The 288,358-nt window shown below is 38.5% G+C and overlaps 1 long non-coding RNA gene across 1 annotated transcript; it reads right to left on the bottom strand.

Annotated features, from left to right (window-relative positions):
• Nucleotides 1–139,650: 139,650 nt before the first annotated feature.
• LOC112829697 (uncharacterized) lies at nt 139,651–256,281 on the bottom strand. The gene is made up of 6 exons (XR_003209742.2): nt 256,219–256,281; nt 249,565–249,762; nt 167,947–168,050; nt 153,539–153,641; nt 153,098–153,209; nt 139,651–139,815 (listed from the first exon to the last, which is right to left on the bottom strand). It is a non-coding gene; the product is annotated as an uncharacterized lncRNA (long non-coding RNA).
• Nucleotides 256,282–288,358: the final 32,077 nt, after the last annotated feature.

Here is a 288,358-nt window from a genome sequence, read left to right as displayed (position 1 = left end):
TATCCTGCTTGGTGTTCTCTGAGTTTCCTGGATCTGTTGTTTGGTGTCTGACATTTATTTGGGAGAAATTCTCAGTCATTACTGTGTGAAATATTTCTTCTGTTTCATTTTCTTTCTTCTTCTGATATTCCCATTATGTGTATATTACACCTTTTGTAGTTTTTCTAGAGTCATTGGATATTCTGTTCCGGGATGTTGTTTCATTTTTGTCTTTTTTTCTCTTCAATTTTCTGTGGTTGAAGTTTCTATTGATCTATCTCTAGCTCAGAGTTTCTTTCCTCAACCATGTCCAGTCTCCTAATAAGCCCATCAAAGACATTCTTCATTTCTGTTAATTCATTTTTTTTTATCTTTAGAACTTCTTTTCAGTTCTTTCTTAGGATTTCTCTCTCTCTGCTTGCATTGGCCATCTGTTCTTGCATGATGTCTATTTTATCCATTAGAATGCCTAACTTATAAACAGAGTTGTTTTAAATTCTTTGATAATTCCAACATCCTTACCATGTACAGTTCTGATGCCTGCTCTCTTCAAATTGTGTTTTTTGCTTTTGGTATGCCCTGTAAATTTTTCTTGATAGCCAGACATGATGTACTGAGTAAAAGGAACTGTTGCTGGTGGTGAGATATAAGGAAAAAGGAAGTGTTCTATATGAGTAGGTCTCAGCCTTTTAGTGAGCCCTGTTCCTAGTTTGTGAAATTCACAAATGATTCTCGGGCATTTTTTCTCCCTATTTAAGTGAGACAAGATGGTTATAGTGGGTTGAAGTTGGGTATTTCCCTTCTCCAGGTCAGTTAGAATCTGGTTAACTAGTTCCCCTGAGGGCAGGCCTTGTTAAGAACAGAGGGTTCTGGCTTATTTCAAAATGGTTCCTTTCCCTCTCCTTCTGCCAAAAGCACAAGGGGATTTTTCTCAGATATTTACTGTAGGACTCTGGTTGAACTCCCAGAGGTAAATCACATGATATTGTGGGGGCCTTCCTATGACTGTGTATTTTTAACTCTCAAAGCTGTCCACACTGACCCTCTAGCAATTCACCAATTACTGGTCTGGTTTCCCTATCATGGCACTAGATCCCATGGTGATTTCTGCAGCAATTTCTGCCTGTGAGTCTATGCTGTAAAAGCAGTGACTCCCTATATTCACATGTGTCCCCAATCTTGACAGCAGTGGTCTGCTCTGTGTCCTCCCCTCTCTCATGGATCCAAGAGGAGGTACTGACTTTTAAGTCCGTTCAGCCTTTTATTTCTTGTTAGGACAGAGAGGTGACTTACATGCAGAAACCAGAAGTCCCTCCAATAATGCACTCTTAATAAAAAAAATATGTAATGGCTTGTTTAAAGAAACCATCATGAAGAAACCACAAGGGGAAATCATCTATTTTGGAAAATGTGTGGCAATTATGTACCTCTCCGTGTATCCTTACTCTTTCAATAAGAACTTGAGGCTTCTCTCCTAAAAGTTTTGATTACATTCTTTGTCTCTTAATCTGGGTTGGGTTTACAGCTTGCTTTGGCCAATAAGATATGACAAAATGAAAATGTGGCCGTGCAAGAGCAGGCCTCAAGAGGCACTGCACAGTTCCACTTTCTGCCGTCCACCCCTGTGCCTCAGCTAGCTTGCTGGAAGCTGGCAAAAAAGCAGAGCACAGAAAAGTTAACTCAGCCAAACCATCCTGGGCCAGTTATTTCCTCTGCCAATGGTCTTTTAAGAGGGACAAGAGTGGGAGAGATTTTTCAGCTACAGATAATAACATCAGGATGTAGGGGCTGCCAGGAGGAAGGCCCTAGGAAAAGGGGAGGGAGAGGGAGAGCCCTAGTGCAACAGTAGCTGATTTCTGCCCTATTCACATCCCATTCTCAAGGAGGGAAGTAAAAGGTCACCCAACTCAGGAGAAGACTATTTTAAAGATACATTCTTTTGCCATCGTTTTTGCAATAAGTTTATGTGATGTTTTGTATTCCTACATTATTATTCTGACATGATGGCATTTTTATAAGATATCTGACTAAAGACCTATAAATGTGTTTTTAAATATTAGATATAATTACCACATATGTTCACACTATACTTTGCTTTTACCATATGTTAAGGACACCTGTTATGTTCCTTGATTCAGCAATCATCCTTTTTTTTTTTTTTTTTTTTTTGGTTTGCTCTACTTCCAGTGGGAAATTCATTCTGTAATGTTGGTGTAGAGATGAACCCCATATGAATGAGCACAAAACCCAGGCGTGGCTGATCAGAATATCCCATACCCCTCATTGGTTCAGGAGTAGATATATGACCCAACTTAGGCAAAGTTAGTCCTCTATGGGAGTTCTCCGTACTATTTACTGATGAAGCCTGTCCTTTTCCGCTGGGTTACTAACCTGGTAAGATATAAGTCTGGGGCATCTAGAGCCATCTTGCCTATTACTTGTGAGAGAGCTTGTAGAGAGAAAGAGAGTGCCCTGATAATATCATTTAAGTCCCTGGATTCAATCCTGGCTGAAGTTCATGTGCCAGTGTACGTTCTAGATATGTGAGCCTATAATTCCCCTTTAATGCCTAATGTAGTTTCAGTTGTGTTTCCATCTCTCACAACAAATGATTTCTAACAAATATATCATGGCTTTGGGGTATTGGTAACCACCTCATCTATCCTGCACGCATTAACCTGCTTGATCAAGAAGTGACTGTATTATTCCCTGAATTTACACACTTAAGATACATCTGAAGGGAAAGCACTCCCAGTCAAGATTCTGAAATAGTTATAGAGGAGGAAACTATGAGAGCCTATACATGCAAGAAATGTCTCAGAAAGAGTGCAGAAACAGAAGCAAAATGCAGACTATAAAAGAAGAACAATATCTGACAACATTGCCACAAAGAATAAGAAATGATTAATTCAAGCAAGAAGGGGCAGGTGAATCAATTTGTGTCATATATATGTTCATGGGTAGCAGTGCAAGTTTGTGGAGAGCTAGTTAATCAGGATCTTTCAAAGCCTGATAATTCTAAGAAAGTGAGAGGAGGGCACCTGGGTGGCTCAGTCATTATGCGTCTGCCTTCGGCTCAGGTCATGATCCCAGGGTCCTGGGATCAAGCCCCGCATCGGGCTCCCTGCTCCATGGGAGGCCTGCTTCTCTCTCTCCCACTCCCCCTGCTTGTGTTCCCTCTCTCGCTGTCTCTCTCTCTCTGTCAAATAAATAAATAAAATCTTTAAAAAAAAAAAAAAAAGAAAGAAAAGAAAACAAGAGGAAATGGAGGAAGGAGAAAGGAACCTGCTTCCTGTAAAATAATGCTAAGATGCAATTTTTCCCCATTTGCCCTCAGCATTTCTCTTACTGGATGGCACCATGTCCTGGATGGCTTGAGTGTCCACAGTCTGCAGGGGCTATGCCCAGGAGCTGTTTCTATTGTTTTAATCATTATTACATAAAGAAAGAAGAAAGATGGGGAACCCGGGTGGCTCAGACAGTTAAGCATCTGCCTTTGGCTCAGGTCATGATCCCAGGGTCCTGGGATCGAGCCCCGTGTTGGGCTCCCTGCTTCTCCCTCTGCCTCTGCTTGCCACTCCGCCTGCTTGTACTCTCTCTCTCTGCAAATAAAAAATAAAAAAAAAAAAAAAGAAGAAGAAGAAGAATCCCAGCACATCCCTTACCAGTCTGTGTCCTAAAACCCTCCCAGAGGCAATTTATGGAAATCACTTCCCTATAATCATGTCCCATTGCTTCGGTACAAGGCCAGTGGCAAGTCAACAAACTCTCTCTTAGTCACTAACTCAGCAGCAGAGGACATTTCATATGAGGCGCTTACTTCTTTGGGGAAAGGGAAGCTGCACTCTGTTACAGACAAAGCACCCTTATTATAAAAGTTTCTGATTAATGCAGCTATTTCCATATCCCTGCAGAATGACTCAGAGAATCAGTTCTCTCAACAGAGTCCCTAGAGTGGGAAAGTTCAAGCGGTAATCAATTCTTAAAAGGGAAGTGCCTGGTTATTCACTGTTTATATAAAAATAAGGAGGAAGAAACCTTTTTTAAAAAGTCTTATAATCACAGTGTACATTAGTATTTAAAAATTCAGGGATCTTTAGGGATATTAAATTTGTAAAGGATCCTGAGATATAGATAAGAAGAAAGATATTATATCCATTTTATGGCTGTAGAAACTGAAATATAGGGAGAAATACTTTACTTACTCAAGCCATAAAGCAACTAAGTAACAGAGCCAGGATTCAAGTGAACATCTCCAGGAGGTACTCATGTGTTCTTTTATTTAATAAACTTCTTGCTACCATTCAGTACTGGAGATACAAGCTTATGTCTAAAATTACATTGCTTATATCAATTTGTATTCTGATGTGATTTCTAGAGTGGAAAAAAGGATAGCATTAAAATCAAAATGTTGAGAATGGTTTAAGACAGTATGTTGTAATACATCATGTGTATAACAGAATAAAAGAATATTGGAAACAATGGACACATGAACAAGTACAGAGAACAGCAGAAACCCTAAGCAATGAATGGTCAATTCTACCTGGTAGAAGCTGGAGAATTAAAAATAAAAGGCTGGGGTGCCTAGGTGGCTCAGTCGTTAAGCGTCTGCCTTCAGCTCAGGTCATGATCCCAGGGTCCTGGGATCGAGCCCTGCATCAGGCTCCCCGCTCAGCAGGAAGCCTGCTTTTCCCTCTCCCGCTCCCCCTGCTTGTGTTCTCTCTCTCACTATGTCTCTCTCTGTCAAATAAATAAATAAAATCTTAAAAAAAATAAATAAAAATAAAAGGCCTTCCCAGCATAGATGAGATATAAAAGCCAGGTCTGGAAATATGAGTAGATTGGGGTTGCTAGTGAATGATGGACCCTAAAGGCAAGAGCAAAGAGTGTGGGGAGAGGCATGGAGAGCATATATGAAACCATCAGACATTCATGGACGGTCTATAAGGATACATGATGAATGAAAGACAAGTAATTCCTTTCTAGGACACGTTAGCACTTTTCCTTAATACTATATTATCCTGCCCCTAAACTTCAGAGAACTTTTTCTTTCGTCCTTAAATATCTATTCCCCCCATACTCCTTCCATTAATTGTCATTTTTCTTTATTTCTCTCTGGCTTACAGAATATGAAAACTACAACCGAGAAACCCTACCTAACTCCTAAGCTACTAGTTAAAACTAAGCATAACAGTATTTCAATAATTCCAGAAGCCTGGAGAAGAAACATAAATACTCCTAAAGGGGTATGTTTGTGTATATTTGTGCATAAATATTAATATTTTCTTTTTCTAAAAAAACTACCAAGAAACTAAAGTCAAGATAAACCCCTGCCTTGATTCTAAAAAAACTACCAAGAAACTAAAGTCAAGATTAACCCCTGCCTTGACTGTAAAAACAAAATATACATTTCGTTTTTGAAGACTGAGCTTTGGGTAAATTAACTCTTACTTACACTATATAGAGAGAGGAGACTCTGATACCACTTTGGTAAATTTACAAAGCCTCCCATCTTCATGCTTCATATACTCTCTCAGAGTAACCCAATATCATAGCTTTCTAAATCATATCTTTTATAGTATTCATGAAGTTATTTTATTCATTCAAGAAATATGTCTTCAGATCATTTTATATGTAAGTTATGGATTTAGGCACTGCCTCTGGTACATTTTTGTGCACCAAAAATGCATTCAGTATCTCCAACTCATCTTTTGGGTATTAAGACAGGGTAGAAATAAATATACTCATTTAGTCACTACCATATATTTTTTGCTTCTGCAAGAATCCACTTTGGCTAGAGACATGCCCTGAATTAATCACACACCTTTGACTAGCTCTTAGTGATAGAAGATTAAATATTAACTATTCTTTTGGTTGTTAGTAAAGTTCCTCCATCAAATTAGATATTTCACATGGTCTCCTGTGTCAGTAGTAATTTTTTATGTCTAGTGTTATGAAACTTTTGGCCTCAGGACTCTGTTCTATTCCTAGAAATTACTGAGGACCCCCAAAAGACTTTCATTTGTGTGAATTATATCTATTTATATTTACTATACTAAAAACTCAAGTTAGGACATTTAAAAAATACTTATTTATAAGTTATTTATAAATTTACTTAAAATACCAATAACAAACTCATTATATATCAACATAAATAATATATTTATGAAAAATATATTTCCAAAACAATAAAAGTAATTACTAGGGGCACCTGGGTGGCTCAGTCGGTTAAGTGTCCAACTCTTGATTTCTGCTCAGGTTATGATCTCAGGGTCCTGAGATCAAGCCCCACATGGGGCTCCGCACTGGGTGTGGAGCCTATTTGAGATTCTCTCTCTCCCTCCCCCCACCACTCTCTCTCCCTCTCTAACAAAACAAAAAAAGTTAAAAAAAAAAAGTGGTGTTTTGTTTTTGTTTAGTTTTGCATATTCCTTTACTGTCTAGATTAGTAGAAGCCTATTAGATTCACTTCTCTGCTTCTTCATTCAATCTGTTGCATAGCACTTGTCATATTACCTCTGGAAAACTCCTCTGTGCACCTGTGAGAGAATAAGAGTGAAAAGGCAAATAACCTCTCAGCATTATTATGAAAATCTTTTTGATCTTGTGGTTCCCCACCCACTGCACACATATACACACAAACACACACAAATGTTTCAGGGATTCTAGGGATTCCTGGACCACACTTTGAGAACCACTACCCTATTAGATGCTAAGCCTGGAAAGATTAGGACAATTTCCATTTGCAGCTTAAGGGTCACATTCTGCACAATACACCTGCTACCTAAAGTTCCTGTTTACTGAGTCATGATGATAGTAGAAGCAATGACACACCAATTTATACAACTAAAGCACAAAAGGCAACATCTTTCTAGCTCTGATGCAAAAATAGAGGAGACCCATTCCTTGCCTGAACTACCAACTATTACCCTAGGCAACCAGCTACTCTACCTGTATACACTTCTGCCTGCTATTAATCCATTTTCCCACAGAGCCACTAGAATATTCCTTTCTTTTAGTAAATCTTATCATGATACCCTCGCCTCTTAAGCCCCTTCAGTAGATGACCTTAATTCTTAATAAGGCTCACAAAGCAGGGGCATAACTGGTGCCTACTTACCTCTCTACTTTACTTTTCTTTCTTGGTTCCAACAATGTTGTCTTAGTTTAATTCTTTGGAAGCAGGCTCTTCTCATCATGGGGCTTTAGCATGTTCTCTTCCTTTTACCCTGAATGTTTTTCCTTCCATTCATGTCTTCAACACATACTTTTCCTTCAAATCTTCACTTGCTATTTCTTAGGGGATAGTTTCCTGACTCCTTCCTCCAAACCAAGTCAAATCTCTCAAAAGCTCTATCATAGTCTTCCCCTTCACAGTATTTATTACAGTTGTAGTTTTTAATTTATTTCCCTGATTCATTGCTTAATATCTGTCTACACCACTAGAAAACAGTTGACTCTTGAACAACACGGGCTTAAACTGGGTGGATCCACTTTTACACTGACTCTTTCTTTTAATAAGTACAGTACGGTACTATAAATGTATTTGCTCTTCCTTATGATTTTCTTAATAACATTTTCTTTACTTTAGCTTACTTTATTGTAAGAATAAATATATAATACATATAACATACAAAATATGTTTTTTAATTGACTGTTTATATTTACCAGTAAGACTTCTGGTCAACAGTAGGTTATTAGTAGTTAAGGTTTTAGGGAGTCAAAAGTTAATTGCAGATTTTCAGCTGTGCAAGGGTCAGTGCCCTAATCCCTGCATTGCTCAAGGGTCAACTGTATAAGCTCCCTGAAGGTAGGAACTTTATTTCTGTGTTTGACTGTTTTTCCTGACCGTTATACTCTTAATCCCTAACAGCAGTGCCTGGCAATGAACAAATACTTGGTAAGTGGTGAATGAATAAACAAATTCATCAACAAATGGTGCATCAAAGGTGTGTGGTTTAGAGATGGACAGATCTGAATTTGGGGCCTTTCTCTCCTAAGTATCCTTGGACAACTCACTTTTCTTCTCTGAGCCTCAGTTTCTTAATCCATAAAGGGCAAATAATAATAATTAATCCATTTACACAATAAATAATAATTCAATATGTCTACATTCCTAGTATTTTTTTTGGATCTCGGAATTCAGTGGTTAAAATTTAGAAATAACTCATACACTCATTGAACTTATGTCTTCACTGGGGAAACAGACAAGGCACAAGTAAATAGACAAATGTAATTATGATAAGCACTATGAAACATACACACAAGGGGGCTGAGATAAAGCCTAGCCAGGGGTAGCTACATCAGACAGGGTGGCGAAGAAAGACATCTCTGGTGAATGTAACCTGAAACTGAGACCTAAAAGTTGAGAAGGATCTTATGGGTCAAAGAATTCTAAGCAAAGGAAACGAATACAGGCAAATGCCTTGAGTCTGGAACAAAAATTCAGGGGGATGAAAGAAGATTGCAATGTAGTGAGTATGAGAGATTGTAACATAAAATGAGTTTGGAGAAATAGTCAGGGACACAAGTATACAGAACTTTGTGGGCTGCCTGCTAAAGTTATCATGAGAATTAATTGAGAAAATATATGTGAAACCACTTCAAGGAGGGGGCTAGCACATAAGGAGTGATAAATACACGGAAGTGATTAGAGTCACAATCATCTTTTCATCAATAATCCCAAGCAGACAGCAAATAGATAACAAGGTATGAGAACTGGCACAGTCCTCTGAAGAGGTGGCTCAGTATCTGTTTGGAGAGAATTTTGGCTCATTAAGGGCTCTAGAGAATTTTTACCAAAATAATTAGTGAGCTTTTTGTTACAGGTAGTCTTTTTCAGAAAAAAAAAAATCCTGGAAGAGGGATTATAATGCTCAAGTTAACATCTTAGAACCCTCACCTCCTCCCTTTCTCCCACATACAAGCAAGCACATGTGTGCGCACACGCACACACGCACACAAGTGCAAGCACACACATATGCAGATTAGGGCTTTATTTTATTTTTTCATTTTGCTTTGTTTTATAATCAGGATGAAATGCTTTCTCTCTATTCCCAACCTCAAAGGTCTGGGCTGCAAGTGCCTTCTCTGCAAGTGTACTATTTTAAAAATGGCCGCATTAAATATGCATTTGCTGTTGAGTTTCTGAGATTGCTTAGGGACTATTTCTTTTCAGAATAAATCACTTTCAACAGCATATTTAATATGAGATGAGGGTATCTGTCCTACTCATCAGAGTAATAATTTTTTTTTAAGTCTGGAATTGTCCTAAGGGTATTCTCAGCTAAATTCTTCTCTTGTTGGGTATTTTATCAAGCTAGTGATTTTTTTCTTGGGATGTTAGGTTTGATCCCCTGATATTCTGTCTAGTTGATCTGACAATGATTATGTGACAGGTGTACATCCTTTGCATTACAATTTCCTTCACCTCTGGCTTCCACTCTTTCCCCTCCTTCCAGTCATGATAGTAAATCAGCCAGGATAGGCAAGGTTATGCTATACTAACAAATAACCCCAAAATATAAGTGGCTTATATTTCTCACTCCCTTTCCATTATCTTCATTCTGGAATCCCAGGTGGCTAAGCAGCCTTCATCTGGAATATTCGTGGTCTTGTGGCAAAGGGAAAAAGAGTGCAGTGGTCTATGACTGGACTCTATAACTTCTGTGTTGCTCAGAAGTTTGTTACCCTAACCCCATGCTACTCTCATTCACATTAATTGGCCAAAACAAATTACATGGGCAGGACTGACATCAGTGGGGCAGGGAATATAATCCTTTTACAAGGAAGCATAGTAAACATCTGTGAGAAGTAAAAGAGTATAGTGCAGGAAGGTTTCACCAAGGACCAGTCTATACATCCTAGAAGGAGAAGTTAAAAAAAAGACATGGGCTCTGGAATAAGTGAGACCTAGTTTTTGATTCTGGCTCTACTACACAGTAACTACATTATGTCAGACTAACGATTTCCAATTTTTAGCCCTATGTTGTCTCATCAGAAATATAGTGATAATAATAGTCTCTAAGAACCACCGTAAAGTTTAGAGACAATGTATGTAAAGCAATGTCTAATCCATAGAATTGTTCAATCTATTTTAGGTTTTATCTTGAATTGCCTGATCTATTTTCTCTATTCCAATTCTGTACAGTATCCATTGCAACATGACCTTTCCCCACCATTCTACCGCTCTGTTTAAGGTCATAGCTACCACTTACCTGCCAAAAGGACATTACTTAGTTCTCAGTCTTATTGATTTCACATTTACCACCACTGATCACTCCCATGCTAAAGTCTTTCCTCTTCCTCCAAGGCTTAATACTGTGCCTTCTACTTTACCAACTTCTTCCCTTCCAGCTTCTCCTCTTTCTTCTTCTCATGTACTTAGTGCTGACTTTGCCTAGATCCAGCCTGGGCTCTCTTCCATCTACACCTCTCCCTTGTGAGACAGATACAGGGGTAAGAGCAGAGATTTCGTAGCCACGGAGTCCTGACCTGACTTCTGCTACTTACTCCTGGACAGCCTAATTCACCATTTCTTAATTAGCAAAATCAGAATTCAAAGATCTGTTGGAAAAATTAAATGACAAAATCTATATGGAAAAACTAACACTGTGCTTAAACATATCAAGTGCACAACACGTGTTAGCTCCCTCCCCTTCCATACCTGCCTTGAAAATCTTCTGCAAATCCTACCACTTAATTTAATGTAGAAGGTGTTCAAAATCATAGCTAATACCTTTTCTATTTGATTATTCCAAGAGGAACAGGTTTCAATAAGTAATGTCGATGTTTACTGAAAATTCCACTATCTTGAGATTATTTGTATTTTGAAAGAAGACTTATACATACATAAGAGAACATACATAAAACAAAAGAATCTATCTCTAACTGTATTTACCTCAGATCTTAATAGAGTATATTTTCCCTAGTACAACGAACAGTTAAGAGTTTGAGATTTCATGCTAACTACCTTGATCCGATTATTGGCTCAAAGAGCCTAGTTCTGTGACCCCAAGCAAGTCATGTAACTCCTTTCTAATTTCCCTCATCTGTAAAATGGGTATAATAATGGTAACAATCTCACTGGAATGTTGGGAGGATTCAATTTGTTACTACGAGCAAAGTGCTTAAAGAATTATTTGGCATGTAATAAGCATTCAATCAGTATTGGCTATCATCATCATCATTCATAAAAATTAAACTGCTGCTTTTTGCCTTACCTATCAAGACATATCTGCTGCATATCACTGCTCAATTAGGAGTTACCCTCATCCCTCACTGATGACTGCTGTGTGTTCTACTTTCCTGCTTTACCATTTTCTCTCCTTCCATTCCAAGATCGCAAAGTATTTGCTTCTGGCCTCACAGGGATGTCAGGAGGATTCATGAGAGAACATCCATAAGGTACTCTGAGCTCCTTGAAAGCAAGGTATTCGATAAATAAAAGGTTATTACCATTGCTAGTGATATCTTATATTACTCTAGCCCTTCTCAGCCCAGAGGGATCCTGAAATGGTTTGCAAAACTTGAAGCACAAACAAGAATCATTCAGTAGCAGCTGAGATGAAGCAGTCACTACACATTCAGCCATTGATTCTTCAGAGCCTCTAGTGATTTAAACCCACTGGTTCTACCAGGGGCATAAAAAGCACTGAAATTGGTTCAAAGGGTACTTTGAGATTTCAAGTATTTAGGGGTCAGTTCATTGAGCAGAACAGGAGGCAGACACTGGTTCAGACACTCAAAATTATGTGGAAAAATCCCAAGTCAATGAGAGAAACTAGCAGGTCAAATTCGAGACTAAATAAGGATGAGGTATGGTTCAATATGGAATTCCCTTGTGGTTTCCTGGTCCATATTCTTGCAGTCATATATTGAAAGTCAAACTTTTGCCTTTAAGACAATCCAAATTAAAAAAAAAAAAGCACCTGAAAATATGCAAACATTCCCCTAGTCCTTCAAAGTAAATCCTTCTACAGCCCAGTGTTATTTCAGAAACCAATCTAAAGTACATTAGCCTTAAACCCAAGTTGCCCTATATGGACGATTCACTTAGTTCTGGTTGAACTCTGAACAGTCCACTAATTATGCTTTATCAAATATAAGGGATCTTAACCAAACCTTGGCCACACTTCCCATCTTCATTTCAGCCTGAAGGCATGACTCTGCAATTTGTGACTCTTTGGGATTGCTCATTGATATGCAATTACTGTATGAAGGTTCAGACCAAGCGCTGAATTACTGATTTACACTGGGCCTCTTTGCCCTGGGACCTGAGGTTAGGGCTTCTACTATCAACCATCATACAAAAACATCTCTATAACATATGATTCAAATCACTCTACAAATATCAAGTGGGAGTAAGCCAAATGTTTGCAGCCAGATGTATCCCATCCTATATAGTCAAAAGAGTCATTTTAAGAAAAATAGTAAAGTTTTAACTTGAGGCTCCTGATTCCATCTGCCTCATTAAACCTGCTTTCTCATACCTATGCCACAAAGCAGTTTCAAAAATAACACTCAAAATGGTGAAAAAGAAGCATAGTGAATTAATTAGTACTATCTCTACCAGTTTTAAAAAACAATCTATTAAAATATAGTAATTTTAAACGTGTGGAAAAAAATTAAAAAAAAACAACAAATGAGGTTAGTGTGGATTATATTTGGCCATGACAATATTTGAGGAAAAAATTAGTAATTTACCTTATAACCTACACCAAAGACAAGTCCACAGAGATGTAAGTTTTAAAAGGGAAAAAACGAAGCTTTAAAAATCCTAGAAGAAAATATTGGAGACTTATTGTATGATCTCAGGGTACGTGTGGTTAATTTTAGTGTGACATTAAATCTAGGGACAATATATAATTTTTTTTTAAATATTATTACAGAACATAATAAAACCAGAGCCCATCAAAATGTGGGGGTAAAATGAGAAACAAATGAGAGAAAATTTTTGTAATTTAAATGGAAAACAAAAAGTTAGCATCATTAGAGGAAAAACATGCCTTTAAGGTAACAAGGAGTGGGGCGCCTGGGTGGTTCAGTCGGTTAAGCGGCTGCCTTTGGCTCAGCTCATGATCCCGGAGTCCTGGGATCAAGTTCCACATGGGGCTCCCTGCTCAGCAGAGAGTATGCTTCTCCCGCTGCCCCTCCCCACTCTCTCCTCTCGTGCTTGCTCTCTCTCTCACTCTCTCAAATAAATAAATAAAAATAAGATAACAAGGAAAATTATAAAAACCTAAGAAAAAAAATGGACAAAGGAGAGGTAGAACAGATTTGCAGAAGATGAAATATAATATAAATACAAGATCCTTCATATCACTAATAAACAAATTCTATGTAAATTAAAACAACGAGGTGTCATTTTTGAAGAGTGTTAATAGAAGTACAGGACAAAAGGCATTCATATATGGTTGGTAGGGACATAAACTGGTATAATGTTTCTCAAGGTAGTTTTCCAATATCAAACTTTTACATGGGTCTATCCTTTCACATAGCATCTTCAATTCTAGTACTCTATTCCAAAAACATATCTACACAAATATACATGAATTGGGGAAAGGTTACTTACTGAAGCAATGTTGGTAGTAAAGAAGAACTGGAAATCTCCTTAATGTTTATCATTGTCTGTTAGAAATGATGCAGAGATATATGTGCATAAGTGACTTGAAAATGTGAAATAAGCAAGTTGAATCCCATTTTTGAAAAAAAAATGCACACACCAACATTATGTGTGTATCTGCGCATGTGGTACGTGTATACACATAATATAAAAATATTTGAAAATATATAAACCAAAATGTTACTAGTGGTCACCTTGGGGACAAAGGATTGCAGCACTCTCACTTTCTGCATTTTAGGGTTATTTTTTTTAACTAGTTGGGTTTTTTTAAGGTTTTTATTTATTTGACAGAGAGATAGCACAAGTAGGCAGAGCGGCAGGCAGAGGGAGAGGGAGAAACAGGCTCCTCACTGAGCAGGGAGCCCGATGCAGGGCTCAATCCCAGGACCTGGGATCATGACCTGAGCTGAAGGCAGCTGTTTAACTGACTGAGCCACCCAGGTGCCCCCTTAGAGTTATTTTTGTTCAAATTTTTTATTAGAAACATGTACGTTTTTCTAAAACCAGTGAAAAATACAAACAAAATGAAAGCAAGAGCATGTGAGCAGGTTATGGGACAGTATTTATAACAAGACAGTATTTGAAATAACATTAAATATCAAAAATTAATATTCTCAAAATCTCTATGGAAATCTATCATAAGTAGTTAACTCTGAAAGTAGAATTATGGTGGGATTTTACCATAATTTTTATAGTGTATTTATATACTTTTTACAGCATATTATTTTATTTTTATTTTACAGTATCATTCAAAACCAGAAAATACAAAAATGTGATCATAAATGTTGTCCTAAAGCCCATTCTCCCCATTCTCAGCACAGTGTTGTCCACCATGACTGAAGAGCTTTGGGTGACCCAGAGGCACCCTCTCACTTCTCCAGACCCATGTCTCCTTTTCAAGATCACAGTGATAATATCAGCCTCTCACTACATTTGTGAAACTTAAGGGTGAATTGGAAACAATGCCTTGACTTGTCCTAAAAACAAGTACTATAAAAATATTAAAGCAACTTTATGAAATGAAATGAAGAATCAGTAAATATATCCAAGTTCCCAATTCTTCAGGAATGTTGACTAATATAAATAATTATGACTTATTTGAGTGTATCATTAACTTTTATTCAGTCACCAAGACTCAGATGAGTTATCTCTACCTTTAGGGAGTATTTCTGATTTTCTTCCAACCCACCCATCTACCTCACTCCAAGATGGGTGAGCTGCCATGCATCTGTACTTTCCAAACTCTGTATAGGTCTTTCCTATTCATTTATTCATTCTATTAGGCACACCTTCATTCCTTCAACATGCTTTCACCAAGCACTCTTATACAGGCTCTTGAGATACAATGGTAACATGAGAGGCTCGGCCTTCTAGAAGCTTACAGTCTGGGAGGGGAAGCCAGCACTAATCAAATAAAAAATAAAATAAACACTTATAAACAGTGATAAATATTATGAAGGAAAGCTACACAGTGCAAAAACAAGTGCAGAATGAAGGAACTAGCTAGCTTATTTCACAATATTGTAAATTGCTCTTCCGCTCAAGTCTAAGGTTCCAGAAGACTGAGACCATCTTTTGGTCTTGGTTTTTTTTTAGCTTTGTACGACATCTGATACACAATAAACACTCAGCTTCTGTCTAACTGAACTGAACTGATCAGAATTTTTTTTTAATATTCCATGATGGCCCAATAGTCTGAAAAGTGACTGAACCACAAGGTTATCACTGTTTCGGCCATGCAGTCTTGTAAGAATCACTGATGATTCAAATTGAGCCCCTTTTCCTTATTCATATTGATTATTATTCCAATATCAAGTTTACTGTCAGTGGCCACTGTGTTGTAAGTGGACAGTGTGGGGAAAGAAGTGGAGAAACAATAGAAAAAAGAAAAGATATTTTGGTAACAGAATGTCAATAGTAAAATCGAATTTGACAAGAAAAAAATTAGTATCCAAACCATCTTCTATAGTTACTTAAATAAATATAATCAATTAAAATAGCATATATGCTATGAGTTGCTTAACTTCTCAAATTGTATTTCCTTATTTCCAACATGGGGGCAATAATACCTATTTTTCACTTAAGAATTAAGAAGTTTAAAATAACTGAAGTGGGGTGCGTGGCTGGCTCCGTCGTTAAGTGTCTGCCTTCGGCTCAGGTCATGATCCCAGGGTCCTGGGATCGAGCCCTGCATCGGGCTCCCTGCTCAGCAGGAAGCCTGCTTCTCCCTCTCCCACTCCCCTGCTTGTGTTCTCTCTTTCACTGTGTCTCTCTCTGTCAAATAAATAAATAAAATCTTAAAAAAAATAATAAAAAATAAAATAAAATAACATAACTAAAGTGGTTAGAGCAGTCTCTGACACAAAGGAGGCACCCAAAATATCAATAACCTTAATAATGTTTATTCCTGTATCCCAATGGTTCTCAACCAGGGGCAATTTTGTCCCCCAGGGGATACCAGGTAATGTCTGGACACATTTCTGGTTATCACAATTAGTGGAGTATATAATGCTGGCATCTAGTGGGTAGAGGCCAGGGATGCTGATAACATCCACAATACACAGGACAGTCCCTACAGCAAAGAATTATCAAATGGCCCAAAATGTCAACAGTGCCAAGACTAAAAAATCCTGCTATATTCCCTCATTCCTTAAATCCAATATCTCATGTCATGAGATAGTTCAGAGGAACTTACAGAACATATTCTGACAGCACATATAGACACAATATAAGAATTCCCTAGAAATCTTCCCATCCTTTCCTCAACCACTATAACACTCTATTTTCATGTCCCGTATTTACCATTCAAATTATATCACTCCCTTTCCACAGCACCTCCAAGCTCTCCTTTTGTGTACCCACAGTGCCCATGTTCTTCACTGTTGCAATGACTATATTTCTTTGTTCCCCAAGGCCCCAGTCTGTCTCTTTATGGTCCTTAAAATCCAATTTAACCAGGTTAAATTGCTTTTATACTCCTCCACTCTTCCATAACTGCAGGTCCCTCTAATTCTCCCACTCTGACTCTATCCCTTCCCTCATTTCTACTGTTCACTAATTGAAGTCAATATATTAGCCTTAATTTATTTTGGGAATCTAAACAACACACCAAAGAAGTTAGCTTTTATAGAATATATTCACTTTTTTGCTATGCTGTTACAACAGTGAAGTTAATAAAATTGACACCTAATTACAACTAACAAGCAGGGTCTTATTAAACTAAAACAATAAAGAAAGCCACAAAGATTGCATTACCTATCCTACACACTCTTACAAGAATGACTAGTTCTATCCAGACTATCGTTCAGTGTCCCTGCATGAGGATCCTGATCTGAATGGATGGGCAGTGCCCACCAGCCACACTGGCTAGTTTCAGGTGGCTTCCAGGGCCAGGAAAGAAACCTGGAACTTCATCAAATGGTTAAAACTGAGTGATAATCTGAAAACATGCTATGAAAATACTTTGATACTTCGGATTAAACCAAAGAAGTTGGGTATGTTGTCAGTATCAAAAAACAAGGGAGGAGCCTCTGTAAAAGAGGTGGCATTGGAGAACAAGAGGGAGAAATGGAAGAACCAAGTAGAATTTGTGGGACAAGCTTTGAGAAGTAGGTGAGAAGAACTAGGACTTTGCTGTGAGCAGGTGTATGTTGCTTTCTCATAGTCTAAGGGTTGAATGGATGTCTTGGTTTGTGTGAGAAGTTTTAGATGAGGACTGACAAACACAGACCCTAAGAGTGGGAGAGAATCAGAAGAGGACCACCTCTTCTCTGGACATCTAGGAGGGCATGTTGCCAAAGCCATCTCTGGTACAAAAAAAAAAAAAAAAAACTTAAAAAAATGATGGGATCCTGGATTTTCATCAAGATTTTCATCTTGCACATTCATTGTCAGGTACATCTGAAAACTTGGTCCTACAGAGATAGAACTGAGGGCAAGCATATTGCACTGGGAAAGCATCCAAATAAATTCAACAAACTTGTAACAGGAATTTACTGCGTTGGTCTTTTTCCTTCCCCATGCCTTCCATACTATCTCCTCTTTTCATCAACCCTCAGGAAGAAAAAATACAAATCAAAATTGGTCAGATTCCAGAGCATTGACTGGACTCCCCGCATGAGTACATAAATAACTACCTATATAGCTCTAGCTCAGTGCTTGGTCTTCAGCCCATGAGGCTGTCCTTACTTTCTTTCTCTTCTGTCTGGTCCTTCCCTTGTGACCACTTCTCATGTCCTCTTCTATCAGACTGGTCCAAAGCCCCATCTTATCTCTTCTGGATTAGATAATAGCTCCTAATTCATATTCTTGCTTTCATTCTCATATCCCACAGACTTTTCTGAACCTATCAGCCAGAGTAAGCCTTTTGGAAATGTAGGTCAGATGGTGACATCACTCCTCTACCTTCTAATTCCCATTTCATTTGGAGTAGAAGCTAAAGTCCTTACAATGTCTGATGTAGTCTGGGCATCTCTTTGAGCTCATCTTCTTTAAGTCTTTCCCTAGCTCACTCTACTCTACCCATGCTAACTTCTCTTTTAAATATACCACGCAAGAGCCATCATCAGAGCATTTATATTTCCCCTCTGCTGGACTGTTCTTGCCCTATATATCCACAAGACCAACTCTCATGCTTCTTTACTGTCTTTGCTCGTAAGTCAGCTTCTCAGGAAATCTTTCCTTGAACACTGCATTAAAACCATAAATGCCCTCTCTCTGCAGTTTCTATCCCCATCCCCTGCTTCATTTACCACCAAACAACAAATTTTGTATTTATATTCTCTATTTGTATATTGTATATCTCCTGCTATCCCTAGGTACACACTAGAGTGTAAGCTTTTGAGAACAAGATTGAGTTTTTGGTCTATCTTATTCAATGTTATATCTCTAGAGCCTAGAGCAGTGCCTGACACAACACAGGTGTTCAATGAGTATTTGTAGAGGGAATGAATGAATACATGAGTGTAGTAATACTAGATTCACAGTTAGGCACAGGTTAGGCGGTAATTGAAGAAATAGGAACACTTTGATCTAAAGCTATTTTGAAGTAGTTAGCCAAAAAAAAAGGGGGGGATGTTTCCCCATGGCTCAGCCCACTTTACTGCAGCTCAAGTCCACCTATAAAAATGGTTCTTTGTTTCCCATTTGACTTTTTTTTTTAAAGATTTTATTTATTTATTTGATAGAGAGAGAAAGAAAGAGCACAAGTAGGGGGAGCAGCAGGCAGCGGGAAAGGGAGAAGCAGGCTCCCCACTGAGCAGGGAGCCCGATGTGGGGCTCGATCCCAGGACCCTGGGATCATGACCCGAATTGAAGGCAGCCGTTTAACCACCTGAGCCACCCAGGTGCCCCTTGACTTTTTTTTTTTTTTTTTTTAAGAATGTCTACCACATCTTTAGAGAACTCTGAGAAAGAAAGGCATAGATTTGATCTGGGCAGGATCCAAGAATTCCAGCTTTCCCTACCCTCCATGAGATCTAATAGTCTTCATATCCTACTGTGGTCCCCTAAAATGGCCACATTGTAATCCTTGAAACCTGTGAATATGCTGTGATATATGGCAAGGGGAAATTCAGGTTGCAGATGGAATTAAGATTCCTAATTTACTTGAGATGAGAGAGATTGTCCTGGATTAATGTAGGTGGGCTCAATGTTATTATGAGTCCTTTTACGTGAAAGAGGAAAAGGGGTGCATCAAAGGTAGAGAAAAAGACATCATAATGTCAGAATCAGAGAAAGAGATAAAGCTCTGGAAGTAGAGATCAGAGCAATGCATATGCTAGTCTTGAAGAAAGAAAGAAGCCATGAGCCAAGGACCGCAAGTGGCCTCCACAGCTCTAAGAAGACCAGAAAACAGATTCTCCCCTAGAGTCTCCAGAAGGAACACAGCCTGCTCATGTCTTGACTTTGGCCCAGCGAGATCCATTTCAGACTTCTGAACCCCAGATACATAAGATAATAAATCTGTGTTGTTTCATACCACCAATTTGATGGATAATTTGTGACAGTGGCAATAAGAATCTAATACACTTACTACCTTCTAACAAACACCTCCATCATTATTAGCACCACCATCAAAGTACAAAAGGAAATCCAGCCTGCTACAACTTCTGATAGAGAGAAAGGCAATCATTCTTGGCCTTGCCATTCAACTTACATCTGCCCCTCAGGGTGAGGTTTGAGTTCCTCCTTTCATCAAGTATATAGAGCAAATGTTATCACCAGTCATAAAATCCTGGAGATAAACTTAATTTTCTATATTCCAAATGCCATCCAAATAACAACTCTGGCTAAAGCTATTCTTTTTCTTTAAAGACATATTCTGAAGATGTGGCTGAATGAGATCAGTAAAAGAATAATAAGTGCTCCTTTCCTTTTAGCAACTGACAAAACATGCTTTCCACTCACAGAAAAAAAAGAAAGAAAAAAAGATTAAAATGCATCTTCCATGAATTACAAGTTGAATTTTTAAATTTAGCCCAATTCAAGTAAATTCCTACCTATGGCTTCTAATTATACCATTTTTCTTTTTTATTATTTTTTTATGAAGACTACAGATCAAGAAAGAGCACTAGAAGTTGATTTTTTTAAAAGGAATGTGTTTTCTCAATTCAAAATAGGAAAGGATTTCAACAGCAGGTCTGTAGATTTTTGAAAATCCTAATTAGACTGAATTAAATGACTAAAATGCTACTAATTACTTTTTAATTTCAAGAGAGATGTTTACAAAGCACAGTATAATGAGTAATACAGCACTTCAAATGATTACTAATGTTGCCATTTTGTCTGACTTAATCTCAATTAGTATAAATCACATTGTCATCATTGTTAATTGCCATTTCTTTCAAGCAAAATGCTAATTTCTCTTTACAATCTTACAATTGCTGTTTGTTTTCTTCAAAATATTCCATTTGAAAGGCCTAATAAAGAGAACATTTATAGCCCCTGTATTTTCTGCAGTTTGAAGCAAATGCATTTGTTTGTTATCCTTTTTGGAGGGTAGTGGTAATTCCTACTTCTTAATAAAATGAAACTGTTAACTTTTAGCTCTATTGTGGTGCTGAATGTAAATGCAAGGATAGCTATAGTTCCAAGGAAGTCTTTCCCATCTGGATGGCAGGTAGAGCGTTCATTAATGAGTGCTAAGGGGCATCGTTTTTTTACCTCTCTGAAGAAATTCATCATAAAAAGGGAGGAAGTAGGCTTTAATCAAGAGAATATAGAATAGTTCTGGTTTTTTCCTTCAGCTTCTTCCCATTGTTCTTCTACTCATGTGGAAGTTAAACTCTCCCTTGAGGGAATTACCTCATCAGCCATAGGCTATTGGCTTTTCAATCCACTGTGTCATTGGATATCCTTGGGAAGTTTCCCCCCAAGTTTTTGCTCAGTCATAAACACAGGGAACCTTAAAAATCATGAAGATTCAATAATTCTCCAATGAGAGTCTAACAGGACACCATTGTTTTAAGAGTTCTTCTAGATTAACCTTATTTTTCTTAAAAAAAAAAAAGTTAGGAATTGAATATTAACAATTTTAAGTATTTTTTTTTCACATAAGTCTTTGGTGCCTGTTTTACTTACTATCACATAGTAAACTACTCCAAAACTGATTAGCTTAAAAAATAAAACATTGTTTTCACTCATAATTTTGTAAGAATCTGGGGGAGGGCTTGACTGGATCATTTGTGGCAACAGTGGAGGCAGCCAGAAACGTAAGGTTCCACTTCCGTAAGGGCCTCTTCCTGCACACATCCTTCAACTTAGGGTCTTACTTCACCTAATGACTTGTCCTTCAGAGTCTGTTCATGTGGTTGGGTCTTTTCAGAGCATGATGGCTTCCATGTGGATAAACTTCTTTCACAGAAACACCAAGAACAGGTTTTCCAAAAGACTGGTAGAAGGTGCATCGTAGAAGTTCCAGGATGTCCCTTCTCCCAAATTCTATTGTTCAAACAAGTTATTAAGGTCAGCCGGATTCAAGGAGAGGGGAAGATACTCTCTCACAAGTGGAGAGTAGCTAAGAACTTGATTCCATCGCGATTCTACAGCTTATATGCAAGCTAACGATAAAATAAAATGATTTTAAATGCAAAGACATTCCAGGAAAATCTTAATAAGGTTCTTACTTAGTACTACTCCCTCAAAAAGCTAAAGTTCACGTGTTACAGAGCCCCCAAAACTCATATGATGAAGCCCTGACTCCCAATGTGACTGTATTCAGAAATAGAATCTTTAGGAGGTAATGTTTAAATGTGGTCATTAAGGGTGCGGTCCTAATCCCATAGGACTAGAGGCCTTTTAAGAAGAAGAGATTGCTCTCTCTGCACACACAGAGGAAAGACCATACGAGGACAAGGAAGAGAGCCTTACTAGAAACCAAAGCACCTTGATCTTGGACTCCGGAATTGTGAGAAAATGAATTTCTATTTCTTAATCCTTCCAGTCTTTGGTGTTTTCTTATAGCAGCCCAAGCTAACTGATATATCATGTTTGGGATTTTATATGATTTACATGATAACATCATAATTTTTGGCAGGTAAATCATGTTTCATAGTTGAGAGTTCTGTCGCTTTTTGCCTCTTCAATATCCATTTCTCCTTCTTCTGTTAATAACAAACTGATTTTTCTTTAAGAACTCATCTTTCTTCCTCTGGATGCAGTATTCTGGGACTGTCAGCCAAAGACCCTTTTGCTATCATTGGCCAAGAGGTGGATATTTTACTTGATCTAGGACAATGAAATGTTTTCTCCTAGAATTTAAATCACGAGAAGAGTGACACAGAGATGAGAATTATTTGATCTTCATACCTCGTGATGTTGGTATCCTGCAACATCAACACTTAATCTTCTCAAGCACCTTTACCATAAGCTTTCCCAAACATGGTCCTTTAGGGCTTTCCTTTGATTCTGTGAGCTACTTTGAGTCTTCCATTTTTGTTGTTGTTGTTGTTAATGCTGCTTAAAATAGCCACAGTTTTCTATTTTTTCAAAACAAAACCAAAAACCCTAACAGATATAGAAACTGGCACAGTGGGGTCACCCATAAATATTAGAATAAAAGATCAATAAGGATACAAAAATCAGGAATCATCAGGCATGAACGATATAACTTCAAAATACATTAAGCAAACACTGATAGAAATTCAAGAAGAAAATAAGAAATCCATAGTCATAGTTGGAGACATAGAACTCAGCAATAATTAATAGAGAAAAGAATAAGTCGGCATGCAGGTTAAATTAATATCTCATAACTTAAAATCCAATCTTATATTTGTTTAGCCTTTTAGCTTTCAAAGCACTTTTACCTGTGCTCGTTCATACCCTCTCCTTACTTCTCTAAAGTAAACCAGGTGAGCAAGGAAAAGCGTGATTTGCGGAATTGTCAAAACTGTTTAGAACTCAAGTCTCCAGCTTTTAAATTGTATTCTTTTCCCTCTACTTTTGGTTATACAGCTTATTTTCTTGGTTATTGCAGCCAGCTCACTACTCCCTGCCCATGACTGAGATTTCAAATCTCCTAAATGATGATTTATGAGATAAACTCACAGACACATCAATCTAATAATGTATAGAAGGTGTTTGGCCTAGTCCCTGGCCTACAGTTGAGTATTCAATAAATGGCAAGTGTTACTATGCTGAATACCGTGCAAAACTCTCTATGATTTCCAAGTTGATTTTTCCTCTGTCTCATGTTCCAATAGTCATTTGTAATATTCAAAGACCCATTCATTAAATGGTAAGAAACATGGATCTAGGGTGAAAACAGAGAAGGCAAATTTTCAACAGCAGAGCAGTTGCCAAGTCTCTGAATTTCTCTCTTAAATGCCCTGAGGTTACCTTTCCCTCTCAATTCTGCTGATCCAGTGTGAAAGAAAATTCCTTCAGACAGCACCACAGCATCTGAATTCCATCAGAGCAGCTGAGTTTCTTTTGCAGCCACCATTAGCTGGTACTTCACAAAGTCTTGTCTTTGAGGCTGATTCTAGAACCTGGTTGTAACAAGAGTTGGAGTCCAATAAAACCAGTGATATTTACTCCCTAATGCAGTTCCTCTTTCCAGGGTGTGCTTTCTCTGAAGATTGATCACAGTTTTTATTGTGTGAGCTTGTAAAATACAAAATGCTTAAAGGTGCATCTATTTTTTTTAATCCCATCTCTGTCATTCCTGCAGTCAACAGTGGCAGAGTCCTGGTAGTTTCACATACACTTACATGAAAGGTCAGGTTTAGCCATCAGCACTGAAAAAAATCTTAAAGGGCAAGATTGCTGCATGGTAATGAGTTTGGGGGAGCACCTTCGAGCTGACTATAAGTGGAAGGACTTGTGATCTTTCAGAAAGTTCCCCATTTCCTTTCTCTTCCCCAGCTTGAGCCTAACTCAACAGATCCATTTCCATATCATTATAGAGCATGAAAAGGAAATTTCCTCTCAAGAGCCACAGTTGGAGTCATTCTGTTGAAGTCCTGTCCCTCTTCTTGGGCCCCAATGTCTCCTTCTTTGACATTCCAGGACACTTCACAGTTTTGACTTCCACCTGGATTGACTCTCACTGCTGGCTGCCAAGGTCTCTCACTCTTCCTTTCTGAACTCAATTCTGCTCATCTCCTCTCTGTCCCAGATCAAGCTCCCCAACTGCACATTTCATTTAGGAATTTTAATGTGACAGGAAAAAAGAGCTCAACAAAACTGTTGTGGATGGAGAGTGACTGAAGTGAAATTGTGAAGTGAGTATTCTGCATGGCTTCTGCCATAACTTCAGGCAACATGATAATAGTTTTACTTCTTTCTAGATGGACTCGAGCAACCAAAGAACACACCCATGTTCCATCTTTCCCCTGCCCCATCTGTTCTAGAGGACAGTCTATTACGATCCAGACTGTCCTTATCCTAAGAAGCAAACTTGGGCTATAGCATAACTTTGGCATGGTGGGAACTGGGTTGAGGAAGAGTCCAAGATCATTAGAGAGGAAATAAAGCCAAGCCTGTAATCTTAGGCATAAATATGGAGTCACAAACATGATACAGAACCAAAAGTTACAAGCTAGGGAATCAAGATTTTTGGGGGAGGGAGGAGGTTGTATGATTGGGGTTCAAATCTCAGCACAGCTATTGACCAACTATAGGACTTCAGGTAATTTTCCTAACTACTATAAGTCTCCATTTCTTCATCATTTAATTGGGTTCAATCTTACCTTCTTCTAACATCATGATGAACATTAAGTAAAATAATGGGTACTTATTGGGGAGAATATTGTTTAAAATATTAAACTCCTATAGAAATAAATTAAGACCAACCAAATAGAACAAGCATAAGCTATTTATTTAGAGCTTTCTCTATCAAGGGAGTCAGCTACCATCACTTGCATTTGGAAAAAATTCAACAGCAGGCAGAGGAGTGGGAAAGCTTTATGGAAAAAAAGGGAAAGCTTAGGTGTGCCATGATTGGCAGCTGCTGCCATGGGGAAGCTATAGACAGGCTAAGTAGAAGCAGGGTATCCTGTATGATAAGTTAGGGATGCATATCTGGCTATTTCTGGTTGCTCCTAAGGTGAAAGCAGGAACAAAAGTCAGGGAAGCTGTCAGTTATTAATCAAGTCCTGGCCATTTTAGGCCAATTGTTACAGGGGTTATTGTTTGGATTCCTGGGCTTGTTGCTAGAGATACTCTTCCTAAAAGTCTGACTTAATCAGGCAGGCTTCCTAGGTTGGTTACAATACATAATGGACTAATATCCTGGGCTACCGCTGCCTATCAGGCAGCATTCTATTTTTATATATGGTCTGGCCATTGTCTGTTTGCATATTCAGTCTACAGTCTTCTATAGTTTTCATTTTGCTTAAATAAACGATTACGTGGACCTCCTCCACCAAATCTCACAGTCCATTTCATTGTTTTAGGGAGTAAGTGGATTAGGCTGGAAATACTGAGGCTATTGCTCAACTTTTGTTTTTTAAATTATTTTGTTCTTATAAGTCCACTAAGAGAAAACAGTCCCTAGATTCCAGCTTTTGCAAAGAGAGAGAGAAAAAAAAAAAGATAGCTACATTCTAAAAGACCTCTTCACATCAAGTTGTGATCCCCAATTACTTAGATCAAGGAAGTCCTCATGCCCAAGGGTGAAGGGTCTTTTTGCAGTTTTCTCCAGGGCAAGTGAAGGAGGAGAAGAAAGAGGAGGAAGATGAGGAGGAGGAGGAGAAGCCAGTGGCTGCCGTGGAAGTGGTGGGCAGCAGGGAGAGAGCCTTGTGCCAAGATGATTCAATAAGCTCCTCCAGTTTCCATGGGCATCCTAGGGTCATGAACATATTTGCCAAACTGAAATCGCAGGATATTCAGTATAGTTATATACTAGAGGAATCTCAGTTTCTGGTATTGTTCCCAAGAATAGCTGATATTCTACTATTAATGAATCATCCTGGAATGGAATGCACTGCTCCCTCACATCCTCTTTTTTTTTAAATGTCAGGATTTTATTGTGTTCGGTCCTTACTACCCAGATTTAGGAGACATTTACACAATAGTTAGGAGGTCAGCCATGATATTGAGGAGAGTCAAATCTATGTCATATTAGAATGGAAGAAAAGTTTCTTAACATCAGTATCATGCCATTTGCAGCTGGATAATTATTTACTGTCCTATGTACTTTTTAAATGTTTAGCAGCATCCCTGGCCTCTACTCACTAGATGCCAGTAGCACACTCCAGTTGGAACAACCAAAAATGTCTCCAGATACTGTCAAGTGTCCCCTGGGTTTGCAAAAATGGCCCCAGTTGAAAACCCCTAGAAAGTACAATTCCTATACTCACAGAATCTCCTGAAGAACTTGTTTAAAATAGTTGAGTCCAAGGATCCACAGTGGTAACTGATTCAACAAGAACAGAAAGTTGTATTATTTTAAAAGTTCCACAGAGGTCTGATGATCACCCAGTTTGGAAATCACTTTTTGGCTACTAACCATGGGCAAGAAATGACTCAAAGGGACATTACAGCCATCTTCAAATACACAAAAGGTTACCTATAGAAATGAGATTAAACTTTTTCTGAGTAGTTGAAAAGGGACCTCCAACCAAATTACAAAACAAAAAAGAATAAAAATAATTCTAACAGAACAGTAGATTTTTAATCACTGAAGGTATTTAAAGAAAAAGTTTAAAGACCACTTGTCAGGAAAGTTGTAAGAACAAATCATAAATCAAGGAGGATTCTAAATATGACCTTTAAGGCATATTCTAATTCTGAAATTATATGATGCTATTTAAATAAATTATCCCTTAGTGTGAAAATAGCCTACATGGAAGTAAAGTAAAAGGAGTTAATGTTATTTACATCTAATACACAGTTTCTCAATCCTTAGTAAACAACAGATCCACCTGTAGAACTTACAGGAAACACTTAGGCTCAGGGGAGATGAGAATCATTTTGTACTCTGTGTCAGGCTCTCCTGAGCCCGACTCTTAGTCACAGGCTTATTATTGTGCATTTACAGATGAGAACACTAAATAAAAAATTATACAATTTGCTCAAGGTCACATGACTTATGAGGAGTGGTAAGACTGTGTAGGGGCCAAGGACAGGCAGCCCGAAGATGGGCCACTTTGTCATGAATATTATTTTCAGTTAAAAGCAAACAAAACCTGGCAGATTCAGAAAAATCTCTTTACCTCCACATCAACTGCCACTAGTATCAGGAAGAGAACTATTTTTTTTTTTAAGATTTTATTTATTTACTTGAGAAACAGAGAGAGGGAGAGTGGGAGAGAGAGAGAGCTCACAAACAGGGGAAGCTGCAGGCAGAGGGAAAAGGAGAAGCAGACTCCCAGCTGAGCAGGGAGCCTGATATGGGGCTCCATCCCAGGACCCTGGGATCAGACCTGAGCCAAAGGCAGCTGCTTAATCCCAATGAGCCACCCAGGCACCCCAGGAAGGGAACTATTAACAGAGATTCCTCTTTACCTAAGAAACTTATCTACACAATAGCGTGACCTTTATTTTCCAAATATCTCCTCTCACTTTCCTGCTAATGGTCTTTCTCCTTTTTGTTTCCTCAGACCCTTACCCCTCTCCTTAGTGCATATAAACCTCATGTTGCCTCACTGTCTTTGGAATTTCCATGTCTGTGTGAATTCCTGTAAGTATGCGATTAAATTTGTTTTTCTCCTGCTCTTCTGTTTCATGTCAATCTGCTTCTTAGTCCAACTAGAAGGACTTTGAAGGGCAGAGAAAATTCTTCCTTCCCAACAACTGGAACCTAGTTCTGACTTCAAACCCTCATGAGACCCACAATGCCTCACCACGGAGAAAGACAGAGGGCAGATATTTTTGAATGGCTGCTGTCTTTTAGGCCTTTTGTGGACCATGTTGGAAAAAAAATGTTAAGATGACTTTTGTCTTTTTGACAGTTTTATCTTATATTAACCAAAGGGCAGAAATAAAATAATGACAGTCAGAAAATATAGTTTCCATTGAAAAGGAAGAAAAAAATTAATAAAAAAAGTTACCTTAATTTCTCAAGGAGCATGTCTAGAGAAAAGAAGGAGGTGTATCATCATGCAATTCAGTAATGAGGAGTCTATTACTTAACATGGTTTAAACAAATGTCTTCCACTGCTGAAAGCTGTAATTCCCATTTCACAGATGTATGTCAGACTTCTAGTCCCAAGATATAGCCCCAAAATATGAATCTTAATCAGAGTGAGGAATTAGCTAAGATTTCTATCATATCCTAAAATATGCTGATTGGACCCCCAGTACTGAAATGTCTCTCTCATGATGGATAAGGATCCAGTTTCCATTTGCTATGATTAGATACACTATGAGAGTGGAGGAGACTAAGAGGGGAAAAGGGGAAAGAATCAAGCTGATAATTTAGTAGAAGTCCAGAATAATAATAATAATCACTAATATGTATTGAATATACCTTAAATGCCAGAAAATGTGTTAAATACTTTATACATTTAGCACAGCTAATAGTTTCAAAAGTGCTATCACGTTTTAATTCCGATTTTATACCTAAAGAAACAGGGTCAAAGAAAATTAAGTACTTGCCCAGGATCACACGGATTGTGCACAGGATGCAAACTGAGTCATCTGACCTCAGCATATGTACTCCCAACTCTACCCACTTACCCTCCACTTTGTTCCCACACAGATCTCTTCCTGCTTCAAGCCCCAGGAAATGACTGACTATGTGGAGATGTCAGGCAGGAATCCCGTGGTTTCATTCCAGTCCCCTTCCACCCACTCTTTTAGGTCTTTTTTGCTGGAGTTCATCATTAAAAGCTAATTTGGATGCCCCAGTGACTTATAGAACCTTCTAATGAACATAACAAAAGTGAGGAAGCCATTTGCATTCTAGGATGCTCTCAACTCTCACATTCTAGCTGATTTGGGAGGATAAGTTCAGCTCCTTCTGGAATCAGATTCAAAGGTCTTTAGTTTGAATACAACTGAGCAGATGGGCAAGCTCTCTAAGATCCTGAGTTTGTTTCAGGAAAAGTAAGAGCTGAAAGCAGGAATGGTTCTAACCAGATCCAGAGGTATTTCAATTTTCTGCCTGAGCATCCAGGTACACCCAGTGTTTACTCAGAACTTCAGAAAGCCACTACATGCTAAGAGCTGGCACCCACAGGCAGGGAAGCTGACCCAGGGCTGAGATTTCAGGACTGTTGTGAAGACAGTCCCTAGTGATAAGTGCTTCCTCTTGCTGAAGTGAAACCCTCATACTTTGTTGCTTTACCTTGAGGCTTGTTTTCTCTTAAAATTCAAATGGCCCCTTTTGAGCTGCTAACAGGAACCAGTCAAGCCCAGCAAAATCCACTTAAAGCCATCTAAGCATAATCCTTCTATCCTGGCACCAGACACCACCCACTGAATAGAGGATGAAGTTCCCATGGTGGCGGCCTTCCCTTTACTACCTACAACCCTGGTAGGACCAGCTTGTATTCTGCTGTGAACCTCCTACTTCCCCTTAGCTCCCACACTCCCTGCCTCTTTGGTCTTCCTGCCTAGCACATCTTCAATGCTAACTCTTAAGCTCAACCGGAGCCCTCCTTCCCAGGTTACTGACCCAAACCACCCTGAGTAAAACATATTCTCAATTTTCTCATCTCTAGTCATCCCTACTTGCCCACCTTCTGCCTCCAGATGATAAGAGGGTGAGATAACATGAACTGGGAGGTGGACATGCCGCAGAGTATAGTGTGAATGAAACCTGGAGGCTGAGGCACCAGAGAAACCAAATGAGATTTTTAGCTCTGTATTTATTGAGTACCACAGATAGATTAAAGTTAAAAACAAACCAGCAAAACCCAAGGTGTTATGTTGGACAATGACAGTGTAGATAATTATATAACCTGTGCATCTGCCTATGTATTAAATCTAACAACAATGATGACTACAAAGACAAAGTATGCATTTTTCTTTTTTTTGCACAAACTATTTTCACTTATGTGATCTTATTCAATGTCTTGTGCAGCCCATCCAAACATACTGCCAGGTAGGAATTACTATACCTATTTTGGAGATAATGAAGTTGAGGCTCAGGGAAATTAAATAGTGAATGCAAACTTAGATGGTAATACCATCACAATGGGAATCTAAGGTCTGCCTGTTTCTAAATATTAGGCTTGTTCAGATCATCCCCTGGTCCTCTGCTTTGATTTTTCCCTTTTGACAGAGTCTGAATGATGATGATGGTACCTCTCTGATGGGGAGGACCAGAGAAGCAGGAGTGTGTAGGAGTGAGAAAGGGAGACCAGTTGCCTGGTATGGATCCCAGTTCCCTCACTTTTAATGGCTACATGAATTTAGTTAAATGGCTTAATTATTTTGTACCATTATTTCATATACTCTTAAGTTAAAACTGGCACCAACATCAGAAGATTCTTGCATTAAACAAGAAAATGAGAGAGAATGTGGCACATGTCTCTCACTAAATAAATGTTTATGCTATAATTACTCATGCTGTGGGGGCTGTTATTATTAATATAATGGTGATGATGAAACTCCTATTGAGATTCTATAGGACTTGGGCTCTGTGAAGTAAGGATGCCTTCAGTGCAAAGCAAGAGTGGTTTTTGAGGCCTAAAAGTAATTTTAGGATTTAAACTGAAACTTCTTTTAAAACACTAGCTCAGAAGGATAATTTCTTAATATCTCTATTGGCTTAAACACTCCTTAAAGACAGGGCCATCTCCAGAAGGAAAACTAGATATCTGAGGTGTACCAAAGTCAAACTTGTGAAAAAGGACAGCAGCCTCCTCTCCATCTCAAGCTTTCTGCTTCTCAGATATCTGCTGTCCTTGTATATTATGCCTCTACTATCCAATATGGTAGCCACAGGCTATTAGTGCCTATTTGAATTTAAATTAACTAAAAATAAATAAAATTCAAAATTTATCTTCTCAGTTCTCACTAGCCACTTTTCAAGTGATCAATAGCCACATGTCACTAATGGCTACTGTATTAGACAAAGCAGAAAAATATTCCCATTATAGAAAGTTCTCTTTGGGGCACCTGGGTGGCTCAGTGGGTTAAGCATCTGACTCTTGGTTTCGGCTCAGATCACGATCTCATGGGTTGTGGGAAAGAGCCCTGCATGAGATTCTGCACTCAGTGGGGAGTCTGCTTGAAGATTCTCTCCCCCACCCCTCCCCCCACTCTCAAGCATGCTCACGCACACTCTCTCAAATAAATAAATAAATCTTTAAAAAAAAAGTTCTCTTGGGGGCTCCTGTGTGGCTCAGTCATTAAGCCTCTGCCTTCGGCTCAGGTCATGATCCCAGGGTCCTGGGATCGAGCCCCGCATCTGGCTCCCTGCTCCGTGGGAAGCCTGCTTCTCCCTCTCCCACTCCCCCTGCTTGTGTTCCTTCTCTCACTGTGTCTCTCTGTCAAATAAATAAATAAAAAATCTTTAAAAAAAAAAAAAGTTCTCTTGGACAGAGCTGGTTTAGACATCTCAAAACCTCCTTCCATAAACATGAAAATGCTAATAAGGTTCTGAGATTTAACTCTCAAGAAGATATGTGCTTTTTAACAGGTACCAATGCCATGAAGCTCAGTGAAATTCTAAAGCATTTAGGTAAAATATTTTATGAACGTTCCAGGATCCCATTAAGAGCACTATCTTGGCATTGCTTAATTAAAATAAGGAAAACCACCACTTATTAAAAAGGAATTAATGACAGCCCTCGGAAACATATGTTTTCCATCAATATCTATCAAAGGCAGGTCTTCATGAATAGGGGAGAACTAGAAACAACCAAAAATGTATGGCAAATAAAGAATGGTTTATTTAGCTGTGGTAAATCATATAATAGGTGGGTAACATTAAAACTGTTTTTAAAAAATAATTCTGGAACTTCCACTTCTAACATGATAAAGAATATATACACTTTTCCCAATTCCTCCTACTAATTACAAATAAAATCCATGACATATATATAAAACAGGGGGATATAGAAGAGATGATATGATTGGTAAGGGAGCCTTGCTGCTCTGTTTGTTTGGCATCCTATAATGGAGAAAACACTTTCATATAAAGGATGGATGAAGGGCTATGAAGATTATAAAACTAACCCCCATCCAAGCCACCCTTGACATTGCTACTTTGGGAAGCAGAGTTGACCATTTTATGTCAAAGTGCTTTGAATCATTAACATGAAGAAATAGGATGAATTTTCTAAAGAGTCTAAAATACACCTTTATTACTTTCATAATTAAAAATAAGCATCTCTTTTTTTTTAACATCTATATGAAGCATGTACATCTTAAGTTAAGCCCAAGTACAGCCTCATTTATTTCCATGGATGCTTTTAAAAGCAAACATCCTCTTAATACCATTGAACTCTGTAGAATAAGTCCTCTGCCATTTTGGTCATAGTTCCTCAAGTTTAGCAAAGTGATTTCAATCCCATACAAGAATACAATTGTGGAGAATTCCATACTGGCATTAGAAAATAGAGTCACCATGAGAAGTTTCTGGGTATATACCCAACAGAATTGAAAGCAGTGTCTCAAAGAGATATTTGTACACCCATGTTGACAGCAGCATCATTCACAATGTGCCAGGTTCAAACTTGGGCTTCGAGAAGACATGCCAGTTTCTGTTTGCTTTCCTACCTTTCTGCCATCACCATGAGAATATCCCTAGGCTAGCCTGTTGTTGGAGGATGAGAGACACATGGAACAGAACTGAGTCACCGAAGACATTCCAGCAGAAACCAGCCAAAATCAGCAGGAACACCTACTCAATCCAGGCTAAACACATAGACATGTGCAATAAACACTTTCTATTATATATCATGGTTGCTTACTCTACACCAAAGCTAACTGATAAAACTTATAAATTCCCTCTAAAATGTTCTTCAAGTTTTTCTTTATGACAAAGCAGTAACAAGAAAACTGCATAACAGGAAGATCCCCCAGTTTATAGGAAATTCTATGATGAGCTTTTGTTTCCCCTATAGACACGGCTACCTGATGAGTCAACTCTAACTGTCATGCTCCTAGCTCCTTTGCCATGTAAGATATAGTTGATTTTCTTCTCAACTGGTTATTGCATGACGAGCTACTACTAGACGGTTTAAGGGGACTAAACACCTTCATGTATCAAAGGAATGAAATTCATTTCCACCTATTATACCATGAAAGCCTATCTGAATACAACACAACAGGTATAACAACTAGAAAATAAAGTGATTTTCCTACTCAGCCTGAGATTCCCTAGAATCAAATCCTTAAAACACATACAAAACCCCTTTCAGAAAAACCTTTTATATTTGCAGGTGTTTCACATTGGCCATGTAGATGTTCAGCTGGGCTCTGTGCTGCACTAATAAAAAATGATAATTAATGCTTTTATAGTCTTAAACAATTTGACTTCTTCTCATTGTTTCAAGAGTGTACCAGCCAGGCTTCTCGTCTACAAGCAAGAGAAACTCCCCTTCACCAAATTAACCAAAATTAAAGGTTTGGGGAGGAATGTTAGGGGGCTGGATGGCTTAATTCATAAAAAGAGAATGTGATATAGGATGAGTTTTGTTTGAACACCAGACACCAGGCTGCTGCCAGCACAGCTACTCCTGCTGTGGCTAGAATGAATTCTCCACTGGCCTCTTGACATCACTGAATACACAAACTCTAAGGTAGTAGCATCTGATTTGCTAAATATAGGAAACATGCACCAACATCCCACAACTCAGAGAAAACCTGAGTCCCAATCAAACCTAGACAGTGGTCACCCCATCTAAGGCAGCTGGAAGAGAAAACATCTGATGATTTTGCTTAAGAGCAGTTAAGTAGGTCCTCATATACCTCTGAGATATGTAAATCAAAGATTTCCCTAAATAGTGTAAGAGCATTTTAAAAAATGACAAATGTGTACAACAATGATAATATTTCATTTAACACTCAGGAAAAATAAGCATGAGATTTCCAGGGCAGGCATTATCATATCTGATTCATAAGGAACTAGGAATCATTTATTAACTCATTCAACAAATTCTTTTTTTAATGTGCCAGGCTTCTGTGAGTCGCTTGGGATGTTATGGAAAAGACAAAATTCAGGAGTGCATACTATAGTGAGAGTGTACTCCTTCGGTAATTGAATTTATTATATCAGATAGTAACTGTGAAGAAATCATAAGTGAGGTAAGGAAAGTGTGGTTAAGTGGGGGAAATGAAAAGCTATCTATTCTTAAAATGGCAGTCAGGGAAGTACTGTCTGAAGAGGGACAACAAACAAATCCTGAAGTGAGGGTACAAGTATTACAAACAAATTGAACAAGAGCATTCTAGGCAGGGGAGAAGCAAGAATAAAGACCCATGTCTAAAGCAAACCTGGCATGTTTTAAAAATAGCAAAAAGACAAATGTTCCTGAAACAGATGAAGCAAAGACTAATGAATATAGGATTTGAATAAAAAGATGCAGTTATAAACCAGATCATGAAAGTTCTTATAGGATGTGGTAGACGTACTTTATACACAGACTCAGAGAGCTCAAAAAGAAGCATTTGAAAATAGGAAGCTGAACTGTAATTAAATTAAGCTGCTTGTCAAAACAGACTCCCACAATCTATAAGGGAAGCCAAAAATATCCAAACTCTCAACACCATATGCACAATGTCAAGTATTCAATTAAAAAAATAAGATGCAAAGAATAAAAAAAAAATGTGACCAATAAACAAAGAGAAGTCCATCTGAAACAGGCCCCCAAATGACAAAAATGATGCAAGTAGCAGACAAGGACTTTCTGTTACTGTAAATATGTGCAGAGATGTTAAGTACAACATGAAACCTAACAGACAGAAAAATCCAAACTCTGAAAAACAACCAAAAGGAAATGCAAAGCTAAGATATGTATGTCATACAAAACTGAAAACTCATCAAATGGGCTCAGTGGCAGAGGAGGCGCTGCAGAAGAAAGATCAGTAATCTTAAAAACAAGGCAATAGAAATTATATTTGAAATGAAGGACAAGAGGTAAAAAGCTGAAAAAAATTAGGAGTCTAAATGACCTGTGGGACAGTATAAAGTAGTCTGAAATAGGAGAGTCTAAGAAGTAGAGAGGAGGAAAGAAAAGCAAGGTCAAATATCTGATACTAATATACCAAGATTTACAATCTATTTTTTAAAGATTTATTTATTTATTTGAGAGAGAGAGAGGATGTGCACAAGCAAGGGGAGGGGCACAGGGAAAAGGAGAGAAGCAGACGCCCCTCTGAGCGCAGAGCCCAATACAGGGCTTGAAACCAGGACCCTGAGATCACGACCTGAGCTGGAATCAAGAGTCGGATGCTTAATTGACTGAGCCACCCAGGTGCCCCAAGATTTATAATCTTTGATAAAACTTATACAGCTCACAGATATTGAGTTTTGGGGGGTTTTTTGGGGGGGATGTTTGAGTTTGGGTTTGTTTTTTTTTTTTTAATAAACCAAAGGTTTGTGGCAACTTTACATCAAGCAAGTCTATGGTGCCATTTTTCCAATAGCATTTGTTCACTTTGAGTCTCTGTGTCACATTTTGGAAATTCTCGCAATATTTCAAACTTTTTCATTATTATGGTCAGCATATTTTTAGCAAAAAGGTATCTTTTTAATTAAAGTATGTATATTTTTTAGATATAATGCTATTGCACACTGTAGTGTAAACATAATTTTTATATGCATGGGGAAATCAAAAATTTCATTTGACTCACTTTATTGCAGTATCCACTGCTTTACTGCAGTGGTCTGGAACCAAACCCTCAACATCTTTGAACTATGCCTGTGTAGTGATAAAACCAGTGATTACACCAAGATGTAAGATGTACTATGTACCAGAAACAGTATAGATACATATCAAAAGACATCTAGATATATCACAGTAAAATCACTGAAAAACAAAAACATAGAGAAAATCTTAAGAGCAACCAAGAAAGTGTGGTGGTTGGGGGTGGAAATATTACTTCAGAATTTCAGAAAATTCCAAGCAGGATAAAAAGTATGAATGCATGTGTGTGTGATATGTTTGGAGTACAAAAAGAAAAACACTGTCAGCCCAGAATTCTGTATCCAGTGAAAAGATACTTCAAAATAAAATAAAATAAAATAAAGGTAACATAGGACTTTTCAGGTAAATAAAAACTGAGAAAATTATTAGGAGGCTTGGTATGCAGCAAAGGGTTAACTCAGCTGGTCTGGGGTGCTCACTGGGCAGTAAACAGTTAATTCAGTGGACTTGGGTGTTCAAACCCTACACATCTCAAAGAAAGGCCTTTCTTCTGGAAGACAATATCTAAATCTTTGCAATATTCTGACTGGAGTGTCTTTGTATACCCAGGGTCTTCAGCCACGCCAGAGAGTTTATTGTAACAATATGATTTATGGTGGGGGCTTTGGGCCACACTGTATTAGTTTGACCTCTGGCAGGGCTAGAGATTGAGGAACTGAGGTCAGTCCTATAAGTGCTCCATGCCTAGTGACTCATCCCCAATAAAAACCCTAGGCCACTAAGGATTGGTGAGCTTCCTTGGTTGGCAACATTTCGTAGATAAGGTCCCACATCATTGCTGGGAGAATTCATCACTGTCAGTAGGACAACTGGAAATTTGCACTTGGTCTCCCTTAGACTTTGTGCCAGGTGCCTTTTACCTTTACTGATTTTTCTTTTTTTTTACTTTTGTTGATTTTAATCTACATCTTTCGCTGTAACAAACTGTAATAACAAACTGTAACCATAAGTATTTTCCAACAGTTTTTCTGAGTTCTGTGTTTTTCTAGCAAATCATTAAAACTGTGAGTGGTCTTAGTGACCCCCAACACACCTGTGCTACAAAATCTATATAGAGAGAAGAGATTTCTCCAAGCAAGTAGAATGTGATACCAGAAGGAAACCAAGAATTTATCTAAGGAAATAAATAAGGAAACCATGTATATAAGTACATATTTCCATGCCTTTCAAGTTTAAAAACATGTTAGTTACATGTATGTGTTGACTTTATAAAGTCATTAACTGGGGCACCTGGGTTGCTCAGTTGGTTAAGTGTCTGCCTTCAGCTCAGGTCATGATCCCAGGATTCTGGGATCCAGTCCCATGTCGGGCTCCCTGCTCTGCGGGGAGCCTGCTTCTTTCTCTCCCCCTCACCCCTGCTCATTCTCTCAATCTCTCTCTCTCTTTCTCTCAAATAAATAAAATCTTTGAAAAAAATAAGTCATTAATTCCATCCTTCCAGTTGTATATATTGCACACATCATGCTTTTAAATCTGCTTTCTGTGATAAATATGAATTTGTACTTGGGTCAGAAGAATCAAGGATGTCTATGAAGGAGTTCTCAGAGACTTTTCCTACACTCTTATACTAGAAAGTCTATTTAATTGTCTTCCAAACTTTTCCAATAAGCTATTTCTGCCATTTAGGAAGTATAGTTAATTTTCATGTGTCTGTGTGTATGTGTTCATTTTTATGAGATACTGTACATCAGAATATATAGATCTTTTGCTTAGATCATCCCTTAATGAGGGGACATGGTAGAGTAAAAAGAGAATTGTTTTAGGTTTAATTCTACCTCTTCCACCAATTATCTGTCCAGACAAATCACTGAATTATTTGAATCTCATGTTTGATAGCTCAAAAATGGAAATAATGCCACCCACCTCACTGGTTGTGAAAAGCAATAGAAAAGACCTACAATCTTCTCTCTCAACTCCTTTCTCACTTCCTGGAAAGGAATAAAGTGATATTCACTGATCAAAGGACAGGGGGAACCAATCTAAAAAGACTACCAGTAAATGAGATGTTTCTTAATCTAACTTAATCTAAGATTGTTTACCTCAGAGAGAAAAATAATCCTGCTGCATTGCATGAGACCCGGACTGCATATGAACATGCAAAAGCAAAATGTTCATTGTTCTTGGAAGTAAATGAAGTGGGAATAACTAAAAGAACTGCTAATTCAATGATAATGACCAATGGGACACCCATGAGTAGAGTTTAAATAAAAAATAACTTATCCGTCCTTACTTAGCAAAGACCAGTCTTTCATAGGATATGCTGTGTTTTCCTTTAGCATGAGATGCCAATTTTTGGAATGGTCACTTAGATTAATGTACAAACATGAACTTAGATATGTAATGCAGAAGGAAAAGAAAAACAAATGGGGCAAAATAATGGGTGAAAAAAATGCAGCCTGCCTCTTAAAATTAAATAATCCATATAGTATGTCCCACATTCATTATTTTTAGAAACATTTATTGAGCTTGGAGTCAGACATTGAACTGGATGTCAGAAATACAGAGATTAATAACATTGTCTACACCCTCAGAAAACTCATAGTATAGTGGGGCAAAGAGATAATGAAGAAGACAATTCTACTATAGCATGCTGGTGCTACAGAAACAGACTGAGATTAAGGGAAAATTCCCAACACAGATACACCTGCAACACATGAAGGAAGTTAGACAAAAGGGTAGATAGAGGTCATAGATGAAGATACGGGGCAGTACAGCATTCTGGAAAATAGCAAGTAATTTAGCGTGACTATAGAATTTGGGTAAGAAAGGAAGTCTGGAAATTGAAGAGGCTAAAGAAGTTAGTAGGGACAAGTCCCAAAAGCCCTCTTATGCTAAGTAGTTTGAATTTACTTTTTTAATGAAGTTGATAGGAAAGTATATAAAAAAACATTTATGTTTCAGAAGTGAGTTATGTGATCAGGTTTACTTTTTAGTAGAGCATGCCTCAAAGCCAATGGTCTTTGCACTGTCCACTGATGTTTGAGTCAGGGTACTGGAATGAAAATGAGGAGCAGACATAAGAAGATAAAAATTCTGAACTTGGTGACCAATGAAACAAGAGAAATGAAGCAAAGACCTGATCACAGGAATTATTCAACTAATCTCCTCTTGGATTAGTTCAATACATCTTTATGTCATGCCACAAAATACAGTTTATACTCTCTTATTTTGTCATATACAGGTTTTACTGTATAATTAGGCTATGGTTTTTGCTAGTCCTTAAATATATCAAAACACCTTCACTGCTTTTGGTAGAGAGGTCATTTTTTTCCCCCGAATAATTACTAATCCAATAATTTAATTCAAGTCTCCTGGGCTATCTTCTCATACAGAACTTTCCTAATTATCTAAAACAAATTCTCCTGCCGTCATTCTCTCCTTTTAACCTGTTTTAATTTTTCACAGCATTTATTAATACCTAAAATTAAATCATGTGATTATTTGTTTTCCACCAGAATGTAAGCTTTCTAGAGCCAGGGTTTTGTTGTGTTTTGTTTCCCCCTTCCACCATGACTACATTCCCACCGCTAAGAGCAAAACTTACCACAAAGTAGTAAGCATTCAACACATAATTATTAAATGTATGAGATGTTCATATGTTTTCTGCCTTTCCAATTAGGTAGTATGTTTCCTGAGATTCTATAATATTTAAATCAAAGCTGTCACTGGAGTGAATCTAAACAAACCATCTTATTTTCAAGATAAGGAAATAAAATCCTAGAGAGGTTTTATTATTCCTTCAAAATCCAAAAGCTAGTTAATAGTAAAATTAAGGATTTCTGATTCCTAGTGTCAAATCTTTTTCCTTTAGATCATTCTCTCTGCTGTGGTTAGAAATCATACCTTGTATTTTGTCTAGTTTTTCTCCCCCACACTGAAATGTTTACTTCTAACTGAACAATCAAAATATTCAGTGTCTCTCATCCTTGATAATAAAACTAGCTCAGTGATTTTAATTCTACTTGAAATTCTGACCCTTTTCCTTAATACTAGTGTCTGCAGTTTTAATTTTAGGAATAATATTGCCTTTTCTTGAGCACAAATGTCAGAACTACCTCTGCTGGCTTTCTATGGCTTTGGGGTAGAGTAAGGAAATACTGCTAGTAAAAAAATCAGGTTGTAGTCCTTCATGAGTAGAAAGAACTTTGAAATAGGATGAATTTAAGCTATTACTCTATTTAAACTATTTAGTATGAATAAAACTAGTAGAATATAATTTATCTATGAAGTTCCAATGCCCTGAACACTGCTTTAAATGATAGCTATTATTTCACAACTCAACAAACAGTTGCATTTAGCTTCCCAGCTGTCAATGGTCACAGTCATTTTGCACTCCAGAGCTACATGTCTCCTTCAATTTCAGTTTAAAATACTGCCCCAAAGCTTAATATATTGCCCCCCAATTACACAAAAGAACATTGTGATTATCATATCCATGCTGGACAGTCATATGTAAAGATGTTGCAGCCAGGTTTCAAAGACAGAAATAATACTATTTCATAGGTTTATCATTATATGGTGCCAATTACACTACAAACATCTCCTACATTTAACTTGTGACCTCCATGTTTCTAGGCTTACTGGTTGGCAATGCTTTTCCAATAAGTTGCATTTTGAAAAAACAACAACAAATAGCAGAGTCTGAATCAAGGACCCTCACTCTAGCTTCTTCAAAGTGCCTTATGGTAGTTTAGATTATTCAGAGAATATTCACTCTCCTCCTCCCACTGTGGATAGAGTGTACTTCTCCAGCTCATTGTTACATAACTGGACCACATATCTTTGCTTTAACCAGTGGAATATTAGTGGGTAGGACGCAAGCAGAGACTGGAAATGTACTTGCAAGGAGCGGAGGGATGCTTTCTGACATTTCAAGGATCCACCATGAAAAAGAGCTTCCCCTGAATAGCTTCTGCTACTCTAGCTTGGGCTCAAGAATGCAACAGATGGAGCCAACTTGAACTCCACCCCCCGCCTGAAGCATAGATGCCCCAGCTGACCAGCAGACCATGAGTAATAAAAATAAATATTTATGTTGAAGGCCACTGAGATACTATGGTTGTTTGTCAAATAGTAAAATCAGTTAATATAGACTACATCACCAGTCACTTGCTGACATTCAAAACCATTCAGATAATGCTTGCTATCATGTCCATAACTGGGTGCAAGGAATCCGAAAGCAAAGTCAAATAGTCTTGAGTTTAGTTCCTGGCTTGGTCACATAGAAATTTCTATAAAATCAGGCAAGTCACTTTCTGTGGTTCCACTTCAGCTCCCTACCTACAACATGGGACTAATAATGTTTTCCCCCAAGGGTTATTAGATAAGAGTTTTAGAGTATTAGATAAGTATTAGATAGGTTCCACAAATCAACTAGCACAAGGACTGCTCAGGATAGTGTTGGATGTAGGGACAGACTAACTGTGTCCAAATCCTAGATCTTTTAACATCTGACTGAAAGTAGACGGCTTTGAAATAAATAAATTTCTGACTGCCTACATGCATTCTCTCCCTCTATCCCTTCCTCCATGAACATCCCTTTTTTGGTGGGCAATATATTCCATGTAATTCATGTGAAGTTCGCCTTGAACTTCAAAGGCATGTGTATAACTATGACCTACTAAGTCAAAGTCCTACCCCACTTGTGCCACCGTGATTGGATCATGGATGGGCACACGACCAAAGCCTGGCCAATCAGGGCTCTTCCCAAGGTCTTTTCTGAAGCTATTTAGATTGAGGCACTCTGTCTTTTCTCATTGCATGCTGAAGCAATGCAGTATAAACTTAGAGCTAAACTGGCCATTACAGACAACATACTGGAGGAGTCTATGTTGAAATGAAGCCAGCACAGAGGAAATCAAATCAAGACACAGAGGGAAAGTAAATTCTGATTACACTAGTTAAGCTTCTCCGTCCTTCTTGGGCTGTAGACAAGACCACCAATAGGCATTTCAGTAATGTGAGTCAACACACTCCCATTTGCTTAGGTTTATTTGAAATGGGCATCACCACTTGCAAATAAGAAAGTGTGATCTTGGAAAATCTGACTGCCTTCTTTGAATCAAATTAATTTCCTAATCTGTAAAAATGGAAACAAGAATAGCATTACAAGAATAATATTTAAGTGTGTTTCTGTTGTGGGTATAAATGAGGATGTGCCTCACACATAGTACGAAGCCACTAAGAATTATCAGTCATTATCATGATCACCACCACATCCTCCTATTTTACACCTGCTTTGAAAAATGTACAGACTAATAAACCAATAAACACATGTTTTTCACTCCTGTCTCTATTGGTAGACAGATGTGAGGTGTGGTGGAATTCCATAGAAATGTTCAAAATATGGTAAGAGAATGGGAACAGAGAGGTGTGATATGCCCCCAAAACTTTGGAAGCTAGACCAACCTCAAAATGGCTACTCAGATAGAAGGTGAAGGGATTAAAAGAACCAACAATTCCTGAGATGATCCTGAGTCAACCCACAGAGAGTTAACAAGAGCCCACTGGTGGGAGAAAGGCTAAAAGTATACAAAGAGAAGCCTGCCTATATCTTGTTCCATTTCTCATCCTCTCAGCCTATGAGAAAGACAAAATGCCACCTAATGAAAGCAACAGGCTTGAAGACCCGCAAAGTTGTCAATCCTGAAGATCCCTACCAGCCCTGAATGATGGATGTCAAAGACCCGCAAAGTTGTCAATCCTGAAGATCCCTACCAGCCCTGAATGATGGATGTCAAAGTTCTTCAGCCTCAAGGAGGTAGCAATAACCATATGTCATCCCCTGCACTAGAGGAAATTGGTAGCTCCTTCTGAGTAAGGTTTCCTCTAGACCACTTAGAAAGACAAAGGCCAAACCCCAAACTATTTCTTTCCAAAAGACCCTTGTACCTTTGGCAAACAAGTCCCCATCTACACACACCGCTCTGGTGGAAAGCTTCCAGTTTCTGGTATATTAGAATCTCTCACCCCGTTGCCTTTGAATACAACAGTCCCCCTGCATATCCCCTCCATGCTCCCTCTCTTCAACCAAACACTTCCTGTGTAACCACACCCCTCCTTCTTCAGCCTCACTTCCTCAGCCACAGGATACTGAAAACTCAAGGCCAACAGAATTAAACACCCTCAACTCTCCTTATCTCTCTACTATTCATTTTTTTTTCACTTCTACTCTTTCTATCCAGTGTCAGTGCAAGTGTTCCAAATATGTTGTTCAGTTTCAAGGAAAATTCTTCTCCCATAATTCCAGTACCAACTCCTCTCATCACTCCAATGTTCTTTCTCATTTTCTTCTTTTCTCCTTTTTTGTCCTGGCCTCATTCCTGGGCTATTTCTCTTCAGATTTCAAATCTCCTAACCCACAACCGGACTAAAAAAGGAAGAAAAAAGTCAAAACAGTTGCTACCAATAACAGAAAAGTCTTTGGGGCCTGTTATTCTATTTGACTATCATTTCCTCATCTGTTCTCATAACCACCAATAATCTTTTTTTAAAGATTTTATTTACTTGAGAGAGAGAGAGCAAGAGAGAGCATGAGTGGGGAGTGGGGAGAGGGAGAAGCAGGTTCCCACTGAGCAGGGAGCCCGATGAGGGGTCCCAGGACCCTGAGATCATGACCTGAGCCAAAGTCAGACACTTAACCCACTAAGCCACCCAGGCACCCCTACTACCAACAATCTTGAAGAGCAGTCTATTTTTCTCTGTTACATCTCTTTGAACCCACTCTCACTGCTCAGTTTCTTGGGATCTGAATTATGTTACCTAATTCAAACTACATAATGAAAGATGTTAGGAACAGGAGAAATTGGGGAGAGGGTTGAAGAGGTATATTAAAACTATACTTTATGCTCAGTGTTTCTGTAAACATAAATTGCTCAAAAATGGTCTATATTAATTTAAAGAAAAGATAATGCCATCATACATAACACTGCATTAAAGTCAGCTAAGATTCTGAGGCATTAAACACACACACACACAAACACACACACACATACCTGAAAGTCACTGATGATCTTCTAAGCACCCATTCTTTTTTTTTAATTTATTTATTTTTGAGAGAGCGAGTAAGCATGAGTGGGGGAGAGGGGCAGAGGGAGAAGCAGGCTCCCTGCTGTGCAAGGAGCCGGATTAGGGGCTCCATCCCAGGACCCGGGGATCATGACCAGAGCCGAAGGCAGACGCTTAACCCACTGAGCCACCCAGGTGCCCCCTAAGCACTCATTCTAATGGCCTTTCCTTATGCACCACCTTCCTTTACTTCTGTACTCTTAGACACTGCAAGACTATTTTCAAACTGCCTGGAATATAACACCTGGATTTCTGATAGCTTTTTTTCAATCCTGTCTTTATAACAAAATTAAGAGTAAAATTCTTATGTAGCAGTTGAGAAAACATTGGTTCAAATACATCATAGTGCTAGTAAGTGGTAAATGAGTAAATAAGCATGAAAATTCAAGTACTCTTTCCCAGTTGAGTACTCTTTCTTCTACCACTATTAAACCTGAAACTCATTCCTCCTCTTCACTACCCTATATCCATTAAAAGCATAGCTGTTCTCTAACTCACCCAAGAGCAAAAGCTCAAGCATCTTCATTAACGTAAGAATTTAAGGTCCCTTCCTCTAACACCGTGGGCCCCTGGAGGCTACAGTTCACTACTACTCTAGACTAACTTATTTCTGTTTTAGATAGGGAAGCTGAAATTTGGGGTAAGGGGGGTGATGGGAAGGAGGGACTATGATGTTGTTATTTGTAACTATAGGTTTGGGATTAGAACTTTAGGATTCCTAAACTAATCTGCTCTAACTTCATCAGGCTATAACTCAGAGGGATATGAAATATAGACTATATTGTGGGTGGCACCCTCCTGGGGCGGTGAATCATTCTATCGGTGAACTTACTGTCCTAGAAACTCTGCTTATTTCTAAACACTTGACTCTCATCAGTTTCAAGTAATTGGTCTCTTGGTACTTTCTACTTCCTACATTTATAATGATCAAATTTCCCCAGGGTTCAACTAAATTTTGTATAATTAGGCAGATCATCCTTAGGTCAACTTGTGGATATTAGTTTTGGTGCCCATTTTTTTTTTCAAATAATGTCCAAGAATGCCCTCCATCCCATAGGATGGCCTCATGATTGAGGCCAAGATATATGTGCACCTTTTGGCTAAAGTCATCAGTATAGCTTGAACCTGAACAAAGCTAATTTCTGATGAAAAGTGGAACAATGTAGAGAAGTCATAAGGGACACTCACTTGAAGAATAACAGCATCAGCAGAGAAAATTTAATTTCCTAGTTATTTTCAAATGGCTACATGTCCCATACTGTACTTGCCATAAAAACCATAACTCAAATATTTATTCATGTACTTTTAAAGACTGGTGGGTTCATAAATTTTATGCAGTCCCTTCATTTTATAAATGAGAAAAGAGAACTTCTTATTTGATAAAGGCCAATTCCAAGGTCAAACCAATGCAAAGAGGAAGCACTAGGTACCTTAGATTATTATGGCCAGTCCTGGCTTTCTTTCCCCCCATTAAATTTTGTGTTTAAACTTAAATAGTGTAATAAAAAGATGCGCAGAGAAACTCACATATATACATATGCACATAAATACAGCATAGTTTTGAATTGCTTAGAACTTTTTTCTGGGGTGATTTTGTTCTCTTGGTTTTATCCACCCACAGAGCTGAACCTCGCTAGTCCCTGTGGTACCATTCCTCTCTCTTTCCTAAGGTTTGCAACATTCCCAATTTAGTAACATCTGAAAGCATAATTAAAGTGTCATTTATTCATTTTTACATAACATGAACTGATAAAAGTAGAAAAGCTGAAAACTCTTAAAAACAATTGGTTTTGTCTTTAGGTTCCTTCCTCAGTACCATGGAGAACACAGCTCTAGTGTCCTATGTGGTCCTGATGTTCTTTTGGAAAAGATGATAATATGAATCCAAAGCAAGGGCATGTCCTATAAAATAGAAATCTTATTTTGGCTGAGCTGAGAAAAATGTTGGAAGATGCAGCACTAGAAGCATGCAAAGGAAGGCGATCGTCAAAATTAAGTATGGAGTCCAGGGCACATGTGGAAATTAAGAAACAGAGACATCAGCCAAGCTCCCTTTGAATTCAAATTATTGAGAACTATCGGGGGAACGGACATGATCAAAATCATAACACAGGGGAAGAAATAAGGTCCCTAAGATAAAAATCACATCAAGATTAGAAAGAGGGCACCTGGGTGGCTCAGATGGTTAAGCGTCTGACTTCGACTCAGGTCATGATCCCAGGGTCCTGGGATCAAGTCCCGCATTGGGCTCCCTGCTCCTTGGGAGACTGCTTCTCCCTCTGCCTTTCTCTCTCTCTCTCTCTGTCTCTCATGAATAAATAAATAAAATCTTTAAAAAAAAAGGACTAAAAAGAGGGAAGAGCTGTGGGCTAGTTTTTGCACTGAGTATGTGTTTTTAATTTGACTTTCAGCATCCTTTGTCCTTCCAAACACTAAGTCAGCATGCAGCTGTGATCACTGTATTTTATAAACCTCATTTGATATTTTACGAATTAGGAAATCAGGCATAAAAACTGGTTATATCCTCTCACAATTCTTCCTTCAATGAGATTAAAATAGAATGACCTTTAGGGGTTATGGGGCTGACGGGTCACTCCCATAATGGGCAAGGATCTCACAGGAGATAAATCAGGAAGTCATCCTCAGAGTGAAATATTACCCATTTCTCTAATGAAACTTAAACGAGATGAGAAAGAGTAGTCATAGGGGTGCTCCCATAATGGTTAAGAATGTCAGTAGAGACAAAGCTGAAACAATATAATCACTCTGGGTTGTATGATAATCCCTGAGATAAATTTATGTCAAGGAAGATGATTTTAATAAAGGAAGAATTCCTAGGAGTAGGAATGACCCATTATCCTTTTCACAAAATTAAAACTGCAGTTAACGTAAGATTCTCAGATAACAATCCCCTAACATTGTATGGAGTCCTGTGCATATATTCGCTCAAGAGGTCAAGATTTCAAAGGAGAAGAACTTAAAGCACATTCCTACCCAAGAGTTTTAAGAAGAAGGGAAATGCTGTGATTTGGGGATAATGGTGACAGTCCAATGTCAGGAAAGGCTCTCAGTGGAATGCAACTCAAGATTGAATGTTAGGCAGCCAATGGCTCCTTCCATAACACGTAAGGATTTCAAAATCAGTATAGGACAAAGGGCAAGATTCTCACTTGTGAATCAACCATCAGTTACTCTTTTTTTTTTTTTTTCAGTTTAAACACAGATAAAAGGATATCAAGATCATGCTGGGGAGATAAGAAAAATAAATATAAAAACTGGAATACTTACCATATTCACAAATGTCAGATGACACTATCCAAAAAAATAAAACAAAAACAACAACAACAAAAAGAAAGCCCTGTTTCTAGGAGCTTCAATGGGGATGTGAGACATGTCTCATTCCTGAACTCTTGTAACAGATTCTATGGTATTCCTACAAGAGCTGAGAATATGAAAGGAAGCCAATTCCTCAATCCCATCCAGGAATGGCTATCATCTACTCTATTCTCCTTAATTTTATGTCAGGAGGCATGAGATTGTCTGGTGGCTTGTGGACATTCTCGGGATGGGTCAAACATTTGAGAAGAAATAACCAACGTTAGGAAGCCCTACACCCACCCCCTTTTATTTAGATGGATACCTCCAATGACAGGGAAAAACCTCAGAGGTGACCAAGCTAAAAGAAAAGACCTATCTAGGAACTTATTTCAAACTAGTCTTTCAGTCAAGTTATAAACAGAGAGCTTCGCTGATAGCTGGTGCTAGTTGTCACTTTTGCTAAACTCCAGGTTGTCAGAGGAAATCAAGGAAAGACAGAATTGCCCTATCTTAACCCACTTCGTTCTTTCTGATTTTCAAGTGGATGGATTTGAACATGCTAACATGCCTCTGGGTATTACTTAATATATACAATTTTACCAGAGGTGAATTTTGATAGGAGGAACAATGAGAAATAAATCATCATTAATTAATTTCTCCATAATTTTAAAGAGGATCCAGGTTAATGGTTTTATATATGTGTGTTAAGGTAAACATGTATATTTATCTAATTATTTATATTTAATTTTGTTTGATTTTAGCATTGCACTTTTTCCTCAAGTGTCCTAGGCCACAGCATGGAAAGGCAAAAGTTTTGAGAATCCCCAGTCACTATTTATGTCATCCCAGGGTTGATGGTAAGTGCTAAATAGCATAACTACATTTATTCATAAATTGTGATTATTACTTTCCTTATTTGACTCTGTGTGTGTGTGTGTGTGTGTGTGTGTGTGTGTGTGTGTGTGTGTGAAGCAGCTGCCCCTTGTAGATTTAATGCCCTTGGCTCTTAATCTAATGCCTTCCCAAAATAATGATTAGTGTGTGCTCATTTCATCTTGCTCCTGAGATTTAGATTTTAATCTGAATACATGGATTTCTTGAATTAGCATCTAAGAGATTTACCTAACTCAGAAAGAGAAACATTTCTACTCAACAAATTCATTAAATTTGGTACATAACTACTAAATCCCTCACCATCATGAACTAAACTAATCATAATATAAATCTCTAGAACATAGAATTGTAGAGTATGATTCTTTATTCACCATACTGAAATATTCTCAGAGGTGCAGGAAGTAATCCGTGCAATTCACATAATGATTACTATAGGTTTGAAAAACTTTTCACTGATGAAATTCTCCCCCTGAATTAGAACACAGTAACCTCAAAGCCAGTTAGATGTTCCATTGTATCCATAGTATTAATAGAGCCAGACCAGAAAGGAATTTCCCTGGATGAAACACAAAAGACCTTTGTTAAAGTGAAGTGAGAACCCCCTCAGGTAGAAGGTCCTGAAAAACAAAGGAAACAGGGGCGCCTTGGTGGCTCAGTCATAAAGCGTCTGCCTTCAGCTCAGGTCATGACCCCAGGGTCCTGGGATCGAGCCCCGCATCACATCGGGCTCCCTGCTCCATGGGAGGCCTGCTTCTCCCTCTCCCACTCCCCCTGCTTGTGTTCCCTCTCTCACTGTGTCTCTCTCTGTCAAATAAATAAATAGAATCTTAAAAAAAAAACAAAGGAAACAAATCATATTTGTAAGAAGATGAGGGCTGCAAATTTGGTCTTAAGTTTCCTCCCAGGAAAATACATAAATAAAACATTATTAACTGAAAAATCTTATGGATTAAAAATAGTTGTGTCCCTCAGACAAAGCAGTGGTCTCTGCTTCCTTGTCTCTTCTTTTTAGCTCTCCTGAGTTTTGCTGGATCAGATTTCTTATCTGGAGTCTCATAATGTACATGTTGAATCATGGCCTAGAGTTGCAATGACATTTCTACAACAACAAAAAAGGGAGTTATGCTGCTATTTTTCTAGTTTTATCTGTTGCTGCAAGCTGACACATAAACTAAAACACTCAATTTCTAGAAAGAAAGAAAGAAAGAAAGAAAGAAAGAAAGAAAGAAAGAAAAAGAAAGAAAAAAGGAAAGGAAAGGAAAAATTAAGTTCTCAGCTCTTTGACATTTAGGATAAAATGTCTACAATCAAAAAATGAGAAATGAATGACCCTGTATTGTTTAGGTAAAGAGCCATTAAAATTAAAGCTCTTAGAAATAAGCTTTGGATAAGGTTCAGGCTGCCGAAGGACTATGAGTTCCAAAGAGTATACTGAAGAGCATTTGAGGCCTGGAGAGAGCAGGGAGATGGAGCAGGAATAAATTCTTCTCTAAGGTTTTCACATTCTTAATGAACTGGAGTTTTCTTTTTCATCATTGAATTGATGAAATCTGTTTCTTGAATGAAACAGAATTTTGGGTTGACTGAAATAGACTAATCTGTGTATATAACAATACTCTGGACCTACTTCCTGGCCTCTCTACCTCATTACTGGTGGAAGAAACAGATCTGTATACAAATGAATACAATACATAATAACAAGCACCATGAGGGGTAAGGCAAACAACAGTTTTGGTTGCAGAGCCTCTTTGATACAGGATCAAAACTCAGTCCTATAGCGAGAGAATTAAATGAGCTGATTCTTGCAAATCACTTGGCCCAGTGCCTGACCCATAGAGTATTCAATAAATGCTAGCTAGTGAAATTCATGGTTAATAATTGTAGCAGATATGATGAACGTTCATTGAGACCTCATGACAGTGCTAGATAGAATAGTAAGTACTTTACATATACTAATTTAATCTTCATAAAAATTCATTGACATAGCTATTTTACAGAGAAGTTAAACAATGTGTCCAAGGTTACAAAATCAGGAAGGAGGGAGTAGAATTCAAATCCTGGCACTCAAAGTTCCAGAGCCAGGGCTCCAAAATATCACACTATACAACTAGTAGGAGCAAGGCCAAAATAGCCAGTCAGGGAAAATCAGTGGATTTTTATATCAAATAGACATTCCTATGAGAGATGAAAATTACTGTAAAGCTTAATCAACATATACATTCCCATGCAATTACATAAACCCTTCCTACATTGCAAAGACTCATTTCAGCAGTATTGTTCAATGGGCGGTTTGAAGACGTCTCACAACTGACTTGAATGCTTTAATTCCTGGCTCCACCCCAGATCTCTGAAATCTTCAAACTGGTCTCTAGGAGTCTGCATGTAGCAAGCTCTACATGCCATTTCTATGCATAATAAAATTTGAGAACCACTGGCATAGTGTTATTCTAATGGAGAAGGCCAAAAAAGGCATATAAGAAACATGTGTTAGTCCAGATCCTCCAAGAAGCAGACAGTAAGAAAGGATTAAGCGTACAAAAGTTTTTACTCAGGGAAAAGCCCATGAGGCAAAATGGGAAGGAAGCCAAATGACAATGCTGAACTTAACCTGAGCTCTATGCTTCTGGAAAACAGTGAGAGTCAAGAAACCCACCCCAATTTTGTGTTCCAAGAAATGGCTTACTACAAAGAACCACCCTTCTCCCTTGCCTTAGAACTGGTGAATGAAACCCTTGTTACTTATGACAAAGAGACACAGACTACATATTCTCATTTTTGTGTCATAAATTAATGGCTGAACTGTTTATCACCACTGTCCAACTGCATAAAATGCCCATTAACTGAACTTCACCAAACTTGAGTCAGGCTTCACTACCTACTCCTAGGCCCCTGAAATTTGGCCCACCCTTGAGAACTAGAACAGAAAACAATCCCTTCTTAACAGCCCCTCCAAGAATCAGCTAACCTCAGAGGATAATGTTCTCTGATCAATTGATCACACCACTCACTCATCCCACTTACCCACACCTCATTTTTTCTAGTGTTATTTACTCCTCCCCATAAAAGAGAAGCTTTTTTCTGCCTAATCTTGCAACTCTCGTGGTCAGAGAGTTCTCCTTAATTCATTAGTCTTCTCCCCTCACTGCAATAGTCCTTTTCAATAAAGTCTCTCCTTACCTAAATCTGGATCTATTTCTTATTTGACATAAGTAAGATGTGAAAGCCATCCCACCAGGATGGAAGTCTGTTCCAAAGCGAAGAAGAGAGGGAAGGAAGGAGGGAAGGAAGGATAGATGGAAGTATCCTAGACTTCTCTCCAGTCCAAAGAAAGTCTGCCACCAGGCCATGTCTCCCAGGGACAACTCTGCTTTAGGAACCATGCTGTGCTCCATCACTGGTTAGGAATAGCCCAGGGGAACCCTGTTCAAACACATTAATTGATTTCAGCATGCACAGCTGGGAACCTTATGAGTCAATTATGCTCCCTGAAGTTGAAGTCTATAAATCACATGCTTACAACTACCGCAGCAGATTTCAAACTATAACTCCCTAGCCTTTTAGGAATCCTCCATCTACCACATTCAGTACAACAGCAGCAACGAGCCACTCTTAGAGATGGGTGTGTTCTCAAATGCACGGGGTTGGCAAAAAGGAGAAGGTCCCTAGGTGTGGATACTTGCTTACATGAGTCTGTGAATACACAGTGACTAGAATGCAGAATGAGCAATACATTGTGAGTTTCTAATGGGAGAATATCAAACAGCGGCTTCTAGTAATTTTAACTTTTGAGGCTGGGAATACCAATGGGGAAAGAGATGTTTGTTTGAACCTCTGCTGTCTCTATTCAATGTGCTCACACTGAGAAAAGCATAAATGAGCAAACAAGGTAATACAGATAGGCAGTGACATTGTTGGAATCCAGTTTTTGTAAACCTGGAGAGCTCATTTTGCCTCACTGTTTCTTCATATAAACAACAGTACATATTTATCACTATACCTCACAGGGATGTTGGAAAACAACATGATATGCCTATGAAATATTTCAATATTCGTAGGAAAAAGACACAGCCTCGATGCAGATTTGAAGTCAGTTTGACTTTTTGCAGAGATTAAGGAGAGACACTGTTTTGTATGGTTTTGGGGCATTGTTTTGCAGTTCATAGAAATTGTGAGCCCTTTTTGAGTTACTCTGTGAAGTTGGAGTTTTAAATGTACTATCTAGAGATGGCAAAAATATGGAAAGAAAAGGAGGAAGGGAATGGGTGCGGAAAGAAGGGAGATAGTTAACATTTGTTAATCTCTTACTCTGGTGTCTGGAACTGTGCAGAATACACTTAACCACACATGCTGGCTGTTCAATTAAAGAATAAGTACCATCTCGAAAAGTCATACTGCTTTTTGGACATTGACTCCCTTGCTTTCAGTATGATGACTTTTTTCTTCTTAAAACATGTTAAATAAATACAGTATGGAAGGTACTATTTCAACATTATGGCTTCAGGCAATGACATATTCACCAATTTACTTGACATCAAAGTTTCCAGTTAGAAAATATCATGAAGAATAAATTTGAATGAGTTACATTTGAATGAATTTAAATGAGTTTGCTTTGCATATAGATGCCAAGCAAGTGTGATGACAGGGCAGCACTGTCTAAGACTCTCTACTTTGCTTTGCATGTATTTTGTTTCCATGTGTTTCAGAGTACCATTGTTGTAGCTTTTTAGTATAAGAATTTTTTCTGCACTACAAAATTGTTAAGTGTAGTTTGAGGCAAGATCACCAATGGCCCTGAAAGGTGAAAATTTGTTGAAGAAAATAGTTTAAAAAATAATGCACTTGGATATAAAGATATATCCAAAAGAAATGAAAATAGGATTAGAAGAGATATCTGGACCCCCATGTTCACTGCTGCATTATTCACAATGGCCAAGATATGGAAACAATCTAAGTGTGCATCACTGATGAATGGATAAAGAAGATGTGAGATTGCATACATACACACATATATACATACATACATCATAGCTCAGAAATTATATATATATATACATACATATATATATGCATGTATGTGTGTTTAGATATATGCTGAACTTAACCTGAGCTCCTATAGGATATATAGGATATATATATATATATCCTCTCATTTGCAACAACATGGATGAACTCTTGAGAGCATTACGCTAAGTGAAATAAGCCAGGGACAGAAAGACAAAATACTACATGGTATCACTTATTTGTGAATCTTTAAAAAAAAAAAAAAAAAGTCAAATTCATAGCAACAGAGAGTAGAAAAGTGGTTACCAAGGGCTGGGGGCCTGGGGGAAATAGGAAGAGGTTTGGTAAAAGGGTATAAACTTTCAGCTATAAGATAAAGAAGATCTGAGGATCTGATGTATAACAGGGTGACTACAGTTGATAACACCGCACTGTATAATTGAAATTTGATGAGAGAGTATAACGTCAAGGTTCTTGCCAAAAAATAAAAAAGGCAAATATGTGAGGTGATGGATGGGATAATTAACTAGATGGGGGATTCCTTTCACAATGTATACATATATCAAATTACTATAATGTACACTTTAAGTATCTTACAATATTGCATGCCAATTATACCTCAGTCAAGTTGATAAATAAATAAATGGATAGATAAATAAATAAAACACACTTCTAAAGAACAGCTCCTTGCACCCTCTTTTACAACTCTCCATTATCCACCCTTCCCTTACTCCTTCAGTGAGTAAGCAAGCCTCTGTTACATTAAATTTTACATACAAATCATGTCAATTTATTTTCAAATAGTCATTTGTTACTTAAATGAACTTTTTTCCATTATGCAACTGATGTATTTTTTCCTATCTCTGACAATTTGAAAATCCATGCCTAAGATTGGAATCAAAAGCATCATAATTTTCCCATTAAAATTAATAGAACCGTATTTATATTTAATAGTTTTTAGCTAGAAGCAGGGTTATCAGAAATGAATTTAGGTTATTAAAAAAATGACGTGTCATGAGCACTCTTTCATTTAAACCTCATAGCAACACTGTGGGCAATGTATTACCATGATTATTATTATTATTATTACTACCATCATTGCTATTATTACCATCATCACCATAATTACTTTAATTTTTATCCCAATTCCCAGATAAGGAAACTGAAGCATAAAGCAGTTCTGGCACTTGCCTAAGATCACACAGCTAATAATGACAGAGGCATGATTCTATCTCAAATCTATCTCACTCAAAGATCAATAGTGTGAGCATTCAGATCAACATGAGCAAAACTTAACAGGGAGTCAAACGAGACCTTTAGTTTCTGACTCTCTCATAAGAAGCTCCATGACATAATTCATACTTTGAAAATTAGCTAATAAAATATTGAAATAACCACAACAGATAATGCAGAAAATAACATTATAAAAGAGAGAAAACTCTGGGTGGCTCTCTATCTGAACTGTGGGTTAAGTGAGAAAGAGGCTGAGCCGGAACCATCCAAGGTCATAGATGACTTTGATCACAGCAGTTTTTGTGCATGTGTGTGTTTTATATATTGGGATTTTTGCATGACACTTTGACAAAAGGGTTCCATTGTGTTTTTTACACAAAACAGATTTGGAAACCATCTGTTCTAAGGGAACTCTGAAAACCAAATCTGAAAGTCTGTACCTCTCTGATTCTACATGTATAGCTTAGTAGAACAGCAAATTTCAATCTTGGTAGCTCACGCTACTAACGATCAGTTTTAAAGTCTTTTATTAGGAATAGTTAAAGTATCATGTGAGTAAAATATTTAGAATTTATCAAAGTTGTTCCATTCATTATGGCAACTATCATTTACTTGAATTTTCATGTATTTTGTTAAGTGGGAGAAAGACAAGGAAGAGTAACAGCTCTTAACCTTATATAAGTGATAGCTTTTTGAGAATCTAATAGAAGGTATGAATCTTCTCACCAAAAAAAGGCACATATCCCCATATATAATGTGTGTGCATGTGTGTGTTCACTCAAGGACACGTAGCTAACTCCTCAGGAACATACACAGGAGTTAGTTATGTTTGTAAATGCCATCTCTGACTACCACTGGAATATAAATTTTTTTTCACATATATTTGAGGCTACAGATGAAAATGGTTCTTCCTAAGTGGCTAATCTCACCAAAGTTTATGGCACAATGTTACCACCTTTGAAGATGTCATTCACCATCTTCCATCTGGCTTACATTTGGGGGACTGCAAAGTGAAATCTGCTCAGAAGCTTCTAATTTCCCCCAAACTTTTCAATAGTTGTTATTTCCGACTCCACCATCTACACAAAACTGAGTGCCATTCTCCTTAGGACAGGTAGCTACACCGTGCCCAGAGAGACACAGAGCAGATTTTTTTTGTCAGCTCATGGTTGCCGTTGAAAAATACCTCATTAGTGTTGTTCCTAATTCCCGAGCAGAAAACCAGGTGGGAATTCTTTTGTTGTTGTTTCTTTCCAATTTGGTGTGAATGTGGTATTTCACTGATAAATGAATTTACCAGTGAGAGAGAATAGAAGAACATGGCAATAATCAGTATGCAAAAAATGCGTGTTGTGAGGAATTCCCATTAGGAATAAAGCACTGAGGTTGGCTTGAGGAGATGAGCTAAGGCATTGGAAAGAAGATCTTTGGTTCTTCAACCAGGAGGAAAGGAGAAGTATTGAAATTAAACATGCTAGCCACATGGTATCAATTGATATCATCAAAATCCAAAACCTACCTTTTCTTTTAGTTGCATCTGTTATTTATACTTGTATTGGGAAACATATCATTATGCTTTTACTCTTTCTACATATATTTCTCATACCCCAAGTAAAAAGCAATTACTCCTTTCCATTATTTCAGGTAAGATCCCGATTTTTAGGTTTGCCATGTTCAGTAAACCTCCTACAACTGCACAGGACAAACTCTGTTACTCCTCTCAACTGTTAGACCCTCATTTCCATACCACCAAAATAAGCACTAGGTCACATAATGTCAGGCCTATACAGAACGCATTCATCCCTGTTTTCTTACTTGAATTTTATAACATCAGCATGACATGTATTATTATTTCTCCTTTTAACGAGAAAATAGAAGTGAAGTGACTTGCCAAGGTATCAGAGCCACTGCTTGTTATGCTAGTCTTTTTTGCAAATTATAAACTAGACTTTTAAATTCAAGCTTTTGGAAGACCTTTAACTTCCATCTACTGGGAAATTTCTCTATTATTTTTTTTCTAGAATAGTAAGACTGATATTTTTCTAGAATAAGACACAACTGCCACCATGCCACAGAAAAATTTTGACAGAGCATTATGACCTCTGTACTCAGTCTGAACCCATTTTTCCCATTAAGTTCACTAAATCAATGTTTAATGTCCTTTAAGCAAGAGTGTTTGGCCAAGCTTAGGTCCCTTGCTTATTCCCTGGGTAGAGTAGTGAGTCATCAGGAAGAGGCAGGGACTAGAATGTCCCTCCCCACTAAGAAAGCACATTAAGAGAAAGTTCTCCAGAAAGGAGGTCAGGTAGCTAATAGACCAAGGGTTAGATACTGAACAATCAAAAAACAAAAACATCAACTGTCCTTCCTAAGGACAATGGTAGGTGACATTTTTCACATACATATTTAATTTCATCCTCACTGCAACCCTTTGTGATTAACATGATAGGGAGGACACTGAGTTACAAAGAAGGTATTTGTCCAAGGTTACAGAGATATCATCTGATCAACTTCTGATGTGAATCCAGGTAAGGCTGACTCCAAAACCTATGATCTTCCCAAAATTCCACAAAGTGAGGTATGTTTCTTAAGTTCCATATATGTGACTCATATTTCCCTTTATCAGATTTTTCATTTCTTGGAAGCATGAAAAAGCTACTCTAATAAGTATCCTCCTGATTATCTAAAGTTCAGGGTAGGGGCACCTGGGTGGCTCAGTCAGTTAGGCATCTGCCTTTGGCTCAGGTCATGATCCCAGGTCCTGGGACTGAGCCCCACATCGGGCTCTCTGCTCAGTGGGGAGCCTGCTTCTCCCTCTCCCTCTGCCTGCCACTCCCCCTGCTTGTGCTCTCCCTCTCTCCCTTCTCTCTCTCTGTCAAATAAATAAATAAAATCTCTTAAAAAATAAATAAATAATAAAGTTCAGGGTATATACTATTTGATCCATGTCATGTATCCTTTAGAAGATCTCTTCAGGTATAAAATAACTGTATAAAACTTACCCAAAAGCAAAAGCAGAGAATTATTTTTCACTCTATGCGATCCCATTTTTTGTTCTAGGATATTCTGAGATATGATGAAAGAGGTTAGTAAGTATACAAGGAAAATGACTCCATAACCTGAATCCATTAGAGACTAAAAGGAAGACAAAAGGTCTAGTAAAGCAGCAAAAAGAGACAACATGATTGGAAGAGTTGAAGAAGGAATTAAAACACAAAAAGGTAAAGAAGTCCCTGCCACCCCCCACCCGAAAAGGAAAGGTTACTAACAGATAAAAACAGTTTCTAAACTGTTTTCTTTTAAAGCACATTCAGAAAACAACAATGGTACAGATATTTTGGAATAATAAACCTTTAAATGCAAGTGCTAATACTGATAAAGAGTAGGCTTGTATATGTCAAAGCTAAACTGTATAGAATTTAGAAGCCACTTGGTTTGGAGCAGATGATCCTGAGTCTTTAAGAACTTAATGAATTTAGTAAAACATGAGCAATTAATTGTAAAAAGGTACTTTGATACATAGCAAAAGGAAGAAATGGGATATAACAACACCTACATAGTGGAGGGATATAATTCACGGACTATTCATAAGAGTATGAGAGACCATCAGCAGAGAAGCAGGAAGGTGTAAGAAACATTAGACTGAGGAACATCATCATATTTCCTATTCATACATATCTATGGATTTTTCCTGGGAGGTATGATGCATTCTCTAACTATAAAATATTATGGATCCTTATGTCACAGCCATTACTTTTATGTATCACTCAATTAGGCTTAGATCTCTCTGCTCTACAGACATGCAGAGATAAATAGATGGGATTCTATGTCAAATGCATGCCCAAACGGTCCCATCTAAACCATCCCATGAAAAATCGTGAGTTTACAATTTACGTTATGATTTTTCACTCTACTGTCCCTACCTGGCCAACTCAGTGTTTTTTTGTGGTTTTTTTTTTTTTTAATAATTCCTTAAAGGAGTTTAGCACTTATATCCCACAGCAGTCGGGAAGACAGTTCCTTATGATGATCTTTAAAATTAGATCTTGGGTGGAATCTCACCTCAGTCACTTCATATCTGTGAGATCTTGAGCAAGTTACTTCTCAGATTTATGGTTTTCTCATTTGACAATAGTAACTACTAAGACTTACATCATAGGACTGGCCAGAGTTGTCATAATGTGCCACATTTAAAATCTTGGCCATAGAAATTTTCTGCAGTTACGGAAAGACCTCTTAGGCTAGAAGCCAGAAGATCTGGGTTCAAGCCTTGGTTATGCTTCATGCAAGTTATTTAGTTTCATAATATGACATCTGTTTGCTTCAGTGTACTGTTCTTCAAAATGCAACTGACAGCATCAAATTTGTTCAGTAGTCAATGGTCTTGATACTATACTTAAAGGATGAATGTGGAAGCACTTTGTAAGCCGGAAAAGTGTTAACTATAAATTCAAAGTAACTTCTTCAAGCAAATAGGCACAGTGACTGTTCAGCTGATACACAGCTCAGTGTCTATGTTCTCAGCAGAATTTCGGTTGTTACATCCATATACTTACTATACTTACAGCAACACTTTCTATATTTTTAAGTGGAATTATGGTTCTCTGCTCCTTATCACATCATTGCCAAACCAATAAGATAAGTGCTAAAGCAATGAATGCTGGGCACCTGGGTGGCTCAGTTGGTTAAGCGACTGCCTTCGGCTCAGGTCATGATCCTGGAGTCCTGGGATCGAGTCCCGCATCGGGCTCCCTGCTCGGCGAGGAAACTGCTTCTCCCTCTGGCCCTCCCCCTTCTCATGTTCTCTCTCTCTCTCTCATTCTCACTCTCTCAAAATAAATAAATAAATCTTTAAAAAAATAAAAAATAAGACAATAAATGCCATAGAACTTATGGAATATTAGAGTTGGAAAGAATGGAATACTACTTCTATATTTTTCTTTAATGTATGTAGGTACTGAGTCCCAGAGGCCCACTTACTCAATAGGGCAAGGTAGAGACAGGACCTTAATCCGAAATCTCAGTTTTATTTAACTTTCCACTACCATACTATCCAAAATCTCTTTTTTTCCCCATGGAGCTCTTATTGTACAAAATACACCTTGAAATAACAGGAAATCAGTCAGAGCTTAAAAAGTAATTTTTGGTGGGGCACCTGGGTGGCTCAGTCATTAAGTGTCTGCCTTCGGCTCAGGTCACGATCCCATCGAGCCCCACATCGGGCTCCCTGCTTGGCGGGAAGCCTGCTTGTCCCTCTCCCACTCCCCCTGCATATGTGCCTGCTCTCACTGTCTCTCTCTCTCTGTCAGATAAATAAAATCTTTTTTTAAAAAAAAGTAATTTTTAGAAATGGGAAAAAAACCTGCAAGATTAATATATTAGATAATAGGACTTGACCTGTACTCAGGTGAATTTAATTTTCTCTCTTGGGAAGACTTGCTTTCCTCCCTCCAGTTAGCTTGCCTTTTAAGCTAATTTTGTAGCATCTAACGTTACCTATTTTCATTTTCCAATTTGTAAGCCCCTTTCCATTTTCCAGATCATTACCATTTAAGATGTTCTGATCATTCTTCTTGAGAGTTCCTGAAGTAATTAAAAGAAATGCTCTGGATGGGTCTCTGACCTTTGGCAGTACTCGTCAAATGCTAAAACTGTTGCAAGGCTCAAAGGTCTTATTTACACCCTCCACTGCAGTGTCTCATAAAGCATGCTCTCACTTATTCATTCGACAGAGATTTATTAAATGCCAACACTGTCAAGCCCTGTGTTCATCATTGGGTTAAGTTCCTACTTAGGGAGAAAAACAACAATTACAATATGTTCTGATAAGTGCTGTGATAAAAGTATTGAAGGGAGTCTGGTGAGCCCAACATAATAGGGCTAGGCAAGAAAGGATTCTAAGCAGAGAACTGTGACATTTACAGGGCATATCAAGTATAAATCATAGAGGAGTGTTCAGGAACCGTATGATGTTCCATATGCCCAGAGAAAGGGTGCTTGCCACCCTCAGCCAAAAAAACAGTAAACCTTCTTTAGTCTACTCTCTAAATATACTCAAAATCTATCTACTTCTCTTCCCCAACACTACCACTGTTGTCTGAGTCTCCATCTTTTCTTACCTGAATTATTTTCCTTAGCATACTAATTGTTCTGTTTCCATTCTTGCTTAGTGCAATTCATTCTCCTCCTAGAAGCAAGGATTATTGGTTAAAGAGCAAATCAGATCATGCTTAAACACTTCATTGGCTTTCCAATGAACTTAGAATAAAATTCAGATTCCTTGACATGACCTACCAGATCCTATGATCTAGCCCTTGCCTATCCCTCCAGTCCTTACTTACTTCTTGCTTATAATAGTCAAGTCAAATATAATATCATCTTCTCAATGAATCCTTCTCTAATGATCCAGTCTAATCCTATCTGCCATGGATGTCATGTCATATCATCCTGTTCTTTTTATTTTTTTAATGGCAATTATACCATACAAGTTCATTTATTAGTTTGTTTACTTATTGTGTCACTGCACTAGAATATAGGATCTTATCTATGCTGTTTCCCACCAATTCCCAAATGCCTAGAAAGTACATGGCATCTGGCAGGTCCTCAGTAAGTATTTGCTGGCTGAATGAGAATGCAGAAATAGGCAAGCACTGGAGAGAAAAGCCTGGTATATGTTGTATCTATGCTGATAAATAGGATGGACCTCCCTCCGCCACATCAAAATGTGATTCATATGTCAAGACTGATGATGCCACATACACACCAAGTGGGCATAAAAATGTTTATTAATTATATAACAAGATTTTTGGGGGAAGAACAGGGAACACTTCCCCAGCTGGTCCAAAAACTAGCTTGAGAAGCTAAGGTAAAGAGATGAATTTGAGGTTTGTATCGTGATTAGGATATGGGGCTGGGATAAGGATTGCACATGGGTAGGGGCTTATATGGATTGAATCTCACATTGTTGAAGGAGGTAGCACCCAGGGTTTTCTTATAAGCTTGCCCAGATATGGACAAAAGAAAGAAGGAGAGATAAAGCTTAAAAACTTGTTGGTAGTCAAACATCAAAAAATGAAATCAGACTCTATTACAGAATGCCAACCCTAAGTGTTCAAACTATATAAAAACGTGTACATGGGAGATTCTTGAAGTATTTTAAGCATGATGAGATTTATATTTAAGAAATATTAACGTGGCCTTACTTTGGAGAAAGTAACATTGGGATGAGACAGAAGATGAGGAAGACATTTTGGTTATTGCAGTGACCTGAGAGAATGGAAGCTCCAAAATACAGATTTTTGGAGGCTCTGAAGAGATAGTGTGGAGACATAGGGAAAAACTTGAGACAAATCATCTTTAGTGGGGAAAAAATTATATTATTAGACTACATTTCCTCAACATCATAACTGATTTGGATTCTGACAAAACAACCAAAGCAAGTTCAATAAGTAGCTTAAGATGAAATGGCCCCTCAACATGCAAAATACTGAACTGCATGGACCATGTTTGAAAAGGGTGTCTCTGAAGATTATATGAATGCATCAAGTAGATCATGTCAAGGAAGGGATGTATTATAGAAAAGTAATTCATAATTCAGGCAAAATTTTGAGCAGGCTCCAGATACTTTTGAGTTTGGTCATCAGTGTTGAACTGATATTTGAGATTTTTTCAGGTCCTATTTCAAGCTTTGCTTCCTATTGACCTCAAAACTTAAACTGTTCCACTAGGACATGCAGAGTTGTTCCTACATTTGCAACTGGTAGATGAGGAACTCATAGAAACTTGATTCAAACATTCAGGATGCTGGCAAGGGAATAGGCCCTGTTGATTTTCTCATAGTGATACACCTTGTCAAAGATGACAGGAGCAATAAAGTTTCAAAAATATTCTGTTTATTAGCACTGTTGTGATGTTAATTTATGACTTTATATAGCTAAGCATCATGGTCTTTAAGGACTGGGATTTGTAGGTGGTCTCTCCTGACTTCTACTGTTCCTAAGTCATCTTCCCTTTTTCTGGACCATCCAATTGACAGAAATGTGTTTTCAAGTTAGCTCATCAGTTCACTGTATGCAGTCTTTCTCTCTATTGTAATGCCATTGTCTTACCATGGGCCTATATTGTTCTGGTGCTAAGAGTAAATAGTATAGATTAAGAGAAATCTTATCTGTTCTTAAGGCTGGCCATATCTGGTTATTTTACCCCCAAGTGTTCCCTTAAAAACCAGTAAAGGATTAACCCTTTCCCCTACTACTTTGTTGGGCTAGTTCTTTTCTATAATGTTGGAGTCAGTGGAAAGAAGCATGTAGCAAAACAGGAGTCAATGGGGAAAAATATGTAGCCAGTTTCATCTTGTTGTCATTAAATGTATTTGCAGATAACATTTTACTTCACAGATTCATTAAATTTGCTCATCTTCAACAGCAGAGACAGATAATAAGCCGTTTCACTATACTGCTTTTTTTGCTTCTACCATATAATGAGCCACTTATACTAGACCAGGAACCTCTAAACACTTGCCAGCCAAGGTCAACTTTTGTTCAAGTCACCACAATCTCCATATTTACTTATTTATTTTTAAAGATTTTATTTATTTATTTGCAAGAGAGACAGAGAGCACATGAGAGGGGGGAGGGTCAGAGGGAGAAGCAGACTCCCTGTTGAGCAGGGAGCCCCATGCGGGACTCGACCCTGAGACTCCAGGATCATGACCTGAGCTGAAGGCAGTCACTTAACCAACTGAGCCACCCAGGAGCCCCCACAATCTCCATATTTAAAATATGAAAATTGCTAAGAAAATCCAGTTACTAAGCAGTTATCTCACTCTACCATTTTTTTATTCATCAAAATTGTACTCTCAAAATGAAAGTTTCTAATAAGCTACATGGGGTTCTCTTCTTGGTATATTTTTCAAATAAAAAAACTCAAACGTTATAAAGGAAAATTATATATGTAATAGCAAAATAACTGTGTGCATGTGTGTATAAAAAATAATAAAAAGTCATATCTACATATAATAGGCTAGAGAAAATTAGCAACAGATATAACAAAGAGACAATTATTGCATAAAATGCAAATAACTTTTCCAAATGGGCCTGAAAAAAAGACAAATTAATGAGATGATAAAAAAATATGAATTTGAAATTCATGAAAGAAAAACTATCAACTGACAATAAACATATAAGAATATATTCAACTTCAATAGTCATCAGAACAAATCAAGTCAATAATGAAATTACATTCCCATACTTAAAATAAAACATAATACCACATCTTTGATGATATGGAGAAAAGGCTATTCTTACATATACTGCTGGTATGAAAATGAATTCTTACATGCTCTTTGTAAAGTATCTAGTAATATCCATTAGAATTTAAAATAGAACCTTTGATTGAGAAAGAACAGTTTTAGAACTCTTACTAAAATAAAAGTACAAGTTGCCAAGCCAAAGTATTAAGGGAAGTTTTATCGGAGCATTGTTTAGAAAGGTAAAGAATCTGAACAACATCAATAAATGAATGATTAAATAAAGTGCAGTACTTCATTTCTGTGAAAAAAATCATGCAGCTACTTGAAATAATGTTTTAGGGTTATAGTTAATTGAAGTGATGGCCATGCCGTATTATTAAGGAATAAAATCAAATTTCAAAGTAATATGTAAAATATGACACTGTTTTGTGAAAAGAAATAACTCCCATGAGTCTGTATGTATAATATCTTTCTAAGATCAAGGAAAGCAATGAAAATGGGATACAAGAAGATTATGAAGTTTGTTTATTTATAGTGTTACACTACAGTTTCAGTAAATAGAGGTCTGTTGTTGATGTTGTTGCTGTTGTTTTGTATTGTGGAAGAGAAATTTAATAGAATAAAAATATGTTTTAAAAAAAAGGAAAGAAAAAAATTGTTCACAGAAAACCCTCTGTTTCCAGGATTCTGAAGGGCCTAGACACTCTCTAGTATGGGAATCACTGGAGTAAATAATCCTGTGTCCCTTTCTCTTTCTAAAATTCAACTTTACATGATACTGGTTTAATATTAACCTCTCAAAATTCTTCAAATGGATGCCATCAGCCTATAGTTGCTCCATTTTTACAGCAACCCTTCTATGCAGTTTGAGTGATCATAAACTTTCCTCTAAATGCATACTTCTCTCAATTATTATTCAGTCTTTCTCTGAAAACACAAACTCTGAGATTATAGGTTTCAGGTAGAAGATATATTGATTCATCTGAACAGCACTGCTTTTACGGGAAATACAAGCTCGCAGCCACTGGCTTCCACAGAAGCAGCAATTTTTGTACAATATCATCCTACCACATTTTTCACAGAGGTAAGCAGCAGATCCTGACTAGGATGATGAGACCCTTCCTCCAGGTGTACAGTATTTGGGCCAGGGAGAACATCAGAACAGTCCCCATTCCGTGATCAAACCATAAAACATAAAATTTGTGAGTTGTCAAAAACCAGGTTTCCTACCATGTGAATAAAGCATAATTGCAGGGAAAGAGAATAAAGCAAAATTCCCAAGAAAGGTGAAAGTAAACGAGGGGTAGAGGACCCTAATGGTACTTGAGTCCCTGGTTAAGATGCTTCTGTGGCCTAGCACTACCTTATGCAATCGACAGATTATTCAACCTTCCTTTGGGGTTTGACGATCAACACAAATTGGGTTATTACCACTTGCAATTAAGAAAGCCCTAACAAAGATGAATCACATGTTTAATTTCCTTTGGAGTGTCCTCCAGAACCTAAGACACACTTAGATACATAGAAAGTATCTAAACCATAAGTATCTAACACATTAACGTAGATTATTCTGTGATGGACAGAGGAAACGTAGAGTCCAGAAGACCTAATACTATTAGAGGAAGGAACCCAGACAGTGGACAGATAAATTTCAATATGAAACTTAAAAGAGCAGGAGGATTAAAAAAAAGACAAAGAGAATATATAACACAAAGAAGAAAATTACAACAAGGAAACTTGATATTCTACACAAAAACAAAAAAGGAAAATGTTTAAAAGATAATGTTTAAAAGATAATTGTTTAAAACTGAACTTTTCAGCAAAATGGCCTAATTTAATAAAGCATGAGGAAGGCAAAGATTTTGGAAAGTTCAATTATGGTGGGTCTGATAAAATCTATCCTGAGGTGTACCTGGCTAGTTTTATAGATGCTATTTCTTGTCTGTTGAAAAAAAAAAGTCCAACATTTTCCTTTTGCTTTATCTTAAGTGCGTTAGAGTCAAGGTTTAGTTGTATATTCTCAAAGGGATCAAAAACATTTCATTGCACTCTCCAATAAATAGTAATGCTTGAACATAGAATTATTTATATACCCACTCAAAAAATATCAAGTACCTGCTCTGTCAGGTACTGTTCTTGTTATTACTTGGAATACACTGGAGAACAAACCACACCTAACAAAAATTTCTTTCCTAAGGTAGATTATCATCTAGCACATAGAAATGAAAAGCAAGCAATGAACATAGTATATGATGGAAGTAAATAGCATGTTTAATGATTATAAGCATATTGGAAAAAAGAAAAAGTTGAACAAAGTACGGATACTCAAGAATCAGTTGTGTGGAGCCAGGGAAAGACCAATTTTAAAGAAGGTGGGTAGAGTGAACCTCATCGAGAAGGCGGCATTTGAGGCAAGCTCTGAAGAACGTGAATGAATGAGCCATGCAGATATCTAAGGGAAGACAACTGCAGGAAATATGTGTCCTGGGATAGGGTTTGGGATAGGGTTGTACTTGGAGATTTGACATAGAGGGGAACGAGTGACCAAGAAGAGTGACAGGTAATGAAGTCAGAAAGGTTAACAGATGGGTAGAGATCTATTAAAAGCACCTCATCCTCTGCTTCAGTTGAAATGGAGAGTCAATGCAGAACTTTGGAGCAGAGGAGTGACAAGATTTCACTTAGGTTTTTAAAAGATCTCTTTGGCTGTAATGGGAATAGACTGCAGGTGACATAGCAAAGATGCAATGGTACTACTAGTATGCAACAGAGACATAATCATCTCAGAGCATGCTGGAAGCTGAGGAGACAGAGAGAGAAATAAAGATAGGGACAGAGAGATACATACATCTAGACTTTGGGAGAGAATATTTAAATTTGGTGAATATTTAAATTTGGTGAATATTTAAATTTGGGAGTCATGAGTATAGAATTGTTGCTGTAAGTCTAGATGGACTCATTAAAAAGAGAGAAGAGGGAGAGTGAAGAAGGAAGAGAAGGAGAAGGAGGAAGAGAATAGAAAGGGAAGAAATGAGAAAAATATTTCATTCAATGCAAGATGAAGAAAATGCTCAAAGAGGAGACTGCAGAAATGGAGGCTTTTGCTGATGACAGACAACAATTTCAGAAAGCAGAGGGGAAAGATTCTGCCGTTAGGGAGGGAGGAGAGAAAGGAGAACGGAGGATATGCAGAACCTTATGGTGTAAATCACAGGTAAGGAGTAACCAGGTTGCCCGTGGCTTCGTTTTATTACTGACATGACAAGGGATAAGGTGTATCATGAAAGGAGTGCGGGTCAATTGAAAGCAGACGGTGGTGGCAAGGCTGAGGGCACTGTGAGAGCGAAAGCTGTGGGTTTTCTCATAATCTTTGCCATGAGGAAGAGGAGGCCTGGGCTTAGTCCCAGACTGGGTTTACTGCTGCTCTCTGATCATGGAGGAAGGGGCATAAATCTAGGAAAGAAATGTCTAGGAGTATATATTTAGAGGTGCTAAAGTACCGAGGTGAAACAATATGAAATTAATAAGCAAAGCAGCCTCCAAACTGGAATCGGGGTCATCTGACATTCCCTAAAACGATGCTCCATTAAGAGATAATACCAACATTTTATTAAGCTCCTTACACAGAGATACTGAGCACAGACCAACTTCATCTCTCTGTGTATCAGTTTCCCCATTAGGAAAATGTTAGTTAAAATAGCTCCTACCGGTAAGGGTGGTTGGTAGGATTATGAATCGGTCTTCACAGAGAACGTACCACAGAACCAGAAAATTAAAAGAAATAAATGTTAGTATAATTTATATTACATATGCCACCAAAATAGTTTTCAAATCTGCTACTTTTCTAATTCTATCTACTTCTATTCTACCACCCTAATCCTGGCCACTATCACTCACCCAAATTGCTGTAGTTGTCTCTAAATTGGCTCTCTGTACATACATTCTTGCCTTTCCAAACATATCCATGAAGCATATAAAGTAGTATTTTTTATAACAGCTGTAAGATAGAATCCAAATATCGTAAAATCCACTGTTTTAAATCATACAATTCACCAGCTTTTAGTATATTCACGAAAATGGCACTATCACCATTATATAATTATAGGGCATTTTCATCACCCCAAAAAAGCAAACCTCATACCAATTAGCAGTCACTCCCATTGCCCCTCCAGGCAGCCCCTGGCAACCAATAACCCACTTTTTATCTCTATAGATTTGCTTATTCCAGGCCAAATGGGATCATACAATATGTGTGCTTTTCTGACTGGCTTCTTTACTTAAAATACTGTTTTCAAGGTTCATCCATATTTCAGTGTGTATCAGTACCACAGTCCTTTTTATTGTTGGAATAATATTTTCTTGTATGGATAAACCACATTTGTTTATGTCTTATTCATCAGTTGAGAGATATGTAGGTCGTTTCCACTTTTTTGGCTAGTATGTATAATGATGCTATGACATTCATCTATAAGTTTTTGTGTGGGCATACGTTTTTATTTATCTTAAGTATGCAGTTAAAAGTAGAATTTCACATGGGGAGCCTGGGTGGCTCAGTCTTTAAGCGTCTGCCTTCGGCTCAGGTCATGATCCCGGGGTTGTGGTATCCAGCCCCGCATCGGGCTCCCTGCTCGGCCGGAACCCTGCTTCTCCCTCTCCCGCTCCCCCTGCTTGTGTTCCCTCTCTCACTATGTCTCTCTCTGTCAAATAAATAAATAAAATCTTTTTAAAAAAAGAATTTCACAGTGATATAATTCTGTTTAACATTTTGAGGAACTGTCAAACTGGTTTCCAATGTGGCACCACCATTTTCCAACCCCATCAAAAATGTATGAGGGTTCCATTTTTCCACACTTTTGTCAACTCTTGTGATAACTAACTTTGATTTTAGCCATCTCAGTGGGTGTGAAGTAATATTTCATTATGGATTTTAGTTCTAGTTCCTTAATAACTAGTGATATCAATCATCTTTTTGTGTATTGACCATTTATATATCTTCAGAGAAATGTCTATTCAAATCATTGCCCATTTTTTGTAATTGGGTTAGTTGTCTTTATTGTTGAGCTGTAAATATTCTATATATATTCTAGGTCAATGTTCCTTATCAGATGTATTATTTGTAAATATTTTCTACCATTCTGTGGATTGTCTTTTCACTTTCCTAATGGTGTCTGGAAATGTGGGTTATTGATTTGAGATCTTTTATTCTAATATCATCACTTACAGGTATAAATTTCCTCTAAGCACTGCCTTAGCTGCATCCTATAAACTTTGGTATATTGTATCTTCATTTTCACTCATCTCAAGATTCTAATTTTCCTTGTGATTTCTTCTCTCATTGATTATCTAGAAGTACATTTTAAAATTTCCACATACTTTGAATTTTCCAAATTTCTGTTTGTATTTGATTGCATTCCTCTGTGGTTTTAGAACATACTTTATAAACATCCTTTTAAATTTACTACTACTTGTATTATGTTCTAACATAAAATGTATCCTGGAGAATTTCACTTATCCACTTGAGAAGAATATATGTTCTACAGTTCCTGGATGGAATGTTCTATAATCTGTTAGGTATAGTCAGGTTATAGTGTTTTACAAGTGTTCTATTTCCTTGTTGATCTTTCACCTATTTGTTATATCCATTATCAAGAGTGTGGTATTTAAGTCTCTCTCCAATCTATTACTTCCTGATTTTTTTCCTGGTCAGTTTAGCTAAAGTTTTGTCAACTTTGTTGATCTTTTATAAAAAACAACTTCTACCTTTCAGTTCTGTCCATTTTGCTTCATGTCTTTTGGGACTCTGTTTTAAGAAACATGTAAGTGTATTATATTTGTTTTTCTTATGAACTGACCTTTTTACCATTATAAAATGTCCTTCTTTGTCTCTAGTAAAAAACATTTGTCTATTTTGTCTAATACTATTATTGCACTTAGCTCTCTTGGTCACTGGAATGACATAACTTTTTCTATCAGGTTACACTCAACCTACTGTGTCCTCAAATTTCAAATGTGTCTCTTGTAGAAACCACAAAGCTGGATAATTTCTTTAATCCACATTTCAATCTCTGCCTTTTGGAGTATATACTCGATTTTCATCTAATGTAATTACTAATGCTTTAAAAAAACTTAGGTCTGCCATTTTGCTAACTACTTTCTATATGTCTTAGGTATTTTCTTATTCCTCAATTCCTTCACTGCCTTCTTTCGTACTTAATCTATACTGTTAGAGTATCAATTATTGCTTTATGACATTATCATGTAAATTAAATGTATAAAGAAAATATTTGAAAACAAATACTTCTACTGTTATTTATATTTACCACTATAGTCACCATTATCAGCCTACTATATTTCTTCATGTGGATTTGAATTATTACCTAATATCTTTTCATTGTAGCCTGAGGGACTCTCTTGTATTTCTTCTAGGGCAGAACTGCTGACATCAAATTCTCTCACTTTTTGTTTATCTGGGGCTGTCTTCACATTCACTTCACATTTCACATGAAGCATAGTTTTCCTGGATGTGGAATTTTTGGTTGGCAATCTTTTTCTTTCAGAACTTTGAATGTATCATTCTACTGCGTTTTGGCCTTCGTGGTTTCTGATGAGTAGCCAATTATTAACATTATTGAGGATCCTTTGTATGTGACAAATTATTTTTCTGTTTGCTGCTTCAAGATTCTCTACTTGTCTTTGGCTTTTAGCAATTTGAATATGATGTGCCTAGGTGCAGAATTCTTTGAGTGTATCCAACTTGGACAGCACTGAATTTCTTGGATGTGTAAATTGAGTTTTTCATCAAATGTAGGAGGTTTTTGCCCATTATTTCTTCAAATATTCTTTGTGCCCACCCCTTTTTCTCTCTTCTCTCCTTCCACTATTATGAATGTTTCCTTCAGACCTGTCTCACAGGTCTCTGAGGTTCTATTTGTCTTTCTCTATTCTTTTTTCTCTTTGATCTTCAGAATGCATAATCTCAATTAACCTTTCTTTAACTTAATGATCCTTCTTCCTACCAGGTCAAATCTGCTATTGAAACCCTTCAAAGACTTTTTTCACTTCAGTTATTGCACTTTTCAACTCCAGAATTTCTAGTCAATTCTTTTTTATTTTTTTTATCATTTTATTGATATTCTCTATTTGGAAAGGCATTGTTGTTACTCTTTTCTTTAACTCCTTAGACATGGTTTCCTTTGGTTCTTTGAACGTATTCACAAATAGCTAATTTAAAGTCTTTGTAGTAAGTCTAACTTCTGGACTTCCTCAGGGACAACTTCTATTGATTGCTTTTTTTCCTATGTGGAGCCACATTTTCCTGTTTCCCTGCATGTCTCTTAGTTTATTTTTTTAACCTGGGCATTATAAATCATATACTGTGGCAACTCGGGAAATCAGAAGCACCACCCCCCCCCACCCCGCAGGGTTTTTGTTGTTTTTCTTGTTGCTCCTGCTGCTGTCTGTTTAGTGAATTTCTTGGTCTAATTCTGCAAAGTCTATATTCTTCGTTATCTCTAAACACTGATTGGAATATCTGTTTGGGTTGCTCAGTGGTTAGGTAATGATTGAATAGGTTTTCTTAAATACCTTGAACTAGTAAGTGTCCCATCCTTTGCTGTGGGGCTGTGTGTGTGTAGTCGGGCACATCTTTAGCACTCCAATACAAATGTGCCTTAGCCTTTATGTCCTGCTTGCACAGACCCTGAAGGTCAGCCAGCGATGAAGAAGTAGGGCCTTCTTAAGTCTTTTCTGAGTACATGAACAGCCCTGCATATGTGCATGGACTTCTAAATCCCCATAGGTTTTCAATGTCCCCTAGATACATCTTATTCCCCCAATTTTCCTTTAAGTTTTTTGGTCAATCTCTTGTTTGCCTCAACTGGTGTCACTGCCTTAGGCAGTTGTGATATTAAACAATTGCCAATGATTGTCAGCAAATACCCTGGGGAAAGGGCTTTTCCCACTGAATGATCTCTGAGTCAGATGTAATAAAAATGAGCTTTGTGGATGGGGTTTTTTCAGGGGAGCTGCCAGGCAGGTCAAATAGTTACAATTCTCCTGAGATAGGGCTCCTGAGAGGCTCCAAACCCTATGGCCCCTCCGTGGCTGTTAGGCTTCTGCATTTCACAGCCAGCCTGCTTGCAAAGCTACTAGTTTTTGTTTGTTTGTTTGTTTGTTTTTGAAAGAACACAACACAAATTGTTGGTTTTATTGGTATTACAATGTAGTTTTAAGACAAGCTAAATATAAACACAATTGTTAGATATTCAGTCACTTATCCTGTGAAACAAAATGCCAAGATCAACCTTGAAGGACTTATAAAAATGAAAATGTATAAAGCATCTTCTTCAATTAGCTCTAAGGACAACATATACGAATGCAAAGATGTCAAAGTGTCAATAATCACATCAAATGTTGAGCTGTTGACTGAGGAGTAAAAAACGATTCTACTTTTAAAATTAAATAGCTTCAGGTAAAAGCATGCAATTTCCCACACCCACTATCTTTGTATTCTGCACAGAGTTCCAAGGCAAAGATTGCTACTAGTTTTTAAGACAATCAGAGAGTTAGGAAGTAGAAGATTGGAATAAGGCAAGTTAAAACAAGACAAACTCATGGTTCTTACTGAGCTTCAATCATTTTTTCTTAAGTAAAAAGTCACGAATTTTTGCAAGCCTTTGCTTAATTTCCAGAGTTGTGAAAAAGTTGGTGTTAACAATTCTTGCCACTGTTGCTTTTATGAAGGTGAGTTTTTGAGGTTCTTTCTTAGCCATTATTCTGGAAATTCTTCTCCTAAAGTGTATTTTTAAAAGCATGAGTCTAAGCATTTAGACTCTTCTCTTAAAGTTATGCAATCGCTTCCCTTTAATTTTCAGATAAAGTCCCAAAACGACCTACAAAGCTCTATGTAATCTGGTCCCTCCCTCTCAGCGTCAATAAACCACCTTCCCACTGGCCTTTTGCATAGACCATTCCTTCCCCTCTAACCCTTTTCCTCCCCCATTCCACCCCCACCAGGCTAATTCCTGTCAACCCTCAGGTCTCCCTATAAATGTCACTTCCTGGGGGAGCCTTCTCAGACTCACACGCTACCTTCAGTTTCTCCATCAAATGCTCTCACAGCACCCTGCATTTTTACTTCATTGCACGTATTTTAACTGTAATGAAATGTCATTCGTGTATTTGTTGAGTTTTAAGATCCATGATGGAAGAGATTTAATCTGGCTCAGAGGAAAATGTTCCAGAGATGTTTGTTGAAACAAATGAATGAATGAACAGAAGAAATGCATTATGCAAATACCTGGCCACAAAAGCTGTTCTGTCTTGGGAAAAGGTGCTCAGGAAAGAGAGACAAGAGATGTCACCAAAGCAGCCCTGAAGCTACACACACACACACACACACACACACACACACACACACACATTAGTGCTTCAGCCAGTGTAGCACCTCAAAATATTTATTTTGGAAATTAAAGAGGATTATGCTATTACTATGAACATCACTAGTCTAAATCCCTCATTTTATAAATGAACACACCTATTACTGGTGAGCAAGGAACGAAAGGTTGAAGCAGTTGTCAATCCAGGCTACCAATCACATGAGAGGATTTTAAAATAACCATGCCCAGATCATGGCTCCAGAAATTCAGCGATAATTTGCCTTTGATGTGGCCTAAGAGCCTGGGTATTTTTGAAAAGCTCTCTAAATAATTCTCCTATGTGGCCAGGCTTGAGAATCATCATAGGTAAAAGGGTTTCTTGCCTCAGGTTTGTTTCTGTCAAGGTGCTCCAGTCCTTACAGCAAGGAAATGCAGTAAGATTTGGGAAAAGTCTGATAAATGATCCACTTAGAAAGACAGGAGGATAAGAAACAACCCGGATGTGTCTCTCAACCAAAAAACTAAAGCAAAAGTACTCTTCACGTTTGAAATAACAGAAAAAGCTTGTCCCTCGGGAAGATACAGCCTGTTTTCTGCTAATAAACTCCAAGGTGGCTTCTATGGCTGCCGTGATTAATTGGTGACGATGAAATAACCAGTGCTCAGGGATACATGAGACAGCGAAGGGCTGTAAGTGACAATTTGCTGTTAAAATTCATCGGCCCTTGCAAAGCTCCTTGATTAATGATGCGTCTGCCTCTGCTCTGAGGAGGGGGCCGCTGTGGGAGGGAAGGGAAAACAAATTTGCAAGGATGCTCTCGCTAAAGAGGTTCGGCACCCGGTTGCATTTAATCTATCTGCTGTTGCATTACGCAAGTACCTTCTCCCTCTCAAGTGTTCGCTGGCGCTGCCATTAATCACCGACTTCCGGAAAGGAAAAGAAAGCTGGCGAGGACGTAGGGGACACAGAGCTCTCCTTCCTGGCTTGTAGTGGGGGTGAGAATGATGGGTAAGCAGGGCGCTCAGGAGGGGAACTGCTGCGTTACCGCCAACCAGAGGAACTTGAAACAGGATTCAGAGTGGAGCCTCAGCAGGCCACAACGGGATGCTCCTCCGCCTGCCACGGCCTCTGTGGAGGAAGTTCTTGGTGCAACACTGCCATCTACAGCTGACTGTGAGAACTGCTCCGAGTGAGTCCCTGAGCTCCGGAAAGCGCCTCACTTCCAAGTGACCTCACTTGCAAATCCAGTGGCTTTAGGAAGTTGGCGCACTGGCCAAGGAGGTAGGACAACATTGGTTTCCAAGGCACAGCCTGCCTTCCTTGGTGTCTGGTCCTACAGCACGTCGTCCTGCATAAGGTTAAGGTAGTACCAATGTGAATATGCTACAAAGAATGGATTCCCACGAAATCATTTATGAATGACTTCTTTTTCCCTGGAGGAAAAAACAACCGGTCCCCATATTTGAAATTCACCCAGTCAGAGAGGTCTGCTGCACTGCGTTGGACCTTGCTTTGAAAACAGTCTTAAGGAGTTTCTAAAATCGGTGCTAAAATCTTATGTTGCCATAGTCAATGTAAGGAAATCTCAGTTTTGTTATATGAGCACATTCTCCAAGTTGTACTATGTGTAACATCTGCGTACTTTCTCATACATCATGAATGACAACTCTGTATTTGTAGAGCCCCAAATTCTAATATGCCAGCAATGGAAGGGTCTGTTTGGAGTCTCATATATCTCTACGATATTCCTGCAGTGTCATACAAATTTACAAACATGAGCTTACTTAATACATACAAAACCTGTAGTAGGTACTACTGGTATCTCATTTTATGGATTAGAATAATTCATATGAGAGATCTTCAAAAGTACTAAGTGGCTGTCCCACAGCTAGAAGTTACTTTCAAACTTTGGTTCTATCAGTGAAAATAACTGTGTCCTCCTAGCCTCTATGAACCTTGCTAATCCTCTATGAAGACAATGGGGCTAATTTACCAGCAGAGGATGTTGTCCCAGCTTTATGTTAGCTGTATGCTTTTGAACAAGTCACTTGAACTCTCTAAACCTCCTTTTTGTTGTTGTTCTCTATACACTGATGAGGTTAGGTCAAAGGATCTAGCTTTGGGAATGAGGGAATAGAAGTTGAAAATTTTAAAAAGACAATGGAAGCTTGAGGCCACTTAGGTCACAAATTGGAAGTGATTCAGTTACTGAAAGGGATTCAAGCCATAACTGGACTATTCCACTATTTACGGCCACACAAGGCATTGGTCATCCATGCACCAGCCCCCCAACCCATTTCTCTCCTTTGCTTTGGGCAGTTGGCCAATTACTGACAGGTGAAGTGTCTTTTCCATCCTTGCCTTTGACATGCACTAGAGGAGAGAGCCTGGGTTTTCAATTTGATGGAGTAAAGAGCCTGTCTGCCTTCCTCCTTCACGGCATTCAAAGAAAGCTTACCTGGACACGTGCATGCTGTCAGTACATGTCCTACTTCTAAGAGAAATGCACATTAGGATCAGGATGTGGAAAGCAACGACTCCCTGGAAATGTTGAAGCAAAAGAATCTAGGAATCTTAAATAAGATTTTTTTTTTTACAGTGTCTTTAATAAAGCCACCTTGGAATAGGACATGGTTGACAGAATTCCCCCGGAGTATTAAATATAGTTTCAGACCAGAAAATGACTCATTGATTTGCCCTGTAAAAAGATAAACGTCTACTTTGCTCTGTCCCAGTGCGGGCCTTGTTTGTCAGCGAAGCAATCTGAGCAAGTCTCCCTAATGAAGCCACACAGCACATAAACACAGCAAGCCCATGGCACAGGACGAGAGCCCCTGTCGACCAAAAGCAGCACCCCAGAAGGCCACGCCAGCTTAACAAGGTGCCTGTGCTATCCCAGCACACCAGCAGACACACAGCCCAGAAGCAAATGCATATGGCAAATGGAATCTCTGGCTAAAGATGGAGCAGAAGCAACAGCTTATAATTCACTGCCTCGAGAGCCTCTGAAGTCACTACCATTTCAGCTTTGGTTAAAGACAGTTTTCATAATGACAGGTGACTGCCATCTGTAAGACCCTGCCAGACCACATATGCCTAATAATACTCTCTCATTTTTATCCAGTGTTTTACAGCTCACGAGGGCCCTTGCATGCCCAGTCTCATTTGATTCTCTTAACAACCCTATTAAACAGGTGGTGCAGGAACCCAGTGCACTGGCTGCATTTTGGTTTTTCAGAGAGATGCTGTCAAGTAGAATCGTATCTAATGTTCATTCAGCAAGCATGTATGCAGGGCCAGCTCTCTTCTAGGCACAGGCAGGAGGTGGAAGAGCATGGAGAAGGAAAGAGTGCAAAGGTGAGTCAAATATGGTCTCCATATCAATGTTCTCAAGGAATTAATAAATCTCAAGAGGAGGCAGATGGGTAAATGGATAACTCTCATTACATCCAGACAGAGCTGACCAGGAGGTACACAATCTCCAAAAGAAATACAGGGGAGTGGTAATGTGATTCTGAAGAGTTGTCTGAATTATAAAAGAACATTTTAAGGTATGCTTGACATCCTGATTCTCAGAAAAAAAAATGTTATATAATAATTAAGAAACAATATGCACTTTGAGTTTACAGATCAGTTAATAGGCTTATAAAATATTTTATTATCAATGATTTTCTTAAAGTTATCAACAAAACCTCCAGGTAGGATGAGCAGGCACTTTTATCCTTATTTGACTAAGGCTCAGAGGGGCTGAATGGCTTGTGCGAGGTAAAAGGTCAGGAACTCAAATCTACTAGAGAACTGTTCCATGCTGAGTTCTAATCTGGATTCTAATCCAGTGCTTCTCAAACGTAGTGTATACATCAACCACCCAGGAATCCTGTCCAATAACAGGTTCAGGTTTAGTAAGTCCAGAGTAGAGTCTGGGATTTAGCATTTCTGACTTTTCTATTTTGTCTTTTTTTTTTTTTGCATTGGTTCTGCATTAGATTGGCCACATAAATATTAAGTAACTAAGCAAAGGTTTAACGGTAGGTTTCACTACCAAGGATTCCTTCTCCAGAAGAACTAGACTCAGATTCAAATGTTCTGACTTCAAGCTAATACTAACACTTACCATTTATGAACAACCTATTATGTGCCAAGTACCTACATTAATCAACACATTAAATCATCACAATAACTGAGAAGGAATATTATATCACGTTTTATAGGTGAGGAACTGGGGAATCTCAGAGACATGCAGTAACTCGCCCAGGAAAACACAGCAAGTAAAACATTTATCCAGAAATGGAGCCTAAGTCTGTGCCCTAAAGCTCATTCTTATATTCAAAATCCTGGTTTCAATTCTCTCAAGCTGCTATTAGATTCCAGTACCTTCATACTGTGTATGTGAACACTGAGGAGAAATTACTGGTTTATATGAACCTGGACTCTTTCCAAAAATATTTGTGAGCACAAGAGGAAACCTCAATGGAGAGCAGCCTTGAGTTCTGGCCAGAGCAACGTGCCCCACTCAGCAGCCTACCAGTATGTTGCATTTCTCTTAAAGATTGACATTTTCACTCCTACAGTCACACAAAGAAGAGGGGCAATCGTCTCAAAAACGTACTAGTAAAAATGCAAACCAAATTCTCTACCTTTTGCGCTAAGGGTGCAGTAGAATAAACACAAGTTGAGGGATCAAATAAATTCAGGTTTAAATCAAACTCCCCAAGGACTGACTCGCCCTTGTTGACAGATCACTGGCCTCTCTGAGCCATTTTTGTCATTTGCTAAAAGAATAATAATACCACATGCTTCACTGGGTGGCAGTGAGGATTAAAGGGCCTTGCACAGGTAAAGCCTCCGGAACAGGTCAAGTACCAAACACATACATCAGCTGCTCTCATCAGATTAGCTAATTACCACCTTGGAGACACACGTTTGGCACATCTCAGCCAGATCATGGGCTGCCAGCAGGAGTTGTCCTCTTGGCTGTAGATAATCCAAGATAAAAAAAAAAAAAAAAAAACCCTGAGCATTTGTTTACCCAACGTTCTTTCAGGCATATTCCAAAATACAGAAGCTGGGTGGCCATCAGCTAATGACAGCATCCATTCTGAAAATAAATGTCCCTTGACAAAGACCTCTAAGGCAGACAGAACAGAATCAGTGTGACCGACGGGAGGAAGAAGCCTATTTCTCAGAGTATCAGATTGGATATATCCTAATTTGGACTTCATTTCTCATCTTTCTCACAGAGTTGGAAGGTGAGTCTGGTGAAGTCATTTCTCCCCACCTCCACCCCCCATCCAATCCTGTTTTGCTTACCTCACTCGCTCTGAAACAAAAAAAAAAAATCCATTTCCTAGCTAGCACTCCAAAGGAAGAAAGCGTGAACAGAAGAGTCCTGTAATGCCAAACTGGGAGGGCAAATGGGTGGATGGTAAAACGCAGCAACGCAACCCTGCCTTTTCTGTGTTTAATAACACAGAAGGTTGGTTTTGTTCAGGAAACTAAAAACCCCAGTTGGGGGTGGGGAGAGAAGAGAAAACACAACTTTAGTTTTTAAAGACTCTCAGTGCTCAGTGAAACCCACTGATGTGCCTCTGATTCTTTTGCTCTATTCAGATTCTCCCTGCACAGCCAGCACCAGACCTCTCATATTCAAACACATTGACAAATATTGGTTTTTAACACCCCCAGCTAAGGACTCCTTAGTCAGCTCTCAGAGAACACATGTGTGTAGAATGAGTTCTGCAAGTTGACTCAAGTCAGTCGCAGCTGGATCCTTTCTCCTGCTGAAAAGGCAGGTCCAAAGAGGCAGCTGGATTCCAGCAAAGAGCAATCTACCATCCAGCACAGCCACAACTCTCTGGGAATCCTCTGTACCTCTGAAGACATGGGTTACTCTGCAGTCAGAAAGGGATCAAAAGAGCTAGACCTAAGTAAGAAGATATTTGGGGTTGAAGCGGATAAACAGTAGGGAATTTAGGACTCCCTTTGAATAATGCACAAGTTTTTGACACAAAAACCATGATTTGACTTAGCTTAATTCTCCAGTCTCATGACTACACTTCCTTACCCTTGAAGCTCCAGCCCAACGGATTACGGTAGTCCCCGTTTACCCACAGGAGGATATGTTCCAAGAGCCCCAGTGAATGCCTGGACCTGCATTTCGGATAATACAGAGCTCTCTCTATATTTTTTTCCTATACATTCATACCTATGATAAAGTTTAATTTATAAATTAGGTACAGTAAGACATTAACAGCAATAATAATAAAATAGAACAATTATAACTATTGTGAAAGCTGAAATAAAATGGAGTCACTTATCTCATGGGGTTTTAAGATAGAGCTTACTAGAGTCTATTAAGATGAGCCTTAGGCACATCCTCATTCTCACCAGGTGGAACCATGGGCTTTTGAACCGGGCCAAATTGCAAAAATTCCAAGGATTCTGCAAGAACACCTGCAACTTGTTACAGTAACACTTTTGCTTAGTGACAGCCTTAGCAACCAATTATGTTTAGCAAAGATTAGCTTTCTGCTGCCAACACCAATCAAAATTCTTGGTAAACAACCTATATAAGCCTTCCCTTTTGCTTTAAAAATGCCTGACTTTTGCTCCCTAGTGGAAAACTATTTGGGTGGCTGCCCAAATCTGTGTACCCTGAGTTACAATTCTTTGATCCCAAATAAAACCTTTTGCTTAATTGTTGCCTTCTGACAATTTTAGGTTGACATAATACGTTGTGATAAAAGTTACAAGAATGTGGTCTCTCAGAGTACTGTACTGCACTCACCCTTCTTCTTCTTGTGATGATCTGAAATGATAAAATGCCTATGTGATGAAATGAAGGGAAGTGCATTAGGCTACTATTGACCTGCTCTCTCATCAGAAGGAGGATCGCCTGCCTCCTCACTGCGGTTGACTGCAGGTAACTGAAATCACGGAAAGCAGAAAGCGAAACTGCAGGTTCAAGGGGAACACCTGTACTCACAGTTCTTGGAATAACCATGCCTGCTCCCACAGTTTGACTCAAAATCTGCATCCACCAAAAACACTCCCTTCGGTCCTTAGTAATAGGCACTTATTAATATTTTTGACTGAATGCCAAATGCATGAATGAATAAATGAAGGAACAAGAAAAGGCAAGGGGCCATTTGGGGCCCTGTCAATCACTAGTAGGCTACTGAAAACATATTAAGCCATACTATTTAATGAGTTCCCGCTTTGTGCTAGTAACAAGCTAAGTGCCTTACACACAGTGTTCTTTTTCATCTTCACACTACCACTGTGAAATAGTAAGAATTATTAGCCTCATTTCAGCAGTAAAAAAAAATAATTAGAGGCTTAGGAAGTAGAGAAACTTATATAAGTTCATACATTTAGAAAGTAACAGTCAAGATTTGCAACATGATGTGCTGCTTCCCTAGGATGCTCAAGATTTGGACAAATGCTAGGGACACTCAGGATATAGGATATTTAAATTCCTCTATTAGAGTCATTCATTTTTTTTACTCATTCATTCATCCATCCAATAAGTACAATAAGTATTTATTTAGAACCTGTTTTAAACAGGGCTCTGTGTAAGGCTCCAGGGGATGTGAAAATGAACAACATCCCTTATTTCCAAAGAGCATTCGGTTTATTTGGAAAGATAATACAGAGAACTGTAATAAGTTGAGTCCCTCAAGGGCTATGAAATATATTAGAAATTAGAGAAAAGAATCTCCATTGCAGCAGTTTTTAGGCAGTCTCTTTTGCCTTTTTCCATCCCCCAAATAGGACTCCACCCCCTCCACCAGCAGGAATGCCAAGAAGTAGCCCATCTTTTAGTTAATCACTTAAAAGTGTATTTTTTTAAAGGTTTATTTATTTATTTTAGAGAGAGAGAGAGCGAGTGAAGGGAGGGGCAGAGGGAGAGAGAGAGTCTCAGGCAGACTTCCAGCTGAGCATAGAGCCCGATGCGGGGCTCGATCTCATGATGCTGAGTCATGACCTTGAGACCAAAACCAAGAGTCAGACACTTAACTGACTGAGCCACCCAGGTGCCCCTTAAAAATGTATTTTGATCAAGGTACTGCCTGTTCAAAAACATTCAGTGACTTCTCATTATTAAGCAAAAACCTCTGACCTTATTAGTATGTTATAACCTGGGCCCACCTACATTTCCAGGTGCATCTTCTACATCTCCAGGATTTCCTGACCGGGTGCCACCATTTTCTAAACCTATACCATGCCTTCTTGCTTCTGTAGTTTTGTCCAGCTACTTTCAGTTGGGATTAGGTTTATTCTTTCTGTTTAGGCTTTCCCACCAACTATATTATCTCTCTTTCCTGGATTCTTTTTTTTTTTTTTTAAAGATTTTATTTATTTATCTGACAGAGAGAGACACAGCAAGAGAGGGAACACAAGCAGGGGGAGTGGGAGAGGGAGAAGCAGGCTTCCCGCGGAGCAGGGAGCCCGATGCAGGGCTCGATCCCAGGACCCTGGACCATGACCTGAGCCAAAGGCAGACGCTTAACGACTGAGCCACCCAGGTGCCCCTTTCCTGGATTCTTCTAATACAGTTTGCTTCATACAGGTATCTCCTTTTTTAGATGGCTTCATCAGAAAATTATCCTGGGTTGGAATTGACTGTTTATCTGCTAGAGTCCTGTTCTAGTCAATGAACATCTTAATAACCACACCAGTTTCTCATTCAACTTTATATCCTCAGTGTCTAACACAGTGTCACATGCAGTGCGCTCAGTGAATATCTGCTAAAATGAAGGGACTGACTAGTCTTGTGTAACATTTACTTGTTCAAGCAGCCTATTTTCCATTTAGGTACATATATATCTTTGCATCTTTCATTTTCACCTCACCATCGTTCCCATTATAGTCTGTGTATAGAGTAGGAGCCCAGTAAATATTTGTTGGTGAATGGAAACATTGTCAATTTCATAACAGGAGTGGGCTTCTCTAATTTATTCATTGCTGCCTTTTTTTGTTCAGTAAGTGTCCGTGAAATGGGTACCAGTTCCCAAATATGTAGCCAAGGACGGTAATGGACATACTGCTTTGCCTGACCTGTCCTTGCTTTTCTGGCCCTTTCTCCACTTCCCACATGGTAACTGCACAAGTTGCCACTTTAGAAGATGTGTGACTTGGTCCTAACTGGAGTTGATGGGTCCAAGGGAAAGAAACCATAATCAAACTGCTAATCATAGCTCCTTCCTAGGATTTTTGGGCTTGGGACACAGTGAATCAAGCTGATTAGCTAGAACTATTAGATGAAGAAATTAAGGTAAAGGGATAGTCATGATGACCCCAAAGTTTTTGAGTGCAATTGTCTCAGGTTAGGTTGCAAACCTGTCCCTGTCCTTTCTATGACATATTTGTGCTGTGAGACATCCGGGTGAAAAACTAACATTTTTTTTCTTAACCTTGTTCAAAATGGATTTTTGTCACTTTTACCCTAAAGAGCCTTACTGATTGCAAAGACAATTCTGGTAAAAGACACAGAAGATGATAGAGCCCAGAGAATAAGGAGGGATACAAAACACTAAATTACTCAATAAAACTATAGACATTTCGGGGCACCTGGGTGGCTCAGTTGGTTAAGCGACTGCCTTCGGCTCAGGTCATGATCCTGGAGTCCCGGGATCGAGTCCCACATTGGGCTTCCTGCTCAGCAGGGAGTCTGCTTCTCCCTCTGACCCTCTTCCCTCTCATGCTTTCTATCTCTCATTCTCTCTCTCTCTCAAATAAATAAATAAAATCTTAAAAAAAAAAAAAAAAAAACTATAGACATTTCCCTGGCACCTTTCCAAATGCAAGACAGGGGGACTCAAACAATAAGGAAGCCATTGAGAGTCTGTCTGACCAAGTCAGATACTGCAAAATAGTTTCATGAGAAAGTATTAGACAACAGAGGAAGGAAACCAGGCCAGGTCATCTCAGTGGTATTCGGTGAGCAATGATCAGCAGCCCAGCCGGAACTGGAGTGGAAGAGAGTAGAGAACAACACTGGGAATGTGGATAAGAATCCACTATGTCACAAAGAAATTCTTTCCTTCCTTCCTCTCTCCTTCCCTCCCTTCCTTCCATATATTTGTATATATAATTTAGTATGTCCTAGGCATACTACTTAATGCTAAAGTTATGGAGACTAAAAACTCTTTCCTTCAAGGATCCTCCTCATGGTGAGGTGATGGGAGGCTGACTGAGAGGTGGAGTCCATTGTGATAGGGGGTACAATGGTCTAGAATTGCATTATAGGAGTGTAGGTTAGGGGAACCAAACTAGTGTAAAGGCTCCATGGAAAGTTTCCCTGATAAAGGCAATGCTTGAGAAGCCCCAAAAGATGAGTAGCATTTACTTGTGCCAAGGCGAGTGCTGCCGATAGGAGCAAGCATTCTAGCACAAAGAAACTGCATATGCAGAGTCATGGTGACTGGATAGAATAGGACATATTCAGAAGGGTTGGCGATTCCTCCAAGTTTATGTTTTAGTGGGACAGGTAAACAAGTAAATCAACAACTGCAATGCTAAGTCCTTTGACAGAGATGAGCATATGGTGCTCGGTGAAAACATATGTGGAAAAACCAACCCAGCCTGTTAAGGTGGTTGAGGTTATGGAAGACTCCTGGAGGAGGTGACACCACAGGTAAGAGTGAATGATAAACACAGGATATCCAAATAGAGAAGAGATGGTGAGGGAGGATTTCTATGCAAAATGCACAGGACCTGAACAGACACTGGCAAGTTTGATTTAATAACGAGAGCGAGTAATAGATTCTCTCTGCTCCAGAAGCAATGGGGAGGAGATGGGTCTGATTTTATTAACACTGAATATTGTCTTCCCAGAGAAGCTATCTTCCAAAGCAGAGATAGCATTCAATACAGGGAGCAGAAAATCAGTGTAAAAGAGGCAAGCAGGCAAGAGCAGAAGGGTTTAAATGGGGATTGACACTTAGCTCCCATGTTGAGAGCAACAGGGTGCTGAAGACTGGGGTACAGGGTCCATCTATGATGGCTAGCACTCTGCTGTTCCAAACAGTTGTCATGCAGGAACATAGCCTCATAATTTCTAGATCTTTCTTATCGTCAAGCAGACCCAGATTGTGTGCGTGTAAGAAATTTCCCGATACCAATTTAACACACTATGAACGTCACTCTGGATTCAACAAAACATTCCTGCAAGTCAGAGACTCACCAGAGCCCTAGAGCTTGTGATCTTTGAGTTAAAACTTAGATGACAGACATGCTAAAAATGTACTTCAATAATCTGTCATGCATTTTTCTCTTCCCAGTTTGAATTAAACTTGAGAAGCAATTGGTATATGGCATAATAATTTATCTTTCTAAGGAAAAGCCATAAAACCTGATTTTCCCCATTTCTTTATGTCCTAAGATCTGATCTGGATTGAGAATTACATCAGAACTGAACATCAGTATCACCTAATACATGTTATAATAATTTTCTACCTTTTCTTTAAAAGAAAACCCACAAAAGGTGATTTTTCCCAATTCCTTAGATCTTGAGACCTGACCTTCCTTCCCTGAGTATTCTATAAGCCACTTGATAAATGATGAGGTCACTGAGGGTCATTTAGGATGCCATCCCACAGTAAGTTAGTGATAGCATGCCTAATTACAGACCAGAGGAAATATTTAGCTGGAGGGAACAGAGGAGAAGAGAACACAATAAGAGAAGAATCTTCATAGAAGTGCTTCTTCCTCCGTCATCTTTCCACTCATTCTCATGCTCCCTGCTCTGTCTTGCACTTATTGCCACTAAATGCCATTCATGAGGCAAGGAATGTTAGATTGTCACCCTCACCTGCCTCCATGGGATACATAAATGTTTCATGTTACTGTGTTTAAACTAGTGATTAAGTAGAACAAATGTTATAATTATATAAGGACCAGGGGCAGGAAGATCAATAATGATAACATCTAGCACTTAGAGGATGTTTTGAGTCCACCAGTGCCTGTCTAGATCCTAACTCACATGACACGTGTGGCAACATTTTGAGTAGATGGGGCAGATATTACTGTGTTTATTCTGCAGAGGAATGAGCTCCACCACATATTAACCATGTGAGATCAGACAATGTATCTTACCTCTTTGAAATAGGAACATTCATAGAACTTATAAAGTTACTGTTTTAAAGATCCTAAAAGATTGTTCATGGGGGCCCAATGCCTATCATCATGTAAAGGCTCAAAAAGATCAGCTGTGGGGCACCTGGGTGGCTCAGTCGGTTAAGCATCAGCCTTCAGTTCAGAGTCCTGGGATTGAGCAACACGTCAGGCTCCCTGCTCAGCAGGGAGTTTGCTTTTCCCTCTACCCAGCCTTCCTGCTCGTGCTCGCTTTCTCTCTCTTTCAAATAAATAAATGAAATCTTAAAAAAAAAAAAAAAGATCAGCTGTTCTTATCACCATTGTTATGAAGAGGTTAACACTAACTACTGTAACACATAGTTCTGAGAGTTCAGAGCTTTAACCCACATATAAAGTCCAGTTGGTAGGGGGAGTAGGGAGCTAGAAATGGGCTTTGCTCCATGTAGCAAGCAGGATCTTCCATCAGCCTCTAGGGTTTGGGAGTCCCTGGAACAATGCCTTGTACCTGGCCTACAGATGAGGAAAGGGAGAAAATGAAGGAGGGATTTTAGAGTCTAGGCCTGGAATTGGCCTTCATTCTGTCCACCCACATCCCATGAACCAGAATTCAGCCACACAGCCAAAGCAACTGCAGGGAGCCTGGGGAATGCAGCCTAAGTGTGTGCTTAGGGAGAGCAGAGAATGACTTTGCCTGAACAATGAGCCATCCCTGCCACATGAGGGGACTCGGCCCAGACCCACCAGCTGATAACTGTGAGAGCTAGGACTTTAAAGCAAGTAAAATTCTGCCTCTGGATCCAGAACTCTTCCCTCTACAATTGCCCAAGGTCCCACATGCAAACAGAAACCAGGTGTCCTGATTTTTAATTCCAGGATCTTTCCTCCCAACCTTTCTGTTGGGTAAAAGCATGTTGATGAACTATAAATGGGTGGGTCTTTCCATGACTATGCTGTGTTTCCTTAAGGTGGCTCTGACAGCTAGCACACTCACTAAATTAGAAATCCAGCCTTTCTCTTCTTTGACAACCGAGACAGCAGAAAATGGTCTTACTCTGTGACTGTTTCATTGAAGTCTCCCCTAGGTGACAGAACTGACAATTCCTTTCCCTTAGAGGAGAGCAATTTAGAGCAACAACTCATTGCATAGGGAGTGTTTGTGTATGCAGGATGTATGCTATGAGGTCACATTGCTGCATTATTTTTCTGCATGCCGAAATTGAGGATAATTGGGCTATTTTTCAAAGTCAGTGGAGTGTGACTTTATTGAGAGGTATTGGCCACATCCAGATTCTTCTTTCCTTCCTCTGGGTGCTGCTTTAGGTTATTTTTTCACCTTTGGATAATGTCAGGCTCTTTGCCTGTTTAGAGGTAAATTTAGAGTAATTCAGAGAGAAGCCCTTTTGGAAACCTCAGCACAAATCCTAAGCATTGACATGATCAATTCCCCAGGCTAGACGGTGTCAAGACACAATCAGAGTGCATCTGGCCTACCGATGTCAGGCCTGTCCTCACGCAGTGAGGCCTCATGCAAGGCCTACCTGAGAGACACAGCTATTTCTTTCCAGACACAAAGCCTCTAATTCAAGGAACTTCCCCTGAGTAAGCTGTGGTTCCAGTTTATAAGCCATGGACTCTCCTTAAAGCTTGTAAACTGAGAACCACTTCTAGTAGGATATGTTTGAGTTCCTTTCTAATTGCAAAACCAGTTAGGGAGAGAGTACAGATTAGTGCGAAGTACATAGGCTCTGAAGGCAAACAAAATTCGTTTCAAATGCTGCTTTTTACCTCATAATCACTGAAGAGCAAAAGTCGGCACCTTTCAATCCATGGACTCCAACCATCCTGCTCTCTGTTTTTGAAAATAAAGCTGTATTGGAACATGGCCACTCCTGTTTGTTCACATACTATCTATTGCCACTACATACTACAACGGCAGGGCTGAGTAGAATGAGTGTGGCCTGCAAAGCCATAAATCTTTATCATCTAGGGTCTTCCAGAAAATACTGTGGATCTTTAGTTTCTTCATCTGTTAAATGTAGGTAATTAACTGTAGTGATAATTGAAGAAAGTAGGGCATAAATTGCATCCAGGGCAAATCCAAAGATGAAATACATCCTCACTAAGGAGGATTCCTTTCTCCAGTTACTTTGTACTGGGGCGCATGTGGGTGGCTGGAGTGCAGAGGTTCGGGGATACACACATGCAATGTGACATATAGAGGAGGAACACTCTTCAAGGAGCAATGTTGCCCAAGTGCAGGTCCCAGACTAAAAGAACAAAGGAAATAAAATATGAAGAATCTCAATGTCCTGCAGAAAGTGAGGGGATCAGGAAGGGGCCTTCCATTATCTTTATATCACTGCTACAAGGTAAGTCAGCCCGTTTTGATGTTCTTCATTTACCTAAGAAAGAGGTGAGCAGCAATTTGGCATCTGTTTTGGGTCCTGAAACTCTTTAAAACTTCCCCCAAACAACTCGTCTTACTCTGAAAGGTATGATATGCATTCTTACTTCCACAAAAAACCAAATCTATTCTGTAATTCAGAGGAGCATCTACTATTCTTAGTGTTCTAAGACCCGTTTATTAGTAATTAATGTGTATGGCTCTAAATTAGACAATTTGTCTATGTTATAAAATCTCAGCCTCTCAACAACGCTTCAACACATATATTATCATTCTGAATTTACTGATGAAGAAACTGGGAGATGAAACAAGCTGCCAAGTTTGTGTAACCAATAATAGGCAGAGTTACAATTCAAAGCCAATCTGACTCTCTTCTGGGTCTGCCTGATCCTTAACAAAGCTGGCGATATCAGAACTACAAAAGGACTGAATTTTAACTGAACCAAAACTGTATTGTCAGAAAGCCTGAAGAGCTGGCAAGAGAAGAGAAGGAACAAATTTTACAAATATACCCTGAGTAACAACCATCAGTATTTTCTAAACCCTTTCCTATAGATACTTTACACTACTTACATGTCTCAAAGGAAAGTGTGGCCAAAAAGCTTTGGGTCTGAAGTAAAAGGTTCTGGACTCTTGTCTTGGACAAGCCATTCACCTCCTCTCAAGTCTTCTATTTGTAAATGAGAAACTCAAATAGTCTTTCAAGTCATTCTATCTGAATGTCTATGATACTTCCCAGGAAGCAAGTCTTGGTCACCGGGGACTGAGAGCCAAACAAACAGTCTTCTACCATGAGCATGACCCTGCCACTGGGAAGCGCGCCCACCCCACCCACCCCCACACACACAAGTGTGCACTCAACACACATTTTATTTTCATAGAGCCTGATTTAAAACACATGAAAATGAAAAGAAGTCAGTGAGAGAAAAATAGGCTTCATAAAAGTGCAGAGCTGGGTAGATAAAGGAAGAATACAGAAACAAACAAGGTATTTGCATAAGGTTTCTGACACTGATTGGGAATAAAATATACACGAAAAGACAGCAAAAGTGAGAGTATACCAACTGATAAAAGCAAAGAAAAGCTGAATCAAAATATGTGCCTCTGTGTATACACACGTACACACACACACACACGCACGCACGCACGCACACACAAAGATACGCTCCCCCTATGAGCAAGTGGTTGGGGAAAAAGTGACATTTCTAGGTTATTTCTGAGTCCAAGTACCTACTTGAAGAAGTGAAATAAAAAAGAGGGTGGGCATGGCTACCATTTACCAAGGAACTACCCTGTGCCAGACACTGGACAAAGCCAACTTTTAAAGGAGAAATCTCCAAAGCAGCTTCTCTCCTCTAAACACCTAAGTGAAGAAAGCATGATTACCCCATTACACAGAAGCAGACATCGGTCACAGAGCAAATATTTTGTCCAAGACCGCACTGATGGTTAGTTATGAAATCAAGCATCAAATCCAGACCCAAAGATTATGTTCTTTCCTCCAATATTTTACAATTCCAAAGCGATCCTCACCTTCCTATCATTTGAACCTCATGTTTAAAAGGTAAGACAGATGTTAGTTTCTCTCTTTTTATAAAAGAAGAAACTAATGCTTAGAAAAATGAAGCAAGTTGCCTAAGTTCACACATAAAAGGGTGATATGAATCCAGATGTTCTGACTGGTAAAACAGTTCCTCAGCTGCTGTTTTGTGATGAAACTACTGACTCTTTATATCAGGCTTCTTCTACTGAGAGGCACACATCACATGTTCAACGAACAGGTCTTGGAATTGTGAGAATCTGTCTTCAAATCTGGACTGCAACACTTATTAGCTACTTGGGAAAGTTGGTTAATGTGTGCTTCTGTGGTGGAGGGTTAGTGACATTTACTTCAAAGGGATTTGTAAGAGTAACTTAATGTGACGGTGAATGTTCAGTTAAAAGCTGGTGATTGTTGTCGGCAGGGCTCTTCAGAAGCAGACCATGAAGTGAAGATGTGTGCACCCAAGAGACAAATCAGTAGGGGGTGGGAGATGCAAGGCAGGGAAGGGAAAAGAGTCAGGCAAAGGTGCACTTTCAGGGAAAGTCCCAGCTCTAGTCTAATCCCCCATGAGAAGACTAGAGTAGAAATTTATACCTCAGAATTTGCTGTGCTCCCCTCCTTCTTGGCAGAGAAGGGAGATGGACTGCAACATCCAGTCATTAAAAAAAATTGGTGGTGAGTTGGTAAGGGCAGATGGGATGCAAAATCATAGGACCTTCGGGCTCTATACACATCTGCAGGTAAAGCAGCTGGAGTACCCTAAGGGCAGAGTAACGTGACAAGATGGGGGCAGGAGGGGAGTTGGAAGGGGTGAATGTATGAACGAGTAGAAGGCGATTCTAGGCAGTATCTACTGAACTGGCATTCTTCTTCTTGTTGTTATTATCATTATCATCATTATTATCTTTTATTAGGATGGGAATAATGTCCTTCTTTTATGTGCCTTATTTCCAGGAATACTGGGAAAAACCTATATATTCTTCTTGAGTCCAAGGTAGAAGTCAGGCCAAGGCCAGAAAAGGGCTCTCAGTTCACAGGAAGACACACACTCCAGATCATGGTAAAAAATGGAAGCTCTAAGTGGAAAGCTTTATTAGGCAAACTGCAGCATCCATTTCAGGCACTGATCTCAGCCAAGGGACCAGATCCCAGCCTCTGATTTATTGGAGATAAGAAGCACTGAAACAATGCAGCAAATAGAGACTGGGAGAGCTGGTTCTTTTATCATCATAATAAATGCATGTTCCCAGAATCACTTAAACCTTTTTATTTTAAAATTCCCCACCCCCTTACCTAATGCATTTAAGACCTGAATAAATAATATGAGGGATAAACAAAGAGATGTACTGCTTCCCAGAGACTCAAAAGGAAATCTAGATTACCTTCCTGCATTAATGCTACTTAATAAATAGATCTCCTGCCCAGGCATAAGTTAGCATGAGGCTTCCCTTGGAAAAAATTAATTTGCCCCCAGATTTTCTGGTTCCAGCCAGTTTCCTTTAATAATTCTTATAAAAAAAATTTTTTTTTTTTGCTTGATTGCTTGCTTCTGCTTCACATTTTTCTTTGAGCAGGACATGCTATATCCTAAAGTCATGAGAGTAGATCACTGGGTAAAAAGCAAGCAGATGGACACATGCAGATTTTTCCAAAGCAAAAACCTCAGAAATCCTAGTATATCATGACGAAGACAAATCTAAACCTGTTTTGAGAAAATAAAAGTCCATGCTCTTGATTTTTGGAGATTTAGTCAAGGCAGTGGATTATTTGAATGTGGGAAGCCTAAATTTATGACAAAGATCACTGGTTCTGAAAACAAAATTTTAAGGTATATTTTAAATTGCAATGTCGCCAGGACATACCAGTTGCCAAAACCCTCCCACAGGAAAGAAAGAGTGTTTATCCCAGGCACAAGTCTAGGCTTGAATTCCAGATATAATGTTGACTAGCTGGGTTATTTTTCACAAGTTCCCTAAAGTCTGTGAATCCCCATTACCTTGTCTGTACAATAGGGGAAAAGATGTTACAAATGTTTTATTGTGCGGGTTAAATGGAATAATTCATGACAGATATTCTGGGAACTAATGACCATAAGAGGCTCTCAATAATTATGAGGCATTATTAAGGTGTCATTTACCTTGTCGTATGATCCTGGATCAGCCTTGAAGACCGGAAAAAACCTAAAAATGTACCTGATATAACAAATCACCAGACTAGTAGAGTAACTGAGTGATTCTGTAAACCAGCGAGAAAGGATTGATGGTGGTGTGACATTAGCTGAAAATGCAATTCTGGAGAAACTGTGTGACAGATTATTTGGTTGGAATGTATATTAATTTTCTGCATGACAAATGGCCACAAATGTAGCAACTTAGAACAACACATACATTTACTGTCTCACAGTTTTTATGGGTCATGAGTCTGGGCATGGCTTAGCTAAATCCTCTGCTCAGTGTTCTAGACTGTAGTCAAGGTAAGGATTGGGCTGTGTTCTTAACTGAAGGCTTGACTGAGAAAGGATCCATTTGTATGCGCATTCAGGATGTGGGCAGAATCCGTTTCCTTGTGACCAGAGGATTCAGAACCTGCTTCCTTGTTGGCTGTGGGCTGGAGGACAGCATCAAACTGTGGAGGTCACCTGTGGTTCCTAGAGGCCACCAACAATTCTTTGCCATGTGGGTTTCTCTAATCTGGTCGCTTATTTCATCAAGCCTCTAGATGCAATATGCTAAAATGGGGTCTTATTCAATGTAATATAATCACAGGAGTGATTTTAAAGAAGACCATCCATTACTTTTCTATTTGCCATATTCTTTTGGTTAGAAATAAGTCATAAATCCCACCTGCATTCAAGGAGATGAGATTGTACAAGGTTGTGTGTATTAAAGAATCTGATGCCATTTTTTTTATGTTTGCTAACACTTAAGCCTTCCTCTTTCCCTTCTGCCCCATATATGGGCAAGGTGGTAAGAAAGCCTGGGTACCCCCTCGACTGACACTGGCAAGATGTTCAAACCACACAAGCCCCAGGCCACATACAGGAACCCTCACTCCAGTCCCCTCCCCTCCAACCCCACCCAAACACCATAAAAACCTCAAGCCATTTCAGACTGTCTCAGGATCCATCTTGGCCTCCCCAGAAAGCCTCATCTTGTGAGTAATAAACATTTTCATACTCTCTTGGATTATGGTGTATGTGTGTCATTGGTCTTGACATCTGAACCAAATTTGGGGTGGAGGTCCATTCCATTCTGTGTGGCGGCTATAATGGCAGTTCTCCCAAGGAGGGAGCATGGGGAACACCTTAAAGTCAGAATGGCAAAACTGGTTATTGGTAATATAAACAGGGATCTAAAGCTCTTTAAAGGATGACTATTTGACTGTATCAAATAAATATTTCAAGCACTGAGTGACCTGAATGTAGTGGTTCTAAGTGCAAAGGGTTTAAAATGAACTTTTTTAACTACTAGAAGGGTTAATCTACTTATCCTGTTCACCCATGCATGATTCCACCCATCCCTTCATTCTGAAAGGATATATTGAGCATCTGTTGTTAGGGGCAAGGAATACATTAGTACACATGACATACAATATCCCTACCTATCCCATTATATGGGATATATAGAAAAACACAGAGAACTATACATCAGTAAGTGGTACACACTATGATGGGTAAAATTTTACCCATTTCGATAATTTCGTGGGGTGACAGAATATGTCTGTTATTTTAGTCTCTGAAGACCTGCTTGAACTAAAATAACATGAAAAGCGTTAAACATCCAGTGTTATGACTAAAGTAAACTGTATAGTCAGAAAGGTTTTTTGGGGTTTTTTTTCAGTTTTACGGTGTACAAAAGGCAGACCTAGAGATATTGAGTTGGAAACATGATGGGATCTTTACACGATCAACTGGTAATCCTAACACATGCCTACTGGATCTCCTATGTAATGTTTAAGATGAGTTTAATTCTCCAATTTTCTCCGGAGTCATCATAATACAACATGGAACACCTACACATTGGTCCTCATGGTGAAGGCTCTGTCGTACTCAGTTTATGGTTTAACTCCAACACGTAAGAGCCAAGTAATCCTGAGTTTCTTAGAACCCCAGTTTCTTCACTTGTGAATAAGCAATAATAATATTTGCAAAGATATCACTTATGAGAATATGAGATTTCTTTGATTACATCAACTCTTCCTGTGTTCCACACCCCAGAGCTGTCATTATAACCCACTCCAAAGTTGGAGAGAGACAACAAATCTCCTCAGAGAGAAAAGCCTCTCATCCAAACTTTGGCTTCACAGTGAAAGATCCTTCAGTTTGAGTAGTTCAGGGCTGCTGCTGTTGATTCATTTTGTGTCAGCACCTGAGAAACTTAGTGACTTGTGTTGGTATTTATGCTGGCATTTGGAGTCTCAGGAGGTGGGATTGAGATATGAAAAAAGACAAGAGAAAACAGAACTTTTTAAAAGCCAGAACAAGTGCTGGAGTTTGTCTTTTCTCTCTGGGTTGACTTCTAAATAACTTTTTGAGGTGTCTTTCTGCATAATCTCACTAAGAAGAGGGATCTTGGCTGAGAGAGAGAGAGACAAGAAGAAAAAATTTAAAGGACATCAAGTATATTCAGATATAATTTCAATGAATATAAAATATGTGCAAGGAGTTACTTTCTTAAACTATTATTTTATTTATATTTCAGAAATAGATCAGTGCTGGGGCTCCTGGGTGGCTCAGTTGGTTAAGCGTCTGCCTTCAGCTCAGGTCATGATCCCAGGGTCCTGGGATCGAGTCCTACATTGGGCTCCCTGCTCAGCGGGGAGCCTGCCTCTCCCTCTGCCTGCCGTTCCCCCTGCTTGTTCTCTCTTTCTCTCTCTCTGACAAATAAATAAATTAAAAAAAAAAAGAAATAGATCAATGCAGAGTAAAATTTATCCATGGACAAAATTAGAGGCAAAAGATTCAGGGTCTTGACAAAACTATACTTTTACAAGAACCTGATTCTATAGATGACCTATGTCCTTTGAGAACAGGGGGCAACACACCAAAGCTAGTGTGATGTGTGGTGGAGCAAATCGAAGTATGATTCTTACACTTCTTTTAAAAAAATTTATTTTTTATTTGGGAGAGAGAGTGGGGGGTAGGAGGGGCGGGGGGGCAGAGAGAGAGTCTTAAACAGACTCTTCACTGAGCACAGAGCATGGAGCCTAATACGAGTCTCAATTCTACAACCCTGGTATCAGGACCTGAGCCGAAACCAAGAGTCAGATGCTTAACCAACTGCACCACCCAGGCATCTTTCACTCAGTCTCATCTTTCACTAAAGACTCCAGACATAGCCGGCAGTGAAACCCTCCTGTCCTCAATCTCAATCAAGTGAGCATGCATGCATGCCGACACAATCCTGAGCTTATCCTGAGAGAGAAGCTCAATCAACAAAACAAACTACTTAGCACTTATCGGGCTTCTGCATTTCTTGATCAGCTTGAGGAAGAGGGATCACGTGAATGAGAAGTCTCTTCGGGTTAAAGAGGACTGCAGTTATGAATACTGTACTTCCATTTCACTACACAAGCTTCCAGTTTAGGGGGAAAAAAGAACTATCACTCCCTTTGTAATCTTTTCCCTCCTTCCAGATGTTGCTTCTTGTTGTTCAATACAGTAATTACACATCCCACACCCATCTGCAAAATTACTCTTGCACACCAATGATGGATCTCTCCCCAACACTGACATTAACACCTCCCAGAACTAAGCCCATTCTGCCATTTTATGAAAGCACAAAACAGTGATGCCTGAAAGATGACCCAGTAGGCCCCGGAAATCAGTTTAAATGCTTTCAGAAAGTAAGGTCTGTCAACAAGGTTCATTTATAGTAATGGAGTTGTAAAATCAACCCAATTGTCTAAAAGCAGGGGATCAATTAAATAAAGTATGCTATAACTTTAAAACGAAGCTTCATATAGCCATTACAATTGAATAATAAAAGCATTTTTGATGGCATGGGTACCTGCTCCTGCAGGGTTGAGTTCCAGAACACCATGTGCAACAATATGATTCTATTCTTGCAATACGCTGATGTGTATCTTCCTAGAAATTTCCCTCTCTGCCTCTCCTCTTCTCTCTTTCTCTGTGTGTTGGTAGAAGGTACTCACTCTTTTCTTACAGATCTCTCTCAAAACTCACTTTCTCAGGGAAGCCTTCCCTGCCCACTCCACCTAAAATCCCAAGCTCTTCTCAAGGACTTCAACCCCTATTTCCTTGTTTATTGTTCCTCCTTAGTATTTATAACTCTGTAGCGTACTACATGTATCTGTCAGGGTCCTGGAAAGAAACAGATGATACACAGAGAGTACAGTAATTGAAAAAAAAACAAAGAAGAAGAAGAAAGAAAGAAAGAAAGAAAATAGTGCAGGAAGTATTTACAAGGGTGTAAGCAGAGTTAAGGAAAATCAGCAAGATAATGCAAAATACACCAAGATGAGTAACAACTGGGGTGGGGGCAATGCCATCCCTGGAAATGCAGGGGCAAGAGAGTGCAGTTATCAGAACCTGGAGAGAGCGTACTCACGGCAGGCGTGGCTGCCAGACGGCAGCTGTGGGCTGCACGACGGAACAAAGCCACTGCGCACCACAGCCCAGCAGGAATACATACTCTGGCCTCTCTTGTCTTCTGCCTTCTGATCTCCTGCCAGGGCCTCCCATGAGATTCTGTATATATAAATACATATGTATAAAACGTATATAGTGGAGTTCTGATGGAGAACATATTTTCATTTGTTTTTCTGAGATCATTCCTTGGTTGGACTAGACAGACTTTATTTATGTGTACTCTATGGGCCTTTCTTAATGGAAGGCCCATAGAGTACACATTCTGAAGCCAATCAGAATGCAGAGGACAAAGGAGCTGCTTGACGTGGTCCTTAAAGTCCATTCTCCCACACAGCAGTGTGGAAAGACCCAGGTGGAAAGTATCCAACAACCGCAAGGTTTACTTATTTATTTGTATATTGACTCCCCCCACTAAAATGTAATTTCTGAGAGGATAGGGCTTTTTTGTCTGTTTTGGCCACTAACGTATTCCCAGCACCTTGAAGATTGCGTGTGTACAGTATGATGGCTTCGTAAATATTTGATGAATGAAGGAATGTTGAGTGATAGATATAAAATGTTTATATTTGGATAATGAGTTTGTGGGTGGTTTTCATTTCTTCATGTGACTTCCCATATTTTCTAAGTTTTTTTCAATAAACATATTTGCTTATAATCAAGATAGAGAGATAGATCTATATATACACACACACATGCATACATTCATATACTGGAGTCTAGCAAGAAAGCAGAGAGAAGGAAGCCAATTCCTATTCTGGAACTGATCAAGTAATGAAACTGGTGCTGTGTTCCCCAGCTCTGAACCGTGTAGACTCCGTCATGTCTAGGAAACGCTAATCAATATTATCTTTCCAGACTTTACAAATATCCCAGACCAATTGCCTATGTATTATTTATGCTGTCAAAATAATATTTAGGTAATGCATAATTAAACAACAGCCAACTCCAGAGACACAAACAGAGCACCGATCACAGAAGAATCCAGCCTTATTGTGACAAAAGGAAGGAAAGGTGTCCTTCGGGGTTTGACAAGTACTTTTCAATAAAACCAGACAAGCAGCTTGGTAGTTCCTTTTCCTAGTAGAGGCCCCCAACCTTTAGCAGTGTGTGTCCCAAATGAGCATCATTACTTACACTTTTATCTAGTTACCTGTAAATTATAGTCTGTAATACAAGCCCAATTCAATCATTGGTCCCTAAATACCAGGCCAGAAGTCGATTCTAGGAACATGTTTCCCATGGCAGAAGTTATTCGTTCAGTAGCAGAAATGTTGATTGGATGATGTGAAATTGTATTTTATTAGTCGATTCAAAATATATATAGTAAAATCCTGTTAAGAATGCCTCACTGTACCCAAGTTCTACCTGCCCCAGATACTAGGTGTTCCATCATACAACTGTTATGATGACACTGAAAGCTTAGAGCCACTTTCTACGTTTATATCAGTCTTATAATAGGGGCTTCTTCTAGCATTTTTAACGGAACGTAACAGATATTGATTTACACACCCAGGTGTGAAGGGTGTATTTTCCTGTTTCCACCTCCCAGCTTGAACATAAATGAGCTTCTATTTCTGTTCACCACTGACCCTTTCCTCATTCCAGATGTTGTTCCTAGCTCTTCAGTATTGTAACTGCACATCGAATACCCTGAACACTCCCTAAATGCTGGGGAAAAAATACCAGATTGCACAAAGGTGTTCTGTCAATCTCAGGGAAAAAATCTTAGATGCAGTTCATAAATATCATTAAATCAATGAAGGTTTTAAGTTAACCTGTTTCATCTATGTTACGTATTTGTGTATTTATAAAGTACAGGTATATTTTTTCTGTATTTATCATGAAATTTCATCTTCAACTCCAAGAACAATTCCCAATCAGGTAAATGGCAATAGAAATTTAAAATAAGACATTACGTTAAAAGAAGGATAAGATATAATAGCTATTGCCATCTGGTGTTTCATAGCATAGTATCCACTGAAAATTTCTGGCTGAAGACCTTCATTAACCAATGTTCCAAGGTTCCGCAGCCAGGACTTTGCTGGCTCACCACTAGAGGCAGTGGGTGGCAGCATCGGCACCTTTGACTGGAGTAATGAATTGACTAATAAATGGTAACCAAGTTTATACAGTGTAAAGATGTCTGATTTGACACACTGATTCATCAGGGTTGTAGCTTCATGCTGAATTGGCAGGGCAGCCCCAAGAAAGGGGAAATGTCAGTGGTAAGAAGCATATATAGCAGCCAAAATGAAAGCCTGAAGGCCTTTGCTAGAAGTTGAAATGGAAAAACAAAAAGAATTCTTTGGTAAATTTGGTCTGTGGTTCAACATCATTAACAAATTAATTTGTATGTTCATCTAACTCCATTTTATGCAATTAGCAAAAGTCACCAAGAGACCGAAACAAATAGAGAATAAAAAACCGAGGACCTACAGTGCCCTTTGCCATAAATAATGCAAATTTACTACCTGCAAATTTCCTAAGCACAACGATGCTGGAAACATAACTGACTCAAGTGTATCGGGCAAAACTCTATCCTGGCAATCCATCGTTGACAGGGTTGACATTTTTCTAACATCTGTTTTTAAGAGTTTTAAGTTTGAAACTGCTATTTTTCACTGACCACACTGACATTTTTCACCAAGTTCTCCTTAGCTAAACTGGTACCTTGGCTTATTTAATCCAAAAGGATCTTCAAAGGTCTTCAAAGTTTCTGGGGACAGTACAGAGAACAATATTCAATACTCTTATTTCCCACCCTCCCTTAAGAAGAAGTAGGGAGCTGTCCTGCTGTGGGAAGGCTAATTCTCAAAAGCTGGGTCAAGGATTTGGTTTGCAGTTCCTTTTTGTGAGTACTGCCAAGTCAGCACGGTGTTTATTTAAAAAGAAAAAAAAAATCCCGGATCCTTCAGCCTATGTGAACAGAGTATGATATGTGGTTGGTTCAAGATTAGAAAATAATTGGAACTCCTACTTTGTTCATTGCCGTGCTCCTACGCTGAGTATAAAGAAATTCTATAGTAAAAATGCACTGAACTTTCTGTAAAGCATTTAAAAGATACTGTTTCGTTATTTTATTGTGAATAAAATAGAAAAAATGAAAGCCCAATTAATGAAAAGAGAAAAAAAAATGAATAGGAGAAAAGAATAACCAAAAGCAGGCCTTTAAATAATAAAAGGGTTTTCATGTGGCACAATAATAACATTCTAATACAATTCAGGGGGCTTGAAGAATAGCTATGAAGGTATCAAATGTCTTCCCATTGATGAGCTCAAGGTGATTTTAGAGTAATTTCCTGAAGTCCTGAAATAGGTAAGCCATATAGATACAGGAAGAACCTGGGAAACTGCGCTTAACTACTGTATCAGGTCAAACCACATTTAGTTGCCTTTTCTATAGTCATAAAGGGTCCACATAGAGGTCCTTTGATGTGTCAGCTTGGCTAGGTTACGGCACCTGTGTCATTCCATCAAATGGGAACGTCGGTGTTGCTGTGAAGGTATTTGGTATATGTGAACAAAGTCCATAATTGCTTGATTTTAAGCAAGGGAGATTATCCTAGATTATCAAGGTGGGCCTCATTCAGTCAGTTGCAAGGCCTTAAGAAGAGGGCTGAAGCTTCCCTGATGAAGACATTTTGTCTCTGCATAGCAGCGACAGCCTGTCCTGGGAGTTCTAGCCTGCCTTCCCCGGTTGCCTGCCCTAGGATTTGGAACTTTCCTAGCCAGCCCCCACAATCCTATCAGCCAATTTTTTTGCAGTAAATTTCTTAACTTATGTCTCCCTCTGTAGGTTCTCTTTCTCTGGGTTGTACCCCAACTGGTGCATTCAAATTTCATCAATCTCTTGTGGTTCAGTGTGATATAAGTTCAGTCACCAAAAGAAATATCATATATAAGAAAAATGTACAGTTTACTAAAAATGAGAAAATGATTTTAAAATGGGCATGAGAAAGCAGCTATATTGTAACATTATGTTACATTATGTTAACATTTTGCACTTCCTTGTATTTGTTATTTTGCTATATATACCTGAATATGTGAAATATAAAGCAAAATTAAAATGTCATTATCTTATAACTTCAGTGAGACTTAATCTGTCACTATTTTCTAGTCAGTTATTTAAAAAAATGGGACCGAGGAGAAATTAATTTTGATAAGAAGGTTAAGAAAAAGTTTTTGAAATTTCAGAATTGCTCAGGAAAGACATTGGCAAAGTACTTTGGTGAGAGGGATAAAAGAGACATGTTGCCTTTCTTGTTGTTGGAGGCAATGTCTAGCTTTACCAAACACATAGCTTTTTGGTTTCTTTTTTTTTTTTTAATATTTCCTTATTTTAGAGAGAGAAAAAGAGAGAAAGCAAGCATGTGGCAGGGAGGGGCAGAGGGAGAGGGAGAGAGAATCCTAAGCAGACTCCCCACTGAGCACGGAACCTGCTACGGGGCTCAATCTCATGACCCTGAGATCATGACCTGAGCCAAAATGAAGAGTCGGAGGCTCAACCCACTAAGCCACCCAGGTACCACCACTCCCCACCAAAAACACATAGTTTCGATAAAAGGCCTTATTACTATCCCAGTTTCTATACTTCTGATCAATGCTTTGCCATCCTAATGCTAGTGGAAGACAGAAAATGTTAAATATCTGAAGACCCATGATTTTTGTCACCCTGCATGAAATTATAACTCTAGCAGACATCTCCAAACACTTTGGAGTCAAATACAGCCATGGGATTGAAGCCAAAAGGCCAACTCTGGCTCTAACGGAGAAAAGGAAACTGGAGTCATAAAAGGTTTCCATGAAAATGATCAGCGGTGTGAGTAGCACAGGTAAGGAAGGCTCTTAAATGGATGTTTCAGAATCTGACAGACTCCCCTTAAATAAGAATTTATGGTTTTACCAATATAGGACAGTTTAAAATGGACCCACATGCAGGGAAGAATAATGAAGAGAAATACTAAAGGTAAGCTGTAAAGACAGCCATGGCCCCTACACGATTTCTCTAAAATCTAGCTTAACTGAATCACTAACGTGTTCTCTATTTAATAGGAGGTTGCCCTCTGACACCATAAATCCAGCAATAGTATTTTAGTTATTTACTAAATGATTAAACTGTAGTAATTTATTCCATTCTTACACCCATATTTTTCCCCCGGGATCCTAAAAGATTTTACTGCCTCCCATAAAGCATTTTCGCTCTAAATATCGATATTGATTTAACTATACCCTATTATTTTTTAGATTTACTTTCTTATTTTGCATGAAGTTCTAATCTCCATGCAATTTATAAAAAGGTAAGGTAGCTCACTTCTAAAACCCCTTTCTGAGTCCTTTTCTCTGCTGTTTTTCTGGCTGCCAGTTCTGGGGAAATTACCTTTAATAACGATCTTAATTGTGACTTTACTTTGGTGCTCCTTATAGACATTTTTAAAGAGGACGTGCCACATTAAAAGTAAAAACTGCATAAAAAGTGTAAAATCCCAGGCCTCTGAGGAAATACTTAAGGCAATATGAGCTAACTCGCCAGCAAACTTGATGAAACAGTTTCTCATCACGTATCCCTCACACCTCTGGCTAGTGCTGAGTATGAGGCTGGGGAAAAATCTGCAGTAAAAGGAGGAGAAAGCCCTGGATGAAGTTAACCCAACATCCTGGATCATCAGTTTTATTCACATATTTAGAGGAAATACTTTATATCCAACCAGTATGAATCACTATTTTAAATATTAACGTATTCTGTATTAACGCATTGTTAAATAGTGTCAAATATTAAAATTATATACTGTATTTTATAGTCTGGCATTGTGTATTGTGGGATGGAATGTTAAACTGTGGCAGGAATTTGTAAGACGAGTTGCAACAATTATTAAAAAATCAGCCTTTGGGGTGTACCTTCAGATATCATTAGCATCGCCTTTTATGTTGGACTCACAATTTCTTCCATTTTCTTCCCCCCATCCTACTTAAAAATATGTACTCACTCTCTTCTTTATCAAAGGGTACTTGGATGAGAAAGTCTGAAGAGGATTATGTTAGAGGTACTGATCCTAGGGAAAGGTGTTTCAGCATTGAGATGAGGATAAATCCTGGTTACTTACCGTGAGTCAGACATGTTCTTAGCAGGTGAGAGCTAAGAGCTATAGTTCCTCCTGGGAAGGTCTGAACGAATGTCCAGGTTGTTGAAGGGAGCCATGAGGATGGGACTAAGTAAGTAGTCATGTTTCAAAGATCCTTGGATTCAGGAACCTCTAAACAGAGATCTGAGGCAGTAATTGCTTCCAGTATGTTTCTACTGACACCTAATACAGAAAGTCTAGACATAAATGGCAAGCCCTTCAGAGGTTGAAAAGCTTCTGTTGGTCTCTAGCCAGTGTACCTTATTGTCAGGGTCTTCAGTCAGAGTCATATCTTTAGGGCAACAGGCTAGTCTGGAATAATGCAAGGGACCTGGAAAACTGAAACCAAATGCCTTGACATTCCCTTATAACAGCGACAAAACTCTGAGGACCAGATGAGGGGTCTGTCCTAGTTCCAGCCCACTCTTCACCTCCACGTGGCTGAAAAATATTCATTTTTTTTTTTTCCAGAGAGACTGGCTTTTCCTTCCATGAGAATACTACTCAGTCAGCAGTGCTGCTTGGAAACATCAGACGGGTTGACCGGTGTCCATGGAGGGCCACTGAAATCTGAGGGGAGTCTTATCTCAACTCTAAAACATCACTTTCATTCTTTCTTTGTGCCTGTTCCCCCACTTACTAAAATAGAGGCAATGACTCAACAAAACCCCATTGAGATGAAATCCTTGGTGCTTTCCAAAAGGCAATTTTAAAATAACATTCATAGATTTATTTCATAGACATCTATATATCTCTTCCTCAAAATCGATAAAGTTGTGAATGAAACAAGTAAGGACATTTAGCACAGTCACCACAGTCAAATCAATAGCTTTACCATGCAAGTTAAAATTCTTTTACTTGAATTAATGCCTTTAAAGAATGATTTTTAAAGAATATCGACTGAAACCAAATCTTCATGTTGTAAAGCAAAATATAAAGCTTAAGAACACCTTTGGATAATAATATTTTAAATTTACCTTGTTTACTGAATTTTGCACTAATGAAAATAAGACATCTTAACCCAAATAAGCATATTGATTACAATCAATTAAAAAAAGTCATACTTGTCCTTTACCTCTGATCTTTATCCTATACCTAAGACTGATGTTCATTAGCCAGACTCTAACTCAGTATAAATGGCAACAGCTATGTTGTGTCATTTATTTCCCTTTGCACAAAATAACAGTGTACCCTAAATAAGGACTTTTCTGTGCATTTTCCATGGACCATTTCAGCACAGTAAATCAAAAAGGTTGACATTTATTTGTGTTTTTTTTTTCCTTAGCCCCACTCTAATGTCTCAAATTAAGTAAATCAGATTCTAACCTAATAATTCTCTCCTTAGCAAACACAATGTAACTCTTTGAGCTGAATTTCCCACAAGAGAGATACGAAGATTTCCTGGCTTTCTGCACAACAGGCTATTGGATTTCTCATCACTGGCACCAAAGAGGACTGTATCCTCCCACCCCCCATATTCTAAGCCTGGTTCCTTCACACACATGCACATACACACGCACATGCGCGCGCACGCGCACATACACACACACACACACACGCCTCCTTCATTGACAATACCATCCTTAAGTACCGTGTGTTCACAGACAAAGCTCTTTTCTTACCCACACTAATAATCCTAGTTTATGAGTTAAAAGCAACAAAAGAAATTTAGTACTTGTGTCCTTATCTAATCCATATTTACTGCACAGATGTCAGGAGTGATCAGATGGAAGAAAAAAGAGATATATTTCTCTGTATTCCAGAAGAAAGGATTTAGATTTGGGACTGGATTTTCTATTTATATATCCTTGCAATACAAACGCAATAATGCTGGCACAAAACGACCTGGCTGCCTTTTTCAATAAACAGCAAGACTGTGAGCCAGCGCATTTCATAAGCTTATCTTAAAGGTGAAAAAAGAGGCATTAAAAAACACAACAACAATTATCTTACAGCTGTATTGCGCCTTTCCTCTGAGACTCTTAAAACGTTTTGGAAATTATGGTCCAAATACTATGCTCAGCACATAATCATCCTCCTCTGGTCCTCTCAGTGAGAAATACAGCACATAAGAGTGGATAAAAATGACCGTCCAATAAAGACAGTTCATCATTTTCTCATGAAATACAACTATTTTGGACCAATACACACAATTCAAAAAGCCAAAGGTATATAAAACCTAAGAGGCCCTTCCCAGGAGTTTCGGGCTTGTAGACCCCCAGGACTGAATCCAATTCACAGATGTTATTTGCTTGGCCTGCACACATTTGAAAGATTAAAAAATTTCACATAAAGTCTGGGTTTCCATCTTCTCTTGAAAGACGAAGGATTTGACAGCGCTGAGCCCACATTCCTTACGGCAGTCTTTCCGGCTCTCTCCTCAGGGGTACCGGCTTCACCAGTGACGTCTTATCCTACATTTGCTACACTTGTCCTATTTCCTTTAGCTGCTCATCCTTGGAGGTAATCAAGCTTGAAATTTTAGTTTTAATCTGGGCAGACAGAGTGCCTTAAATAGGTTGCTTTTCTCTATGTGCTTCTTAATCACACTTTAAAATTTAGTCATTGAGATAACCCTGGGATGACAACTTATATTACAACCTGGACTTAATTAATTATTTCATCAAATACTTGTTATATACACAAGGCAAAAGCCTGGGATCTGGAGGATATATAGGAATAAATCAGACATAAATCCCATCCGTGGAAAGCCACTGGTCTAGCGAGGAAGACAAAACTTGGACAGAAATTTCAAGGCAGAAATATACCAACACTGTCAGAGGGTTATCTAAAAGGGCTCAGAGAATTTCAGACAAAGGAAAACCCAGGTCCACTGGGAATGGGTGAGGAAGGGCTTTGGGAAGGAGGTTTCCCAGGTCCTCTTTTCTGGGAAGCAGACTCTGAGGTTTGCGTGTAGGTGGTGGCTTAATAAGGATGCTCTCAGGATCAACAGTTTGGGGAAGTGAAAGAAGCAGAACTGGGAAGAGGTGTTGCTAAACCAACATGTAGAAACAACAAATGGCTTCAGCAGACCTCATGGGGAGCTTTGGAACTGGGATGGCCCTTCAGAGTTGTTCCAAATGGGAGCAAGTAGGCCAAGACTTTACCACCCACACCAGCCAACCCATGTATGTGGTCATCAACAGGCAAACTTGCTGGTTCCCACTGATTCCCAATTTTTCCTTTCTGGGCTCAGGTATGACCAACTCTGCTTTATATTCTGTTCCCACACAGTGAGCATACAGGGCTGCAGGCCTGCCTTGCCATTTTTTCCTGATTATGGCTCTAATGGGGCAGATGAGCCAATACTCACTTCCCCATGCGATTAGGTGGGTAAGTAGACTCAGGCTGCATTGCATGCTTACATTCACTCACACTTCTCTGTCTCCGCCTCATCACCAAATCTGTCTCACTCTCATTCTTGCTTCACTCTCTTCCTGGGCATGCCTGAATTTGCAGATCCCTAAATGTAAATTCAGAATGGGAGATAAGCAGCCCCACTTTGGCACTGTGTCCATCATCTGGTTTTAGCCAACTTTTCCCAGAAAGTCCCATGATGGAGTTAGATTTTTTTTTTTTTTGCTACTTTGCTCTTTGTCATCCTTGTACATATATACGATCCATCAGCCAGAATGCCAGAGCAGTGGAGGGGTGAGTGGCACCCCAACCCTAAGGAATGAATGTGTTTGGGTACCATTACTAATATCGCTTCAACCTAGGAAGGCGTATTATTGAAGGTATTTTATAACACTGACTTAGAGAAATCCTCACTGGCCATGGCCAGCTTGATAACAACAACAACAAAAAATCATAGTTATCAATTATGAATCAGTTTCTATAACAACAGGTATAGGAATAAGCAATTGTGCATATTCTCTTTAATTCTTTTTTTTTCCTCCCACGGAGCAGGAAGCCCGATGTGGGACTCAATCCCAGGACCCTGGGATCATGACCTGAGCTGAAGGCAGACGCTTAATGACTGAGCCACCCCGGCACCCCTATTCTCTTTAATTTTTATATCAACTCTTCAAAAAACATATTATCCCCCTTTTATAGATGAGTAAGCAGAGGATAACAAAAGAACTTGCTCATAATCACATAGCTGGTAAGTTGAAAGCTAATGTTCAAATGCTAGTTATCTGGTTCCTCAACCTGAGTTCTTTCTCCTATACCACACTGCCTTTAGAAATAGTAAATGGTTATTTAGTTCCTACTAAGAATAAAGTTCTTTACATACATTACCTAACTGAATGTTTATAGCAACTCTGTAACATTTATTACTGCCCAATTTTTCCACATGGAAAACTTGAAAAAATCAGTGAGCTAAAGCAAAATAAGTCAATCAGAGAACGACAAGTATCATATGATCTCACTGATATGAGGAATTCTTAATCTCAGGAAACAAACTGAGGGTTGCTGGAGTGGTGGGGGATGCGAGGGATGGGGTGGCGGGGTGATAGACACTAGGGAGGGTATGTGCTATGGTGAGCTCTGTGAATTGTGCAAGACTGTTGAATCACAGACCTGTACCTCTGAAACAAATAATATATTATATGTTAAAAAAAAAAGAAGAAGAAGAAGAAGAAGATAGTAGGAAGGGAAAAATGAAGGGGGAGACACCGGAGGGGGAGAAGAACCATGAGAGACTATGGACTCTGAAAAACAAACTGAGGGTTCTAGAGGGGAGGGGGTGGGGGGATGGGTTAGCCAGTGATGGGTATTAAGGAGGGCACTTATTGCATGGAGCACTGGGTGTTATATGCAAACACTGAATCATGGAACACTACATCAAAAACTAATGAGGTAATGTATGGAGACTAACATAATAAAATAAAATAAAATAAAAATAAATACATAAAAATAAAAGTAAAAAAAAAAAAATCAGTGAGCTAAGTGGCCATGCCACAGTTCATGGTCTTATTGTTCCCTGAGCCTGTATCCTCTCCACTCTGTCTCAAGCTCTGTGTCCTTGGTGAGAAAATAGAGAGCTCAGAGAAGTCACATGGGAATGTTCAAACATCTCTACAATCTAAACAAGTCATGAGATATTGTCTACACTAACTGCTATATAGGTAATGTCAGAAGTCAAAGTGCTCCCCCCTTTTAGCAATAAACCAGATTTTAATGATCCATATCCTCTCCTTCCAACTGAAGTCTACTTGGCAACCTTTACAAACAGAGATCCCTGGGTCCCTAGAAAGACCCCAGGATTCGCAAGGAAGATGATCTTCACTGCAAAGAAATATTATGAGACTCATAAGCATCCATGAAAGTTATGTAGAGGAGGGCAGATGGAAGAGGGAACGTTCAAGGCAATGTCTTTAACACCTACTGAGCCCATCACCAGGTTACCAGAGTCCCTGGGACCTGAATATAACTCCTCTGAATGACTCCAAATACATATTAACCTCCACTAGCACCTGAGAAGAGATCTAGGGGAAATAATATTCATATATAATAGCCTCTTCCAACATTCACCAGGATGAGGTCTCAGAAAAGTGGCTTCAAACAGCAATTCAAGGTGCTGGTGAACCAAATGGAATGGAAAATTAGTCATAATTTCAGGGTTTTGCCAACATCAATTTCAAAGCTGAGATCTTTAATAAAGCTGACTTATGATAGGCTATGTAAAAGAATCCAGACACAAAAGCCTACATACATATCACTCCACTTACAGGAAATGTCCAGAATAAGCAAATCTGTAGAGCCAGAAAGTAGATTAATGTTTGCCTAGGGCTTGGTGGGGGAATAAGGGGCACAAAGTTTATTTTTAAGGTGTCAAAATCGTCTAAAATAAATAAACAAACAAATAAATAAATAAATAAGATTATGGTGATGGCTGCACAATTCCTTATAAATACTCAAAACTTCAAATTGTAAATTTTAAATAGGTGAATTTTATGGTATGTAAAAAAGATAAAGGCTGTTAAAAAAGAAAGATGATTTGCAACATATTGATGAAGCATCAATTAAGGACACTTACAGTGAAAAGAATCATCACAAAGCATTAAAAATAAAAATAGGTAAGGAGGAGGGACGATGGTAGAAGAATAGGAGACCCTCGTTTCATCTGGTCCCTTGAATTCAGCTAGATACCTATCAAATCATTTTGAACACCTGTGAATTCAACCTGAGACCTAAGAAAAGAATTGCTGCAAATCTACAAATAGAAAATCGAGTACTTTTTGCAAGGTAGGAGGTGTGGAGAAGTGAATCCGAGGGGATATACTAAAAGATAAACTGCAGAGGGAGGGGGCCTCCATAAGCTGGTACCAGAAAGTGACATAGCCGCGGAGTGCAAAATCAGAACTTTTAGAGTCTATTTCTGTGAGGGACATTCCTGTCTGAAAGGTGCTCAAGTGGCAAAGTGGGGCAGAATCCTAGGTGGGACAGTGTGGTCTCAGGATCCCTGGGACCACAGAAAGAATGGGGTGCCTGAGTATGGCAGAATTGCCAAGCATAGGAGCAGGGGAACTGGCTACAATCAGCAAGCCCAGGAGTGGGCTCTCAGGTAGGTGTTGCCATAAACCCAGAAACGTGGCACAACAGGGTGACCACTCTCCAAACAAGGGCCCAGCAAACAGCAAAACCGCTGTGAGACCCCTGCCTTTCCCCCAGGAGGAGCAGCACAGGTGCAGGCATGACAGGGCAACCACTCCTGGAGCAGGGGCCCAGGAAATAGCAAAACCACTGCAATGCCCTGCTCCTTTCCCTGGGGAGGAGTGGTGTGGGTACACGCATGATTGGGCAACCAATGCCCAGAGCAAGGGCCCAGAAAGCAGCCCGGTGTGGTGAGATTCCCTTCCCTCCCCTGGGAGGATTGGTGTGGGTGTTCACCGAAGGAGTCTGTGGAGTTTAGCACATACAAAGGTGCTTGACTGCTTCTCTCTGAGGGTGCACTAAAGAGTGGGGCCTTTGGCTCCAGGGCTAGAGATTGGGGTGCCACCATTTTTGTTTCATTTTCATCCTCTAAAGCAGAGCAGAAAACCTTCAGGGAACAAAAGCCACACAGAGCAACCTGAAACAGCTTACACTGAGCCCTGCCCCCTGGCAAGGGGTGGTGCAACTCCGCCCAGGCAAAGACACCCCAGAATCAGTGCAACAGGCCCTTCCCCCAAAAGACCAGCAGGAATATCAGGCTAATACCAACTCTACGGATCACACAGAACTAAAAAATTCCTGTGCTAGGGAAAAATAGTATATAGAATTTGAGGTTTTATTCTTATGATTCTCTAGGCTTTCAGTTTAAAATTTTCTTTTTTTCCTTTTCAACTACCTTTATATTTTATCAACCTTTTAAGGCTTTCTTCAATTTTCTTTTTTTTTCATTTCATAGATATATTCTTCATTTTTGGCCTTTCACTGTATTCAATTTTATTTTAGTATATATATATATATGTATATATATATATACACACACATATATGGTTTTCTTTCTTTACAATTTTGAGATCAGGTGTCATCTAACAAACACACTAAAATAAACCCACGACCAAAGGTACCACCCTTTTCTGTCTACCTGTTTGATTATACTCTCTCTTTTTTCTCCTTTTTCTTTCTTTTTTTGGTTTCTGATCTCTTCTGATTTTCTTAGTGTATATTTCACTGGGGTCGTGGTTGATATTTTATTTTTTTATTTCTTTTTTGTTCTCTGGTTCATCTATTCTTCTCTGGACAAAGTGGCCAGAAGGAAAAATTCCCAGAAAATAAGGTAAGAGGCAATAATCCCCATCAGACACTTAATAAATATGGATATTGGTAAAATGTCAGAACTAGAATTCAGAATAACAAATATGAGATACTAGCTGGGCTTGAAAAAAGCATACAAGACACTAGAGAATCCCTTTTTGGAGAAATAAAAAAACTAAGATCTAATCAGGTTGAAATCAAAAAGGTTTTTACTGAGATTCAATCAACAATGGAGGCAATACTGCTAGGATAAATGAGGCAGAAAAGAGAATAAGTGATACAGAAGATAAAATTATGGAAAGAAAAAAACTTAGCAAAAGAGAGATAAACAATTACTGAACCATGATGGAGGATTCAAGAGATCAACGATACCATAAAGCAAAACAATATTAGGATTATTTCCAGAAGAAGAAAGAGAGAGAAAGGCAGAATGTCTATCTGAGCAAATTATAGCTGAGAACTTCTCTAATCTGGGGAAGGAAATAGGCATTCAAGTTCAAGAGGCACAAGAGAACCCCCTCAAAATCAATAAAAATAGATCAACACCCTGACATGCAGGAGTGAAGCTTGCAAATTTCAGAGATAAAGAGAAAATTCTGAAAGCAGCTTGAGCCAAGAGGTCATTAACCTACAAGGGTAGGAACAGTAGACTGGCAGCAGGCCTATCCACAGAGATCTGGCAGGCCAGAAAGATCTAGCATTATATATTCAGGGTACTAATGAGAAAAACATGCAGCCAAAAATACTTTATCCAGCAAGGCTGTCATTCATAATGGAAGGAGAGATAAAGAGCTTCCAGGACAAAGAGAAACTAAAAGAATTTGTGATCACTAAACCAGCCCTGCAAGAAATATCAACGGGGATCCTGTAAGTGAAAAAAGAGCCCAAAAGTAACATAGACCAGAAAGGAGCAGAGACAATACACAGAAACAGTGATTTTACAGGTAATACAAGGCACTAAATTCATATCTTTCAATAGTTACTCTGAATGTAAATGGGCTAAATGTTCCAATCAAAAGACACAGGGCATCAGAATGGATTAAAAAGTAAGACCCATTGATATGCTGTTAACAAGAGACTCATTTTAGCCCAAAGACACCTCCAGACTGAAAGTGATGGGGTAGAGAACCATTTATCATGCTAAAGGACATCAAAAGAAATCTGGGGTAACAATCCTTATATCAGACAAATTAGATTTTAAACCAAAAACTATAGTAAGGGATGAAGAGGGACACTATATCATACTTAAAGCATCTATCCAACAAGATCTAAAGTTATAAATATTTATGCTCCTAACTTGGGAGCAGCCAATTACATAAACCAATTAATAACAAAATTAAAGAAATACATTGACAATAATACAATAAACTGGGGGACTTTAACACCCTACTCACAGCAATAGACAGATCTTTTAAGCAGAAGATCAACAAGGAAACGAGGGCTTTGAATGACACACTGGACCAGATGGACTTCAAGATATATACACAGCATTCTATCCTAAAGCAACAGAATACACATTCTTCTTGACTGCACATGGAACATTCTCCAGACTAGATCACACAATGGGTCACAAATCAGGTCTCAACTGGTACCAAAAGACTGAGAGCATTCTCTGCATATTTTCAGACCACAATGCTTTGAAACTTGAACTCAATCACAAGAGGAAATTTGGAAAGAACTCAGATACTTGGAGGTTGAAGAGCATCCTACTAGAGAATGAATGGGTCAACCAGGAAATTAAAGAGGAATTTTAAAAAATCATGGAAACAAATGAAAATAAAAACACAACTGTTCAAAACAACAAGCAATACAAGCTAACCTTATACCTAAAGGAGCTGGAGAAAGAACAGCAAACAGAGCCTAAACTCAGCAGAAGAGAATTAATAAAGATTAGAGCAGAAATCAATTAAATAGAAACCAAAAGAACAGTAGAACATATCAACGAAACTAGAAGCTGGTTCTTTGAAAGAATTAATAAGACTGATAAACTTCTGTCCAGACTTATCAAAAAGAAAAGAGAAAGGACCCAAATTAATAAAATCATGAATGAAAGAGGAGAAATCATGACCAACACCAAGGAAATGCAATTTTAAGAACATATTATGAGCAACTATATGCCAACAAATTAGACAATCTGGAAGAAATGGATGCATTCCTAGAAATTTATAAACTACCAAAACTGAAACAGGAAGAAATAGAAAACTTGAACAGACACATAACCAGCAAGGAAATTGAAGCAGTAATTAAAAATCTCCCAACAAACAAAAGTCCAGGGCTGGATGGCCTCCCAAGGGAAATGCTACCAACCATTTAAAGAAGAATTAATACCTATTCTTTTGAAGCTGTTTCAAAAAATAGAAATGGAAGGAAAGCTTCCAAACTCTTTCTATGAGGCCAGCATTACCTTGGTCCCAAAATGAGACAAAGACCCCACCAAAAAGGAGAATTACAGACCAATGTCCCTGATGAACATGGATACAAAAATTCTTACCAAGATACTAGACAATAGAATCCAACAGTACATTAAAAGGATTATCCACCACAACCAGTGGTCTATAAGGGTGGTTCAACATTTGCAAATCAATGAATGTGATATATCACATTTATAAAAGAAAGGACAAGAACCATATGATCCTCTCAATCGATGCATAAAGAGCATTTGACAAAATACAGCATTCTTTCTTGATTAAAACACTCCACAGTTTAGGGATAGAGGGAACATACCTCAGTATCATAAAAACCATATATGAAAAGCCCACAGTGAGTATCATTCTCACTGGGAAAAAACTGAGAGATTTTTCCCAAGGTCAGGACATGACAGGGATGCCCACTCTCACCACTATTGTTCAACATAGTACTAGAAGTCCTAGCCACAGCAATCGGACAACAAAAAGAAATAAAAGGCATTCAAATAGGCAAAGAAGAAGTCAAACTCTCACTCTTCACAGATGACATGATGCTTTATGTGAAAAACCCAAGACTCTACCCCAAAATTGCTAGAACTCATACAGGAATTTCAGCAATGTGGCAGGATATAAAATCAATGCACAGAAATCAGTTGCATTTCTACACACTAAAAATGAGACAGAAGAAAGAGAAATTAAGGAATCAATCCCATTTAAAAGGGCACCAAAAACCACAAGATAACTAGGAATAAACCTAATCAAAGAGGTAAATGATCTGTACTCTGAAAGATAATGAAATACTTATGAAAGAAATTGAGGAAGACACAAAGAAATGGATTGGAAGAATAAACATTGTGAAAATGTCTATGCTGCCCAGAGCAATCTATATATTCAGTGCAATCCCTATCAAAATATCATCAACATCTTTCACAGACTGGAACAAATAATCCTAAAATTTGTACAGAAGCAGAAAAGATCCTGAATACCCAAAGGAATGTTGAAAAAGAAAACCAAAGCTGGTGGCATCACAATTCCAGACTTTAAGCTCTATTACAAAGCTATAATCATAAAGATAGTATGGTACTGGCACAAAAACAGATACATAGATCAATGGAACAGAATCGAGAGCCCAGAAATGGACCCTCAACTCTGTGGTCAACTAATCTTCAACAAAGCAGGAAAGAATGTCCAATGGAAAAGACAGTCTCTTCAACAAATGGTGCTGGGAAAATTGGACAGTCATATGTAGAAGAATGAAACTGGACCATTTTCTTATACCATACACAAAGATAAACTCAAAATGGATTAAACGCCTCCATGTGAGACAGGAATCCATCAAGATCCTAGAGGAGAACATAGGCAGCAACTTCTTCGACCTCGGCTACAGCAACTTCTTGCTAGACACATCTCCAAGGGTAAGGGAAACAAAAACAAAAATGAACTATTGGGACTTCATCAAGATAAAAAGCTTCTGCACAGCAAAGGAAACAGTCAACAAAACTAAAAGGCAACCTACGGAATGGGAGAAGATATTTGCAAATGACATATCAGATAAAGGGCTAGTATCCAAGATCTGTAAAGAACTTATCAAACTCAACACCCAAAAAACAAGTAATCCAGTCAAGAAAGGGGCAGAAGACATGAATGGACATTTCTCCAGAGAAGACATACAAATGGCCAAAAGACACATGAAAAAATGCTCAACATCACTTGGCATCAGGGAAATCCAAATCAAAACCACAATGAGACACCACCTCACACCCATCAGAATGGCTAAAATTAACAAGACAGGAAACAATAAATGTTGGTGTGGATGTGGAGAAAGGGGAACCCTCCTACACTGTTGGTGGGAATGCAAACTGGTACAGCCACTTTGGAAAACAGTATGGAGGTTCCTCAAGAAGTAAAATAGAGCTATCCTATGATCCAGCAATTGCACTACAAGGATTTACTCCAAAGATACAAATGTAGTGATCCAAAGGGGCACATGCCCCCCCATGTTTATAGTAGCAATGTCCACAATAGCCAAACTATGGAAAGAGCCCAGATGTCCATCAAAAGATGAATGGATAAAGAATATGGGGTGTGTGTATATATATACATACATATATATATACACACACCCCATCATATATATATATATATATATACCCCCACACATACACACAATGGAATATTACACACACACATACACACACACAGACATATATACACACATATACACACAATGGAATATTACACAGCCATCAGAAAGGATGAGTACTTGACATTTACATCCACGTGGATAGAACTGGAGGGTATTATGCTGAGTGAAATAAGTCGATCAGAGAAAGACAGTTATCATATGGTTCCACTCATATGTGGAATATAAGAAAGAGCACAAAGGATCATAGGGGAAGGGAGGGAAAACTGAATGGGAAGTAATAAGAGAGGGAAACAAACCATGAGAGACTCTTAACTATAGGTAACAAACAGCATTGCAGAATGGGAGGTGGGTGGGGGGATGGGTAATTGGGTGATGCGCATTAGGGAGGTCACGTGATGTGATGTGCCCTGGGTGTTCTATGCAACTGATGAATTATTGAACTTTACATCTGAAACTAATGATGTACTATATGTTGGCTAATTGAATTTAAATAAAAAATAAATTAAAAATTAATTAATTAAAATTAAAATAGGTAAATACAGAAATACATGAGAAAAGTCAACCCAAGATTTTATCAAAAATTGCCAATTAAATTTTAGGTCTGAAGTTCAGTACACACTTTGTCTAATTTGAATTGGTTTTCCTATTTCAAGTCTTTAGTTAAGGTTACTTGAGAATAGAATCTGAAATCACAAAAGAAAATCAATACCACAGTTGACCAAGGCCAGGTTCAATAATACTGCCCACATCTGAGTGCAGTGAGGGAAAACAGCATTCATTAGTCATATAATAACTACATGGCCTCTTGCTTATCTCAGAAATCCCTCCAAGGAACACAACCATTTCCCACCTATTTTTTTTTTCATTTCCCACCTATTATTTCCTATTGATTTTTACCATCTGCCAAGAGGCAGAGAAGGAAGAGGAATTACAACTGAAGAAGGTGAGACCAGAGGGGGCAAAGATAGAACTGCACAGCTCTGTGGATGCAATGCCAGATGGGCATGCAAGGCTTTCAACTCATAACTCACTTTTTTGTGTATTCAATTATCTGACTCAACTGATCCTGAGTGAGCTGGTATTCCATTTGCTCACCTGAGTCCTATGTTCAAAAGAATTTGAAGGGACATTGTTACATTGAGAAATCCACCATTATCATCATCATCATCATCATCATCATCTTGTTACTGTTGTTATGATGATGTTTGGCATATATGCAAATACCATCACAATCCCAGCTCACTATTTTCTATAATGAAATAATTATCATCAGAGAGCTCTCCCCCAAGTAGTCAAGGTTCCCAGAGGATCCCCTTATATATCAAGAAGAAGCAGAACCTGTTTCATTTAACACGTGAAGAAACTTAACATATGCAGTGTTTATTAAGTGCCAAGCTCTATTCTAAGTTCTTTAGGTATATTAACCCATACAATTCTCAGAACAACTCCACAGGAAAGGTATTTTAATTACTGCCTCCATTTTACAAATGAGAAACTGAGGCATGAAGTTTAGGAAGCTATACAAAGTCACAAGGCTATGAAATGGGAGAGGGGACACTGAGCCAAGGCAGTCTGGTATTTAAGTGCTTACTTATAACCACCATGCAAACTGCCTTCGAACTGCCTCTTTTGAAAGAGCTTTCCTCTCCTCCAGAGGTGGGGATTCTGATGACTATCATTTCCTAAGTCATGCAATTTTTATCCCACAAAATAGAAGAAGATGGAGAAGAATAACCAGCGATAAATACTGAGAAAGAATGGCAAGGTGGCAGAAACAAATACTCCATAGGAAGATTGGGCTGCCCTGGGACAAACTGCCAAATTTAAGGAAGTTACTAAAGAAAGTGTTTAGGCAGGATCTTTTCATTGAAACAATACTATCTTAAAAGAACTATCAAATCCCTAATTTGAAAACAGAAATGAGGGTGAATCCTGGAGTGTGCTTGTTAGCCTGCGATGTTTGTGTCAACCTGTTTAATAGTATGGTTCCTTAACCTCAATATAAAACACAGCACTCAGTGTCTAGAAGCATTATGCTAAGTGCTTTTTAATCAACAGTTACTCTTTGAGTCCTCTCAACTAGCCTACAAAAAAGTGCTAACATATTAAGAATAAACATGAATATAGTGAGTCCAGGCCCATCCTAAGCACTTCATGTTCTCAGGTAATTCCCACAATAATACTTTCAGAAAGAAACTGTTCATTTTATTATCCTCATTTTACTGATGAGGAAACTGAGCCAGTGAAAATTTAAGTAGGTTGTCCAAGGTCACACAGTTAGTAAGAGGTGGATCCAGGGTTTGAACCAAGCAATCAGACTCCAACCTGGGCATTTTACCACCGACTTGTATCGGTTCTATCTATCTCTGCTAGTCATTTTACAAATGCTATTAATAATTATACTAAGCCAATTTTACAATTGAGGAAAATGACCTTGGAAGGGTTAGAATGTTTCACCAAGGTCACTTGGATAGTGAGTGGCAGTTCCGCATTTTGAACTACTGTCTCTTAAACTCCAGGGCTCTCACTCTTAAATATTACATAAGTATCATAACCTACAAGATACATAGAGAGAAACCTAAGTTACAAGAAGGCCCAGAACTCAGATAAAGCTTTAGCTAAAAGACAGCATGACCTTGCTCTCAGAAGCAAATACCAATCCCTCTTTATGTCCCTTACAGACAAAGTCCAGCATGGAACTACGTTTTTGGCCCCAAACATGAACACCCACTCTCCTCAATCAGAGTTCCAGCTACCCACCTCTAAGAGGCTACCAGCAGTTGGGTGTGGGTCTCCACCATCGTTAGCACCTGAACCCATCTCGTTCTTGGAATGCAACACCCTCCATTACTTAGTGACTTCGCCTTTTGACCACTCTGGCTTTGTAATAAAATATCCGCCTTGTAGGTCATTTGTTACAAGGTGGTATTTGCTCAGTAAACATCTCTTGATTAAGTAGTAAATGAATGCTAGAGTTGTTGAATGGATCAAATTAGATAAACCTACAAAGCACTCGGTTCTGTACCTAAAATATAGAGCCTGCTCAATAAATAGTAGCTCCTGTGCTACTATTCTAATTGTTATTACATCATTTTTGGTTTTGTTATTGCTATTTATTAAAGGACAGAAAAAACATATAGATACATAGTAAAGCCCAAAAAGTAACACTAGTTACTGGAAGGAACTCATAGAGGAAAAAAGGGGAGATCATTTTCCTCCCTACTAATAGGGTGGCCAGGAGAGTTCAGAGAGGATGACTATAATGTAACATGGCTTATCTGCAATTCAGCACCTCCCCGTGGGATCAAGACTCATTATCAGGTTTAGATTGGTTTTATACATGTGGATCAACTGAGAAAAGAATGATTTACTTCAAATAATAGTTTAGTAAACTGTTATTTGGTTTAAAAGTTCTAAAATACTATTTTAGTTACATGATTACAGAAACTCAAAAATTCAGATAAAATGAAAAAGACAAAATTAAAATTACATGTGAATGACAACGTTTTCATATATGTATGCATATGCACACACACATACACACACACACACAGATGATCCCTGACTTACAATGGTTCAACTTATGATTTTTCACCTTCATAATGGTTTTGAAGCAATATGCAGTCAGCAGAAAGCATACTTCAAATTTTGAATTTTGATCTTTTCCTGGACCAGCAGTGTTAGGCTCCCCTCCCGTGATGTTGGGCATTGGCAGCAACTGGCAGCTCCCTGTCAGCCACTCGATCATGAGGGTAAACAACCAATGCACTTACAACCATTCTGTACTGAACCAACCATTCTGTTTTTCACTTTCAGTACAGTGTTTAATATATTACATGAGATAGTCAACGTTTTATGATAAAAGAGGCTTTGTGTTAGATGATTCCGCTTGACTGTAGGCTAATACAAATACCCTGAGCACGTGTAAAGTAGGCTAGGCTAAGCTATGGTGTCTGGTAGATTGGGTGTATTAAATGGATTTTCAACTTATGATGAGTTTATTGAGATATAACCCCACTGTCACGTTCAAGGAAGATCTGTGTATAGTTTGGTATCACTATTTAGCATTTAGTATTACTAAACTACTTAGTAGTCAGTTACTATTTAGTATTACTAAACTATTATTTGCGTCATTTAGGGGAAATATATATACCTTTTAATATACTTATATATTTGTTCAGAAATTTCCTATCAAATATGTATGCATATTTCTCTATGCATATTTCTCTCTTCCTTCTTTGTATACCTATAAATACACATACAAACATATCTATATACTCAAGGGTTGCATGTTTTTGTAGTTCTTCGTATCTCTTGTGTATATAGGTCCTTAGACCTCTTTGCTACTGCAAGCATCTGATCCAGAATAAAAAGTAGTAAGGCTTTTAGAAGACTATAGTGAACATTTATTTTTTGGACCACTCACTAACCTTTCTCCATCCTTAGTCTGTGAACTTCAGGTAAGGCATCACTCCTGTTTCCAGATGGGGAGCCAGTCGCAGCCAATCAGCAAAAGGAATTCCTTGCCACTGTGATTGGTTCAGAAACAGGGGACATATGACCCACCATAGTCCAATCAGAGTGCATCTCAGGACTAGTTGAAAAGTTCCCTCTTCACTGTTAGACCTGAGGCCACCATACTGAGCAGCAAGGAACGAAACTAACACAAGGGCAGTTACGATGAGAGATGGTGAAAATCCCAAGAACTGATGGTAATTTCTGAGCGCCTGGATCAATATCTGAGCAAGTTGGAACTCTGGCCTCCACAATTACATAAGCAAATAAATTCCTGTTCTTAATTTAGCTGATGTGAGCAAAGTTTTGTTTCTGGGCAATAGAAATCATCTTAACTACTATAAGCACAAATCCTACAAACCAAACTTTAGTTTTAGTCCCAGTGCCTCCCCCTTCTTTGTCTCTTTTGCTTGAGAAGAAATTCCTTTCCAATATAAACCCAAATGAGTCAGCATACTCGGACTTAGGCCAGCCAAGAACACATGGCTTATTACAACAAATCATCCGGTCTATCTCACTCTAGAAAGACCTTTCTTTCTGTATGTTTCAAATACCCTTCTGTGTCATTGATTTCTAAATGCCAAAAGTTGTTCAAATTCCTCCAATTCAACAAGCAAATAGAAATTAAAATTTTGGTGAACATCAGGAAAGAAAATCTTACAACGAGATTGTAAAAGTTCCCTCATGAGGTGGTTGCACTTGGAAAAGAGATTTGTGGTTCAATACAATAAAAAGTTATTTCCCCATCTGTCCTCATCAAGCTTAATGAATACCCGACACATAAAACACCCCCCTTTATTCCTGCATTCTGTGTCCTGGTGGGGATCAGACCCCCCAGCACATCAAAATGGTACCTCCACCCCCAGGCAGAGTGCAGTATCTCCAGGCATCATTTGCCATAGGCAAATATAGAGCCTTTCCCAAATGAAAAAACAAACTTTGTATCAAAGAAAGCAGCAGGCTATCTTTGAAAACTAGAGCCCAAAATACTAATAATGTAGTCAGATATATTCAAGAGGTATACTGAACAAATATACATACTGTTTTACAGTATTTACATTTTGAAGGGAACACTTTATATCTATTTTTGAAACCTTGTTATGTTCTGTAATTTCCATCGCCTGTCACACCCATAGCAATTTATCTGCACCTCTCCTGTGGAATTTATCATTTGCCACTTTTATGATCATTAAATATGTGTAAGTCTTATCTTTTCTACAAGAATGCAGACTCCTTGAGGGAAGTGATCTTGTTTACCCTTGTATCTCAGACATGACATAACACAGTAGCTTATAGATACTGGGTCTTCCATAAATATTAGAAACATGAAAAAAGTGTTTAAGTGTATTTTTTAAAAGCAGGGTAAACCTGGAGGGAAACATAAAGCATTTTTTCATTTGTTAAAGGAGATTGCATTAGAGGCAACTTGTAAAAGTAGATAAGGAGTTGTAGCTCAAACTGCAGTGGAGAAATTAGTTCTTCCTGGAAACTCAATCATTAATTCATACATTTAACCTCATTCATTAACTCAACTGATATCTATAAAAGCTACTGATAAAATTAAGAGTAGTAGGAAGATTAGACCAAGTTACTTCTATGGAAAGATGGAAAACTGCTCCATTTTCCCAGATCTCAGTATTTTGTGCAGTCAGTGACATCATGGAATTTATTTTATCACAGTTCTTGCTTAATTAGGACATAAGAGAAAGGTAGGATGATAAAGAGTAGGGAATTTTCAAATGAAAAATGTCTTTCTCCGCAGCAAGTTATAAAAAGGAAATTAGAGTTTCCTGTTTGTTTGTTTTTGTGGCAGCAAAATTGAAACAAAAAAAAAAAAACACCTAAAAGGGGAAGAGAAAGAGAGGAAGAAGAGAGAAAAATTATGTAAAACCTTAAATTTCCAAAGAACAAGAGACAGAATTATGAGTGAGTCCTGGAAAGACTCCTGAGCTGGGATAAAAAGACACCATGTGAAAAAAGAAGTATCTTTTTAAGTCTAGTAGCCTCCCCTGGATTAAGAATAGTCAAAATTAGTGAGAAATGAGAAACATGCTGTACCTTGTACATTGGTTTCATTCAAACCTAGCTCTAAAATACATAAATAGTTTGATATTGGTATCATTGATATCTTCAAAGTCTACGTTTTTCCACTGGAAAATGTGACAGTGTTTATTATTTTGCCCTCTTCACATTCAAAAAGAAATTATTATGTCCAGGTATAATAATATTATTCAAATAAAATATAAAACAAGAGGCCAGTAATGGTGCTAGACAAATAAGAGATCCTAAAATGTTAGTCAATGAGTAGTTAGTTATAAAGAACACTTCTCTGTCAATTATACCTCAGAAAAGCTGGGAAAAAAAACTATGTAAAAGTTTGGGGAATTTTTCTAATATAATTACCTTGTTTAAAAAAAAACACTTTGAGTATGCTGCCATTCATATAAATATTACAAAATCACATATCCCCCAGTAAAATATAAGAGTAAAGAACAAGTATATGCTATTATCCAAGTAGAATCCTTAATTCTATAAATGGCAGGTAAATACATTTGTGTTCAACAAAATAATTGCATTTTAATTCATTCTAATAAAAAAACAAGCAACAAAACTCTTTCTCCCATTTCTCTGTGTAGGTGGTATCCCAGTCCATAGTCCAGGCATACAAAAGAAACCTATTTTTTTCTACATCAATATAATTAATCTTTCAAATCTGGATATATCCTGAAATCCTCAGCCAGCTTGATGTTTCTTCTTTTTTCTCTCTGGGGAAGCTTCCAAGTTCCAGATAGGGTTTATATAGGCTGTAGGAGTCCAAGTGGGGATTCTGTTCCTTGATGCCATTTCTCCATGCAGGCATTTATTGGTAAATCCATCATCCTGCTTTGTCTTTGGTCATAGGTCCACACAAGTAAATTACAGAGATATGCCACACTTCCATTTACATGAACCTTACAGGTACAGTCTTCGCTGCTTTAGTGCAATGCTTGGTGTTAGAGGAATGATTCAGCTTCTAATTCACTCTGAGATACTCTCTGAGGCTTTGGAAAGACTTCATTGGGTTTGATTCAACAAGCAGCCATTTCTGGGCATACTGCTGCTTCCTAGAGTTCAGTTTAGTTTCTATTCTAGAAAAGTTTCTACTCTAGAAAAGATGGTCACTGTGATAGAAGGGATGGGGCTGTGGCATGTGCAGAGTCAGCAGGGGAGGTGGTACACTCTTCTTCGGTCTCATTATGTTTCTCCAAATATTTTTTCTGGGCTTGGAGCCTTCTCAATTCTCTTAAGTACTTCAGGCTGTAAACCAATGCCAAGAAGAGATTGGCAGGCTATTTTTTTTTCTTTCTGGATTGCTACATCCTTCTTCTGAGGCAATGGCCCAGGATGCCCTAGCTGTTTGAATAAGAAGAAAGTTCAAAAGAATGGAATTATCAGAAGGGGTAAAAAAAATTGTTTAATATTTCAAACTTTCCCAGGAAATAGGAAAAATGTCTATGAGGTTATGTGGAAGAAAATTAGCATAATGTTGAGGTTAGGTGGAAGAAATTAGCATAAATTAGAATAAAGTACTCTGATTTTGCTGATCTCTTTGCCTCCAATCCTATAGAACTGAACTTTGAATCTCTTTCAAATAGAGAAACTTGCAACAAAGACATTCTTTCCTGTAACATATTCTTCTGTAGACTTCATTGTACAACCTGAAACATCTCTAGGGATAAATCTTTGTTTTCTTCAGTAGATCTCACTATTAGAAATTGAACTCTTCCCTCTATGAAATATATCCAAGATCAACAACTGGTCATCTTGGCCTTGCCCTTGGAAGTCCTTCTAAGTCATACAGATAAAGTTCTCTTCAAACTCCTTAATAAATTAATCCCTTCCAAACCAATATCATATATTCAGCTATTTTTCTTCAGAGTTTATAAATTCCTTCACAAAGAAAGTGTCACTAAAAGTCAGACAATGTCTACGTGTGTCTCTTATACCATGCAATATCAGAAATTTCTTATTGATTTGGTCATTTTGTCCCACATTCATTACAATAAAAATCCACACTTGTACTCATCTGGGAGGACTATAAACAGCTTGATGAGGCTATGATTTATAAATTAGTGAATGTTCACTTTTATTTGAAAATAGTTCAAACATTTCAACAGCCCATCAGCCTCTAATAGTGTGTACAAATCATCCATCTGGACTGCCTCTGTGCAGTGAACATGCATCATTTATGTATCTACAACATGCCTTGCACACCTTATATTTGGTGTTTACTTATATTTTGGTCATTTTCTACTTTTAGGAATCTTGCCATTCCAAGGTAGAGCTAGACAACTTGAATTACCAGACATCTCTGCTACTGGGATACAGATATGTGACATGGATTCTGCCACTCACACGTACCTGAGCACACCTGGGTTCTGAAGGATGTGACAGACAGACACTTCCAAGGATGTAGGAATTGATATTCTGGTAATTGTGGTGACACAGACACCTGGTTCTTTGCAGGTAGCAGTGGAGGAGCTCCTGGCATCCAATCATAGAGCATCGTAGGTTCAGTGGTGATAGGGTGACATTTTTCTCTGCTGAAGGTCCTTTAGTGGGACTAAGAATTGTCCCTGGACAGGAGATTCAGAAATCTAGTTCTCATGCCCTCCTGGAAAGTCTGAAGTTACCAGTAACCTTTTAGAAATTCCTCTTCTGGGGCGCCAGGGTGGCTCAGTCGTTAAGCATCTGCCTTCAGGTCAGGTCATGATCCCAGGGTCCTGGGATCAAGCCCCTCATCAGGCTCTCTGCTCTGTGCAGAGCCTGCTTCTCCCTCTCCCACTCACCCTGCTTGTGTTCCCTTTCTTGCTGTGTCTCTCTCTGTCAAATAAATAAAATCTTAAAAAAAAAATTCCTCTTCTGATTAAACTAGATGTTGTTTGCAGTGCAAAACACTTTTATAATTACTGAACAAATAAATAATCATATGGTATTACATGTATACATAAAAAAATAATCTCATTCATGTTGACATGTTAACACTGTTACTGAGATTCTAAGGAGGAAAAAACAGCAGATATTTAAAACACTAGGCATTTGCTACATAGTCCAGGCAACATGATGACCCGATCTTCATTGGTGAATAGTTTTTTCACTTCTTTTTTTCATGTTTATACTTTTGGTGCCTCTATTTTTGACCTATTAAAACGAAGGAGTGTTTACAGGCATCGTTTCTATTACTAGTGATTTACTTTAATACAGTCCTATGGAAGACAAAACAGGACTGCCTAATACAATTATTCCAAATCCTAAAGGCATACATTCTGTGAGCAATTACTGACTACTTTCCATGTACGGTGGGTAGCAAAGATAAAATGCACAAAATAAATAAATGGAGATAATTCCAGTTATCAAACAGCTCTCACTAATGTAGTTTCCTTGGGGGGAAAAAATGGTATCCAAACTAGAAGTTCTCATTATACTTCCATAATTTCTATTTATCCCTCAAATCAATTGTTCTTTCCCTGAAAGTTATTTATTACTAATACTATCCAAGGAAAATAACATGTTCTCGCCCTGTAGGTTTCACTGGTAGGATTGACACCTGCTGTATTATATTTAAAAGTGATATTATACTGCTCCCATGGACCATATGAACCTAACAAATGTCCTTTGGGAAAACAACCAGATGAATCGCTTATGTATCTCCAACAATGACCACGTGCCTTGTGTGAATCGTAGCGCCAGCCACCCAACCTACACTCATCCTAACAGAGATCTGGTTTGTGGTATCGATAAGTAATTACATTACAGTTCTGTCTCAGTAACATAGATTGATGGTTTCATTATACCATTTAATTAGAACTGTTTTTAATTTATCAGGAAGAAATGGTGTAATTGGTGAAAGAACAGCTGTTGCAGGTCACATGGAAACAATATGAATGAGTAACAGAAACTGGCAAACTTTACTGGGAAATCCAAGTGGCATATAAGTCTTTTGGAATGCATTACATGGAGGGACAGGAAGTCTGCCATCTGTCCTATTTCATCTAATCAACACCTCTGAACTTTATCACCAATGTTTGTTGGGGGATAACACAATTTTGGCTATTGTCCATAATAGCCAAAAGTACTTTGCAGAACCAGGGTCCACTCTGGCTCAATAAATTCTATTTCTCCACAACATGGTATCACCTTAGCTTCGAGGGATCTGAAAGAGAACTTTGATCCCTTAATGTAGCTGCTTCTTAGACAGTAAATGCTAATCTTCTGGTGTTGTCCAAACTAGTAGCAGGTATAACCATTTATATTATTAAATGAATAATCTATATTAGACTTACCATACTCTAGCCTGATTTCCTCTTTAAGGATGGACCCCTGTTGAATTAGAGCTCTCCAGAGAAACTGTCTTCATGCTCACAAGGAACACATGGTTAATCAATTATGGTACTCTTTTCCATTGACTACAAAAATGCTTCTCAACCCCATGCTCCAAACTGCCACTTCCATTTTACTAGAGCTAGCATGCAAAATAAATGTATTGACTCTCCCTTCTTAAGCAATTTAGTCACCTTGTGCTTTTAGCTTTTGTTTCTCTGCTGATTGTCACAATACAGTTGGAGGCTGGATACTGAATATAGAAGAATCATTCAAAAAGAGACTATAGTCAGAGATGAATGCAAGAAAAGAAACAACGGAACTGCAAAAACCCAACCCTGGTACAAGAGCACTCCAGGATCCATACGATAACGTTAAGTCCAATAGAGCACAGGCAGTTAACTAAGTGTGAGCAGGGAAGATTTGGGGAGTTGCTCCAATTAACATCAAGAATGAAGATCTAAAACTTCATGGACCAAAGGGGACCAGGCTGAGACAAAAGAGGATTTCCATGGCAAACCCAAGATGAATAAATGGTGAGGATGTTCTGCATTTGCAAAGGATCCATCCTGGCCTTTAAAATTGTGTTATTCGGGTGGGGGGATGGGTTAGCCTGGTGATGGGTATTAAAGAGGGCACAATCTGCGTGGAGCACTGGGTGTTATGCACAAACAATGAATCATGGAGCACTACATCAAAAACTAATGATGTAATGTATGGTGATTAACATAACAATACAAAATTTTTAAAAATAAATAAATAAATAAAATTGTGCTATTCCCCAGTGAAGGAGCCACTAACAGTGGTTAGTAGAATGGCCACAACCAATGCTTCTTTACAACAAAGCTGGCAAGACACTAAGCCTGCTTTTTAGGCTTCCCAGTCAAGAGAAGTGAGTATTAGGATACAGTGCTATTCTTCTGCTGCCAATACAGCGTTCAGTCAGGTATCCTCTGGAAAGTAGCATGAGAGGACTGATCAATACATGATTCTGAAACTGTGGCTCGAATTGTCACTTCTGGTCTACTGCATTGAATTTTATTGGTTTTCACTGATCTTTTATCAATCTTGTATACAATCATTATCTTTTATAGTCATCTTTATCTTTTGTTTCCTTATTTCTCCTCAGGATTTGAATAATCACCAATCTCGCAGAATCTAAATACCAGGTTTATCTTTGCCTCAGCATCTCCTTCATGCTCACTGTCAAAGCACCAAATCCTATAACTTCTTTCCAGTCCTTTCCCTCATCCCCTATCTTCTTTGTTCATTTATCCTTTTATCTATACTTCTCTGTAAAGATCACTTTAGAGACCTCCTCGCCTCCCACCTCTGCCACTCTGACACATATTTTTGCCCCTTCTAATAGATCAAAGGCCCTTAAAACATGGTTCTGCTAATGTTGCTTCTTTCACCAGAGGTTTCTGGGAAGTCCTATAATCTTATAGAGTAAAATCCAAAATCCTTTCATTTAACACTGAGTGTCTCCCATAATCTAACCTGAGCCATCTTTCCAAATTGTCCCCAGTCTCCTATTCTGAATTATACAATCCAGAAGACTGTGCTACTTGCCATTTCCTGAAAATGTTTGGCATTATTCATTTGCATGCCCTTACACATGTGTTTGGTCTACTAGTTGGTTTCTGCCTCTCTATTAGTCCATTCTTCAAAACCCAGCTATAAAACTATTTCCTTTACAAAAAGTTTCCCTGATCTCTTACTACAATGAATTCTCCTTTTTAATGAACTGCTACATCACTTGTAACATATAGCATTTTATCATAGTTACCTAAAAAGAGACTGTATTTCCTTACCATATAAACTGGATGATAAGAATCATTTTTTCATTCTTTTTTTTTTTTTTTTTTTTTTTGGCCAGCAGTGCCTTTCACACATTAAATGTACACTGTATGTTTGGTAAATGGAATAATACACTGAAGAGTGAATCAAACCTTGGAGCAACCTCTTTCTCAGTCATCTCTCATAATCCATGTGAATGAAAGATTTGGTTAAGCAGAGATGATTACAATCTCAAAAAAATCCCTCAACTTCACAGTATACATGATTCTAGCAAATCTTTTTTTCCTGAAGCAATTTACAAGTAGCGAAAAATTCAATATGAGTTACTTCCTTCACTCTATACACAGTCTCATTTATTCTTATATTCTTTCATTCAGCTAATATTTACTGTGTTTTTAATATGTTCCAGGCCTAATGCTAGATTTTAGAACTGTAGAGAACATAGCTCCTGCCTTCAAGGGCTTTCAATGGGGATGATTGAAAAGGTCAACTATCATAATTACAGTAGAGTATGACGAGGTGTCTAACAGAGAAATACGGGTGGCCTTGGAAGACAAAGGAGGGGTACCTAAGCCAAATCAAAATTCAGTGAATATTTCACCGAGACAGCAGTATCTCAGCTGAATTGTTAAGGAAGACAGAAGTTACACCAATGAACAAGTTTGGAGGAAGCAGCCCTCCAGGGAGAACTGCATATGTATGTGAGAGCAGAGAGGCACGCGTGAGCAGGATGGACTCGAGAATTTGCAAGCAGTTGACTCACAGAAAACAACACTAGTGTAGGTTAGTTTCTTACGGCTTTTGTAACAAATTACTACAAACTTGGTGCCTTAAAACAGCATAAATTTATTTTCTCACAATTCAGGAAGCCAGAAGTTGGAAATCAGTTCACTGAACTGAAATCAAGGTGTCAGCAGGGCCACCTTCCCTTTTGAGGCTCTAAGGGAGAATCCAATCCGTTCCTTGCGTCTTCCAGATTCTGGTCCCTCAAAATAGAGGATAAAAAGTGTTATTCCTTTATTAATGTCAACTAAACTGGGGAAGGAGAAATCAAGGCTCTCCCCTAATACAGCATAACCAATGAGCATCAGAGCAGACCCCAAATTCACTCCACTCTACAACTGAATAGACATATTCAAGAGCTGAAAAGAAATTCTCAGGAAATAACCACCTTTAATTTCACAATATTATCCAGCAAGAAAAGACAGGAAAGACATTTCTCTTCCACTATAAATAGAAAAATCAAGTCCTATACAGGTTAAGTGCTCAAAGATGCCCAGCCAGTCAGATACAGATGAGACCTCCAGACTCAGCATCTGAGCTCCTTCTCAGACTCTTATTCCTAACCACACCAAAGAAAACAACAGGGAAGTGTGTAAAGCAAGAAGACATTCCCTCCAAAGTAAGCAATCCTTACACCCGGCCTCAGGTGAGTAATTCCATCATCTTAGCTTCTAATTTGTAACTTAAAAAGCCTAGTCAGCCAAATGACATTGATTTTATTGCATATTCCAAGATATCATAAGGATAATTAATCTCCTGGAAAACAATACAATCTGTTTTACCTCCAGAGAAACAAGGGCTAAGTTTGTTCTTGGTGACTTACACCCAAAGGGTGCCACTAACCTTCAAATGTTCTACTATATTATTTAACTTTAGACAGTTTAATATAGTTCCTGATTATTAATATGATTTTAATATCTGATAGTGTAAAAGGGTAATAATGTTGTAGAACTAAGACAGGAGAAAGAGGTAAAATTATCATCACTATTGGTGATTCACTGCTGTTGGTGAGTGATAAAAACATGCTTTTTGATTTGGTTCTAACTTAACAATTCAGAAGAAAAAACAGCCAATCAATCAGAGAGACAGAAAAAAGGAGGAGTGGCTACATTCTTTTTTTCCCCCCTATATAATTCAATAAAATTGAGATATGAAAGTGTTTCAATCATCCAGAGGAACAGGTGTTTATACACCAAATATTTGCTGAGCACTTACTAAGTGCAGGGCCCTGGATTAGGCATCCAGGCTCTAAAACCCCCTTCTCTCAAGTGCGCACATTTTCACTGGGAAGTCATATGGGAAAGGAATATATCATGCTATGCTACATGCTATAATAAAGATATGTACCAAGGGCGCCTGGGTGGCTCAGTTGGTTAAACAACTGCCTTCGGCTCAGGTCATGATCCCGGAGTCCTGGGATCGAGTCTCACATCGGGCTCCCCGCTCAGCGAAGAGTCTGCTTCTCCCTCTGACCCTCCCCGCTCTCATGTACTCTCTCTCTCTCTCTCATTCTGACTCTCGCAAAAAAATAAATAAATCTTTTTAAAAATAAATAAATAAATAAAATAAAGATATGTACCAAGTACTGCAGACTCATAGAGGAAGGAACTACTTTTTCTTCCTGGATAAGTCCCGGAAATCTCACAGAAAGGGTGCAAGCAGATGAAGGATATCAGTTCCTTCGCCTAAGAGAAAGGAAGAGAAAGAGGAAGAGAAGCATTCACGTGCCTGAGCCTGTGGTAGAACAGGCACAGAAGCAGGGATTTTGTCCGTGTTGTTTCACTGTCTTATCCACCAGGTGCCATAGTGATAGACTCGATAAATGTTTATTGGACAGACAGATGAATTCTGGTACAAGGATAACAGAATATGAGAAATTTTGTTATCTTGACTCATATTTAACCATAATTTTCTATCTGTCTACTTTCTAATTCAGGTTCACCATCCATTATTAGCAATGCCAAAACACAAAAACTTCTGAAAACCAGAAGTATTTTCCTAATTCATTTGGTGTCAAAATATAGCCTGACTTGATCTTGTTTACTGGAAAGACCTGCCCTGGACTGACATAAGGCTATTTTTAATCTTTATTTACTCTAATTATTGTGAATATGTATCTACTCTCTGAGAAAGTAATAGTGTGTTTGATAATGGGGTGCTGCCCCAGACCTCACTGAGGGTTTTATGTAATATGCACTACAAGTACTGTAGCACCTTTTTAAAATCTGAACATTTTTAAATTCCAAAACAACACAGTTGTCCCCAAGAGTTTCAGGTAAAAAACTACAGACTTGTAAAATAATATAATTCTAATAATAGGATAAGCCTGATAAAATTCATAGATCCTATCAACCTTTGCTTCATTACCTCCTTCTGGTCTATTGTTCCAGGTCTGTCTTATGCCAACTTCAGTGAAGGTTGATGTGTTGTCTCACTATGGCCCTGGGATTACTGTCTCTTCATGCATGTGGTCGACTCCAGTCCAACCCCAATGTGGGGCTGACCTATCCAGGGGCCCAATATTGGCTCAAAATGGCCAAAGGTACCTCTCACACTTGACCCTGATATATTGTCGCTGTTTGGGTGATCATAAACTGTATAATACCTCTTTAATAGTAACGGAGACAGGGCTCACACTCTGTGTGCCAAATGGAAAGAGACAGCAAAGTAAGAAATCATCCTCACCTTAATGTGAATGGACTATTGCTAGCTGCCTCAGAGACCAGAAAATTCAATACACTGAAAGAAAAAGTGCAGAGAAGCAAGGAGATCAAGTCAAAGACAAATGTGTCTATTGCAAATCTTGCCAGGGACAAACCCTAAAAAGGAAGGTAAAGACAATCTACTTATACTGAGCAACTAGTACACAGTATGAATTAGATGCTGCAGCTGATGTGTTGTCACATTTAATTAATTTAGATATCTTTATTTTACAGAGAAGGAGGCAAGTTTTTATTTAAGATGGGAAAACGTCCCCCAAAGCCAGAATTGGGAACAGGTAAACCAAGGATTAGAACAGAGATAGGTTTCCCCCACGTACTATGCCACACCACCTCACACAGCTCTGTGCTTACAGTCACATGCAAAAGGATACTAACCTGAAAACAAGAGTGACCCTCATGTTGCACTCCTGGGTCTGTCCACAACGCCCACTTTATCACAGATTAGCAGCAGTCAATAGTGAATAATCAATAGGCCATGCTCTTGCACACAAGGTCATGTGATTTATTCTTACTGTTATGAGTAGCAGGGGAAAGTTGGGGAATTATTATAGCCTGGGCCTTGCACTGGACACTTCCCTTACAGTGATTTGTCTTCTCCTGTATCTTGCAAGGCAGGCATTATAATCTCTGAGATTAAGAGAAGCTGAGTAACTTTTCTTCCTCTACTAGCAAGTCGTGGATAAGGGATTTAAATATACAATTATCTAACTCTAAAGCCCATGCTCTTTCCACACATCATGCTATAACACTTTCAAATAAGGAGCTATTGTTGACATTGAATCATAAGGGCCATCTCTTATTCACAGCACTTAGCCTTGAGCCATAACTGATGGAGAATAAAAGACTCACTGCCCAGCCACAATTGCTCGCTCCCGATGAACAAGAGACACAAAAGCACAAAGAGAATTTCAAATGCCCTAGAATAGCCACCTGCGACTCACCCAGCTCTGAGAATGCAATCTCATTTTAGAAATATAAAACCAAAAATATGTACATCAGCATATTGTCATCTACTCACTCTTCACCCACACTTCTCAGTCTCAAGCCACCCGTTGGTTCTGGCAGGCCTCCCAGCTGTACACCACTGGAACTATACTGGACTAAGCTATGGACAGGCCCCCCGTGATGTGACTTTTCAAACCTTGCTCACCTAGTATATGACAGCATGGATGACAGGGCACACACACACAAGAAAATGGATGCTACTCTTCTCCTGAGGAAGGACTGCAGCAAGAATATTCGCTTCTAGCTATAAAGAGAATGGTATTAAAGAAGGGGAATAACCATTAGCACAGAGCTTTGTATCCACCATTTCCAAGTCTTCTCACTGCAGCCATATTCTCAATGACCTATGAGACACCCCTTCATATAGCATCTCCAGCACCTCGGATAACACATTGGTTCTCAACCACGGGAAATACTGCCCAACACTTATCACCGGGCAGTAAGTAGTGCTGGTGATGGGATTCCTTTATGTGTGGGGTGTATAAGAAGTATTGCTACGGTTACATGGAGTGGAGGTCTGTCCTTTATGGGGAGGGATCAGAAATCAAAAGGTGGTTCAAGAACTGTCCCACAAAAAATTAAGATACCAATTCCTCTCTTGGTAAGTTCTGCCAGAGGACTGTCATTTGGTCCCAAGCTTGTGGTTAAACTCTGATTCCAGATTATTTCCTTGCCCCTCAATCCTTCAAACCATCATGCTCCTTTCACACAAAAGGTGTTGCAGAAAACCAGCATTGCCTCAGATACTGAAATAAATATTAGTTTGGTATTTTCTAAAAACTTAGCCATAAATAGTAAGTAGGGAGGATAAAGAGAATGAATGAGGGAAATAATATGAGAATTCTTAATCAAAGGTACAAATATCATACTTCTTGATTTTAAACACAGCTTAAAAAAAAAAAAGTAAGGGTCAACCTAGAAAGGAACCTGGTACAAAAAATAATACTGTTCACCATTGTCCTAGAGTTATCTCTCTCTCACCCTCCCTTAATTCTGCATCTTACTTCATCCCCAAATTTCATCCTGGACAGGAATAGATGATAGGATATCACTACTTGATTATTTGGTTCTGCACCAATAGGAATTTTGGGCTGAGGATAAGAGTATGGCATGTATCATAGGGTCACCACAGTATGGCCTGCAGGTCACATTCAACCAGGTCCTGTTTTTTGTATGATCTGAAAGCTAGGAAAGTTTTTATGTCTTTAAAGAGTGGTTAAAAAGAATAAAGAGAAGAAAGAGGAGAAAAATATGACAAAGTTTGTATGTGGCCTTACAAAGCCTAAAATATTTACTATCTGGGTCTTTATAGAAAAAGTTTGCTGACACAAGAAAATGGATGTGTTAGTAATTTGTACTTTAAGCATTCTCAGAACAGGGATGGTGACTCCGATTCTGCTTAGATAGCACTGATTACTCACAGCACCATTCCAAAAGGTCCCGAACTCAGGATATATTTTTTAACAATGAAGATAGACAGCTGCTAACATGCTATACCTACATGTGGTCTGGAAACAGTTATCAAATATAAAGCCCCATGCACCTTAGCAAAGGATCATGTACTTTCTGCTTATTCGGAAGAAAGCCCTCATTTTGCCTTAAGCTTATTACCAATAGCCCTGTTCTCCAGGTCTTTATTTCTATGTTAGTGATCCAGAGGCCCAAACAGCTGTCCTGAGCTCTCTCCTTCACTTCTACCTCAGTTTCCATTAATTCTTTGCCATTGAGTAGCAACAAATTAGGGAAATATTGCCAAGAAGGGAATTATGAAGATCATAATTAACAAAGGAGACAGTTGGAGGATTTATAGTGAAGGCTGATCCCAGTCTAGTTTTACTGGGAAAGAGCATCATCTCGATCTCATTTGCCAATAATTAGCTCTGCCTTTATTGCATTGTAAATACTGGTTTAATTACCATGCTCCTTAGTTCAGAAGATGGAACTCAGTATCCTTATTGGATTTCATGTCCTGGCACCCCTCTTCATCACTCCCGGAGCCTTTGCTGTGCACAATAGATGTATGCAAATACAACCAGCAATGGCAGCGACAGAGGATTACAGGGGGTAGTGATGAGCAATATGAGAGATGCACAGTTTTTGGGAAGGAGCTGCATCCCTCTCCCTAATTGTCATCCTGGTCTCTCTCATCCTGGAGTCTCAGGAGGAATTAGCCAACATGGATAAGGCAATCCTGTTGGGATAACTTCTGAAAAGGATAACTTCAACAGAGCCAGCAGGGATAACCGTATTCAGAACTTCAAGACCACAACAAGGAAGCAGTCATTAATTAGGCATTAATTAGTATCAGCTAGGAACTGCGCCAAGAAGTACAACGGCCAGAGTTCATGGGATGTGAACTTGAGGTTCAGTTCATCCACTAACTCCGGGTGGGACTTGAATAAATCATTTCTCTTTTTGGACTACAGCTTCCACCACTGGAAAATGCAGTTTGATGAGGTGTTTGCTCACAACTCTAGATCAAAAATTGTATGAATTTATAAATAGTATGGGGGTGCCTGGCTGGTTCACTTGGTTAAGCATCTTACTCTTGGTTTCAGCTCAAGTAATGATCTCAGGGTCCTGAGAAAGAGCCCTGCATGGGGCTCTGCACTGAGTGTGGAGCCTGATTAGAATTATCTCTCTCCCTCTGCCCTTCACAAATCCTTGCACATGCATGCACTCAGTCACTCTCTCTCTCTCTCTATCTCTTTCTCTCATAAATTTTAAAGATATATAAATTGTATGAATTTATAAAGACTTTTTTTTTAGATTTTTTATTTATTTGACAGAAAGAGACACAACAAGAGAGGGAACACAAGCAAGGGGAGTGGGAGAGGGAGAAGCAGGCTTCCCGCCGAGCAGGGAGCTGGATGCAGGTCTTGATCCCAGGACCCTGAGATCAAGACCTGAGCCGAAGGCAGATGCTTAATGACTGAGCCACCCAAGCGCCCCTATAAAGACATTTTAAAGAGGATCTATTCTAATTTTGTGTGGCAGACATCACATCTCCTAAACCCACCAAGTGATTTTAGCTGCAACTATGGTGGACAGTTCTGTGAAAGTTTATGCTTCTTTTGAACTGCCAATTTTCAGGGTGCCTGGGTAGCTCAGTCAGTTAAGCATCTACCTTCGACTCAGGTCATGATCCCAGGGTCCTGGGATCAAGCCCTGAGGTGGGTTCCCTGCTCTGCAGGGGTGGGGGGGGTGGTCTGCTTCTCCCTCTCCCTCTGCCTGCAGCTCCCCCTGCAAATAAGTAAATAAAATCTTTTTTAAAAATGTTAAAAAAAAAAAAAAGAACTGTCAATTTTCCACCTCAGGCATATACCCTGCCTTTCCACATTCTGCTCTGGGGTCAGCTCACTGAATATCATGCAAGGAGAGTCCCTGCGTGGAACCCTCAACAGACAGGGGACAGGAGTGGATGAATAAGTGCCCTATTCTCCCGTCTTTCAAGTGGATGATTTTGGGACACATCTGGTATGCTGCTTATGAGAACTGAACCCTGCTGCCTGTGTGACCTCGATAATAATCCCTTATATTGGCTTTTCTTCCTTCCTCGCTCCTTGACATCTGCTTTGTAAGTTCAACTCCTAAAAAAAGAAAAAGAGAAAAAATGGCTTCCACCCAAGTACCTGTCTAGGGCTCTGTTGTCAGGGAACACAAACTAAGATACCCTTTCTGTTTAAAGACAAAGAAATTAAGGTGAGAAGAAAACAATGTAACTAGACCAAGGGTAGTGTACTTTCCTACTGCCCTATTTATAGATGGACAATCCATAGGGTTGCCTAACATGCCCAGAAGAGAATGACTATGGTTCCTTTCAGGATCTCATCCAAAAAAAATATATCCAGCAAAACAGAAATATTAGTAATTCCTATTGTATAAAGAGTAAGAAATATCATAGGTGACGGAAATATCAGCAACAAAAATAAGAACACACACTCTGATATTAAATAGACCTGGATCTGAACCTTAGTTCTACTATTTTGTAGCTGTGTGAGCTTGTTAGATAAGCTTTTTATACCTTATTTTACTCACCTATAAGATAGCAGGAATAATACCTAAAATATAGTGACTTCCCAATAAATTATCATTATAATCTTATCGTTATTATCATTCTTTTATCTAATAATGTTGTGATTGCCATTCAAAGAAAAAAGAAAATTATCAGTGCTGCAAATGGTAACCTTACTCAAAATTTAAGGTTTTAGCTACTCTGTGCCCTTTCAAAACAACCCTGAGGGAGTGTTTTTTTCTTCTTTTCTGATTATCGTGACACCAAAACACAGGAAAACACAAACGAAAAGGAGCACTGCAAATTGTACCCCTGCTCCCTCTGTCTGGAACTTTGACAGAGGCCCACTGATGATACTTGGCATTAATACATCTCATTCCTTTGGTGTGTGGACTGATACACCCAGGCTTGATGAAGACAGAGACAAAGATCCACCCCGCCTGGCTCTCCATTTTTCTAAGCCACTTGTGCCAAGTTGTTAGGAAACACATACCAGATTCTGCAGAATTAGCAGGCAAGCATCCAGTGGTGAATACACAGGAATGCAAAGCCATGTCAGACGCTCTTCCAATCTCAAGGACCTTAAATGTCATCAGAACCCTGCTACAGCAACCTTGCCAAGTGGTCACCCTGCTTCTCCTGAACGTTGCCACATTACAAGACAGCTTATTCTATATTTAGACAGCTCTGACTTTTAGAAAGCTTTTCTTTATTTTCATCTAAAGTATTTTCCCTGTAGCTTACATTCATCATTTGCCATAATTCTAATCTATTAAGTCATCTAGAATAGAAGTGAATCTTTTCTCCATATGGCAACCCTGGAAAAAAATTGGAAACCTCAGTCACATCTTCTCTTGGTTGCCCTTTCTTCTGACTAGACAACTCTGTATCGTTTCTCAGTTCTTCATGGATTTCCCACCACTCAGGAAAATCAGAGAAAAAACTTGAAAGTATCTAAATAGCTGAATGCCTTTGAAATTAAAAATAATAATAATAGGTATGGCTTAATTCCTAAACAAATAATTGAGAGTTGGCAGCATGATCAAATAGAGTCCATGAACACATTAATTACTTAAAAAGAAGATGGTTATTCAGGAAGAACATGGGCTCCAGAGGCAGACCAACTTGAATTTGAATCTCAGTTCTGCTGCTTATTTTGTTGAATGACCCTAGAGAGATTACCTAACCTCTCTTAGCTTCAGTTTCCTTATCTGTAAAATGGTCTTAAAATACCTGTTCCAGAGGGTTATTGTGAGACTTCAATGAGAGAAATGATGCGAATGTGCTTACTGTACAGCCTGGCCACAAGGTGTTGTAAAAAGAACATGTACTTTGAAGCCAGATGGAGGAGCTGGAATCCTGGCTGTCCCACTGCTGCTCTATGAGATTTTGCACCAGTAACTCAGGTGTCCTGAGCCTCACTTTCCTCATTTGTCAAATGCCAAAGAACACCGAATCTGAGAATTTACTGTAAAGATTAGAAATATTATTTGTGAAGTGCACATCACAGAGCCTGCTCCTTGAGTTATCCTTATTTTTACAAACTCAAAAAAAGTTTCTTTTTTTTTCACTTCCATGGACTCTCATTAGAAGATGCAAATCAGTATAATCTCCTGGTTTGGGGTTTTTACCAAGATGATAGTGAGTGGGATGAGTGTTATGAATAAGATGATGTCTAACATGAATTTATGAAACGTAAAAATAATCCGGAAGATTCCCCCATAAAGAATTTACAAAAAATAAATAACAATTATGCCAAAACAATATACAGATTTTTTTTTTACATACTAATGTTGAATAAGAGACCAAAAGAGTCGTAACTTGTGGTTTTTGAGTTTAAAATGCTGGCCGAGAAATTCACAGGGATGCAGCCAGACGGTAAGTGTGGGGAACACTGAAAAGACTGTCGAACATTCTGGATGGTGCAAAAAAAGAGCACATAGATTCTATCCAAGGGCACACCTTTCAAGAAGTACAGTGGGCTCAGTGCCAATTCATCTCTGCCCCCTGGAAAAATATGCCCAAAACACACATCCTTTCAAGAAGGATTGTCTGAGCACATGAAAGGCAAATTAGAAATGACAACCTGCAGGATAAAGACACTATGACTTCCAAGCCCAAATTTAAAAGCAACTCTGAAAACATATAGTGGAAAAAGTATCAGAAGATTTCACTTCTGACCTGTTCTCCACTCTACTACGTACCCTGAACAAATCACTTCTCCCTGTCTCTCTGTCTCAGCAGAAGATGTATGATAAAGAAGGGTGCAATGGCTGATTTCTGAGGTCCCTTTCAGCACCAGCAAATGCTGTGTGTCTTTCCTGTCAAAGGTATTCAAGACTGATTAGCATCAAGAAGTCAGCAAATTGCCAGGGAGCTCTTAGCATGGAGCCTGGAATAGCACAAGTTGAATAAGGAAATATGCCTAGACGTGTACTGCTTCAAAATCAAAATCCGTCAGTGAATGTCTAGTTAATGCTCAAAGTGGTTCATTAACATCCAATTAATTGAAACATGAGATCACTTTGAGGACATTGGCTTTCACTTATTGGAACCAGTTCAGACTGAAACCCAGATCCAGAAACTTTTGTGTAAAAGTGTAACTTCCCCAAGAATATCAGTGTCTCCCTCAATTCTTTTAAGAGAGTTCTCTTTCTTTGAAAAGAATCTAAGAGGTGGTAACAAGAGCCTCTGTCTTTTAAGCCAAGAGGGAAGTCTCCATCTCTTTCACACACATGCCTGCATCCTTCCTCCCTTGGTCTCAGCTCCTGGCACTTCTTTATTGTGAGGCACAGGCTAGATACATTCAAGTGTGTGCCCCGTGCAGAAAGCAGAAGCGAGTCTGAGGGGAGAGGATGGTGTGTGGGGGCCTTAAGGTCATGAACACAAAGCTGCCCACACACCATCTGCTCACTTGCTATCTAGATAGAAAAAAAAGGAAAAAAAAAAGAAAAATGGGCCTGTAGATGCAGTATCCCTCCTGTAGATGCAGCCTAAAAGTTCAATATTAATGACATAATTATGTAGATATTACATATAATGATAATAATAATATAATTATTCTGACCACCCTAGTGGAACATAAGCACCCTCATTTAGCCACATACACATATCACGCTGTCTTTACAGAGGTTATAAATTGCTTCTTCATGGGCTATCTCCTCACAGGAATGCAGATGCTCCGAAGATTTGTCCTCCTGCCATCTCTAGGGAAGTCAGTTGCCCTGATGGGCTGATAAAGGAAGTAACCTTCCAGCCCCTCCCCTTTGCATGGAGAAAAAGCATATTCATTTTGGACCACCCACTCTCTGTCTTACTCTTCATCCCCTTTATTAAATGCCTTTGCCATTCCATGCCAGCAACAGAAGGATGGGGTGGGCCAGCCGGACGGCATGGTGTTGAAACCGCTCCCCATAAAAATGTGCCTGCAATGCTACAGCAGCTTTGATGTTGTTGTAATGCACCCATAAAATCAAGGAACATATGTAGAGGCAGCTGCTTGTGGCAGCGAAGGAATGTAAAAAATATGAGGCTGTTGAAAAACTTTGATAGATTTTACTGCCAGCCAAGTATATATACTTTTTATGGTCTGCTATATGAACCTACAAAAAAAAAATCATGCTTTTCTTTAGTGTGTTTATTCATTGCATCGTTTATGACAAATTCCTGAGACAAACTAGGAGACCAGAGGATTACTTTTCAAATCAGTGGTCTCTGTGTAGCCTTAAGAAACTGAGAGAGAAAGGAAAAGGCCTTTAATAACTGGTCCGTAGAAGGCAAATGAGGAAGCCCCAGGAAGAAGTTAATGTCCCTGCACATAAACCATTTCTCTACATCGTACCCTCCAAAAACATCAGGACCCCTAGAGGATGGCTACTCAACTTCCTTGATGTGGCACAGGCTTTGCTGTAATTGGTAATGGTCAGGCAGGGATATGTTCATTGATGGGGGGGGAATCAGATTACCTAAGCCTAAGGGTAGTATTAGTTTACAAACAATATAAAGGTGCACAAGGTAAGTCAATAGGATGTGGGAAGAAAATATCAGAACTGTCATTATATTTATTCATATGTAAAAATAACAGGGAATAAAGTATGCTACTAATATTTAATATATGCTCAGTGAGAGTGCTCCTATCACTAGCAGATCAATACAGCTGAGGACTTGATCCAAAATTCATATGCTGTAGATTCATATACTGGGATAAATGCTCCAAAATTCCTTACTATAAATGCGGGATCAAAAAGTTTAGAGATTGTCAATTTAAGAGTACAAAACTCTTTACTTAACACTATAAGAAAAAGCCCACGTATTTACGAAATAGGTAACTCTTCTGTTAATAAAATGCATGAGAGCATGGAAAAATGGCAAATTTCCAAATCGTTTTATTTGGCTGGTACAAGTGTTCTGTGTTTGGTTGGTTGGCTTTTGTTCATTTGCTCTTCCTTTAAATGTAATCCTTCCGTGACTCCTGTGTTTTTTCTTACAGTTTTTATTCCACTGGTATTTTAATGGACATCTGGAAGGGTTAAAATGCATACATCCACAATGTCCCCTTATCTTGCTCATATGAGGTGATTCTCCTTGCTGCAAGACACAGTGAGGTTCAAAAGATGAATCAAGGACTAACAGTCATGTCCATGACTAGAGCAATTCAATTCACAACTATGAATTTTAATAACAGAATTTAATATATTAAAAAAAAAACAACCTGGGTTTGATAATGAGAACAGGGCTCATATTCCAGATGTGCCACAAATAGGCCTGTGTGTTAAGTGTTACTCTCTCTTAGACATAGTAGAATCATCTATAAAATGGAGATAGTTCACATATATCTTTATGAGTTTGGTCATACTTGATAAATGGAAACTATGATCACAAATATTATAACATGATATTTATTTCCTATAACATCTGGAAAGCATCCTGAAGAACAAATAACTCAAAAGATTTAGCATATCATAAAATAAGGTTAGGGAAGGAGGAAGCAGTAGAGAAAAGTAAGAGAGGCCTGAATGAAGAATGAGAAGGAAGGAATTTAAAACACGGTTGAATGTATTTTCTGAAGTCCCGCTTAGCACTGCAAGATTAAAGGAGTTAGCACCATCCTAAGCGGCCAGGAATTGCTTTCTTTGGGAAAAGGTACGGCTTGGTTTAAATCTTTCCAACGGTCTTCAATGATTTATCTCTTGGCAACACAGGAACCAATGAAAGGAGCAAATTTCCATTCCTGACTTATAGGACGCAGGTGAAAAATCTATTAATAGGCATGAAAGGCCAGATGGACTGGCCAAGGCCTGGAGCACAAAGGTTAGTTTTCAAGAACCATCTGGGGCTTGTTCTTATGCCTTAGTGAAAAAGCAGTGAGAACCCAGAACACAACACAGTCGATTAGGAAGGCAGTAGCTGGAGGCCTGCTGGTCTGCCAGGCTTTCACTGCTATAGAAGAATGATGGCTTGGAGAAGGGAAAAACTTATCAGTTATTTTCTTCTTTTTTTAATTTTCAAGAACACCTGGATACATTTTGGTGGCTAACACAGTAAGCAGAGAAACTAGGAATCATCCAGGTACATGCTTCCCAGTTGCACGTAAGTTTCCAGAACACTCCTCCCTTCCATCTCACAGGATGTTCCCGTGGTAGGAAAGGAGACAGACCTGGATCTGGGCATGCACTGTATTAAAATCCAAGCTACTCCTCAGAGGTTACCCAACACCCTCACAATTTGGTTGTTATGAATATTATCTACCTTCCTGAAGAGTTCATGGTAAACTTTCAGATACATTAAGTTTCTGATGTAAACATAAATACCTCCAGCGTCATCATAACAGGACAAAATGGTTTTAAATGTCATCTCTTTACTACCTAGCCATTGGATTTCAGACAGATTACTTAACCATTCTGAACTGCAGTTTCTTCATGTTAAATGATGATAATTGTCTTTTTTCATGTTAATAAGTGATTAAAGAAAGAAAGAATTTATGTGAGAAGTTTATGTTTAGCTCAGTTTGTGTTCACTGTTTGCTCCATTCATTTTGTCAACATGTGTTCACTGGGTACCATCTCAGTGCCATACTAATAGCATAGTGGGGAAAAGATATGTGGTACACCAGTTTATAATAGGCAACTAATTTACAGCAGTTATTTTCAAAGAAACAACTGCAGACATTTGGGAAATAGAAAAAAAAAGGATGTTTTTTAAAACCTATAATCCTACTGGCCATGTATAACCAGTTTTAATATTTTTATATAATTCCTTGTTTTGATTCATTCGAACAATAAGAACTTAGGCTAAGGCTTAAAAAAAGTATAAATCAACTATAAATGATGTGCTTCCTATGAGAATATGTAATACACAATATTTAGAAATTATTTTTTGCATGTTTTATATTTTTATGTGCATGCATACATATAGGTACATAGCCAATTTTTTATTTTACAAGAATATTTTAATTTTGGAACAAGGCAAAAATATTATTATTTGAAGCAGACAGATCTCATTTTGAATCTAGGCTATGCCTCTAACCAGCTGATCTTGGGTGAATTTACTTCTTCTCTAAGATTCAATTTTTTCATCTTCAAATTTAGTTAAGGTTCTATATATGATCTAGTTATTACCAATGTCTAAAAGAATACAAACCGTTTGTTATTTTATGAAATTAATAAATGTCTGCCTCAAATTTTATGGTGAGTTTATGACAATTCTGTGGATAGAATTTTAAAGTATATGCTTTGACCTAAAAAATCAATGAGAAAAATAAATGTATTAAATAACTTTATACTGAAACAAAACGACAGCATAGGTCACATGAGATTCAACTACTGCAGAAGTTTCTCACCCTCTCCTAAAACATTCTTTCAGGTATAACTGAATTGAAACCAATCAGTTATCAAGACTTTAAAAAAAAAAAAACAAATGAGAACATGTCTGTGAATTTTTCATCATTGAAAGATTCAAGTTATAGGAATAAGAGGCTGAATTTTTATGTTTATTTGTTGTTTGGTTGGTTTTAGTATGAAATGATGATTTTCAGGATTTTTCCAACTTCTGTCATAGTCCCAAAATGATGTATTTATTTGGTTTAAGTAAAGTAGAGACTGAATTGCAGGTAACCGAGGAAGTATGCTGAATGACCCATTTAAGGGCCAGTGATCAGCCAGAGAAGCACCTCATACCTGCAGGTGTCCTGGAATGAGACTTTTCCCTCCCTTATCTTCCTCCTACCTGAGACAGGCATCAAGAGGATAAAACAAAGATAATGGAGATAGGGATAATAATGCCTTTCTACTTCCTCTATCCAAATTTTCTTCTCCTCCCATTGCTGACAGATTTGCAATTTTTAAACCTTTGGCAGAAGATTTGATGTCTGCCTAATGAGATATCAGCACTTCTTTCAATTCTACATTAGTAGGAATTCTAGAATTTTTAAAAGTCTGCATTATCTTCTCTTTAGACCATGAAGCTGTCCTGGAGAAATCTAACCATTACCTCCTAGAGCCTCCCATTGTGCTCCTAGAATATATTCAGTTTGGCAACTGATTTCACATCACAGTGATTTACTGCCCTAGCTCTCATCTGCCCACCTAAAGTGTTCATGCCTTAAGGGTAGGGCCACAACTTTTACTTATCTTCTGTGTCCCAGCACTGAGCAGCTCTTATGAAATGACAACAGGGTTAGGAGACTGCCCAAGGGTGGGGAGGCATAGGCACACACAATATAAAGAGAGAAACTGGGCCATTCAATTTGCAATTCTTGTTAAAACAAAACAAAACTCACGTTGTCTTTTGGTAAGACTCTCAAAGTGTGAACTGTTTTCCTGATGAAAGGGAACTGACCCAAATCCAACTGATCCAAAATCCAATTCCTCTCCTCAATTCTTACAAGTAAGTATTGCACAAATCTCATAGACTCATTTGTCCATTAATTCCAAGGTTCTTTCCCAGTGAGCATCTAAGTCAGGTATTAAAAAGTATGAAAATGAGTTCCATAACCTAAAATTAATGCTTTAGTTGAATTTACTACAGAATTTAATTAAATATTCTATAAAACAAAAGAGGAAAAACAGTTCTCCAACTGGAAAAGCACTTACCATGGATACATATAAGAGTGGGCACACTTACAAGCACGTTATTAGAATCCTGCTTAAAAATGGGATTTACTGGCCCAGGTGGGTTCTGAACCCTCATATGTGTTTAACAGGAAAAAGGTTAAAATGGAGAAATAAAGATGGTAACACTCATCTATATTCTGGTTTAGATCTGGGCCTCTGTAAAAATGCCCATCTCACCATTACCCACTGAAATGGTTATTAACCAGACAATACTAGAGTCAGCAATCACATAGAAAAATTGAAACCATCATATATTTGCTGGTGGAAGTGTAAAATGAATGCCATCATTTTGGAAAAGTGCTTGGCAGTTTCTTAAAAATGCTAATACAGAATTACTATGTGACACAAGAATGCCACTGCTAGGTATCTACCCAGAACAAATAAAAGATATGTCTGCACAAAGATCTATACACAAATGTTCTAGCAGTTCACAATAGCCAAAAAGTAGAAATAACCTGAATGTCCATCAATTGGTGAATGAATAAAGAGAACGTATATCTACTCAATGGAATGCTATTCAGTAATAAAAGGAATGGAAATACTGATACATACTAAAAAAAAAAAAAAAAAAAGAAAATTATTAAAAAAAAAATGTTTTAGGAAAAAAAAAAAAAGAAAAAACTAAAAAAAACAAAAAAAAAAAAAAAAAAAGGCAAGCTATTAAAGAACACATGTTGTAGGATCCACATATATAAAATATCCAGAAAAGGCACATCTACAAGACAGAAATGTCGTTGTCTAGGGCTGGGAATGGAAATGGGAACTGACTATAAATGAGCAAGAGGTTTCTTTTAAGTTTGATGGAAATATTCTAAAACCAGATCATGGTGATTGTTGTATAACTTTGTAAATACACTAAAATCCATGGATTTGTCTAGCTAAACCAGGTGAAAGATAGATTTTATGGTATCTAAATTATGTCAGTAAAGTTGTGTAAAAAAAAAAAAGCAAGAAGCTTCCCAGACTGTTTTGAGGAAAGAGCAAGTAGGACAAAGCATATTCTCTGCTGGATAAGACGAGTATGATTTCATTCAGTTCATCTATGCAGCAACTACATGACTTTCAGTAAGTTAAGCATCCTCTCCCATCTAGATTTGGGGATAATCATAACATCTTCTGTTGTCCTGAGAATTGAATGAGAGAACATGTGAAAGTTACCTTAAAAGAATCCATGGTGGTGGGAGACAGTCCATAAACAGGCCACAGCTCTAAACAGTAATGATGAGGACGTTGAAGCTCAGAGGTGGATGGTAGAGCTATTTGAACTTTTCTAACTGCTTAGCCCAGCTTTCAGTACAGATCTGCCTTCTCATCTATGAAGAAGTCTTAGGTCATTTTGTCTAGTAGTGTCTAATCCAGGTTGAAAACTCTTCCTATTGATTCCATCTTGCATGATATTTCCAGACCTCTGAAGTGGGAACTCTTTTCTCACCTAGTCTTGTCCTGCAGAGAATATGCCTACCTGCTCTTTTCCCAAAACTGAGTGTCAGAAGCTTCTTTTTTTTTTTTTAATCAACTTCAAAGCAAACTCAGAGAATTGAACCACATGAGCTATGAGTTCTCTACTCAGATCTAACAATTACTGACAACAATTTATCATTATATTAACAATTACATTTTCTTTTTTTTTTTAAAGATTTTATTTATTTATTTGAGAGAGAGAGAGAGAGAGAGAGAGAGAGAGCACATGAGAGGGAAGAGGGTCAGAGGGTCAGAGGGAGAAGCAGACTCCCCGCCGAGCAGGGAGCCCAATGTGGGACTCGATCCCGGGACTCCAGGATCATGACCTGAGCTGAAGGCAGTCGCTTAACCAACTGAGCCACCCAGGCGCCCTAACAATTACATTTTCAATTGACTTTGCTAAAAACTCTCAAGATACCTAGAGACCCTAGTGTCTACCAGTTATCAGGCACCAACTATTTAGGATGTTCTTAGTAATTGTCACAGTTTTCCAAGGTAAATATTATTATACCTTTACAGACAAGAACACTGGGACCCAGTCAGTTTCATATTAGAAGGGAGTTAGCCTCTAAATTTACCTAGCTGATAGACGACAGAAAAGGAATTCAGACCCAAGTCTTTCTGGCTCCAAAGTACCTACTATCATTTACTATTTCACTTATCTCCTCAGACTTTACCTAAAAGCCAAGATGATGCTTATAGTTCACTCAATAAGAGCCAGAAAAGTCCAGGTGGAGGTGACTTGTATTGTTGGTATTGTTCTCAAAAAGCCAACTTCATCTGCACATTCCTGATATGCCTACCCTACATCTGGATTTACAAAGGAATAAAATGAGGATGATGTGATTCATTGTGTTAAAAATGTGTTAGAAGATGGTTAACTTTAAATTTCTTTCAAAGAACTATTAAGACATCATTAGATTTCTATAAGCTCAATTAGCACACAATTTCAGAGGGACCACCTGTTATACAAAGAAAGGCCACCTTGTGCCAGCCAAGGAGCTGTTGTTAATTCACCAAACCTCAGGGACTTGTTTTCAATTAGTTGAATCCCCAATATGGCTTGATTTCCTGGGTGTGAGCTCAGCCCTTGAGACAACTAACAGCACTTTCCTGAAATTTCAACCTCCAAGGCAAAGGAGGGCAGGAAGTACAAACTGGAAGTCAGGAAATTAAGTGGCTCAGGGCTAAGATCCCTTAGCAGACCAGTCTTGGGAATAACCACAGATACTGAGGTTCAGGCTGGCCTAGGCAAGAATATGATATTCTATGCCAGGACATTTTGTATATCAGGGTCAGTAGACTCTCTAAGGCATGTGTCTGAGATCAGTTTCTTCTGAGTTCTGGGCTGCTAAGGAGCTAATTCCCAAAGCCAATTACAGTGAAGAAAAATCAGTTGTTCTACCACATGGCACGAAAATCACCTGAGTGTTCCTACAGCCTGGTGACCTTTAATTTAATAACAACCAGAATTCATCCTCTCCTCCCCAATTTATATAAACCTAACCACTAATCAAGCCTGATTATTTTAAAGTTATTGCAAAAAAATTCAGACATATACAAAACATAGAAGACTCACATAATAAATTTCTATGTACCTAACTTCTGGGTTTAACAATTACCCCTTCTGACCAATCTTACCCCATCAACACTCCCACCTACTCTCCCTCTCCCACTGGATGGTTGTGAAACAAATCCAGACATCACATCATATCATATCATATCATAAGAAATATTTCAGCAGGTATATATACTTGTTACAGAACTTTTCTTAAAAGTTAACTATGATACGATTATCGTGTCAAAGCAGGAAAGCGAGGTTCTTGTCTCATGGAGTCGAAGAATGAAGCTCGCAGACAAAGGAAAGTAAAGCAATAGGTTTTATTAAACAAAGAGACAGAAAAAGCTCTCAGGAATGAGAGGGGTCCCAAGAGGGTTGCTAACGTGACCCTCCACTGATAGTCCTTTATTTAGAACTGACCAGGGAACTTGCAGCCTTATCATTCTTATGATGTTTTAGTGTGAGTAAAGACTGGTGATAACATCTCTAATGGCTTACTTCCTCTTTGGGGTCTGGTTATTCTTTGTTGGTTACAGTGTGACTACCATAAAAAGACCCCACTTCTGACATCCAGAGCAAGGTGGTCAGGTTTATTCCCTTATCTCTGGTTTCATTACACCTCAGCATTTCTAGGTTTTTTGGTGAGCCTGATCACATAGCCCCCTACCTATCTCTCCCTACCTAGCCTTGCCTGTCCCTTACTCAATGAGACCCTTCAAATATATATCAGTGGATCATATACTTGGGGGATGATTGCCAACATGTATGGGGGGGGCGTTGTTTTGGGATAAATGAAGTTTCCAAAGGAATTTTTTTTTAAGATTTTATTTATTTATTTGACACAGAGAGAGAGATAGTGAGAGAGAGAACACAAGCAGGGGGAGCCCTAGGCAGGCAGAGGGAGAGGGAGAGAGAAGCAGGCTCTTTGCTGAGCAAGGAGGCCAATGTGGGGCTTGATCCCAGGACCCTGGGATCATGACCTGAGCTGAAGGCAGCCGCTTAACCAACTGAGCCACCCAGGTGCCCCCAAAGGAATTTTTATATGTTAAAATAGACTTACAGGATACGGGGGGCTCAGGCGAAGACTGCATTTTGCCCTTGGCAAAATATTAAGCAGCTGAGGCAGCTGAGTTCCTAGGGGAAAGTCACTCTGCCTGTTTTAAGGACTTGTCAATGGGCTGTAAGTAATAAGGAAGTTTAATTTTTCTTTTGCCTTTGTTTCCCACATCAATGTCTAATCAAATTTAAAAATTATTTCTTACTATCATCAAATAGACAGTCCATGCTCAAAGTTACTTGACTATTTCAGAGAGTAAATCTGCAATTATTTTGTTCAAATTGGGATTTACATAAAGTCTAAATACTTGATATATCAAGTCACTTTTTTTTTTTACTCTGTGACACAGTTTATTGAATGAATTTCAAATATACAGGAAGCAATGTAGGTTAACACATTTATGGCAGGATACCACTGGGATAGATCATACTACTCAATCCCTCCCTCTGTCCCTCCTTCCTTTTCTACCATTTGCTCTCCTACATCAGCGTTCCCCACTATAATATGGCTATAAGGACCAGAGTTGAATGTAGTCAAAGTGGCTTAGCAGAAGGAAGATGTCTGGAAATAACACACAGGCTTATTTTATGGAAAGGATGCAAGGGCCAGACTCCTGGCCAGGAGCTGTAGCTCATTTAACTTGCTATGCAGCTATGGCTTGTTTCTACATGTCTTTGATAGAGGCTACATAGGGCCACATGGGTGACACAAATGGGTTCTTGATTTAAAGGTGATATAACTGTCATAAAATTTGATGCTTCTTGAATATGTAATACTTGTTCATTCTATCTCCTCCTCTCTGTGTCAGCACACAAATGATCTATTTACTTTATCTGGATCTAACATGTTTCAGAAGCTTCTTGCTTACCATATATATTTTATTTTACTATCTTCTATTGTTCATTTCTCATTCTCCTCATACAATGTACTATTCTTAAATCACAAACACAATAATGTCACCTGATCTGATCACAATAAAATTAAACAAGAACTCTGGAATAAAAACTTAACTGAAATAAAAATAAATGGAACCTTTTTAACAAATCAAAAATATTTAAACCTTCCAAGTTTTTAATGATAAAAACAACCATAACAAAAATCCTGTCACCTTTGAAGGGTGTAAGTGAACCAACGAGTATTTTGAAAAATGGTAAATAAAAGTAATTAATCTAGTACCTTTTCTCTTTTATATAAAAACTGTTCACCATGATAACTCAATTGTTCATGAGAAAGTTTCCTCTTTGCAGAAGCATCACAGCTAAAAAGGATTATTAGACTATCATCTCTTTGTAACCCCTAATGAAGTGAAAGATGCTGGCAATACTCATCATTTGCTCTAACATCACAGAGACAGATTATTTACTTCTAGATATAAGTATGAAACACTATCTATGAAGTGGTTTTGCTGAAACTTTATACCTGATTTTGATCAAACGTCTAAGTCTACTTCCCAATTCATAAGGGAAAGAGTAGATAAAAGACAGAAACATGTTAATAGACATGGGAATGTAATCAGCAAAATTCAGATTAAAATTTCCTAAGGTTATACCACCTGGTTTCTTCAGTAAAAAATAAATGCAGGGGTGCCTGGGTGGCTCAGTCGGTTAAGTGTCTGCCTTCAGCTCAGGTCATGATCCCAGGGCCCTGAGCGCTCTCTCTCTCTCTCTCTCTCTCTCTCTCTCTCTCTCTCGGTGGCTCAGTTGGTTAAGCGTCTGCCTTCCACTCAGGTCATGATCTCAGGGTCCTAGGATCAAGCCCCGCATTAGGCTCCCTGCTCAGCGGGAAGTCTGTTTCTCCCTCTGTACTCTCTCTCTCTCCATAAATGAATAAAATTTGGTAATATGTCAATAGCTTGTACTAAATTTTGGCTTAAATTCTGCTTACAAAGTATGATGAAATCCACTTGGTTTGGTTTGATTAATCTGAAGAGAACCTGCAAATTCTGTAATTCAGGAACAAGGTGAGGATATCTGCTCTTACTACTTCTATTCATCTTAATAATAGAGGTCCTAGCCATTTTTATTTTAACACCCACATTCCAACTGCAGACATTCTGACTCTAATGAGCAACTGTGGTTGAGATCCCTGGATTACTGCTTCAGCTGGAAATACAATTCAAAGGGCAGGTTCTATTGACAGAAGAACAATAGGACCTTTCTTAATATCAAAGGCAGCATATTTTATATCCCTGTCAGGTTACTTCTGTCTGCAAAGGGCTGGTGCTATTGCTGTTAAAGTTAACCAGCTCAAGTCACTTTTAACCTACAGTTCCCCCCCCTTTTATTTCCTTTATGAAGAAGCTAAATTATAGGTACTCTAGAGATTTCCATTGTCTGAATAAATCAAAGGGGTGTCATTTAACATGTTCCTCTTCCCCTGTATTTTCTTTCCAAATTGGTAACTGGATCTAGGGATTCAACCAGAATCAGTTGATATTTTGTCAAAAATATAGACCACGTGTTTCTATCAGAAAATAAATACTATAGGCTGTCTTCTTTTTTGTAATGTTAGCAGCACTGATGATCACTGCCACATCTATTCTTTCATCTCAGATTATAAAATTGTAGTATCTTAATTCTACAATGTCTTCCTTTATTAGCTAGAGTGTTTTGATAAATAAAAATCAGTATTCAGTAACTATTTGGTAACTCTCATGTATGGTCCCTAAAGAAAAATGAGGATAAATGCTTAATTCTTTTCTCTAATTTACGAGTTTTGAAAAGAATAATTTGATTTTCTAAAATCCTCCAAAGGTGGTGAATGAGGTTTTCATTTATAGTATCATTATGAATTCATGGATTTAAATATATTTGATTTGTACAGTCTATTTCTGTGATACTTATTAATGTTCAAACTATCTTAGATTTAGCCCATGGGAGTCTCCTCAAGTTGATTCCTGAGTTCTTTTGATATAACCCTAGAAGGCTTCAGTAGCTTTCTTCTTTTCTATATGACAAGATGCATTTTTTAATTTAATATTTTTAAAATTTTTTATTGAGATATAATTGACATATTGTGTAAGTTTAAGTTGTACATCATGTTGATTTGCTACACTTACATACTGCAATCTGATTACCACTATAGTATCAGCTAACACCTCCATCACATCACGTAATTACCATTTCTTCTTTATGGTGAGAACATTTAAGATCTAAAAAAGACAAGAAATAACAAGTGTTGGCAAGGATGTGGAGAAAAGGGAACCCCTGGAGCACCTGGGTGGCTCAGTCGTTAGGTGTCTGCCTTCAGCTCAGGTCATGATCCCAGGGTCTGGGGTTCGAGCCCCACATCGGGCTCCCTGCTCAGCAGGAGGCCTGCTTTCCCTCTCCCACTCCCCCTGCTCATGTTCCCTCTCTCGCTGTCTCTCTCTCTGTCAAATAAATAAATAAATAAATAAATAAATAAATAAATCTTTAAAAAAGAAAAGAAAAGGGAACCCTTGTGCGCTATTGGTGAGAATGTAAATTGGTCCCGCCACTATGGAAAACAGTATGGAGGTTCCTCAAAAAATTAAAAATAGAACTACTTTATGGTCCAGCAATCCAACCTCTGAGTATATCCCAAAGGGAATGAAAACAAGAAACATAAAAGATATCTGCATCCCATGTTATTGCAACATTATTCACAACAGCCAAGATATGAAAACAATCTAAGTGTCTATCAATGGATGAATGGATAAAGAAGATGTGGTCTATATGTACTGTGGAATACCATTTAGCCATGAGAAAGAAGGAAGTCTTGCCATTTGTGACAATATGAATGGGCCTGAAGGGTATTATACTAACTTAAGTAAGCTACACGGAGTAAGACAAACACAGCATAGCATTACTTATATGTAGAATCTTTAGGGAAAAAAAGTCAAACTCATACAAACAGAGTAGAAAATTGGTTGCCAAGGACTTGCGGGTGGGAAAAATAGAGAGGTTGGTAAAAGGGTACAAACATGCTGTTAGAAAATGAATAAGTTCTGGGAATATATTGTACAGCACTGTGGTTATAGATAATAATATTGTATTACATGCTTGAAAGATGCTGAGACAAAATACATTTTAACAATTTAAAAAATTATTTGCAAATATTACGTGTTCATTTTTGGAAAATTGAGAAGTTAAAAAAATTAGTGCAAAAAATTAAAAGGACACCTAAGTCACCTGTCAGAGATTAATCATGTTTTTTTAAATTTTATTCTTTTTATATGTATGTATATATTTTATCAAAATGACAAACTTTGTTTTACTCTTTCTTACTAACAGGCTTATTTACAGTAGTAGAAAACTGGAAACAACCTAACAGGATATGTGATTTTAAAAAATTATGGTACATCCAAAGAATAGAATATAATGCAGCTATTAGAAATAATATTTTAGCCAATAAAATGAGATATGAATAAGCCAATGAAAAGGCAGTGAAAAATAAGAAACTCCTGATTAATACTGCCAAATTATGCTCCAGGAAAGTACAAATTGGTACTTATGTCAGTAATACATGAGTGTCCATTTCCATGAAAATTCACTGGGTATTTTAAAGTATTATTTGAACTTCCAGGTACCCTGCTTTGGAGGCAAGTCCTACAATCAGCTTCGGTCTTCTGCTCCAAAGGATCATGGCCCTCTCTCCCTGAGTTACCACTACATTTTGTCATTTCTCAGAATCAAGTCTGGCTGTGATACTCTACATCTTGCAGTTCCTGGCTTCAGGTCCAATGTGACCTCCATCACACTGTGGGAACTTCTTTACAGTCATTCCTAACCTCACTTAAGTTTTAAAGAGCAAAGCATTACCACACCAGAGTTTTTTTAATGCCTATCCCAAGCGGTCCTAGAAGCATATTTTGTGGCTTTATTTTGGCCATTTTTTACGTCAGGTGAGATGCCGGAAGGGCAAACCCAAGTCACTGCAAATATAAGCACAGCAGCCAATAGCCAACTCAGAACGTGTGCCAGAAAGACACTTCTCTATGGTAAGGTTTTAGATTCTGTGACAATAAACTGTGAATAAGCAGTTCCTTACAGTGTAGTGAAAGTAAGGTGGTAGGACAAACATTAAACTTGAATGTGTTCTCAGGTTGTATCCACCCCAAACCAAATTATAGGAAATCATCTTCAGTGTTCATACATCAACTGGAAGTTCAAGCCCTCAGTACCGGATTTTGTGAGAGCTCAGATGAGAATTGTTTCTTCTCCCCCAGCCATGACACATGATGGACCAAAAGGAGAGGGTAAACAAATTCCACTGGAGGATGGGCAAGTGCCATCCAAGAAAGAAGAGACTATTTACATGTTGGATATTATCAAGAAGAGATGTAAGTTCCATCTTCTCCTCTCTGATTGACGGGTTCAAGATGAAATGTGCCTTGGTTTGAAAAGACAAATCATCCCAATCCTCTCAGTTCTCCATAATAAAATGGATTTGTCTGGCTCATTCAGGTTATCAGCTTCCCAGGCACAAGAGATTCAAATATCTGACCCCAAGAGCAGAGTATTAGAACAGTACTTTCTAACAGTATTAGAACCAGGCAGGGTCAGGTTCTGCCTTATTAGGTGGATGATTCCATGCAAAATGCCTCCTAAGCTTCAGTTTCATCATTTATAAAATTGGGATAACGATATCTCATAATATAGCTCATCACATTATGAAGGATTAAATAAGATAGAGTTAATCAAAACACATGAACCTTACCTACAGTTCCTGAAGAGGAGAGCATCCAGGGAATTTGGGACTCCAGGCTTGGTTTTGAAGGGTATAAAGGCAATTTTACGTGATGGAGAGGAAACAGTTTGATCATGTAACTCTATCAAAGGACAGAAATGATTTATTATGCCAGGCTTTTACTAAAATTATGAATGCAGCTAATGTTTCATTCTGTGGCACCGGAGGGAGTTGCTGATTCCCCTGCTGCAACACCAAGAAGTCTAAGACATAAACAGTGGGAAACTGATCCAACACAAAACCAGCCATCTATTCTCAGCACTGCTGCTACTTTACAATGCTCTTCCTTCTTCTGCTCTTTCCCATGTTCCTGCATCACTGAATCCAAAAGGAACTAAGCCTTAAAAATTGCAAAGCCCTAAGGAAGTAGGAATCATTTAAGATACCTACCCATACACTTTTACTACATACCTTTTTTGAAAGGTTGCTTGGGCATGAGTTCAGCATTTGCATTCTTCTGTCAATTTCTGGCTTCTGGAACCAATTCTGCTCACTTACCCCACATCACTATGCTCTGGGAGAAGAAAGTGATAATATCACAAAGATACTCTATAATGGAGCTAAGACCATTAAACAGGAAAGGAAAAATTATTATTTTCATCAAACTGAAGAAAAACATCAAGAATGTTTTGCTAACAGTGTGTGTATGTGTATGTGTGTGTGTGTGTGTGTGTCTGTTATCTATGCACGCTCACACTCATTTATCTTCCTTCCTGACAAAAAGATGAAAAAATATTAAAAGGTGAATACTTTTCTTCCTATTTTTTTCATATTAAACTTTAAGCAGTCTTCAATAACATATAAGCAAACTAAGTCCAGAAACATAAAAAGGATTATATAAAGTGACCAAATGAGATTTATACAAAGAATGCAAGTTGTTTTCACATCTGAAAAAATAAACTGTACCAATAGAATATTGGACAAAATACATATAATCATCTCAATAAATGCAGAAAAAGCTTTTGAAAAAATCCTACACCCCTTCATGATAAAAAAACAAAAACAAAAAAACATTGGTGGCTAGGACTGGAGAACATTCCTACAACTCAATAAAGGACATCTATGGAAAACCCACAATCAGCATCATATTTAATGGTGAAAAATTATTTCCCCTAAACATCAGGACCAAGGTAAGAATATCTATTCTCACCACTTCTATTCTATTCAACATGGTACTGGAAGTTATAGACAGGGCAATCAGAAAAGACAATGAAATAAAAGGCATCCAGATTGGAAAGGAAGAAGTAAAACTATCTTCATTTGCAAATGACATGACTTGATATAAAGAGACTCCTCAGAAATCTATTAAAAATCTATTAAAACTAATAAAAACATCCTGCAAGGTGCAAGGGATAGATCAATATATAAAGATCAAAAATCAAATATACATTGGGGGTGCCTGGATGGCTCAATTAGTTGGGTGCCTGACTCTTGGTTTCGGCTTAGGTCATGATCTCAAGATCCTGAGATTGAGCCCAGCGTCTGGCTCTCCCTGCTCAGAGAGGAGTCTGCTTGTCCCTCTCCCTTCCCCGCTCCTTCCTCTGCTCTCTCTCTCATTAAATAAAATAAATAAATTATACATCTATGCACTAGAAACCCCAAAATGAAATTAAGGAAACAATTCCACCTATACAGCATCAAAAATAAGAAAATACTTAGGAATAAACTTAACAAAAGAACTGCAAGACCTATGTTCTGAAACTACAAAACACTGCTGAAAGACATTAAAGAAGACTTAAATAAATAGGAAGACATCGGTTTTCATGAATCCAAGGACTTAATATTGTTAAGATATCAGTATTCCCCATATGGATCTACAGATTCAACATAATCCCTATCAAATCTCAGCTGACTTTCTTTTTTCAGAAACTGACCATTTGATCCTAAAATTCATATGGAAATGCAAGAGACCCAGAATGGTCAAAGGAATTTTGGGGGAAAAAATGTTGGGGCCATATACTTCCCAATTTCAAAACTTACTAGAAGTCTACAGTGATAAAGACAAAGTGGTACTGGCATAAGAGTAGATATATAGATCAACAGAATAGAACCAAGAGTCCAGAAATAGACCTTAACAATTATGGCCAATTAGTTTTTGACAAAGGTTCCAAGACAATTCAACAGTGCAAGAAGAGTCTTTTCAAAAAAATGGCACTGGGAAATCTAATATCTCCAGATGAAAAAGCATAGAGCTAGATCTCTACTTAATAGCATACACAAAAATTCACTAAAAAATGCATCAAAGAGCACTGAAAAATGTATATAATTCTTGAATCACTATATTGTACACCTGAAACTAATATAACACTGTATGTTAATTATATCGGAGTTAAAATTTTAAAAATATAATAAATTTTTAAAAATGCATCAAATACCTAAGTAAGTAAGAGCTAAAACTATAAAACTCTTAGAAGAAATACAGGAATAAATCTGCATGACCTTGGGTTAGTCAACATCTTCATAGAGATGACACCAAAATCATAAGTGACAAAAGAAAAAATAAGTAAATAGACTCTATAAAAATAAGAACATTTGTACTTCAAAGGACACCTCCAATAAGTACATAAAAGTAAAAAAATAAAATAAAAAGCTTACCCAGAGAATGGAAGAAAATATTTGCAAATTACATATCTGCTAAAGAATTTATATCTATAATATATAAAGAACTCCTACAACTCAACAACAAAAGACAACTTAATTTTAAAATGGGCAAAGGATCTGAATGGACATTTCTCCAAAGAAGATATATAAATTGCAAATAAATACATCAAAAGACACTCAGCATCATTAGCTATTAGGTAATGTAAATAAAAACCACAATGACATAATCAGTCCACACACACTAATCAAAAAGACAAATAGTAACAACCGTTGGTGAGGAGGTAGAGAAATGTGAACTTCCTGCACTGGTGGTGGTTCTATAAAATGGTGCAGACACTTTGTAAAACAATCTATCAGTTCTCCAAAAGATTAAACACAGAGATTCCATATGATCTATCAATTCAACTCCCAGGTATATATCTAACATAAGTAAAAATATGTGTCCACACTAAAACTTGTACAAAGGAGCATTATCCACACTAGCCAAAAATTAGAAACGACCCAATGTTTGTAAACTGATGAATGAAAAAACAATACATGGTATATCCATATATCCATACAATAATATATTTTTCAGCAATAAAAAGAAGGAAGTACTAGTATATACTACATGGATAAAACTTTAAAACAGTATTCAAAGTGAAATATGACAGTCATAGCATATATTGTATGATTCCATTTATATAAAATGTACAAAATAGGCAAATATAAAAAGATAGAAAGATTAGTAGTTGCCTAGGGTTTAGAAAAAGGAAGAAGTGAGAGGTGACTCTAATGAGTAAGAATTTTCTTTTTGGGGTGATGAAATATTCTAAAATTGATTGTAGTGATGGTTGCACAATTCTGTGAATATAGTAAGAGCCATTGAACTTTATGGTATGTGAATTATATCTGAATAAAACTGTGAAAAAGATTTCAGGTACCACTCTTTGATTTATGAACCTCCAAGTCAGGACAAAGAGCCATTTTCTATCTTACATTATTTTACAATGTTTGTTTCAGACATCTGAAGACACAAGTGGTATTTCCCTGTGGGAAACTTATTGCTTCCAGAAATTATTCACCTAATATTGAAAGAATATCCTTAATTGTCTTTTTCTTCATATAAGACTGAAGCTAAAGAATAAGCTGACTCAAACACTTTGCTGTAGAAAAGGGAGGCAGAAAAATACACAAGAGTTATTTTATTCTGCAGAAGATTTTTTTGTCTGTTTTTTGTCCTGTTGTGGCCACTAAATCATAGTAAATGCAGGAGGATATGAAAGTTCTATTTTCTGACATGAAAACTCCAAGGTCATGCTTGTCTATGATATAGTACAGGACATCGTTAGATACATTCTGTTGAAGAAGGCCACCTTCTCCAGGATGGGATGAAAATACTCCCCCTTCTCACAAAATAGGAAAATAGTGAGGTAGCATTGTGTTTATTTCCAAACTGACCCAGGGTGAAAAGGAACCATTTATTCTCCATTTATTCTGTGGCTGACAGTTTCAGTTAGTTAACGATTTGAGTTGAAAACTTCCTGATTGGCCTACTGTGAGAGCAAAAGAGTGTATAAGAGATTAAGAGAAGGTAGGATGTAGAGGGTTAAAAGAGATGGAAAGATAGCAACCTGAGAAAGTTTGAAGGAGGCAGGCAATAGAGAAAAATCCCAGGAGACCAGAGCTGGAAAAGTGATCCCAGAGGGGAAAATCTGATAAATATATGACCGTGGGTGTCCACAAAAGGGCTCACTTATTATAAGTGCCCCAACACTACTTAGTATCCTTGATGGTGAACCCAACAGGACTGCACCTGCCTGTGTGCACACATCACCTGGGCAGGAACATCTCTGGCCACAACAAGCCACCACCATGTGCAATATGGAAGATAACTCTCTCATCATCTGGATGTCCCTTATGCATGCCTCCCTGCAGTGCTCCAGGGACAATTATAAGACCAAAGAGTGGGGTTAAAGGGGAAAACTTCAACACCCATACTTGAAGGGACTGCAGTCAACAACCTTGTCCGTCAAGTGGATTCTCTGTTAAATAAACGAGTATTAATACAGATTAGGTGCTCAGGGCACACACTTTTTAATATGATTGCTCACTTAAAAAATCCTTTGATACTAGCCCTTTACCTGATATGTCATTTGCAAATATCTTCTCCCATTCTGTCGGTTGTCTTTTGGTTTTGTGGACTGTTTCTTTTGCTGTGCAAAAGCTTTTTATCTTGATGAAGTCCCAATAGTCCATTTTTGCCCTTGCTTCCCTTGCCTTTGGCGAGGTTTCTAGGAAGAAGTTGCTGCGGCTAAGGTCAAAGAGGTTGCTGCCTGTGTTCTCCTTTAGGATTTTGGTGGACTCCTGTCTCACATTGAGGTCTTTCAACCCTTTGGAGTTTATTTTTGTGCGTGGTGTAAGGAAATGGTCCAGTTTCATTCTTCTGCATGTGGCTGTCCAATTTTCCCAACACCATTTGTTGAAGAGACTGTCTTTTTTCCATTGGACATTCTTTCCTGCTTTGTTAAAGATTAGTTGACCGTAGAGTGGAGGGTCCATTTCTGGGCTCTCTATTCTGTTCCATTGATCTATGTGTCTGTTTTTGTGCCAGTACCATACTGTCTTGATGATTACAGCTTTGTAATAGAGTTTGAAAATCTATAAAGAACTTATCAAACTCAACACCCAAAGAACAAATGATCCAATCAAGAAATGGGCAGAAGACATGAACAGACATTTTTCCAAAGAAGACATCCAAATGGCCAAGAGCCACATGAAAAAGTGCTCAACATCATTCGGCATCAGGGAAATCCAAATCAAAACCTCAATGAGATACCACCTCACACCAGTCAGAATGGCTAAAATGAACAAGTCAGGAAATGACAGATGTTGGCAGAGATGTGGAGAAAGGGGAACTCTCCTACAGCACGCTGGTGGGAATGCAAGCTGGTGCAGCCACTCTGGAAAACAGTATGGAGGTTCCTCAAAAAGTTGAAAATAGAGCTACCATACGACCCAGCAATTGCACTACTAGGTATTTACCTCAAAGACACAAATGTAGGGATCCAAAGGGGTACGTGCACCCCAATGTTTATAGCAGCAATGTCCACAATAGCCAAACTATGGAAAGAGCCAAGATGTCCATCGACAGATGAATGGATAAAGAAGAGGTGGTATATATATATAATGGAATATTATGCAGCCATCAAAAGGAATGAGATCTTGCCATTTGTAATGATGTGGATGGAACTGGACGGTATTATGCTGAGCAAAATAAGTCAATCAGAGAAAGACATGTATCATATGATCTCACTGATATGAGGAATTCCTAATCTCAGGAAACAAACTGAGGGTTGCTGGAGTGGTGGGGGGTGGGAGGGATGGGGTGGCTGGGTGATAGACATTGGGGAGGGTATGGTGAGTGCTGTGAATTGTGTAAGACTGTTGAATCACAGACCTGTACCTCTGAAACAAATAATACACTATATATTAAAAAAAAAAAAAAAGAAGATAGCAGGAAGGAAAAAATGAAAGGGGGGAAGTCAGAGGCGGAGACGAACCATGAGAGACTATGGACTCTGAGAAACAAACTGAGGGTTCTAGAAAGGAGGGGGGTGGGGGGATGGGCTAACCCGGTGATGGGTATTAAAGAGGGCACATACTGCATTGGGCACTGGGTGTTATATGCAAACAATGAATCATGGAACACTACATCAAAAACTAATGATGCATGGTGATTAACATAACATAATAAAAGAAAATTTTAAAAAATCCTTTGAAAGAGGATTTTATTTTATAGAAAATATTGATTATGATTTACAGTTGACTCTGATACTTGAGGTAGGATTAAGAATAAATAAATTATTTTATGGGAGAATCCTACCATTTCTTAGAATGTCTATTGAGTGCAAGGCACTGTTAGTCTACATCATTGGTGGTAAAGGTGTTGTTCCTTTTTTTATAAATAAGCTGAATCTCTGAAAGAACAAATGTCTAACTCAGGGTCACACTGCTAATAAAATCTCAGACTCTCATCTTCAACAGGGCTTGCAAAACATATTGTAACATTATTCTTATTTGGTTGACAAATTGCTTCTGAAGAATAAATGAGAAGTAGAGATATCATTTTAAAAAAAGTGCATGGTGATGCCTTTGTAGATAATAAGACAAGACTGTTCTACTGTAGGGGCACAATATGTATTTTTACATCAAATTAATTTTTTTATTGAGATGTGATCATATTGCCTGAAGGAAGAGAAAAGGGCACAGAGCTGTTTAGAAAACCTCTGATGAGCCTGCATGCTATAATCAGAAGCCTTTTGCACCTCCACCAATACCTTGGAATCCCCATTCCTTTGCTAATAATATGATTACACCCTTCCGCTTTGGTGTCGGATCCCAGCAACACCCCCACAGATAACGCAATTCCAGAGAACACCCAAGGTGAAATTCTCTCTCTAGTTTCACTAATAATGAAAGCCATACATCACAGCTGCAAATTGCCAAGGACCCTAGAGTAGGCTAAGAGGAGATATTTTAATGGCCTTAGGTAATTACTAAGCACAGACATTTGCCATAATAGGAAATGAAAGAAGCTGTATCTCAGGTATAATCTGCATAGCAAGAGGGCTGACCCCTCCTTTCCAAAGCACTTTAAGATCAAATCAGCTTTGTTAAAAACAACCCATATTGTAAGGCTGAACAAAGTTGATTATGCAGAATAAACTGAAGTGTAAGACAGCCCCAATGGAAAAATAAAGAACTATACTTTTCTCCACTTACTAATTCATTTAATAAACCTAATAACCAAGATAGCAGTCTAATGCTGGGATTATTATAAGGAACTGCTTTGAGAAGACATAAGGGAGATATCTTAAAACTTAAATGAGACTCAAAAGCATCCTGTATAGAATTACACATATAGGCCATATCTTTAAATGAAAGAATACAAATAAGTAATGTTTAAAAAATCCCTCAGTATCAGCCAAGTCAGAAGTGAGCTTATTTTTAGCTGTCATTGCCTCTCCAGGATGTGATTGGGAATGCAATATGAGCCCTGTGGTTCTCTTAGCTCCTGTTCATCAGTGAGCACCCTGGGCAAATTTCTCATTACTTTACCCAGTATGGCTGGGTACTTCTTCTGAGGCCATGTCCTATATCTGTCTGTGGCCAAGCATTTAGTTCAATGTGACCACCTGGAGTTCTATTACTGAACAGGGGCAAGCTCAGCTTAATTTCCAAATCATACCAGCTTTCTATTCATTTAGTGTCAAGATCCCCAATGATTTTCATATTTTCCAATGGACAGTTCCTGGTCCTTAAAACACATTTTTCACTTGACATCCAGGATCCCAAACTCTCCTGGTTTTCCTCCTACTACTCTGGTTCTCTGAATTCTTTACTGATCCCTCCTCATCAACCTGCCCTCTAAATTTTGGAGTATTTTAGGTCTCATCTGTTAAGCTTTCTATCTCTTCTATTTGCATTCACTCCCTTAGTGATCTCATCTAATCTCATGGTCTTAAGTGTCATTTAAATACATTCACAAATGTATTTCTCAAGTTCTGATCTACTATTTCCTGAACTCCAGACTGTCTTCTGCCTACTCAACATCTTCATTTGTATGGCATATGAAATTTATAAACACGCACATACACACACACATGTATGTGTGTTAAATATATAAAGTAAACACACACACATATATACATATATATGTATATATATATACACAGTTGATCCTTAAACTACATGGGTTTGAACTGTGGGGGTCAACTTATATGCAGATTTTTTTCAGTAAATATATTGGAAAACTTTTGGAGATTTGTGACAATTAAAAAAAACTTCACAGATGAACCACATAGCCTAGAAATACCAAAGAAAAAAACTAAGAAAAAGTCAGCTATTATTGTAAGAATATAGTATATAATACATACAACTTACAAAATATGTGTTAATCAACTGTTTATGTTATTGGTAAGGCTTCTGGTCAACAGCAGGTTATTAGTAGACAAATTTTGGGGAAATCAAAAGTTATACACAGATTCTCATTTGTGTGGGGGTTGGTGGCCCTCACCCCCATGTTGTTCAAGGGTCAACTGTATATCCATTTCTCTATCTCTCTATATCTATAAATGCATTTCATCACTTTCTCTTACAGTCCAAATCCAACCCAGCAATAAATCTCAATGGACTGACCTTTAAAGTATATCCAGAAGCTTACCACTTTTTACCACACCCACCTAGGGATCCAAACAACTAACCTGCTTACCTAGATTAGCCTAACACACCTCCTTATTTTTGGCTTTGTTCCCTTGTATTCTATTCTCAGCACAACTAGAGAGATACGTTTTAAAAGTAAGTCAAGCTACGTTAGTCTTCTATTCAATACCTGCTAATGGTCTTCTATCTCACTCAAAGTAAAAGCCGAAGTCCTTACAATGGCTTAGAAGGCTTTTAACAATATGTGTCCCTCCCAATGCACCTCTCTGACCTCATGCCCTGTGATTCTCTCACAGCTCACTCCACTCTGGCACAATGGCCCCTTCTCACTCTTCACTGAACACCACAGTCAGGCCCCACTACAAAGCTTTGCACTTGGTCTTCCTTCGCCTAAAATGTTCTTGTCTTCCTCCCTCACCTTCTTCAGTTCTCTGATTAAAATGTCACCTTATTTGTGAGACCCTCTCTGACCATCCCATTTTAAATTGTAACACCCTCTCAGAATGACCTATCCCTCTTCTGTGCTTTTTCATTTTTCTTCCTAACACTTGTCATTATCTGGCATACTGTATATTTTATCCTTGTGGATATATTGTCTGTCCCTTCCCATGTATGCAAATTCCATGAAGTCAGGGATTTTTATCTCTTTAAGGCTGTGCTCCAGTTCCTCAAATAGTGCGTGTCAGATCCAAAACAGGCACCCAATATATATTCTGAAGGAATGAAAGAATGATTGAATGAGTGAATTCCACACTTATCCCCTTCATATTTAGTAACATGAAATATTTACTTAATGACTGAGGATCAAACAGCTATAGGGTGCCATGATCCTCAAAATCATCCAGTCCAGTGCCTCTCCCTCTACAGATAACAAGGTAAGGTCTGAGGTAGACTCATGTCCCCTGCTTCTTACTCTGGGTGCTGTCCATGAATGAGTCTCCATGGACCCTGTCCAGGCCTATTTCATAATCTGCAGCTCCATGAGAGCTACAGGGCCCTCCCATTTTCTTCAAGTCAGTTTTCCTGCCATTTTGCATCAATAATGATGATGATGATGTGATAGCACTAGGTAACATTTATTGTTTCCTATTTATTAGTCATTGTGCTAAGATTTTCTTTGCATTATATCACTTAATTCCCACAACAAATCTATCAGGTAGCTGGTATTATTATTAATCCCATCTTACAAACGAACACAAGACTTAGCAAGATTTAGCACTATGAGGGCGCCTGGGTGGCTCAGTTGGTTAAGTGACTGCCTTCGGCTCAGGTCATGATCCTGGAGTCCCGGGATCGAGTCCCACATCGGGCTCCCTGCTCAGCAGGGAGTCTGCTTCTCCCTCTGACCCTCTTCCCTCTCGTGCTCTCTATCTCTCATTCTCTCTCAAATAAATAAATAAAATCTTAAAAAAAAAAGATTTAGCACTATGAAAGAGTTCATATAGCTAATTAGTAACAAGAATCTGGTTATGAACTGAAATCTGCCTAACTTCATAACCCAAGATTTTGGCTCCTACCCTATACTGCCTCCCTCAAGTCTCTGCCTCAGTTGTACTTGGCCCCATCCAGAGATGTAGTCTCCTCTCGTGGTCCTGATCATGGCCACCATGAAGAGAGGCATTTAGAAGCACCCAGATGATCCCTGTTTTGAAGTCCTTTAGGTTGTAAGGGCAGGGCTCCTCTCCATAAATGACAAGAACAGAAATGACTGGCATAATTAATTTTAAGTCATCCATCTGGGTCTAAGCATAGCAAAATTAAATGTTACAAAATTTGCAATAGCAGCCTCTATTTCTGTTTCCAATACTGGCTAAGACATTAGAAGGAAAATTTGGATTTAATGAAACTCTTAAAGCAAATGTACATTCTCTCTGGTTCATAAACAAAAAATAGCTACATGCAACCCTTTAAAGGCTCTTGCCAGCTAGAATTGACTAAATTAATGATCTTAAAAAGCAATTTTGAAAAATTACATAATGAATTTAATTCTTCTTTCATTAAAATATTTATCTGTTTATTCACATGGACAAAACATGTATTCATCCCATGAAGCAAAATCCGGTAGACTATTCAAATCCTGGTTCCAATGCTTATTAGATAATAGATACAGATATTAGGAATGGCTTTTAGCCATGACAGGCCTCAATTTACTCATTTTAAAGGAATTAATGCCACCTACCTATCATGTGTTTTGAAGACTGAATGATGTTATATATAAAAGTACTTCGCACAGTATCTGACATATAATAAGTTCTCAACAAAGGTTAGCTTGTAATTAGGGTCTCTAAACAAGTGTATTAATTGGCAAAGTGCAATGGCATGTTATCACTTGTTAAAGGAGTTTCAAAAGAATTTCTGAAAGGATTGTGTTAATCTTGTCATTTCGGAGGCAGCAAGCCTTTCCATGGGCTCTTGTAGACCTCACAGATCTGTACGTATGAAGATTAGAAGTAAGATTCTGAGGTCCTGGACAGTCACCCACACATTATTATGAGAAACTGAAAATGATTCTCTATGTGCTGACACTAAGCCAAGCCCAGCATGTGCTCTTAGAGCAAATGATGGAGTCAAAATGTCTCATAAAGAAGAACAGTGTGCTCAGAGAAAGAGAAACACCTGATTGTATTCTTTATAATAAATATATAATTGTTTTTAATAATAAATAAGGATTTATTATAAGGAATAAGTTCACATGATTATGGAGGCTGAGAAATCCAAGATCTGCAGTCAGCAAGCTGGAGATCCAGGAGACCAATGTATATATATTTCTGGTCATGGTTCTGCTTCTCTGATTGAAGCCTAAGTGACACATGTTATTATCAACACTGAAGCCTAGACAATGAAAAACCTTCATGACAGTCTATTCTGTCTTTTTTCCAGAAAACCAATTAGACAGCCTGAGGCATACAAGACCATAAAAAACTGATTTATCTGCCAATAGGTAATAGTTTTAAATATGTCCAGACATGTCAAAAGACATAATGAGACTGAGGCGTCATTAAGATTATATGATGATAATATTTCATCAGAGAAACAAGAAATGTTCAAATCCTACTCTTAGCCTACACACCACCTTTTCAAAGCAAGACAAAGTAACATTTAATGGATTATGGACCTTCACAACTCGACTGAGATGATGCATAGATGGGTATATGTGTGGTGCATGGTAAGAGGCGTTGTAAAAGATAATTCAATCTCACCTTCCATAGTGTAAATTCAACAGACCACGGTCAATAATTTAAAATTAACAAGTGCCAACATAAGCACATTAATTAGAAATACAGAGGTAAATATCAAAAGGGATAGCTACAGTAATAGAAAGTGGTTTCCTCGAGAGAGAAAACATAGTGATGAGGGAAAGGGGTATGGTATAGTGTTTTGTTTTTTTTTTACGATTTTATTTATTTATTTGACCGAGAGGAGAGTGAGAGCACAAGCAGGGGGCGTGGCAGGCAAAGGCAGAGGGAGAAGACGGCTCCCCACAGAACAGGGGGAGCCCAATGTGGGACTTGATCCCAGGACTGCGGGATCATGACCTGAGCCGAAGGTAGTCACTTAACCAACTGAGCCACCCAGGCGCCCAAGTGTTGTTTTTTTAATATGCCTTATACACATATGTACATGGTTCTTTAAAATATGTGTATGTATAAGTGATCAAAATTTTAAAATTAATGTAAAAATGTATACACAAAGATTCCCATCATAAGTTCCTCTAAAAATAAGAAAATCTAAATATTCATACTCACAAAATGAGTAACTAAATTACTATATGCTACATAATGGAATATACTACAAATGAAATAATTTTTAGAAGGAGTTTTAGTAGATAAATGCTCAGGTTAATATAGAGTAGCAGGCTTCAAAACTGTACAATCAGCATCATCTCAAATAGGAGAAAAATTAACTCAAGTAGGAAAAAAATTAACTGAATAATGAAAATATCTGGATGTATAAGTGGTGAGGTATAAATGAGTTTGTTCCCTGCTGCTTTTCAAATGTGTGTTCGTGTTTTCCAAAATTGTTACAGTGAACATAAAAGGGAGGAGGGGAAGAATAGGAAAAATCAGAAAAGAAAAGGGAAGAAGGAGGGGGAGGGGGTGGATGGGAGAGCAGGGCAGGGAGGGACGGTGCGCAGGTATGGAAGTTGCTGTGATGCCTTGAGCATGAGCAGGAGCCTGGCTGGTCCCAGCTGGAACCCTAGCTTCCACACCTCCTTGTCAAGTACACAGAATGGGGATGATGGATACCCTGTGCCTTCAGAGCTACTTTAAAGACTATCTCAGACCATTCTGAAGAAATTGAGTATTATTTTTTTAAGGGCGGACTGCCCTAATAATTGCATCATTATACATACTCCTTTGCATTCCCTTTTCTACCTTTTAAAGTACAATTTATGAACAAAATGTACCCTTATAAGTTAATGCTTAGATGAGTTTTGACAAGTGTATACACCTGAGTAAACACCACTACAATCAGGATATAGAGCATTTCCATCACCCAGAAAGTTCTTTTGTGTTCCTTTCAGGAAATACAACACTCCCCTAGGAAATCAGTGCAGTTAACATCTATCTCCCATTTTATGCTGCCTGTTAAATACCTTTGTATAAATGTAAATGCAAAGTACATATTCTTTCTTTGCCTGGGTTCTTTTGCTCAGCATAATATTTTGGGGATCCATGTTGTTGCATGTATTAATATATCACAACTGAATATATCACAATCTGTCCATCTGTTGGTGGCTATTTGGATCCTTTCCAGTTTGACCTATTATAAGAAAATAAAACACTGCTATGAAAAATGGTGTACCTGTCCTTTTGAGGACATATGTCTTCATTTCTTTCCAGCAAATACTTAGAAATGAGATTGCTATGCCATGAGGATAGATAGATGTTGAACTTTTTAAGAAATTGTGGAACTGTTTTCCAAAGAGGTTATACTCTTTTATACTCCCACCAGAAATGTAGAATTACAAGTTGTCTCTACATTTTTACAAACATTTGGTATTGTCAGTCTTCTTAATTTTAGCCATCATACTTAGGTGAAAAGGTATATCTTATGATACTGAATGTGCTTACTTTTTGGCCATTTATATATCTTCTGTGAAATATCCATTCAAGTTTTTTTTTTTGGTCTACTTTTACTGGGTTGTTTGTCTTTTTATTGAGAAATTGTGGGGATTTTTTATGCTCTAAATACGAACCATTTGTCAGAAATATGCATTGCAAATATTTGCTCCAAACAGTGGCTTGCCATTTTTTTAATGGTGTTTTGTAAGAAGCAGGGTTGTTTTTTTCATTCTTATGAGATTAAGCATATCATATTGTTTCTTTTTTAGTTATTGCTTTTTCAGTTCTAAGATATCTTTGTCTACCCCAAGGTTGCAAATATATTATTCTATGCTTTCCTTTAGGTACACTATTCATTTCAAATTAATTTTTGTATATGGTATGAAGAAAGGATTGAGTTTAATGATTTGTTTTGCTTTTCTATATGGCTCGCCAGTGGTTTCAGCAGGTTCATTGAAAATGTTTTACTTTCTCCATTGAATTACCTTTGTACTTGTATAAAAATAAATTTGCTTTTTATCAGGGTCCTACAGGCACAGCTTTCTCCCAGAACAGGGGTGGTCGAGAATTTCTATGTTCACCACTTGTAAGAACAAACAAGAAAGAAAAAAGCCAAAATCATTCTGAAATCCTACCGCTTTCCTGAGATGTTCCCTGATGACCATTAAGTACTTCATCTAAGAAAGGAAGCATTTCAAAGAAGAAGCTACATAATGTAGAGAAATCTAAATCTAAATCTCATACATGTCTCAGATCCTCTCTGGTGCAAATCTTGGTGTTTCTAAAAGTTTAGCAGAGGGAACAAACATTTACTGAGAGTTTATGTTTTGCCAGGTACTTGAGCAAGCACTTTAAGAATATTATCTCAATTAACACTCTTATTGATACTATGAAGTATGTATCTGAATTCCATTACATGGATAAGAAAACTAAGAGCTTGGCACTTACTTGGCCAGTTGGTAGTAGAAGCAGGATCCGACTCTGTGTTTGCTTACATCCAAATCCACAGTTCTTTTGGATATGTCATGTGGCTGGCCATTCACAGAAGAAATCTAAGAACATCCCCATTAGGAGACAAGAAAATAGATGGAGAATATTTGCAGTTATTCTTGACCAACAAGACCATCGATTGTCTTTCAAACTCCTTAAGTTGTTAGAGTTTTCTTCTCTTTTCTAAATTTACCACCTCAGTTTTGGTCCTTGAGCTAAGTTTCAAATAATATAATACCCTGAAGTCCACTAGATTGTGAGCAGATCCCATGAATATTCTCAGGGACAGGGCTGGTAGAGTCAATTACAAGAGCAAATATAGCTTTTATATATTTACAAAGGAATTTTTAAAAATAAATATATTTACCCTAGAGCAAATTTATTGGATGACAAATGGAGAATTTACTTGTAATTACTTCCTTCCCCGTTCATGTGCACATACACCTTAGACACCAATTATTACAAGATTCCCTTGACAGTATTTTATTTTCCCATATAGTAAATAATAATCGTCAGCTATAAATAATCATAAAAAGACAACGTGTGCCAGTTGTACATTGCATAACAGAGTTTCTGTGGTTTGTATGAATGTAAAAGAAATACAAAAGGCAGACGCTTGCCCTAACAATCACAGAAATTTAGGGTGTGCAAGTAAAGTTGTCTTCTGTTAATCTGACAAAATCAGTTACCATTCCTGTATCTTTCTTGCCACATCTTAGAGCGCTGCTAGATTTTATTTGGGGAGTGTTGTATGCAGCCAAACATGTATTTATTAAAGTGCATTTGTGTTTTCAAGTAGACTGAAGCATACAGCAATAAAGCTATTCATATTTGTTACCTCGCTCTCCATGATATTTGCTGGAAATGTGAGAAAACACACACTCTCCTTTTGAAATGATGGCACTGAAGAAAATGTAAGCTTGTGCTGCCATGAGCCTTCCTTTTTTTTAAGATTTTATCTATTTCCTTGACAGAGAGAGAGAGTGAGGCAGCACAAGTAGGAGGAACAGTACAGGGAGAGGGAGAAGCAGGCTCCCCTTTTTCCAATCATTCCCAGGAGAATTTTATAATCCCTAAGAATGAGGATCATCATGAATTGTTTTGACTTGAGAAATAGAGGGAAGCAAAGCACCACCCTAATTTCAAAGAACTCACTATGGTAGCAGGGATAAAGCTAGTGGTTAATAAGTACCTGCTTCTCCCAGGACAGGAAAACTCTTAAACAAGAAAAATTATTTTGGACAATCAAAGGCATTATTACAAAGAAACATTCCATTCTGGAGCTGAAGTCTAGAGGTGAAGTCAGAAGCTGTTTAATGTCCCAACATCAGGCCTAGGAATCTTTTCCAAAATTATTTTCAGGATAATAAAAGAATCTCAGTTTCAATTATAGGCTCAGAACACAGGGGTTATTTTTGGACATCCATCTCCTCTTTGTTTAGAAGAGATCCACCAGCATGGGTTTACACTTGATAAGTCACTTAAATATCAGTGAGACTAGCCTGTCAGACACCTTCAAACTCTGTGTGATTGGATACCCTTGGGAAATTTCCCTTTAGGGGGCCTGACAGCCCTGGAAGTACCAAATAATGATTTTTTTTCCTTTTTCCAAGAATAGATGTGTTGAATAACTGTAGTTATTTTTTTATGTAACATATGCTATAGTCTCTGAACTCTTTCTAAAATATAAGCTACATATCTACAATACTCAGAAAAATGTGTGATCTAAGAAATTCCTCCCTTAAGTTTTCCCTCTATTAAGAAGCCATGCTTGGGGCGCCTGGGTGGCTCAGTCAGATAAGCGGCTGCCTTCGGCTCAGGTCATGATCCTGGGGTCCTGGGATCAAGCCCCGTGTTGGGCTCCCTGCTTAGCAGAGAGCCTGCTTCTCCCTCTCCCTCTGCCTGCCTCTCTGCCTACTTGTGCTCTCTCTCTATCTCTCTGTCAAATAAATAAAACAAAACCTTAAAAAAAAAAAAAAAAAAAGAAGCCATGCTTGCCTGACTTGGGTGTTTCTATAAAAACTGGGGAAGTGTTTGCCCTATGGTATTGGAAGTCAGGTAGGGAGTATTGTGATTTAAGTGCATGTGATCCTTGATTTCTTTTCTGGGAGAGGAAATTTAAAAGGTTGGAAGAAAAGAGCATATTCCTGGAAAGTGTCTACTTTTTTGCAATTTTTGGAAAATAAATAAATGATCAAAACTTGGTCCAGAAAAGGGAGCCACTTCTTAAAACATCCTAGATGGAGAAGATATGGGTAAGATGGAGCATAAGACATTTTTGAGCACTTTCAATAACATAGATTCATGACATTTTGATGCTAGAAAATCCTTAGAGATCATTTATACTTCATTGGTTCCCAAACCTGGCAGACCATACGGATTACCCTAGACTTACTGAAACAGAATTTTCAGGGGCAGGATCCAGGAATACATATTAATTTTTAAATCCCCAAATGCATCTGGGATCATCTAGGGAGATGAGGAAATGGACGGATTAAACGATTTGTTGAAAGTTGCCTATCCTGTCAAGAGCAAAAGCAGTTCCAGAAACTGAGTCACAAATTCTCAGAATTATAAGTATCTTAGAGAGTCTAGCGTATCTATCTAAGAGTGGTCCGTAGAGTATAAAGATTTGTCTGAGGGCTCTCAGACTCCAGTCCCCAGCTGAAGGCATTCCCAAATGCTGACTGACTTGAAGCCTGGAAATACGTATTAGTAACAAGCCTCTTGGCTGATTCTGCAGGAGGTCAGCTCCAGGGCACAATTTAGGAAGTTCTGCCTGTCAGTTGTCTGAGTCCCTCTTATGATGTTTCTTCTCTTGTTTAAATGCATTCCAGTTAAGGGAAGCTTATTGTAAATCTATTAGGAACAGCCTTTATATTTTTTCCTAGAAATCTGCCCCTGAAACTCTCCCCGACAGGATTTAATTCTGCCTTCGTGGGCCATACAAAAGGTTGGCTCCCAACACTGTATGTTAGCCTTTTTAACATTCATACCTTTTCCAAGACTCCTCTTTCTGGGGGAGATTGGGGATTGAAAATTCTAGTCATCTCTCACTTTGTGTCTTCTCTCATGGCCAAAATCCCCTTCTTCCACTAAGCATATTTAAAATCATTTAAAATATTTAAAATAATTTAAAAAAAAGAAAAAAACAACAAAATATATATATATATATATATATATATAGTGGCTCACAGCCATAAATGTCATGCAAAGCCACTGGGTCTGGGTCTGGAAGCAGAAGGACCTGGCTGCACAGGAACACAGCCAAACCCGTTTTCCAACAATTAACTTTTCTCAGTCATAGTCATTCTCTGGGACAAAGTCAAAGGCAGAGTAACCTCCTTCCTCCCTGCAGCTTCCCCAGCCTCAAGGGTGAAAGGCAGCTCAAGTTGGGCACCGCTGGGAAAGCAAGTCTGAAAAGACAGACTCGCCAGGTGCCCTGTTGTTGCTGCCTTTTTTCTTCACGGAGCTTAACCGACAGGTCTGCCCAGCTCCCTGTCTCTGCTCAGCACACTCTTTGTTCTCTGCCTTTCCCAAACTCGCTTACTTCTCTGTGTTTGTTTGCTGTTTGCTTAGAACACAGTGCTTTCTTCCATGAAAGGGGTGGAAGCAGACACACTTCTCAGGGACTCCAGAGAGGGAGGGAGATGGAGGACTTATTTAAAGTTGAAAATCATTCAAGGGCACGTGCAAAATGCCCTCAAGCGTGGAGGGGAAACTAGAAACTGTGCTTAAATTTTTAAGTGTTTGAAGTTATTTGAGGGCACGGACTCATGACAAAGGAACAGGGGAGTAAAGGGAAAGAGGAAGTTCTCAAGACTCAGAGTGAAAAAGACCCCAAAGACACCAGACTTGGCTGTACAGATGCTCAGACATTTCCTCAAAAGCCCTGCTCCTTCTGTCTGACACCTTCCCCCTTGCCTATCTTCTCCCGGGAGACACCAAGGGTGATGATGTGCAATCACAATACAGGTTCTGAAGCTGGGTGGGCAGGGACTTGTGCATCCCTGCTCTGTCAATCACTAGCCATCTACTTAACTAGTCTGCTCTTAAGTCTCATCTGCCGAAGCTGGAGATAATAAAGCCTATTTGTATTAGAGTGGGCTAGGTTCGGCTAGTCCTCTCAAAGGTTCCGGGGCCCTTTTTGCCACTCAAGCTGCATGTCCCACACCAGTCAGCGGGGGGCTCTATCACCCACCATCACTCCCCATTCCTGCAGCCAGGAAGCCTGGGCTCGGTCATTGCCACAGGGGAAGAGAGGTGAGGAGAGCCTGAAGGACTTCCCCGGGGGCATCACACAGCCGTGGCCTCAAAGTGAACTGTGTCCCTACCACTCAGGCGTCGTATTCACATGAACTGGCTTGGGACCTGGCACCTTCTCCAATCACAGTTTAAGTCACTGGGTTTGTGGTATTTTGTTACAGCAGCGATAGGAAACCAACACACTTCAGGATAAGTAATTAATTAGCTGCAGGCACTTAGCAGAGGTGGGAACAAATTTTCATGGAAATCAGTTGATAAGAATTACAGTGACAGGTAACTTGGAGTAAATATATGTGTAATAAGCCAAATTTCCTGTAAACTATAATAAGTACCCTAAAATATATACCAGTAATTTTGATGCAGACCATGTAAAGACAAGAATATGAGTGCTTTTTCTGGAAATGAAAGCAACTAATAAAAACAGAAGTGCACTGAATATCATTTACAGGTTTTACACATATGCTGGGGCATAAAATCTCATGGTTAAGAGCACAGGTGCTAAGGCCAGAATATTTAGCTGTCAGTCATTCATTCTGTTGACCTTGGGCATAAACACTCAAAGTTTGCATTTCCTTATCCATTAAAAAAAAAGGTAATAACATCTACCTTATGGGAGTGATAAAAATTAAATGGGTTAATTCAACATAAAACACAACACAGTACCTATATATAATGAGTTTAAAAATGTCATCTATTTGTATTATATTTTCACTCTTACATTGATAGAATTCTCATTCCAAATGTTGGCACTTTAAGCAAATTATTGTGTTGTTTTCATTAAGACCCGATTAAACAATTGCTCCCAGGATGTTACAGTGTTAGGATTGGGTGGACCCAATGGAAGAATCACCGTTCATATTCAGGTACCACACAGTAGGAAAAGCCAGGTAAGCATCTCTGCTGCCAGAATTTTGTCTTAATGAGTGGTATTTCTGCCTGGGTGAACTACACATTATAGCAGCATCTGGAGCTAATCTCTGCACCCAGCGGGTGTTTGTGGACACCAATGACTCCCATTCCTACCATAAGAGAAAGGAGTGAAGAGTTGAAATCAACAGAAAAGGAAGGTAGCAGAAACACCCGTGGTTCTTGGCACTACTGAGCCTAAACAATGGCTGAATTGCTTCCTTATGAGGCAGCACAGATGCTACAAACTTGCACCTGTTCTTAGGTGTGAAAAAGGAGGGGGGGGGGAACAGAAACAAGAACATCAAGGGAAAAAGAGACCTGTTCTCAGAAATCACTTAGACCAAAACTCTACGATAGGAGAGTCAATAACCTTTTGGGGACCAATACTCCTCACCAAACTATGAGTTTTTCATAGAAAATGTCTTTCTCACTGTTGTGTCCCACACAGCACTCAACAAATATTTATTAAACTGAGTTTAAGGGTGAAATACTATAAATATAAAATTATGAAATGTGTGGTAGGATAATTTAATCATCTATGATATATTTTCCCTACTGCAGAAGAATCAGAAGTGTATATGTATGTATGTATGTGTTATGTATATATATACATTTATATATATATATATATATAAATGACACCCATCCCTAGGGAGAAGATATTAGGCTTTGTATCCTGAAAACCAGAGACTTCCACAAGAGAATTAAGCTGATTTGTTTTTAAAAGCCAAGGTCTGGGGCACCTGGGTGGCTCAGTTTGTTGGGCGACTGCCTTCAGCTCAGGTCACAATCCTGGAGTCCCGGGATCGAGTCCCGCATCGGGCTCCCTGCTCAGCGGGGAGTCTGCTTCTCCCTCTGACCCTCTGCCCCTCATGTGTGTTCTCTCTCTCTCTCTTTCTCTCTTTCTCAGATAAATAAATAAAATCTTTAAAAAATAAATAAAACAAAAGCCAAGGCTTACAGAGACAAAGAACTAAAGTCTACACATAGGGTGTAAGATACAGCCCTGAGATATAGAATGAAAGACACAGCTAAAGGGAGTGTCCTAAGGCAGACGAAGTGAGTTAGGGCTTTGGGGGAGATTTACAAGGATGCCGGAGAGACAGGATCTTTGACCAGGTGGCTTGCAGATGTTGGAAACCCCAACACTGAGAGCCACAGTGGTGAGAGCTGTGATTTTGAGGCCATAGATAAGCCCCCCGGTATAGTGGAATAGAGAAGAGGGATCAAAACAGCCTCATCAGTGAACATCTCTGGTGGGACTGTGATGGATTAAAGACTCATGGCCCCTCATTTCGGGGGTACCATGTAAATCCTCAGATTTCTTGTGGGACTCTAGGAAAGGAGGACAGCAAAAAGGATGCAAAGACTCATTTAGTTTGATCTGGAAAAATAAAAATGTGGCATGCTTCTTTCCATATAGTAGTAGGGCAAAATTCAACACCTATGTACAAAAGATAAGACTACACTGAAGCAGTTATATCTGTTTAGGGTTATTATAAGTAATATTCATTTTTTCAATCATATATATATATTTCTTTTAAAAATAAAAATACAGAAAGTCCACATTCCTACCCTTCTATTCTACAGATAATGATAAAAGGCTTTTTTTTTTTTCCTGGTAATAATGCACCTCGCCTTTCTTTGGAACAAAGTTAAACTTTGTACCTGGTTCTGGCCCTTGAGTAACCGGAGAAGCTGTGATGTTTAGGGAAACCTCTGGCTCCCAAACAGTTTCCATCCTTGAAAAACTCTCAAAAATGGTCTGTTCCAGCCCACATAATGATGCTGTTAGACACTGAAAGAGTACAATGTTCTCCAAGAAAAAAACAAACAGTTCTTCCCTCCACTGGCAACATATCGTCACTGAAATTACTAAAATTTGAAATGTCTCTGTGAGAATCTATAGAAGTGGTGTGTGTGTGTGTCTCTACGTGTGTGTGTCTGTGTGTCTGTGTGTGTGTCTGCGTGTGTGTGTGTTTTAATATGTATTATTTCCAGTGCTCTTTATTTCTTTATGAAGATTCAGATTTCCATTCTGGTAAGATTTCCCTTCTGCTCAGAAGACTTCCTATGAGAGAAACATTTTCTTATATTGCCACTGTACAAGTCTCAAAATCAGGATATTACCACTGATATATTACTACCATCTAATCCTCAGACGCCATTCAAGCCTGCTATCCTAATAAATTCCTTTCTAGCAAAAGGATGTGGTTGCAGAATCATTTTGTTGTCATGGCTCTTTCATCTCCTTCACTCTGGAACAGTTCCTCAGCCTTTCCTTGTCAATGGCACTTTTGAAAATAAGAGGCCAGTTTTCTTTCTGTTTTGTTTTGTTTTTGTGGTAAAAATGTATAACATCAAATTCACCATAGGGGAAAGCATTTTTAATGAGTTCACCAATTTCCAAAACTGAAATCTCCTTGATCTGAGGTATCATCTTATTCCTATATCCTCATACCTAACAAGGTACCTGGAATATGATGGGTTATTAATTGTTGAGTGAACGAATGATATAAACCATCGAAGGTTAGTTAGTGGGCACAGGTTAAGAAATTGTTCTGTCTTCTAGATTAGTTCCTTTATCCATCCCTCAGAACATACTCTCTGACCACCTGCTCTATGCTGACTCTGTTGGTAAAATGATTCTTAATCTGAGGGGGCAGCTAGAAGCAAATCGTAACAATGCCATGACAAAGAGATATGCAGGGGGCTATACAGGGGAGAGCTTAGGACCAAATAAACTGCTACCCAGCCCAGAAAGGGAAGTGATTCACTATGCCTAATGAAATCAGGAAGCGTGTCCTAGAGGAGGTAGCAGTTGACATGATTCTTGAGGGATTAGTAAGTGAAACCAACAGGGAGGACAGAGAATGTGAAAAGCGGTTTCTTCCTGTATTATCTAGCACAACCTTAAGCTTCGAATTGTAACTCGATATTACTGACTGATGAATAAGAGTAAAATGACTAACCAGTAACTCAGTTGAAATGAAGTGAATCCCAACTTTTGTCTATTCCACCCTGATTCAGTTAATTCGAGGACCTCCGCAGATCTCCTTCTGCATGAGGACATAGTTCATGCACATCCTTGTAAAGCATAAAAGCTGCCTCTCACATATTGCCTTGGTCTTAACATTTTTGGTTTCATTTAATTCCCCTGTAATCTCCCAAACTGAGATTTCTTTGTAATGATCAGATAGTCTGTAACAATGCTTGAATAGACTTGTTGCCTTAAAAGTAGATTTGATTTTATTGATTTTCTTATAATGTTTGTAATTGTTCCAGTTTGTTGGAGCTTTTTTCTTTCCTTTCTTTTGTTTTTCCTAATTGCTTTATCTTTAACAGAAAAGATCTGTTTGTGGCTTGTTGATCTTTCTTTGCCTTCATTAAGAATCTATGTTGCAAGCCAGGCTTGGTAAAGAAAGGCAAAACTCTATTATCAAAATTTCATTATGCCCTCTGATATATGTTTCTCTTTCATAAAAACACTACAAGATGTCTTTGTCCTTCACTTCATGAATAATCGTACTCTTTGGAGGGGGGGAATCTATTACGCTCAGCACTTTGATTCCAATGTTGTGTTACTAGTGTTTGGAATAAAACATTTTAACTTGATTATTTGATCTTCTTTGTCCTTCTTAATGCCTCTGCATTATCATTTGCGTTTTAACAAACGAAATCAGTAGCCATCCAAGGTCAATACAAAAACCCTGAGGTAGAGTATTCCTTCCTATGCACGCATTCATTCAACAGTTATTGAACACAAACACAATGCCAAGTAGGTTGTCAATTACTGGGGATAAAGAGAACAAAACACAAGTGTCCGGACACTAAAGCTGGGTGAAATTGCAGAGGGGAATGAGGGCCATCAAAGCCTCTACTTGTGATGGTACACAGCACCTAGGTTTCAACCAGGAACTCTAGAACCACACAAGTTTGAGTTCAAGTCCTGGTTTTGCTATAAAGTGAGTAACCTCAGGCTAATCACCTGACCTGAGTTTCAGTTCTCCTATCTATAAAATGTAGGTATTAGCAGCACCTCCCTCAAGATTTTTGTAAAAACTAAATGAAATACTGCAGATAAAATGCTAATCAGAATGTCAGGTAGAGATATAGTAAGTGCTCAAGGAGTTTTAACTCTAAGATGTACTGGAAATCATGCTTCATTTCCATTAACTTACTAGGCTAAAAAACATAGAAGGTTCCCAAGGGGAAAAGATGGCAGAGGAGTAGGAGACCCTTTTCCAACTGGCCCCCAGAATTGAGCTGGATATCTACCAGCTGAACACCCACTAAATCAGCCTTAGATGTTAGAAGACAGATCTGGATCTCTACAAACAGAATATTGCAAGCGGTTGGTTTTGAGGTATGAAGTGAGGAGCCGTGATTCTACAGGCAGATATCAGAGGATAAATGGCAGTGGGAGGGAGCCTGGCCATGGGGATCCTACACCAGTGGTGAACGATAGCCTCTCACGCTGGGGACAGGGCACAGACTTGCAGACCGGTAGCAGCGGTAGCAGTGGGGAAAGGACTTTAGGGCAACAGCCGCCCCCCCCCCGAAAGAAACCCAGAGCAGCAAGGTCACATGTGCGAACTAGGGGTGGCTGGCGGTTTTAGAAGCACAGAGGGCAGAGACGTGCCCCGACCTGGAGGCAGGACTGGGAGCACTGTGGAGGGGTGCACAACCCAGGATGCTGCAGTTTATAGCAGCACAGACAGAAACAGCGATAGTGTGGCCTGGAGGGCTCACTAAAGAACAGACAGCAATCTCTCTGCTCTGAGGCAAAGGGTTGGAAATGGTCTCTTCTGCTCTGACTCTCAGAAGAGACAAGGAAAGCTGCCAGGGAAAGCCACCAGAGAACAAAAGCCCCCCCAAAACCGGATTTCACTGAGCCCATCCCCTGGCACAAGTGGCAGGGCAACTCTGCCCAAACAGGGTTCCTTAGTAACAGCGCGGCAGGCCCCTCCACCAGAAGACAGGCTAGGAGAACAAGAGGCCAGTAACCACAAGGTCCCTAGAAAACAGGTACATCTTTCTTGGGTTCTGGTCAATAATTTGGACTCTATACATTCCCTCAACCACCCCTCAACAGAATGACTAGGAGGAGGAAACCCCAAAATAGGAAAGACTCAGAGATTATGACTTATGCCACAGATTTACAAATGGATTCAGATATAACCAAGAAGTCGGAGATGGAATTCAGGCTAGCAATTGTGAAGACAATGGCTAAAATGGAGAAATCAATTAACGGCAACATAAAGTCTCTAAGGGAAGAAATGAAAGCTGAATTGGCAGAACTTAAAAATGCTATCAGTGAGATCCAATCTAATTTAGATAATCTAACAGCTAGGGTAAGTAAGGCAGAAGAACGAATTAGTGACCTGGAAGACAATCTAATAGATAAAAAGGGAAAAGAGGAGGCCAGGGAAAACCAACTCAGAATCCATGAAAATAGAATCAGAGAAATAAGTGACACCATGAAACGTTCCAATGACAGAATCATTGGAATCCCGGAGGGGGTGGAGAGAGAGAGAGGACTAGAAGATATATTTGAACAAATCGTAGCTGAGAACTTCCCTAATGTGAGGAATGAAACAAACATTCACATCCTAGAGGCAGAGAGGACCCCTCCCAAGATCAAGGAAAACAGGCCAACACCCTGGCATGTAACAGTAAAACTCGCAAATCTTAGAACCAAGGAAACCATCTTAAGGGCAGTTAGGGGGAAGAGATTCCTTACATACAGAGGGAGGAACATCAGAATAACATCAGACCTATCCAGAGAGACCTGGCAAGCCAGAAAGGCCTGGCAAGATATACTCAGGGTACTAAACGAGAAGAACATGCAGCCAAGAATATTTATCCGGCAAGGCTGTCATTTAGAATGGATGGAGAGATGCAGAGCTTTCAAGACTGGCAGAAGCTGAAAGAATATGTGACCACTAAGTCGGCCCTGCAAGAAATATTAAGGGGGGTTCTATAAAAGGAGAAAGACCCCAAGAGTGATATACAACAGAAATTTACAGGGACAGTCTATAAAAACAAGGTCTTCACAGGCAACATGATGACAATAAATTCATATCTTTCAATAATCACTCTCAATGTGAATGGCCTAAATGCTCCCATAAAATGGCACAGGGTTGCAGATTGGATAAAAAGACAGGACCCAACTATATGCCGTCTACAAGAGACTCATTTTGAACCTAAAGATACATCCAGCCTGAAAATGAAGGGATGGAGATCCATCTTCCATGCCAATGGACCTCAAAAGAAAGCTGAGGTAGCAATTCTTATATCAGACAAATTAGATTTTAAACTAAAGACTGTAGTTAGAGACACAGAAGGACACTATATCATTCTCAAAGGGTCTATCCAACAAGAAGATCTAACAATTGTAAATATCTATGCCCCCAAGATGGGAGCAGCCATCTACATAAGCCAACTGTTCACCAAAATAAAGAGTCATATTGATAACAATACGTTAATTGTAAGAGACCTCAGTACTCCACTCTCAGCAATGGACAGATCATCTAAGCAGAAAATCAACAAAGAAACAAGAGCCTTGAATGACACACTACACCAGACGGACCTCATAGACATTTACAGAACATTCCACCCTAAAACAACAGAATACTCATTCTTCTCAAGCGCACATGGAACTTTCTCCAGAATAGACCACATACTGGGTCACAAACGAGGTCTCAACCGAAACTAAAAGACTGAGATTATTCCCTGCATATTCTCAGACCATAATGCTTTAAAACTGGAACTCAATCATAAGAAAAAAATTGGGAAGAAATTCAAACACTTGGAAGCTAAAGACCACTCTGCTAAAGAATGTTTGGGTCAACCAGGAAATCAAAGAAGAACTTAAACAATTCATGGAAACCAATGAGAATGAAAACACATCGATCCAAAACCTATGGGATACTGCAAAGGTGGTCCTAAGGGGGAAATACATAGCCATCCAAGCCTCACTCAAAAAAATGGAAAAACCCCAAATTCACCAACTAACTCTACACCTTAAAGAACTGGAGAAAAAGCAACAGATGATGCTTAAATCATGCATTGGAAGAGAAATAATTAAGATTAGAGCAGAGATCAATGAATTAGAAACCAGAAACACAGTGGATCAGATCAACGAAACTAGAAGCTGGTTCTTTGAAAGAAATAATAAGATCAATAAACCACTGGCCAGACTTATCCAAAAGAAAAGAGAAAGGACCCAAGTTAATAAAATTATGAATGAAAGGGGAGAGATCACGACTAACACCAAGGAAATAGAAACAATTATTAGAAATTATTATCAACAAGTATAGGCCAATAAACTGAGCAATCTGGATGAAAGGGATGCCTTCCTGGAAACCTATAAACTGCCAAGACTAAAACAGGAAGAAATTGACAACTTGAATAGGCCAATAACCAGTAAGGAGATTGAAGCAGTGATCAAAAACCTCCTAAAAAACAAGAGTCCAGGGCCTGATGGATTCCCTTGGGAATTCTACCAAACATTCAAAGAAGAAATAATACCTATTCTCCTGAAGCTGTTTCAAAAAATAGAAACAGAAGGAAAGCTTCCAGACTCACTCTATGAGGCCAGCATTACCTTAATCCCCAAACCAGGCAAAGACCCCATCAAAAAGGAAAATTTCAGACCAATATCCCTGATGAATATGGATTCCAAAATCCTCAACAAAATTCTAGCTAATTGGATCCAACAATACATTAAAAGGATCATCCACCACGACCAAGTGGGATTATCCCCGGGATCCAAGGGTGGTTCAACATTTGCAAATCAACCAATGTGATAGAACACATTAATAAGAGGAGAGAGAAGAACCATATGGTCTTCTCAATTGATGCAAAAAAAGCATTTCACAAAATACAGCATCCTTTCCTAATTAAAACTATTCAGAGTATAGAGATAGAGGGAACATTCCTCAAGTTCATAAAGTCCATCTGTGAAAAACCCACAGCAAATATCATCCTCAATGGGGAAAAGCTGAGAGCATTTCCCTTAAGATCAGGAACACATCAAGGATGCCCATTCTCACCACTATTGTTCAACATAGTACTAGGAGTCCTAGCAACAGCAATCAGACAACAAAAAGAAATAAAAGGTATTCAAATTGGCAAAGAAGAAGTCAAACTCTCTCTTTTCACAGATTACATGATACTTTATGTGGAAAACCCAAAAGACTCCACCTCCAAATTACTAGAACTCATACAGCAATTCAGTAATGTGGCAGGATACAAAATCAATGCACAGAAATCAGTTGCTTTCTTATACACTAACAATGCAACTGTAGAAAGAGAAATTAGAGAAACGATTCCATTTACAATAGCACCAAAAACCATAAGATACCTCAGAATAAACCTAACCAAAGAGGTAAAGGATCTATACTCTAGGAACTACAGAACACTCATGAAAGAAATTGAAGAAGACACAAAAAAAATGGAAAAACACTCCATGCTCAGGGATCAGAAAAATAAACATTGTTAAAATGTCTATGCTACCCAGAGCAATCTATACCTTCAATGCCATCCCGATCAAAATTCCAATGACATTTTTCAAAGTGCTGGAATAAACAATCCTAAAATTTGTATGGAATCAGAAAAGACCCCGAATCACCAAGGAAATGTTGAAAAAGAAAAACTAAGTTGGGGGCATCACGTTGCCCGATTTCCTTCTATATTACAAAGCAGTGATCACCCAGACAGCATGGTACTGGCACAAAAACAGACATATAGACCAATGGAACAGAAGAGAGAGCCCAGATATGGACCCTCAACGCTATGGTCGAAATGGAAAAAAGACAGTCTCTTCAATAAATGGTGCTAGGAAAATTGGACTGCCACATGCAGAAGAATGTAACTCGACCACTCTCTAACACCATACACAAAGATAAACTCAAAATGGATGAAAGACCTCAATGTAAGACAGGAATCCATCAAAATCCTAGAGGAGAACATAGGCAGTAACCTCTTTGACATCGACCACAGCAACTTCTTTCAAGATACATCTCCAAAAGCTAGTGAAACAAAAGCAAAAATGAACTTTTGGGACTTCATCAAGATAAAAAGTTCTGCACAGCAAAGGAAAGAGTCAACAAAACAAAGAGGCAACCCACAGAATGGGAGAAGATATTTGCAAATGACACTACAGATAAAGGGCTGGTATCCAAGATCTATAAAGAACTTCTCAAACTCAACACCCAAAAAACAAATAATCAAGTCCAAAAATGGGCAGAACACATGAACAGACACTTCTCTGAAGAAGACATACAAATGGCTAACAGACACATGAAAAAATGTTCATCATCATTATCCATCAGGGAAATTCAAATCAAAACCACATTGAGATACCACCTTACACCAGTTAGAATGGTAAAAATGGGCAGGGCAAGAAACAACAAATGTTGGAGAGGTTGTGGAGAAAGGGGAACCCTCTTACACTGTTGGTGGAAATGCAAGTTGGTACAGCCACTTTGGAGAACAGTGTAGAGTTTCCTCAAAAATTTAAAAATAGAGCTATCCTATGACCCAGCAATTGCACTCCTGGGTATTTAGCCCAAAGACACAGATGTAGTGAAAAGAAGGGCCATATGCACCCCAATGTTCATAGCAGCAATGTCCGCAATAGCCAAACTGTGGAAAGAGCTGAGATGCCCTTCAACAGATGAATGGATAAAGAAGATGTGGTCCGTATATACAATGGAATATTACTCAGCCATCAAAAAGGATGAATACCCAACTTTTACATCAACATGGATGGGACTGGAGGAGATTATGTTAAGTGAAATAAGTCAAGCAGAGAAAGTCAATTATCATATGGTTTCACTTATTTGTGGAACATAAGGAATAGCGTGGAGGACATTAGGAGAAGGAAGGGGAAAATGGAGGGGGGGGAATCGGAGGGAGAGATGAACCATGAGAGCCTGTGGACTCTGAGAAACAAACTGAGGGTTTTAGAAGGGAGGGGAATGGGGGGATGGGTTAGCCTGGTATTAAGGTATTAATGGGTATTAAGGAGGGCACGTACTGCATGGAGCACTGGGTGTTAACGAAAACAATGAGTCGTGGATCACCACATCAAAAACTAATGATGTATTGTATGGTGATTAACATAGCATAATAAAATAAAATTAAAAAAGAAGTTGTGATTCAAAACAAAGCAAAACAGATGTTCTTGAAGTTAAAAAAAATGATTAACCAATTTATAAAATAATCATCTAATTGAGTAATTTATTATGTTCTTTTAAATTCACTGTGCTCAGCTTAATAAAAGTGAGTTCTGTGGTTGTTAAAAGAAGAAAAAAAAAACATAGAAAGTTCCCAATAAATGTTTGCTGACTAAAGTCAGTCCAAATATTCTACCCCCAATGCAATCAGATGATGTGACATCAGATATTAAACTGAGGATTTCCACCCTAAGTTGGGGAATTTAAATGGGTATTGGGGGTAAGAGGGTGGGGGGAGAATGCATAACTGTGTACTGCAGTCCAAATCTCTCACATTAACACCAGCCTTAAGCTATTTCTATTCATATAAAGTTAATATGATGGTCAACAAGCAGTCTGCAAATCTGCTTATATTTCACAGTTCCAATTTCTGATTAAAGAAAACATAACATGAATGCTGAATCAGAATATACTTCTTAGTGCATCAAATTGTATCTTCCATTATTCAGGCCCAGCTTCAGTCCTTGACCTTACAGTAAAATGGGCATACCTTTAGAGACACGATACAAAGTATACAGGGTTCTGGTCCACAAGGTGTCACCTCCATGACAAAAGGAACTATAAAAATAATACTCCAGAAAAAAGGAGAATTATATAAATCCATAATGAAAAGTTCACAAAAATTATAACATCTTAAAAACAATCATGGAAAAAAACCAAGTCAACAGTCTTGAGGAGGAACAACCAGTTCCAACAAGAAATCAATAACTAATTATTGAGCACTTTCTAAGCATTCAGCATTTTCCAAAAGCTCATCTAAGAATAACCTTGGAAATTCTCTGTCCATGTAGGTAATGACCTGAACAGGTATCAGGTATAAGAAATGGAATAAACTGAACTCTGCTGAACCAATAAAATCAAATCATCAAAAAAATATGTAGCTAATGTTACATAGCAATAAGGCTTCAGTATAGGACACAGAAAAGTGTTATGGACAAAATCTCTACGGAAGTTAAGAATAAATTTGTTTAAGCAATGTGTTTAAGGCATATCCTGTCAAAAACAGCACATAAGAAATGTAGGTAGTGACTGTGGTTTACAGAATTCTCCTTTTTTGAAGGTTGGTATTTACCATCATCCTGATAAATGCTTCTTTACAGTCTATTCATTCCTTGTTGGCCCATATCCCCCACCGCTAGTATTTATTGCATAAAGGAATATTTCTCAGACTATTCAGAGATAAATCTCTTCATTGATGGAGGGTTTTCACACTGCCTATTATGTGCCTATCTAGACTCAGCCAACAATTTATTACCAGTTGAAAAAGGAGGCAATGAGGTAAAAGACTGAATTGTTTTTATGTCTGTGTCTGTATTTCTTAAAGAGTAAAAACCCTTATAAAAGAAATTCATCCTGGAACCACATGAACCACCATTCATTTGGAGTAAAGTGAGCTTGTTATAAAATATTGAAAACAGAATCAAATTCTATGAGGCTGTCACTATGTTTTACTACCAGGAGCTATTAAAATCTCCACCCAGTTATTTTCTGCCTCTTAACAACTAAAATAATGCTGTGAGCTTCCAGATATGAGTTCCTGGAAACACCACAGATTATTGGCTAGAATCAACACATAGCATTAGAACACAGTCCCTCATATCGCTCTCATTTAGGGAGAGTCCCCTCTACTGAATGTGATATGCTGCAGTTTTATTAGCCTTTAAGTATATAGCATGGTACAGTAGAAAGAGTATTAGAATGAGTCACACAATCTCCATTGTAGTCCCAGGTCCATCACTAACATACTTTGTTAACTTGGACAAGTCATTTAACTTCTCTTCTCATTTTCCTAATGTAAAGAGTAAGAGGGTAGATGAAATAGCCTCCAAGATCCTTTTATTTAGGTTCCACATTACTTGAGTCTGTATTTATCAACCAATGCAAATGGTGTCCAGGCACCAGCCTGCCTCTCCACACCAGATCCACTATTGAGTAATGTACTTTAAGGGGGCTGCCTACACATATGCTTTAGTGAGCATTTTCCAAAGCAAGACATAATTGAGCAACATCTATTTGAGAACATAAAGTTTTAACTATGACTAAATGTAACTTTACCAATAGCCATTTAAATTCAGTTGAATGAACAGTTATCATAGGGCTATTATTCTCCAATTGCTGGATAAAATAACCAGACCATTGGCAAAAATAAACAGATTTCTCTTTTCTTCCCATCCACAATGTAAGTGTTAGGATGTAATCACTATCCTGAATCTCAAAGGACAGATTCTAATGGGATCAGCACTGCCAAACCATGGGTTAAGAGTATTTAAGTATCAATTAGATTTTTGTGCCAAACAAATCAACAGAGACAATCTTATCAATAGATAAATATGTTCATCCTTGACTTGGAGAGAAAAGGCAAGGAAAGGCAAGGAAACGTAGAGCAAGGAAAGAGAATACATCATTTTTCAAGTTACTGTTGCTGTAATTCTTACCGTTCTGGCTGCACCATCCCTGGCCCTTTCCATTTTCTGAGAGATCCATTCATTAGCACTAGATGTCTTTGTATGACACTAGAACACCAGAGGATTATAGTCCATTCTGACTGTATATTCCTGCAATAAGACATATGTGGCCCAAACACAAGCCCTGAGGAATAGGCAGAGTGTCCTGATAAATACTCTCTTCAGGGAAGAGACAACTCATGTGCATATATAACCATGGGGATGTCTACCAACCTCATGAGGTCCCCTCCCATAGGTCTAAGAAGAAGGATATCTTAGCAGCAATATTTCCTGGTTCGCTGAGATCTGTAAGAAGGCATACAAAAGATTTTGGATCCTCTGGCTCATGGCTGAAAGTAATTTTATCAATTTAAAAATATTATCTAGTTTTATTAAAGGGTAATGGACAAGCCACAAAATTGGCTGATTCTAAGTACACAGATTGATAAGTATTCACAAATGTATACCATAGTGCAACCACCACCACAATCAAGTTTGGGACACTTCCATTACCCCACAGGTTACTTTATGTCCCTTTGCAGACAATCCCTACCCTCCAACCCTAGAAAACCTAGGATACCCTGTCATTATGGTTTTGTCCTTTCTAGAATTTCCTATAAATGGAGTCATCATACAGTATTTAATTTTATATCCATCTTCTTTCATGTATGTTTTTGAGATGAATTCATATTATCAGTATTAATATTTTTAACTCTTTTATCACTATACAATTTCATACTATGACCATGCCAAAATTTATTTATCTGTTTGCCGACAGATGGACACTTGATCTATTTCCAATTTGGGGCTCTTATGAATAATGCTGCTCTGAAAAATATTGTAAAATTCTGCATGCAGACATATGTTTTCATTTTTCATGAGTAGACATAAAAAAAAAAAAGAGTGGCTGGGCCATTTGGTATGTGTCCATTTAACTTTGTAAAAACTGTCAAACCGCTTTCCAAAGTAGCCATAGTGTTCTTCATTCCCACTAGCAGTAAGGATATGAAAGTTCCAGTCATTCCACATCCTTGACAAGACTCATAATTTTTAGTCGTCTTAATTTCAGTTTTTCTAGTGGGTGTCTGATGGGATCGCACTGCAGTTTTAGTTTGCATTTCCCTAGTGACCAATTATGTTGAGTATCTTTGCAGGTTTCTTGCTATGTGCATTCCTTTTGAATGTATGTGAAATGTCTGTTCAAATCTTCTGCTCATCTTTAAAATGGGGCTATATGACTTATTATTGAGCAAGAGGATTTCTCTATATAACCCTGATACAATGTCCTGGTCAGATATGTTTTCTGCAGATGTCTTTTCCAAATTTGTGGCTTGTTTTTCATTTTCTTAACAGTTTTCAATAAACAAGTTTTAATTTTGATGAATCTATTTCATCTTTTTTTTTTCCTTCTAGGATTTGTGCTTTTTGTGTCCAAACTAAGAAAACTTTGCCTAGGGCACCTGGGTGGCTCAGTCGTTAAGTGTCTGCCTTCTGCTCAGGTCATGATCCCAGGGTCCTGGGATCGAGCCCCGCATCGGGCTCCCTGCTCAGTGGGGAGCCTGCTTCTCCCTCTCCCGCTCCCCCTGCTTGTGTTCCCTCTCTCGCAGTGTCTCTCTCTGTCAAACAAATAAAATCTTAACAAAACAAAAAAAAAACCTTTGCCTAACTCAAGTAAAAAAAAAGATTTTATCCTGTTTTTTTCTAGAATTTTTATGGTTTCACATTTTATGTTTAATCTGTAGCCCATTTTTAATTAATTTTTCTGTAAGGTGTGATAAAAGGATCGAGGTCATTTCTTTCCATGTGGATATCTTGTTATTCCAGTTCTATTTATTAAAAGTAGGATTCTTTCAATACTAAATTACCTCTGCACCTGTAATTAAGAGTTTGACTCCATTTTGGAGGTTAAACTGCCGACAGCTTTCAAGCCACACTTGACTCTTCCCACTCTGCCCCGTAACTGGGCAGGTACCAGCAGGAAATTCAGACCTTCCAAAGCTCTAGCCAGCATACAGACACTTTTCCCAAGGGCAACCCCCAGCCACTATAAAGTTCCAAGCACTCTCTAGACCTCACCCAAGGCAGCCTGAACCTGCTTGGGCCTTACCTGCTCTCCCCAGGAGTTCCTTTTGTAACTAATAGCTTTTCCCTCAAATCCTCTTAGCACAGGTAGTGTCATCATATCCCACCTATTAATTGGGAGGTGATCCATTCACCTTCTGTCCTGTCACCACAAAACATCTTTCTCAGAAATCAATGGACTATATGAGTATAGGTCCATTTCTTAATTCTCGATTGTTTCACTGATCTAAGTGTCTATTCTTCTGTCAAAACCATATGTTCTTGATTAGTAGAGCTTCATAATTCATTTTAAAATCACATAGCATAAGTCCCCCAACTTTCTTTTTTCAAAGTTGTTTTGTGTATTCTAGGTGTTTTGAAATTTCATATAAATTTTGGGATCAACATGTCAAGTTATAAAAAACAATTACTGGGATTGTGATATAGATTGTATTAAATCTAGACAAAAATTTATGGAAATTGCTATTAATAACACTGATGTTTTTCAAACCAAGAACATCATGTAATTCTCCATCTGTTTAGATCTTTATCTCAGCAAAAGCTTATAGTTTGAAGTGATAAGATCTTACACATCAAAATTTATTCCTAAGTATTTTTTGTTTGATGTAATTTTCAAATTTTTAGTTGTTAGCATCTACAAATAAAATATATTTTTGCATATTAATCTAGTACCCTGTGACCTTGCTAAATCCATTTATCAATTCTATTCCCAAAGGTTTTCAATAAATTTGACCTTGTCATCTTGAAGAAAGGCATGTTTACTTTTTCCTTCCCAATATGTGTGCCTCTTTTTCCCCTTTCTTTATTGTACTGGCATGGTTTTCCAGGTCAATGTTAAATAAAAGAGGTGAGAGTGAATCTCCTTCCCTTGTTCCTGATATTAGGTAGGAAGCACTCAGTCTTACATCCTTAGGCAGAGTAGACTTAATGCATTCTTTGCCCTACTCCACCTTTCCCTCTATCTACAACCTTTCCAGTATCATCTTACAGTATCCTACTACTCTAACCCTGCACCTAACCATGTGACTTTTCTTAAATCATATTTATTTAAATCCCGTTGGTCAAGGTGAGGTTGGAAAAAGTATTTACACATTTCCACTTACTCTCTTGCCCCTTCTCTTATTTCAATAAAAACATGTCTCAGCCTCCTAGAAATGAAGGACACGTGGAACAGAACCAAGTTGACCTGAGCATCCTAGCCACATCTATTTTACCCCATCATTCAGTGACCTCGAGACATACGAGCAATCCCAGCCAAAACCAGCCAAACCACCCAGTCAAGCTCCATCTGACTTCAGGTTTCTGAGCAAGCCCATCTGAGAGTACCTGAGCCGTGTCAAAGCAGCTAGAGCTAGAGTTTGCAAATACATTTATTCTGCCACCGAAATTTTATGTTTGTTATGCAGCATTACTGTGCCTCTAGTTAACTGACACAGTGGATTAGAATCAGCTTATGCCAATCCCATTTGATTTAATCTAAGAATACTGTCATATCTGCATTTCTTCCATATTCTCAAAGCATCAAACACAGCCCTGTTCTTTCAGCAAATGTTTCAGAGGAAAGGGCATGAGCTATTAACATCTCAGTTTCAATGAATTTTTCATATTTGGAAGCTTCCTGCAATAATATTTACAGTGTCCCTGAAAACAGCATTTATATGTATTAGGGCACAGAGAAGGGAATACATAGCATAGCTGGAGAGAACCAGGATTTGATAATATCAAATAAATTGGGGCATTGTTACATGCCAAGAGTGCTAGTCACCTGCCACATTTCTTCTTCCAGCTCCAAAAGCAGCCCCTCTTCCTTGCGCTCCATCACGAGAGGAGTTTTGGCAATAGAAATGCAACATTCCTCTTGCGATTTCAATTTCACAGTTGAATAAGGAACAAGCATGAGCAGAGAGTAGCCTAAGAAAGGCATGACAAGCATGGCAGATGGGGGAGCCTAGTCATTTATTCTGCATCCTTCCTCCTTTCCTTAGCCCTTTCACTTTGTACAACAAAAAAAAATTGAAAGTGGGCTTCAGGTCTTGGTGAGGTACCAGATACAGCCTTTAACTTCCCCAAATGACTAGATTCCAATCAGGCAGAAACATGGGGTTGGTGTCCTTCCATTAATCTCTGATTGTGCTTCTGCTTTAAGGTTTATTTAAAGAAAAAGCTTCTTCCCCAGGTCTGTGCCACTGGAGGAGAAGGGAAGAGAGGACAGTGAAAGTGACATCTGTCGCCTAGCAGTAATTAAGCAGAGATGTGTCAAGTTTCAGTGCTCTAAATGGTCCCGTTAAAGCGTTGATGAGCAGTGAAATGTCTGATTAAATTTTAAGCACGGATAAATGGGCCAGCCCCACCATAGGACAAGGCTAATGGAGTAGTAGACTGAACAAATTAAACGAACAATGTGTCAGTGCTAGAGAAGGGACAAGCTGGCACAAATATGCCTCCTCTAGGGTCTAAACATAGCCTCCTCTGCATGATCACAAAGAACAGATCTTCTGCAAAGGACCCCCTGAGCTTCAGAGTATGTCAGTGTAGTGGAAAATGCATTAATTTAGATATTAGGGGATGAGAGTTCCAGTTCTGGCTCTGATGCCAACTAAATGACCTCAGGCAAATCATATCACTTCTCTGGGCCCCAGTTTTTTCATATGTAAATAGGGGGTTAGTTCACAGATAGTCTTAAAGCTCTAAGAAGCTAGGATTTAAATTTCTTAAACGATTTAAGAAAAATCTGAAGTAGTGATCCACAGCTTTTGTAGTATACTTCAAAGCCTTAAAAATCATGGCAATAACTGCAGGGACAAGGTGGAGACATATTTTTTGTGGCTTCAGGACTTCATTCCATCATTGAACCACAGCAGGTTTTCTCTCATCTGCTTTAAGTTTTGGGTTCTGTGCACATTTTTTGTAACAGGCAAAGATTCTAATAAACAAACTAAAAATCACTACATTATTTTTTTCTGATTTTCTGCTCACACATTTTAAGGGAACAGGCAAATATGAAGAGGAAACAGGGATCAGAATAGAACAACAGAATAGTGAATTGTGCACTGATGGAATCTTGGAGAATAATCCATTTCCTCTGACACTGAGTCAGGAAGACCAGAAGCAGAGTGTCTCATGGCTTCTAATGACAAGACTTCAGAATTTGCAAAGGCACATGAGATGTCATTATGTACAAGAAATGCTGAAGATGCTTGTTTTCACTCTTACTGATCAGAAAAGCACTCAGATATCCAATGGAGGAGTAAAATAATTGCAAAGATCTAGAACTCAACAGGACCCTAAAGATGACCAAATCTGAATCTCCTATTTGGAGTTTCTCTCACTCTCTTATTATCTGCAATTATGATTTCACACCTTCTCCATTCTCTTACATTTTCCACCTCCTCCTATTCTCTCTTTCACATGAATGACTTTACCTTATACTTCATGAGAAAGTAGAAATTATTAATCATGAACTCCCACAGGTCTCACCACAAACATGTCAGCACCTTCACGGTTCCTTTTGTTTTTAACAAAAGAAATCCCCCAAACCTCCTATCAAAAGCCTTGGGTCCCCTTCTCCCTTGACTCTTCCAGTAATGTCAGTTCTTAAATTATTCTCTCTTTCTTATATCTTGTCTCTCTCCCTATGGAATCATTCCCATCAACAATAAACATTCTCTACTATTTATTATTTAAAAAACAATCCATTGGGTCAGCCCATACTGCCCCCTTCTAGGTACTGATATTTCTGTTAATCAAAAATTTGTGCAAGTGTGTGTGCACACGCACATGCATACACACACACACGAGTCACTATACCATTCACACAACATATGGATGGATGGATGGATAGATGTATTTTACTGCTTCTCTCTTACATTATGGCATTTCCCTCATTTTTTTAAGTCAGATTTCGCTTTGAGAAGGATTCCTATTATTAAAGCAAAAAATCCAAGAGAAAGAAACCACTGTTTATATCAATTCTCAAAGCTGACACTTTTAGAGTATATAAACATACAATTAGTTTTGAAGGGCAAAATTGGTCAAGAAAGAAATTGAATTTTCAAATTCCAGAAACTATCTCTATAGAAAATAAAGCTTTTGGTCTGAAAGTGAAGTCTTACCAGGAACCATGGATTAGAGAGATGGAGGATATTATGTGAGCAAGTTTTTATCTCCCCGCCTGACAGGAAGTGGAAGATGAAAGCCAACCTAGCAGGTTCTAGATAGGATAACCATGGGAGTGAGGGAGCAGGTGAAACAGTAAATACATGTGTTCCAGCCCTCCATTCCGGGTCAAAAACCCATAGATAAATAAGCGTTTAAAATAAGGCTGTTTAAGGGGCGCCTGGGTGGCTCAGTCATTAAGCATCTGCCTTCGGCTCAGGTCATGATCCCAGGGTCCTGGGATCGAGCCCCGCATCGGGCTCCCTGCTCAGCAGGGAGTCTGCTTCTCCCTCTCCCACTCCCCCTGCTTGTGTTCCCTCTCTGGCTATCTCTCTCTCTGTCAAATAAATAAAATCTTAAAAAAAAAAAATAAGGCTGTTTAAAATATCCATAAAATTTGGATGCAGAGCAGATTTGAGCTTATTTCTTACTTCTCTGGTCACATATTGGGAAAATTCCAGTTTCCTTTAAAGAAGTACTGGGTTCAATAAGCTGCTATATAGGCTACCAGATAGCTGAGGGATAATTCTAAGAGAACTGATCAAAGAGAGTGCCACTAGAGTCTCCCTTTCCATCCATGGGTTTGGATGGTATCTAGAAATTCCTATGCATTCTCAGTGGAGGAAGCCAAAGATGGCTGAGTCAAGTGTAGGGCCTATCATGGAACTACCTTAAAAAGTCATGAAGCGTCTGATAGTAGAAACTGAAAGGTGATAACTGTATCCATGCATAAGATAGAAGGTGTTACTAAGCTTGAGACTGTCTGCTATGCCAGCCAGAGATGGCGCCAAGGGGAGAGGTATGGGCCCTGACAATGCCATGACAAAAGACTCGCTGCTTCATTAGTAGCAGGCCTCAACATCAGATGCCATCGGGATGCCCAATGACCAGATGGATTAAAGGACATCTCCATGAAATTTACCAAGGATTCCCAGGACGGTGTAATAAGTTACACATGATCTGCTGACCTTTCCCCACATTTGGTCATGAGAATACATATGTGCATCTACACTAAACAAGCAACTTGTCTAGAAGAAAAGTAAATTTGTGTCGGACTGTTGGAAATGCAATAGGCATCTCTATTGTGCTCCATTCTCATATAGCCAACTACTAACTTGACATCTTTACTTGTATGTCCCAAAGGCATCTCAAACTTATCATATCAAAATAGAAATTCTTGACTTTTCCTTCCTGTTCTGCTCCTCCTTCAGATTTCAACTTCTTATTAAATGACAAATGGCACTTTGTGAACCCATCTATTCATACACTTGGGAGACATTCTTGAGACTTCTTTTATTCTCATTCTTAGAAATCTCATGAGGGAATCTACTGCTCTCTGTTTTCTACTGCCACCTCTCTGATCCAAGCCAGCATCATCTCTTGTCTGGGCTATTGTCCTCAACAATGAACTCAGAGAGTTTTATTCTATTTAAATGTGGGATTTCCAGACATGCACGGTGGAATTTAAAAATGTGTACATAGCTTCCCTCTCGTCAAGCCCATCTTAACTGAGAAATGAAAGAAAAGATGTATGAGTAAGATCACAGACTTCTACATGATGGAAATATGTTGGAAAAGCAGGCAGATCACAAAGAGCCAATTAGTCAGTGCCAGCCGAGAAGAATGCTGATGAGAAACCAACCAATTCAGCAATTTGTACTATAAACACCCCTGAGAAGCTCATGAGTAACAGGTGGCATGCTGGTAAGTGTTAAGCAACTAGCTTGTTTTGTAAAAACAAACAAACAAACAAAAGCACTGACTTGTACCATTTGCCGATTTCCACGATGCAAATATTCTGTGGTCAACTTCAAGTTACTAATGTAATGTTACTGAATGCAGACTTGAAAAGAAATGTACACAGGGTGCTTGGGTGGATCAGTTGGAAGAGCATGCGACTCTTGATCTTAGAGTTGTGAGTTTGAGCCCTATGTTGGATGCAGAAACTACTTAAAAATAAATAAACTTTAAAAAATAGAAATGTACACAATCTGTTAATAGAGATGATAGAATCCCTAAATGATATCCATGGAGCACAAAATGTAAGGGTTATATAATTTTTCCCAGGAAGACCCTCAGACATTTGCTCTAGCAAGATGAAAGAGGATCCTGAAAACAGTGACTCTATCTCTGGTTAGAAGTGATGGGAAGTCCTAAGAAAAGAGCTGTGCAGCAGATCCTAAGACCAAGTCTAGAATAAAGCAGGAAGCAGGAGAACCCCAGGAAGTAGTGCTTGAAGAAAAAATGAAAAGGAACCAACATATTCTAGTGCTTAATAGAAATTATACAGCTTGGGAACAATAAAAAATTTAAAAAGAAAGAAAGAAAGAAAGAAAGAAATTATACAGCTTGGGAAAAAATTGGGTTTGGGATAAAAGAATTGGTGATAGAGGTAGAAAATTAATAGAGTGAATTAATGAAGAACTTATTAATGCCAGGTAACATGAACAGCTATGCACAAAAAAGAAACGTAGTCAGTGAACAATATTTATTTCGTAAACAATGAGTACTTATTTCAACCGTGTGTAATATTACTGTATTAGTAGAAAGCACTGGGGAGGGTGGTGATATCAGTATCATTCTCCATAGTTGAAACACAATATATAACATCTAAAAGTAAAAATAGAGAAGAAGGAGCAATTGAAGTAACTAGAGAGACTGCCTCTCAAAGGATAAAAGAAGAGAGAGAGGCTGCTATTTTTCTCTTCTGGAAGCTTTGTCATCAGTGTGTGTGATGCTGGGGTTAAGAGCATGGGGTTAAGAGCATGGAGTCTGGCATCAAACTGCTTGAATTTATCACTCTGAGACTAATAGCTATATGACCCGGATGAGTTAAACACTCTCAGCCTCAGTTTCTTCAATTTTATAATGGGAATAGCAAGACTATGCATTCCATAAAAGTAAATGTGAGGATTAAATGAGATAATATACATAAAATGCCCAGAACAATATTTAGTACATAGTAAAGAATCAATAAATATTAACTTTTATGATTACTATTTGACATTTTAAAATTACATAGCCAAATTACTCTTATAAATTAAAAATAATAAATGTGATGGGTTGTAAGACTTCAAATGAAGTAGGCTCTATGGAACAAAGTTTATGTATGGGAGGGTCTCATCTGAGGTAGTAGTTTGGGTTTTTGGGGGGAAGAGCATGAGAAAAACTATAAATATGCAGGGTTTTGTTTCCTGGGTGGGAAATGGGAAACTCTGTAACCAGAGATCTTCCCAGGGGAAAAGGTTAAGACCCTAAACCATTCTTCCCAAAATTCAAAGTCATTAAAATTTGTCTAAGTGTGTTGACTTGACCATGATCTAAACCCAAAAACACAGAAGGGCAGTCCATCTCCTAATATGAATAATCAGTGTGAAGGAAGAAAAAGCACTGTGGGCAGGTTGGTACTAGCACTGAAAGTTTAGAATTTTGATATAAGAAAAATATTTATCCAAAGACCACTATCCTTACACAGTTATTATATGGGCTTTTCCTCATATGCATATGGTTATGTGGTCACCATATACATATAATAACTTTGCTAGGTAGTCTTATTGCCATTTTTTTAATAGCTTTATAATATTGCTCTGGACAGTCGTTCCAGAAGTTATTTAGTCAACTCCATAATGAAAGGTATTTTATTTATTTCTAACTGTTCACTATTATAAATAATTCTGTAATAAACTTCTTCTTATGTGTATATTCTAAATATATTTTTAGTTATAGATTTGGCATGCTAAACATTTTCAACTTATTTTGAAGCAAAAGTGAATTTATGATCTACAAAATGTTCATTTTCTCACCAATATACAAAAATATTCTCTTTTTAATCAGCCAGCATTTGTGTATTAATACCTATTATAATAAGGTCCTGATTATATTTTCATGGTGTCAGATATTGTACTATGAACTTAGCATATATACAATTGGCTATATGAATAGCCCATTTCACCAATACCCTATAAGCAAATATCCTCAGGGTTTTCCTAATCATGAATTATCATGCAAATCATACAAAAAAAAACCGGATATAAAAGGAGAAGCATACTCTCAGGCCTGTCATCCAATCTCCTTTATGTACTTAGAATTGAACGAGCTACTAGGCACATGGCCTGGTACTCATATCCATGGCTATAGCAAAACACCCTAGGGGAACTTGGAAGCATGTGCTATGAATTAGCTGATATGTAGGTCCCATCTTTCCATCTCTGTTTTCTGCTATTTGGTCAGGGCTCCTGGGCTCCTGTGCTAGAAACTGTGCTACCCCTCTGTGGTGACAAGCAGTACCCTAAGTAACAAATGAGCCTATTACTGCTTTACAGTAGAGGAGACAGGTTAACCCTTTGTCACATCCCTGTGCATGGTGTCCTCTTCCTTGTTCCAATTACTAAGGAAGTGATGGCACTTTCTCATCCACAACCTTTCAACACCTGCTGACATGCATTTAGGACATGGCTGGGTCTGTGAGTCTTAAGCACACTGTGTTCAGAAATTCTCATGGAAAATAAAAGAAACAAAGGCACATAAGAGACTGAGATCCAATACTTTCTAGACTCAGGTGACACCCACTTAAAAACCAGAGGAAGAACTAAGACAAGTGGAGATTCTTTTTCAATCAAAATATGTATTTAAATCCAGAAATAAAATAATTACTGAAAAAGAACTGGTCATAGAACATAGAATACCACCATTAGCCAACATCTTGATTTTTACTAATGAGGAAGCTGATTTCCTAGGAATCATAGCAACTTGCCGAAACTAGTTTGTGGCACAATTCCTCTGGAAGATACGCCCAGAAACACCATTTGCCTTTTTTCATCATTAGCAATTCATATTTCCTCATTGTAAATAGATTTTTATTCATTCAACAAATAACTTTTGAGTGTCTTCCATAAAATTACTACAGTAGGCACTAGGGATTCAGCCAAGGTTGAAATGTAATGATGCTGGGAATGTAAAATCAAAAGTCATAGTTTGGCAAGGAGATAGGATTACAGACTGGTAATTAAAATGCAGTGTGATGAGTAGAATCAAAACAAATGGAACCCATAGAAGTGAGCTCCAAAGTCGGCCTGCAGGACTCAGGGATCTTCTCAAAAGAGGTGGCCCTTGGAGAAGCAAGATGGTGGAGGAGTAGGAGACCTAAATTTTGCCTGGTCCCAGGAATTCAGCTAGATAGGGATCAAACCATTCTGAACACCTACGAACTCAACAGGAGATAGATGAAAAGAATAACAGCAACTCTCTGAACAGGAAGGTAACCACGTTCTGGAAGGTAGTATGTGTGGAGAAGTGAATCCGAGGCGATATTCGGGAAGATAGATGGTCGGGGGAGGAAGCTTCCGTTGGCCACTACTGGCAAGTGATAGAGCAGCGGAGCACAAAATCAGAACTTTTAGAAGTTGGCTCTGCTGAGGGACATCGCTCCAGTGGCTAAGTGGGGGTGGAAACCTCGCTGGGACAATGTGGTCTCAGGACCCTCGGGTTCACAGAAAGACCAGGGATGCCTGAGTGTGGCAGAGCTCCCAGGTATCGGAGCAGGGAAGCCGGTGGCAGAGACGGAGCCAAGGAGTGGGCTCTCAGCTCGGGGTTACCATAAACCATGATCCGCCACACAGTCGGGCCACTGCTCTTCCAGCAGGAACCCAACAAGTGGCAGATCCAGGGAGACTCCCCTTCTTCCCCTGGTAGGAGCGGCGCAGGAGCGTACTGCAGGGATCTGCTGGGTTTGGAGACTGCAAATGGGGTCTGTGCCAGAGATAGAAACGCTTGATCACAGGCAGGGTGAGCACCAAGTGCAGCCAGAGATGGGGAGACGGGTGTGATTGATTACTTTTCTCTAGGGGCTCATGGAGGAGTGGGGCCCTGAGTTCTCAGCTCCTCCAGGGTGGAGAATGTGAGGCCGCCAATTCACTCTCATCCTCCAAAGCTGTACGGAAAGCTTACAGGGAACAAAAGCTCCCGAGAGCAAATCCAAGCAGATCACTTAGCACTGACTGGCAAGGGTGGGGCAATTCTGCCTCTGGCAAAGACATCTGGGAACCATGGCAACAGGCCCCTCCCCCAGAAGATCAGCAAGAACAGCCAGCCAAGACCAAGTTTACCAATCAATGAGAACGGCAGAACTCCAGAACTAGAGGAATACTGCACATAGAATCCATGGCCTTTTACCATGATTCGTTAGTCTTTCAAAGTTAATTTTTAACTTTCTTTAACTTTTTTTTTATTTTTTCTTTTTCCCTTTTTCAACCATCTTATCAATCCCTTTTTTAAAAAAATCTTTTTTATTTTTCATTTTTAAACTCATATCCTATCCCTTCATAGTAGTTAACCTTATCTTTGGTATATATACATAAGTTGTTCTCTCCTTAAAATTTTACGATACAATTTCTTCTAACAGAACAAAATATACCCTAAGTCTCTAGTGTATGGCTTTCTTCTATTCTCCTAGCTGATCACATTCTCTCCCTTTTTTTTCTAAATCCTCTTCTTTCTTTTTTCAAACAATTTCTTATCTTATCAACTCCTTTTATAAAATCTTTTATCATTTTCATCTTTATAGTTATATTCCATCCCTTCATCGTATTAACCCTCATTTTTGTATATACATAAGTTTTTCTTTCTTTAAAATTTTGGGAGGAACTTTCTTCTAACAGACACCCAAAATCTAGGGTGTGGCACTGATCTATGCACCAGCCTGATCATATTTGATCATATTCTGTTTTTTGTTGTTGTTCTTCTTCTTGTCTGTTTGTTTGTTTTTATCTTTTTTTTTTCCCTTTTCTTTCTTTCCCATTATTTTCTCCCGGTTTCAGGTCTCTTCTGATTTGTTTAGTGTATATATTTCTAGGGACGTTGTTATCCTGTTAGCATTTTGTTCTCTCATTCATCTATTCTTCTCTGGACAAAATGACAAGATGGGAAAAATCACCTCAAAAAAAAGAACAAGAGGCAGTACTGACTGCCAGGGATTTAATTAATACAGACATTAGTAAGATGTTGGAACTAGAGTTCAGAATCACGATTTTAAAGATACTAGCTGGGCTTGAAAAAAGCATGGAAGATATTAGAGAAACCCTTTCTGGAGAAATAAAAGAAATAAAATCTAACCAAGTCGAAATCAAAAAGTCTATTAATGAGATGCAATAAAAAATGGAGGCTCTAAGTGCTAGAATAAATGAGGTATAAGAGAGAATTAGTGATATAGAAGACCAAGAGATGGAAAATAAAGAAGCTGAGAAAAAGAGAGATAAACAACTACTGGAACAAGAGGGCAGAATTTGAGAGATAAGTGATACCATAAGACAAAACAGTATTAGAATCACTGGGATCACAAGAGAAGAAAAAAGAGAGAGAGGGGCAGAAGGTATATTGGAGCAAATTATACCAGAGAACTTCCCTAATTTGGGGAAGGGAACAGGCATCAAAATCCAGGAGGCACAGAGAACCCCCCTCAATATCAATAAAAATAGGTGTTTTTGTGTTTTTATTTTTCTCCTTTTTTCTTTCTTTCCCTTTCTTTTCCCCTGGTTTCAGGTCTTTTCTGATTTGTATACAGTATATTTGCTGGGGACATTGTTAACCTGTTAGCATTTTGTTCTCTTATTCAGCTATTCTCCTCTGGACAAAATGACAAGACGAAAAAAATCACCTCAACAAAAAGAACAAGAGGTAGTACCGTCAGCCAGGGACCTACTCAATACGGACATTAGTACGATGTTGGACCTAGAGTTCAGAATCATGACTTTAAAGATACTAGCTGGGCTTGAAAAAAGCGTGGAAGTTATTAGAGAAACCCTTTCTGGAGAAATAAAAGAACTAAAATCTAACCAAGTCGAAATCAGAAAGGCTATTAATGAGGTGCAATCAAAAATCGGGGCACTAACTGCTAGGATAAATGAGGAAGAAGAGAGAATCAGCGATATAGAAGATCAAATGATGGAAAATAAAGAGGCTGATAAAAAAAGAAACAACTACAGGATCACAAGGGCAGAATTCGAGAGATAAACAATACGATAAGATGAAACATTAGAATAATTGGGATCCCAGAAGAAGAAGAAAGAGAGAGAGGGGGGCAGAAGGTATATTGGAGCAAATAATAGCAGAGAACTTCCCTAATGTGAGGAAGGAAACAGGCATCAAAATCCAGGAGGCACAGAGAACCCCTCTCAAAATCAATAAAAATAGGTCAACACTCCGACATCTACTAGTAAAACTTATGAGTTTCAGAGACAAAGAGAAAATCCTGAAAGCAGCTCGGGAAAAGAGATCTGTAACCTACAATGGTAAAACATTAGATTGGCAACAGACCTATCCACAGAGACTGGCAGGCCAGAAAGGACTGGCATGATATATTCAGAGCACTAAATGAGAAAAATATGCAGCCAAGAATACTATACCCAGCTAGGCCGTCATTAAATAGGAGAGATAAAAAGCTTCCAGGACAAACAAAAACTAAAGGAATTTGCAAACACAAAAACCAGCTCTAAAAGAAATATTGAAGGGCGTCCTCTAAGCAAAGAGAGAGTCTAAAAGTAACATAGACCAGAAAGGAACACAGACAATATACAGTAACAGTCACCTTACAGGCAATACAATGGCACTAAATTCATATCTTTCAATAGTTACCCTGAATGTAAATGGGTTAAATGCCCCAATCAAAAGACAGAGGGTATCAGATTGGATTAAAAAACAAGAACCATAAATATACTGTCTGCAAGAGACTCATTTTAGACCCAAAGACACCCCCAGACTGAGTGTGAGGGGGTAGAAAACCATTTACCATGCTAATGGACACCAAAAGAAAGCTGGGGTGGCAATCCTTATATAAGACAAATTAGATTTTAAACCAAAGACTATAAAAAGAGATGAGGAAGGACACTATAACATACTTAAAGGATCTATCCAACAAGAAGATATAACAATTGCAAATATGACCCTAACATGGGAGCAGCCACTTATATAAGCGAATTAATAACAAAAGCAAAGAAACACATCGACAACAATACAATAATAGTGGGGGACTTTAACACCCCCCTCACTGAAATGGACAGATCATCTAAGCAAAAGATCAACAAGGAAATAAGGACTTTAAATGACACACTGGACCAAATGGATTTCAGAGATATATTCAGAATGTTCCATCCCAAAGCAACAGAATACAAATTCTTCTCTAGTGCCCATGGAACATTTTCCACAATAGATCACATCCTAGGTCACAAATCAGGTCTCAAATGCTAACAAAAGATTGGGATCAGTCCCTGCATATTTTCAGACCACAATGCTTTGAAACTAGAACTCAATCACAATCACTTCTCAGCCTTTTGGCTAAGATTGAGTGTAGAACTCAATCACAAGAGGAAAGTGGGAAAGAACTCAAATACATGGAGGCTAAAGAGCATCCTACTAAAGAATGAATGGGCCAACCAAGAAATTAAAAAAGAATTCAAAAAATTCATGGAAACCAATGAAAATGAAAACACAACTGTTCAAAATCTTTGGGATGCAGCAAAGGCAGTCCTGAGAGGAAAGTATATACCAATACAAGAATTTCTCAAGAATGAGAAAGGTCTCAAATACACAACCTAACCCTACACCTAAAGGAGCTGGAGAAAGAACAGCAAATAAAGCCTAAGCCCAGCAGAAGAGAAATAATAAAGATCAGAGCAGAAATCAATGAAATAGAAACCAAAAGACAGTAGAACAGATCAACAAAACTAGAAGCTGGTTCCTTGAAAGAATTAAAAAGATTGATAAATCCCTGGCCAGACATATCAAAAAGAAAAGACAAATGACCCAAATAAATAAAATCATGAATGAAAGAGGAGAGATCATAACCAACACCAAAGAAATACAAACAATTATAAGAACATATTAAGAGGGGCACCCGGGTGGCTCAGTCATTAAGCGTCTGCCTTCAGCTCAGGTCATGGTCCCAGGGTCCTGGGATCGAGCCCCGCATTGGGCTCCTGCTTGGCAGGAAGGCTGCTTCTCCCTCTCCCGCTCCCCCTGCTTGTGTTCCCTCTCTCGCTGTGTCTCTCTCTGTCATATAAATAAATAAAATCTTAAAAAAAAAAGAACATATTATGAGCAACTATATGTCAGCACATTAGATAATCTGGAAGAAATGGATGCATTTCTAGAGATGTATCAACTACCAAAACTGAAACAGGAAGAAATAGAAAACCTGAACAGACCTATAACCAAGAAGAAAATTGAAGCAGTCCTCAAAAATCTCCCAACAAAAGCCCAGGGCCAGATGGCTTCCCAGGGGAATTCTACCAAACTTTTCAAGAAGAATTAATACCTATTCTTCTGAAACTGTTCCAAAAAATAGAAATGGAAGGAAAACTTCCAAACTCATTTTATGAGCCCACCATTACCTTGATCCCAAAACCAAAGACCCCATCAAAAAGGAGAATTACAAACCAATATCCTTGATGAACATGGATGCAAAAATTCTCACCAAAATACTAGCCAATAGGATCCAACAGTACATTAAAGGGATTCTTCACCACAACCAAGTGGGGTTTATCCCTGGCTGCAAGGTTGCTTCAACATCTGCAAATCAATCAATGTGATACAATACATTAATAAAAGAAAGAAAAAGAACCATATGATCCTCTCAATAGATACAGAAATTTGACAAAGTACAGCATCCTTTCTTGATCAAAACTCTTCAGAGTATAGGGATAGAAGGTACCTACCTCAATATCATGAAAGCCATCTATGAAAAACCTACAGTGAATATCATTCTCAATGGGGAAAAACTGAGAGCTTTTCCCCTAAGGTCAGGAACACGGCAGGGATGTCCACTATCACCACTGCTATTTAACATAGTACTAGAAGTCCTAGCCACAGCAATCAGACAACAAAAAGAAATAAAAGGCATCCAAATCGGCAAAGAGGAAGTCAAACTCTCACTCTTTGCAGATGATATGATACTTTACGTGGAAAACCCAAAAGACTCCACCCCAAAACTGCTAGAACTCATACAGGAATTTAGTAAGTGGCAAGATATAAAATCAATGCACAGAAATCAGTGGCATTCCTATACACTATCAACAAGACAGAAGAGAGAGAAATTAAGGAGTTGATCCCATTTACAACTGCACCCAAAACCATAAGATACCTAGGAATAAATCTTACCAAAGAGGTCAAAGAATCTGTATTCAGAAAACTATAAAACACTCATGAAAGAAATTGAGGAAGACACAAAGAAATGGAAAAACGTTCCATGCTCATGGATTGGAAGAACAAATATTGTGAAGATGTCAGTGCTACCTAGAACAATCTACACATTTAATGCAATCCCTATCAAAATACCATCTACTTTTTTTCAAATAAATGGAGCAAATAATCCTAAAATTTGTATGGAACCAGAAAAGACCTCGAATAGCCAGAGGAATGTTGAAAAAGAAAAGAAAAGCTGGCAGCATCACAATTCCGGACTTCAAGCTCTATTACAAAGCTGTAATCATCAAGACAATATGGTACTGGCACAAAAACAGACACCTAGATCAATGGAACAGAATCGAGAGCCCAGAAATGGACTCTCAACTCTATGGTCAACTAATCTTCGACAAAGCAGGAAAAGAATGTCCAATGGAAAAAAGACAGTCTCTTCAACAAATGGTGTTGGGAAAATTGGACAGCCACATGCAGAAGAATGAAACTAGACCATTTCCTTACACCACACACAAAAATAGACTCCAAATGGTTGAAAGACCTCAATGTGAGACAGGAGTCCACCAAAATCCTAAAGGAGAACACAGGCAGCAACCTCTTTGACCTCAACCGCAGCAACTTCTTCCTAGAAACATCACCAAAGGCAAGGGAAGCAAGGGCAAAAATGAACTATTGGGACTTCATCAAGATAAAAAGCTTTTGCACAGCAAAAGAAATAGTCAACAAAACCAAAAGATAACATGGGCGCCTGGGTGGCTCAGATGGTTAAGCGTCTGCCTTCAGCTCAGGTCATGATCCCAGGGTCCTGGGATCAAGTCCCGCATCGGACTCCCTGCTCCTTGGGAGCCTGCTTCTCCCTCTGCCTCTCTTTCTCTCTCGATCTGTCTCTCATGAATAAATAAATAAAATCTTTAAAAAAAAAAAAAACAAAAGATAACAGACAGAATGGGAGAAGATATTTGCAAATGACATCAGAAAAAGGGCTAGTATCCAAAGTCTATAAAGAACTTATTAAACTCAACACCCAAAGAACAAATGATCCAATCAAGAAATGGGCAGAAGACATGAACAGAGATTTTTCCAAAGAAGACTTCCAAATGGCCAAATGCCACATGAAAAAGTGCTCAACATCGTTTGGCATCAGGGAAATCCAGGTCAAAACCTCAGTGAGATACTACCTCACACCAGTCAGAATGGCTAAAGTTAACAAGTCAGGAAACGACAGATGTTGGCGGGGATGTGGAGAAAGGGGAACTTTTCCTACACCGTTGGTGAGAACGCAAGCTGGTGCAGCCACTCAGGAAAACAATATGGAGTTTCCTCAAAAAGTTGAAAATAGAGCTACCCTACGATCCAGCAATTGCACTACTGGGTATTTACCCCAAAGATACAAATGTAGGAATCCAACGGGGTATGTGCACCCTAATGTTTATAGCAGCAATGTCCACAATAGCCAAACTATGGAAAGAGCCAAGATGTCCATCAACAGATGAATGGATAAAGAAGAGGTGGTATATATATACAATGGAATATCATGCAGCCATCAAACGGAATGAAATCTTGCCATTTACAATGACGTGGATAGAACTGGAGGGTATTATGCTGAGCAAAATAAGTCAATCAGAGAAAGACATGTATCATATGATCTCACTAATATGAGGAATTCCTAATCTCAGGAAACAAACTGAGGGTTGCTGGAGTGGTGGGGGTGGGAGGGATGGGGTGGCTGGGTGATAGACACTGGGGAGGGTGTGCTATGGTGAGCGCTGTGAATTGTGTAAGACTGATGAATCACAGACCTGTACCTCTGAAACAAATAATACGTTATATGTTTAAAAAAAAAGAAGTAGAAGAAGATAGCAGGAAGGGAGGAATGAAGGGGGGAAATCGGAGGGGGAGACGAACCATGAGAGACTATGGACTCTGAGAAACAAACTGAGGGTTCTAGAGGGGAGGGGGTGGGGGGATGTGTTAGCCTGGTGATGGGTATTAAAGAGGGCACGTACTGCATGGAGCACTGGGTGTTATACACAAACAATGAATCATGGAACACTACATCAAAAACTAATGATGTAATGTATGGTGATTAACATAAAATAAAAAAAAAAAGAGGTGGCCCTTGAGCTGACTGGAAGGATGAACAGGAGTTAACAAGGAATGAAACAGGGAAAAGCATAGGAAGCAGAGGGAATATTATATAAATGGGATAAAGTATTTGAAAAGCTACATATAGTTTGACCTATTTCTTCACCTCTGATTCATCTTATTTTTGGTTTCCGTGGCACCTTGTTTGTGTCCTCTTTCTCAGCTTGACTGTCAGTATTCCTAAGAGGTCTGTCCTCAGCCTCATGTCTTTTCTCTACACACTGCCTTGTCTTTCATTGCCTTGTATATATCTCCCAGGTCTCTCTCTTGATCTCCAAATTGACAAATACAACCATATAATGGAAATATTCACTTAAATGTAACATAAACACCTCAAACATTAAATGTCTGAAAATATTTCCAACACTTTCTCTACAAAAACCCCATCCTTTGTTATCTCAGTAAATGGCACCAACACCAGGATAATTACCCAAGAAAGAAACCTCAGTATTACTTCTGACTGTTTTCTTTCCTTCACTCCTCACATTCAATCTGTCCCCAAATCAGCCAGAATTCTTCATGACATCTATTCCACTGCCCTGTCCCAAGTCAGTAATAGAACTCATATGTACTACAGCAGAAAATTTAATTAGCCTTCATGCCTCTAGTTGTATCACCATCTAAAACTATCTCTCCACACCAGCTTAATTTCTGAGAAGCAGAACTAATCATGTTACCCGGTCCTGAATACTTAAAACTCTTTGACAGATTTGCAATTACCTTAGTTCCAATTCCAATTTCTATGATCCGGCCTCTAACTATGTTTCCCACCTCATCTCTTAAAATTACCTCTTCACCTCCTGTGATCCAGTGTTATTCTAACCTGCTTATTCTACTCCATCACATGAGATCATTACTCATATTTCCCCTACTATCTGGAATATATTTCCTTTTTTCTACTTTGCATATTTAACATATTCTTTGACTTTAGGTTTCAGATTAAATGTAACTTCCCCAAGAATCCTTCCCTGATGATATCCTAACTCTCCTTCTCATATCATATTATTCATCAGATTTTGTTAAGATGTTTCAAATGTCTGTCCCATTTCCAGCTAATCAATAGCTTTCTGTTGCTATGGATTAGTTTGCATTTTCTAGAATTTTATATAGGTGGAATCAAACAACAGGTACTCTTTTTAGTCTGGCTTCTTTCACTCAGAATGATTTTTTTTTGAGACTTTCTAATGAGTTTTCTGGCATGGACACATTCTTACCAAGAAAAAGGATCAAGAGAATACAAACTTTCAGATGAGTCAATATTGATTAGAGAGCTAATCAAAAATTGCCTTTCAGATTTTTTATTAATATATTTAAGAAAAGAGTGGAGAATTTTGGCAGGTAAGTGAAAATTATTTTAAAAAATGGGTTCACAGAAGTAAACAATACTATAATTAAAAGTAGGAGCTCAGAATAGCTTGACACAGTTGAAGCGTGGATTAATTACATTTTTTATAAGTCCCTAGAAAATGTCCAGATTAAAATATAGAGAAAAATGAGCATAAAAGGGAAAAAAGAGACATATGGATACAGCAAAAAAATTTAACTCAGGTGTAACCGGAGTATGATAAGCAGTGGACTATAAGAGAGGGCAAGAAACAATTTTTGAAGAGATTATGGCAAAAAATTTTGTGAAATCCATTAAAAACATCAACTCATGGGGCACCTGGATGGTGCAGTCAGTTAAGCATCTGACTCCGGGTTTCAGCTCAGGTTATGATTTCAAGGTGCTAGAATGGAGCCCTGAGTCAGGCTCCGTGCTCAGCGTAGAGTCTGCTTGAGATTCTCTCTCGCTCCCTCTCCCATTGCCCCTCCCCACTGCATGCTCTCTATCTCTCTCAAATAAATAAATCTTAAAAAAATAAGCAGCTCACAGTTAAAAGAACCATAATGAAACCCAAGCAGAATAAAAAACATAAATAAAACCACACTTGGACATATCATAAGTGCTAAAAAGTAAAAGCAAAAAAGAAAATCATAAAAGCAATCAGAGATAAAAATGCATTACTTAACACAGAGCAACACTAAGGATTACAGATGACTTCTGGACAGAAATGGTAAGATTAAGAAGACAACAGAATTACGTTATTTAAATACTAAAAGTGTCAACTTAGAATTCTACACCCACTGAAAATCCTTCAGAAGTAAGAACCGAATACAAACATTTCCAGAAAAACAAAGATTGAGTGAATTAGTTACCAGTAGTTCCTCACTAACAGCAATACTAAAAATATAGTAATTTTTCAGGAAGAAGGACAATGACCTCAGATGTAAGTGAGGGAATACAACAAGAAATTAAAGTAGCATTAGGTATTAATATGTAGATAAACATAAGTAATCTTTACAATGCACAAAAGCAATGTCATGTGGTAATTTTTTTTAAAGATTTTATTTATTTATTTGAGACAGAGAGAGAGCACAAGTAGGGAGGAGGGTCAGAGGGAGAGGGAGAAGCAGACTCCCCTCTGAGCAGGTATCCCAGGACCCTGAGATCATGACCTGAGCCAAAGGCAGACGCTTAACTGACTGAGCCAACCAGGCACCCCTCATGTGGGATTTATTATATACATAGAATTAAAATGCAGAGTGACAATAGCACAAAAGATAGAAGAGAGTAAATATAATTAAAGTTTTATAAGATACAGCCAGAAGAGGGGCGCCTGGGTGGCTCAGTTGGTTAAGCAACTGCCTTCGGCTCAGGTCATGATCCTGGAGTCCCGGGATCGAGTCCCGCATCGGGCTCCCTGCTCGGCGAGGAGCCTGCTTCTCCCTCTGACCCTCTCCCCTCTCATGTGCTCGCTCTCTCATTCTCGCTCTCTCAAATAAATAAATCTTTAAAAAAAAAAAAAAAGATACAGCCAGAAGAAATAATAAAAGTATAAATTCATATTAAATTATAATCAATCAAGAATGTATGTCATAATGTCTCTAAGGCAAACATTAAAAGAAAAAGAAAAGAATTTATTATTAACAAACCAATAGAAGAGAATATTTAAAACAAAATAATCTATAAATTTAACAGGAGAAAAGACAGAGGAAAGGAATCATAATAAGCATGAGATAAATAGAAGACAAATGGTAAAATGATATTTATAAACACAAATGCATCAGTAATTATATGGCATGTAAATGGACTAATACTCCAGTTAAAATACTGATTTAAAACACCATTTGATTAGAAAGTGAAGCAGAAGCCCCTTTTTAGAAACATGCAAAATAAGGAAAAAGGGTTTCCCATGTCAATCATCTTACCAGAGAAAACTTGGAATAAGATGAGAAAGTTGACCAAAGCAAACCATGTATTTATCTATTGTAGAGTGCAACTACTGAATAACGTATCACCAGCTTTGGGGCCACCCAAACCAGGACTAGAATCTTGACTCTTCCTATTACCAGCTGTGAGATTTTGAGCAAATCTATCACAACATCTTACGAAAGTAGCTCAATGGATTTAACAAGAGTTAGAGTCTGTTTAGAATAGTCTGATATATCATAGGCCCACATAAAATCACATCGGGATGGTTCAAATGGGGTAGTCATTTACTGTCCATGGTAACTAACATAAAAGCACAGAAAAATGTCAGTGTGCAGGAAGACTAGAGAAAAAAAGATTAGACAGATGAGAGAAGCAAGAAAAAGAGGGAGAGATTGTCAGGGTTAGAAAAAATAAGGACTGGTTTCAAATATTAGCTCAAAGTTAAAGATAAATGCTCTAGACTGCAGGTAGTGATTTGTGATTGAGTTACTTCTCACATAGACAACCCTGTGTAGATTACTCCCTGATGAGTAGCAGCAAGAACTGATTTAATATTATTACATTTACTACTTACTCTACAAGCTTTTATTGGTATACACTCAGTGCCAGGCACTAGGCTAAACATAAAGTCAATGTAAGAGATATGTCTCTAGTTTTCAAGCATCCAAATTAGAAGACATGACTAGCATACAGGAAAGAAGCAGAAATAATCATTTTACGACATAGTTGGAGAGAGAGAAAACAATACAAGGGCCTTAGAAAAGTCATCTCCTCATTAGCATAAGTTCTATTCCTCAGGAAGTCTTGTGATTGCTCAATATTACCCATTAATTGTGATTACATTTAAATCATGGAAAAGTCATAGAAAGCTCGATTATAGATCTGTATCTAAGTTCCATTTACCAAAATAGCTCTAATCAGATAAAGCTGAGATTTTATGGCTTGCCTGGATGGAAGACCCAGAGCCTCATCTCTGAGGGCTCTGAGCACTTGTTTATCATGTTGTTCTCAGATCGCAGCTGTTGCTACACTTGCCATTTATAGTTAAAACTTGGCATGGTAGTGCCAAGAATATGTCAAATATATGCCTCCCTGCTCCCATGCTATGGTAGCAGCCTTACTTCCTCATGGTGATCAGGGTCAATTTCCTCTTCTAGATTGGTAACTCCATCTGTTCCTGCTGATATATTGGCATGAGAAGCCCAAGGTGACCAGACAATAGCCCTAACTTTAAGTTTACTGAGACTCTCAATAGGCCTTGTGTTGGAAGCATCTCCCTACTAGGAATAAGTACTCTGCATCTACAGAGGCTAAAGTTGTTAGGATGGGAACAACAAATTCCCAAAGTAGATCACTGGGAGTGATACAATGGCTGTTGGCTTAAGGGGACATATTACATGTGCTCTCTCCAAGTGGCCCCACAGCTGTATCTTCAAGGGACCATACCACTTCTCTATCAGGCCAATAGTTTCTAGATGGAGTGGCATCATAGATCCAGCTGGTCTGAACCTATGGTGATGTGCCCAGTGATGTACCTTCATTACTGTAATGTGGGTCCTTTAGTTCAAGGAGAAGTTATAAAGAATCCCATGTTGGAAGTGCTCTCAGACCATGACGTTGACTGAGTACTATAGCCAGAAAAGGCAAACCATTCCTCGAATACAGGTCAGTCCAATTCTGGGGAATTTCTACCTTTTCCAGAATGGTAAGGAGCCTAATATAATCAACTTTACACCGAGTGAGTAACTGGTCTCCTCCAGGGAAGGTACAGTATTAAAGACTCGGTGTCAGTCTCTGGGACTGGAAAGTTGATACTTGGCAATGCCACTAACTAGATCAGCCTTGGTAAGAGGAAGCCCAGGTTGTGACCTATGCAAAGCCTCCACCTCAGTCACCGTGGCTTTTTCTTTCACTAGTCCACTGTGCAATCAAGGGGTGACAGAGGACAGAGACCAGCTAACATCTATGGTAAGATTCTTACATATATTCAGTTTTTTTTTTTTAATTCTGCAAAAAATACTCTGTGGTGAGCATTAATGTGGAATACAAAGATCCCCATAATTTTTACTTGCTCCCATAAGTCCAGCCACATGACATTCTCCCAGGCCTCCTTGTCATAGATCTTCCCACCTTCTCTTTCAGATTCCTAATCAACCAGGAAAGCAATCCATCATAGCATCTGAGTCTGTGAACTTCTTTGTCCATACAAAGTGATGACCAAGCACATTAACTGAAGTTTTTCCACTCTTCCCTTTGGGAGGATTTCCACTCACTACTATTTTAGAGGGCCACTCACGAGTAGGGCTATCCTGCAACCACATTCTATTTTTGGTTTACATTAATATATGAGGGCCAACTTCTGCATAAACCAAGCAGTTTGTTTGTTTCCTCCCCTATCAGCTGATCATAAAGAACTCCCCAGGAGGCCACAGGTATGAACCGAGGTTAGGGTCATGAGTGCAAGAATAATGACTGACATGGAAGTCAGGGCCACCTCTTGATGCAGCTTACCTGTGACCTCTGAAACCAATTCTAGAAGTACTATGGCATCTTGCAATGGATTGTTGATGGGTCCACTAAACCTTAGACTCGGTGGGTCTAAGAGTACACAGTTTGTGATGAACACAGCTGGCTTCACACTCACTTGATTCCCCATGGTCACATAACTGGTTTCTACCAGAGCCCAGTATCATTCTAGCAGCTACTTTTTGAATAGAGTAGAGTTCTTTTTTGCAGATGGTATGGCCTTCCTCCAGAACCTTAGGGAGTCTATGCTGTAACTTTCCTATTGGGGCTTGGCAGAGATACCAAAAAGCATCTTTGCTCAGCACAAATACCTCTGGTAACATGGGATCCTCCAAGCCATATGGCTCAAGTGACAAAGCAACAGCCTGGACCTGCTACAAAGGATTTTCCGACTCTAAGCCCCATTCAAACTAATTAGCCTTCAACATCACCTAAAATGGATGAAAACAGTATTTACAACTGCAGAACATGCTCCTTCTAACACCCAAAGAATCCCGGTCATCCACTCAGATTTATCTCTAGGTTTCAGGAGATTATATTTCTTTAAAAGTTGCCAAGAAGGCCATCTGAATTTCCACACATTGCTTCAAACTGGTGATTCACATATAAGCACTTGCAATTTTCTTCAATGCATCAGTGGTGATTTGCACCACCACCCAATTCCACCATTCCTATGGTTATTGTTCCAGTGAAATTCCAGTGAGGTTGCAAAAGCTAATGTACTCCCTTCTACCTATAGCCTGTCCCAGTTCCTCACAGATGGAAACCTAAGCAATTTTACTGCTGTAGCACGATACCAGGGCCCATCAATAATCCAACTACCACCTGTGATGGGGTCCTCACTGCTATTCCATCAGCAGATGATTCAACTCCAGAATCCCAGTCTTTAAAGTTAGCTTTCTAGGATCGCTCCTGGTCTTATATCAGATTCCCTAGAAGCAGAGTCTGAGATGGGGTTTTTGTGTGAATGATTTATTGAGAGAATATTCTCAAAAGAAAACTGGAAGAAAGAAAATGAGGACACAGCAGGGCAAGAAGCTCAGCAAAGACGTGATTTTGCTGAAATCTAAGCATTAGACTGATCTCTTGGTGAGCTCTAGAATATACATACGCCTACAAAGTTGTCCCCTTTTGAGACTCTTGCACCCCATACTTGTGAGGCATTGACTGCAGACCACCCCAGAGGATGGGTATAATCTCCCAAATATTTTTATATAAAGAAGCTCGTGTCAGCTAAGGAAAGTTCTCAGGAGATGGATAGCAGCCAACATCTTCAGCAACTAGAAAATAAGTGCACCAGTTTAGTAAAGCATATCTGTATGGGCCACCAAGAGTTTACTGCAGAAAACATGAGTTCCAAGATGCCTATCACTGCACTTTACCCTTGAGTCAAGTAATCAACTACCCTGCTGGCTACCTGCCTAGACTGCCACATGCCACCTTCACCATACTTCCCAAACATCACCCATTCACTGTGTTGTCTGGTACTGCCTGGTATCAACCATCTTTAGATTCTGCCACAATCAGAGAACATGTCTCATCAACCAGCATCGTGCCTAAGTATGAGTCACGGGAGGTCATCACACACAAAAAAATATTTTGTCGCCTTCTCCCCTTTAAATTTTCTGGGTGGGGAGACTTTTTTAATTGCTTCTAAGCGCAAACTCAGGTGGACTCTAGGATTTTTCTCACCATTGTTAAGCAGACTAGAAATTAAAATATCCAACCCAATAGTCAAAATTACAAATTAGCCGAATAGTTCAAGACTCTCCCTTCCCTCCATTTGTTTCCCTAAATTTGGGGAATGGGATGTGGTTTGTTTCCCTTTACACATTGGTGCTGAGGAGGGAGGAGAGGTAAAAAGGTAAGGCAAGAGTGTTCTTACTTGACTGACACTCTAGTGGGTTTCTTTGTACTCTCTAGGCTCACTGTATATAAAAGCTGCCTTTCTCTGAAAGGTACTGTCATGGGTTTTTTTCAAAAACATGGTATTCATCATGGAAATTTTCTTAACTGCAATTTTCTTGACCTTGACAAATAAACCTTATTTCAGCTGGTCGCTTACTCCTTTGTCAGTCCCTAGGAATCTGGTGACAATGTCAGTTTCTGTTGGCTGAAGAGTGTTTACCTATTCATGCAGCCCTAATGGGAATCAAATCCCAGCTCTACCCTGTAACTGGCCCATGGAAAACACATACTCATTCTTTCTTCTAAACCACAGGAATGTAGGCTGTGCCCTATGCTACAGTAACACTCCTTTGCTCCATTCCAAAGCAGGTGGCTGGTCATACTCTTGCCTTTTAGATTTCTCAAGTAGTTTTTAGAAACAGCCCACTGTGTCTTCCAAACCAGAGGGCAGCTGTTAGATACTAACTATTGAAGACACTCATTATGTTTGTGATACAAGTCAGGGAACTTCTCTCTTGCTTGGGGTGAGTGACGGGATTCACAGAACTACAAAAGGTTTCTCCAGAGTTCCTCTTTACAAAGTCTCTTTCCATTTTCACTTTTTCTGTCTTGTATACAATAAGCTCTAATGTGGGTAATCCTCTACTCCAAGAGTTCTTTAATCAGCTCCTTGGCTAAATCTTTCAAAAGTGCATCTGTATCTTGCACTTCACTTTGAGTATGGTGCCCTCTGTATCTCAGCGTTCCCACAGCATTTCACCTTACTGTCACAGCTGACTTTTGGTTCCAGGTCTGACCTCTTCAGCTCTCTCTCAAAGCTGACATTCTAAAATCATGCTCTTTCACCATTTCTCTACACGACTTTTCCATCAAGTTGTTTCATCTCACTTAAGCACAATCTTAAACAGACTTATTGAATAGCCAGCTGTTGATCTAAGATCAATTGCAGGCTCCGTCATTTATTGGTTGTGTGGATCTTAGGTAAGTTACTTAACCTCACTGACTCTCAATTGTAAAACGCCTGCCTTGGAAAATTACTGGGATGATTAAATGACATAGTAGCTATAAAATGCCAGTACCTAGTAGAGGCTTAACGAATATTAGGGTCTCTTGCCTTGACCCATAATTTTCCTTCAGGTTGTTAATTAAGATTTTTGCCACATAGAATCCAGTCAAATCCCAGCATCTTCTTCCTTACCATCTTCCCACACAGCAATCAGAAATTAACTATTTTCAGGAGTGATGTCACCAAGATGGAGGAGTAGGAGACCCCAGTTTCCATACCCCAACCCCACAAAGAACAACTATTTGACAGCTGTCCATGAACACACAGCTCTGAGAGAGCTCAGGAGTCCATTTAAGAAACTTCAACAACAGAGTTGAACAGAAAAATAACTGCACAAAAAGGAAAGGAAAACTAGCTTCATTTTATCCGCATTATCCCACTCCCCAGACAGGCAGTGCTCAGTGTCAAGAGGGAATTCCTCACCTAGAAAGAAATCCCCTCCCTGAGAAGGGAGAGAGGAGTGAGCAACAAGCTTCCTTGGCTTCTTGGGGCACTACACAAGTACCCACCTTGGTATCACCTCACCCAGAGGGCAGCAAAGCTGACATGTACAGAGATGGCTAAGAATAAGGATAACCAATATCAACCTCACAGTGGGAGCAATTGCAGTTCTGTGACTTTCCAAGAAAAAGAAAGAGAGAGAGAACTCAAATAAATAAAATGAAAAATGTAAAAGGAGACATTGTAACTGATGCCAAAGAAAAAGGAACGTTCTTTGGAGACTACTATAAACAATTATACCCAAAATAAATTGAACAACCTGGAAAAAAATGGATAAATTCCTAAAACATAAAATCTACCATTTTGTTCTCGCATTCATCTATTCTCCTCTGGACAAAATGACAAGACGAAAAAAATCACCTCAGCAAAAAGAACAAGAGGTAGTACCGTCTGCCAGGGACCTACTCAATATGGACATTAGTACGATGTCAGACCTAGAGTTCAGAAACATGATTTTAAAGATACGACCTGGGCTTGAAAAAAGCATGGAAGTTATTAGAGAAACCCTTCCGGAGAAATAAAAGAACTAAAATCTAACCAAGTCGAAATCAAAAAGGCTATTAATGAGGTGCAATCAAAAATGGGGGCACTAACTGCTAGGATAAATGAGGCAGAAGAGAGAATTAGCGATATAGAAGACCAAATGATGGAAAATAAAGAAGGTGAGAAAAAGAAAGATAAACAACTACTGGATCACGAGGGCAGAATTCGAGAGATAAGCGATACGATAAGATGAAAAAACATAAGAATAATTCAGATCCCAGAAGAAGAAGAAAGAGAAGGGCAAAAAATATATTGGAGCAAATTATAGCAAAGAACTTCCCTAATGTGGGGAAGGAAACAGGCATCAAAATCCAGGAGGCACAGAGAACCCCTCTCAAAATCAGTAAAAATAGGTCAACATCCCGACATCTAATAGTAAAACGTACAAGGCTCAGAGACAAAGAGAAATACTTGAAAGCAGATCGGGAGAAGAGATATGTATCCTAGAATGGTAGAAACATTAGATTGGCAACAGACCTATCCACAGAGACCTGGCAGGCCAGAAAGAACTGGCATGATATCTTCAGAGCACTAAACGAGAAAAATATGCAGCCAAGAATGCTATATCCAGCTAGGCTGTCATTGAAAATAGAAGGAGAGATAAAAACCTTCCAGGACAAACAAAAACTAAAGGAATTTGCAAACACGAAACCAGCCCTACAAGAAATCTTGAAAGGGGTCCTCTAAGCAAAGAGAGAGCCTAAAAGCAGCATAGATCAGAAAGGAACAGAGACAATATACAGTAACAGTCACCTTACAGGCAATACAATGGCACTAAATTCATACCTTTCAATAGTTACCCTGAATGTAAATGGGCTAAATGCCCCAATCAAAAGATACAGGCTATCAGATTGGATTAAAAAACAAGACCCATCCATATGCTGTCTGCAAGAGACTCATTTTAGACCCAAAGACACCCCCACATTGAAAGTGAGGGGGTGGAAAACCATTTACCATGCTAAGGGACACCCAAAGAAAGCTGAGGTGACAATCCTTATATCTGACAAACTAGATTTTAAAACAAAGACTGTAATAAGAGATGAGGAAGGACACTATATCCTACTTAAAGGGTCTATCCAACAAGAAGATCTAACAATTGTAAATATCTATGCCCCTAACATGCAAGCAGCCAATTATATAAGGCAATTAATAACAAAAGCAAAGAAACACATTGACAACAATACAATAATAGTGGGGGACTTTAACACCCCCCTGACTGAAATGGACAGATCATCTAAGCAAAAGATCAACAAGGAAATAAAGACTTTAAATGACACACTGGACCAAATGGACTTCACAGACATATTCAGAACATTCCATCCCAAAGCAACGGAATACACGTTCTTCTCTAGTGCGCATTGAACATTCTACAGAATTGATCACATCCTAGGTAAAAATCAGGTCTCAACTGGTACCAAAAGATTGGGATTATTCCCTGCATATTTTCAGACCACAGTGCTTTGAAACTAGAACTCAATCACAAGAGGAAAGTTGGAAAGAACTCAAATACATGGAGGCTAAAGAGCACCCGACTAAAGAATGAATGGGTCAACCAGGAAATTAAAGAATTTTAAAAATTCATGGAAACCAATGAAAATGAAAACACAACTGTCCAAAATCTTTGGGATACAGCAAAGGCAGTCCTGAGAGGAAAGTATAGAGCAATACAAGCCTTTCTCAAGAAACAAGAAAGGTCTCAAATACACAACCTAACCCTACACCTAAAGGAGCTGGAGAAAGAACAGCAAATAAAGCCTAAACCCAGCAGGAGAAGAGAAATAATAAAGATCAGAACAGAAATCAAAGAAATAGAAACCAAAAGAACAGGAGAACAGATCAACGAAACTAGGAGCTAGTTCTTTGAAAGAATTAACAAGATTGATAAACCCCTGGCCAGACTTATCAAAAAGAAAAGAGAAATGACCCAAATCAACAAAATCATGAATGAGAGGAGAGATCACAACCCACACTAAAGAAATACAAACAATTATAAGAACATATTATGAGCAACTCTATGCCAGCAAATTAGATAACCTGGAAGAAATGGGTGCATTCCTAGAGATGTATCAACTACCAAAATTGAAACAGGAAGAACTAGAAAACCTGAACAGACCTAGAACCACTAAGGAAATTGAAGCAGTCATCAAAAATCTCCCAAAAAACAAAAGCCCAAGTCCAGATGGCTTCCCAGGGGAATTCTACTAAACTTTTCAAGAAGAATTAATACCTATTCTCCTGAAACTGTTCCAAAAAATAGAAATGGAAGGAAAACTTCCAAACTCATTTTATGAGGCCACCATTACCTTGATCCCAAAACCAGACAAAGACCCCATCAAAAAGGAGAATTACAGACCAATATCCTTGATGAACATGGATGCAAAAATTCTCACCAAAATACTAGCCAATAGGATCCAACAGTACATTAAAAGGATTATTCACCACAACCAAGTGGGATTTATCCCTGGGCTGCAAGGTTGGTTCAACATCCGCAAATCAATCAACGTGATACAATACATTAACAAAAGAAAGAACAAGAATCATATGATCCTCTCAATAGATGCAGAGAAAGCATTTGACAAAGTACAGCATCCTTTCTTGATCAAAACTCTTCGGAGTATAGGGATGGAGGGTACCTACCTCAATATCATAAAAGCCATCTATGAAAAACCTACAGCGAATATCATTCTCAATGGGGAAAAGCTGAGAGCTTTTCCCCTAAGGTCAGGAATGCGGCAGGATGTCCACTATCACCTCTGCTACTCAACATAGTATTAGAAGTCCTAGCCATAGCAATCAGACAACAAAAAGAAATCAAAGGCATCCAAAGAGGCAAAGAGGAAGTCAAACTCTCACTCTTTGCAGATGATATGATACTGTATGTAGAAAACCCAAAAGACTCCATCCCAAAACTGCTAGAACTCATACAGGAATTCAGTCAAGTAGCAGGATATAAAATCAATGCACAGAAATCAGTGGCATCCCTACACACTATCAACAAGACAGAAGAGAGACAAATCAAGGAGTCGATCCCATTTACAATTGCACCCAAAACCACAAGATACCTAGGAATAAATTTAACCAAAGAGGTAAAGGATCTGTACTCAGAAAACTATAAAATACTCATGAAAGAAATTGAAGAAGACACAAAGAAATGGAAAAACGTTCCATGCTCATGGATTGGAAGAACAAATATTGTGAAGATGTCAATGCTACCTAGAGCAATCTACACATTCAATGTAATCCCCATCAAAATACCATCCACTTTTTTCAAAGAAATGGAACAAATAATCCTAAAACTTGTATGGAACCAGAAGAGACCCCGAATAGCCACAGAAATGTTGAAAAAGAAAAGCAAAGCTGGCAGCATCACAATTCTGGACTTCCAGCTCTATTACAAAGCTGTAATCATCAAGAGAGTACGGTACTGGCACAAAAACAGACACATCGATCAATGGAACAGAATCGAGAGCCCAGAAATGGACCCTCAACTCTATGGTCAACTAATCTTCGACAAAGCAGGAAAGAATGTCCAATGGAAAAAAGACAGTCTCTTCAACAAATGGTGTTGGGAAAATTGCACAGCCACATGCAGAAGAATGAAACTGGACCATTTCCTTACACCACACACAAAAATAGACTCCAAATGGTTGAAAGACCTAAACGTGAGACAGGAGTCCATCAATATCCTAAAGGAGAACACAGGCAGCAACCTCTTTGACCTCAGCCGCAGCAACTTCTTCCTAGAAACATCACCAAAGGCAAGGGAAGCAAGGGCAAAAATGAACTATTGGTATTTCAACAAGATAAAAAGCTTTTGCACAGCAAAAGAAACAGTCCACAAAACCAAAAGACAACCGACAGAATGGGAGAAAATATTTGTAAACGACATATTAGATAAAGGGCTAGTATCCAAAATCTATAAAGAACTTATTAAACTCAACACCCAAAGAACAAATGATCCAATCAAGAAATGGGCAGAAGACATGAACAGACATTTTTCCAAAGAAGACATCCAAATGGCCAAGAGCCACATGAAAAAGTGCTCAACATCCCTCGGCATTAGGGAAATCCAAATCAAAACCTCAATGAACTACCTCCTCACACCAGTCAGAATGGCTAAAATTAACAAGTCAGGAAACGACAGATGTTGGCGGGGATGCAGAGAAAGGGGAACCCTCCTACACTGTTGGTGGGAACGCAAGCTGGTGCAGCCACTCTGGAAAACAGTATGGAGGTTCCTCAAAAAGTTGAAAATAGAGCTACCATACAATCCAGCAATTGCATTACTGGGTATTTACCCCAAAGATACAAATGTAGGGATCCGAAGGGGTACTTGCACCCTGATGTTTATAGCAGCAATGTCCACAATAGCCAAACTGTGGAAAGAACCAAGATGTCCATCGACAGATGAATGGATAAAGAAGATGTGGTATATATACACAAAGGAATATTATGCAGCCATAAAAAGGAATGAGATCTTGCCATTTGCAACGATGTGGATGGGACTGGAAGGTGTTATGCTGAGTGAAATAAGTCAATCAGAGAAAGACATGTATCATTTGACCTCACTGATATGAGGAATTCTTAATCTCTGGAAACAAACTGAGGGTTGCTGGAGTGGTGGGGGTTGGGAGGGAGGGGGTGGCTGGGTGATAGACATTGGGGAGGGTATGTACTATGGTGAGTGCTGTGACTTGTGCAAGACTGTTGAATCACAGATCTGTACCTCTGCAATAAATAATACATTATATGTTAAGAAAAAAAAAAAGAAGAACATAGCAGGAGGGGAAGAATGAAGGGGAGTAAGTCGGAGGGGGAGACGAAGCATGAGAGACGATGGACTCTGAAAAACAAACTGAGGTTTCTAGAGGTGAGGGGGGTAGGGGGATGGGTTAGCCTGGTGATGGGTATTAAAGAGGGCACATTCTGCGTGGCGCACTGGGTGTTATGCACAAACAATGAATCATGGAACACTACATCAAAAACTAATGATGTAATGTATGGTGATTAACATAACAATAAAAAAATTTAAAGAAAAAACCTCCCAACAAAGCAAAGCCCAGGGCCGATTGGCTTCACTGGTGAATTAGACCAAACATTTAAAGAAGAATTAATGCCAATCAGCCTTTTTAAACTCTTCCAAAAAAATTGAAGAGGAGAGAACATTCTCAAATTTATTTACGAGGTCCCCATGACCCTGATAACAAAGCCACATAAGGGTTCTATAACTAGAGGTCAATATCCCTGATGAAGATATATGCAAAAATCCTCAATCAACTATTAGCAAACTGAATTCAACAGCTCATTAAAAGGATCATTCATCATGATCAACTGGGATTTTGCTAAGCAATCTTTGGAAGAAGCTGGAGGCATCACACTTCCTGATTTCAAACTACATTACAAATCTATAGGTGTGAAAACAGGATGGTACTGGCAGAAAAACAGACACATAGACCTATGGGACAAAACTGAGAGCCCAGGAATAAATCCATGCATATATGGTCAGTTAATTTGTTAAAGATTTATTTATTTATTTTAGTGAGAAAGAAAGAGAGTGCAAGCAGTAGGGAAGGGCAGAGGGAGAGACAGAATCCCTGAGCAGACTCTCTGCTGAGCATGGAGCCGGACATAGGGCTCCACGTGGGGCTCAATCCCAGGACCCTGAGACCATGACCTGAGCAGAAACCAAGAGTCAGCTGTTTAACTGACTAAGCCACCCAGGGCCCTTATTGTCAATTGATTTTTGACAAAGCTGCCAAGGACACTCAATGGAGAAAGGATTCTCTCTCCAATAAATAATGTTAGGAAAACTGGATATTTACATGAAAAAGAAACAAACTAGACCCCTATCTTGCACCACTCCCCCCAAATTAAATTAATGGACTAAAGAATAAATATAAGACCCAAAACTTTAAAACTCCTAGAAGAAAACATTGGGAAAAAGCTCCTTGACATCAGTCTTGGCAATGATATTCTGGATATCACACCAAAAGCAAAAGTAAATAAGTGAGACCACATCAAATTAAAAACCTCTGTACTGCAAAAACAAACAAACAAAACAGTCAGCAAAATGAAAAGGCAACCTATGTATGGAATGGGGGAATGGGAGAAAATATCTGCAAACCATATATCCGATAAGAGGTTAATATCCAAAAGATATGAGGAAATCATACAACCTTCAATAGCAAAAACAAAAAACAAGAAACAAAAACACAAATCATCTAATTTACAAAATGGGCAAACAACCTGAATAGATATTGTTCCAAAGAAGTGATATTAATGGCCAATAAGTACATGAAAAGGAATTCAACATCATTAATCATCTGGGGAATACAAAGCAAACTATAATGACATATCATCTCATACCTGTTCGAATGGCTATTACCAAAAACACAAGAGATAACAAATGCTGGTAAAGGATTGGAAGAGAAGTGAATCCTTGTGCTCTGTTCACAGCAATGTAAACTGGCACAGCCATGTAAACTGGCACAGCCATTATGAAAATAGTGTAAAGATTCCTCGGGGTGCCTGGGTGGCTCAGATGGTTAAGCGTCTGCTTTCGGCTCAGGTCATGATCACAGAGCCCTGGGATTGAACTCCACATCAGGCTCCCTGCTTGGTGGGCAGCTTGCTTCTCCCTCTCTCTCTACTGTTCCCCCTGCTTGTGCTCTCTCTATCAAATAAATAAATAAAATCTTAAAAAAAAAGATTCCTCAAAAACTTAAAAATAGAGCTACCATGTGATCCAGCAATACAACTTTTCTGTATATATCCAAAGAAAATAAAATCACTATCTCAACAAAATATCTACACTCCCACATTCACTGCAGCATTATTCACAACAGACAAGATATGGAAACAACCTAAGAGTCCACTGATGGTTGAATGGATAAAGAAAATGTAGTATAGATATATATAATGGAAAATTATTTAGGCATAAGAAAGTAGGAAATCCTGCCATCTGTGACAATGTGGATGGACCTTCAGGCTATTATGCCATATGATCTCACTTATTCATTCTTCTTACGTTTTTACCTTTTGACCAACCTCTCATTTCCCCCACTTTCTGGCCCCTGGCAACCACTGGCTCTGCTTCTATGAGTTGAGCTTTTTTCAGATTTCATGTTTGAGTTCTGGGCATCTAATGCACAGCATGGTGATGACAGTGAACAGTACTATACTGTATACTTGAAAGTTGCCATGAGTGTAGATCTTAAATGTGTTCACCATAAAAATAAGAAAGTAACTATGTGAAGGATGTGTTAACTGATTTCACTGTTGTAAACATGCCACAATGTACTTGTGTATCAAATCATCACATTGTATACATTAAACTTACACAAGGTTATATATCAATTACATCTCCATAAAGCTAAAAGAAAAAATAACTATCCTATTCTCAAGGAGAGAAATATCTCCCTAGGATTTGAAACTATATGCAAAAATTTCTGAATTCAGGGTAAATGAATGAGTCAGGGTTACTGAAACAGGACCAGCTACATAGTTTGTAGAGCCTAATGCCAATCGAAAATGTGGGCCTTTTGTTCAAATATCATTAAGAACTACAAGATATCAATAGCAGAGTATTAAAGCAAGCACAGGCCCCTTCTTTGTGCCAGGCCCCATAAAGCCAGCCCTTCACAGAGGTCTGAACTCTGTGACTGAGCCCTGACCCCCCGTTTCCAAACTCCCTGCTGCATGAGCAAAACTTACATAGACAAATGAAATAAACTTGCTCCAACTTCGACTTAATTGAAGCTGATCAGGCAAAACCTTAATGAGCGAGATAATGACCCTCCCTGACTCTCCTTTGCAGAAAGAGGGAGTTTTACATGATTACCTGCTAGGCTCTATTCAGCTGACAGGCAGTATCAAGAGGCAAATTCTTTGCAGACCTTGCTACTATTTTAATGTCTCTATCATTCCAGGAAGCTTGTAGCTAAGCAACCTGAGGTCTCTGTTGTGACAGGGAAAAAAAAAAAAAAAAAGGAAAGAAAGAAAAGGAAATGAAAGGGCGGAGAGAGAGAAAGAAGGAAAAAGAAGCAGGACAAGGAGGCAGAGAATTGTAGACCTCAGCAAAAAACAGGCTGAGGTCCCTGAAAGATTCATTCCCTCACCTACATAAGAGGAAATTTCTGACTTGTATCAGCTGTGTGTCAAAACACCAGAAGATTCTAGATCCTTCCAACTTGACCACTGCCCATAGGTCATGCACCATCAACTAAGGATGATTCCGCTTGTTCTGTCTGGATAATGGCAAGAAAAAGTGACAAACACTGTGAACCCGCCTTAATGTGTACTTAGATCTGAGCAGTTTTATTATAGGTATGGTCTAGTATAGCAATCATGCCAAGGGAAGAAAAAGGGCCACCAGATTTTGTATTTCTGAGCTAGACAAGATCACTCAGGTTCTCCAGTAAATGAGGTTGGGCATCATGAACCATACACACATTATTTTGCAGAGTTTCTAAAAGTTTTATAGAGTCCACAGAAATCACTGAGTCCCAAAACATCCTCACAGGGCAAGGGCTACAGAGTCCCTCATAGTGTAACCTCCCTAAGTCTTTTCATTACCAAAATAGAGACAATAATGGTACAACATGAGTGAACCTTTAGGAAATATCCTATGATAAATGAAATAAGTCAGTCACAGAAAGACAAATGTTACATGATTCCACTTCTCTGAGGTATATAAAATAGTCAAATTCATAGAATTAAAGAGTGGAATGATGGTTGCCAGGAGCTTGGGGGAATGGTTGGGAGTTATTAATCAATGGGCATAAAGCTTCACTTAAACAAAATGAATAGTTTTACATGATATAAAACATGGTACCTATAAGTCAACAATAATATATTGCACGTTTAAAAATTTGTTAAGTGAGTAGATCTCATGTGCTCTTAGCACAATAAATGGTGATGACGATGATGATGATGATGATATCCACTTTACAGGGTCATTATAAGTGCTGAATAAGATAACTTAAGAAAAGTGCTTAAAATGCACATGATGGGCCTCCCTCCTCTTTATCTCTGACCTTATGTTACGTTGTATGGTGCATGTCCTGTGTACTGCTAGACCTCCCTTCAGGACTTATTCCCCCACTGTCACCGTGTTGGCAGCAGATAGCAAGCAGGGGAAGCTCTCATCTGATGGGGGTCTCCTCTCCCAAGATCATACATCCTCCCTGCAGAAGTTACAGTCCAAGGACTGGCAAATGCAAACACAGAAAGGCCTGGTTCCATTGCCTCCTTTCAATGCAACTCTAAAAAGCACTCCTAGAATCAAAGCTTCTGTAGCATTAGCTGAGGACTTTGTTGAGAATGGAGCTCAAGTCAACTCTAATACTGCTTCTTTCATGCCCCTAAAAGGACTTCTCTAATAAACTTATTGCATGCAGGTCTCCAAATTAGAGTTTGCTCTGGAAAACCTCATCTGTGACTGTCACCTCCAGAGCCACATGAAGAAAAGATACGTGAGTCCATGGTCAATAGATGACTTCCTAAGAAAATGGGAGAAATGGCAAGTAAACATGCAGGTTCATGAGTGGCCTCAGGTCCATCAGAATAACGGAGGATGAGACTAAGGACAATAAGATTTCAATCCCTAGGAGAAAGTGAAAGCCTGGGGAATGAATGAACTGGATTCTTAATCAAGGCCACTGACTCAGGTACAGAGCAAGGAAGAAAAAGGAAAGAACAAGACAGCTTGCCTCATGCAGGAAGCTGATTCTTAGAAATGGAAAGCAAGGCAAAGTAAGCAAAATGGTAAAAAGCTAGGATAAGAAGCTGGGCCCCAGCACTCTGGACCCACCACCCATCCTGCTAGGGCGATTCACTGATTTCGGGCAGAACATGCCAAGTGAGAGCTCCATGGCAGGGACTGGTGAAGTTTATGAATAAGGGGCTGAGCTGACCATGAAACTTAGGGACTAATTAATTCATGGCAGCAACCAGGTTTTAAACTTTAATAGGACCTGACATTGATGAAGACAGATGTCCCAAGGATATAGAGTTATATGGTTCCTCTCTGTGTACATTTCCTCCTCTGCTCAAACAAGATCTTACCAAATGCCTTGTCATTCCTCTGACCGGAACCAAAATTATCATTATTTTCTTATGGCTGTGAAGTCTCCCTTTCATGTTAACTCCTTTCTTATGGTTTTTTGATGCGCTAACATAACTTAATATATACTTAATACTTAATTTAATAAAACTTAATAAATACAAATATCAATGTGATTAACAGAGCCTTAGGAGGTGTTATTGATAGCATACTACCTCACTCACCTCTTAAATGGACATTCTGAACAAATCCTGTTTTACAAATAAACACTTCCTTCCCAGCATTTGCCCCTTGGAGCTTCACCCTGATTTGGAGATGTTTGTATTGGGAAGTCTTATCCCAGGTTCTCTTTGTGAGCAGCTCTCATTATCCTGTGCTATTCATCTTGCCATCTTTGTGCATGGAAACTTCCCCAGTGTGGGGAAAACTGAGGGCAAAAAACTGAGGGCAAAAAAAAGTAGATGTGCCAAATCAACTAGAGAAAAAGCAAAGGATTCTATGACAGAAGGTAGTAGATTTTCCCATTAGTGACTCTATTTAATAAAGAAATACAGATAGCTGAAGAACATAAGACAGTAATATTAAACTTTGAGTCCAGGCCACTGCTATCTAAGAGTCCAAAAAGTTTACCAATTCCAACAGAAGCCATCCATAATATAGTATGACGACACCTGGAGACAGACAACTGAAGGCAGAGCTATTTCAGAAAGCTGTTATTTTGTTAAGGTTACTCAAGGGGAGTGTGAGCCCTTGATAACCATGTGTTTTTCTCTTGGTCATCTCCAATTTGATCATTAGCACATAGCAAATTTTTTCATATTTATTTCGTTTTTATAAAGAACAGATTCTGTTCTGGGATTGGATAAGGATTGGCAACTTGCAAAAGAAAAACATAGTAGCTACTTTGAATTTCTAAGGTCTTAATCTCACATTCTATAATCAGACAATATATCCTGGCCTGGAGTTCAGTTGTTATCTAATGTGCTTGGGAGAGAGATGCGAGTGTGCAGGAAGACAATTATTCCTCAGTCTTCCGGTTTCCAGGAAAAAAAAATTTTCCTAAACGCTCCTGGCTTCTTTTCAAATTCCCTTGCTCCTTCCTTAGAGATAGAGACATACTTGGTCAGATTTCTAGGGCAGGGATTCAATATTAGAAAGATCAATGTTGCCTCACACACCTTATTCTTTAATATCAACTTTATTAATGATAAAATTGATAGTCGTTTCCAGTTGCCTATTCTTTTGTCTTATCTCTCATTTAGCTTAAAATTCAGAAAAGTACTACTTATCCAGCCCCATCAAAATCTACCATTAAATATAGGATACTGGCTCAGGGCAGGTGGAAAGATGAAAGTAAATGTTTTGAACAGTTGTGAGCTATAGCCAAAGAGTGGCATCTCAATAGAGTCCATGGAGGGTATTTCTTACAAAAAAAATCCTCTAGACTAGGAACTTTTAGAAAACCTGAGTTGTAAACTCAGTATTTGTCAATTTTGCCTCTACTCAGAATAAATGAGAATAAATGAAGTAAAATTTATCTCAATCTCTGAACTAGATGATTTCCATGTGTCTGTTGAGCTTGTATTCCTGGAAGACATTTATACCATTGGGTGCCAAGCATTAAGGTAGGCACATCCACATACCTTGCTCATTTAATTTAATTAAGATCAAACCCAGAATTTAGCATCGAAATTTCCAGCACCATATTTACCTATAGAAACTAATATTTCAAATGGCCCATTAACACACTCCATTAGCTGCTTGATTCTGATTTTCTATTTGAAATGATGCCTCCTAGAGTGTGGGGCTGATACTTCCTCTAAGCGAAGACCCGCATATTCCTAGCAGTTAAATTTAGCTGCACCACTTCATTGCATTCTCTTTCAAGGGCTCAGCCAGTCTTCTCAGTTAGTTGGAGCAAGTCTGAGCTAGTCTGGTAACAAAGACTCATTGTTCCACAGTCCCAGAACTAGTTCCTAATGGCCTCAAGACTTTTGTGTAATTCTTATCTGATGGAGGTAGAGAGAGGAATGGAGGAGAGTGAGAGGCAGCCCTACAGATGACCTTGGAGCAGCATGAATGATGTCTAATGTTCAGCAGTTATAGGCTATCAGACACTAATATACTCTCTGGGCTGAACCGAATAGGCCCATTACTCTCAACTGCAATTCGCCATCTGTGAAGTGAGCTGGTGGCTTCAGACAAGACTACAAATTGCACCTGATACTGAAAAAGACAGGGAGGGGATTATGATGTAAAACCAAGGGAAGAGTAGACAGAGACCTAGACTGACCAAAGGCCATATGAGGATAAGAAGAAATAAAACTTAGCCTTCAGAACAGCTCCCAAATGACCCCGACCATTCACAAGATTGAATTCATGGATCCTAACAGACTGTATGGAAGTTTCTGAGATCAAAGGTTTAGTGTCATTAGGAGAGATGTGCACAGCTGGGGCTGACAAAACCCTCCCACTCTCAGGCAGCTCCTTTCAGTCTGTTGTCACAATTCATTAGCTCCTTCTGACATTCATTTGACATCATTTCAGGAAAGAGATCTAATCGCGGCCAAAGAAAGGAAGGAGACTTTGAAAAATATGATGGCTATAGATACAGAGCAGTTTATCGTTCTGACTAACAATGATGAGGATGATAATGACAATCCATCATGCTGACCAATGACACGTTTTCATTACCATTATGGGCAATGCCACTTGGCAGATGTGGCTTTAAAATTGTACATGAACACGTTTCAACCCTGACTCTACCATTACGAGCTATAATGGACTGAACTGCATTTCCCCCAAAATCGGGATGTTGAAGACCTAACCCCCCAATGTGACTATATTTAGAGATAGGGCCTCTTACGGGGTATTTAAGGTTAAATGAGGTCCTAAGAATGGGGCTCTACTCTGACATAACTGGTGTCATTATAAGAAAAGGGAAGATGCACCAGAGATCTTTCTCTCTTCACATGAACACAGAAGAAAGGCCATGCGAGGACACAGAGCGGGGATGGCCATCTACAACCCAGGAAGAGAAGCCTTTCCAGAACTCAACACTCTGGTACATTGATCTTGGACTTCCAGCCTCCAGAACTGTTAAAAAAATAAATGTCTGTTATTTAGGACACCCAGTCTCTAGTTTCTTGTTAAGGCAGCCCGAGCTGACTCATACAGGAGCAATGCTGGCTCAGACAAGCAATATCTTGGGCAATTTGGGAGCATACCCAATATTTACTGAATAGTGAGGGCTGAGCATAGCGGCTGGCACATTGTAACTGGTATCTCTCAGCACCTTCCCAAAGACATTCCAAGCAAAAGGACTATGTTGAGAATGCATAAGCTCTGATGTTCTTCCGAAACTGTAGTCACCAGGTACCAGACATCTATGAAAGCTCAGCCCACCCTGGGATACAGGAAAGGCCTTTTCAGTCTACCTTAAGAAGTATGAAAAAGGACCTTCATTCATTGAGCATCTCTATGTACCAGATACTGTAATAAGAACCTCTATGTTCATTGTCTTATTCTTATAAAAACTCAGTGAAGGAAACAATTACTGCTCTGAAAACTTAGGGGGCTTGTCTAAGAATGCATAATTAAGGAGCGGAGATGAAAACCCCGATCTCACAGACTGCAGAGTCATCTAGTATGATCCACATGGCCCCTCCAAGGTAAGCTTAAGTCCAGAGGACACTCGGCCTGGAACAGTGAGCCTCTCACCTGAAACACACCCGGGGCTAGCAAAGAGAACACGGCAGTAAGTATGATCAGTCAAGCACTGTGGAGAACTTAACAGCTATCTCTTCCATACTCAAAGGAAGAGTATTAAGTGAAAAGCAGCATATACAACTTTTAAAAAGTATGATTCCACTTGCATGTATTATCTATGTATACAGATACATACCTATGTATGTTGTACATAAACATATGTATATTCATTAAATTTGTTTGACATGCATGAGACATTATCTCAGGAAAAAGATACATCTTGTAGTATGCACTTAGATATGTATGTCTTCACATATATAAAAGACTGGATAAAACATACCGAAATGTTTATTTCATAGGAAAAAAAATTGGGCCTCTTCATACTTCCAATGTTTTCCATAAATTTAAATAATTATGTATTAACTTTTTTTATTCACTGAAGTTCATACATTAATCGGATTTCGTCAGTTTTAACCTAATTTTTTTTTCTGTCCTAGCATCCTATCTAGACTATCACATTACATTTAGTGGTCATGTGTCCCTAGGCTCCTCTTGGCTGTGACAGTTTCTTAGACTTTCCTTGTTTTTGATGAGCTTAATGGTTTTGAGTACTGTTTAAGTATTTTGTAGGATGTCCCCTAATGGATATTTGTCTGATGTTTTCTTGTGATAGACAGGGGATATGTGTTTTGGGGAGGAGGACCCCAGAAGAAAAGTACAACTTTTATCACATCCCATCAAGGGATCATAATAACAACATAACTTATTACTGCTGATTTTGAGGTAGTGTTTGTCAGATTTCTCCGCTCTCAAGTTACTCTTTCTTTCCCTTTTCCATGCAGGTCCCTTTGGAAGAAGTCACCCCGAGCCTGCTCTTACTAAGAGGGGAGTTACGTTCCACTTTCTTGAGGGCTGAGTACATAAACTATTTGGAATTCTGCATGAGAAATTTATCCGTTTTTCATCATTAATTCCTTTATTTAATCATTTATTTGTACCGGTATATGCTCATGGAGATTTATTCACTATACACTCATGGATATGTAATCCAATACTACTTAATTTTATTGCTCAAGTTTTTCCAACTTTGGCCACTGGGAGCTCTTCAGTTGCCTCCTGTGTCTCTGACATATTACATTATTCTGGATATTTCATTTTGTTTTTTAGAGCAGTTCTTTACTCTCTGGTACTAAAAGATGCTCCAGATTCATCTCATGTATTTTCTGCATTAGTCTTATAATCGGCCATTTTATCCACTCTAACAGTCTCTGCCTTTTAATTGGAATATTTAGGCCATTCATATTACAGTGATTATTGATATAGTTGGTTTAATATCTACCACATGTTTAGCTGTTTTCTATTTATTCTATTTATTCTTTCTTTCCCCATGCTCTCTTCTTTCACTTTCTCTGATTTTAATAAAGCACTTTATATGGTTGCATCATATCTCTTCTTTTACACTTCTCAAAGTATTTACTGGTTACTATAGTTTCTAATGTACGTTTTAAACTAATCTGATTCCACTTTGAAATAACACTGTACCACTTCACGTATAGTGCAGGTATTTTAAAATAGAGTATTTCTAATTCCTCCCTCTCATTCTCTGTGACATTGCTGTCATTTATTCATTTATTCATCTGCTATAATTGCCTAGTTCATTGTTACTATTACTACTTTAAAGCTATCTTTTAGATCAATTAAGACTAAGAAAAATAAAACATTTCATTTTACCTTCATTTATTACTTCTCTTATACTTTTCCTTTGTTTATGGAGGTGCATGATTCTGACCTATATAATTTTCTTTCCTCCTTCAGAGCAGTAATTAACATTTCTTACAGGGCAGGTCTGCTACTGATGAATTCTCTCAGCTCTCATCTGTCTGCAAAATTCCTTGTTCCTCCTTTACTCTCAAAGGATCATTTCACTGGATATGGAATTCTAGGTTGGTGGGGTTTGCTCTCAACACTTTAAATCCATTCTCTTCTTGCTTGTATATTTTCTGATAAGAAGTCCACTATAATTCTTATCCTTGTTTCCCTATAGGTCTTTTTTTTCTCCAGCTTCTTTCAAGATATTCTTTCTTTTTGGTTTTCTGAAGTTCAATATGATATGCTAAGTGTTGGTTTGTTTTGTCTTGATATTTATTTCACTCAGTGTTCTCAGAGCTTCCTAAATGTATGCTTTGGTGGTTTTGAAATCATTGCAACCATTATTTAAATATTTCTTCTGCTTCATTCCCTCTTCATCTTTTGGCATACACACCTTTGAAACTGTCCTATAGTTCTTGAATGCTCTGCTCTGTATTTCTTTTTTCACTTTTGTACTTTCCATTACAGCTTGCATTTCAATTTTGAGAAGTTTCTGTTGACGTATCTTCAAGCACACTAATAGTTTCCTTGGCTGCATCTAGTCTACTGATAAGCCCATCAAAGGCTTTCATTTCTTTTTGATTTCTACCATTTCCTTTTAGTTATTTCTTAAATTTTCCATTTCTTTGTATGTATTACCCATCTCTTCTTTCATGCTATCTACTTTTCCCACTAGAGCCCTTTAAATATTCACCACAGTTACTGTAAATTCCCTAATGACTCTACCATCTATGTCTTATCTGAGTCTGGTTCTGATGCTTGCTTTGCTCCTTCAGACTGTGGGGCTTTTTGCCCTACAATTTTTTTCATAAAAGTTGGATCCAATGTTAAACTAGGCAATAGGAAATGAGGTAAATAGGTGCTGATGATTTTATACAAACGATTTATTTAAATCATTTTATGGGTGATGATTTATATAAATCTGGCTAGGAAGTGGGCTGGGTTTAATGTTTTCTGAAGCTGTAAGTGCCAGAAGCTTCAAATTCTTCTAATGTCCTTGTTTTTGTCTCTCCTCCTGACTTTCGCCTTCCCTAAGTACTCCTCCTCAGAGAGGGTTTGTGTCTTGCAGCTCTTTTAGCTGGAATCCACTGTTACTACACTAGAATCCTATTGATACAGTCGGGAGGTGTTGCAGAAAAGAAGCATTCTATACTCTTACGATTAAATCTTGGTCTTCAATGGGCCTGTGTTCTGGGTTGTGACCTTCACAAGTAATGGTCCAGGGTATAGTTTCCTATTCCCCACCACCACCTCAGCTGAGACAGGAAAGTTAGAGGGTCATAAAATAGGAGGAATGCCCTTCCCCCAGTTGGGATAAGACTCTCTGTAAAGTCCTTTCCCTTGGAGACAGTTCTTTGTTATGCTGAATACATTTCACAGTGATTACTTTATTCCTTCCCCTGCCAGACCCATGGAAGGATCTTTCTCAGATCTTGCCAAGAGAACCTGATAAAGTTCCTGTAGGTAAAGTCAACATAAGTGTGCCTGTCACTGGAGGCAGCTTATCAAAGTTATCATTGAGGTGTTCCTACCGGCTATGGCTCTAGTGCCTTCTTCTCCAGGTAAGCAGACCTCAGCTATTACTTTCTGTATTTACCTGTCTCTCTAGATTACAGGGGGATGGTTTGCCTTACTATCTCAGTTCTCTGATGGGTCCAGTGTCATTGATTTTCTGTTTGTTAAGCTTTTTCTTGTTGTAAAGACAAGAGTGATGACGTCCAAGATCTTTACATATAAGAGCTGAAGCCAGATATCCATACATGCTTTTGTAAAAACAAACAAACAAACAAAAACATGTTAAAAGAAAGAAAAGGAAAAAAAAACTTTCACTGCAACCATTGGTTTAACAAAACCACTAGCCTCAATTTTAACTACTCTTCTGGGGAGAAAATTAACTACTTTTATTTTTTAAAGTAAATTCCTATCTTCTATGGCCTGGGTCATACCCTATATAGCAGCCTAAGCCAGACTCTATATAAATTTTCAGTGTAGCCCCATTGTGGGAGCATGATGTTTGCCTAAAAACACATTCATATTTCTGCCACCTACGAGCTGGGTCAAGTACTTAACCTTTCAGATTCAGCCTCTTTATTTGCTAACTTAGGATAATATTTATATCTTAAGGATGTTATGATAGTCAAATTACATAATCTACATGAAAAACACTGCATAAACTTCAGACTTTTATTCCTAGACAAATAATTGATCGATCAGAAGCCCTTTACAAGTATGGATTCTCACACACACACACACACACACACACACACACACACACACTTCCTAGAGCTGTGAAGATCCATCTCACTGGAAAAGAAAATGCTATTCACCCTTCCAAGGTGATCCCAGGATGATAACATACCACCATTTATAGACTGCTTTTTGGCCCTTCTTTGGACAGAATTTTGTTTCATGAATCCAAAGGCAACCATTTGTCAGGTTCCCAACTATCATGTCCATGGAGACAGAACAGAGAAGATTAAAAAAAAAAAAAAAAAACAGTGTGGCCTGAAAATGAGTCACTGGGATGTCCACCTAATCTCACAGCAAGCACATCATAAAGGCAAATGATGACAGACCTAAAGGATTTTGTAACCCACCTTTTCTGGCACTTCCCTAACATCAGACATCCCTCCTGTCATCTCTCCAAATATTTTCTTTAAGGCTGCCAAAGAAGTAGTGTCTGGGAGTCTCCAATTCCAATTCCTCATGTAGCACAGGCTAAGCTTTCCAAATAAACAAGAACCTAAGAAGTCCCGAGTTCATTAAGAAGGCATCAGCGCATTGGTAATAGTGTGAAAGGTTCAGTGGCACAGAAGCAATTCCACATGTAATGTATTTGGTCTCTTCCCTTAGAAATGGGTGCCCAGGTTTTTTGAGTTAGGATCCAGTGGCCGAGAAAGGGAACAATATGAAGAAACAGCTCCCTTTCTTACTGTCTGTATATACCTCTTGTTATAGACACAATGTCATTGTTGTGTTGGATAAAGAGAAAGAGAGAAGAAATGGAATAGTGTTAAGGTGAAGGCCATAATCTTGTAGTCAAGGACTGGGTCAACTGGAATGTTGATCATCTGGAAATGAGGGGTATCTTTTAGACAAAAATTCTCAGTCATTATAATGAGGCTATTTCCCTAACGTTTCAATTCTCAAATTGGTTGCCCATGATTTGGAGAATTTCATAAAATCCTCATCCTAGAGGTTCAGGATTTAGTGAACAAATCCTTGTTTTTACATTATCCTAATCTACATTATAAGCAATACTGTAAGTTTCACACACATCAGTTCTGCTCCTATGACCTCGGCACATGAAAAAAAATCTCAATACCTAGTAATACCTAATGTCTATTTGGTTCATTCTGCTACACACTAGTTCCCCAGGGTTTGGAAACAGAAGAACTGCTCCTTATTCTTCTTTGGTTCTCTAATTAATCTGCAATAAATGAAGCCTCCAAGTGTTTTATGGCACTTCAATTTCCCATTCCCCTTTGACATTTGGAGGAAAAATGGAATACACAGGAAGACCTCTGAACAAGAAGTAATAGTCATTAAATTGAAACACGATGCTCTTCTTAACCATGAGTTCATAATATGTGTACTCATGGAAAGTGATGTGCTTATTGCCTGCAGCAAAACCAGATGCTCTCTGTTTTCAGTTGACCCATATTGCTATGGGGTTGGAGTTCAATGTCTGAATTCAAAAAAGAGAATAAAAGGGACAGTGTGATAAATCTATCTTCAGAGGTCACACAATAATCGTGATGAGTAAAAATACAGTGCGTTTTGGATTCCATGCAGTGGAATCTAGCATAGAATAATGCAAAAATAATTACACTCATAAACTGAGACTTGGGATTGTATTCCAACTTCACTGCTTCCCAGATATTTGAGCTTAGGTAAGAAGAATAACTATCAAATAGCAAAACTGTGCCATTTAAATAAAATAATATATATATGGACACCATCTAGTACCTGCTCAATAGAGGTTGTATGCTGAAGAAACATGTGAAATGGACATTGTAATATTATGTTTAAATATCATAGTTTATGTGTTGTATCTAGAGATTTATTAGTCAGCTGGGGCTCCCATAACAAAATACCACAGACCAATAGCTTAGTAGAAACTCATCTTCTCACAGTTCTGGAGGCTGGAAATTCAAGATCAAGTTGCTGGAAGGTTTGGTTTCTCCTGAGGCCTCACTCCTGAGCTGGCAGATGCTGCCTTCTGGCTATGTCCTCACATGGCCTTCTCTCTTTGAATAAGCAGCTCTGGTATCTTTCTCTTCATGTAAAAATCACCAGGCTTAGTGGATTAGGGTCCCACCCTTGGGACCTCATTTAACCTTAATCATCTCCTTTAAGGCCCCATCTCTAAGTAAATCTATGTTGGGTCTAAAGCTACAACATATAAATTGTGGGGGCACAGTTGAGTCTATAAGAGAGATATTATAAATACTGTTTGATATAATATTCTAAATACCACTTGAAAATAAAAAATCAAATCTAGCTTGTCTCTGAAAAACAATAAAGCATTTTGCTCCTACCCAATCTCTATTTCTGCAAAGTAAGCATCACTTTTAGTTTCTGAAACACCTGGATGTCAGCTTCTCTGAATGACTCTGACTGGGAAGCATCCCAGAAAAAAGGTAAGCTGACCAGACCTTCTCTTATTGAAGTCAGGGTTCCCTTTTGTAGTGCCCTGCCACTAAACTAAGAATTGAAGGACAGAGAGATTCCCAGTAATGAGCTCAGATGCTGGGAACATACGAACAACATGGGGAATAATTCTATTCCCTAGAGGACGGATGTATACATATATAGCTATTTATAGATAAATATAAATATTTAAGCCCATCCTCTCCCTTATGTAACCAATTGCACTTATTGCTGCCAAAGCATTTTCCAATGCCATTTAAATCATTCCACTTCTTCCTACAAAAAAAAAAAAAAATCAAGAACCTATTAGGGCCCTCCCTTATTTTTTTTCTACTAAATTTTTCTCAAATTTCTCAGGATGTCCTCTGAAATCTTTCCCCCAAATGCCGCCACCCAGATCACCAGATCATTTCTTAGTCCCCCATTCCAACCCCCACTACCAGGAGAAAGAGTCCTTGTTCAGACATTGCCACAGAGCACTTTCTGGCAAGTATGCATCAGGCCAGAGCTCCGCTTGCCCAGGGACTTTGTCTTTTCTCCACTGACTGCCTCATTGCACCCAGCACAGGGCCTAGTACATAAAAGGTAAATAAAAGATAAGTGATAAAGGAAGGGAATAGTTCCTTTTTACCTAGTTAAAATCCAACCAGCCAACCAACTCACCATTTTTTGACTGTTAGGCCCCCATCTTCTTTTTTCTTTTTTTGGAGGTAAAACATAGTCAATTTTACTCTTCTTAAACCACAAAATAGTCTTTGGTTGTACAAACATTAGTAGTTACAGTCTTGCCAACAGGTCCCAGCTGGGGAGGGGGGCAGTTAGCAGACAGAACTCCTGAGGGTTCTCTTTGAAATGCTAACACCTGGGGGCACCTGGGTGGCTCCCTCAGTTCAGCGTCAGACTCTTGTTTCAGGGCTTAGGTCATGACCTCAGGGTCCTGAGATTGAGCTCCCAGCCCATCTCCCAGCCCACAGCTCAGGAGGGAGTCTGCTTATGGATCCTCTCTCTCTTTCTCCCTCTTCCCCCTAATAGTGCTCTCTCAGAAATAAGTAAATAAATCAATCTTTGTTTAAAAATTTTTTTAAAAGTTAAAAAAAAATTAAATGCTAACACCCATGTTAAAAGACTCCAGGCAAGGGTGGTGGTGCAGTTGGCAGGGCCCCATCCCAAGTTGGGGTGTGGTGCCCCATTTTCATACTTTGGTTAGACCCTGGTGACAAGCACTTATTGACAAGTTGCTTTAAGAATGTCTTTTCGTTAGAAAGCCATTTATTAGGAATGTTCCAAGTCACCCAAAAGGAAGAATGAGCCTTTGTGCACGGTACACTCAAAAGTTATATTTAATCAACAAATTAATAATTAACTCATTTTCATAGCCCATACCACCACTTACTTCTGAAGGTTTCAACAAAGCCAACAGACACAACATTTATTACTAACCAATGTTTTAAAGTGCTTCCTTTGCCCAGGAATTGGACTGAGGACTACACATGCATTATTTTCCATGATCCCCACAAAAATCTTTGAGGGAAACTGAACTTAAACCAGTTTACCCACTAACCCAAGGCCACAAAGAGGACCACGGAGTCAGGATTCAAACGCAAACCATGTGACTCCAGAACCTTACATGTATCCCTTTATGTTTATGTTTTGCTGTCTTTAAAATTAGATTGTCTACTTATTCCTGTGCCAAAACATGATCTTACAAGATGTTTCTCCTTCACACATTCTACAAGGAAAGAAATCAATATGAAAACAATGGGTCGTGGATCACCACATCAAAAACTAATGATGTATTGTATGGTGACTAACATAACATAATAAAATTAAATTAAATTTAAAAAAAATAATAGGGGCACCTGGGTGGCTCAGTCATTAAGCGTCTGCCTTCGGCTCAGGTCATGATCCCAGGGTCCTCTTTCTTTAAATCCAGCTTAATATTTTTCAAGTCATTAATTACAGATCCTTTCAATCTTTGCCCTGGTGAGAGGAAAAGATTAAAAACCACATGGGCACACCAGAGGAGGTGCTTTCAAGAAAATGCAAAGTTTATTCTTCAAGAAAGAGCTAGAGAATAAAAGGAAATGTTTTTTAAATACATCTAAAACCAAGAGTTCTGATTGAAGTCTGGTTGGGTGTGATTACAGGGAGTTTCTGATTCCACAGATGAGTTTTAATCCTGTTGGCCAAGGGAGATGGGGCCATACATTTGCTGATTTTGTATGTAGATATTTCACTGCTCGCTTTTTCATTTAAAAGATACAGAATGAGATATTTCTTTTTTGGAACAAGTTGAAGTTGGAGAAAAAGAAGATATTCTGAGTTTTGAGATCCTTTATTAATAGCTCCAGGGAATACCTAGCTATTAGAAAACTAAAATGGTATCACAAGGAGTAAAAACATCTATTTACATAGTGTGTGTGTGTGTGTGTGTGTGTGTGTGTGTGTGTGTGTTAGTTTCATTTACACACTGTCAGAATGAAGCATAAAGTCAAGCAGGGCAAAAACCTTTCATCTTAGCAAGTCCTGGGGTTGGACACTGAGTTAAGCTCATGTAGAAAGATAAACTTTCAGGATCTCACATTAGCCCCATCAAGCCACATCCCAAATATCAGGACTTTAGCTGAGAAAGATTTCAGGTACAAAACCGAGGAAGGAGGTGCTTCAAGAGTGGGAGAAACTGGTATATTCATTCTCCACAAAATGCCAACTTGACTTTTTCAGTAGTACAAGTTTGGAAAGGGAAATAAAAAACCAGGAATAAACAAACAAGCTATTCGTTTGCATGTGACTTTTGCATGTCCCTTTGCCATTTGACTTTGCAGTCCCCTCTCGCTTACAGGTGCAATGATCTTCCCCACCCCTTGTCTTTGTGATGTGTCATGTAATTCGCCTTAACCAATGGAAAGTTAGCAGATGCTACACAAGGAGAGGCTTGAAATGCACTTGGAGGGCTGTGCTTTCACTCTCATGCTTCTGCCACTGCCATGAAAACATGTCCCAGGTGGGTCACCAGACCCAGAAGGATGAGTGACACCAGGAGCAGATCTGATCTGAAGTCACGATCTGGAGCAGAGTCCAGGTGGCCCCAACAGACATCAGCAGAATGACCCTGGCTGGCATACAAGCATGTAAGTGAGAACAAATTATGGTGGCTTAAGCCACTGAGTTTTAGAGTAGTTTGCTATATTGCATTTTGTACAATAATGGACTAATAGTTAACTTGTTTTTGTTCAAAGATTTCTTTGAGAATATGTTGAAAGCTGTGACCTTCCTCCTAGGAAAAGCATATGCATAAATTTAAAATTTTGTGTGCAATTTCAGAGTATTCATTGGCCTCCTAAATCATCCAAGAGAACTGGTTACTAAAAATGGTTTATCATATGTCTAAATAAAATGTCTGAGCAAAATGATAGTTACACTTAGAATGATATTCAGAGGAAAAAAAATGTATCTGTTTTGTTTTGCAAATGATTTTTAACAATTTCTTTAAGCGTGTTCTCTTTGTCCTCAGCACCCACATTCAATCCATGAACAAGACCTACTGGTAGCACTTCAAAAGCATATTTTGAAATTTTCCACTATTCTCCACTTCCACGACTACCATCCTAGTTCAATCCACCATCATCTTTCACCAAGATGATTGCAAAAGCTTCCTAACTGACCTCTCTGCTCCAGTCTTGCCCCTCTACGATCCAGTCATCCCCCAACAGCCAGTTTTTTCAAAGATTTCCCTCAGGGATATTTTGTTACTCTAATTCAAAGGGCACTATGCACTTATGTCAAGAAATCACTTCAAAATTCAGTTAAGAAGTGAAGTTATAGTCTGCCCAGCATGCACAATAGGAAAAAGGCATAATGCTTTTAAAATAGGTTACTCATCTATTTATTCATGTGCCTAGCATAGTTCATATAAAAATAAATAAGACAGTAAGAAATCTTACAGAATGGAATGGTTTGTGAGTCTGCATGTGTGCTCATGCAAAAAAAATTTTTTTAAATCTATAAATGAAGGGAAATTTAGAAAAATCTATAAAATGAATGCACAACCTAATATTAATTGGGCAAAGCCAGTAATGTGTTGCTAGCTGGGAAAACTCAAACCTACAAAGCCATAGCACATATCTGGGATTCTCATCAATTTGCAAAGTTTCTCACTAAGAAAGAATTAGAAAATAATTTTGTAGCATATTTGCATGCATTTCTGATTACAAAGGCCTTACCAATAGGCACAGTTTACAAATGTATAAGATACAATAAAAAAAAAATCAATTCTCCTGACATCTGCAAATCTCACTCTTCTAGAAGCAATGTCTTGATACATGTTTCCCTTCTTTTTGGCCATTCCATCTTTTGGAAGTTAGAGGAGGCAATAAGACTATCTGGATTGGATTGTGGGAAAACCACTGGTGATATGTAAATCACGGGAACTCAGGAAGATAGTAGGTCATTATGTAATATCATAAGTTAAATTATCCAACCAACAAGATATGACATTATCAGATATTTCCTACAATTTAGGAAGGCAGATTTCTAAAGTTTCAAAGGAAAAATATATGATCCTAGGGTCAGAAACCCTCAAAAGGAAAAATTTATCAAAATAGAAGAGAGAATATATAAAATGAACATCTAGCTTTGCAGTAGTTATGGGTATAGAGGGAACTCTTTGATAGTCTCAGAACTAGACAGTGATTCTAGTGATGATCACATGAAGTGTCCCTTGCTCAAGTCAAAGCCCAAGAATGTTCCTTGAACCTTTTATTGTCCTACCTATAGCATATAACATGCTTTAGTCTTGCACATATAGCTTTATGCCAATCTTTTTGACACCGTTAATAACAGGTGTCCTGTCATCTTCATACACAGCTTTCAAAAATATGAGCCTATTAAAAATGCTGAAGACAACAGACAGTGCTTCTAATTTATCTTTATTATTTATTTTACATTTTTATGTATATATATTTACATAAATAATATAACAAATAACCACTCATCTACTTGAGGAAGGTGGTATAATGGTAACAGAAAATATAAGAAAAAAATTCAACATTCATTTCACACCTGCTTTGTGCCAAACATTTTGGTAAACTCTGTGGATATAGCAACAGGGGATACAGAAACTGCATGTGTCACATTCTAGCAAGAGGAACTATTTCAATATAAATGGTCAAGGTAGACCTTTCTGATGATGAAATTTAAACTGCTGCCTGAATGGAAAGAGAAGGAAATCATAGGAAGAAGCGTGATCAACTAATACAAGGCCTAGGGAAGTTACAAATGGGGCATGTATCAGAAATAGTTTAATACCATAAACAGCTGAAGCATGATAAGGGTAGACATGAATGAAATAAAGTCCAAGAGTCAGACAGAGACAGATCCTATGGAACTGTCCAAAGTATTTGGAATTTATTCCAAAGGCATGGGAAGTCACTACGTGATTTCAAGCAAGAAAGTGAGTGACATGATATGATTATCATTTTGGAAAGATCAATCAACTGCTGCCCGAAAAACCGGCTGTAGAAGGGCAAGGAAGGTGGGGCAAGGGGACCAAGTCAAGAGGTCACTAAAATAAATCAGAAGATAAAGACAGTTTAAACTATCTTGGTAGTAGAAAAATGAAAAATGTCAACAGATTCTAAACGTGATTTGAAGGTACCTCCATCAGGTCTAAATGATAGATTAGATTATGGGGTACAAGGAGAAGAAAAAAAAACTGAATAATGATACCAAGGTTTTTGGTAACAATAAGAGCAAATGATAACCAATCGAATAATGTAGAAACGCATGTGTCAAAACTGATATAAATAAGCAAATTAAAGAATGAGGAGAGAATTTATTTACAGTGGAATGGCAACTAATAAATGTTGCAGGAATGAAATTTAAAAATCATCATTTGGCAACCAACATAGTAATGATATAGCCCAAAGTACCAATAGATGCTACAACTTATGGGTAAAAATTTGCATATTTACATAGTCTCATAGTACCTTCCAAAAATACTTACTAATACAAAGTAAGAGTCACTTTAGACATAACAATAAAAAAAATTAAAAAAAAAAAAATGTCACTTTAGAATGGTGGAACTGATCAACATTAATATCGTTAATAACCAGACAAACTGAAACTTCATGCAACCTAATAGGATGCATGGGTATCCATGCTAAAATTGCATAACCACTATCTAATCCTGAGGAAGCATCAGAAAAAACCCAAATTGAGAAATATACAAAATAACTGGCTTGTAATTTTTTAAAAACATCAAGGTAATTAGAGCTAAGAAAAAAACTAAAGAATTTTTTCCAAATTAAAAGAGGTTATAGAAAGAACTATGACAAATAAATAAAACACATGATTTTGGAATGGATCCTAAAGAATATTATTGGGATAAATGGCAAAACTTGAATGAGTTCTGTGGATCAGGTGGTAGTTACTTACTTATGTCAACTTCCTGATTTTGACAGTTGCATTGAGGTTATATAAGAGAAAGTCCTTTTTTATAGGGTTTACACACTGAAGTACTCAACGGTTTTGAGGTATTATGAGTGCAACTTCCTCTCAAATGGTTCAGAAAAAAATTCTTTGAACTACTTTTGCAATCTTTCTGAAAGTCTGAAAGCATTTTTTAAAAAACAGAAAAAAACCCAGCCCAATTACTACACTACTGTAAATTTATTTTGCTTTCAGTTTTTGTTTTTGTTTTGTAGAGAATGGTCTTTAAACTGAATTGAGAAATAGAGGGTAAGACAAAGGAAAAGATAGTAAGAATCTCTGGACCAGAAGGAACTAGACAAAAGAATACTGAAACCCAGATACGTTCGAAGAGTCACTGATTGAAACCTCTGAAAATTTACAACAAATGGAAGAGATGCCACATTACTGATGGGGAAATCCCCTCTCCGACCCCATTGTGGATTTGAAAACTACAAACCTATAAACCTGATATTTATCCCAAGCAACATTTTGGAACAGACTATTAAGGATATGGCTTGAAGCATTTTGAAAAGGACTAGTGATCCTTTGGAACCAAATGAACTAATTAAAACCATGTCATGGTTCCCTTTCCTGTTCTTTAGACAGGTGATTTTAGGTTGATAGATCATGGTTTTCTTGCAGTTTTTCTATTCACTGAGGACATGGGTGTCATCTTCATCATGTGCTAAACTAATACTCTGCAGAGATATAGTAGGCTGTGGATGGCATAAGGGTGAGGATTCTGCAGTAGGCTGAATAATTACCCTCCAAAAGATGCATGTCCTAAGCCCTGGAACTTATCAATATATTATCTTATATAGTAAAAGGGACTTTGTAGATGTAATTAAGTTAAAGACCTTAAGACTGGGAGATGATCCTGCAATGTCTAGATGAGCCCAATGTATCACAAGAGTAGTTATAAGAGGTTGATAGAAGGATCGGTGAGAGAGAGATGTAATAATGGAAGCAGAGGTCAAGAAGAGAAAGCTGCTGGCTTCGAAGATGGAGGAAGAGGCCATGAGTCAAAGAATGCAGGTGACCTCTGGGAGCTGTAAAAGGCAAGGAAACAGATTCCCCCTACGGGCCCCAGAAGGAACACAGCCTGCTGATGCCTTGATTTTAGCACAGGAGAGCTGATTTTGGATTTCTGACCTCCAAAACTGTAAAATAATAAATTTGTGTTGCTTTAACCTACCAAGTTGATGGTACTTTCTTACAGAAGCAATGAGAAACTAATACAGACTCTATCATACATTTCCCCCCAACACTTAACCCAAGCACTTGCTCAAAATACACATTCAATTAATAAAATTATTAGATGAAAAAAATGCTGTCCTGCTATATGGAGATTGAAAGCCAAAGATAGGAGTGATAGAGGTGTGACTAATATCATAGGGAATCCTGAATGATCCTGAGATGAACTCTAATATGAGCTGGGGGTCAGTAGCAATGCAGGGAGAGTGACTATTTTTCTTGAAGAGCAAAAAGAGAAGAAAGAGCTGAAAATGATTGGCTAGATGAAAGCGTTCTCTCTCCAAAGGGAGTCAGTGACCATCTTTAACAAAAAGATGTTTTCACTGTCCTTCCTTCCTGCATCCCTGCATTTACAGCTTCTGCCTTTACTCCCTCCTTCCTGTGTGAAGAGCAGAAGACCTCTAGGCTCCCAAGTGCAGGGTGGGAGGGAGGAATAAGTAGAGGAAGTCCAGAAGAGAGCTCTGCCCACACTAGTCCTTGCTTCCCCTTAGGTGACATTTCTGTTCTGGTCAGCAGCCTGGGGTAGTGTTTCATTTCAGAATCATCATCCACTGAGGCACAGCCCAATCTCCAGCACTGAAAGCAAGGCCGGGTCCCTCTCATGCAATGAGAGAAGGGAGAAGCCTGAGCCCAGTAGTCAGAGATCCATTTATTCCTACACCATACTGGGAAGGCTAAAAAATTGCTTACCACATCCTGGCCCCTTCTAAGCTGCAGGATGCCCTTCCAGATGTGCCCTCGCAGGAGCTCAATCAGATGGCACCCACCTGGCAAGACCTCAAAACTCCAAGCTAAGGTATCCAGATGTTGAGGATCTGCCACAGGGAGACTTGCAAAGACCAGGAAACAACTCCTTGACATCCCAGGCAAAATTGTCAACCAGAGCTTACGGCAATGCTGATGACCACTTCGGCCTGCCTTGTGACAAGGGGAGGGTTGCAGGACTCAGAGAGATGGAAAGGAGACTATTAGGTCATTCATAAGTGAATTCCTGGGCTGAATTTAGTCCTGAATGCCTGAAAAATGCAGAACCTAGAAGAAATGGTTTGGCAGGCCCAGAAAGCATCTTATGCTCTCCTGTCTTAAAGGGGAGTATTGGAACCAGCTTGGGAAGGCCCTTCTGGTACAAACTCCATACCAAACTCATCCTCCTCACTGTGTAAGAACAGAGACAGGCAGAGATTCAGAGTCTGCTGGAAAGAACTCCTCAGAGTAGGTAGGTGGACCAAATCAGACAGCATCTCCTCCACATAGCTCTATTTTTCCCTCTTCTGTGCCAGCTCAGCAATAATAATAACAACTAGCATTTCTACTTTCACTGTAGCATTAGGTCACTTTTCACATGATTAGACATGGATTAAATATGATTAAATAAGGCCCAGAAAGTCTGTCACATGTCTAAGCTCTTGCTGGTAGCAGATGTGAAAATCTGATCCCTTTGACCCTGGAAATTCTTCGCTCAACAAACACTGTATTAGCTCTCTCCTGCCTGCCTTTATACAGCTGTTTCTCATCTTAAACCACTGTAATTTATTCATAGTAGTCTGTAAGCTTGAGGGCAAGAATGAGATCTTATAACCCCACCCATCTCGCACAGTACCAAGCACAATGTAGCAGCAAACACGTACAGAGCGCTTTCTCTGTGCCAGGCACTATTTCCAGAACTTCGTGAAAATTAATTCATTCAGTGCTCTCAACAGTTCTATGGTGGTGATGCTATAATTTGCCCCATTTTATGGAGGAGGAAACTGAGACACACAAAAGTTAATCAACATGTCCAGGGTCACAAAGTTCATAAGTGGGGGCCCTGCGAAGACTGGGTCCAGAGTTTGTGCTAACTCCTATATTAACTCCTATATGACTCTGCCTTTGAAATCAATAAATGGCTGTAGGTTGCATATTTACCCTTTCAGCTCAGCAGTATTTCTCAGCTTTGCTTCCACAAAGCAGGTGCCCTATCCAGGGTACATAGAGCCAAGGCATAAGCCTGGTAAAGTGTTCAGGTCAGAAAACAAAATCTAACCCTCACACTCTGTACCTCTTCCCCAACTCCATCAACAAACCAGCATTCACTTTTGTCATCAACTCTCAGGCTTTTGTCATGAATGCTTAACGTTATCGCTTATATTTCTATAAGACTGAAGCTCACTTCAATTACTCAGAATATCATTTGTCTGTTTCCTAGGTGTCAGAGAGCTAAATGTTACCCAAGAGTCTGGAAGAATTATTGAAGAACTAAGAGGTTCAATGCAAAAAAGTCCTGCTTGACCCTTGGGTATCTAGCACTTATGTTAATATCTTTATTATAAATCTGGTCATGTAAGACAGAAGGCCCCAAAGTGCATTATCTAAAACATTGGTTTTGCAGACTATAATAGATTACTTATATAAGAGATTCTGTGATCCAATAAATTTGAGAAATCCAGAGTTAAAAAGCAAAGGCAGATTCCTTCCTGCAGGACTTCTCAGAGCCATTAGCATACCTTAAGTATGTACTGTGATTCTCCTGGCCTGACCTACATAAAATGGCTTTTCAGAAACTGGCCAGAAAGAAATGGGGACATTGGGTTAGAAATAAGACTTGCAATTACAGTCGCATAGAGCATAAAGGAGAAATCATGTTATACATTGAATAGAAGATAACATTGTTTATGGCATATTTATAATTGGGATTTATCCTGAATCCTGGAACCCAATCAGCACATACAGTGAATGATCAATATTCAGGTAAACACTTAAAGGAACAAAAGTAGACATATGAGTAGCTGAGAAGAAAAAGGATTATCTGTTAGGGCTGAAAAGTTCAAAAAATTAAAGACACTGGATTTCACACCTAAATTATCTGCTCTGAGATTGATACCTAGAAATTTATCTGCAAATGCAAGCATATCATCTGTCCAAATTCCAGATCACATAATGAGTACTACAGAGGGAGTGCATGATGGTTTGATGATAAATCCTGATTGCTACAATTCTCACCTACAGGGTTACCTCACCTCTAGATCTTCAATAGATCTTAACTCATAACAAAACTAACTGTAAAATAAAAACACAATGTTCTGAAGATTTTATAAAATCTTCTAATGGTTGCTCACTGCATTTTATCTAAAATCCAAACTTCTTACCTTGATATTCAAGGTCTTTCATCTGGTGACCTGAACTTTTTCTACCCCACAAGGACTCCAGTTGGGAGCTGCTCTCTCACCGAACCCCTCCTCCCAGTCACACCAAACTGCCTGCACCAAATCACAGTGCTTCACCATCCCTCTACTCTTTCTCACAAGTGGACTTTCCGTCTAGACACAACCCCAGTCCCTTCACTTCCTGCTAAAAATCAGTTCTAACATTCCCGTCCAGGGAGTCTTTCTTGACCACAGACCAAGATCATGAACTCATCTTATCAGTTCTCATCACCCCACATGAGTAAGCCTATCATCACATGCATCTAATTCAATCTCCACGTCCTTAAAAACTAGCATAACACCACATGGCACACAGCAAGGAGTAATATAAGTGTAATTAGAGCATCCCACTTTACAAATGGGGTGGGAACCAGAGCTTCCAAGTATGGCTTAAATTCATGCCATCCACCTACCGTAAGCAAGAAATCTAGTCTTTCTCTATGTAACACTTACCCTACATGTCCCATAACCTCCACCTCGAAAAGGCTAATTTCTTTGTCTCAGGACAGGAACAACCCCTCCCCGATCAGTGGTGCCCCCTTGTGTCTGGCACATCCCACAATAACTAGAAAGTAGGGTGCTTGGAAAAGAGCCATCAGCTAATTGTTCTGTGCCAATCATCTCATCTAAAGCAATGAGTTTGAGGCCAGATCTCCTGCTCTATTCCCTGAAGCTCGGACAATTCCTTGCCAAGAATACAAATGTTCTTCAAAGCATGAGAAAGAAAATTTTCTCCCTGTATACCTGTCATGCCTGTTCCACACCCAAACTGACCCAGGTTTCCAGTATCACAACCCAGGTTCCAGTATCACAACCCTGAAACAGTTTCTCTCTCCTTTTCCCTGGGGCACAAGTTTACCATAAGAAGGTAGACAGAGATAGGAAAGTACCTGGCCCATCATTTTGCCAAAGACATTGACTTAATTCTTCCCCTTTCTTCTTTTAATGGCTTCAGTGCCAGTTTGCCTGCCGCATCTCTCTTCTCTCCCAGGGAGATATTATAATGGGAAGCCTTGGGGCGCTGGCTGCCCTGGGAATTTGGTCAGGGCTAACCCAGTCTACTCACCTCAAGAGATTCCAGAAACCTTCCATATTAGATGAAGAATTAGGATCTCCATCCTTTCTCCCAACCCCTTATGGAAATGGGTCCACATAACACTCTCATGAGCATATATATTTTTTTTTCTTTTTTTTTTTTTAAGTGAGGGAGAAATCCAACAGATCCAAGCAGCAAACCACACAGGAAAAAAAAGGGGTGGGGGGCAGAATGACGGAACATCAGGAAACACCTCCTCCTCTCACATACCTACTACTCCCTGGAAAAGGTTTCTTGGTTCCATAACCAAATTCTCCCCAGAGTTAGGAAAGGTTGATCCAGGCTTCCATGCCCTGAGCCCAGCCAGTGCTTGCGGAATCAAGCCAAAGGTATTCCCACCGGGTTCCAACACCCCTTGATTGTTTCACTTTAAAAATGCATTGACATATCTATTTCTCATTAATCAGTTTTAACATATTTTACAAACTGTCCTCACACAATCACCAATCCTCTGGTGAGGAACTCACCTCACTTACTAAATATCACGTTTGGCAGAACATGTGTCATTTTCTACAAATATTGAAAAGTCAATAATTGCTGCCAGAAATCCTGTATTTGTTCAAATCCCGGGTGAGATAAATGATGAACAGAAATACCATTCTCTTTTAAAATTCAGAAATAAGACAGATCTGATTGCTTATTCTTTTGATGCTTCTACAATGTGCCTGGCTTCAATAATCATAGGCACAGCCTGCCGCCCTGACTCTTCCTTCTGCTGTATTTTTATTATTTTATGTCTGTCTCTAAATGAACAGTTAGATTTAGCATACCACCCTCATCATGCAGGGATAACAGACATAGGTATATACTGGGAGCAGATACACAAAGTTGGCTGGGATGGGAAGGAGAGTGGAGTTAAGTACAGACACACTGTCCTAAAGTGATGAACCAGCAGTACAAAATTTTGAGTTCTGTCTCTGTCTCTCTCTCTCTCTAATGTATAATATATTTTGTATATTATATTAAATACAAAAATATATTTGTAAATAGATTTATGGATTTAGCATAATTTATATATTTAACATAAATATATTATAAATATATTTATATGTGTAATACAAATATACATATCTCTATATTTAATATGTTGTCACGTTAAATATGTACTATATATTATATTAAATCTGTTTTAGTTATATACATTCATTAAATACTGTCAAGATGTACAGCAAGTATTAGGAAAGTTTACTCTTTATATATTTCAGAAAGAAAATGAGATAAAGAAGGTATAATATATATACATACTATGGAATATTATTCAGCCACAAGAAAGAAGGAAATCCTACCACTTGCAATAACATGGATAGAACTTGAGGACATCAGGTGAGATGAAATATGCCCGACAAATATAAATCCCCCATGGAATCATGTATATGGGGAATCTAAAGAAAGACAAAGTCCTAGAAACACAGCAGAAAAGTGGTTGCCAGGGGCTGGGGGAGGGAGGGAGATAGGTAAAGGTTAATAAAAGGGGACAAATGTTCAGCTATAAGATGAAGAAGGCTGAGGACCTAATGTAAAACATAGTAACTGTAGTTGATAACACTGTATTATATAAACTGAAGTGTGCTCACTTATTTGTATAAATAAGTGAGGTGAGGACCATACCGTTAACTAGATGAGGGCAGTCCTTTCACAGTGTATAGGTATATCAAATCCCCACAATGAACATTTTAAATATCTTCCAATTTTGTATGTCAGTTATATCTCAATAAAGCTGAAATTTTAACAAAAGAAAATGAGAAAAAACACAAGCTGAAATATATTTCTCGGTTCTCCCAATGGGTTGTCTTGCATACGACCTGGCTCACAAGCCACTCAGCATCCACTAGTTTAAACTCTTTTCTGTAAAGGGCTAGCAAACTTTCCCTGTAAATGGAGTGTCAACATTTTGTCCTTTTTGGGCCATGTGGGCTGTGTCACAGCTTATCAACAATGCCACTGTAGCATGAAAGCAGACACACACAATGCAAAAATGAGTAAGTGTTGTTGTAGTCCCATAGAACTCCACTTACAAAACGAGGCAGCAGGCCAGATATGGCTCTCCTTACCGGCCGGCTGTAATTTGCTGATCCGTGGCTTAGAATATATATAATGAAGAGATGCTCAAAGAAGTAGTGTGGAGGCAAGCTCAGGAGGACTACTGAAAAAGTCATTAAAGCTGCCAATTTTTTTCTGTATTTATTCTCCCCAGAATTCTTTTCTTCTTCCTAGCTCCAGACCTGCTGCCCCTGATTTAGAGCCTGGATCTGAAAAGGACAGAATAAGATCAACACATATTTATACAAGTGGCATAAAGAGGATCCTGACATCATTTCAGCACCTAGGTCCAGCTATCCCTGAAATCAGAAAAACCCTAGATACACCTATACTTTCCCATTCTTTCTTAGGTTCCCAGCTGGGTCTCTGTAACAGAAGAAAGATTAACAAAAGAAAATATAAATTTATTTAATATAAGTTTTACATGACATAAGAGCCATCCTAAGGAAATGAAGATCCAAAGAAACATTTCAACCTGAGTGTTCTTATACTAGGTTTGATGAAGCATAGAAAGTCATGGAAAAAATGTGATAGGACAAAGGAGTATGAGCTAAAAGTAGTAAACTGGGGGGGGTTAACTTGGCAAAACCTGTTCATTCAAATTCCTTTTAGCATCCCTGCATCTTTGGAGATAGGAGGCTCCTTTCCTCCACATATAGGGACCCCCATATGAGGGTCTTAGGACCTGCTTCAAGGAAATGTCTGGAAGTCCTTCCTGTACCAGCTTAAAATATTCAGTATGCCAAGGTGCCACAGTTTGGGGTAGCAAGCCCTGAACCCTATCAAGTCCCTAAATTCCCTTTGAGTTTTTGGGAGTTTGGGTTGGATTTTTGTCATTTGCCGCTAATAGTGAGTCATATATCCTGACTAATGCATTATTTCATTTCATCCTAATACAACTCTGTAAAAGAAATTCTTTCTCATCTTATAACTGAGGGAACTGAGGTGCAGAGAAGCAAGTTGTCAAAGTACCCCCTTCTAGGAAACAGTAGGCCCAGGTTGTGTGTTCTGATGGGGCTGATGAACCCCAAGCTCTGCAGTTAAGTCCCACTGGCCCTATGATCCTTGACAGCCTCTCCTGAAAACTCACAAATCTGATGTAGCCCTCACAAAAGAATAAACACACAGAATCAGTTCCAGAAGCCACCACTTGTGTCACTGAGTTAAATTCCTATTTAACTAAGAGAAAATGGGTATCGACCACAGTTGGCTTGATTGCAAATGTCAGGCTCTTTGAATTATTAGAAACAGCAATGAAAAATTGATTACATTTAAAACATCCTGTGAAAAGTTTTACAACTGCACATTAAGAAACGGTGTTAAGCAAATAAGAACTAATTGTTCTCAGCTGCACTGGTAATAGCCCTGTCTGCCTTCCCATTACAATGCATATTCATTTTATTTGAACGGGAAAAGTAAATAAAAATAAAAAGTCCCAGATCTCATTCATATTCAATCACTGCAATTCTGAGCCTAAGGTTATCCTCTTAAGGGAGGGTAGCAATGCAAAAACTAATGCTTTTCCCATCAGTTCAAAGTGGTCTAGAAAGGTCTATCTGCCCACAGACATTGCTGAGACCCAAAAAACATTCACAGGGCAAGAATACCACATACCATGCAGTAGATGTGCATCCAAACGCTTATGTGAGGATTTGAAAGGTGAGTTAAGGGTCCTTAGGGAATTCACTTGAAAAACAAACCAAAAAATGTCAAAGTAAAATATACTCTCTGACTTCACATACCTCCAGCATCAGAGTACCATTTAGAAGTCTGAGGTTAGCTAACCCCACTGGCCTCACTACCTCTTACTTCAGGAGGAATCAAAAAGAATGCTCTAGTCAGCTCCCCGCATCCACTCTTCTGCTCATACTGTGATTCCTCTCCTCCCGTAGTAGTCAAAATAGGCCAGGTTATGTTGCAGTCACCATACCGAAATGTTCAGTAGCTTAAAACCACAGAGATTTTATTACTCATTCAGGCAAAATGTCCATCATGGGGTCCACAGGTAGGGTGACCAACTCTTCCCAATTTGCCTTGGACTTTCACAATTTTTGCACTGAACGTCCCAGCAGACTGGGGCAGATGGTCACCCTATCCACAGGACAGCTCTGTTAGCATATTACACCATATCGTCAGGCAGCATATGCTTAGTTGGACTTTGACTTTGAGGTAACCCCATTTACAGTGGATGTGATGACCATGCTCTTAATTTCATGCTTGCACCAATGCTAAGTTTTGTTCTTTATGAGTCAAAAATTTTCTAAATTATGTCTTTTTCTGTTTGGAATTGGGAAGTAGTTTCCTCTTCCAACTGTTAAGTATATTTTTATGTATATGATTTATTTCTTTTCATGCCCTCTTGCAAGTCTGCCCTTTTCCCCCCCCAGATATAGCCATCTGCAACTAACACCCAATACTAATGGTTTGTTCTCTGAGCTTTTGCCCTGGATCTAAACATTCATACATACACGGTCTGCCTCCCGAGTCACCTCAAGTGACCAAATGCTTTAGCACAAAATAGCATGGACTGTCAATTTTCCAGCCTCTGAAGCAGTTCCTTGTTTTTCTACCTGCGCCCCCTTCCCCCCACCCCCAGTCTCTTAACAATGCACAATACTGAACTTTTTTCTTTATGGTAGCACCATTTTGAGGCACTAGTTCTATATAAGTCAGAGCAAGTTAGGTTATGCTGAGGTAACAAAGCAAATAAAAATTTCTGTGGCTTAAAAAACACAAAGGTTCCATCCCTGTTCCTGCTTCCTGTCTATCATAGATCAACAGGAATGCCCTGGCCCGGGACCCCAGGCTGATACAGACTTTAGTATTTTAAATGTCAGTGATTGCCAAGACAGAGGGAAGTAGATAAAGTAAATCCCGAACTAGCTCTTAAAGCTTCCACGTAAAAGAAACACATATCACTTCTGCTCACTTGTCACATTGGTCCAAGCAAGCCACAGGCCACCCTTGATCACAGGATGAAGGAAAGGGCAATCGTGCCATGTGCCCTGAAGAAGAGACAACTATAATATTTGTGGTCAGTCCCAGTGACTACCAACTCCATGCAAGCCCTCTGACATTCCACATGTACCCTCTTCCTTGGTCATTAAAAAGTGTATCTGATCCCAGAGTATTCTCTCTACCTTCCGCCCCAACGACAATCTGTCTCTCTCTTAGATAAGCATCCCCATTCTGTACTCCTATCCAAACTTTCCTCCTCTTCTTCCCTCCTTTCTCTCTCATCCACACGGTCACCAACTGCTCTTCTCAGAGGAAGCATTTAGGGTCGGACTACTTATTTTGTGATACCCTACCTCCAGACCATTATTCTTCCATCCTTGTGTAACAAACATCTTTCTCTGAGGTTCTCACATATGACTCTAACGCTTCTATCCCCTATATGCCCAGCTTCTCTGCTCACTGACCTTCCTAACTCCAGTGACCTTCACTTACTTTCTAATTCTACCACTCAATTCCATGGCCACACTCTAGTTCTTATACTCACCTGGAACTTATACTCCACCTTTGAAATCTTAAGTTTGAGTTTCCTGCTTTTCTAGTACCAAGCTCCTGTTTCTCATTCCTGTTTGAGACTACCAGTATTATAGCTCTCAGTTTCTTTCTCCACCAAGAGTAATTCAAATGCAAAATTGACTGTCTCCCACTTAAACAGCTTACCTGCCTAAACCCCTTGGCAGGTTCCCCCATAGCACCATGATTTTCCAAACTTGGTTACATACTAGAGTCACTTGAGTAGCTTCTTAAAAATCCCAAAGCCAGACCACACCCGAGATGAACTGAATCAGAATTTTGGGAGTACCAAGCACCAGTATTTTTTTTAAGTTCTCACGTGATCCCAATGTGCAGCCAAAGTTGAGAACCACTGACTTAGAAGATAAAGTCCAACCATGAAAGCTAAATTACTTAAAAAACTATCATTTTTTTCCCCAAATGTCTTTTTCCAGCCACCTGCATCGGAGTAATCAATGTTGCTTATTTTCCTGGGCTCCACCCCAAGATGTTGAGTTATGGTGACTCTAGCTACAGTCCCAGAATCCAATTTTCAGTAACTCTCCAGGTGATTCTAGTGCATGCTGAAAACTGAGAATCGCTCTCTGATATGCACATTAACTTAGTCACACTGAACTTTTGATATGTCCCTATGAATATAGTTTATGCTCAGCAAAGTCCATCAGACAGAACTGTGAACTAGAACACATAACCATGTCTGCTGCATTACCAAATTGTGGAAAACATGAAGGAAACTAATAGAAGGAAATAAAGATACCATAAGAGATCATGAAGACTAAGGGAAAAGACGTCTGTAGAGCCATCCCAGATACTGATGTCTCCTGGTCAGGTCTAGGGTATCTTTCCATTAATCCCCCTTTCCCTAAAAAAGGTCAGTGTGAATCTAATCCTTGAATCACAAATCCATTCACAAATCTAGTGAATATATTCCCCATTTTTAGTACTCTTCCAGCAATGACCCTCTCCCACCCAAAATAAATAAATATTTGTTGAACGAATCATTCAGTCTTAGTGCCCCCAAATTTTAAGTTAAGGGTAACAGAATTTCTGGGTACCTCTCTGCCACTATGAGAATCACTATAATGATGTCATATTGTTCAACTTAGTACAGATCTGAAGTCTCAATCTACCTCTACCAAAATATTTCAGTAGTCTTTCCCCTCTCAAAATACAGAATTTTCTCCCACATGCCAACCAAACATTAACAGCATCACATTTCTGGCTCATCTAAGCCAAATTCCTTCCTCTTACCCAGGAGCGCCTAGAACCCGGCTCACAAGAGCTACTTGTTAAATATTCAGGAATTTTGTGAAGTGGTTTTCACAAATTGTTTGTTTGAAATCAGCCGTGGTGGGAGTATTCATACCACAGAAATTGGCAAATGCTACAAATCAGAGCTAGTTTGTTTTGTTTTTTGGTAAAAACAGTTTACTAGTAAACTTCCCATGAATTTCTTACTTATATAGTCATCTAGAGTTCACGAACTTTTTCAAGTCCATTATTATGCTTAAATTGGCATGAAAATACTATGAAGTACTATGTTCCCCATTTTGCATAAAGAAAACTGAAGTTAAACGTGATTAAATAACTTGTCTATTGTCACTGAGATTTGTAAAAAAAAAAAAAAAAAAAGATCTGACTTCTACTTTATACCTCTTTCCAAAGCAGTACTTAATTGAATAAGGTTAATAACTTGTAAACCTAAGGCAAAAGCTATCAATTCTCTGTGCGATTATTCATTCCCATCTTTCATTCATCAACACCCATTTTTTAACTGACTACTATGTGTCAGACTCTGTGCCAGATACTGGGATTACAAAGATAAATGAGACACAGTTCCTGTCCTCAAGGACCTGCCTCTCTATGGGGGAAAGAAAGACATCTTAGCATATAAATCACAACAGAGTATGTTATATTGAACCTTGGGCCCTGGGCCCACATATATTCACGGTGGTCAGGAAGAAGTCAGATGTCTGCCAATGAACGCTGTCATTACTCTTGACAGTAATGAATTTTATCACATTTAGGACAACCAGGAATACCATTTTAAAAACCTCATGGCCTCACCACCAATACACATAGCAGACAACAGGACAATTCTACGAAACCTATCACTACCTATATAACATGTCCAAAGACCAGGGATAAGAACAAAATACCCATTTTTCCCTCTCAGATATGCATCCCAAGCAATCCAAACATGTCATTGGTTTCCTTACATCTGCCAAGAGGTAATATGTCAAATAAATAATTTAGACCAGCTGAGGCACCACAAGAAAACAAAGCCATCAGTCATCTCGGCTGCGTTATTGATTGCCAATAACAAGATACTTGCTAAGACAAATGACTCAGCTATTATACTAGTGAGCCTTTAGCCTAGCTCAACTACATAAATCATATTGAACTGTTTGTTGTTTCAAGGTGTACAAACATATCTATAATCATTTTTGCCCCCCATTTTCGCAGTATAACTCAGGCGGCTCTTCGTATGCAGAATCTAGATTCATTATTTCCTCACGCAATTTTTCTTTTTCTGTGTAGATGTTACCAAACGTCTGCTTCCTCTATTTAATGGAGAACTACATTTGTTTATGCTTATTCCTCTAAGACCTAGATATTTGATTTGAGATAAAAGAGAAAGAGTAAAACATAATTAATTCATTAATCAAATTAATTCATTTCAGATAAATCAAGGTGTGACAGGATTAATGCACAGCAATTGGAGTCAGAAGTCATAGGTTCCAGGGTACCTGGGATACCTATTTCTTATCGAAGTCTTGGTTTCCTTTATAAAATTGGAATAATACTACCTGACCTGCCTATCTCTTGGTTATTAGGAGAATGAAAATTTTAAAATTGTAAAGCACTCTATATAGATGAGGAAACTGTTTCAACATAACCTGTCCTTTTATGAATTATCAAGTATGGGTCTATCTGTTTGGTATTCCAAGCAGAAACAGATGGAACACTCAAATTAGGATAATTCCAGGGGTCAGAGGGTGATTTACCAAGGGACTAATTACAAAATGTAGGTGGGAATAGAGAAACCACAAGGAATAGGGCAGGAACTTGAGACTAGCAGCATCATGACTGTGATTTCACCTAAGCCAGAAAGGATGTAAAGTGGGAGAGATTACCTACAGGACCTAGAATGACAGCATCATGGAGATCCAGTTACTTGAAAAGAGCAAAGATCTTCTCCCATAGACATAGCCAGCCCGTGACCTCATAATAAGGGAACCAAATGGATGGAATCTGATTTCTCCCCCTGGGCTACACCCTTCCAGCAGCCAGGAGACACAGGAGCTTTTGTATAGTAACTCACGCAGGTCAGAATTCTAGGGCAAAAAGTAAGGTAGAAAAGGGAGGAGAGCATATCTTGAGGGACAGAGGCAGAAATCCAGCACGGTAGGGAACAATCTGTTATGATTATTCTACCACTCTAGACATCAACCCCAAGGCCATGTTCTACTTTTCCTCTCCAAAGCTCTGTTTCAACTCGGTGATGAAATCATGTCATCTTTCTCTCTCCCATTTCTATCACATCCATCTCCTGATATGTAGGTCTATTGCCTTTGCCCATGCCCATATGAGGCAGGAATCTTTGATTATGAGTTGCAGAGATAAGCTCAAACTGGCTGAAGCAATAAAAGAAACCTGCTGGCTCATCAACTGGAAAGTCCAGAAAAATTATGCCTTCATCCATGGTTGGATTCACAAGGTGAATCATTTCATTATGCTTAAGTCCTTTCTCTCCTCTCCATGTCATCTTTCCCCGGTTGTGCTTTATGTTACTGTCTTCCATGTTGGGTAGGCTCTCTTCCCATGGGGGATTCTGAACCCTGAATCACAAAGGCAAACCGAGTCTATACCTGTTTACATTCATATTCATATGCAACAGCATGGGAGCTTATAGAGCCATTTGTAGCCAAATTCCTAGCTAAGAATTATTAGTATTTATTTCCCTGGAATTCCTTCCCTGCTCATGTCCTTTAAGGAAGTGAGTGACAATAGCACTGAGAGATAGCGACGATCATTATAGATGGAGAAGTAGATTATACATTTATGAATTCTGGCTCATCTTAAAATCCATTTCATCCTTGACCCATATTAGAACTCTTCCTCACCTTTTCTTGGAAAAAAGAGGGGAGAAAAATCCTGAATAAGTTCTACAGTTTAAAATTTGGCGTATGTGGCCAATCTCCAGCTGCCTTGTTGTGAATATTGAGTGATATCCTTCAAAGTACTCACAGAGATGATGGGTCAATAAATATTAGTTCCCTGTGCTTACATCTGTCTTATTAATACTCCAGAGACATAGCCAAGAGTACACATTAGAATTCTCACTTCACAAACTGAACCTTTCAAAATTACGCTGTCAGTAAGTAGAAAGCCATGATTCAAATCCATATTTGACACCAAATCCCCAAAGTTTTCTATTTTTACCAGGATGCCATCTTTATGCCTTTATTGCTAAGGAACAGTCAAGCATAGTAGCTAAGAATCATTCTGAAGCATGAAGTATTTAAGTTAACAATACAGGAGTGTTTTCCTTTAAGCTTGTGTGAGATAATGGAGAAAATATATATTGATCTCTGCCCCTGGTTCCTGGCACAGAGCTCTTGAAACCCTTGTATTTCCTGGGTGATAGGGGTGTCTTTTGTCCTAATGAGGTGACTTTGGGTGGGCTTCTGGATGAGCGCCAGGCACTGGAAAGAACAAACCATGATTAGAAGGTTGGAACTTTCAGCCCTGCCCCCCTTCTCCTGAGAAAGAAAGAAAGGCTGTAAATGGAGTTTATGATCAATCTTGCCTACATGATGAAACCTCCATAAAAATCCCAATAGTATGAGGTTTGCAGGGCTTCCAAATTGGCAAACACATCCAACACTGGGAGGGTGACACACCCAAACTCCATAGGGACAGAAGTTCCTGTGCTCCGGACCCTCCCAGACCTCGCCATGTGTATCTCTTCATCTGGGTATTCATCTATATCCTTTATCATACCCTTTAATAAACTGATAAACATAAGTTAAGTGTTTCCCTGGGTTTGTGAGCCACTCTAGCAAATTAATCAAACCTAAGGAGGGGGGGGTTACAGAAACCTCCGATTTGTAGCCAAATAGAGATGGAAGTTGTGGGTAACCTGGGGACCTACTAGCAATTGGCATCTGAAGTGGGGTGGGAGGAGTCTTGAGGGACTGAGCCCTTAACCTGTGGGATCTGAAAATACCTCCAGGTAGAAAGTATCAGAAATGAATTAAATTATAGGACACCCAGCTGGTGTCACAGAGAACTGCTTGTTGTGGGGGAAAAAATCCTTCATATAAAAGACTCAGAAGTAAAGCACTGTGAGTTGGTGGTAATCTAAAAGTAAAAGAGAAACACACAGGAGAACAGTTAAGTTTTTCTTTTACAGCTGGATATATCTAGCATCATGGGAGAAAAGATGCCATTTAGGTCAGGATATATGGGGGCTCTAGAGTAAACCACAAAGCAACTGTTTATACTTTAATCCACAAATATACCCCGGATTCTTCTTCAAAGTTACTCAAATTCATCCTGCTGAAAGATGAATGAATGCATCAGAATAAAAATTTTCTAAGTGATCTCTCCAACTCGGTTGGAGTTCCCTTTCACTTCCTTTCTAAAAGATGCATTTCATTTGTTATTTTGTGTGTTTTATTTATTATTTTTTGTTTTTCAGTTTGGGGGGGTGGTTGGTTTTTGTTTGTTTGTTTGTTTGTTTCATTTGTTATTATTTGAGCAGCCAAGAGTGGCATAATTACAGCTGTAAAACAATTCTCCTGGGTACCAACGTTTCTCCACTCTAATCCACCATCAGCTTCATCCGAATGCCCAGACTGCCATTCACCTTACATTGACTAGTGGAGAGGTCAATACACTTCCAGAGGTGAAACAGGACCCAAGAATAAAGCTTTAATATGGACCCAGCTTTAATGTAAAATCACACTATCCATACCCATCCAGGGTCAAAGAACAGATGTAGGAGGAAACTGAGCTCTCCATTTTGATGGTGTTTTGTTTCGTTTTCACAAGAAAGGGATGTAGATAATCCTAACTTCAAATCCCACATACTGTCTTTATGATTTTGGGCAAATTACTTTCCCATTCTGAGCCTTGGTGCCTACATCCAAAAAATGCGAATAATACCAGCTGTCTCTGGGTTTTTGTGAGGTATGCAAAATTCATAGCACAAAGTTGGTGTACAGTAGTATTACCAATCATCAGAAGGCTTTAACAATTGTGAGCTTAGTTTTCTAGTTAGAAAGGTGAATCTAGGGGCAGCAGCAAGTCTAGAGGCTTCTTCATTCCCATTATATCAGGCCTTGAGGTCTGAGATAGGTGAGGGCCTCATGAGGTAGCTCCCTGGTAAGCCATTCACTCAGCCAAGGCTTGTGAATAAATAATCCTTTAGAAATGGCACTCCCTAGGAGGAACAAATTGGCTGATAGATTCATGTTAAGTAGATAAAGCTTTTTTCCCACATCTGTTTTTGTTTGCTTACTTGTCTGTTATTCTCACGTGAGCAGGACACTTGACTAGAATAAAACTCCTGCCATCCCACACTCGGTCTTCTCTAGAAAAAGCAAAGCTACTTAATCCCATTAGTGAGTTGGGAAAATACAACTGGACATCTGTAGACCATTCTCTTCTTCTCTGTCCCATTAGGTGTCAGCTCTCGCAAACAGAATATGTACAGCTCTGCCCCTCTATGTTTTTGAGAGTTTCACAGGGGTCCAATACCACCTGTGACTGGGTAAAAAAAAAAAATCCATATAATTCTAGAGTTCACTATTAATGAGCTGACTTGCCTATAGTTATATGCCACAGTGTCCACTGGCTTTATTTAATAAACAAAGGTGGTATTTTTGTTTCTCATCTGACTTGCTCTTTTGTCTTCATTCTCAACTGATACAGTACTTAGACCAGAAAGAGGCAGTCCTCTCAAACACTAACAATAGTGTGTTTTCACAACCAGACCTTCATTGCCACACCAATTTACTACACCAAAACCATTTCCAACTTCCTGATTACAATGATTCCCCCAGAACAGACTTTGCGATTTTTTTAAATTTTATTTTATTTTATTTGACAGAGAGAGACACAGTGAGAGAAGGAACACCAGCAAGGGGAGTGGGAGAGGGAGAAGCAGGCTTCCCGCGGAGCAGGGAGCCCCATGTGGGACTCGATCCCAGGACCCTGGGATCATGACCTGAGTCAAAGGCAGATGCCTAACGACTGAGCCACCCAGGTGCCCTGTGCAATTTTTTTTTTAAAGAGTCACTTCGTGTCTGCTACAGTTGTTAGGCTATTTACCATGGAAGCTGCAGTGATTTCCAGCTAGCTAAACCCGACACCCAGTTCCCCAATTTCTTTGTTAAACCTTTTTCTGAGGTGGAACATCAATGTATAATTTTTATATCAAAAAGACATAAAAAACTATAAATACCCTATTTCTACAGCACTTTTTTATTTATTTTTTTAAATTTTTTATTGTTATGTTAATCACCATATATTACATAATTTGTTTTGGTGTAGTGTTCCATGATTCATTGTTTGTTCATAACACCCAGTGCTCCATGCAGAATGTGCCCTCTTTAATACCCATCACCAGGCTAACCCATCCCCCTACCCTCCTCCCCTCTAGAAACCTCAGTTTGTTTTTCAGAGTCCATCATCTCTCCTGGTTCGTCTTCCCCTCTGACTTACTCCCCTTCATTCTTCCTCTCCTGCTATCTTCTTCTTTTTCTTTTTTTTTTCTTAAAATATGTTGCGTTATTTGTTTCAGAAGTACAGATCTGTGATTCAACAGTCTTACACAATTCACAGCACTCACCATAGCACATACCCTCCCCAATGTCTATCACCCAGCCACCCCATCCCTCCCACCCCCAACCACTCCAGCAACCCTCAGTTTGTTCCTGAGATTAAGAATTCCTCATATCAGTGAGGTCATATGATACATGTCTTTCTCTGATTGACTTATTTCACTCAGCATAACACCCTCCAGTTCCAAAGATTTTATTTATTTATTTGACAGAGACACAGTGGGAGAGGGAACACAAGCAGGGGGAGTGGGAGAGGGAGAAGCAGGCTTCCCGCGGTGCAGAGAGCCCGATGCGGGCTTGATCCCAGGACCCTGGGATCATGACCTGAGCCGAAGCAGATGCTTAACGACTGAGCCACCCAGGCACCCCAGCACTTTTATTTTAAAAAATAAAAATAAAAAAGCTTTTACATAGATGTTGGCTTTGCTTTCAATTTGCTTTCACATTTTTATTTATTTTTTATCTTCATGTCTGCAAATTAATGGTAAAGTGGCAAGTATGAATCTAATAATTTTACAGATGAAAGAAATAAGCTTTAAAGAGGCAGTGTTGATCAAGATCATATAGACTGTAGCACAGTGAAACTGAAATTTAATTAATCCAATTCTCTGCCCTCAAACTGCATATAACCTAGTAGAAGAGAGACAAATAAAGAAGAAATCATGACCCAGATAGCAGACACCATAACAGCTACCTTGGGAGACCACACAGGATGAATATATGTTAACACCTTTTTTCCTCTTAAACCCAAACTAAAACAGAAGACAACTAGAATGTACTCCCAAATCAGTCAAGACTGGAGCACCAGGGCATTACCCCTAGTTTACCTAAAAAGAACATTTCAGTTTAAATGATAAACCTAAACCTGAAGAAAATTTTCCAAGATCATTCTGTGTTCAAAGAGCCACACTTCCCAGCAACCTACCCCTGCACAGTGGCCACCGCCTCCCCGGGCTCACTGATGAACAACTTCTGTGTTTTCAGGCAGCTGTGCTTGGGCATTCCCATGGAACGCGACTGTGGGAATAGTTTGATTTTCGGAACTTCAGTCTTTTCTTTCCCCTTTCCTTCTAGGAAACAATCAACTTATCATAAGGCATTTTTAAGCATGTACACTTTTTTTTTAAACATATTCACGTTTCATTCTCCTCAAAACAAACACACACACTACACGCACATTCATTTGGAACTAGGTGCCTTCCTAGACTGGCAAACACACGCTAATATTAAGTGGATGTACATATAAGAATGGCCCATCCAGAATATACAACAGTAATAATTCCTTATATTTGCATGGTTCTTTGTATTTATAATTTATACACAGCTGCTCCCGAAAAGAATGAGACAGCTACAGCACTTTATAATTTATAAAGCATTCTATCTCACGACAACCCTGTGAAGCAGGAAGACCAGATATTAAATAGACTTGTCAGGGAAAAAAAAAAAGGACACTGAGCCTGAAAAGACTAAGGTGACTTCTCCAAGCGCAGAGGCAGAACTCTGAGAGCCTTGAGCTGTGTTCTTTCAACTGCATCAGGTCATCTCTTTTAACGTGTGTACCCACCAGCTCTCCTTAAGGATCTCCTGAGGAAGGTAAAAAGTCATCACGAGTATGAGAACAGATTCCAAATACTCTGCACTTACTCTCCACGTCCCCACTCTCAGTCTCTCAAGTGTTAAAAATCGTCGCCAACATCTGAGTGCCTAGAATAAGAGCAGTGTCCTAAGTGTCTTACAATTAAATGAGTGTATTACCCCATTTAATCCTCTGTCTATGGGCATATGAGGTAGCTGACATTAGTTCTGTTTTATGGATGAGAAAAGTGAGGCAAAGGAAAGTTAAATAATTTGCCCACGTGGATATAACTGGTAGGGTTCAGAATCGGATTGCATACAAAGGCAGTCTTCATCCAAGGGCTTACTTGTTTAAGTGCTATGTTATTCTTGTTTTTTGCCCCCAAAATTTCTTCCAAATAGATGTGTCACAAGAAATAGGTTTTGTGCTCCAAACCAGGTAATATCTATATCTATACATATATACAAAGATACATATTTATAAACATTTGTTTAAACATATATATTTGTATATATATTTCATATACATATATTTGTATATGCTGTGCAGTGTGCGCTTCTTTTCAAACATGCCTCAAGGGACCAGTGAGTCTTCTAGATGACCCACACAGTCTTTTCAGGATATCTCTAAACCCTCCCAAATTCACATGCAAGGAGATTTTCTAAGACAGTTCTCTCCCTACTTGCAAACTTCTCTCCCCATCATAACCAATCAGACTAGAGTCACTGACTAGAGAGGACAATTTCATTTGACCCATAAGTTATTTTGGAAATGGAGAAAATATCAAGATATTTTGTACTTAGGTGCAAAGGATTTCTATATAATAACCTTCAGATTTATTTTCAGAGATGTAATGGTGAATCATGATGCCCCTTTGCATTAGTATATCTATACTACAGTGCCACCACCCAGCCACCTACCACTATAGCCACCAAACCCTTACTTTCCCACTTCTATCCCTGCTAAGCACAGGTGGCCCTGAATCATCACTGTACTTTGCAGGGTCTCTGAATCTTGTAAACCTGAACCTCTAATGACTGCTCCCCAACTTTGTCCAAGCATTCTTAACCAGATAAAGAATTGACATCACCCAAATTGATTCTGGGTCATTAGAGACACCAGAAAGAGGAAAGAGTTAGAGATTAAAATAGAAGTAAAAGGGAAAAGTTTCTTGGACAATTGACAGTAAAAAAAATAATAATAATAATTCCAGGGAGAACAAAGGGAAAACTTAACCACTGATATTACTTTTGGATAATTACAATTGCCAAGTAAGAAACTGAAACTAACCATGGCTGAAAGGTACAATGATTAAAGAATTTTTTTTTTTATTGATCCAGGTATGATGGAGACTGCTGGTTGCCTACCCAATACCCAAATTTTGTTGGGAGCCATAATATGTCTAGCTACAAGGAGAAAGGGGGGCAGAAGGAGGAACAGGAAGAGCAAGAAGATAAAGAAGAGGAGAAAGAGAAAAAGAATGATGAAGAAATGAGAGAGGAAACCACATTTCCCAGACTCCCTTGAATATAACAGCATTTATTTGAGATGCGACACAGTACTGGCCAATAAAATATAAGCAGAAGTTGCTGGGGAGGTTTTTAGGAAAAGTCCTCGAAAGATGGCCCACTGCCTGGGTGAACGCCCTTTTCCTTTGCCCAATACCTTCTTCTTGCATGGAATTCAGACATGAAACCAAGAGTGAATGACCCATCTTGAGACTGAGAAGACAGGTAAGAGGCTATGTCCTGACATAAACAGGCTACCATATCAGCCATGGGTACCAAAACTATCCTATGCTAAAAAAATAAAACTCCTAATTTTTCAAACCATTATTTTTAGAAGTTGTATTTCTCACAGCTGAATGCAATTTATAACTGATGTACCATACCATGCTAACCTCTTCAAATATCAAGATAAATACACAAACTTATTCCAGCAGAACAAAACCCCCAACAGGATTTTTCCTAAAATGGACATCATCATTAATTGAGTTATGCTGGAGTACTTATAGGTTTCCTTGCTTTTATTTTCTATCTTGATCAAAATGATTAAAATGTTGTGATTTTTATCACATTAAGAACAAATAGTGTCATGAATAATGATTTATAATATACACACATAATGACTCCCAAGTATTTCTGAAAATGCTAATATGTATTTGACAATTGTAGTTTCCTCCTCCAGAGACAAGGGCTAAGTGTTAGAGTGGCATAAATACCTTGTCTCCCTCTACAAACCCCTATCCACCATTGAGATTATATTTATATTCCCTGGCTGTCCTATGGGCGTAAACAATCATGTCCCTAAATGGCTAGGATATTCCCAGAGTACCAGCCAACCAAGACCAAGATCTTCTGCAGATAGGTCATCTCCCTACTGATTACATTACCTCTAGTCCTGAAACACAGGCAAGTGAGATGGGTCAACCATCACCAATTCACAATCTACTCCCCCAACCCAACATATATTGTTCCCTTTAGAATACATGCCTAAATGCCATTTACACCTAGCTGGTTCAGTCAGAAGAGCACTTGATCTCAGGGTTTTGAGTTCGAGCCCTATGATGGGTATAGAGATTACAAAAACATATAAATAGACTTAAAAAAAAGATATTCTAATTTTGTAGCAAGGATATATGATGATTACCAGTTCAAATAATCAATATCAGAATCAATCTCATGTGATTAAAAAAAATTCCCTTCTACTTTCATTGAGAATGTCCTTGTTTAACTGAAAGGAATAATCAAAGTATGAATTGATATTTAATAATGTCAATATTTACATAACAAACTCAAGCCATGTACCTATGCACTTGTCATATAATACCTGGAGATAAAGACAAGAGTAACTAAGAAAAAAATTGGAGTATCTTTAGTAGTAGAAAATATTAACAATGAAAGAACATATATGAAGTTTTTATATTTGGGGCGCCTGGGCGGCTCAGCCAGTTAAGCGTCCAACTCTTGACTTTGGCTCAGGTCATGATCTCAGAGTTCTGGGACTCAGCTTCACCTAGGGCTCCTTGCTCAGCAAGGAGTCTGCTAGAGATTCTCTCTTTCCCTTTCCCTCTCCCTCCTTCCCAAGCCCCCCTCCCCCTGCCCCCGTTCTCAAATAAATAAATCTTTGGGGGGGGGGAAGAAGTTTTTATATTTAAATATTTAGAAATTATTGGTAATATTTTAAACGATATTGAAAGCTTACTAAGTGCCTGGCATTATGCTAAGTGCTATATCTGTATCATTTCATTTATTTGTTCTACCTATAAGGTAGGTAATATTTAAGACCCATCTCCCATTTTAAAGACAAATATCTCCAGCTCAAATAAATTAATTGTCCAGTCACACAACTTGTAAATGGGGGAGCCAAGATTCTAACAAACTCAGACTGATCCCTCAGTGAAATTAAACATTTCAGTCTATCCTCTCTCAGCAAGCAAAAGGAAATTAGAAACTAAATTAAATGCTGATTATTTTAAAAATTGATTTTAATAACAAACAAACTAAAATTCCATTCAATTGCAACATATACTTTGGCAGCGTGCTAGTAGGCAGAGGGAAGAAAAAGTGTGCTATGTTTGCCTTGTGTGATAGAACCGGGTATGAATTAACTCTGAAGTTTGTTAGCAAAATATAAGTTTACACATATTTATTACAAATTTTTAGTCAATCACTGGTAAACTAAAAGTAAAATGTATAACTTTGAAGCCAGTAGCAGGAGAAGATGGAACAAAGCAAACTGTATCAATTCAATAAAATATAGAAAAATAAAATGAAAATATAAACCAGATGTAGCAGATTGTATTTTCCAAAGGTGCTCACACCACAAAATATACCATCCCATATGTTCTTCTTAAAATGGGCTGTTGACACATCTCCATTGACGGATGGAGTCTAATGTTCCCTTCCCCTGAACCTGGACAGAAATTTATGGACACCTCAAATAACAGAATTCAGCGGCTATAATGTTTCATAACTTCTGAGGCTAGGTCATGAATGACAAAATGGCTCCTACCTGGCTCCTTCAGTACCCTTGCCCTTCAAACCCAGGCACTATATTGTAAGAAAGTCTAACATATGAAGAGACTGTGAGGAAGTTCCATCGAAAACCTCCAGCTAGATTCCTTGCCAACACCAGCAACTACTAGACATACAAATGAATGAGCTTTCAAATGATTCCACCTGAGAACATCAAAGAACAGAGAAATCCCATCTCTGCTCTGCTCTATCTGAATTCCTTACCCACAGAAACTATGAGAGATAATAAAACAATTATTACTGTTCTAAGCCACTAAGTTTGGGAGCAATTAGATATATAGGAACAGATAACTTATAAAAGCAGAGAAAATAAAAATACAAAATTAGATGGCAGAACAATTCCAAACATATCAGAAATCACAATGAACATAAAAAGAGTTAAACTCATCTATTAAATGAATAAGAAAAATTAAAGACATCACAAGATTGAAAACAAATGAATTGCAAAAAGAAGTATCAGGCAAATCGCCTCAAAACAAATCGTATAATGATACTAATATCATGGGTACTTCATACTGTTAAAAGAACAATTATACAAGACATAGGAAACATAAATGTGTATTCTCCTAGCAACATAATTTTGAAATATACAAAGATTAATTTATATACATATATATGTATATAATCAGAAAAAATATGGAAATCTACCTAATCTACTCATAATAGTGGCTATATCTGTGATAAAGATGAGGGGACTGGGTTTGATGATACTAATTCCAAGTGAGCCACTCTCCACAACACACACACACACACACACACACACACAACTATGATGATAATTTAGCATATTTGAAGAACAAAATGTTAACAGCCTCATATGCCTACTTACATGAATGTTGTTCTTTGTTAGCTAAACAGATGAAAATACTCCGAGATAACCAATCTGTATTTCCAATATTACTTTCATTCCAGCAATATTCCAACAAAATAACTCTAAGGGAAATGCAAATAAGAATACACTGATACAGAGGTGACACAAGAAGTGCATGGTCCCTGTGCTACAGCCATTTCTTTGGTAAACAAATATTTGAAATTCTACCATACGCCTTGCACTGTGTTAGGCAGAAAGGACACAAAGGTGATTCGGACAGAATTGTTCTCGGCTCGAGGCTTACTATTTATTAGTGGACATAGACTCTGAACAAACAAACCTACAAATGACCATACGTTTTCAAACTGTGTAAGGATTCTGAAGGAAGGTAACAAAATGTTATGAGGAGAGGGAAGCCTACCTTACCTAGGTTGATCAGGAAGGGCGTACCTGCAGGAGAGAGATTAAACCAGGGACTAAAATTATGACTAAGAATTAGCCAAGTAATTACTTATTCTGACAAAGATGGAGTAATAAAGACCAGTTCTACCTGTGGTCTGAAGTAATTAAGAAACCAGATAATTATGTTCAGACACTGAATGTTAGGTAGCAGGGGACAGTGATCCCTGAGAGGGGAAATGAGGTGTGCCCTCTGACTGCCCAGTTTATTGCCTTGAATTTCTAGTCCTCAGCAGAGGGGGGTGGGGGGGCATCAGGTAGAGCCCAGTGATCCTGCTGAATCAAGGAGAGAGATTTAGAAGTTTAAAGAAGACAAGAAGGCTAAAATTCACGGGGCAGAGCACCAAATAGGGGAAAGCTGTACAGAGAGAGAACCTCAAGGTCTACAGAAGGTCCCACTAAAGTCTTCATCCAAATACTGACCAGAACATGCAGGTAAGAAAACTACTCAAAGCCAGATAAAGAAAGACCTAAAATAAACAGAAGGAACCAATCCTAGAGAACACACAGAACCATAAGTATTTCTATTCCCACAGCCCAGAATGAAAAACTTTATAATTAACCAGGAGTGGGGTAGGATATTCAACAGCATACTGGCTCATTATAAAACTAAACTAGTTCTGGAATAAACACTGTTCTGCTCCCACCTAGCAAAACTTAACAGAAAGCCTTGAAGGGACCAAACTATTTGAAGGTCAATTAAATACACCTCAAAACAAAACTCAAAAATATTTACGGTAATACAAAAATATTCAGCACTTAACAAGGTAAAATTCACAATGCCTATCATCCAATCAAAAAGTTAGCAATATACAAAGAGGCAGGAAAATACAACCCGTAATGAGAAAGTAAAACAACATCTTTAAATTATTGAAAGAAAAAAATGTCAACTGTTAATTATATTGCAAAAAAAAATCTATAAACAAAGGAAAACAAAGAATGTTTAGACATATAAAAGCCAGAAGAATTAATCACCAGCAGATCTGTACTACAAAAATGTTTTCAAAAAGTTCTTGGGATAGGGGTGCCTGGGTGGCTCAGCTGGTTGAGCGTCTGCCTTTGGCTCAGGTCATGATCCCGGGGTCCTGGGATCGAGCCCCACATTGGGCTCCCTGCTCCGCGGGGAGCCTGCTTCTCCCTCTCCCACTCCCCCTGCTTGTGTTCCCTCTCTCGCTGTGTCTCTCTCTGTCAAATAAATAAAATCTTTAAAAAAAAAAAAAAGTTCTTGGGATAGGAGGAAAATGCTCGCGGACAGAAATCTGTATCAACACAAAGGCATAAAGAGCACCAGAAATCATAAAAATGTGGGTAAATATTAGAGATTTTTTTCTCTTATTTTTAAAATCTCTTTACGATAGCTCATTAGAGAAAAATAATAATAATATATTAAGGGGTTTATAACATATATAGAAGTAAAATGTATGACCAAAATGGCACAAAGACTGGGAGGAGGAAAACTGGGAGTAAACTCTTATATAATTCTTATATTATTCATGAAGTGTTATATTACTCAAAAAATACAGTGTAATAAGTTAAAGCTATATACCCTATAGACTGTCAGATTGAATTTTAAAAAGAATAATAAATTATATGTTTCCTATAAGAAACAAACAAGCAAAAAGATAGAAACATATATCATGCTAACACTAATCAAAGGAAAGCTAAAGGGTCTACATTTCTCTCAGACAAAGCGTATTTTGAAACAAAGAATATGAGCAGGTATAAAGAGTGTCACTTTATAAAGGTAAAGAAATCAATTCAGCAAGAAGATATAACAATCCTAAATGTTGATGCCTCTAATAACAGAGCTTCAAAATGCATGAAGCAAAAACTGATAGGACTAGAAGGAGAAATAAACAAATCTGTAATTACACTGGGAGATTTCAACACCCTTCTCTCTGTAATTGATACAAGCAAGCCCCAAATCAATAAGGATATAAAAGACTGGAATAACGCTATCAAACAAATGTCAATTGACCTAATCGACATTTATAGAACACTCCATCCAAAAACATCGGAATCCACATAATTTTCAAGTGTACACAAAACACTTACCATGACAGACTATATTCTGAATCATAAAAATAATTATATTTGAAATGGTTCAAATCATATAAAGTATGTTCTTAGAATACAATACAAAGTCAAAAACAGAAATATTTTTAGAAAACCCTCCACTTTTATAAACAAAAAAGATTTCTAAATAGCCCATGAGTCAAAGGAAAAATCAAAAGGAAAATGAGAAAATATTTTGAACTGAATTAAAATGAAAATACAGATGTATGGTGATTAACATAACAATAAAAAATTTAAAAAATAAGTAAAATAAAATGAAAATACAGTACATCAAAATTTGTGGAATACATGTTCATCAATCCTTGTAGTAAAGCTGTTCTTCATTCAATGATTACTTTGTTTAATGTAATTCGATTCACATCAGTGGTCTTAAAGGAAAACTTTGAGTTTTGTGCATATCTCCGTGACTTCTCTTTTCCATTAAAACAAGATGTTCCAACTATTTTTTGTAACCCATACCCACTACCTCTTAAGAAATTAGCTGTAATGTATTATTATTACAAAATACATTAGGATAATGGAAACATGAGAGTTTAATATGGCAAATACCAATGTAATTACCACTTAGATTTTTAACAATAAGAATTTATGAAATAAAGTCCCCTGTGGGCCCTGCCTGTTGCCATTTTTCTCTATTCCCAGCCCTGGTAGTTAATCATTACCCTGAATTTGGTCATTATCCCAAGGCATGTTCAAAAACGTTTCCTGTATATCTATGCATCCACAAACAATACGTAGAGTTGTTTTGTAGATTTTAACATTATATAGCCAGAATCATATTGTACGGGTTTGTGGTAGGCATGAAAATGTGCCACTAAGATTTCCTTGCTCTAGTATAGAGGAAATGTCTGAGTGCGACATCTGCTCTTCTCTGTGTCCACCCCACCTTGTGCGGTGCTTCCCATAGGCTACTCCTACCCAAGAACGGGCGATGAGAGGGTTGCTAACACAGGCCCATTCCTGCAAAATGTAGGACTCCTTTAACAGGCCACTTTGGCTCCTGATCTCTGTTGCTCTTGTTCCTTTACAGAACTTAGACCTGCATCATGGTCTGAAACCTCTCCCCACCTTCTCCAGGTCCCTCTCTTCCTCCCTCTTAAATGTTTCCCCCAATAATTTACTTTCACATCGAATTTTGTCTTGGCACTTGCATTTTAGAGGACCTGAACTAACACAGTATTCTTTTGCAATTTGCTTTCTTCATTTAGCATGTTTTTGTGATTTATTCATATGGATACATTTATCTCTAGTTCATTAATTTTAACCACTGTAAAGAATTCTGTCATATGAATATAGAAGAATTGATTTATCCTTTCTCCTTTTAATAGACATTTATGTTGTCTCCAATTTTTTTGCTATTACAAGCAATGCTCCAATGACCATTACATCCCCATACATAGGTCACAGGGCAGGTGCTCCTTTGCTAGCTAATGTCAGTAGCTCTCCCAAGTCACTGCATCAATTTGTACTTCTCCCAGAGGTGTATGCAAGTGCCCGTGGTTCTACTTCCTTCCAATAACTGAAATCATTGTTTTAATTTTGTTAGTCTCATTGGTACTAAAATGATAGTTCATTGTACTTCTAATCTGCTTTTTCCTGAATACTATTGATATTATGCATTTTTTTCACATGTGTTGGCCTTTTGAGTTTTTAATTTGGTGATTTATCTGATCATATTCTTGGTCTGTTATTAAATTGAATTGTTTGTATATTCCTGTCTCCTAAGAGTGCTCTAAGTATGCGGTACAATGATCCTATATCTGCTATTTTTGTTTAAAAAGCTCTTATTCTGTGACAAATACCTTCCCACTCTGTTTTTGATATCTTTTGATGCAGACAGATTTAAATATTTAACATAGTTCATTTTATCAATCTTTGCCTTTATAGTTTTGCTTTCATTTTCTTTTTTTTTAAGATTTTATTTATTTATTTGAGAGAGAGAGACACAGCAAGAGAGGGAACACAAGCAGGGGGAGAGGGAGAAGCAGGCTTCCCGCTGAGAAGGTAGCCTGATGCAGGGCTCAGTTCCAGGACCCCAGGATCATGACCTGAGCCGAAGGCAGACACAATGACTAAGCCACCCAAGCACCCTTGCTTTCATTTGCTAAAGAGATCCTTCTCTATACCAAAGTCCTACTGATGTTTTCCAACATTGTGTTCTAAAAACGGTTAAATTTTTTTTTCACACAGATTCTTAATCCAAATAGAATTGATCTTAAAATATAAGGAATGGATCCAATTTCACTTTTTTCATAAGGATTAACTAATTGTCCCAGACTCATTTCTTAAATATCATCCCTGATCTGCAACATTACCTCTGGCATATATCAAGTTTTTATATGTATACATTTCTGTATAATCTTCTACTATGTTCAACATCCCTATTTCTGTGTTAACAGCATACTGTTTTAATAAAACATAAGGATTCTTGATACCTAAGTTTGAATCCCCTTATTTTGATCTTCAAAACTGCTCTGACCATTTTTGATCCCTTGGTTTTCTATATAAGCTTTAGAATGTGCTTGTCATGGTCCATTCTATTTGACATATTTGGATTTTGGATGGAAAGAATATGAATTTATGAATTAATCTTTAGAGAATGGGGAATTTTATGATTTGAGACTTCCCACCCACAATCATTTTCTGCACTTATTTGGGTCTTTAACATCTTTCAACAGAAATTTAAAATTTTCTCCATAAAAATATTATACTTTTTTATTTTGACAGTGATTATCTTTTCTTTATATTACATTTGCTGTTTGTGGCTGACATAAAGAAACTAAAGATTTTTATTTTTGGTAATGTATCCAGTCACTGTATTAAGCTCATTAATTCTGTTGCTTATCTAAAGCTTCTCTTGGATTTTCTATGTAGACAATAAGAGAATCTGAAAATACTGATGGTTTTGTTCATTCCTTTTTGTTATACTTTTTACTTCATTTTTGTGTCTTATTATACAAGTGAGAGTCTACCATGCAATATAAAATAGAAGTTGTGACAGATGCATCATTGGTGAATCCTGGTGGTTAGAAGAAATACATTTAATATTTTCCCCTCAGGCATCATATTCTCTGTTTTGTTATATACCTTCACATGGTTAAAGAGGTTCCTATTATTATTGTTAGTTTGCTAAGAAGTTTAGAGTTGTTGCTATTTCACTTGTCTACATCTAATATATTTTATCTTCTTTCATCTGTTAATGAGGTAAGTTACATTAATAATTTTCTAATTATAAAAATTCTCTAATAAATTCTTGAAATAAACTCAAATATCTCATAGTGCATTGTTTTCTTAAACATGCCTGCATTTATCTTGCTTTTATTATTCGAACTATTTAATCTTGTGTTATCAGTGAGATTGGTCTCTAATTTTTCTCTCCCACATACGATTTCAATATCAAAATTATACTTGATTCTTAAGTGAGCTGAGAAGCATTATCTCTTCATCTCTAGAAGAGTTTGCATAAATGGTTGATGGAACTTTCTTGTAAAAAGTCATTCAGGCAATACAATTTCATCTTTTCTTTATTTTTTAGATTTTTTTAGCCACTCATTTGCTTTCTTTAAATATAAATGTAAATATCCCAGTTTTCTATTTCTTTTTGAGTGTTAGTAAGATATAGCTTTATAAGAAATTTGCCTAACTTCAAATTTATTGCTATAGAGTTCTTAATAGTTTACATTATATTTATATTTCTACTATAATTGTGGTATGTTACATTTATTTTTAATCTTTTTATTGTGAGCCTTCTCCCATTTGTTCTTGATCACTCTTGCAAAAATATATCAATTTTATTATACTCTCCAAATAACTTTATTTTGATCTTGAGTTTTTATATTGTACCTTGTTTTCTTATTCATTAATATCTGCTATTATATTCACTACACTCTTCCACATTCCTAGAGTTTACTCTGCTTTTCTAACTTTGAGTTGCAAATTTAGCTCATTAATTTCCAGTCTTTCTTCTTTTCCAATATAATCATTGAGAACTTACTTTATTGACTTAGTTGTTTGATGTGCACTATTTTCAATTTTACCACAATTTTAGTACAATTTTAAGTATTCTTCTGATGTCCACTATGCTCTATTTTCTGATTCTCCCATCTGTGAATTGTTGTTGTTGTTTTTAAGAATTTTTATTTTTTATTTGACAGAGAGAGAGAGAGAGTACAAGCACGGGGAGCGGCAGGCAGAGGGAGAGGGAGAGGGAGCCCAATGCAGGGCTCAATCCCAGGACCCCGGGATCCTGACCTGAGCCGAAGGCAGATGCTTAACCATCTGAGCCACCCAGGTGCCCCCCATGAATTGTTTACAGTAATTTTATTTACATTTTCAAACCTACGTTTGGAATACATATGTGTATTATATGGTATATATATTTTATTTAATATATATATGTGTGTGTGTGTATTTAATATCATATATATGTATGCATACATATATATGATATATATCAAAATTTTCTTCAGGTTAATATTTGATGTGTCTTTTCCCAACCTTTCACTTCCAAACTTTTTCAATTTTAAGACTAGTAATTGGGGTCTGTCTCTTATAAGCAGTGAATCACTAAATTTCTGTTTTAATTAAATACAACAAACTCTGTCTTTAACTGGCAAGTCCATTTACAATTATCTACTTTATATTTTGAGCTATTTATATCATCTTGTTTTGTACTCTCTATTTTTCCTTTTCTATGGTTATTTTTTTCTTCTCCTTCTTTCCAACTTTGTCTTTTTTATCTTCTCAGTATCTTCCAATAGTTAAGAAGATGTTGTGGAACTGTTTTCCCGGGGTTTTATTTGCATGAACAACAGGATATTAAACATGTTGAAAGAAGTACAGGGTGCCTGGGTGGCTCAGTCGGTTAAGCGTCTGCCTTGGGCTCAGGTCATGCTCCCAGGGTCCGGGGATTGAGTCCCAGGCTCCCTGCTCAGCGGGGAGTCTGCCTCTCCCTCTGCCCTTGAGCCCTGCTCGTGATCTTTCTCTCTCTCTATCTCAAATAAATAAATAGAATCTTAAAAAAAAGAAGAAGAAGAAGTACAGAGATCCCTTCTCCCTATATTCAGGTATTTCCCCAGGGAGCATTTCCACGGTTGGGGACCACTGCTTTGAAATGTACAAAGTCCAATCCATCTCAAAAATTTTTTGATGTTATCCCTACACTACTTTTTTCAGTATCAAACGTACCTAGAACTTGTGCAGAGACTCCTGTGGTCCAAAACATAAACTTTGTATCACTAGTAAGGAAATGGCAAATGACTTGCCCAAGTTCACGCAGCTGCTAAGGGCTGGAACTGGGAGTTAGAGCTACACTTGTCTAATTCTAAGCCCAGTGGACTCTCTGGTAGTCCTGCTTTTTCTCTGCTTCTGAGAAGTAAACATGGATACAGCTACTCTTGTTAGGAATTCATTTCAATATTCACAATATCATTGAGAAAGCAGCAGAGGCGAAGGGGCGAAGAGAAATCAGCATCATCAGAAAACTGATGAAATGCTGTTTAAGCCTTTCAAAAAAAAGTCTCAAATTTGAGCTGATCACTTGAGAACATATAGATGTTAGCTTTGTCCCTTTGCTACTTTTGAACAGGACTGAGGAGCTCAGTGATGAGACACCAAACTTCAGGAAGGCAACAATACACTTGAAATGGAGACTGACACAGAATGATTCTGGATGCTGAGCAGCTGTGCTTACTAATCAGAGTGTTATTGTGTCCAAATTTCACCAGTGTCATCTCATTTGCAAATTCTCCACATGGGTTCGACCCCATATTAGCCCAGTTGTCCTGAAGGCAATGTGTTGACCTGCATGTGTTCTATTACATTTGATTTCATTTTTTCCTTGGTTGTGAAATTCAATTAAACCCACATTTTACGGCCTGACCAAAGTAGAGAGTAGATGTGCAAGGCATTTTCAAGCCCCCAGTTTACTATTCCTGTGAAGTCAGAGCAACCACCATTGACAATCTTTTTCACAACTTCCCATCCTACAGAAGACTCACTTCCCCAATTTAGACTGTTAAGTCCTATGTCCTTAATCCCAGAGCTTGGGAACATTAGCCTTGACTCTCAGATCTGGATATAGTTATAATCTTATCTGATATGTTTTCCTGCTACCCACTAGAAAATAGGCCAACAATTCAAGTAGGTGCACAGCCTAAGCTTTCTCTGCCACCACCTTTGGTATTCACTGATGAAGGTGGATTCAGTGGGTCTATTAAGGAGTAAAAGACTTTAAGGAAGATTGGATGTACCCCTATACCAAGAAAAATATTCACAAAAGAAGCACTGATGTCTATGAATGGGAGAAGACAACATGGCAACACTGGGAAAAAGAAAACGAAAGTTGTTGCTTAGCTTTCTCCCTTCCCTAGAGACAAATCAATGCATAACTGAAGATATGTAAGAGATTGTAGAACAGGGGTGCCTGGGTGGCTCAGTTGGTTAAGCGTCTGCCTTCAGCTCAGGTCATGATCCTGGAGTCCTGGGATCGAGTCCCGCATCGGGCTCCCTGCTCAGCGAGGAGCCTGCTTCTCCTTCTGACCCTCCCCCCCCATGTACTCTCTCTCTCTCTCTCTCTCTCTCATTCTCGCTCTCTCAAATAAATAAATAAATAAATAAATAAATCTTTAAAAAAAAAGAGAGAGAGAGAGAGACGTAGAACAGGTCTCAAAACTCAGGATTGTTGAATCCAGATGAGCCTTCCCCAAGTTGTATCAACACAGGTGGAAGTGGCCAGGTTTGACTATAATGCCTCAATTTCTCAGCCCTCATGAGCACACCAGCATTAGCTTTAAATGCCAGCAACTAGCTCCATGTTCCCACGTTCTCCTAGCACAATTCTGTTTCTGTTCTTTAAGTACTTGCAGCAAACTGACCATATAACAGATTAGATGCAATATTTATCCAGGGCCTTCTGGTGGTCATGCCACAGAGGTAACCACGCAAGGTTTAGCTAAGGGTACCACATCAAGATATGGTTTGTAGCATACAAAAATATGGACCAAAGACACAGAAACAATTCCTAAAGAACTAAAATGTAGGGTGGAGCCACGAAGTGTTTCCCTTACAAGTTTCTGCTCAAGCGAAGTATACACATTATTAAAAAAAAAAAAAAAAATCCAGAAAACATCCCCACAAAGTAGGGGAAAGAACACAAGCTTATGACTGAATAAGCTGAAACCAAATATGATCACAGGCAATCTGCTAAGAGATTGCAAAAACAGGAAGAAATCTCACCCTTTTCTATAGCCAAGCAGATACAACTCATTACATGCTCACAAGATAAACAATAACTTGTCCTCAAGTAAGAAAACTTGACAGCGCCATTCGTCAAACATAGTTTATCCTAAATTCACTGGGTAATTGTGGTGACCATCTGTGTTAGCTAGTTGGATTTATCCAAAGGAAATATAAACTCATATGTTTATGACAAGAGTAGTTTTGCAACTTGGACTGAGGCATCTGCTCAAATTAGGTTTCTACCCTTCCACAGAAACTGAGAAATAGGGGTACTATCTTCCTTGACGATTCCATTTTAAAGAAATTGATCCCAGGTCCTTGAGAAAGACATTCTTGGGTTGTGAGGCTGATAAGAGGCTTATTTAACATTTTTTTAAAGATTTTATTTATTTATTTATTTATTTGTCAGAGAGAGAGAGCACAAGCAGGGGGAGTGGCAGGCAGAGGGAGAAGCAGGCTCCCTGCTGAGTAAGGAGCCTGATGGGGGACCCAATCCCAGGACCCTGGGATCATGACCTAAGCTGAAGGCAGAGGCTTAACTGACTGAGCCACCCAGGCATCCCAAGTCTTATTTAACTTTTAGAAAGATTTACACATATTTGAAAGAGACAGAGAAAGAACTTGCAATTACAAATTTCCTAAAATAATTGTCTAAGAAAAGGGAGGTGGGTTCAGTTTCTTCCTGATTTTCAATAGGAATAATTTTCTTTATCGAACTTCTTTGAGTTATAAATGACAACTTAGAAATCATATATTTTTAAGATGTACAACTTGATTATTTGATATATGTGTAGACTGTAAAATATTCACTACAGTCAAAAGGGAGGAGCCTGGTTAAGCTCTCACAAAGGAAGGGAATGACAGGTTTTCCATCAGGCTGATGTTCCCGGTCTCAGTCTGTGGTCCTGGTACTCTTAATTCTTCATGCTCTCACATTTAAATATTGTATTTCAGCAAAAAATTCAGTATTTTATCTCAAACAATTTGTGCAGATGCAGCTCCCAGACCCTTGGAACGCTTCAGCTAGTTTGTCCTGATTTGCAATCTCTAATCAACTGGCAAGACAAGAGCTGCTATTGCAGCTCCAAGAAGTTCCATCTACTTCAGGAAAGTGTGTATTTTGTGAGGTTAATGACAAATGTTACATTTATCCACTGCACAGAATTATGCATGCATATTACTGGTATTACCAGTTTACTATTGAATGTGCTTTTCATGAATAAGATACAACAGTTTTTATATTAATTATAATGAGAACTGAAAGATCTTCGATAAGAGCTTTCACCTACAGGTGTGTGTGAGTGTAGGGAGGGGGAGTCTGGAACTAATCATGTCCACAGATGAAACATAAAGGGCACAATAGCGTATAAGAAGGCAGGATAATCTCATGGGTAAAGTGCAGGTGTGAAGAAGTCTTGCGTTTCAGTTCCGACTTGACCACAGATTAGCTACAGGGATCTTATCCAAGTTATTTATTCACTACATACACACACAAACACACACACACATTCCTTAGAGTTTGGTTTCTTTATGTGTCAAACAGAAATAAAAATAACTTCCCTACCTGTTTGATAAGGTTACTAAGAAGATAAAATAAACTCATGGATAGGAGGGAGTTTTGAGAAAGATAAAAGTACCATACAATATAATGATTCACTATCATAAAATTAACCATTATGAACAAATGCTAAATCCTATAGGATTCTGGAGCTGGAATTTCACTGGGATCTGGCAAAAGGAGGGATCAGGGTAGGTACAATGTCTGATGTATACCATATTTATTGATAAAAACCAACATGTTAAGGAGCAGCATTATCATACAGGTATGTTTGCTTGAACAGGGAGGAATGCTTTGCCTCCAAATAGATGGAGAGGAGAGACGAAGGAAAAAGAAGTTCCCAAAATGGAAAAAGAGCAAGAGTCAAAGGAAGCATCATTTGTATGATGTGGAGGGGGATGGAACTTAAGAAACCATCGTTGTTAATATTACCCGGGTCTCACAAATGCAAACGGCCTCCTGAGCACAAGCAGCCCAGAGAGGACATGCATTCACTTAAATGGGTGCCTTGATTGCACCACTTGGGCTTAGCATCAAGAGGTCCAGTAGGCTAAATTGCAGTAGCAGTAGTAAAACAAAGAAGCAGAAGGCCAAAAAGGGTCTTCAGGCAATAAAACAAGGGATTTGGGGACTTCAAACCAAAAGCTGGGACTCTGTACTGTCTACTGTCTACCCGCAGTCAGGCTTGCAGAAGAAAAGACCAAGGGAGACAGTCAGCAGTAGGTGAGTCAAAGGGATTGTCTAGGACCTGTCAAAAAGATAAGAAAGAGAAGCACAGAAGACAGCCCAGAACTGAGAAATGGCCAAGGGGCCTTAGCAGCGGAGGGCCTCAGTTATCCCCGCCTGAGACCCCTACAGGTTTGAAGATGGTCAGCGAACTGATGGTGGAGGTGATACGTAAACAGGGTACCCAGTGAGAGGCTAACACCTACACGTACCCAGTCTTCTACATTCATTATCGCTCATCTTTACAACAACCCTGAACAGCAATTATTACCTAAGACTTAGGATCAAAGATTCCAAACAACTTGCACAGTACAAAGGCACACTGTGTTCCTGGTACTTTTCCAAACGCTTTCCCTTCATAACTCAGGCCTTCTTATAACAAGCCAATGAAGGAAGGGGTGGCTGGGTGGCTCAGCCGGTTAAGTGCCTGCCTTTGGCTCAGGTCATGATCTCGGGGTCCTGGGATCAAGCCCTGTACTGGACTCCCCACTCAGCGGGGAGTCTGCTTCTTTCTCCCTCTCCCCCTGTCCCTCCCATCACTTGGGCACACACACTTCTCTCTCAAATAAATAAAATCTTAAAAAAAGCAAGCCAATGAAAGAGATTCTAATATTATCATACCATCTTCATTCCATATATAAGTAAACTGAGGCACAAATTGGTGAAGTCAGAGCTGGTGTTCCAAATAAGGGCAGCCTGCATACTTTTACCAGTATATCACTATCTCTGAAAGAAAACTTATTAATATTAATTTTCATGAACGGAAGCAGGTGCTAGTTCTAGGAACTGGAACATAATTGACTACTAGCTCCATCCATGAGAAAACTTGCAGACACGCTCTGCACTCTTATCTCTACTCCTCTCCCCCATGACCCTGCCCCCCAGCCCCCCAGGTACCCACCCACATGCCCACTCACATGAACTTGTGCACCAGGGCTGAGCCCTGGTCCCTTCTTATAATAGGTCATATCACGGTTGTCATGGAAACCAGTACATTTTCACAGACTCCTAATGAAAGTTTCATTTCGTACCCTCATTGTGCAATCTCCAGTTTTTGACAAACACAGTAGAGAGGAACTAAAAATGGTTCATAATGAATCTGTCCACAGGACAAAGATTATAATGAAAATAGACAGTGGTACCAAATTAACATTCTTGTGACAGAGACGATGGCAGACACAAAAGTGGGTATAGAGCTATTTGGTTATCACTGAAGAACCTATAGTGGGCACAGATGTTTTGGGAAAGAGTGGTCTACTTTTAAAGACACACAGTTGCCTTCCTTTCCACAAGGAATCTTGGGGAAACAAAGGATATCACCAACAGAGTCTTTTGTGAAAGATGTTCCATATAAAGGCAAAGTTTGGGTCTATTTGCACTGGACAGAATTTTAACTTGACCTGCCCTTTTAAGAGAGTTGTTCTGAATGTTAATTTGCTTCCACAGGTGAACAGCAACCAGATCTCCTCTCTCGAAGAATAAGAACACCTCACTAAACTCTTCCAAATGAAGACCATTTTCCTGGTTATTTTCTCACTCTCAGTCCATTAGAGCAATGGATTTGTTCCACATGGGACAGCATTTTAATAATGATTGAATTAACTGAATATAAAATGGGCAGGCATTGTTCCAAAAAGGGGAAGGAGGAAGCAAATTTTAAGTTTTTAAATGTTGACACAAAGGAGAGTCTTGCCTTCCATTTAATTAAATTTCTAAACAAATACCTAAAATATTCTGACCAGCAACGACAGCAGCTTTGCATTCTGCTATCATCTGGTTGGTGGAGGTGATACGTAAAAAGTACACATTATTTTCACAGTTGTCCTCCCTGCCTAAGCTTTGGTTCAGGTTGAAGATTTCTAGGGTCTGTTTTCTTGTCTCTTAATGTATACTTTTCTAACTACATTGTCTCCTCCAGCAGCCTGTTATTTGCTGAGCTGTTGAACCTGTTTTGTCTTAAATTAACTCCAACCATCTGAAAAAAGATAGCATGTTCTAAAACGCAAAGCCACAGTGAAAAGTAATGTAGTGGTGATGCTGGACAGGTGGCTGGGAAGGCAGCAATAGTAAAGAATAGGAAAATCAATTTGGATATAATAAGAGAAAGCAACACCTGAGCCTTTGACCTGAACACCATACTCAGGCATCAGCTCCCTAGGGGCCATTTAACTCTGTTCTGTAAGCTTCCTTGCTCTCTTCTGGAACATTCTGACTTCCCTCTGAAGCTTACAACATTACAACGTCAGCAACATCCTCATTTCCCAGAAATCTGAGGCTCCGGAAAGTACCTTTTGGAGGTTGTACAGCCAGTGCAGGGAATGACACAGGATTTGAACCAACCACATACAGATGATCCTAATGATGAGGTCCTATTTTGCTCTACCACACCACCTCCCAAATTAAGATGAATACTCTAATGTTTACATAATCAGTGGAAGGCATTCAACTCAATGATCGAGAATTTTTGTGGCAAAAGGTAACTTCATTTCTGTCCAACTACTAAAATGGCAAGACTGAAAGCCCCAACTGAAATGATAAATCTGGATTATCTCATTCCTTCTTTGCCTTGTGTTTTAAATATAGACACAAAAATAGATCCTGATACAGATATAGGTGTCAGTATAGATACACACAGTTTTTGAGGATGTAGATACAGATGATATAGATAAGAGATACACAGATACACATACAGATATAGGTATAGATAGGAAATATAAATACACATACAGTTACAGGTGATACAGACAGGACATGTACATATATAAACATATAAATATAGACACATATAAATATAGATAATACAGATAGATACAGATGCAGACCATCCAATATATTAAAGGATATCAAATTTCAGCTCTCTTCATTTTTGGAACATTATGTAGTCATTCACCTTTGATATAATGGATAAAAGCAGAAATTACATATTTACCAATACTTTGGAAAAGAAGAAGAGTGGGGAAAACACATGGCCCCTTTACAAAGAAGTGGAGTAGGAGCACCAACCTCCCACCCCTCTGAACCTGGGCAATTACAGACTTTCAACTGGCTGATCAGACTGTTCAGATATAAGCATCCCTGTACCTGTAGAATTATTTTGCAAAGTCAGTCCCTGGGACCTCAGTGCTATTATCAGTCACCCACAGATTCTGCCTCCCATCTCTCTCCTTTTGACTCTCCACATCACAGTGTCTTAAAACTGCTTTAATGTTCAGCTGTCATTGTGACTTCTTCCTTTGTATAAATGAAAGTCAATCATATCTGAAATAGACAAGACCATAATAGTGTGTGGCCTCAAATTGTATATATAATGTGATGAACCTTCTAGCTGCCTTGATTTTTATCTGGGATCTAATGGGGGAGAATGAAGAGTCTTCGGACTGCAAATAAAGTAACACCTAGTTAGACCTCCATCTCTTTTTAAGAAAAATCTAAGTTCTCTTTCTATAGCCCACACAATAGTGTGTACACAGTAGCCAAACTACAAATTCCCAGGCTGCTTCTCACAGGGGTGACATCTCAGAGTAGAACACAAGAAATAGTCACAGAGTGTGGTTACATGTTTTTAATAAAAAGCAAAAGCTTTGTGGCAGTCCTCAGGCCTCAGGCTTCTTTTGGTTGGCCTGCTCCAGCAAGAATGCTCACTTAACTGGAGGCAGGCTGTATCCTTAGAGATTTGACATCACGTAAGATGGGAACAAAAAGCAAATAGAGTCAGTAAACAAAGGTGTCATATTTTTAAAATCTAAACTTTGATTACAAAGAGAGACCAATAACCCTCTTCAACTATAGTAACTACTCTATTAAAAATAAAATAATTAAGCCCAATGAGGATTTTCACTAATCTGGGTTAGATACTGAACAGGCACAAAAGGAGATGTATTAGGATCAGGATGGTGAAAGAAAAGCATTTAGGTTAGAAGTAGGACATAGAGTTTCCTCTTATCTGTACCTGGTTGAAGATTTCATCAGAGTCCAGCAAATCCAGTTGAATGCAAAATCACGTTTGTGATTATGAATAATTACAGATGAAATTCTATAATGCATTATCATAAAGAATAGTTTTGGTGGGTATAAAAATCCTCCCAAGGGTTAAGTCATCCATAACCTTAATCTCTTCCCCACAAGACTGCCTCCAAGCTCTGCTAGATCACTTCCCCCTACAAATTTAAAATTCAAATTTCCCAGACCCACTAAAACTGTTTCAACTATTAGTTCCACCTCTCCTCACATACCCTTCCCTGAGAAGCTAAAAGAATAGAAGTAAACAAAAACAAGAAAATCTGGATAGTCCTTGATCATATCAAGTCTCAATGAATATTCTTAAGAAAGATGACAAGAAGAGTGACCAGAAAGACATGATTTATATTTTTATGAAATATACATAATTTTATAAAATCCTGCTGTCCAGAGTAGATAGACAAGGTCACCAGTACCTCCAAGAGCTGACCCTTAGTAAGAATCTATTTTTAGTGTGTCACTGTGTTCTGAGATGCTGGACCAATATCTGGCATTCAGAAGATGCCCAATTAATATTTATTACATTAAAAAAACCTGACTTCAATTTTCTTAACTGAAAAACATTGAGTAGCTAAAGGTTTTGCAACACTTTATTTAGCAGCTAAACTTATTTTGTTTTTTCAAAGCCCTTATGCTGAATTTCAATATATGAAACAGAAAAGGTGGAGGGTGGAAGCAAAAGCCTTAGACCTCACCCTCTCAGCCACCCCTTGCCCTCATGGTGCTTCCACAGAGCACTAGGATGCCAGGAACAATGACCCTAAAGGTTCCTCTTCCCAGTTCTCACATTCCATGACTCTGTGACATCCAACAGTAGGCAAAATTTTATCCTGAAGCCTCAGAGGGATGGACCCTTGCCTTATGCAGGAAAGATGGACTTTGACCTGGAGCATGGGAATTAAAAAGATAGTCTTCAAGCTGAGACTCCATTCATTCCCTCCTACCCGACATCATGGCCCTATAAAACAAAAGCAGTTTCTGTCCAGCCTTAGCCTTTTGATAAACTTCAGCAAAGCTAAAAAGTAATCAATTAGGTTCCTGGGTGTGTAATTGCTCAAAAGTGATTTAGGTTATATTGACAATGGCTGCAATCAAACTTTCATTTAAGACCAAGTGTCAGCATACAGCCAAGGCTAATGTCAAAGAATAAAATTACCTTACTAAGAAAATGTCAAAGCGAGAACTTGGGGCTAAGATATGCATGTAGTATGGCTGAGGATGGGCATAAAGTTGGATGGGAGGGGTGGGGGAGAGAAACATGAAAGAGAGTCACAGTAAGGGAAAAGAATAAGCCCCTTCTTCAGTTTGCAGACTGGAACCTGCTTTCTAGAAAAGATCTGTGGCATGAGATTCTAAGGCTCAACAAGATCCATATTGTTTGTATCTGAATATTATTAATAGCTAACCTTTATTGACCCCTTTTAAGTGCCAGGCATAGTCTGGAGTGCCTAACTCCATTTCATATTTAATCCGTCCAATAACCCTGTGTGAGCTCAGCATACTTTTTAATCTCCATTACATAATAAGAAAAATAAAGCTTAGGCTTGTTAAAAACAAGTTCAAGTTCACACAGATAACAAATGGCAAACCAGGATTCAAATCCAAGGCTACTTAATGTGTAAGCTCATTCACATAACATAACTTTTCCACTCTTGGTCTCTTTCATTTCTAATATGTGTAGAGAAAGTGCTGCAGAATGCCAGTGTCTGTTCCTGACCCCAAGTCCCCTGAAATCAGGTAAACTCTCTTACTCACCACCCCATCCCCATCAGTCCTGCCTTTTCCTGCCTTGGATCTTCTGCCACACTTAGGTACAACATCTCACAAAGGCTGGAAAGCCAATTCATGTTCTGTGATCTCAGTTTCCTATTTGCTTAATTTTGTCAAGCAAATAACAATCAAGTATGCAGGCCAGATTTTATCTATTACTAAGGATCAAAAATGTTTCAAATGCTATACCAATTAGATGCCCATCCAAAAGTTAAAAATATTCACCAAGAATAAAGGTAGCACAGTGTAGGGTAGGAAAAAATGCAACTTGGGTCCAGCTCCTAGCTCTGCCATGGAGAGCTGAATCGCTTGGAAAAATCAGTCTTGTTATCTCAAGAGAGGGACAATACTATCAGCCTGCACATATCAGGACAGTTAAATGAGATGAAGTGAACCTGTTTCTCAGATGTAGTGTATATCAAAAGATTGCCATTCTTTTTTTTTTTTAAAGATTTTATTTATTTATTTGAGAGAGAGAATGAGAGAGAGCACGAGAGGGAAGAGGGTCAGAGGGAGAGGCAGACTCCCTGCTGAGCAGGGAGCCCGATGCGGGACTCGATCCCAGGACTCCAGGATCATGACCTGAGATGAAGGCAGTCGCTTAACCAACTGAGCCACCCAGGTGCCCCAAAAGATTGCCATTCTTAAAGTCATTGATGCATTGACACTAAGCACTCAGCCTTGAAAATAGTTGGCCTCAGCTCAAACTTCAGTTTTGTTACTTTATTGCCCTGTGATTAGGAACAAGCTTATTAAACTCTCTGTACCTTGGTTTTCTGAACTATAAAATGGGTATAATAGTAGCAATACCACATAGGGTGTTGAGAAGTTGAAATATAGTAATAGAATGATTAGCATAATGATAATTTATTGAGTGCATATGATGTGTTAGGTATTATACTTACTTTTTGAACACATAACATCAATACACAACATACATTTTTAAGATTATCATTATTTGCCCTCATGGATTTCTGTCTTAGGAATCAATCATTTCAAAACCCATTCAAACAAGCTTAATTAAAGCAAAATATATTCTGATATCATCTGAGCCCCTGAACCAAACCCAGACTGATGCCAGAACCACCATAAAACTTTCAAGGCTATGAACCAGTAAATAGTTACAGCAGTTTAAATTGAATATTCTCTCCTAAAGCCCAGAAAGAGTCCAAATTGATAGAACTGAATTCAGTCAAATAAGAAGTTACTCTCCAACTGTGTAATATTGATTAAAATAAAACACAATCCAATCATGGTTTTCCTTTTAGCCAGTTTTGAAATATAGACCCTGTCACTGACATTCACCAGCTGGAGAAAAGTCTGAAGCAGATGCATGTGATGGACAGATTCTATGTTAATATTTGGTTTGAGGTCCACATTAGATGTTAAGAAAACTGTAATGTTGCAATGCCTAGGTGGCTCAGTGGGTTAAGCGGCTGCCTTCAGCTCAGGTCATGATCCCAGGGTCCTGGGATCCAGCCCCATGTCTGGCTCCCTGCTCGGAGGGAGCCTGCTTCTCCCTCTGCCTCTGCCCCTCCCCCTGTTTGTGCATGCTCTCTCTCTCTCTCTCTCCTTCTGACAAGTAAATAAATAAAATCTTTTAAAAAAAAAGAAAATTATAATGTTATGATGTACAAAATGGAAGGACCTGTAAGGAGTACTTTCTTTTTTTTTTTTAAGGTTTTATTTATTTATCTGAGAGAGAGAATGAGAAAGAGAGAGCACGAGAGGGGCGAGGGTCAGAAGGAGAAGCAGACTCCCTGCTGAACAGGGAGCCCGATGCAGGACTTGATCCCGGGACTCCAGGATCATGACCTGAGCCGAAGGCAGTCGCTCAACCGACTGAGCCACCCAGGCACCCTGTAACGAGTAGTTTCTAAGGATCTGATGTCTTAGGAGAGAACTATGCAAATAGAGGCTGCTCTCAAGAAATAACATGGGTTGAACTCAACAATAAGGAAAGAATACATACTTGGTCTTCCACTTACAAGAACAGACTGAACTCAAGTAGTAGCCTCTACTCACTCCTTAAACCCTATTAAAACAAAAAACAAAGAGATGTTTAAAAGACATAGTCCACAAGGACAAATAATGTGGAAGAAGAGACAACAGCAACACAATTTCATAATTTTACAAACCGGAAAATGGATAAGAGATAACTGATTTAAAAAAATGGGGAGCAGGGGAGAGATTTAGTCAGCAATAGGAAAAGATAAGTTATTTTATATCTCGTGATCCTCCAAAAGGCTCAGCAATTAGCAGGCCCTAGGTACCTTTCGAAATGAAAGTAAAAATAGGATAAGAAAAAATAAAGAGAAGATTTGAATCAAAGTATTTAAACGGCAGTTCAATCTCAACATGAAGGTGAGGTTTATTCTCTGGAAATACTAAAACATGGGCGTGTCTGGGCTCAGAGCCCTTAGGCAAGGTTAAGTCAGGACTACCATAGTGAAATGGGGCCATTACGAGTAAAAGCATCCATAATGATGACACACCAGCCTTTTCCTGCACCTGCCTCTTCTGTAATGCTGGAAATCACCTCTATCCCCACTAAGCAAAAAACTGGAAGACTCTTTTCTGAGAAATCTGACCAGCGCAAAAGGAAAGAACTTAAGATAGGGACATAGGAGGTTTTCCAAGGAACACCCCAACCAGAGAGCCCTCTATTGAAACCCAGAGATGACAAGCCTCAGTTATACCTACTGAGTTTCCAGCAAGCTTCTGAAGATCCCAGTCTTAAATATGAGCAGAGCTACTGATAACCAGCTATTAATGGCATGCCCCTAAAATAACAGACAGAAACCAAAACAAACAAGACAGGAAAAAAAGAAAAAACACAGAACAAAAACAAACAAACAAACACACCTGGATGAAGAATAGGTAATGAGGGGAAAAAAACAAACTAAACCAAAATCTAGTACTTAAATCATGAGCTTATAAAAGCAGATACTGAATTGATAAATCAAGAAAATGTGGTATATAACACAAGAACATTTAAAAAGTGAGGAAAAAAAGCCTTTGGAAATAAAAATATTATAACAAAAATAAGCAGAATAAAATAATGGAAGACTTTTTATTTTTTTATTTTTATTTTATTATGTTATGTTAATCACCATACATTACACCATTAGTTTTTGATGTAGTGTTCCATGATT

Source organism: Callorhinus ursinus, unplaced genomic scaffold (genome assembly GCF_003265705.2).
Source record: "Callorhinus ursinus isolate GAN/ISIS: 27379988/994484 unplaced genomic scaffold, GSC_fseal_2.0 scaffold21, whole genome shotgun sequence".
Lineage (NCBI taxonomy): Eukaryota > Metazoa > Chordata > Mammalia > Carnivora > Otariidae > Callorhinus > Callorhinus ursinus.
This window is presented reverse-complemented; position numbering and strand designations above follow the sequence as displayed.